General features: G+C 36.8%; 1 protein-coding gene and 1 long non-coding RNA gene across 3 annotated transcripts; one reads left to right on the forward strand and one right to left on the reverse strand.

The window, feature by feature from the left end:
* The first annotated feature begins 8452 nt into the window (after positions 1–8452).
* nup160 (nucleoporin 160) lies at positions 8453–123895 on the forward strand. 2 transcript variants are annotated; one of them, XM_079860179.1, is made up of 35 exons: positions 8453–8582; positions 9168–9279; positions 18877–19087; positions 27075–27300; positions 30693–30768; positions 30857–30971; positions 31142–31381; positions 31468–31565; positions 46283–46367; positions 46460–46528; positions 46890–46973; positions 47041–47211; positions 48654–48753; positions 49198–49360; positions 49444–49568; positions 56117–56277; positions 62148–62284; positions 65906–65976; positions 66064–66223; positions 70611–70680; positions 72824–72922; positions 74050–74167; positions 74258–74355; positions 75015–75109; positions 75228–75324; positions 87134–87239; positions 87324–87484; positions 89901–89961; positions 90339–90449; positions 91278–91401; positions 91485–91586; positions 91669–91810; positions 94289–94414; positions 107883–107978; positions 123529–123895. In XM_079860179.1, exons 1-35 carry the CDS (start codon positions 8492–8494, stop codon positions 123610–123612), a joined length of 4185 nt encoding a protein of 1394 aa, XP_079716305.1. In that variant the 5' UTR covers positions 8453–8491; the 3' UTR covers positions 123613–123895. The 2 variants fall into 2 exon arrangements, with proteins under 2 accessions (XP_079716305.1, XP_079716306.1); XM_079860180.1 differs by having other exon boundaries at positions 8470–8582; positions 9171–9279.
* Positions 123896–136205: 12310 nt separating this feature from the next.
* LOC307151861 lies at positions 136206–137838 on the reverse strand. The gene is made up of 3 exons (XR_013819937.1): positions 137790–137838; positions 137183–137264; positions 136206–136975 (listed from the first exon to the last, which is right to left on the reverse strand). It is a non-coding gene; the product is annotated as an uncharacterized lncRNA (long non-coding RNA).
* Between the last annotated feature and the right edge of the window lie 150520 nt (positions 137839–288358).

Below are 288358 nucleotides of genomic sequence, written 5' to 3' on the forward strand. Positions count from 1 at the left end.
TTTTCATGATCAGAATAATGCCCAGTTTAATTGACGATACACAATATTATCATGCTCCGTAACACAAACGCTTGACCCACTTGACACACAAGATGGCGCCGTAAGGAGTTGCAGGAGAAATGTGACGTCATCGTAAAGTCCCGCCCCTTCCGCTAACCCCATTGGACCTCTAGATTGAAAAAATCGTCAATGCAAGTGAATGTGAGAAAATAATTATTTTCTGGTCCCGTTTGAATTTTGCCATGAATGTGAACTTGTCTGTGAATTTTTTATATAATTTTTCGTGTGAAGAATGCTACAATTTAGCAGGTAGAAGTTTGATATGGTTAGACTTTGTGTGAGAGCACGTTGTGGACTACAACATCCGTTTTATCCAGCGATTCCTAGTTTTTACATCAGATGGGAATCTGAAGAAAGAACAGCCCATTTGGTTTGAATGGTGACATTTGGGTACAAAACACACAGGCATCTCGATCTGTCTCCATAGATTATCGCAGCATTAGCACCGTGATTTGACAAGTGGAGGCAAAATGTGTTATGGGGTGACGTCACATAGGCGACATGTAGTCTTTCTCGTTATGTCTTTTCCACAACTGCTAACCAAAGAATCGTACAATATACTGTCAAACTCGTAACATGAAAAATTATATAAAAAATTCACAGACAACATATGTTCACATTCATGGCACAATTCAAACGGGACCAGAAAATAATTATTTTCTCACATTCACTTGCATTGACGATTTTTCAATCTAGAGGTCCAGTCAGAGAATGTAGACGGGCTCTGGTCCAGTGGGGTTTTACGGATGGGCGGGACTTACCAGCTCTTATGGTAAAATTTTTTTTTTTTTTAAATCTATACGTAGCTGCTGTTGTGAGTTTCTAAATAATTTCTGCATTTCCTCAATGTTATAACTTTTTAGAGGACTAACAGGCTAGAGTAGGATATTCATAAGATTCCATCATAGAATTTTGACATAGAGAGGGATAATATCGCGAGCAGGCGGGGGCGCCGTGAGCGCTGAGCGAGGTGTTTTTCACACTTAGTATACTTCTTTTAAACTTAAAATAAGAAAGTATACTTTCAGTCTACATTTTATGTACTTCTCAGAAATATACTTAAAATTACACTTCAGTGTAGGCCTACTTGATTTATACTGAGAGAAAAGTCCAGGGCCCGTATTCATCAAGATTCTAAGAATCCTCTCAGAAAACTTTTAAAGGACAAGTTTGGTATTTTACACTTAAACCCCTGTTTTCAGATCGTTTCTGATTAAATAGAACAGTTAAGATTGAAATTTGGACACATGCTGCTGGCCCGAGAATTTTCGGTTTCTGTGGTAGAACCCCCACAGTTTAATGCGTTTTAGGAAGGATTGTTCCAGTGCACCTATGCAGCCATTGTGGAGGTGGAGGTGGAGGTGGAGGTGGGGGGGGGGGGCTACCACAGAAACCGAAAATTCTCGGGCCAGCAGCATGTGTCCAAATTTCAATCTTAACTGTTCTATTTCATCAGAAACAATCTGAAAACAGGGGTTTAAGTGTAAAATACCAAACTTGTCCTTTAATTTAGCTTAAAAACTTTTACATAGGAGTCCTAGCGTAAGAGCGATTAGGGGCCAATCTGAGAGCAACTCTGAGCAAGGAAAAGACAAAAACTTTCATCTTAGTGATGAGGCGGGGCTGACCCCGTTGCTATGTATGACACAATCTTTTGAAGACTGTGATTGGCTGGTTATCCAAGAAGGAAAAAAAGAGTGATTTTAAGTATAGGGTCTATTCTAAGCCTTCACTTTGAAATTACACGTGACTTTGTACATTACACACTGCTGCATTGTTGCATTTTCTCAGTTGCCAAATATCGTAATGTAGTGATTACTTTCATTTCTGGCGCTATGGCATTTCTGTGCTGTGTCGGAGATGTTAGCGCATCTCTAATAAGATCAGTCACAAACATGATCCCTGCACGATCTAATCTATAGCGTCTTATTAACTCACTGTCATCCATTGTCTGCAACACATTTCTTCTCCCTCTTCGTCTTTCTGCCATGTTCTCCTCTGCTAAAGAAACTCTTCAGCCTCTGAAAAGTCCTCGTCCGTACTCCTTACAATTTTGACCTCTTTTAAGGGTTAAGATGCTTTCTGAATTACTTTTTTCTTTACTGGGATTTTTTCTTTAATTTTAAGAGTAAACGCCCACATTTCTAAGAATTTTCTTAGAATTTTGTCACTAGGAGCTACTCTTTGCATTAAGATTCTATATGAATACGGGCCCAGGTATATTTGGCCTGTACTTGAACTCAATCTTTTGATCCAGATATACTTAAAAGAATAATTAAGAATTCAAAGTAAACTTGTCTTGTAGTTGTGTTAACTCTTTTGATTGAGTAGTCAATTAAATATACTTTTTTTTTATATAGTTTTTCATATACAGTCTTATGAAACTTACATTGTTTGAAAATACTGATTAGAATATTGATATAAAACAGATATGTTTCTAATTCTGCATATCTGAATTTTTGTGTAGGCTAGTCCACTGGTAGTGTATAGCAATTTACTCTAATTCTACTTTTTTGTTTAAAATGTTGCCTTTCTTTATGAAACTTACTGACATTCAAGTATTGATTAAAAAAAGATGCATGAAGCTAATAAAATGTTTTTAAAATTAAAGTACAGTTAAAGGTATTTTTCAAGTGCAAAAATAATATATAAATAGTAAACTATAAGTATAATGTTATGTTCACTTAAAGAAAACGTACAAGTATACTTGCAGTATAAACTACGAAACTAGTAGTTTACTGAGAGTACACATCAGTTTGTACTTTCATAAACTAAAAAATGTACTACTTGTATTAAAATAGTAAACTACTAGTATACTTATAAGTTCACTTGTAGTACAGATGCATTACAAATGAGAAACCTAGTTGTGTACTTAGTTTACTACTCTTACAAATACTAAAAATACTAAAAGTGGGCCAATTTAGTCCCAAGCAGTATTGAAATAGTACACAAGTTTACTACAAGTACACATTGATATTAGTATACTTACTACATAAAGTATACTAAAAAAATATACTTGAAAATTACTTAAGTATACTTCATAAAATGAACATGAAGACATGCACTTTTATGATGGATAGATGCACTTTTATAATGGATAGATGCACTTTTATGATGGATAGATGCACTTTTATAATGATAGATGCACTTTTATGATGGACAGATGCTCTTTTATAATGGATAGATGCTCTTTTATAATGGATAGATGCACTTTTATAATGGATAGATGGACTTTTATAATGGAGAGATGCACTTTTATGATGAAGAGATGCACTTTTATGATGGATAGATGGACTTTTATGATAGATGGACTTTTATGATGGATAGATGGACTTTTATGATGGATAGATGGACTTTTATAATGGATAGATGGACTTTTATGATGGAGAGATGCACTTTTATGATGGAGAGATGCACTTTTATGATGGCTAGATGCACTTTTATGATGATATATGCACTTTTATAATGGATAGATGCACTTTTATGATGGATAGATGGACTTTTATGATGGATAGATGGACTTTTATGATGGAGAGATGGACTTTTATAATGGATAGATGGACTTTTATAATGGATAGATGCACTTTTATAATGGACAGATGCTCTTTTATAATGGATAGATGGACTTTTATAATGGACAGATGCACTTTTATAATGGATAGATGCACTTTTATGATGGATAGATGCCCTTTTATGATGGATAGATGCACTTTAATGATGGATAGATGCACTTTAATGATGAATAGATGCACTTTTATAATGGATAGATGTACTTTTTTGATGGATAGATGCTCTTTTATAATGGATAGATGCTCTTTTATAATGGATAATGGATAGATGCACTTTTATAATGGATAGACAGTAATAGATTTTTACAGCGATTGATTCATGCTGGGTCCATAATGAGACTGGCGTGGCCAGAGACATTTTGGGCGCTGCGGCATATTTAATATATTATAAATAGTTTTTCCACGTGAGAAATACAATGTGTGGCGAGAGGGCGTGACAAAAGACCAAAATGAGTGACTGTCATGTGACACTTGAGAGCCCTGACTGCACTGTAGCAGTTACTGTTACACTGTTTAACCTGCAAGCTAGCTAGCCTGTTAGATAGCTAGCCTGCTGAAAACACCAAGCTTACATTAGCTACTGCTACTATTCTGCTACTATTCCCCACCAATTCACAAGCACAAGAGAAAAAGTATTTTGTACTTACATTTAATACCCCTGGAACTCAATGGAAGTTGTTTGAAGATGGCATAGTTGGTAGTGTTGTTATAACCAGTCAACTGAACCAACAATCTTTTCACAAAACTGACAAAACCTCGTCAAACTGCCAAAATCCATCAACATTCCGTGCATGAGCTACTTTCTGACATTCTAACTGAAAGTGGGTGAATATCAAAACACATGATAGAAACATTTTGTTAAACCACATACTATTGAATTATTGAACTATATGACTACACTATTGAAACAATTACTTTTTATTACAACTGTACATGAATAAATAGGCCATTTGGCCCTGGACTAATAGGGTATTCTATTTGTCCATTCTATTGGCTCTATTCTATTTTGAAGACTTGTGCTGGCTGCACACGTCTAATTTAAGGCTCTCACAAATAAATAGTATGGGTATATTATACATTTTCTGAGTCATCAGAGTGCCTTGAGTATTGAAGTTGTTGAGTTTTGTGTCCATGGTGTTCTTTCATGCCACAGGGATAAAAGAAAGCATACAGTTTAGGCGGAAATTGTGAAAAAATGTGTGTTATTTCAGGTTTAAAGAAGTCTTGTGTCCTCTGTGTTTGTCAGACAGATTCAGTACTGGGCTTAAATGAAAGCCTAAAAGGTCCCCTTTCCAACGATACCAAGCACCATATTATAGAATATTGATAATATCCCTAGCATGAGCCTAAACCAGATATACACCAGATTTCAAAAACGGAATTTATTTTAGGGGGTTAGTAACTTCATGAGCTCAAAAAAGTGATTTCGCTACCACCGCTGCACTGCTATCGTGATTTTTCTAATACTAGGGGTGTATACCTTGCCAAAAAACAATGATAGCATTTGCCCCCCCGTTGATACCGATGGGCCAAATTTGGGGCCCTGGCTCATGGACTATGTATGTTTTTTCGCCTTTTTTCCCCGAAAATATTTTGATAGCTAACGTTAGCCTTTAACCTTGGACTTTTGTAGACAAGCCACCGTTTGACCTTTTTTTAATTACCGGACCTTTTCTCCTAAAACTATAAATTGAATTAATTAATGCCGGAGTAATTATTTTACTTTATATAATTTATGTATTATAAAAATGTTTATATGTTTGTCAATTGGTGTTCCTATTATTGCCATATAGCCTATGCAATGTTTTATATATTAATTAATTAATTGATTTATTTATTTATATGGACAGGCCATAATTCATGGCCTATGTGAGATTATTAGGCATTATCCAAAGCAACTTATAAATGAGGAGTTTTTTTTAATGCAATTGAAGACGAAAAGTAAAGTCACTAACACAATTCTTTCTTCCTTTTTTCTTTGCTTTGTCTTGTTTAGGTGATCGTTAAATAAAGTACAGAATTGTTTATTATTGGTGATTTGTCTATTCTTATTTGAGTTTTGCTTCGCATTCAAAATATCAAAAACAGGTTTTGTAATGTTAGCATGGTATAATGTTAATTAGACCATTTTAGGTTGAACTGAAAGAAAAATTGGAATTTGAATACAAAAAAAAAACATTGTAGCAATATAATATAATATCACATAATATTTTTCAGAAGATAGTTTAATCTGTAATTGTATCCCTTCCATCAGTAATTTTCTTTCAATTACACTCACGCTCAAAAAATAACTACTGGGTAATTTGTTAGTCAGAGAACATGAGTTTTTTTTTGGCACATGCATGAAGCAGGGAACACAAATATTTATTTGGATAACTTATAAAACGCAATTAACTCAATAAAACAAGACCGTAATATTGCATCCTATTGTTTTCAATGGCATTTGGATAAGGGTGTTATACGATCTGTCGAACAGCAGGAGGCGCTGTCTCGAAAAACGAGGGGTCTGAGAATGCGGGACTCTGGGTGCGGGACTGTAGCTGCAGGCTCCGAGTCTGCAGCTTCATAATGTTGAGATCATCTGATATTTTCTCCAGCACTTATTGCTATAACAAATATGTATCAAATACACAGTTAAGGCAACCAGAGAAAAACAAAAGTTAATATTTACGGGTCATGAGACCAACTAAAGCAGACACTGATCTCAATCATGGTGACATCAAATTTATTTAAAAGTTTTTTACACTTTATTTAAATTAGCATATTTTACTTTAATTATATGGTTTATGACCATAATAATGCAGGAAATACCTGTGAAATAACAGTGTTTTTTCGGTTTATTTAAATTAGAATATTGGACTTCAATTTTATGGTTTTTGTTTGGCAGCCGCAGCTGCCAGTCATTTGACCCTTTTTTTACGATTTTTTTTACAATGAAGGTATATGATCGTGATTATTCAGGAAATACCGGTACAATAACAGTGTTTTTCAGTTTATTTAATTTAGGATGTTTTACAGTTTTTTTGGGGAGCTGACAGTAATTTGACCATTTCATCATTTAACTGTTTTGTTTATTTACAGATTATATTTGTAATTTTACATACATTTTTATGTAATTTAAGAAAACAGAAAAAATACTGTATTAAAAATACTATCAATTTTCTGTATAAAAAATGTGAATTACTGGAATTTGTCATTAATGTCACAATACCTAAAATAACAGCTGAATTTTTATTTTACAGATATTATTTGTAATTTTACAGTGTTTTGACTACAATTTAAAATTAAAGAAAATGATCGTCAAAAAGATCACAGTTATTTTCTGTAAAATTAGGATTTTTTTTTACAGTGTAGGGTCTAACATACATGTTGTCGATTTAGATGATTTAACGAGTTTAGACAATTCTTCCTGTCCTATAGCAATGAATAAATGGATTTTTTCCTCAAGGAGACAACAATGCACTGCCTGATGCAATACTTTAGACGGTTATAATTTTCTCTCTAATATTATCGGTCTTGTAAGTAAAGAAGTTCATAAAGTCATTACTGCTATGCTCTTTGGAAACTTCAGAAGTAAAAGCTTTATTTCTTGTTAATTTAGCCACTGTGTCAAATAAATACCTATGGTTGTGTTTGTTTTCTTCTAAGCGAGTCGAAAAATAAGCAGATCTAGCCAGTTTAAGGCTTTTCTGTATGCAATCGTGCTCTCTCTCCACGAAATTTGAAAAACGTCTAGTTTTGGAAGTTTTTCTTCCAGTTACGCTCCATTTTTCTGTCTGCTCTCTTAAGGGCCAGAGTGTACTCGTTGTACCATGGCGTTGGACTATTTTCTATAATCTTCTTTAAGCGTAAAGGAGCAACTGTGTCTAAAGTGCTGGAAAAGAGAGAGTCAAAAGTTTCTGTAGCAATATTGAGTTCTTCTAAGCTATTTGGGATGCTGAGGAGATGAAACTGATCAGGAATATTATTAATAAAGCAATCTTTAGAAGCAGAAGTGATAGATCTAAAATATTTGTAACACGGAGTCAGCTTTGCAAACTTGGCTAAATGGACTATACACAAGACTAGATAATGATCTGAGATGTCATCGCTCTGCTGCAGTATTTCAATAGCATCAACATTGATTCTGTGTGATAATATTAGATCTAGAGTATGATTACGACGATGAGCAGGTCCTGACACGTGTTGTCTAACTCCAATAGAGTTAAGAATGTCTCTAAATGCCAATCCCAATGCATCTTTTTCGTTATCTATACTATGTATATTAAAATCACCAACAATTAGGACTTTATCTGCAGTCAGTACTAACTCCGATAGAAAATCAGCAAATTATTTGATAAAGTCTGTATGGTGCCCTGGTGGCCTGTATGCAGTAGCCAGCACAAATGTTAAACGTGATTTATCATTTACACTAGATAGAGAACATTAAGCACCAAACACTTCAAAAGAATTATATTTGAAACTAGACTTCTCAGTAATTCTGAAGATATATATTACAGCAACACCTCCCCCTTTTCCTTTCAGACGAGGCTCATGTTTATAACAGTAATCTTGGGGGGTGGACTCATTTAAAGTAATGTAAATCGTCTGGTATTAACCAGGTTTCTGTCAGACACAACATGTTTATAGTCTGTAATCATATATCATTAATAATAGGCTTGTGCTTTTGAAGTAAGGGATTGAATTTTCACCAACCCGTACATTTTTTTTAAATAAATAATTCAATATTCCATTAAAAAGTATTGTACATTTTGATTCCATGGTGATTGTAACGTTAGGATTGAAGAAACTGTAGTTTACTGGCCCTTTAAGGTTTTGAAAGGCGGAAGCGCGAGCTCAGTCCCAGCGTGCAGCTCGTGAAGATGGCGGGTGTTCTGGAGAGGAGTTACATTGAGATCTGCGGATTTGAAAGAGAGACTGTCTCACGATTCAGACAGATAACATTGAATCTAGGTAACTCCTTTTAATGTTAAACTGTTGTAGACACGGCATTTTCAATCAGATGTGCGTTAAAATAGGCTGGGCGATTAAATGGTGGCTTTAGTGTTAACGTTAGCTCGTGTGTGACGCCATGGCAGACTCACAACTGGTGTTGTGGGTCATACTGTATAACGATCACATAAATCTATATTAAATTATTATTTTTTTTTAAATCTAACTGTGATATTTGCTGTCAGTATCCAGGATTTACAGTTTTTAAAGGGTTTTACTATATAACTTACCTCTAGTTTAGAGGGCAAAAGTCTCAACGTGTTGTTGGGAGATTGGGAGAAGGACCAAACCCGCGCTAGATTACTATGTAATGATGTTAAGTATCAATAAACATGTTTAAAAGTGTGTCACACTTAAATATGTTAGGTGTGTGTGTATGCATATGTAACTTAAACACATTTTTGAAGAGGATTTGTCACTTTTTTGGCATTTAAAGACTGAAAACTCGTTAATTTATATTAACGGGACAATTTATATGCATAAGCGTTTTTAGTAAGATGAGAAATATAAATCCACTCACTCACTGAAGTGTTTGTATGTGTCCAGCAGGTGTTGGGGTGAACTCTGGCGGTGTTAAGTATGCAGACAGTGCTGGTGGATTCTCTTATGAGGACAGTGGGAAACTCCTCTCAGTCACCAGCAACAGATTCATCCACTGGTGAGAGCTTTTCACTCGTTTGAATGATGTTGAGGTTAATGTAACTCTTTCAGCCTCTCTTTTGATACAGTAACTTAATGCTTTTGCCTATATTGTAGTTTCTCCATCCAATAAAAAGTTATTCACCTTCTTAGAAATTATCTCTCTCATCATGTCCAGAAACTTGGATTAGGTAAGAGTGTCTTTGAGTCTGTACTTTTATTATTATTATTATTATTGCAATCAAAATTGTGTGACATTATTGGTTAAACAACAGATCACAGTGCAGTTTAGTGAAATGCAAAACCAAAATGGTTTAAGTTTTAAGTAATGTTTTAATTCTGTTTTAAGACATGTAAAGCACACCAAGCCGACGGTCAGCCGTATATAACACTTTCTTTATTCCGCCCATGTTAATATTGAAATATTCAATATTAACATGGGCGGAATAAAGAAAGTGTTTAGCAGGATTGATATTCAAAACGGTAAGCACACACTGCTTTGTTTATGGTTTGTGTATCTGCAGCGTTGGTTTCCCTTTTTGAATGACGAATATAGATGAATATATCTGCAGAAATATACAGTTGTCTCATTTACACGCAGGTGCAGAACACGCATTCTAGCTGACAGTCGGCTGTAGTTCTCTCGCTGTGTTCAAGTGCAGCTTTTTCCCCTGATGCGAGGTGACAACATCAGCGCTAGTTCTTTGGTGTCAGTTTGGTGTGTCCCGGGCTTCAGATCAAATTGTTTCCTTTAGATATGTTTTGACTAAGGGCATTTTAACACCTTGATTGTTTGTAGCATTACTGATGACTGATAATTCTTTATATTTGAAAGCCGATAACCGAAATATTGGCTAGGGGTGTAACGATACACTCATGTTACGATTCGATAAAAAATTTAGATACTGAACTCATGATACGACACTATTTTTTTTTTATTATTATCATTATTATTTATTATTATTATCAGGGCCCACAAATATTCCCCCATTGCATTATTATACATTATACTCAAGTTGAGTTTAATGAGCTCAGTGATTAGCTCAACATTATATATAGTAGTTTAATGTAGTAATGTCACTGAAACTCTCACACAGTACTCACACTTTTAATGCAGGCATTTGTTGGATCTCTTACACAGACACTCTTTTGGTTCTCGCTATGTTCCACCTCTCCCGCGATTAATAGACTATACAAATGAAGAATAAACCATCTAAAATTCTTTGAATAGTTATACTTCTATACTTCTGATGTTTGTGCTTTCATGCCGTTCCAGCACGAGCACTTCAGATGATCAGTGCAATCAGTCACAGTTCTAATCGCAAGAAAGCATGTTAAAATGACTATTCCCAAACTGTAAATGGTTAGTTCAACCAAAATTTTAAATCCTGCATTTAATCGCTGTCATGATGTTTTTGCGTGCCATGCGAGCATTTGAACGTCTGTGTTTTCTACAGTATGTGCGTCTTTGTAAATCTGTTTTAGGGATGCAATGATTATAGATTTTGTTGGTACGATTATAGTCTAAGGAATAATCACGGTTTCACAATTATTATGCATTCCTTAAATTCACAACAATGTAATCACATGAACACTCCTTAGATTTTAAAGTGTTATTTATTGCTGCATTTTGAAACATAACACCCATAACCAAACAATACAGCACAAAATAATAATAAAGACAAAAGTCCATCTCTCCCTTAAGCCGGGCATACACGGTGTGGATTTTTGTTGTCATACGAGCTCGCAGATTATTTTTTTTATCTCGGGGGAAATTGCGTGGAAATCGTTGATGCTCGTAAAGTTGCGGCTCGCAGCGTGTGAGAGGAATTACGAGCCAAGCCGAGCACGTTACGAGCACCTCTGGAGCTCCTGATAACTTGATGTTTAAAATAAGTTAAGTAAACACTGATTACTCGTTCCTTAAGGTCTGGGTCTCTTCTGCAGAGATGTATTGTGTTTGAAACCTTGGGTCTAGGAATGTGGACGTGTTTAGCAGGTCCTGCGTGACTTCATATTTCTCATTGAGGTAGTTTCCGTGATTTGGTTAGGCCAGTGGCCACTGAGCTGTTCAAAAGATGTAGAGCAGGCTTCACGCAAGATATGCTCACATAGTGTTCACCTGACAGGGCATCCGTGAAGTCTTGGAGTGGGCTGAGTGCTTTGTTCACAGATTCCAGGACTTCCAGGTCTTGCCATGAGGGCAGTAGGTGCTGCACTTTGCGATCTGCAGAGAGAACTTTGGATTACCGTATTTTCCGGACTATAAGTCGCACTTTTTTTCATAGTTTGGCTTATATTCAGGTGCGACTTGTATATCAAAATTAATTCAGACTGAGATGAACCAAGAGAAAACATTACCGTCTACAGCCGTGAGAGGGCGCTCTAGTTGGCGGAGTTGTTCAAAAGCGACACCAAGGATGAAGAAAATGATGTGGAATGAGATCGCGGGAGCTTGGTGAACTTGTTTATTGGTAACTTGCTTGTTGGGCTCGCTGGCTTATGTTAATTTAGCCTATTCAGCCTCCCAGGTATATGTTCTTAATGTTATCGTGTAGCTGAATGACTGTTAATGTGTTACGTTAACATACCGGACACCTAACGTTATTCAGCCTGTTGTTCTGTGTAGTTGAATAACTTGCCTTTCCAGATTAAATGTCTGTTCTTGGTCTTGGATTTTGTGAAATAAATTTCTAAATAAATGCGACTTATAGTCCAGTGCGACTTATATATGTTTTTTTCCTCTTCATGATGCATTTTTTGACTGATGCGACTTATACTCCGGAGCGACTTATAGTCCGGAAAATACGGTAAGCATTTTGCTGCTCCAGGGCACTTGTGATCATTTTCTGAGTGGAACCCCATCGTGTTGAGCAGTCTGTCACCCTGGCACACTCTGGGAGGTTAAGCTCTCTTTGTGCTTCCCTCAAGGCAACTCTCTTCTTCCAGCTATGAGAGAAGTGGCCCACAATCTTACTGCATATCCCAGTAGCCCTGTTAATGCATTGTGCATTCTTTCAGAGCATTTCCTCTGAATAAAACAAAAAAATACTTACTACAGTGACATTGCAAAACATTAATATTCACACTCTTATTACATGTCCAGTTCCAAACTAATAGCATAAAAACAGTAATACAAAAATTACAACAAACACAGTTAATATTCATATCATGTCACCACTCTAAGCCTAATGAATGAAAGTGCAGTAGTAGACAAATAGCTGTGGAAAATGTGTCATTTATACACAACCATCTCTTACAGAATTATATTTCAGGGTAATAATTAGCCTTTAATAAAATAGGCCACTCTTATTATGATTTGTGGCACACATAATTCAACACTTTATTTAAAATGGTTATTCTCCAATTTGGTAAAAAGGTAAAGACCTTTTTTTGCTATTGACTTGGCTTGCATAGTTGGGGACATTAAATTTAACATTTAATGTAATATTCAACAATAATATTGATCTGCCTGCATTGACATTATACAAGAACTGAACGGTGCTGGACGATGACATCACGGTTTACTCCAGAGCGGAGAGAGTTATCTCTGTAAAGCTGCTTTGAAACAATCTGTATTGTAAAAAGTGCTATATAAATAAATGTGACTTGACTTAAATTGACAGTACAACTACCCCAAAACCCCAAATAATAGTATAATATTTTATACTATTGTACTCTTAAAAGTGTAATAGTATAAAATATTTGCTGTAGCCTAATAACAAAAGATGAAATCAATTTAACTTATCGATGGCCAGATAAAGTCTCTGCCCAAAGCACTGGAAACCAGTCCACTGAATAAGCTCCACCAAGCTCCACCGCTTTGACAGTGTTTTAGTGCCGCTGTCTGTTGTGATTGCGACCCTGGTCATGTCCCTGCCAAGCGGGGTTGGTGATTTCGGTGAGTCGGTGATTTCTTTATATCACTGTGAAGACTTTTCAAATGGCGCGACACTCGCAAACACATCTGTAATTGTGCTTTTTGTTCGGCTTACAGGTTGTTCTTTATTTTGTTCAGCTGTTTCTCTACTAATTTGTGCTTTCACCGTCATGCATTCATCATACTTTTCTCTGTGCTGTTTCAGGTGCTGATATAAATTTGTCGTGTTGCCACGTGATGTAGCAACTTTAATTTTACAAATTCTGCACAGTACCTCTCTCTGCTCAGTGTCGGTTATCTTATAGCCAAAATATTGCCATATAACACAGGTAGAATTTTTTTCTGGCCACCAGTTCAGTGTCCATCTGTTCGGCATCAACTTCACCTGTTCTCCGCGCTGCACAGCGGAAAAAGTCACGATGTGACCATACGTGCTAGTCACGCTGGTCTCTTCAGAAGACTTGGATTTGGATTAGACCACTTGATTGATTATTTTTATGATGCCTTTGACATTTTTTGTATCTTTTAAGTTTTAGAGGAATAGACTTTAAATGGAGGGACAGAAATCTCTCAGGTTTCATAAAAAAAAAAAAAAAAATCTTCTTTTGTGTTTGGAAGTTGAACGAAAATTGTATTGGTTTGAAACGACATGAGGGTGAGTACATGAATCAACCCAACCAAAACTGGTAAAGATCCTTGCTAGCGGGTTATTTAACCCAACGAAACGCATCTTATATGAATATAATGAACTCAACGGTTGCTGAAGAATGCAACTAAACCTAAAGAATTCACAACGTTTTATTACAATAGTGTTCTCGTTATAATGTCATATATATGACAGTCCCTATTAGGGCTGAACGATTAATCGCAATAAAACCGCACGTGATTTGGCAAAGGCTGCGATTATTTTATGCGCAGCTTGTCAGTGGAGTGCGGCTGTTTGGTAGTAAATACTGCCCCATTTGAGCGCCAGAGGGTGTCTCAAGCAGACATGCCAAATATTCCCTGCCGCAGAAGTACAATAATGCGCATCATTCCAGGAAATCCCTATAGCTGTAGCTGAATAAACAGGAGATTGAAACGCTTTGATTAAACATGACTTATAAATACACGACTGCCTTATTCTGTGTCAGAAGCCACATCATCTCACAGAAGGAGGAGCTCAGCTGTCGTTATGAAGTGAGTTTGGAGTAAATGCATGTTATTAAATGTTTGTTTAATGTCAAATTTCTGTTGTTGGACAAGAGGTTCATAAATGCTTCTCATGTTTTGGAAAGATGTTTGATGCGTGTTGCTTTTTCAAATGCACGTTATAAGTGACTCAAACTCACAGTGCTTTCAGATGGAGCAGCGTTTACAGAGCCGTACATCAATGACAAGCTGTGCATAAAAAATAATTGCAGCCTTTGCGATTTTAAAATCGTGATAAGCCATCTCGATTTAAGTGCGATTAATCGTACAGCCCTAGTCCCAATCATAGTTATTTATGTGCATTGCTGTTTGAGCTGCGCTTGCTAAAGCGAAAGATGATCACCGGTACAATGAAACGCTTTACTGCATTCATTAACTCAACCAAACGCATCCTATATGAGATTAATCATATATACATATCTAATACACAAAATAAACATATTACAACTTACAATGGCACAAAATGCTAGGAATGCTCAAGCGAACTTGACTGTGCTTGTCATGAAGGCTTGACTCTGTAGATGCCCTCTTTCCGCCACAATGTGCTCGTCGCACTGAAATACTGGTGAACAAGAATTCACAACATTCATTTACAGTCGTGTTCTCATAATGTTATGAAGCGTATTATGACAGATTTGTGATGCACATGTTGCACTTAACTGTATCTTCCTTTTTGAAGTGATTCTAATCATATTAAGCAATTCAAAACCATCATGATGAACAGCTCGCATCTGAAGTTTTTCAGTTGAAGTAAATAATCCATTATCTATCCGCTTTAATATATTGGTCTAATTTTTTTATCGGATCGGTAATAACATTAAGAATGACCATTTATCGGGCCGATATCGATATGTGGTCGATATATTGTGCAATGCATCCCTAATTTATATAGTGCTTTTTACAATACTGATTGTTTCAAAGCAGCTTTACAGTGATAACCGGAAAATAATGCAACAAAGATTGTTTTGACTGGACAGCAGATCTACAGGGTGGGCCATTTATATGAATACACCGTAATAACATGGGAATGGTTGGTGATATTAAAGTCCTGTTTGTGGCACATTAGTATATGTGAGGGGGCAAACCCATCTTGAGGAGTTTGCCCCCTCACATATACTAATGTGCCACAAACAGGACTTTAATATCACCAACCATTCCCATGTTATTACGGTGTATCCATATAAATGGCCCACCCTGTACAATCAAGTCATTGTCCAGTTTAAGTTCAGCATTGATTAATTTCCGTTGGAAAAATCATTAGTTATCTCTAGAAAACAGTGACATCATCGTCCAGCTCAGTTCAGTTCTCATACAATGTTATCAAAGCAGGTAGATCAAAAATATTAAAGGGTACATAACACACACAGTTTTTGCCAATCTCATGTTAATCTTGAGCACCTATAGAGTAGCAGGGCTCAAATTTTGGTGCGGATATTGCGGCTAATTTTAATGATTCCCGCAGGTCTCACACTTATAATGCGGGAAATTCACGATATGGGTCAATTTTGAATTTAAATTTAGTTTAGTAACAGTAATATCTGTTTATTTAATAACCAGTATTATAACAGTTGTGATAACTGAAAAACTTTAGTTTTGTCATTAAAAAAAAAAAAAAAAAAAAGTTAAATGAAATAAAAAGTGTCACAAAAAGCTTAGAATGGCCCTTCCTTCTGCTATTAAAGTCTCTGTCACTATAATTGTCATTTCAGTTATTGTGGCAATTATAGTGACACTGAAGCGTGTCAACAATGCTTTAATGACTAAACAAAACTTAAAACATATTCCATGAAAGCAAAAACTGTTACAACTTATGTAACAAATGTAACTTAGTTTTCTCAAACTCTTTTAAACACCTATTATTTAAGAATGTGGTTTTGGAATGTGCACCAAACAAAGTAATTGCATCACTTTACGTTGAAATAATTTAAAACGATTACATCTTCAGATTTTTATGCAGAAACAACAATTGATCTACATGCTCAGGGTTAAGAGCACTCCTCTTTGCTGTCATATCTCCAGCAGTGGAGAACAGCCTCTCTGCTGCTACACTTGTGTCAGGGATGCAGAGGGTACATCCTGACAAGTTATACAGTGTCAGAGGTGATTGTTGTGTTTTGGGAGAGGAAAATGTCCTCGAGAGCCCAAGAGTCCACATTCTTCCTCTGGCAGGGTGGAAGAAAATCAGAGCCATCTACGTTTAAGATTAGTGAGCCAGCTTTATAAAGCTGATGATAGGTGCCAATGAGCCTTTTGTCAAAGTACCTTATGCTTCTCATGCAGGACATGGCGGGCGATTGTACTTTTCCTAAAAAATATTGTGATGCTCCGAGAAGACTGGAAACTGTCTGTAACTTCAGAGCCCATTCAAACTGTGAGCAAAGCATCTCACATAACTAATTTGGCTACTTCTGCAGCTATTGTCATGTTAGATGCATTATAAGTCACAAGTACTGGATCTTTGTCTTTTATTCCCCATTCGTGCATCACATCATTTAGCAAATATGCCATGTTTGCTCCGGTGTGATTGTCTAACATCACTCTAGTCTGCAGAACGCGCGAGACAAGTTCCTATTGTGGAGATATGTAGTGGCAGGTTATCGTAACATCTGATTGGGTTGCTCTCGAAGTCCGAGCATCGCAGAGAGTGACAGCAGAACGTCTCGCTTAACTTCATCATACAACCGGGGAATTACCGTTTCTGTTAAAAACTGACGTGTTGGTATTGTGTAGCGTGGCTCACACTCATGAAGCAATTGCCTGAAGCCGTTATACTCAACAACGCTGTATGGCCATAAATCCTGACATATGAAGCACATTAATGCATTTGTATTATTTTGAGAGCGCTGAGATGTGGGTGGGAGTTTTGGTTTAGGGCATCAGGTAACGTTGGCTGCTTTTGAGATGACAGGTGTGTGCTACTACCTGCTGCGACCAGGCCTGGCTGGTCTGGATGATGTCTTGCCATATGCAGAGAGAGGTTCATCGTGTTGCCGGAGTACTTAACTATTGTTTTGCTGTTCTTGCATATCGCATGACTCATGTCTAATGTCTGACTCTCGAGCCTCTCAGATTTCGCTCCCCTAGTGACATAGGAAGGTGATCTTATTATATTATTACCGCCCCTTAATCTGCACATTTCCACCCACGGTGCTGCCATTTAGAGGAGAGGAAGAGTTGTTGTTGCTGTTTTTTCATGTTCAGCTAAAACAGTGCTGAACTTTATTACAAAAAATTAAAAAAACTGTACTGGACCATAAAAAATGTGCTAAATATATGAATATGAATATATAAAATGAGAAGTTCTACAGAACAAATTTTACAGAAAGTAATTTAAACATCAAATTATTAGTTCAATTGTTTTTCTTTAGCTATAACCTAGAAACATGTATGCAAATTTCATAGGGAACGCTTTGCAAATCCCATTTGTAAACAAGGATGTATTAGCTATCTTACATGAACTATATGGATTATGCAATATACATTTTTACAGTATTTATTAATATTTGAGCAATACAATTGTACCTTGATCATTCATGTTTGTTCATTATTTCAACAATTACTAATACATTTTTAAATTAAGTTTTAATGTTTATTTTATTTGTTAACCTTAGTTAATGCACTCTATGAACTAACATGAATGATGAACTAACAGAAAAAAACAAATCAGAAACGCATTCGATTTCAGATCTTTTTTATCATCACTGCAATACATATTTTGTATTTATTAATTCTACAGCATTTATAAATACAAAATATGTATTGCAGTGATGATAAAAAAAGATCTGAAATCGAATGCGTTTCTGATTTGTTTTTTTCTGTCAGCTGCATGAACATATCAATTTGCTTTCTTGCGTCAATAGCTTTAAATATGCAACTTCACTGGCTAATGAATGCACAAAATTGACCAGCTGTATATAAACTACTGCAAATAGAGACATTAAACATTTGGGTTGGACTTGTATTTTTGCTTTTGACACAAGATGATGCTTGCATTCAGTGTAGGCAAATGTCAGCCGTGAAACGACTGAATGCCTGTGGACGGGGCCTAAACGAATCAAATTAAATCAAGAATTGGAATCAATTCGATTTGTGAAATCTGTGTCAATACCCAGCCCTAGTCTTTGTTTTATTACAATATTCAACCACTGCCAATAACACGCTGTAAATACAAAACGGACACAATGGGAGTAGATGTAAATAGTGTTGTAATTTATAATTTGAATTAATCACTGCAGCAATAATTGTAATCTGATATTTTTCATCTGTTTGTGCAGCCCTATATTGTAATGATGTAAATGATATTATACATGCATGGATATTATACATGCATGTTTTCTACCCTGATGTAACGCTATTCTAACAATGTTACATTGTTAAATGAATTTGTGCAAGTTTATGAAAATGAAATTCTCTACGGGGGGATGTACAGTATCTCTACATTTATTTTATACAGTCCCAATATCACTGACTTCCTCTGTTAACATAAATAAATACATTTGTTTATCCTTTTAGTATTTATACATTAGGATGTCTCCTGTCTTCCAGGTCCACTTCAGGTGACACTGTTCAGTTTGTCGAGCAGTCGCTGGACACTAATCTTCTGAATAATGCTGTCCGCTTGCGTATCCCACACTGCCTCTTGCTGCCTGGAGGAGTTTATATACAAGAGACCCTTAACAACGTCCTCATTCTGATCGTCACCAGCCAATCAGTCCATCGCCTGGTTCTTCCGCACCCCACTCGCATGTACCACAGTGTAAGTGACAGGATCTTTACTCTGCTTTCATAGGCCTTTCTCACTGCTACTAAATCAACATGTTTTTTCCCCTCAGATGCAGCTACATTTTGAACTTAGCATTTCCAGTATTGCTGTTATCGATGTTCCTTTTTCAATTTATGAGGATACAATTCGTAATTATCAGCGTTCCAACAAGTCCTGGACAACCTGTAATTATGCATGCAGTTTTCCATAGAATAAGTCAGGAGTCTTAAATATTTTTCAGGACAAGGACCCCTTAGGGCCGTGGCCGCCGTTCGCATATCGCGTCTTATGCATGCTCAAGTTCGTTATGTCAAATGTAGGCACAGGGGGCGTTCTTTACTGAATACATCTCAACTTTTCAGAATGCTGCAAGCGCACCGCAGGTCATGTGACAAAAACCAACAGATCAGCTTCAGCTTTTCCGTAACAACATTGAAAGCTCGGCCGAACAGCTGATCATAGCTGTACAGGGCAGGTTTTTATTTCTCATCACTATAAATATATCTAGTAGTAAAGCTGATGCAAGGACTAGAAATCAATTAATCTTTTGCTGATACTTCCTCGTCATCTTGGAGAGCGCAGTTTATGGTTGCATAGCAACAACAGACGCCACGGGAGCGCAAGCACTTGTAGAAAGGAGGAGAAAGCGGCGCGGGTCGCACTTTCCATGCATTTTTAAACATGATATGTGAACGGGTCCTTAGCCAATAGATATGGAGCAGAGACCCCCGATACATATTGTCAAAAAGAGCTACATATTAAAGGGTCATGAAACCCTAAAACATTTCTTGAGATGTTAACAGATATGTACAAGATGCACATCAATGGAAACAACAAAAACACTCATGTTTATTATTTAGAGAAAAGTGGCTTCTTTTTCTGAGCCATTTCATTCTTCCGGTTTAAAAAGCAAAGTTGATTCTCTGTATTATTCATGAGAATAAAATTTAATGCAATCACTGCGATGTATTATGCATGAGATCGCATTACAGCGGAGAAAGCAAATGTCACACAAGATAGCAACAACAACTGGAGTTAACAACAACAGGGTCAACTGGAGTTTCCTGTTCTCCACTTTGGGGCGGTTTGGTTTTGGGGAATTGTTCATTAATTGGGTTAAACTTCTTTACACTTCACCTTCAGCCACAGTAATTACCAATGGTCTAACATCACAAAGTTTCATTCTACCCCGGGGAACTAGACAGGGATGCCCACTCTCCCCCTTTCTATTTACCATCTTCATTGAACCTATAGCAGCCACCATCCGTCAGAACACCCGCATCAAGGGAGTTCAGACTCTAACTATGGATCATAAAATCAGCCTCTATGCCGACGACATTCTTCTCTTTCTTCAAGACCACACAGCATCCAGTGCAAGAAACCATTAAACTCATTGACACATTCTCCAACATTTCGGAATACTCAATCAATTGGAATAAGTCTGCAATTCTCCCTTTACACTCGAATAACTGGGATGTGTCAGCCCACTCTTCACCTATCCCACTTTGCACCAACTATATCACATATTTAGGGATAAAGGTCTCCACCATAGAGCCCTGCACGGGCCTCAAATCTAGGCCCGAGCCTGGCCCTGACCCGAGATGCTCAGGCCCTAGCCCGACCCGTGTCCGACAGCTCATCAGAATTATCAGCCCGAGTCCGACCCGAGCCCGGTTTTCTTTTGTTTTTTGTTTTTTTTTCACAGCGGCAGCCTGCCCTATTTGCAGCCATTAAAATATGTCTGTTTTGTTAGTTATGTTTCTTTTCTTTTAATTTCTTTATTAAGTTAATTTAGACAAATGTTTGGAGCATTTAAAAAAAAAAAAAAAAGACGACCAAGCAAGCCGAGCCAACAGCAAGTAAAACATGTTTGATCAATTTAGCCTATCAAATCAACGCTAATACTTTACTTGGCTACAATAAAATTCATAGATATAAAACACTTCAAGCATATCACACAGACAGTTAGTTTAATGTTTTTTTATTAAACCACAGTGAGTAATTTTTTTTTAAATACTAAGGCAGGCTCAGGCTGCTCGCAACAGCGCTCGCAAACGAAATGAGCAATAGCCAATCTAAACAAATTAAATTAAATAAATCAAAAACAAACTTGTAGGTTATCTTACCTCAAAAATGCACCACAGAACATGGCCATTCTTTTTTACAGTAGTTTCCAACAGTTAAACGAAAATAAAGTCCAATCAAACGAAAAACGAAAAACATCAGTAGCCTACGCTAGTTTCCAACAGTTAAACGAAAATAAAGTTCAATCAAACGAAAAGGTAGAACAGTCTCTTACAGAGCATTGGAGAAAAAGAATAGCATCCACAGTGAAAGATTTTAACCCAGTCCTCTCTTCTATCACTCTGTGATTTTTCTCTTAATATTCTCCATTATTTGCACATGAGGTGAATCGTGGGTTGCGCTGACGGGAAACCTTCTGTGTGTGTGTGCATGCGTGCGACTGTCATGTCAATCATATGTCAGTGTAATTATAAGATTATGAAAGTTATGAGGTTATTAAATGTCTTTCTATGTTTGTTTTTCTATCGTCGACGTCAACTTCTCATATTTTTTTAATCAATGTCTAAAAATATAAAAAGGATAACCCAAAAAAGGCCAGAGGCCCGGGCATTTGAACTATGACGTGAAAATTGGCCCGAAGCCCGGCCCTAGGGGCGTAAAAAAGTCGGGGCCCATCGGGCTCGGGCTGAAATGCAGGGCTTTACTCCACCAGGCTGTCAGACTTATTCAGTCTAAATTTTTCCCCACTGCTCAACTCAATAGATGATGACCTACAGCGCTGGATGAACCTCCCTCTATCCATCATGGGCAGGATATCAGTCGTTAAAATGACAATGTTACCAAAAATAAATTATTTATTCTCAATGACTCCGACTCAGCCCACCCCACTCTTGTTTAAGTCACTCGACTCATCAATTACTAAATTCTACTGGAAAAATAAGACACCAAGAATCAAACTGACCACTCTACAAAAACCTAAAGTACTGGGAGGATTAGAGGCTCCACACTACCAGCACTATGCCCTGGCGAACCATCTTAAATACATCTACAAATGGTTACATCCAACCCCCTCGGACAACACCTGGCTAGACTTAGAACAAACCATCTGCAAGGATATTCAGATCTTAGACCTCCCTTTCTGCAGTCAGTCAGTCAAAAAACACCCATCCTTCAAAGCACAAACAATATCATCCAGTCTGACAGCCTGGTGGAAATCCACTATATCACTGGTTCACCTGTAGCACCATCAATTCGCACCCTGATTTGGAATAACCCTGACTTCACTGCCAACAAAAAAACACTTAACTTTCGCACATGGATAGGCACTCACTCAACTCCACCACATCATTCAAGATAAAAATCTGGCTTCATTCTCTAATTTGGTCCAGAAGCACGGCATTGAGAGCAAACACTTCTTAGAATATCTACAAATTAAATCATCTATTCAAGCAAAAATTAATATCCAAACAGCTAACCTGGACATCCCCCCACCAATCTTGGAGCTGATCAATATTCCCTCTCCTAAAAAAATTCTCTCCAAAATGTACAAAATTATATCCCATTTAGTTAAAACATTAAGCCTGCCTTACCACAAATGGGAATCAGACTTGTCCATTACTCCCGGTGCCGACTTCTGGACCCATATATGTAAAAACATCTACCTCATGACAAAAAGTAGTAATTTACAACTAATACAATACAAGGTACTTCACAGATCTCACTTCACTATACAGGAATTGTCTAAAATGGGGTTTGGTTCTGATTTATGCTCTCACTGCATGCAAAATAACCCAGACACTTTCATGCAACATTCATGCTGTCTGGCAATGCACTCCAGTCAACCGATTTTGGATAAATGTCACGGAATCACTCTCTTCCATCTTTGGCTGTCACATTCCAGCAACCCCTTCCCTATGCATTCTTGATGATACTACTACAATCAATTTAAGCACCTTATGCAATAAAACACTGCTAGCAGCACTGACTATCGCCAAGAAAACAATCCTCATGAACTGGAAATCAAGGAAAAAAATACATATCACTCATTGGAAAAACCTGTTATCAGATTATACAGTGGTGTGAAAGTGTTTGCCCCCTTGGTAAAATGATCAAATGTGACTGTAAAAAATAAATCTGCATTTTTAATCCTTTTGATATTTTATTTAAAAAATGTGCAAAAATCTAACCTTTTATTGAAGGAAAATAATTGAAAGTGGGGGGAAAATCACATTATGAAATAAATGTTTTTCTCCAAAACACGTTGGGAAAAAATGTTTGCCCCCTTTTATTAAATACTTTTTGCAACCTCTTTTTTCCAAGATAACAGCTCTGAGTTTTCTCCTATAATGCCTGATGAGTTTGGAGAACACCTGACAAGAGATCAGAGACCATTCCTCCATACAGAATCTCTCCATCCTGTTCTCCATTATAAGATTTCTAGCACAGGCTGTTAGGTTTAGATTGTTTAGAAGATGTCCAGGACCTCTGGCAGAAAATTAGGCCCACAGCATTAACGATACAGCAGAGTATTTCATTTTACACATGGGGTACTTTTTTTATCCCTGTGTGCACCAAACCCATCTTAAGTGTTTGCTGCCAAAAAAGCTAATGTTTTTGTTTCATCTGACCATAGAACCCATCCCGTTTGAAGTTCCAGTAGTGTCAGTTACTTTTCAAATGTTCTATGGTCAGATGAAACAAAAACATTCGCTTTTTTGGCAGCAAACACTTAAGATGGGTTTGGTGCACACAGGGATAAAAAAGTACCCCATGTGTAAAATGAAATGCTCTGCTGTATCGTTAATGCTGTGGGCCTAATTTTCTGCCAGAGGTCCTGGACATCTTGTTCAGATACATGGCATCATGGATTCGATCAAATACCAACAGATAAAAAATCTAAACCTGACAGCCTGTGCTAGACATCTTATAATGGAGAACAGGATGGGGAGATTCTGTATGGAGGAATGGTCTCTGATCTCTTGTCAGGTGTTCTCCAAACTCATCAGGCATTATAGGAGAAAACTCAGAGCTGTTATCTTGGAAAAAAGAGGTTGCAAAAAGTATTTAATAAAAGGGGGCAAACATTTTTTTCCCAACGTGTTATGGAGAAAAACATTTATTTCGTAATGTGATTTTTTTTCCCCCACTTTAAATTATTTTACTTCAATGAAAGGTTAGATTTTTGCACATTTTTTAAAATAAAATATCAAAAGGATTAAAAATGCAGATTTATTTTTTTACAGCCACATTTGATCATATTTACCAAGGGGGCAAACACTTTTTCACACCACTGTATATCAATAGACAATTTATCAACTCCAAACTTAATCAATACTCGAGATACACCCTCCCCTTGGTCACCCTTCATCACCTACTTACAGCCATGACCCTCTGCACCTGAGATCCAAGTCACAAGTTTAGACCCACATATTCCTCTGCATCCACATGTAAATAGCCACAAACACTAGGGCGGAGGATGGTAGCTGGAACAATTATGATTATTTTCCTTTTTATTATTATTATTATTATTTAATTTTATTATTATTATTTTAGATTTATTTATTTATTTATTTATTTATTTATTATTTTATTATTATTTTTTTATCATTAGTTACATTTAAATAAAATCTCCCTCCCCCTTTTCCAATTATTATTATTATTATTTTATTTTTTTTATCTTCCTAATAACTACATTAGATATAATACCTAATAATAACATTCATTTTCCCTCCCCTCTCTTGACTTCTCTCTACTCATCCCTATTCTGCCTGGGCCAAATGGGTGGCTCGGACGGCCCGGTCTGATCGGGTTGTCATGTGGGCCTGGTGTTGGTCGGTCCCGTGGGGTATCTGTGGCTCTGGGCCCCCATGGTGCTCCCTCCTAATGCGGGCACACACACACCAGTACTTCCAATAATAACAAGAATAACAAAACAGACTAGGGTAAATGAGGGGTGCATGCAGATGCCTCAGCAGGTATTTTACTGCACACCTCATTTCTTTTAATTCACACATCCCAGAGGAAGCATATATCCACTAATACACAGGGTGAGTGTGTCATGCAGGGGGGTAATCTGGGCAGATATTCATCCTGCTTGACCACTTCTTTTAATGCACTACATTAGAGAAATTTCATAATTTAGCCATTCATACTCATACATAGGACAAGAGTGGCGGCTTGGGTGATGGTTCTGGGGTCGGGATGTGGTTGTTCGTGTGTGTGTGGGGGGGGGGGGTGTTGTGTGCTGGGGGCCTGGGGATCGGATGACGCGCGGGGCCCTCCCTCTGCAGTCTCACCATGGTATACCTTATGTGGGGGCCGGGCGGCAATGTGGCTATGCATGGGTGTCCAGGCAGTTTGTTTATTCAGTCAGCCAATCAATCAAATTTTTTTCTTTTTCTTTTTTTTTTCTTCCTTCTCTGTAACCCTCCTAGACCTAGGTGATCCTGCTTCCATATTCCCGGCCAAACAACAACCCTGCATTTCTCCTTGTATACTCCCACACACACAAACTAACACACGACCATCTCCACACACTCATTAAACCCCGCCATTTTATTCCTGTCATTTCATTCATATCTACAGTCAACCTGTATGCAATAATTCTCAGCCTCTATATCTGTTGTTAAATGTTGTCATATCAAGATATGTCAAGTCAATGTCATGTCAAGATATGTCTTTTGTCTAGTGTACATGTTTATTGTTTGGTGTAGTACTCTTATGTCTATTGTATTGTTACATTTTGTTTGTAACTTCATTCTTGTTTGCAATAAAAAAAAAATATATATAAAAAAAAAAAGTCCCACATGATCGTTACAGTTAGGGATGTCAATTTACACAAATTCCCATGATCGATCGTCGTTTAAATTAACGGTCGATTAATCGCCAAGTTAGCCTTAATACTGTAATATGTGTCTGCTGCAGTGGCATTTAGCCAACAGCATGACGGTGTGCAAATGCTGCTCAAAACGCTGTTCATCACCAAATGAATGCGAGTGGTTTTTAGTCTAAATAAATGGCTAGCAGTATTGTAAAATGAGTCAATGTGATTGATCATTTAATTAAATTACTTATTTAATAATCAAATATGACAACTAATACGACTGTCACAACAGCCTCAGTTGTGCCTTCTTGTCATAATGTCTAACTCCTGTTGTGGACGTGCTGAAATATGACAACTAAACCCAATGAATTCACTACGATTTATTAAAATGTTCTCATTATAATGTTATGTAACATGACAGTCCCAATCATAGTTATTATAAGCAGAGCATTGCTGTTTGAGCTGCGCAAGCTGAAGCGCTGAATGAACACGGTAAACTGAAACCCTTTGCAACGGGTTAACCGCTGGATGGAAATCGCATCCAATATGAGATTAATTGGATATTTACAAAATAAACATATTACAAATTATATCTGCTAAAACTGACGCGAGCAACACGCATGCGCATGACCTTACTTAATCGACAATAGATAGCTTTTATTCAATTAAATTATTATATTAATAGATATTATTAATCGATCATCGATTATTCATTAGCATCCCTAGTTACAGTGTTCATTCACCTCTAATGGTTCAGCTTTGCGTTCGAACACATGTCATAAGTGTATCAGTACAATAGCACAAAAGTGTTGTTTGAATTTTCCATGTGATGTGGTCAGAGCTGGAGTTTGACCACCAAAAGCATGGAAAACAGTATTTAATATGTAGCCTAACAACAGCATGCGGAGTGCGTATGAGAGCGGTTTATCAACACTCGCAACACTGATCACAGTTCATATCCAGAACGGAGCAAGTGTGCTTCAAGTTTTTATGGACATAAAAACACCATCTTGCAACTGTCATTTTAGTGCTGATGTCCTGAAGTTTTTTTTTTTTTGCATATAAGAAATATGAATGTAATGTAATATTACTTATGGATATGATCTATAATTTGTATGACCTTTTCTCTTATAGGATCTGGTCACTGAACTCCAGATGCAGTCCATTTTCACAGACATTGGGAAGCTGAATTTAAATGAGCCAGCCCACAGTTATGTGCTCCCGTTTGCACAGGGAACACAGTCGACCTTTCCGTCCACATCTGCCGCCTGGATCAGTCATCAAGGGGAAGCTCTCTTTGCTCTTGCCTCACCGTCAGGCAGCATTATTATAGTCACGTTACCTCCTCACGATCAAGATGGTTTGTATCTATCTATAGTGATCTTTATCTATCTAAAGCGGCTTTCACACTTCCAACGACACGCAGTGACAAAGCGACATGATCCCATTAATTACAACGGAGAGCTGGCGATTTCCTTTGACCGTTGGCGACAGGAAGTAGGCGTATCCAGCGACACAAAGTTGAGATTTAACTTTGTGCAAACGAAGGGCGACTTTCATGAGCAACAACTAATAGGAGTGAAGTCGTCAATGTCATTCATAAGTGTTATTAGGCAACCAGTAGTGGGAACACCCACTAGCAAAGTCGCTGGCAGTGTGAACACAGCTTTACCCTGTATGTATTGATACATAGTTTGTGGATCCTTAAAGTTTGAAAAAAATAAAAAATAATAAAAAATAAATACTGCAAATTTATAAAGTATTACATATCATAAATATTCATGTTTGTTAAAGCTGTAGTTTCTTAATTTCCAATTGTGATATGCCAAGGGGGCATATAGAATATCTGAGTCTAATAATTGGTAAATTACTTGTGAAATATACACAGGCTGTGAGCTGCACGGCACATCAGAAGCAAGTAGAACTAATTTTAATCAATGCTATGTACACTGGATGCAGCATAGAGCCGGGTCATTTACACAAAATGGATGCCCTGTTTTATCGTTAACGTAGTACAGCCGTGGCCAAAAGAATTGGCATTGACATAAATTTTGTTTCATATAGTTTTCTGCTTCAGTTGTTGTGGTGCTGATTCACATTGTTTCTGGATTAATGTGCAGAGTGTTAAGATGCATTTTAAATAATTGCAAAAAGCTTAAAGGTGCTCTAAGCGATGTCACGCGTTTTTTTAGGCTGAAACATTTTTTGTCACATACAGCAAACATCTTCTCACTATCCGCTAGCCGGCTGTCCCCTGAACACACTAAAAAAAACGCGGTCTCTGTAGACAGCCCAGGCTCCACAAATGGCAACAAAAACAAACTGGGCCAACCTGCACCAGAAATCATAACAAACAGTGTTCCAGCCAATAACCGACAAGAATGATTTGGGGTTGGGGGGTTAGTGCATGTGCACATGACGGGGGTGTGGGGAGTGGAGGAGAGAGAAGCATGAGGAGGGAAGTTAGCTAGAGGAGAGATGTCATAGACAACGACTAACGTTAGAATTACATTCTCTTGAATTTTTAGACGACGTTCCGATGAACAAATAGCAAAGAAGAGGGAAAAGGAGAAGGAACGCTCGAAGTCCCAAATTTACATCAAAAAGCCTGTTTCAGGAATCCAGGGAGTGAGGAGGGGGAGGGGATGGGATGAGGAGGATGGAGGGTCGAGCTAAATGAACAGCCCGTTCTCATCCCAAGGCGTCATATACATTTTGACATTTCGTCTACATCCAACGCACATGACAGCCTTTAGCGTCAATATGATACGCAGATAGATATGGGCCAGAAGGCGCCTCCTAGCGGTCTAACCCTAACTCTACCCCAGACCTAAACCTACCCATAACCGAACAAAGCTATCTGCGTCTCATATTGACGCTAAAGGGTGCCATGTGCGTTGGATGTAGACGAAATGTCAAAAGCGTCAGTATATGATGCCTAGGATGAGAATGCATTGAAATGAACTACCTCCAAAGAAAGATGTGCAGCCATCATTAATTTGCATCAAGATCTCACGTGTAAGGAAATTGCTGCAAAGAATATTATACTACTATTGCAAAGATGCCTCTGGGCATCAGGACTTCCCAGAGTGTCCAGTAAGCGCTAGGACTGTCTCCTCTTGAGGAGAAGCTACAGAATTGTCTCAGCACCTGTGCAGATCTTTCTAATGTTGGCAGCAGGTGGTTGAGGCAAAGAATTCTGGACTGGTGGAACAGATTCTAAACAAAATCTTCTAAACATAATTTGTGGTTGAGGCAAAGAGTTCTGGCCTGGTGTCAAGACAGGCAGCAAAGAAGCCATTTCTCTCCAAGAAAACCATCAAGGACATACTGAAATTCTGCATGAAGTACAGGGATTGGAGAGCAGATAACTGGTGCAAAGTTATTTTCTCTGATGAAGCCCCCATTGGACTGTCTGGGACGTCTGGAAAATCGATTGTCTGGAGAAGAAAAGGTGAACGTTACCATGAGTCCTGTGTCGTGCCAACAGTGAAGCATCCTGAGACCATCCATGTGTGGGGTAGCTTTTCATCCAAGAGAGTGGGTTCTCTCACAATTCTGCCCAAAAACACTGCCAGGAATAAAGAATGGTATCAAACGTCCTGCAAGATAAACTTCTCCCAACGATCCAGGAGCAATTTGGTGAAGATCCATGCTTTTTCCAGCATGATGGCGCACCATAGGGGCTTTCGCACCGGAGAGTTCTAGGAACTTAGTTCTAGGAACTAGCCACCAGGGCGGAACTTTGAAGTGACGTAAGCCGGACTTGTTGTTGTGACTTTTATTTTGACAGCGCGGCAGACCTTTATTTTGATGGCGCTGAGAACGCCAGAGCCTGAGCAAACAAACAGTGCTCGCATTCTCCGTGTTCATTAGTTTACGATCTGTCGATACAATATTAGATATAACTGTTATAAATAGAAATTAGACAGTATATGAAAAGTTATTAGCGTATGCCGTGTGGTTGATGCCCAATGTCGCTAGCTGAGCAGAAATACATGATCATGTTTGGTCCCCTCAAAGTTGCGATGGATTTTCTCCTTAGCGTAAAGGTTAAGAGGCCCATCTATCACTGTTTTCCATGTTCGTATAGTTAGTTTCTGGAGTAAATTTATAAGCCATAATCTGTGAGATTACATATCTTTTTTAAAAAGGGCGGATGCTGGTGTTTCGCGTGCTTTCGGCCAATCCGTGTACACTAACGTCCTATAGTGCTGGTTTAGACCCTAATCTGAAGTAGGATATAAATTAGTTCCTCCAAAAGAGTTCCTAGAACTAAAATCGTTCCTAGTTCCTGCACCGAAATCCGGGTATTTTTGGCTCGAGGTCATGGTGCAAAGGACCCTAGGTTGATTTTACTCCGAACCATCCCTTTAAGGCTTTTATTCATATATAAACAATGAACAATGCAAATACATAGAGATCAATTATGGTATACATGGAAGCTCAACTGTGCTTGCTTGGCTCTCTAGAACCAATGAGGTTTGTTCTCGCATGGCTGAGCTTCTGTGTTTACCGTATTTGATCGTGTTGATCAAGTTTATTTTCCGATGACTTAGATTAAACCACTTGATTCATATGGATTACTATGTCTTTGTATGTTTTTACATTTTTAGAAAAATATAATTGGAGAATATTAAAAATATTTTCATTTTTGTGTTCTGAAGATGAACTCTAAAGTCTTATGGGTTAACATAATGTGCAGATACCTGTGTTTTACTAAATCATGATTCCTCTTTCTGTTACAAAAAGGGACCGTGTCAATTCTGGAGTTAAAACAGAGTTCAATGATGCAGCGGTTGGCCGGCTGGATGCCTACTGCTATCAGGTACATTATTTATTTTGCATACAATTTAAATTTTAATTGAATCACAAAACAGAGCAGAAACATTTTAAATGGATGATCCCATTCACAGGGGAGATCAGAGCACGTCTGATGTAGCCGTCAGTCTGGCTGTCCACCAGCTAGAGGACGACACGTTTGTATTCGCGCTGTGTCAAGATCATAAGCTGCGGATGTGGTCATTTAAGGTCAGTTTGGCTCCTGATTATCCATACATCCAATTTCATTCTCGGATCAAGATGTAATTACTGTGTCTTTAAATGTCAGCAACTATGTTTAACATGAAATCTGTGCGCGTTTGACTCCTTTATCTAGTTTCATGCCAATCACATTGATGTATAAATTGTTTGTCTCTCAGCATCAGATGTGTCTGTTGGTGACTGATATGCTGGAGTATATGCCCGTGGGTCGTGGGGATGTGAAGGTTTCTCCAGCACATGCTCATAAGCTCCGACTCTTTTTCTCCTCATCCATCGGTCTGTGTCTCGCCGTCTACCTCGCAGTTCCCAATCGCAGTCAGTTCTGTGTGCTGCAGCTAGTGGCCAATGAGAACAATCGCTATAGCCTGGATCGCATCTCAACTCTATTCTCAACACAGGTAGAGTTCAGTACAGTAAACATTGAATCCTTTATATGATTACTGATGGAATTGTACTTAAAATTATATGTGTTTGTGTGAAACAGGAGACAGTAGTGGATTTTGTCTTGACGGCGACTGATATTTGGGCTGTTTGGCTGGATAATGACAACCAGACTGTGGTGAAGTACATCAGTTTTGAGCAGTGAGTAAAGCACAGTTTGATGAGCGAAAACATTGACCAGTCCTATCTAGGGGTGGGAATCTCTAGGCACCTCACGATTCGATTCGATTACCATTCAGAGGGTAACTATTATCGTTTATTTTTATTTGATTTTTTTACTTACTTGGTACTTTTAAAGCGAAGTATTTATGATGACCCATAAGGAACTTACTTCCAATCTTCTTATATTAATTTTATTAATAAAACAAATGGAAGTGATTTGGCAAGTCAACTGTAAGGTTACATTTGCCAGCATATGTCCCAACATTGCAAAGAACCAACAGGAAAATAAATGTGTGCCTGTACTAGCAGCATACTTGAAGTAAATTAATACAAACTTCAGCATATTCTGAATCTCTAGCATTTAATAATAGACTTCTAACCAACATCCTCTTGTTATTTCCAATGAGCAATATAATCCTTTTAGGGGTGCAACGGTACAGATAGCCCACGGTACGGTCCGTACCTCGGTTTTTGGGCCACGGTCTCGGTTCGGTTTCGGTACATGTTTTGTGCAGAAAGAGACTGCTATTTCATCCCAAAAATATGTTTTATTTTTCTTATGAGCATAAACAGAATGTCACAGTAGGAAGAACATCAATGTATGGAATAAATTAACACTCTACTGTAGTCTGTACTGAACCACACTAAGTAATACAACCTCTTCAACTATCACTTATATGAAATACAAAATGTAAACAAACACACTTCAAAATATTCAAGTGGATCCCAATTCCAAACCTTGATAACTGGTATATGAAGTGATCAATGTGAAAGAAAAAGTGCACTTTTACCTTTAACAAACATAAATTAGCTTGTGCTTTGAATAAAAAAAAGCAGAGCAAAATAATATAATAAAAAAATACTGCATTCAGGATACAAAGTGCAATGTTATTTACTCATCCACTATTGAGAGATTCTTGTGCAAAAAGATGAGTCTATCAACACTGTCTGGTGCAAGGCGAGACCGGTTGGCACTAACGATGTCCCCAGCAGTGGAGAAAATTCTCTCACTAGGAACTGAAGTCCCTGGGACACAGAGGAGACGTTTTGCCGCTTTTGCTACATGGGGGAACTTGCACTCATTGGTCTACCACCACATGAAAGGATCAGCATCAACACCAATGGAGTCTGCTAACCTATATGAAGCAACTTCATCCTCAACAATCTGGGAAAGAGCCTTGACCTGGTCTTGTTTTTTAAAAACCTCCCCAAATAGCTCTGCCATTGCTGTCTTTGGAGGGGGAGAGGCTGACTCTTGTCCCTCTGTGGGTGGCATTGTCTCCGCTTGTCTCTGAAAGAACAATGACAAATATTTAGCATATAGAATAACAGCTGTAAATGTCTATATTTTGCTCCTGTGAACTTAGTATAATTGCCACAATAGAGAATAGTTCAACTGCTGTTTTGTTTTATTGTTGACCGATATGTACAAGTATGACATGTTAAATCATCTATATACATTTTGACAACAAAAAATAATCATTAAATATACAGCCATAGATTCACAGAAAATAAGATTATCATACCTGTGGTTCATACTCCAGGATTTCTGTGGCAAGATCTTTGTAGTCTGTCAAGGGAGGATTCATCAAGGGAGGGCAGGGATTTAAACCTGGGATCCAGGGCTGTGGCTTTTTGGAGGTACTTCTGAAGGTCAGGGTCAGTGTACCTTCTATCCAGGTCCTTTGCAATGGCTTCTTTTGCTTCTTTGATAACTGTACTGTCTTCATCTCCAGGTACCATGGATTTGAGAATCATTTCCTTCAGTGGGAGGATCATTGAAATTGTGGGGGTTGTTTCACTGCTCATGAGTGTTGTCACAGTCTTCAGTGGTTTGAGTACTTTGATTAGTTGCTCTGCCATTTTTTGTTCTCCATCAGTCAACATTGCAATGCCCGTGACGTGGCTCCTCAGGTTTTTGTCCATTGTTAATGCCGAATAGATGGCAGGCTGCTGCTCAACATATCGTGACAACATGTCATGTGATGTGTTCCACCGAGTTATCAGATCAATGATTAACTTGTGCTTTGGCAAGTTTAACATTTCCTGTTTCACAGCAAGTGCTTGGTTGGCTGTGGTGCTGCGGTGAAAAAAGGTGACTACTTTCCTCACTTTCCCAAGGAGGCGGGACACACCGTTGATTGACACTGCCCTCTTGGCCGTGAGATTCACAGTGTGAGCAAAACAGCCAATTTGGGGTCTCAGCTCAACAGTTTCATTGACTGCATTAACTATGTTTGCAGCATTATCTGTGGCAACGGGTATAGTTGTGTTTGGCTGCTCGAGCTTCCACTCGGTGACTGCATTTTTCAACTCCTCTGCTAAATGCGCACTTGTGTGGCTTTCATAGAGTGGGCGGGTCTGCAGCACGGCACTTTTCATCTGCCAGTCCAACATGTAGTGAACCGTCACAGTCATGTAGCTCTGTGTTGCCCGAGAAGTCCAACTGTCCGTAGTCAGTGCGAGGCTTTCTGTTTTCGCCAAATCACTCTCGATGGCTTGAAATGTGTGCAACTGGGCACAGCATAACGTGGGTCGAGCGTTTTCATTAAATGTTTATACCCCACATCCTTTTCTACAGAAAAGGGCTGTAAATCTTTATCAATAAACACTCCCAATGCACCGGTTATCTTTCTGTGTTTCTCTGAAGAGGCCTGGTAGTTCTGAGCAAAAGCATTCTCAATAGACAATTGTTTTTTTTCTGCTGGTGCCTGTTCGGGTCACTTGACTGACCTGTGTTCAGGAAGCGTTATGTCTGGATGCTTTCGCTGGATATGCTTTGACATATTGCTCGTGTTTCCTTTGGAGTATGCGACATGTGCCAAACAAAGTTTACAGACTGTGTAATTTCTGTTGATTGTTTTCCCTCCTTCGTCGTTGTACTCAACCCCAAAGCCAAAATGATTCCACACTGAAGATTTGAAAGATGCTGGTGCATCTTCAAATTTCTGCTTTTCAACTCCGCTAGAGCTCGCCATTTCTACGTGTCTGTAGCATGTGTAGCCAAACAACTAGTAGTCAGTGAGTGACAGAAGTTAGCGTGTGGGTGCACAACAGTGATTGATTGGACATTAACTTGCGGGGGCGGGCTTTCGTCTGCCTGGACAGGCAAACGCATCTGATGGCGTGTAAAGCAAAAACTAAAAGGATCAGCGCAAACTAAAAGGATCAGCGCGAACTCAATGGCAAAACCGAAGTCCCGCGGGACACGAGGGTAGATTGTCCCGTGCAGGGCTGACCGAACGGTCCGGGATTTTACCGTGTACCGTTGCATCCCTAAATCCTTCAGACAAAAAAACATTTTGCTGTAGCAAAATCACAAACAGTTTTCGTTCAAAAATATAGAATTATGTACCAGCAGCTCTCATATAATGCTTGTGGACTGAATAATTAGTAACATACAAAGCCGCTCTTATACACAACTAAATAATAAAGAGTTATGACTTGAAATGTTTGCTGTATACCACAATCAAAAACAGCTTATACAAAAAAAGTGAATGAACATCTGCAGACAGCACAGTCAAAATGTAACTTTTTGTGACTGGCATTGCACATATTGCAGGGCAGTATAAGGTACGTATAACAGATCGGTTTACAGTATATTGATGTGAAAACTAAACAATACAGAAGGCAGCTCTCATACAAAAAATACTAAATAGGTAACAATGAAATTGCCAATTTTCCATACGTTAGCTTTTAACGAAGAAGGTTCCATTCGAATTTGGCGCTCAGCCATCATGCGTCTGTTATGTGTGCGACTCTGTTATGTGCATGGCACAGACTGTCTGCGCACTGCACGTCTGCTTTAGATTTCCGTCTTTTGCGTTCCGTCAATATTACGTTATTAGAATTTTTATTTTTTATTTTAGAAAATCGATTTTTGACATTTTGTGAAATCAATTCAGAATCATCCACGTCAGCATCGCGATGCATCTAAGAATCGATTTTTTTCCCCCACCCCTAGTCCTAACAAGGCCACATTTTAAGGTCTGGGTAGATTTAGATGGTAAGCAAACAATCAGTTATCATAATCAATGTGTTGGATGCAGGAGAAATGTGCAGCAATAAAGATCTGAGCGACTTTGACAAGGGCCAAAAAATGCAAAGGCTACTGGGTCAGAGTATCTCTGAAACTGCAAGGCTTGTGGGTTGCTCCCGGTCAGCAGTGGTGAGAAATTTGCCAACAGTGGTCCGAGGAGGGACAAACACAAACCGGCGATGGGGTGTTGGGCACCCAAGGCTCATCGATGCTCAACGGCTCAAGAAGGGGAAGGTCTACTGTGGCACAAGTCACACAAAGTTTTGATGATGGTTATGGGAGAAATGTCACAACACACAGTGCATCACATTCTGCTGTGTATGGGACTGCGTAGCCGCAGACCAATCTGAGTGCCTAAAATGACCTCTGTCCACCGCCAAAAAGTGGCTACAATGAGCATGTGAGCGTCAGAACTGGACCTTGGAGCAGTGGAAGAAGGTCGTCTGGTCCGATAAGTCCCGTTTTCTTTTACATCACGTGGACGGCCGTGTGTGTGTGCAGCGTTTACCTGCAGCGTGCGCAGTGTTTACCAGTGATGGCACCAGGATACACAGTTGGATGACAAGCTGGTGGAGGGAGTGTGATGCTCTGGTTAGTGTTCTGCTGGAAAACCCTGTGTCCAGCCATTCATGTGGATGTAAATTTGACATGTGCCACCTTCCTAAACATTGTTGCAGACCAGGAACACCCCAATAATGGCAATAGTGTTCCCTGGTAGAAGTGCCTCTTTCATCAGGATAAAGCATCCTGACACACTGCACACATTGATTAGGAATGGTTTTAGGAACATGATGAAGAGTTCAATGTGTTGAACTGGCCTAGAGATCTCAATCCAGTTGAGCATCTGTGGGGATGTGCTGGATCAACAAGTTCGATTCACGATGCAACCTATAGGAACCTACAGGACGTCTTGGTGCCAGATATCACAGGACATGTTTCCCTTTTAAATTTTCTTTCATAATCAGTAGTATAAGTAAGGGATAATCCACCAGGGTTCCTGCGGATTCTTAGTCTTAAAAATTATTACATTTGATTTTTAAAATTTAAGGCCATAAAGACTTAGAAAGTGTTATTTTTACTTGAGAGGTCTTGAATTTTAGATGACAGTTTGGCTTATACATGTCTAAATACTTTACCAAATTAAAACTAATCTAAACACTTATCTAATTAATGTTATATGATTTTTATTATTCTTTATACTTTATACTTTGTGTATTTGCTTGTTCACGTGACAATTCGTGGCATTTACAACAGCTTATTGCGTCTCCTGCACACAAAAGGAAGAGATAAAGAGAAGAAAATGGGTAAATGTCAAATTTTAAGTTCATTTTTTTTGTGCTTAGGGGTGTGTGATATGTATCGTCTATGATGATATCATAATTATTGTTTTAACTATAATTGTTAAAAAGCTGACATAGAGAGTTAGCTGACATAGAGTTTGTCACTCAAACTTTCACTACACAATGTATGCAGTTATATGCCCTCAAAATTCAAGAAACACCAACATCTTTCCCCCGATGAGTTTTTGTCTTATATTTATATCATATGATGTAGTTATATTACAATATCACACGAGCAACAGTGCAGTTTCCCCCAAATTTGAGCATCTAGACTATTGGTTGGGCTCACTGGCAGTGGAAGAGCGGCTCCCAGGCCTAGAGAATAGTGTATTTCTACAATAATTTGATTGACTGGTCTAAATGAATTATTATTATTATTATTATTATTTATTACTACTATTATTATAAATTACAGTGCTGCTGTCACTACTCCTACTATTATTATCATGAATATTATTGTTGTTACTACTACTACCACTACTATTATTGTTATTATTATTAGTATGAATACTACTTCTACTACAACTCTATTACTGTTACTATGATTGTCTTTAATTGCCTCTATCTGTATCACTAAAATATCCCATTGCTTAAACTTACCAATGTACCTGCATTCATCACTATATCGATCTATTTATATTTAGCTGTTTTTTTGTGTTCTGTTTGTCTTTCTCTCTTCTTTGTGTATATATGTCATTGATCTTTTACCTTGTATAAGCTACTATGTTTTGTTAACTTGCAATAAATAAAAGATAAATAAAAAAAACTATTGGTTTGAATAGTTCCAATGACACAGTACTTTGCAACTGTTGCCACCCACTGGTGTCCTATGCAGACAGATGCCATCGCAAACGGCACACTTCATACTAGGGCTGAACGATACATCGAATTTTCATCGTCATCGCGATATGAACTCAACAGACAGCCTGACACGATGAATAACGCCTGGTTCAGATTACAAGATTTTTGTGTCTGTTATGATAGTCACGGAGTCAGATTAGGCCTACACGTTTTTGACTCCTAAAATCTTGTCGTGTTGTGGACAAGAAACATGTCAGACTACACGTTGCTTTCTGACCAGTCATCGCGTGCCGTCACACTCACACATTCACTCGCACGCGCACACACACACACACACACACACACACTGTTGCTCGCGCTCTCACTCACTCTCGCTCACATACTCAACCCGTCATGGAGGACCTTTAAAAAATTAAACATGCTAGTCGTGATGTCGTGAAGCATCGCAGACGCGACGTAGGTTGTCGCCCACTATGACACACTATACGAGATGAAACGATCGAATCTTGCGCCCAACGCCCGTTGTCGTTTACGAATCCCCACGACACCCATACGTCAAACGGATCGTGCCAAAATCGTGCTAAAATCGTGTAATCTGAACCAGGCAGGTAATAAACGTTTGACCTATCACGCAAAGAACCTATTAAAGCACTAAGACATGTGAACAGCATAGCTAACATTCACATTTGAATATTTATCGCAAGTCATATCGTCATCGCAATATTAAACAATCTTATCACACATCGCAGCTTTTCCTCATATCGTGCAGCCCTACTTCATACGCACTTGTCTTGTGGACTTAACAATGGCCGCCACGTGTGCGTGAAGTCCACAAATGGTGTTCCATTTATCATTTTAAAATTCCTTTACGGCCGATATGTGCCCTCGATGCGCACTTTTGCCGAACTTTTTACACGATAATATAATATTAGTCTCCGGTGTAATAATAAAAAGACTGATTTTAGTAATGTAAAGTTGGCACTTGTATTATCGTATACCATTTAATGTTTGTTTAACATGAATGGGAATATATGGAAATTCTATGCAGATGAAGTTATGTACACTCACCTAAAGGATTATTAGGAACACCTGTTCAATTTCTCATTAATGCAATTATCTAATCAACCAATCACATGGCAGTTTCTCAATGCATTTAGGGGTGTGGTCCTGGTCAAGACAATCTCCTGAACTCCAAACTGAATGTCAGAATGGGAAAGAAAGGTGATTTAAGCAATTTTGAGCGTGGTATGGTTGTTGGTGCCAGACGGGCCGGTCTGAGTATTTCACAATCTGCTCAGTTACTGGGATTTTCACGCACAACCATTTCTAGGGTTTACAAAGAATGGTGTGAAAAGGGAAAAACATCCAGTATGCGGTAGTCCTGTGGGCAAAAATGCCTTGTTGATGCTAGAGGTCAGAGGAGAATGGGCCGACTGATTCAAGCTGATAGAAGGACAACTTTGACTGAAATAACCACTCGTTACAACCGAGGTATGCAGCAAAGCATTTGTGAAGCCACAACACGCACAACCTTGAGGCGGATGGGCTACAACAGCAGAAGACCCCACCGGGTACCACTCATCTCCACTACAAATAGGAAAAAGAGGCTACAATTTGCACGAGCTCACCAAAATTGGACAGTTGAAGACTGGAAAAATGTTGCCTGGTCTGAGTCTCGATTTCTGTTGAGACATTCAGATGGTAGAGTCAGAATTTGGCGTAAACAGAATGAGAACATGGATCCATCATGCCTTGTTACCGTGCTGGTGCCTGTGCAGGCTGGTGGTGGTGGTGTAATGGTGTGGGGGATGTTTTCTTGGCACACTTTAGGCCCCTTAGTGCCAATTGGGCATCGTTTAAATGCCACGGCCTACCTGAGCATTGTTTCTGACCATGTCCATCCCTTTATGACCACCATGTACCCATCCTCTGATGGCTACTTCCAGTAGGATAATGCACCATGTCACAAAGCTTGAATCATTTCAAATTGGTTTCTTGAACATGACAATGAGTTCACTGTACTAAAATGGCCCCTACAGTCACCAGATCTCAACCCAATAGAGCATCTTTGGGATGTGGTGGAACGGGAGCTTCGTGCCCTGGATGTGCATCCCACAAATCTCCATCAACTGCAAGATGCTATCCTATCAATATGGGCCAACATTTCTAAAGAATGCTTTCAGCACCTTGTTGAATCAATGCCACGTAGAATTAAGGCAGTTCTGAAGGCGAAAGGGGGTCAAACACAGTGTATGGTGTTCCTAATAATCCTATAGGTGAGTGTATAGTGGAACTAGGCATTGTAAGCTCCATATATGGTTATTTCAGGGAGTAGACTGGGTGGTGTTGGAAACTCAGAATCGAAGACCAGGAGACTTGGTTGTTTCTTCAGCAGGATTCTTTATTGAGAACACGAGCTGTCGGTAGCTGCAGTCACCAAAGTCTGACTAAGTGGACGTTCTCTTACAGTTTATATACATTTAGGGGCAGGAACCAGAACTTTGTGATGAGACAGGTTTAGGAACCTGTTCTAGACTGAGAGTGCTGCCCATCCTAATCGACTCAGCATATCTATTCAAATGCTGAGACCCGAGTACAGGACTGGCAGGACTCTCTTGCTAAAACACAAGCTCCAAGAGCCATTAAGAGTTTCAGTAAAACAGGACTGACCGGAGTCTTTTGCTAGAAAACTCTGATACTAATAATTTATACCTAACCTTAACATGCTAAAGTCAATGTAAACCTAAATTAAACATTTTAATAAATTTGTAATACAACATTTGCCCCTTTGAGAGTTCTAATAACTCTCACAAAATACAAATTTAGACACTTAAAAGTTCATTCTTGTAACTTGAAAAAGTTACAGGCACATAGCAAGTTCTGTGTTGTTCATCTGTAATTGCATGCTGACACAGAAACATAACATGCAACTAGGGTCCGTGAAGTCCTTACGAGTAATAGTCTTTTCTGGTTGAAAACTATTATTTCCTTGTGCTGGAAGTGAGTCATTTGTTGGTTGACACACTTGATACTAACAGGTTTCCGAACCATGAAGAGTTATCTTCAGTCATCTGGTGTAATTTTGTTGAAAGATCAAGAATGTCTTGTTGTAGTTTGTTCAAGTTCCCGTAAGTGAGTCTCTGCGTTGTGTATTTTTTCTTTTTCTTTTGGGATAGTTCGTTCAGCAGTGGGTCTAGTTGTCTTCTTGAGGTTGTGGCTTCATATGCAGGTGAGATATCGTTGCATATGGATCTCGGAACAGCCATCAATTGGTATCTGCACAGAGTAAGAGTGCTTAAGACCCCCGAGGCCTGTTGCACTTCGGTTCTTCCATGGGCTCCGCACTGGTCTGTGTGTCCTATTCTGTCCCTGTTGTGTGCACACTGTACAGTGTGTGAGAAAATTTGCATTCTCCAGTGAAACATCAGTCTTAATAGACATCATAATACAGGATTGGTGCCTGACTGGACTATTCTGTGGTATAACATTCAAGGCTGTGAGTCTTACTTAACCAGGGTCCCCCAAAGGAAGGCAGAGAACAGTCACTTTCCTTTAAACAAAAATCAGTCTTTCGTCTTTGTTGTTGTTTCTGGGGAAATTAAGCACTCACAGCCTAAATGGTTAACACCATATCAAGTTGCCCAATGAGTTTAATGAGGAGGAGAGGGGCTGTTTCAGAGTATTAAGCAAGCTGAGCAGAAGCTGAGTAACCTTGTTAACTTCTTTAAAGTTCTTTTTGTTTTTCCTACACTCTCTCATGCAATGGCCAGGTTTACCACAGTAATTACAGCTGCCCTCTCTCTTAGGATGTTTGCGTTTCTGTTCATTCTCTGTGTTGACCTTAAAGGGCACCTATTATGCCCCTTTTTAGAAGATGTAATATTGGTCTTGGGTGTCCCCAGAATGTATTTGTGAAGTTTCAGCACAAAATACCCCACAGTTCATTTATTATAACCATTTGAAAATGTCATTTTTGGGGCCTGTTTTAAAAAGAGCTGTTTTGGCATCTACCACTTTAAATGTAAATGAGCTGCATATCCCCGCCCTGCTGCTGGACCCAGATGATGAAGAGACTCCGGCACAGAATAAACACGAATGAGAATGGACTAAACGTCTCGGAATGGTTATTTGATACATTTATGTACTTACAAAGTTTTAATCGCGTCCCTTTTGCCATTATGGATGTGCAACACACACACACGAACTGTGATAACGTTCGCGCAATTTTTTGAAACTACACACACACACTACTGTGAAGTAGCCTACAAACGAATTTTTTTTTTTATTTCTTAAGGGGAGGGAGATAGACGTTTATATAGCCTACTGTCTATGGAGATAGAGCAGACCTTAATTTTTTTACATTTGTTATTGCTGCAAAAATGCCTACGTGACATAAAACTGTCTGACGTTGTTTGTTGAGACATCCTATGACGACGACAATAAATAGCTTTAGACGCATTTGTTGTTGAACTGGCTGACATAGATTGAAATGACTATTTGCTCAAAAATCATAAAATACACTTACTTTTTCTGGAGGTGACGTTGGATCGCGAATTAGGCAACGATCCACACTCTAGGATTAACTTTGACCCTCGTTAACAGTCAGTCAGAAAATGAATCTCGTATTTAGGAAGTTTAAGTGGTGCCTTTTCTTCATAAATAAAATCCATCCGCTGCGTTTTCAGTGGCTCTGATGTCAGTGAAGACTAGTATGTCCATTCTTACATCCCACAACACACTTAGGAGACATTACCGGCTGTCGCTGAAACAATGGAGGATGCAGATCACCGAGGGCGGGGTCTATGCCAAAACCAGATGTCAATCAAATCACGTCGGTGGGGCTTAGCTCATTTCTACGTCACAGTGAGGAAAATCTAGAACAGGGTGTTCTGAGACAGTGCTTATGATTTATTGAGATAGTAAAAAAACTACTGGGTGGATTTTTATCATTCTAGGGTGGTTTTGCTCACACACTGCCAACACAAATTTATGTTCAAACACCATGTAAAAGTGAATTTTGCATAATAGGTGCCCTTTAAAGGATGCTGCTGCAATTTTTACTCTTGCCTTGACATCAGAGTCTGTTTCCCAAGTAGCTAACCTGTCCAAGTTGTTTTGCAGGGTTCTACTGGACCATGTTAATTCTAAGTAGGGCAATGCATTTTTATGTTCTGACAAAAGACCCTGAAACCATGCATGAACTAGGGGACCATTATCATCTAACACCTTCTCTGAAGTGTCAGCAATTCCGCTGTAAGCTGCAGCGGTCTGGCAAAATCTTTCTGTGTACTCACAAACAGTTTCACCCTTCTTCTGTAAACAACTAGTGAGCTTTGACCAGTCCACGTTCGGTCCAACAATGTTTTTTTTTTAATTTTCAAAACACCTTCTCTCAAATCACCTTTACTGGCCTGTTGCAGTTCAGATTTGCTTACAGCACTTTCAAAATCATTGAATTCTGACTCAGTCAAGATCTGTGATATTAGCTGGGTGACTTCAGCTAGAGCATTGGTTCCCAACCTGGGGTCCGCGGGAGCGGATATGCTTTGAGGTGAATTTCAATTACAATTTCGTTATTTCAAATGTATAGGAGCGTTGCGCGTGGCAAGCGCGCTCATAATGTAAGAGACGCCGGCGAGACCACAACATTGCCCAACATCAAATGGCAAACGTAATGCAAGCGGAACGAAACTGCTCGTTATTGTGTGGTTGAAGGACCGTTTATCAGTTTACCAGTGCAGCGCGAGCCGATCATGATCATGCGACACTGTTACTACACAGCGCTAATAAGAGATCCAGGTAAATAAAGCATTTCAAATCGCCACTGAAGTAATAACATCGCTGCGAGATCTAGTGAGAAACATTCACATTTCTCCGTTATTAATGGATCAAACAGCGCTGACGTGGAAACCTGGAAGAAACAGTGTCCACAGATCAGCAACATTCACCATGGATTTACTGTAGTAACACTAACTGCACCCATGGAAGTTTGACAGGAATAGGCTATAATGCCTTCAAGTAACATTACATCGGTTTTATTTTTACATTATGAATACAATTGCTGCCCTCAAATGTTAATCTGAAATAAAATTAACCTTTGTTTATAACTACTACAATATTACTTTTAATTTTTTCCAAGGAGCTGTTTTGTTTTATATGCTCATAAGAAGAGTGAATTATAGCTCTAGAATTGCTCAAAGTAAAAAAAAAAAAAAATCATACTTTATGATGTTTTAATAATAAAAAAAATGAAATCAAGGACATTTCTCTGGCATTTCTTTCTTTTTGCTGTATCAAAAACGTACCGAACCGAACCGTGACACAAGTGTATCATATCGAACCGAACCGTGAATTTTGTGAACCGTTACACCCCTTATATATATATATATGGGGGGGGGGGGGTCACGGATTGTTAAATATGTACATAGGGGGGGCCCCAAGGAAAAAGGTTGGGAACCACTGAGCTAGAGACATATCATAGAGCCGCATTTTGCTGATTTTGCATTTTTCAGAAAAATTTGTGCGTGCTGAGGGTAAACTCTGGGGATAGTCTCTCTATATCCTTAGGACCTAAAGCTGTGTTGACTGCTTGTATGGGGGTTGCAGATGGAACTGCATCAACCCCTTTTCCCCTACTCTGAGCCTTTTGTCTTGCTCCACACACCTAAACTGCATTTACATCTTTCATCAATCCAGCATTGACATTGTCCTCTATTCTATCAAAAGACTGTAAATCAGGATAGCTTTCATCTGACTGTTGGTTTTCTGAGTCACATTTGTTTCTTGAAAGAGAACACTTCAGTGTGCAATTGTTTGTTCTGTTCTTTTAGCAATACACTGAGCTTGTTCTTGTGCAATGGATAAGCTAAATTCTCTGTGACAACAGATAATGGCTTTCACATTGTTCTTGCGAATACTTGCTCCTAGTATCTTTTTACAATCTTCAATTGACCATACTTTTTCTGGGTGAATGCCAAATTTCTTTGTTAAATTCAGTCTGACAGACTCAGTCAATATAGCGTCCATGCGTTCTCCTAACAAAGACTTGAATTCACTGTCTGTCCATAAAGGTGTAGCTAGTCCAGCTTTCTCAGTTGTGGGAATCAGCCTAGCATTCCTTCTAACCATTTTATGAGTGTCTTTGTTACTACACAAACAAACACTAAACTTCTCTGATCAACAGAGGGTACACTTGTAAACTTTCCAATTTACCAACACTTCACACTTAACTTCCCTGCTGACAAGAACAGAGGATAAACAAAATATTAGCAATTTACGCTAATCCTTCTCTGCCTAAAGCAAAGGATAAAAAATATTAGCATATGCTGCTAACCGTCCCTGATAAAGCAGAGGATAAATATTCACTAACTTTACAGAGGATAAAACTTCTCTAGCAAGAGGATAAAACAATATTAACATTTAATGCTAATGTTCCCTGCCTGGCAGAGGACATCTTTCATCTCTAAAAGCAAACTTTAGAGGGTAACTTAGTTAACAAAACCCTGCAGCTGTCTGTTAACTCTTCTCTGGCTGCACAGAGGGTGACAATTTTGTACTGGTCTGCAATGGTTCTTTGAATAGAGTGAAACTCACCAAATCATTGGTTGTACAGAAATAATTCGTCTGGAACTCAGTCAGCTTTGTTGAGATCTTTGAGCTTGAAGTTTCAAGATTCAGTCTGGAACTCAGTCAGGCTTTGAGATCTTTGTTGAGCTTGAAGTTTCAAAATTCAGTTCTTTGAGCTTGAAGTTTCAAGAATCCATCTGGAAAAGTTCATTCTTTGTTGAGTTTCAGTTTCTCCATCCGGGTCACGGCACCAAATTGTTGGAAACTCAGAATCGAAGACCAGGAGACTTGGTTGTTTCTTCAGCAGGATTCTTTATTGAGAACATGAGCTGTCGGTAGCTGCAGTCCCCAAAGTCTGACTAAGTGGACGTTCTCTTACAGTTTATATGCATTTAGGGGCAGGAACCAAAACTTTGTGATGAGACAGGTTTAGGAACCTGTTCTAGACTGAGAGTGCTGCCCATCCTAATCCACTCAGCATATCTATTCAAATGCTGAGACCCGAGTACAGGACTGGCAGGACTCTCTTTGGTAAACACAAGCTCCAAGAGCCATTAAGAGTTTCAGTAAAACAGGACTGACTCGTCTTTTGCTAGAAAACTCTGATAATAATAATTTATACCTAACCTTAACATGCTAAATTCAATGTAAACCTTAATTAAACATTTTAATACATTTGTAATACAACAGTGGTGATGAATGTACGGACAGTTTTCCACTCAGGGATTTTTGTGCAGGCTATGTTATATCTATGCTTTTATAAATCTGAAAGCTTATCTGTGCGAAGTTTTATACATTTTATACAATATTTCACTAAAGTGGGTTGTTTCATAGAGATTAGAGTAGTTCAATTAAGTCACAAAAAAAAAAAATTGCAATTCCCCCACAATATATATAACTAACTATTTTCTGCTTTTGTCTGACTTTGCTACTTATGTTTTAAAATGTAGTAACACAACAGGCACGTGGAACCAGGTGTTTGTCCAGCCATTACCAGAGGAGGAAGTTCAGATTGGTGAAGACCAAGACCCACGGGTAAGTGTATCTGGTTCTTATGTGAATGCTGAAACTGGTGACATATATTGTATCATTTTTGAGTTCCCTAACACATTGTTGTTTTTAAACAGGAAATCTATCTTGATGTACTTTTTTCACCACTGCGCTTCACAGCCTCAGCCATCATTAAAGCTCTACAGGTACAAATTTACTTTCATTCACTCTTAATGGGTCGTAGAGCAAGGGGTTATAGTTCCTAGAGGCCATCACCTTTAAATAGCAAATATCAGAAATATCAAGGTCCTCAAATACTGTTTTGGCAGTTAAATTAATAAGCAGTTTGCATTACAGGAAAAGTTATTGTACAGTTTTTAACCACAACCGACACATCAGAGAGCACAGCTCACTCAAATGTTGGTGCCTGAGCCTCATTTTCATCTGATCACTCCACAACAAGCTGCAGCTTACATGCTGATACAAACCTCCATTCCACCATGTGAACAGAAAAACTGATATGTTTATACTTGTATTTATTAAGAAGAGTTGATTCTTTTCTGCCAGATTTACAAACGAGGTACAGAGCGATATTCTGACTTATCATGGGAGGAGCTGAAGAAAGAGGTCACTGTCGCAGTGGAAAATGAGGTAAGGTGGTGCTGTTTTCCCCTTTGTTCATTTCTTTTTCAAAATTTTAATTAAACATTGTGTTCAGCTTCAGTCCAGTGTGACCGAGTACGAGTTCTGTCAGGAAGACTACCGCTTACTGCAGGTGGAGTTCTGGTCGAAGTTTTACGCATGTTGCGTACAGTACCAGGACGTTCTGTCCACGCCACTCGCCCTGCATGTGAGCCCTTCCACAGCCATGGTCTGCGTCCTCAAGAAGGTACCTGATCTCAGCCTCACTTCATTTTGTTGAAGTTAAGTAAGAATTTGTGTGTGTGTAGGTCAAATGAAATCAAAATTGTCCCTATTTGCTGCTTTAGTACACATCGCTTTTCTTAATTTGAATGCTTCATTTATATATGGCTGTTTGATTTCCTGATCAGCCTGATATAGAAACATTGCCTCAACCAACAGCGACTTTTTTCTGAAGCCTACTTCAGGCCATGCTTGCAATTCCTTTACTCTGTACACAATACTCTGGCTGAGTATTGATCAGAATTGTAAAATTATGAGATTCATAAATCAAATGTAACCTAATCGTTTATTTAAAGCAATAATTTGTATTTGAATATGGATTTCATGAGAATCTCCAGCCTGTGCAGGACACTCCCTGACTGGTGCTTACAAAACTTCAATTATTTTTAATGCTCTGTCTGACATTAAATGCAGAAATAGTACTTTTCGTTAGCCTCATAGCATAATTGCCGAAGTCATTTTTTTTAAAATATAACTTATGCTATGAGGCTAACATTTTATTTTTGTTTTTTGGGAACTGTTCTATTGACCTCTATACTTACTAATAATCCCACTGATCTTAGAACATATTGAAACTTCACTAATTAAGCACTGCAACCAGCAGTGCATTTAGCAGTCTGGTCCAAGTCTGTGCATGGGAATCACATTTTCTCACTTAAAGACCAGGTCACGCTACAGTACGCATTGAATGCCATTAATTTGAGTTACTAATTGTATATAGTACATCAAATTTCTAGGATTAAAAGCATGCCTCAAGTGGCATCAAAATCTCCTGAATGATGTGCACAGCATTCGTAAGTCCAGAGACATGCAGAATAAACACGTTTTTATATGGGCTGAGACAATGTACAATTCAGAAGCTCTAATAGCTGGAATATGAAATTACATCTTTTAGATATTTAGAGACTTGTTTAAATGATTTAAAAAATTGACTTATTAGACTGGACAGTAAAAAAGAATGGGAGCTCAAAATTAATCATCATGAGCTTTTGTGCATCTGTGCTCCACTGATGTATACCTCATATATGCTGAATTGCAGAGCTTGTGCAAAGATATCCACGTTGCTATAATCAGATGCTTTATTAAAAAATGCTTTGTTTTCTCAATTTTGTTGTGTGTTTTCTTGAGATGAAAGCGCGCAGCACATATTTACATATTCATCCAAATGCCGCTCTCAGCAGTGTGGGCGGCATCGGATGTTCGCTAACAGTATATCGCTGGTCATGTATTTCGAACTTCGTTTTACCCCTAAGCAAAAAATAACTTTGCTGTGAGTATGTTATATTGGGGCCTTTACCGGTCAAACAGACCAAAAAACTACATTTTGATGCCAATAATTAAAAAATGTCAGATATCGGCATTGCCGATATATATTGGTTGATCGCTAATCTTTTCACTCTTTTCCAGGGTTTTGTGTCTTTCCTGTTACCCTGCTTTGCAGTCGACCATCTTTACCTTTCCTCTGATGAATACCTGTTTTCTGAAGAGGAGACTCCAATTGCTGAGGGTAAGAGGGCAGTGTTTACTGCAGTGTCATCGTTACTGAATGATGATGAAAATCGTGAGATGGCTCAGTGTCATCATCAAATCGCAACAGTTGTGATGCAATTATATAAATATATAGTCTGACGCGCTGCATTTTTCAGAGTAAAGCACAGCAGTTTCGATTCACAGTAAATGTTACTCTGGAAGTGCTGTATGTGTGTTTGAGTCTCCTATCATTAAGGTTGGGTACAGAGTATCTATATGACCAGTATGTACCGGGCCGAATCAGAACGCAGATTTCGGTGCCTCATTTCGTTGCAACTTAACCCTTTGACGCATATGATCACACCGGTGTCATTAGAACGTTCTGTGCATCACATGATCAACTGCTAAATTCAAATGTGGAGTTTTAGGTGTTTGGGTTTCCTTCTTTTTTGTCTTCGTCTGATCACATGCCTTTTATTAGACTTAGATGTGAGCCGTGACGTCCTGAAGCTGGTTCAGTGTCTGCGCCTGGTGAACGAGTCTCTTCCAGAGGACTTGGCCTATGAGATGGAGAAAGCCCTTGATGACCTACTGTCTCCAGAGAAAGTGTCAGAGAAAATACTGGATGGTCTTTTGGCCAGCGAGTCAGTATGCTTGTATCACTAATTTAATGCAATCACATTAGTAATTGATCAGTTTGATGTCTAAAGTGAAATGTTCTCTTCAGGGTGAATGTGATCGAGGAGATTGCAAACAAACTGCAAAACATCTTTAACCCCATTGTTGCCATGAACACACTGCTCAGAGAACTGGACCTTGAAGCTGATGCAGAGACGGACACCAGACCTACAGGTACCATTAAATACTAGGGCTGCACGATGTGTCGTTTAAGCATCGATATCGCGATGTACGAATCCACGATAGTCACATCGCAGGATGTGCGATGTAGGCTGTCGTAGTTGATCCGTTATTCATTACCGTACGGGCCAGCTGCTCACAGGCCCTTGGACGAATGTGATTCGCGGATTAATTGCACAGCTTAACCATCATAGAGTGAAAGTTTATCATTTGCATGTGTTTTTAAGTCCTGTCAGTTTAACAGGGCGCATATAAGAGAGAGAGAGAGAGAGAGAGAGAGAGAGAGAGAGAGAGAGAGAGCGCGCCCCGGCCGCGCGCGCTCACCTTCACCGTCTTCAAACAACACGAGCGCTGTCTTGCTCTCTCTCCCTCGCGCACATTAATCTAAATAAATTGACACGATGGTGTCGAACAAAAGAAAAAGAAACTATCCAGTGATGAAATGTTTTCTGTGTTGTCAAATCTTGTGCGATATCCTAAACTGCCGAGATAATTACACAACGCGTGCCGTACACGTCCGATTCGCGAACTAATGATTCCTTTGAACCGATTCAATTTAATGAATGGTTTAAACAACTGACCTGTCCAACACTGAACTCACGAGACGTCTGAATTGGTGTATAAAAAAATCTGTAACACTTTACAATAATGTTCTATTTATTAAATTACTTAACTACATTAGTTTACTATTACTAAACTGCACTTCTACAACAATTTCAACATTTAGGCTATAGCCTACATTATTGAAATCAAAAGTTGTACAGTATTTGTTAACATAGTTAATGCACTGTGAAGTAACATTACCAAACAATGAACAGCTGTGTTTTTATAAACTAAGATAAGCAAAGATTAATAAATATAGTAACAGAAGTATTGCTCATGGTAAGTTCATGTTAGTTAATATGTTAACAATTCAAACCATATCCTAAAGTTACAAACAAATAATTTACTCTAATTTAAATAATACTCTGATGTTTAAATCATTTAAAATGAGAATGTAAGTGTGCTCACCCCATTTTTGTTTGTAAGAAAAAATTAGATTAGATTTCATATCGCAATATATATCGCAGAAAAATAAAATATCGCAATGTCATTTTTTCCCAATATCGTGCAGCCCTATTAAATACACTTTTTTTTTTCTGTTTTTTCTGGTTCTGTGGTAAATATCTTGTCTGAGATTTTTAAAGGAATACTTTGCCCCCCAAAAAAACATTGTCATTGAAGGACTATTTCTTGTGGGACACAAAAAGTGATAGCATAATATCCAAGCTACACAAAGATAATCCATAAAAACCTTGCAACCAGTACTGGCTATCTGGGTCTACTGGAATTGAGAAAAATCAATTACAAAAACATATTGAGTTTGGCTGTACATCTGATCAAAGGGTTCGATCAACTTCAGACAAACCATTATCATGCCATCACTACAAAGACTTAAAGGGATTGTTCACACAAAAAGTGAAAATACTGTCATTATTTACCCACACTCATTAGAGCTTAGATTCTCTGCCCGAGCCCGAGCCCGGACTCGACCCGACCCGACCCGGGCCGATATTTCACGCCACTGTCCTCGGGCCGGGTCGGGTCCGGCCCTTGATAAAGCATGTCACGTGTCATGCGCAGCGTCTTGTCCACTCGCACTCGCAGTCTCGCACGCGTGACGCATCACACCTGCTGTGCGTGCTGTACTATTCTGTAGCTTAAGTGCAACATGGAGCTTGAAGAAGCAAAGAAAAAAATGTAAACAAGAGAATTAACTTTGAGCAAGTTTGGAGGAAAATCGGAGGTATGGAAACATTTTAAACTAGTCGTGGGGAGTGACAACATGTGTTGGCTTTGTCTCGGACTTCGAGATGAACAGACACATGAAGCAGTCTTGCCATGACAGAAATTATGATAGTAGTCAGCCTCAGCCCTCAATGTCCTCTTTTGTTACTTTTCCGATCCATTCAATTATTTATGAATAAACAAACAACGCAGTTTACATGCTTCTTCCTTGTCGCATTATTCATTAAGATAATAATTAATAAATGCACGCACAATTATGAACTTGATAAATGTTACAGATATGTTTTACTATACACAAACAAATGCCTTTCAACTTACATGTGCAAAATTCTGAATTAAATGAATGTGCTGCAATTTGTACAAAAAGAGTGTATGTAGTAGCCTACGTATTTTAGCCATTAAATAAGCACATTTAGTTTCAAGTTTAAGTTTTGTTTTGAAGAAAGCTTTTATTTAAAGTGAATTTCGTTTAGTATAAATTGTATCTTAATTTTAATACATTTTTCATCAACCAATTGCCTGGATTTAATACATAAAAAGCAATATAGCAGACAATATAATCATGACATGGAGGCACCGGTGCGCCGCGGTCACTTACACCATTTGAAACTCGTAACACACGCGGTCACCGAATTTACAAATGCACATCTTGCTTGTTGCTCACACACATATTATGTTGAAATAACAATGTTAAGTAACATTATTAATAATAATTATTAATAATAATATTTGATTTAATGCTGAATGTTGTGCTTGTTCAATTTAATAAAATTAAAACTTTAATTGTGATAATTAAAATAATTGAATATTTAATATTGAGTGGCAAATTTTTGCTCATTTATTAATACAGGGTAGCCGCGGGGTCTTAAAAGTCTTAAAAAGGTCTTAAATGTCATGTTCCTAAATTAAGGCCTTAAAAAGTCTTAAATTCCGTTGTCCAAGTCTTAATTTTTTAAATGAAGGTCTTAAATTTCATTATACTAGCCTATTTATTCAAAGTCAACCTGGCTGCAAACGCAAGGTGAAATGGGGGAAAAAACAACAACAACAATGTGAAAATTCAACAGGGTTTAGCGTAACGTCAGAGAACGTCTAATTTCTAGTATGCTCAAACAATAGTTTGGGTTTTCGCGCCGGCGGCAATGGATCAACATTCTAATCAATCAGTCGAGAGGAGAGACATCATGGGGAAGTGTCGTTCGGCTCGGTGTACGCATTTTCAAACCGAACGGTTCGTTGGACAATTGTTCCTGCCGACCAAAATTTCATTATTTCAAATGTAGGCGCGTTGCGCGTGGCAAGCGCGCTCATAATGTAAGAGACGCCGGCGCGACCACAACATTGCCCAACATCAAATGTGCAAACGTAATGTAAGCGGAACGAAACTGGGCTACTCGTTATTGTGTGGTTGAAGGACCGCTTATCAGTTTGGACCAGTGCAGCGCGAGCGATCTTGATCAAGCGACACTGTTACACAGCGCAAAGAGATCCAGTAAATAAATCATTTGAATTCGCCACAGAAGTAATAACATCGCTGTGAGATCTAGTGAGAAACATTCACATTTCTCCGTTTTTAACGGATCAAACAGCGCATGGAAGCCAGGTAGAAACATTGTGCCATGAATGAACTATCCAGTGTCCACAGATCTGCAACATTCACCATGGATTTACTGTAGTAACACTAACTGCAACCATGGAAGTTTGGCAGGAATAGTAGACATAATGCTTTCAAGTAACATTACGTTGGTTTTATTTTGACATTATGAATACAATTGCTGCCCTCAAATGTTAATCTGAACTAAAAATAGACCTTTGTTTATAACTACTACAATATTAGGTTACATTTAATTTTTTTCCAAGGAGCTGTTTTGTTTATGCTCCTAAGAAGAGTCTATTATAGCTCCATCATTGGTCAAAGTGTTAATTTTAATAAATAAAAAATAATAATAAAAAAAAAATTCTCTGGCATTTATTTATTTTTGCTGTATCGAAAACGTACCAAACCGTGACAAGTGTATCGTATTGAACCAAACCGTGAATTTTGTGAACCGTTACACCCCTACTATCTATATCTCTCTTACCTGTCTGTCTACCCCTCTGAAGCAATGGTTGAAGCAATTTGAATGCTGAGAAACTTTAAGACGATTTGAAAAGTTAGTTTATCTGTTTATTGTTATGAATGTTTGATATTTACCAAAAACATCACTTTGCAGTGTGTTGTTGAATGAGTTTTTTTTATAATAAATGTATTTTTAATTAAAACATTTGTTAGTAATAGTCATTATTGGGATTTGATCTGGTGTTTCACGCATAATGGGTGCGATGTAGGTCTTAATTTTCATTAAAGTGGTCTTAAAAAGGTCTTAAAAAAGTCTTAAATTTGGGTTGATCAAACCTGGGGAAACCCTGTAATAGTAGGCTATTTATATAATATATATAAGTGCAGAGCTCCCCTCTGTAGTCTAAATGATCTAGCACAGCAGCACCTGCGTTAAAAAAAATTCTGGCGCCACCCCTGGTTATAACGGCCCACATATTAAAAATGGTCGGGTTTAAATTGGGCTCGGGCTCATAATTACAGTGAACGTGTCGTGTCGGGCCGGGCCGGGCTTGGACACAACGTGCTCGGGCTCAGGTAGGGTCGAGCTTGATTTGTTGGGCCCGATCTAAGCTCTAACACTCTCTCAAACTGTCTTTCCAAACTGTGTATGAATTTCTTTCTTCTGTGGAACACAAAAGAAGGTATTTTGAAAAAAAATATAAAAAAAATTACATATACATACATATACATATATACATATATCGGGTTCGGTAACACTTAACGTTCAGTTGTAAGTCATTTATAAGTGGTTAGTTAATGATGAACTAATCGTTTACAAAACATTCATAAATGATTAGCAAGTGTTATACCTACATTTTATGTATGTTTTGTAGATTCAGTTATAAGTAATTTACAATTGATTAGTTAATGATTAACTAATCATTTACAAAACATAAATATGCGTTTCATAAATGTTTAATACATTTTTTTTTTTGTATGTTTGTAGCAATTAGAGGGTGCAGAAAGTGTTGTAAATGTAAATTACAACACTTTCTGCATCCCCTAATCTAAAGTGTAAACTATTCATCACTTGTAAATGTGTTACACATCATTCGTAGATTACCCCTTCAAGAATCAATAAGGCATAAGAGCAACGAATCTTATCTACGAATGATGTGTAACACATTTACAAGTGATGAATAGTTTACACTTTAGATTAGGGGATGCAGAAAGTGTTGTAAATGATTTATTCATGCGTTTACACATCTATAACAGGTGTTGAACACTGTAGTGTGTACTGCAGTGTAAGTGCTGACTGTGTTTGAAATAAATGCTATACAAAAGTTTTATTTTTATTCTGTTAATAAAAATAAATGTATCGTTGTAATATTAAATTTTCAAGATATTTATTGTCAAATGCACAGTAAAAACACCACTGTTTTGACCTCACAGTGACATTTTTACTTTGCATGTCTCCCTTACACAAAATATACTATATAAATTGAGACAAAAAAGTGCAAATATGCATTGTGCAACTGATACAATCAAGGTATCAGTCAGTGAAGATAATTGGAAGTTGGTGTTTCATGTGTTTAAGAATTTATTGGCTTGTCTTTTTGTCCTTGATTTCACACTCCTGTACCATCTCCCTGACGGCAGATGTGTTAAATATCAGTAAATATGTATCACAATTACAGTATCAAGGGAAATAATTGGCAATTATTACTTTTGTCATAATCGTGCAGCTCTAGGTTCTAGCATACATCTTTAGTGGTTGTGGTCACAATCTGCTCTTGTTGAGTGGTAAATAGCTGAATATTATTATTTTGTGTATTTATTAGGGCTGGGAATCGATTAAAAAAAAAACTAATTAATTGCAAAATTTGCTGTAATTAATTGTAATTATTGCATTTCCCCCAAGCTTGTAATCATCAATATTTAAACTTAGAATCACCTAATTAAATGAAACACAGAAAAAAAAAAAAGGAACAGAAAATAGCCCTTTAAAATAATATTAAACATCAATATATCAATGTATTATTCTTTTTCAATAATCCATCAACATAATCAATTTAACAGATTTAAAAAAAAAAAAATGAATAATTATCAAAATAAAATATAGTCCTACAAAGTTATTATTACCAGAGCATGTGATCAGAGCAAGTAATTTTACCATTGTTGCCTATCATGGCTATACCAGCTCAGCAAACAGAAGTCTACCACAGAGAAATTTCACGTTATTTGTGCGGACTTTGATTTTCCAGTGCGTGATCAGATTGGAGCGTTTGGGCCGTTAACGACAGAGCAGAACATTGAGCAGAGAGCGCGGTGGCGCACACACGGAGCGGAAAAGACACGCTCATGAAAGCTACACGAGAATGAAACCTTATTGCCGAACACGGAGGGGCGGGACGGCATATTTTCGGCATTTTCAATAGCAGCCACAACAGGAAATCATTAAAACAAGGCAAAAAAAAGTGCTGTGTTAATTGCGTTATTTTTTTTAACGCGTTAAACATCTCAAATTAATCGCAAAAATTAACGCGTTAATTCCCCCAGCCCTAGTATTTATGTGTTCTTCTGTCTTTCATGGATTAAGAAAGACAGTTATACGAGCTCAGAACGACTAAGGGGTGATTTAAAGGATGACTATTTCTTTTAATGTTAGACTGAACTGTTCCTCTAACCAGCACTGATGTGATGTTTGTTGCAGGTCAGTCTCTGAGAGTGCGTATTAGTCTCTCTCAGCTGTACGGCAGCAGTGTGGCCGCTAGTCTGATCTGTCAAGCTGTGTGCCAGACTGCCATGACCCGAACTCTCCTCTGCAGAGATCTGCTCATCCTACTGCAACTCTACCTGCGGATTGGAGACAATGTGAGTACACACTTTGCATGTGTCTCAGTTAGGGCTGTTTGTAAAATTAAAACCTGAATTTGTCATTTAAAGGGATGGTTCACCCCAAAGGAAATTGTTGATTTACTCACCCTCAGGCCATTCAAGATGTATGTGACATTTTTTCTTCAGTAGAAATGTAAAGAAGATTTTTAACTGAAACCTCGGTCCTCTGTGAATCATATAATACAAGTCAAATGGCTATCACACAGTCAAAACATATACTGGCAAAAAAAAACCTAATAAGGTCTGTGCAAGAAACTAACCCTAACCCTAACAACATTATTACTAGGGGTGTGACAATAGACTTACCTCATGAGACATAGACAATACATGACATTGTATTCTTGAGAATGAGACTATATTTTAACACTATTTTTAAGATATCTTCAGTGATCAAACATATGACTGAAAACCACAGGACGCAAATTATTATTAACCAATTATTTTGGTAATCGAGTAATCAGTCAATTATTTTGAGTAATTGGATATTATTTTTGTGAAAATAAAAGTAGACCTAAGTGAACAATAACCTTTAACCCTCTGGGGACCAAAAACGCGCCCGCGCGTTTTGCTCGTTTTTTTTTTTTAGCAATGAAAATAAACACTAAATGCTCTGTTAATTTTGATCTTTCATTTTCGTGTAATACATCAAACGATCCTGTTCAGTTTCTATTTTTTTTCTGTATACTCACAATAAAAATAAAGTGTTTTGCTTTTTGACAAATAAAGAAAAATTAACATGATGCGATTTCTGCCTTCTCACTGTCAGTAAACTCCCATTTGAAACGCGTTCGAAAATGATCTATAACTCCGCGAAAATTCAGTCAAACAGGCAAACAGACCCACGGGCATAAAGCTTGAGATCGCATCTGTTAAATGAAGTAACTTTTATATAAAAAACAAATATTCTCATCTTCTGTAATCTGTATAAAAAGAGAGCGACTCCAGTCGAGCTCATTACGAGCTAATTCACAGTAATGTGACCACTCCCCGGAGAGCGCGTGCTATTCAAACGCAAATTCTGAGAACTATTGAAGATCTGTGAAACGCCCACATCAGCTGTAAACAAAGCGCGTCGCGATCGAGTGAGGCATAATATAGCCTACCTTATGGAGAAAAGATTCCTCAGAACAGTGCTGATATGAGGAACAATATATCCTGATATGAGGAGCAGATCCCGCTGAGGAGTGAGGTAGGCTGTTTTCTTTTCTCAAGTGTGGAATAACGTTGTGGAATAAAGTTAGTGTAGGCCTATGCAAACCGCAAAAAGATGAATCGCATTTCTATAATATGACTCGCCTTTCTGTGAGATGAATGAAGGGTACATATTTGTAAAGACTGTTTAGCCTAAATATAAATCGCGCGTCTGTGTGTGAAAGAATAAACTGCTTTGCTATAGCCTACTGAGATGAGTAAAAATCGACTGGAATATGTTGAAATAAAATGTATTTGTATAAGCAACGTATTAAACTGCAAATTAGCATTTATATGCCCTAATATTTCATAAAAACAACGTTACAGTCAGTCACTTGTTGACTAGATTTGGGTACAGTTTTTAGGCTACTGTAAAATATACTGCCACTTAAAATAGGCTAAGCTTTTGTTTAGCAATTTCTGCTCATATCTAACGTTTTATATATATATATATATATATATATATATATATATATATATATATATATATATATATATATATATATATATATATATATTTGTCAAAAATAAAGTCATAGACTAAGATGTTAGATGTTCCAATGTTGGCTATATTCAAACTAATGAATACATATGATAAAATGTAGGCCTATAATCTTTTTTCTTTTTCTTTTTTACAAAGAAAGAGTACACTTGAAATATTGTTGAAATTGTAATTATTGTTGTAATTGTAACATTTTTAATAAAATAGCAAAACATATTTGCAAGAGAGATGTAAGCAAAATCTTAAATGGTCAATATAAGTCTTCTTCTAAATACATCCTTTGTCCTTGCATTGTGGCTCAGTCAGTGTCACACCTGAAAGAATGGCTCATTAGGCAGAGTCATTATGCAGAGTGGGTGTAAACTACTCCTCCCCCTCGCATATTGGCTTTCCAAGCAAAACCTGTTTTACACCATTTAAATCAATGTATTTTTTTTTTGTGAACGATAAAGCAAGACTATTTTCATATAATTTTGAAGCTAGAACTCAAAGGGACCACATCCATTAGTCAAAAGTCTTGTGGACACATATTTAATATGTGTTTTGTGGTCTTAATTCAGCAACTTTCATTTTTATTTTTTCCAATAACCACGCATAAACATTATTCTCTTAAAAATACAAACATCTACATACAAGTTGCTCGCATATTATGGTAGCCCTGTTTGTGCTATATATAGTGAATTTACACCTTTGTCATTAACATGTTTATAAATAACTGAAAAAAGCACAAATGTCAAGGCATGTCAGAACATCTCAAGGGCCCCAAAAACACCTTGGTCCCCAGAGGGTTAAAATGATTTAAAATGGATATATAACAACGAGGAATTTATAATTGGTTCAAATAAAGTATCAAAAGCAAGTAAACATGGTTTTATTGAACAACACTGTTTAAATACCTACTGTAATGTAATATACTATAAACAATCAACTTCTGTTCATTACGTGAATAGTTTATTAATATTTGGTCACTTCTGTAGGATTGAAATGCTACAGCCACTGTGATTTCTTGAGCAAGAATATGTGGTGTGGTAGATTTTCCCTAAACCTAACTACGTACCTGGGTGTTGTCTACAATCGACGTCTCCGAACGTCTACAGTCAACGTTTAGTATATCTGCGTCTCATCTACAATCGACATCTCCGAACGTCTACAGTAGATGTTTAGTATATCTGGGTCTCGTCTACAATCGACGTCTCTGAAAGTCTACAGTCAACGTTTAGGATATCTGGGTCTCGTCAACAATCGACATCCCCTAACGTCTACAGTCTGTCAACGTTTAGTATATCTGGGTCTCGTCTACAATCGACGTCCCCTAATGTCTACAGTCAACATTTAGTATATGTGGGTCTCGTCTACACTCGACGTCTCTGAACGTCTACCGTCGACGTTTAGTATATCTGGGTCTCGTCTACAATCGACGTCCCCTAACGTCTACAGTCAACATTTAGTATATCTGGGTCTCGTCTACACTCGACGTCTCTGAACGTCTACCGTCGACGTTTAGTATATCTGGGTCTCGTCTACAATCGACGTCCCCTAACGTCTACATTAGACGTTTAGTCTATCTGGGTCTTGTCTATAATCAACGTCCACTAACGTCTACAGTCAACGTTTAGTATATCTGGGTCTCGTCTACAATCGACGTCCCCTAACATCTACAGTAGACGTTTAGTATATCTGGGTCTCGTCTACAATCGACGTCCCCTAACGTCTACAGTCAACCTTTAGTATATCTGGGTCTCGTCTACAATCGACGTCCCCTAACGTCTACAGTAGACGTTTAGGCTCAATCCCAATTCTATTTTATACCCCTTCGCCTACCCCTAACCCTTCGCCTACCCCTTACCCTTTGAAACAGAGTTTCAAGGCGTAGGGGTGAAAATATTCCCCTAAGAAATGGGACACCACTACTACACCGTTACATGTCATTATACATCGTCGCTAGTGCCTACGTCACAGGAGATGCGCCAATGTTTATCACAAACTTCCAAGATGCCGTCGTCAGCTGTAGTCTTGCGTGAGTTACAGCTATTTTTTTGCATTTTTCTTCTGAAGTTTGCAGAAAACAACGGAGATGACGATATCTTCGACGCCTAATGCTGCGTTCACACCAAACGCGAAGCGTCTGGCGCGAGTGATTTCAATGTTAAGATGCGTTTACGCGCGTCTGGAGGTCTTGCGGCGTTTAGCGCGGTGGACACGAATTCGCCTCATTCGCGCGTCCACTTCATTTCAAACTTTTGCTTTTTACACGCGTCATATTGTTAACGAACTTTAACGATTTTTTTGCAACCGTTTCTTTGAAGAACATGACCGTAAACACTAGATTGAATGTGACATAAAGAAAATGATTATTGGCAGTCATGTTGCCTCTGTAGCCGGTGTAGTGTAAGTGTGGTCCCGAAAAATCTTCGTTTCAAGGGCTATCTGGCCCTTCCCCTTACCCCTACCCCTCCAACCAAAAGAGAATCGAGACAGCCCTACCCCTTCACGGGAACGCGCAAAACGGAGGGGTAGGGGCAAGGGGTGAATTGGGATTGAGCCTTAGTCTATCTGGGTCTCGTCTACAATCAACGTCCACTAACGTCTACAGTCAACGTTTAGTACATCTGGGTCTCGTCTACAATCGATGTCCCCCATCTCTCACTTGTTCCCCTAACTAACTTATTCCTCTAACTAACTTGCTCCCCTTTCTAACTTGCTGCGCAGCAATAATAATGTCCTTCAAATGCTTTAATCACGGCCGGGAGAGTTTCCCGAGCAGTTCTCAGAGAATCTCTCCCAAGAAGAAGCACGGCTGGAGGATCTCAGACAAATTTCAGAGAGAATCTCACCAGTAAACACGAATACAACAGTTTTTATAGAAAAGGAGCATGGTGAAAATGGCATGATGCATTACATAATTTCCCTACAATTTGATTGGTTCTATTGGTAAAGGCAAGCCCCCACCTTTTTACCCTCTGTTACTGGCATAAGCAAAAATATCATTGTAAAGGGTTAAGAGCTCAGTTGATTACACGGTATATCGTGACATAATACAGACAGTATATTTTTGATTTTGTCATGGTCAGCACTTGAGAATTTCCCATAACACAAATAGACAAAGAACAGAACGTCTTAGTACATTGTGTTGGAATGTTAGACCTAAAAGGGGAAGTAAGGTGTATATATGTTAGAACTGTTAGAATCATGGTTAGTTTAAAAGATAGTTTACCATCTTATCTATTAAAAATCCATCACAGTGGACATCAAAACATGCAAACTCAGAGCGAGGGTTTAAACTTTTATTTTGAAATTGCAATGAACAATTAATCATTCCGAAACCAGCATATTTAATTGAATTGCAGCCTTTGCGATTTCACAATGACACTATGAAATAGTTTTAATGTATTGTGCAGCGGCTACAGCCTTTGAAAACAGTCTAATAATGCAAACCATTGATTCTTGTCTGTGGAATGCGCCACTTGTAGTATTTTGCTGGTTAAGCAACATGGGTAAATTGCAATTCATTTATTTTTATTTTTATTGAGCACTCAAATTAAATAGAGGAATCGTGACAGCCCTATCTTGTAACGAATGTCACTTCAGTTCTACTTTCTGAGTATGAGACAGAACAGCATAATGCAAGCAATGTAAAAGGTATTGCCACAAACTCAACTCCTTCATGCTGATATCGTGAGACCGCTTTCACCTCGACAAGAAATATCGTCATGTATTAACAATGCGAGATCTTGTGGCATGAGATCTCGTCACACCCCTAATTATTACCTGTAATTCACAGCCTCTGCAAACGGTCCTGAGCGCGTTCATGGCAGACTTTAGCCCAAGCTTCCTGTCACATTGTTAAAAATGTACAATACTGTAATGTTGTTATATTTTCAGGATTGTGAAATTACTAAAATAAATGACATGATGAAATATTGACTAAATGTAGAGGTTTTTTTTTGTGTTTTTTTTTTTGCAAGACTACAACAAAAAACTGTAAAACACTGAAACTGGATTGAGAATGTAACAGTGCTGTTTATATGTATTTCTGCCCTTGTTGATTGTTCACTTAAAAATCTGGTGTTCACTGATCTTTTCCCCTAACATAAAAAAATTATGTTTCTAATTGAGTTTTTCAGGACTCTTTGCCTATTGTTTGTGTGTGCAGGTGTTTCTTGCGGGTGGTAATCAATTACTGCAGTTGCAGCAAGACTTGATTCCTCGATGCTCTAATCTGCTTTGCACGTATCATCTGCTCAAACAGATGAGCCTGACGCTTTCTTCATCCGTCCCACTGGACATACTGTGAGTCCACATGCCACATGGCCCATTCCAGAAAAATAAGATCCAAATATTTGTATTTAAGCTATGATTCATTTTGCAAATGTGTGTAAATGGCTGCCAAATTACACACAATAACCTAATTGCTGAAACGGGTATAATTTTTTTCAGTGAAAACGAAGACTTTAAATGCTACCCTCCACTCAGACAATTTTGTTTTGGGGTTTTTTGCTGTAAAACTGCATAAATAAGACAGATGTTAGCTGTTGTAAATTAATACAAGGATCGATTGGATCAGCATTGATTCCTGCAGTTGCAAGATTGCAAAAGGCTGGAGTGTGAAAACCGGTTTGGTCTTTACAGTTTGAAAATATATATTTATATACATTAGAGATGCTCCGATCCGCCTTTTTTGCCTCTGATACCTAGGATTCAGTATTGGCCGATACAGAGTACTGATTCGATACTAAAATAATCATTTTAAAATTACCTAATAAACTCTAGGCCTCTCTTTGTGGAAGAGACTGGGATCATTCTTTTGTTCAAGGCATCAGGCTTGACTTAAATATTACTTTCCTAACTTTGTAAAACAAAAATAACAAACAGACACAAATGTAGTGAATTATTTATTAAATAATTGTGTACCAGTGCAACAACTGTAAATAAACCAAGTGCTTCACTAGCTTGGCAGACATTCAAAATAAACAGGAGTCAGGCTCCTTCATTCATGAAAAACAAGGAAATATATTTATATATAAATATATACTATAAAAGGCATTTCTTTTAAATTTATAGTGCAGCTTTTTAAGCGACATATGATTGATAGGACAGAACAAGAAAGGCTATTAATAATCTTTCATCGCGTAAAAGTATTATAACATGGAGTCACAGCGTGCCTCTAACAAGTGCTTTCGATCTTCTTTCTGATCTGAATGGTGTGTGTAAAACACTTGAGTTTTGCCACAGACTAGTCCCAGCGTCTAGAACGCAACTGAATGCTTTAAGTGTCTCCATACTTGAAAAACCGCGGAAAACTACTTTTAAACACAAAATGTTTACGTACATTTTTCAGAGTTTCCGCTAGAAAACAATGGTTTCGTTTTCCGGACATTTTGATGATATGCCGGTCAAATATCGCCTCATAATTAGGGGGCGGGATTATTACATGATTTATTATTTATAATAATAATATTACCATCTTACGTGACAGTTCTCCATTACGGACGCGTCGCGACCGTTCAAATCGGCACTAAAAGACTGCTTTAAAACTTTCACAGAGACCTCAAACAGAAAGCACAAAGCCTTTCTTTAAAACGAATTTTGTTTTGTATTAATTGTATCTTAATTTGAATCAGTGTTTCATTATCCAATTTTCTCGATTTAATAAATAAAAAGTAAATATAGCAGACAATAAATAGGCCTAATCACGACATGGAGGCGCCAGCGCCTGAACTGGAGCTAACGTTAAGCTATCATCCATGAACCGAAATTTAACGTATAAGGTAGCCTACTCGCCTCACACACCTAAATAAAAATAAAAATATATCTATTATCTACAGAAATCTCTACTTTTAAACAGAACCCTTCAAAACAAAATAAAACGATGTAATCCGTATGAAATGTGTATTTCTCTCCGGCGCGTTCACTACTGCAAAGATCGCGAGTCAGACTTCATCTTTGCAGCCGACACAGAAAACACTTGTTTATTAATAGACAATTAAAATGTCTCATTGCAATATTTTTACATATTCATAATCATTACTTTTGCTGGTTCTTTGTGACAGTTATGAAAAATTTAGTGTGAGGGATTTGTTCACTTCACACAAAAAGATCTTGGATTTAGAATTTAGAGATCACTTTTTTTTTTTTTTTTTTACCGACTAGAGAGTAAACTTGACGGCACTTGCAAGAAAATGGATAAGTAGCTACATAATAACATTCACAAATGTTACACCATTTAAAAAATACATAGGCTGCTGAGTTACTAAAACATTCTTTGTCAAATAACACACCTTTTTGTTCACAGTTTTAACGTTCATGTTTCCATTTGTTTAATTTCAAGATCTGAGGTGAATTATATCCATTGTTGCTTTTACAGCTACAAAGCTGGAGCACTAAATGATATTCAAAGTCACATTTCACGCTTTTAACATTTAAATAAAGCACATAAACAGTACCAGAGATTATCATATCCAGTTTGCCACACTTCGTGTTTGATGTTCCAGCGCGACGTCGCAGGAAAATAGAAACCGTTTCTAGATTAGAAATGTCGCATGTCGCCGCTGCGTCTGGTTAGGACAAAAACTCTGATTAACATGGAAAAGATACCTTTTATCGCGTGTCGCGGCGTCGCGTCTCATGTAGTTAGTTAGGACACGGTGTTAGGCAATTTTAATCGGACAATTTGACCGGAGAGATTTAATTTTGTCGGACATTTCATTTTTTTTTCGGCCAATTACCGGACAACGGAAACCCTGATATTTACAGCGGGTCTATTCGAGATTAGTATTACCTGAGGTAATTTTTCCGGACCTTTTTACTGAAGGTAAAAGTCGCCGTAATCTTTACTGACATTGTCCGTAATGATTACTGAGATGGCACAATCGGACGGGACAAAAATCACTGAGAAGCTCTGGTGATAATTACTTTACCCCACTTCTCCATGTTAAACTAGTCCCATCCGAATAGGGCTTAAGATACAGCAATAAACTACAGCAAGATAAAGTCCTTTTATGGAAAACCATAGACCTTAAAGGGTTAGTTCACCCAAAAATGAAAATTCTGTCAGTAATTACTCACCCTCATGTTGTTCCAACCCCGTAAGACCTTCGTTCATCTTCGGAACACAAATTAAGATATTTTTTATTAAATCTGAGAGCTGGATCACTCCTCCATAGGCTTCTAAGGCATTATAACTTGCTGGCCCAGAAAATGTATTAAAGACATCGTTAATATAGTCCAAGTGACTACAGTGGCTCAATCTTAAGTTTATAAAGCGACAAGAATAATTTTTGTGCGCAAAAAACAAACAAAAATAACGACTTTATTCCACTATTCATTTCCTTCTCTCTGGGCCTCGAGTCTTTTCACGTAGTATAACTGCGCAGCGCATCTGTGTTGTATGTCACACATAGGCTCACTATTGGCCGACGCTGGTCATGTGTGTGATGCGTGTGACGTACAACACAGAAGCGCTGCGCAGTTATACTACGTGAAAAGACTCGAGGCCCAGAGAGAAGGAAATGAATAGTGGAATAAAGTCGTTATTTTTGTTTGTTTTTTGCGCACAAAAAGTATTCTCGTCACTTTATAAACTTAAGATTGAGCCACTGTAGTCACTTGGACTATTGGACATTTTCTGGGCCAGCAAGTTATAATGCCTTAGAAGCCTATGGAGGAGTGATCCAGCTCTTTAGATTTAATCAAAAATATCTTAATTTGTGTTCCGAAGATGAACGAAGGTCTTACGGGGTTGGAACAACATGAGGGTGAGTAATTACTGACAGAATTTTCATTTTTGGGTGAACTAACCCTTTAATCTACAGATCGATAGATAGATTTATTTTAGTTCGTCTTTGATTGTTATAAAATTGTTACTGGGTTTATTTAAGGTCATTAGTTCATGCATTATCTGTTTTTCTTTAGAAATGCTGATCTTCAGCATCTGTCTGTTCTGGAGCTGTCTGACTCAACGACTCCTACTTCCAACAGATCAGGTAAAATGAATCGCCACAATATAGAAACACAGGTTATGACTGATGATGAGAAGGCTGACTGATCCTTGCTGTTTTTTGTCTCTTTAGTGTTGAATCCTCAAACTGTTGTGGAGTTGTTCTACCAGAGTGTGGCCCGTAAAGCCATCATGTCTCAGATCTTCTCCCAGCAGGATGTGGAGGGCAACCAGAACATGTTGCACTGGCCACAGATGATCTCCAGTGTCCTGACACTACTCTGTCAGTTTCTGTATCCTCTTGATGTGTAGTATGCTGGACGCTAGTGTTGAGACCAACATTTCAGTAGTCTGTACTTGGGGTTGGTGAAATGACCAAAATCGTAATATCACGATGAGAGAAATTTTGTTTTACAATAATGATATATGATATTTGACAAGTATGAATATTTAACTGTTCAAGCCCAATTATGCGGGAAAAAGCACTCCATTCAGTTCACACGTGCTCTGAGCAGCGGTATGTGTTGTTTTCTTTATGACGCACGTCTCTCAGACAGCACTGAGAAACAGTCTCTCAGAGAGCGCGCACATGTCAAGTCACATTTATTTATATAGCGCTTTTTACAATACAGATTGTTTCAAAGCAGCTTTACAGAGATAACAGGAAAATAATGCAACAAAGTTTTTTTCCAGAAGAAAATAGTGTCACAGTCCACCTTAAGTTCAGTGATGTTTCATTTTGTTGTAAAAAAAAGTTATTTTAGTTTATTTAAATTAATTTAGTTTATATATATATATATATATATATATATATATATATATATATATATAGTGAGGAAAATAAGTATTTGAACACCCTGCTATTTTGCAAGTTCTCCCACTTGGAAATCATGGAGGGGTCTGAAATTGCCATCGTAGGTGCATGTCCACTGTGAGACATAATCTAAAAAAAAAAAAATCCTGAAATCACAATATATTATTTTTTAACTATTTATTTGTATGATACAGCTGCAAATAAGTATTTGAACACCAGCTAGACATATCAGCTAGAATTCTGACCCTCAAAGACCTGTTAGTCTGCCTTTAAAATGTCCACCTCCACTCCATTTATTATCCTAAATTAGATGCACCTGTTTGAGGTCGTTAGCTGCGTAAAGACACCTGTCCACCCCATACAATCAGTAAAAATCCAACTACTAACATGGCCAAGACCAAAGAGCTGTCAAAGACACTAGAGACAAAATTGTACACCTCCACAAGGCTGGAAAGGGCTACGGGGAAATTGCCAAGCAGCTTGGTGAAAAAAGGTCCACTGTTGGAGCAATCATTAGAAAATGGAAGAAGCTAAACATGACTGTCAATCTCCCTCGGACTGGGGCTCCATGCAAGATCTCACCTCGTGGGGTCTCAGTGATCCTAAGAAAGGTGAGAAATCAGCCCAGAACTACACGGGAGGAGCTGGTCAATGACCTGAAAAGAGCTGGGACCACTGTTTCCAAGGTTACTGTTGGTAATACACTAAGACGTCATGGTTTGAAATCATGCATGGCACGGAAGGTTCCCCTGCTTAAACCAGCACATGTCAAGGCCTGTCTTAAGTTTGCCAATGACCATTTGGATGATCCAGAGGAGTCATGGGAGAAAGTCATGTGGTCAGATGAGACCAAAATAGAACTTTTGGGTCATAATTCGACTAAACGTGTTTGGAGGAAGAAGAATGATGAGTACCATCCCAAGAACACCATCCCTACTGTGAAGCATGGGGGTGGTAGCATCATGCTTTTGGGGTGTTTTTCTGCACATGGGACAGGGCGACTGCACTGTATTAAGGAGAGGATGACCGGGGCCATGCATTGCTAGATTTTGGGGAACAACCTCCTTCCCTCAGTTAGAGCATTGAAGATGGGTCGAGGCTGGGTCTTCCAACATGACAATGACCCGAAGCACACAGCCAGGATAACCAAGGAGTGGCTCTGTAAGAAGCATATCAAGGTTCTGGCGTGGCCTAGCCAGTCTCCAGACCTAAACCCAATAGAGAATCTTTGGAGGGAGCTCAAACTCCGTGTTTCTCAGCGACAGCCCAGAAACCTGACTGATCTAGAGAAGATCTGTGTGGAGGAGTGGGCCAAAATCCCTCCTGCAGTGTGTGCAAACCTGGTGAAAAACTACAGGAAACGTTTGACCTCTGTAATTGCAAACAAAGGCTACTGTACCAAATATTAACATTGATTTTCTCAGGTGTTCAAATACTTATTTGCAGCTGTATCATAGAAATAAATAGTTAAAAAATCATACATTGTGATTTCTGGATTTTTTCTTTTTTTTAGATTTTGTCTCTCACAGTGGACATGCACCTACGATGACAATTTCAGACCCCTCCATGATTTCTAGATTTCTCAAAATAGCAGGGTGTTACTTCAAATACTTATTTTCCTCACTGTATAGAGCGCTGCTCTGGAGAAAACAGTGATGTCATCGTCCAGTTCAGTTCTCATAATGGTGTCAATGCAGGCAGATCAATAATATTAAATATTGAATATTAAATTTAATGTCCCCAACTAAGCAAGCCAATGGCAACAAAGAAGGGAAAAAAGGTGAAAAAGGCAACTGTGGCAAGGAACCAAAACTCCTTCAGGTACTGAATATACTGAAATGAGTTCTTTTGCTGTTAATTGCACTTCAACAGTTAAAAATCGCCTGTTTTTAAACCTCAATGCTTAAAAAAACGCATGCAAACAATAAGCTTTCTTGAGCATATAGCGCAGCAACAGTGAGAGTAACTGCGATTGAGGCGATAGTCCAAAATATCTACAATATACAAAACTTTTCATCTACTTCCAAAATTGGTAACACTTTATAATAACTGCACGTTATTAATCATTAGCTAAGCATTAATAAACAGTTAATCATTTATAAAGCATTAATAGACATTAAGCAGTTTATAAATACAGCTACAAATGCTTTATTCTATATACTTTATTTATAAGCATATCTATAATGTTTAATAATTGCATTTTCATACTTTATTAATGATCAATTTATAATTTCTAAATAAAGTATTGCTTTATTTACAAACCAGTTATTTAAGAGTTGTCAGTGGTTCATAAGATCACTTAGAAAGTTTAAGTAAATGATTAATAAACTATTTAAATGTACATTCATACATCTTAAATATTTCTATATTCTGAATCATTGTTGTGTTTGTTTCCTTTTTCTGTTTAAAAGATAACTGGGCCTTTAAATCTCTTTTGTAAAAACTTTACAAGGCATGCATAGTCCTCACTTTATATGAGCTCACAAAAATAGTTAACTGACCACTACTAAATGCTTCATAACTACCTGAATTAACCATGAATTACAGTAGAAATACATGTTAAAGCATTTATTAACACACTAAGTAACTATTACTATATGTCTGAATAAAATGAATGTACATTTAAATAGTTTGTAGATTATAGATATGCTTATGAATCAAGAATAAAGCATTTGTAGCTTATTCATGTCTATTAATGCTTTATAAATGATTAACTGTTTATTAATACTTAACTAATGTGCTGTGCAGTTATAAAGTGTTACCCAAATGGTAAATTTATACTTAATTCTTAATTTTTAATTATTTACTTTTTATCATTTGAATTTGTAAATGTCAGGTAATTTTCAACTAACTATATTTTCAACTTCAAAACATAATTCAGAACATTCAATTAAAATGTTTTGTCTTGAAACTTCACATTCCATTAAGAAATAACTGTTTAAATAAATGTTGTCATACATGGACAGTCTAACACCGCCACATGCCCCAGGTTCCCTTCAGAACACACTCATGCTCACCTCTGCAAGCGAGCGTTACACCGTGTCCTAACTACACGCGACGCGACGACACGCGATAAAAGGTATCTCCATGTTAATCAGAGTGTTTGTCCTAACCAGGCGTGACGGCGACACGCGACGTTTCTAATTTAGAAACGGTTTCTATTTTTCTGCGACGTTGCGCTGGAACAACAAACACAAAGTGTGGCAATGATAATCTCAGGTACTGTTTATGTGCTTTATTTAATGTTAAAAGCGTGTAATGTGACTTTGAATGTCATTTAGTGCTCCCAGCTTTGTAGCTGTAAAAGCAACAATGGATAATTCACCTCAGATCTTGAAATTAAACAAATGGAAACAAGAACGTTCAAACTGTGAACAAACAAGTGTATTATTTGACAAAGATTGTTTTAGTAACTCAGTATCCTATGTATTTTTTAAATGGTGTAATATTTGTGAATTTGATTATGTAGCTACTTATCCATTTTCTTGCGAGTGCCGTCAAGAGATTACTCTCTAGTGCTGTGCACTTGCCGTGAGACTCCACCCACACGCTGTTCTGATTGGCTGTGATTTTTGATTGACGTTGTGGCGTCTCACAGTCGCGTCGCGTCTTGTGTGGACAGACACACTGCCTGTCTCTGGAATTTTATCGCGTCGCGTGTAGTTAGGACACGGTGTTAAGCAATCGCCTGTCAGTGAGTGGGTTGGGCGTATTGAATATTGATTCTCTTTTTATTATCGACATAGTACATCAGCACTTTTGATGTCACTACTGGACACTTGATATATTCAGACAGTTCTTGTTTGTAAAGTATCTGGGTGATGCTCGTTCACGAGTTCAGTATTTGCCTTGCATCATTGTACTAGCTGGCCCAGCAATCCCAGTTTCCTCTTTCCTGAATGCCTGATGGGAAACTGCCAATATGCACAACTGCAGGTGAGAAAACCAGTATGAAATTATACATATCTAATTTCCCAGATTGCACCATGGATTGCACATGGTCTTCATAAAAATGCAACAGTAAAGGGACTGTTGTTATGGAGTATAAATTAGCTGTTTCAGCCGAACATTTCATTGCATAAATATTTTCTGATTTAGGCCGAATTGGTTTTGGAGGGTCGAAATCAGTGACTGAAAACAGACGTTTCATTTAGTGGTTCTCCAATGGGATGTTTTGACTGTTAGTCCATTTCATGCACACAACGTGAATAAGCTACAACAGTTAAATATGTAATTTGTGTGGACACTGGATTGACAATATTAATTTATTGATTTTTCGGTAATATGGTTTCTTAAATCTAAAAGCTTTTAGTCTCTGTTGTTTTCTGTTAATGCGCAGCGTGAACAACCTAACTAAACATTTGTAGTATGCTTGCCATTCAGTAATTGCAAAAGGCTTTTTTCATTTTAATATGAAGCAAAGTCTCAACTTTAAAATTCTGTCAATTTTATTAAATTCAAACGATAAATGTCGTTTTGGCGCTCGGTGTGACAGATTGCTGTAGCGCACACTGGGATTTATAATAGTCCTTTACGATTGTTCCTTGTCAGACTGTACAAACATGAAGCCATGTCACACTGTAAGAGACTGTACGGTAGTCAAGACGCGTTAAAAACAGACGCACTTTTACTTTACACTTTTACTTATTTTACTTTGGCCCATCCAAGGATGCTAAGTAATGTAGTGATTGGTAAACGCGTCACAGCTGATGTTGTGATTTTTGGACTATCATGATTAACTATCATCAGCTATATTATATCTAATGTAAATTAGAAAATAATATACTGATAATCGTTAATAACAAATAATCTTTCATTTATTTGTTTGATGCATAATAAGGTACTTCACCTTATTAGTTTCAGAGAAACAATCTTTCTGTAAGATAATATAACTCCTCCAAAGCCACACTCAACTTAATCACTTGTATTTTATGCGTCTTATGCACTTTATTCCTTTATCATTCATGGTATTCATTTATTAGTGGTGTTAGTTATGTTTATCTTTTGTTAATAGCATTTATTTTATTACACTTGTCTCTTCCTTGTGCTGATAATACAGAAGAGGCTATACAAGTTAGCAATCTCTCCAATCTTTCAGATAAATCAGCTGACCAACTTCCCCCCCAGTTTACATTAATTTTAAATGATTGAACAGTTGGGAGTGTTCCCACACTGCCAAGGTAAAAGACCTTGACTGGTACCCCAAGCTAAGAGAGGTGGGGAAGTTAGTAATCTGATGAAAATCACAAGTCAGTGGTGACGTGAGTATCAATCACTACTAGGGTTGGGTATTGTTTGAATTAATGATTCCGATTCTACTTATTGATTCCTAATATCGATTCCTATAAGGTAAAAAGAAAAAGTAGATACTGTATCATTCACATTTATTTTAAGTCTTACTGCAAAACATTTCATTGTAGCTGAATACCATGAACAAAAATCAACAGGCTAAAGAACAGTTACACAATGAACTTTTGCCTGTGGTTTAAAAATACCATTGCAGAAACAACTAGACTAATATGAATTTAAAGACAAATAAAACACTCTGTAATTAAAAAAGAACAAATAAAAAATGTATCAATCAGAGCATATAAATACAACTGAACAAAGATGCGTTTGAAAAAAAAAAAATCTTTTTTGTGGCAATTTTGGCAGGGCAAGTAAACATCTAAACCACTGGCCGAGCGGGCCAGTAGAAAAAATCTTTAGCGTTGAGGTCTGTAACTTGCCACTAAACTATGCACAGACCATGTTTTCTCTAAAAGTGTCTCTGTCTGTCTTTCACTCTCTATCCATCACTCTACCGGTCAAACAAGTTCTGGTTGATAAATTGGTAAAGTAAAATTATTCAAACTTTGTATTCAAACCTCAATAAGGGCACAAATGTGACTGTATTGATGGGGCTATTTAGTGTTTATTCACTGATAATTAATAGATGAACACAGCTTGATTTGGATGTGTAGCCAGCAAACAGAATATGGAATGTGATTGCTCTACCAAAACTTAATTATTAGGAATTTATTATCTTTTAAAAAATGTTGTAACACTTTCACTGTGGCTGCGTCCTACCTCTCTACAGGAATATGTTCGATTAGTTGGGTCCTGGTGCCAGGTGAATGTGGGATCCTATCGTTTTGTTTTGGGTCAATGCTATCTGTCCAGTGGTGAGGGGCAAAAGGTAAGAAAATCCATGAATGACCAATGGGCCTCTATTAGGAAATATTTTGGATTAAAAAATAATAAAACTAATCTTTAGGTACCAAGCATAATTTGACAACACTAATGATCATGGATTCGATTCCCAGGGAATGTATGAACTTTATAAATGTGCAGCTTGAAATTATGTCTGCTAAATGTATAAATGTAAATGCAAGTAATTTCACTTAGTTGCCATATTCTTGACTCTCCAGGGTAGCTATTTTCCTGCTGTTTTACTGCAAGTACCATTTCTGTCAACCGGAATGGGGAAAGACCAAAACTTGTTGTTAAAATTAAGGGTGTACTCACACTAGGCACAGTTTAATTGCAGAAGATTATTACGGAGGCAGCTGAATTTGCAGCTTTACTCACAAACTACAATTCCTGTTCATCAATAAGGTGAGAACCAGACCTGTTGTAAGCTTAAATATACTTGATTTAATACAAATTAATTGAAAAACGTAGTATCCAAGTAGTAATAGAAGATGTCTGCTGTCATAATGATGACAGTTATGCCCTGTTCTGTGCTCTGGTGCGGTTAGCGATCACACTACATGTGTACCGCGCCTGAGCCCAACTGAACCATGCTCTGGCTCACCTCTTCCAAGCTGGCCTGGGACGGTTAAGCGAACCGTGATAACACTAGTCAAACGAACCAGACTTTGGGGATCAAACGTGCTCGGGCACGGTTCAGATCGCCTAGTGTGAGTACACCCCAAGTTTCAGTAACATTTTGAATCGGTAATGAAAGCAGATGCTTCTGAAGCAGACATGGCTGTTTGCATTCTCTGGAATGCATGCAAGCGTAGGCGAACAGCCTTTTTTCGATCTTTTACCAATTGTTTATTTTTTCCTGCAATTTACTCCAGACACTACACAAGGCAGAAACTGTCCACTTCTCACATAAATACATGAATGGGAGGAAAAAATAACACTTTAAAGAGGCAGTGGCCTTTTTTATATAGGCATTCCAATGCTCAAAACATGGCAGATGTAGTAATGGAAGTTCGTCTTTGCAGTTGTTCTAGATGCAAAAGAGGTGTTGTGAAATGATGCGTATTTGCAGATGTTGTTTGTCATGTGTGGATGTGCGTTTTGTGGTTTTAGGCATTGCAGTGTTTCCAGGAAGCAGCCACTGAGGTGGATAAAGAAGAGTTTTTAATGAAACTCACAGGTTCAGATGAGGAGACAGCCACGACCGCCCCACGATTACTTTATTACAACAAGGAAAGCGTCTGGTAGAAGCACAGAACAGGTTAAAATTATCATTCAGCATTTGAATGGGCATGTAATAATTCTAATTATTTATTTGTTTAGGTTTTACGGTTATTGGAGGATATTTGTTTGCCTGAGCTTGTGATCAATTTGGCAACGCTGGCCATATCTGAAGCTGCCAATGACGAGAGAAGCCAGGTAACAACTTTGTGTTTTGAGAGTGACTAATTCAAGTAATGTAAAATTAAATTGTGTATTACTGTCTTATTGATTTTTTGTTTTGTTTATTTGTTGTTGTTTTTTGTCTGATGGATTGTTTGGATTGAACCTAAAATGCATAGCTACCTTTTCCCCCCTAGATCGTTATGTGGTTTCAAAAATGATAAAATTAGATTAGGACTATCAAAAGTAACACATTCATTTTGCAATACATTTATTTATTTTTTTGTTTTTTTTTGTTTAATGCATTAAAAATATTTAACGCAGCATTTCTTTTTTTCCTGGCATCCTTTGCCTAGTTTTCATTATATGATCACACAGTCATTCATTCAAATGCTTTTAAACCATTCATGTGCGATAGGACGCGGATGAGAGCGTGGAAAATTTGTAAATTTAAATAAAAATCTTTTTTCATAGCCTTTGAAAATGAACTAGTTGAAGAACTTACCAGTCACAGTACCTAAATGCACGTTTTCCTTTTAGATTTATCCATTTTGTCCTAAAATGTGTTAAAAGGTTAAATCATAAAAATATATAATGAATATGTCAGCTTCCCATACATAATGATTTATATCAAACATAATTTTGAAAATTTCTATCTCCATTTAATATTAATAAGAAACTGACCTGTATTTTAGGCTGCTCTTTGGACTCGTATATTCAAGCATCATCTGGATCTTGGACACAACATTCAGGCGTATGAGGCCCTGACTCAAAACCCTGATCCTAGCAGGTACTGTGCAATGACATCATTTTCTTATCCACAGTTCAATGTAAAATACTTGAGCTCTCTCTGTGTGTGTGTGTGTGTGTGTGTGTGTGTGTGTGTGTGTGTGTGTGTGTGTCTGCAGGCAGCTGGACTGTCTCCGACAGCTGGTGGTGGTTCTGTGCGAGCGTGCTCAACTCAGGGATCTTATCCAGTTCTCATTTGTTAATTTACATGATGAGGTAGGTCAGAATACTTACTCACACATGTGCCTTCTAGGTATTTAAAACTGCATTGGCCCTGTTAGACAAGTTTTTGAAACAGACATCGAAATAAAATTCACTTTAAAAAATAGGGTTGATGACATTTAATACATGCGATTAATAAAAAATTGAATGCAAATAAATGATAAACTGAAGCACGTGTAATTGCGTCATTAACGTAATACCAATTAGATGATCTTGGGAGTCGAGAGTTTATCTACGTGATTCTGTTCGGTAGTGCAAATGAACTTAAGGTCTTTGCTGTTACAGAATGAATTCTGAAAATATTTTTCATTTTTATTTCTCATGGGTGCTTTGGTGTGCATAAATTTATGAATTATGTGGACTCCTTATATCATTTGGTAAAGACACCTAAATCTACCTTGAAAAAAAAGCTTGCAGTAAATTCAGTTTTGTGAGAATCACCCTTTGATCTCATGCTTTGCTTTGCTGGATATAGCAAATGACTACAAAATGAACGCGTTAAACAAAACAATTGGTTGTATGCTTAATTTCGTAAGTGTGCGATTAATCGCACCCTTTTGTGCGATTGATCGCGATTAAAAGAAATGAATGTATTGACAGCAGACTGTTAGATCGGATGAAACCTCCACGTTAGAATTATCAAATCTAGCCCCGGACGCCGGATCTTGTCAAATGATGTGTCCAACCCAGCAAACCTGTCAACAGAAAGTCTTGTTTGGTACTCAAGACTCTATTAACAGCCTTCTATCAGCCTGAGAGTTTGACTGAGAAAAGCAGAAGCAGGAGACGAAGTGATGATATTAAAAGAGCGGAGTTTATTGAATAATCTTAATAATCCAAGAGTTCCGGTCTCTATTTCCTTTTCAGCGGAGGTCCGGACAATGCTTTTTTGAAACAGTTATACATTTCTATCGAGGCAGCTGTAAAAAAAAAACTCAAAATAATTTTTTCCAAAAATGTACCAAAAAAGTTAATATTTCTCGCAACTGGATATGATTATAAAATTGTTAGATCAGATGTTTTAACAGGCTATTTTTTATTTTACATTTAGACACCTTTGTGTATGGCACATAGAAGGCCTTGGGACTGAGAAACATACTGGAGGTTTATCTCTTAAGAAAAGTATGGACCATTTTTATTATTTTGCTCAAAGTAATGAACTACTAAATACAAACAATGTACATAATCTAATTTATTAATTAATTATCTAATCTAATCAGAACAAAGTTTTAAACTAGTAATTTAAAAGATTTTTTTTTTGTCTTCCCTTGCGATCTCTAAATAATTTTCCAAATTCTGACATTATTTTGAAATGCTCTTTATATGCTGATTAATAGACCCTTTTACAGTTGGTAAACATGGTGACATATTTGTGTGGGCGGGGCTTAGCTGGAGGCAGAAAGAACCCTGTGGCCGCTTCACTAACGCTAGTTTGCAAGTTTTGTTAGCTGGTTTTTTTAACAATGACTGGAGAAAATCCGATTTTGTCTTAATGTGCGAGGTCACTCACTGTCCAGGACCGCGATTGTTATTTGCAAAAGTTAATTTTAACGGACGGAACCAGATGACCGTACACGCTCAGTCAATGGACGATCTGACAGGATTAACGTTAACGCTACCTCCGGTTGAGTGGCCTGACTTCTACACCTACCCGATAGAGAAACCGAGGGTAAAGAGAAACTAAGGGCATATATTTAGATGCCTATAACTATGTGCTGAATGGTCATGTAAAGACTTGTGTGTATGATCCGCAGTTCTGCCTAACCAGCGCCAAGAAGAGTGACACTACGGTGCAATTTTAATGATATGAATATTTTCTAGAAATAAAAAATCCAGATACAGCATACTCATTTTTCATCGATTCTTGTACCCAACAACACAACAAGATGACATTTAATAATAAAAATAATAATTTAAGCTCCTTATTATGTAGCCGAATCTGTGCTGGTTTGTATTGGCCGCCTCCAGTTTTCCGTTTGTTTTGCCTCCAGCTAGCGCCGTGACGTAACTGTGACGTCCGCGCAAAAGGGGTCTATAATCAGTCCCTCCAGTTTTTCGCGATTCCGCGATCGCTGAATACAATGCAAAATCAACAAAATGTTTAATTTTTTTGCGATCCTGCATAATTCCTAATTTAACCACAAAATAATCACAAAAATGAAAAAGACCTCAAAACATTAAATTATAATCACCCAATTGAAATATCTATAGTTTAATTAAAGTTTCAATGCATTTTTACGTGGATATAGATATTGCGGGAAAAGGGGAAACTCCTTTTCCTCGATTTACTGAAGCCTATAATGTAAAACGCATTTTGCAGTAGAGCTGAAGATCTTTGCCCGAACCCGACGGGACCCGATGGGTTTGGTCGGGTTCGGTCTTAATTTCTATTATTTTACACGGGCTCGGGCCGGGCTCGGGCTCGCGCTTCGGGTTGCGTGGTAAATGAGCGGTCAGGTGATGTGTTTAGATTAGCGTGAAAATGGATCTTGAGGAGGTGAAACGGAGGCTGGTCTCTGGAGGACTTATTTTATTTCTTTGTTCCAACTTCCAAGTGGCCTCTAGCCTCCGTTAGTCATGAATAAATGATGTTAAAAAATGTATAAATTACTCCTTTTTTACGAAAGACAAAGGTGCTCACGTGTGCGTGCGGCGCAGTCTCTTTTTTTCTTTCTCTCCCTTTTCCGCCGAGTGGTGCGTGTGCCGGCTCGCGGTGTGAAGCGCGTGTCCGCGCTATTCTCCGACACTCTTATCACTGCTGATAGACAGCCTTTTGGACAGTCGGGCTGTAAACGGGTTCGGGCTTTTAAAAAGCTGTCAATCAAAATGTACTTGTCGGGCTCGGGCCAAACTCTGTCGGGCTCGGGCCTTTTCGGGCCGAACTTTTAAGGCCCGATTACAGCTCTATTTTGCAGCTCCACAGCTAGCACAGTGAGTGTCTGGCTCACTCATTGGCTGTGCTGTGGCAACTTTATGAAGGTTACCTCCCCTTTCTCTGCTTTGCCCGCAAATAGAATTAGGCCCGCCCATGAGAAAATGAGCTATGTGAGTGAGATTGTTTTTTCCTTGAGAGTAGGGCTGGACGATTTTGGAAAATAATCTAATTGCGATTTTTTTTTACCAATATTGCGATTGCGATTTAATATGCGATTATTTTTTAAGCTCTTTATCTTTTCTATTTTTCAACAAAAACAAGCAATAAATCATTGTAAAATAGGGAAGGGAATCTTTAGGCACCTCATGAGCCGATACATTTTTTTTCTTTAATTGATCTTATTAATAAAACTTAAAATATTTAATTACATAATTATAAGTAGGCCTACTTATAATAATTACACATTAAAAAACTAAATTAATGCAATTACATGTTAATAATTTTAACAAATATAGCTTCAAAACAAATAACAAAGAGGGAAAAAAATATTACAAGCAATAAACAAAGAGTGCTTTCAGTATTTAAGAGTAGGCTGTCTGAACGTGTTCATCTCTTTTGAAATTATAAGATGTGGTTTGTCCTGTTTGTTTAATAACTGACTGTGTCACATTACCGGTAAATTCGCGTCATAAAAGCATTTTGAGATGTAAACGTACATTTAACCACGTAGACTCGCTCACAGCCGCATGCTCAAATGCTCTTCGCAAAACGCACGTGAGTATTTGAAATTGAAAGCAGCTTCTGTCGGTGATTTTCATATTTTTAATATATAAGCCAACTGCATTCCAAGACATATGATGCCTTCGTAGAACATTTGTTAGTAAAATACCGGCGGGCAAGACCGCGCACTAACTTACTGAAGTAACATCACGCAGACCGCGCGTATCTCATATCTTGCGCAATGAAGACCGCGAATGTCCTTGTAACTCGCTTCAACTTTTCCGAACTTTATTAAAGATTATTTCTCGTAAGGTTCGAGTGGTGTCGTGTGTGTGTGTGAGAGACAGAGGAATTAGAAGCAAGCAGAATACGGTTGTTTAAAGCACGCGCGTCGTACACGTCTGTGTTTAAAACTAAGCTCAGACATATACAATACAGAATCGTTGGAGAGAATCTATAACACAATATAACATAAATTAAACATAAACTGTTATTTCCTGTAGCCAGGTCTATATGTGTCGCGTGCCAAGTTGATGCTTCATCTGTAAATCAGACTGGTTTACTCTCACGTGTCACGTGACCAGACTATAATCGCAGCTTTGCGGTTTAAAAAATCGCATTTCATCATATCGCGATATTATCGCAAATGCAATTAATCGTTCAGCCCTACTTGAGAGACATCATGGCTTGCAAACGAGCGAAGCATGGCAGTTTCTCAGTGTTTGGATGTACAAATTAACACAAAAGTATTTATCTAGTTCCTTCATCCGAGCCTCTGATGAACCAGTGGGTTATGTGAATTTCTGATGTGTAATTGTTCAAGTTCAGACTGATAATCTTTCTCTCAAAATCGTTCAATACTGTTTATTCATCAGTAAATCAAGCCAGTGACTAAACGATCAACTTCACGTCGTTTATCTTAGTAGGATGAAAATAATCTTATTTAAACTGTGATTTAAAATGTATACAGAAAGCGATCAAAGAACAATCCCTTTCCAATCGCCCAAGCTGTCAATCACACAGTGTGAGTTTATCTGGACACTTGCCAAAACTCGTTATGAAATCAATGACGCTGTTACACTGCACAACGAAGCTCTTACTGTATTTACATCATGTTTACATTCTAAATACTTTAAAAACTTCTCACGATTCGTTAATCTCGATAGCTGTAATAGTAAAAACGTATAATAGCTGTAATAATAAAAGTTTTCGAGAGATCCACAATGTAATGCATATGCAAGCATGACAGCCAATCACAGGAGTGGGCGATTACACTGAAGTCTTACAGCAGACACGCCCCTTCAAACAGAGCGTTCAAATCAGAGGCTAAAAGCAGGCTTTATTTTTAAATTGTGACAATTTTTTATCTAAAAAACATACTAACATTATAAGGGCACCCCAGGAAACATTATAAAATAATAAAATAATCCATGCCATGGGACCTTTTAATGGTAAAATTAATAAATGTAAATCAAATAACAATATGAATAAATGATAAATCAACTATATAAATGAATAATGATTATAAATGATTTTGAAGAAAAACATGAAAACAAAGAAAATAATCTTTAAAATAATACAGAAAATAAAACACCAATGTTGCTTTCTTAACCCTCTGAGGTCTGAGCTGTTTTCTGGGCCCTGGAGGTGTTCTGACATGCTCTGACATTTCTGGTTATTTCTGTTACTTGTGACATTTTCATGGCTAAAGTCTAATTAAACTGTGTTCAGCACAAACTCTGCTACAACAATATATCAACAGCATGTATGTAAAAGTTTGTAGTTTTGAGATAATGACATTTATACATGGTTTGTGAAAATACAAAAAAAAATTCTCACTGAAATAAGGCCATGAAACCCATACTGATTATTTCTTCACAAGACTTTTGAAAATTGTATCACGTAGCCTAGAATATTTGCTCCAAAACAATGTGAAAATCACCCTGACTGCTCATTCAGAGAAGACAATATATTGATTTAAAAATTTTACGACGTGTTTTGTGTTAGAAAGCCTTATGCGGCAGCTCATTAATATGTAAGCTTTTCTCACCTGAGAAAGACAAAGAACCTCCCCAACGGCCCTATTAGGAGCTATCCTAATATAGCTCCTAATAGCCCTGTCATTCTGAGCAACCTTGCACAATACTGTAAATGAGGAGATTTAAAAAAGAATGGCTTTTAAATTGTTTGGATTTATTTACAACACAACATAACCCAAAGATACACAACAAATGCCAAAAAAAACACTTCAAAGACAGACCTTTGTGCCATTCCTAAAAACATTGTACATACATAGGTGTTTGATTTTCACTTTACCATGTTCATGTTCCAGAGACTCATGTGAATGTTGAAGTCGGCAGGACTCAGTGGCATCTGGGCCCTGAAAAATAAGTGAACATACTGATATCAAGAGAAAGGCCTGCACGATTTTGGAAATAAATATTAGATTTTTCTGGTTAAAATTGCTTTTTAAAGTTCACAAAATACACACACACACACACACACACACACACACACAAATGTTTCCAACAATATATAATATAATGAACACAAGGTTTGTTGTGCCTTGTAGGCATAAGCTATGCGCAGTGCTGGGTAAAATAATAATAACAATAGATAGCAGTATAAATCTTCCAAAATATTTCAGTAACAACCAAGCTAGAGAAAAATATATTGATTATCATGTTACTTCAAATGTTTCCATTCGTTATGATGATATGAAATGAGATAATAGTAAAAACATGAAGCCGTTTGGTGCGTTTTGCTTTTCAAATGTTCAAATGATACATTCAAACGCGATCGCGCTGCAAAATCTGATACATTCAAACGCGATCGCGCTCAAATATAAAACATTATGGTTACCATACATATCTACGTTTGACCAGATATCCACAAACACAGTAGGCTTAAAGCTACACTGTGTAACTTTTTTAGTTGATTCTTAGCAAAAAACACTTAGTTCTTTCAAAAATATATGTGCTTATATATATTTACTTATTTCAAGTAATAAAGTATTCTCTTAAGTTTATAATCTGCCATTGAAAGTACATACGGGTGTGGGGTTCGAATGCCAGTCGCCATGTTGCCCCTCCATCTTGAAACTACATTAGCCAAAGAGGGACATGCCTGTAAATTCAAGCTTCGCCTTTTGCGTTTTTCACTCAGTGACACCGTGACGAATGCGAGGGGGAGATTACTCGCGAGCTCGCGAGTGTCGGCAGATTTGAAAGATAGTGTGTGTGTGTGTGCGTGCGTACTCACATTTGAAAGAGAGAATTAAAAAAAACGTCAACGCGACAGACAAATCAGCAAGACCATAGTCAATATTGGAGTAACTTTTCCCAGATGGAAACAGCTCATGAGGAGAAAAGATTTTAAAACGGACGCCGAGGTTGCCTGCTTTCTTCTCGACAGGTAATTCAGCCTGTTGTAATTCATTTGTGTAAATTCGAAGTTTTATAGTTGCTTGTCTAACCATAGCATGGCTGTGCATAACGCCAGAACGACCTCTAGAATAACTTCATCCTCGCGTCAATGGTGAAAAAGTATTGTTTACCTTGTAACAAATCTGTGCTGCGACGGATCACAGGTGATGAATAGTTTTAAAGGCGCAGTTTTTTAAGCTATATAAAAAAAGGACACTGTAAATTTTAGTTATTTTTAATTGCTTTTACTTTGTACACATTGTAACGTTAGCCTAATCTGATTATGCTGGGATAGCCGATTCCAAGGGTGACGTTACCTCCTGACATCTGTCCTGTAGTTTTATTCATTTTAGACGTATTGTTTATTATTGTCATGGACGAAGTCGATAACTGGAAGCCATGTTAATCTTGGAATAATACGGCCACCGTAGGAGTTAAAACGCCCTCGGAATTGAGAGGAACAGAAACAAATATTCACTGGGTAGTCATATACAATTTCACCGCTAGATGGGGGTAAAAATCACACAGTGTAGCTTTAACAGTAAACACGGGTCTAAATATTATAATATTCCCCATATATCTAGCAACAGTTCAACTGCAATGTGACATTTATGCAACAATAACAAACTAATATGTAAAAATTTCTTACCTTAAATCTTTATTGTCTTCAAATCGCGTTCTTCTTCTTCTGAGGTAGCCTAAATCCAATGTAAGCTCTGGCGCGTCTTTCAAACACAGTAAGGAGTAAGTTACGAAGTCTCTGCTTCTTTGTTTTGAGGTGATGAGGGCGTTTACAGGTCTGCGTTTCTCCGCATGGATCATTTGCATGTCAATCGCTCGTGCGCTCGTAGGCGTGTTCAAATTAAATTTAATGAGGACGCGTTTGAGAAACTGTACATGCCGCTGCTTTCGTATGGATTACTTCAAAATAGAATATTTGTTTTTTATATTATTTACATACTTTAAAAATAGAGATTCCAAGCGTTGTATAGACATGCGTTTCAAGTCTGTGTGACAAACATTCGCTGAGTTACAGGTCATTTTCTGTCGCGTTTCAGAATGAGTTTCACATTGAGAGAGACGGCAGAACGCGCATCATGTTTATTTTCTTTGTTTTACGGAAAACACAACATTTTGTTTTTATTATGAGTGTACACAAATAAAAGAAGACATTTAACAGCTTTGAATGATGTACAACACAAGTATGTAAAATCAAAATCAACAGAGTATTTTGCACTGATAAAAAAAAAACGAGTAGATCACGCCGGCGTGATTGCCGACCTCAGGGGGTTAAAGTAAAACGGGTTGTTGCTTTTTTGCAGTGCAATTTTTTTTGGAAAGATTTAAATAAGTCAGTTGTTTTATCTAACATGTCTTACAGATTTCTGATCATTCAAAATAAGATGCAGATAAAGTAGAACTGTAAGATTACATTTGTGGTGCAATCTGGGAAAACCCGTATGTTTTAACTAAGGTCTAAAAATAAGTCGAATGTCAGTTGTTGTTTTTTTGTCAAAATTGGGTTTTCGGTAAATTATTATTCTATAAGATTCAACAGAGAGAGCAATGGAGTCTGAAGTAGCTGCTCGCTTAAAAGATATTGCTCGCCTCTCAATCGTCCAATTTCAAAACGGTTTTCACTGGATGAATTTTGAGTTTGTAAGCTTTCGAATGATACTTAATCTATGATGATTACTAAAATATGTGATATGAAAAAAAGGCAATAAAAAAAAGCACCAATCGTCCCGCTAGCAGGACGTGTCAGTTAATTAAACCTGTTTTTCTCAATTCCATTCCTGAAAATCATAGCGATCAGCCGAATTCAGATAACCATAACTTTTGTTACCGATGAAAGAAATAAAAACAGATTTGGAAAGGGCATGAAACCAGCTTTAATGTGGCTTTAATTTCACCATGTGATGGGTTTTCCCAGATCGCATCACATTTATTTGAATGCATTAGTGAGAAAAAGAATTGCATTCGTAAATAAATGCTACCCGTTTAAAAAGAGCTTTCACCCGATCATATTCAGTTGCATCTAGAAGGTACAAACAAATTCCTTGAGGACTATAACCTCCTGCACATGTCCATCGCCATCATCATAACCTTCACATTCTTTCTGATATGAGTGATCCATCTGTATCAAACTAGCTAAATGTGTTCAACGTGTGAATTCTTGCTAAAAATGCAGTTATATTTTGGCCTGTTGGCATTAATTGTACTTGTGATAGAGAGGTAGTGGAGCACTCTTAGTGGAGCAATTTTAAAACCACAATTTTGGGACCCCTGTCCCGCTCATCTCCTCACTCCTGTCCCGCTCATCTCCTCACATACTCTGATTGGCAGCCTTACTAAAAAACACTCATCATTGTACTGAAACCTGCCTGTCATTTCTGTGGTGACCAAGTGAACCTGAGCCACAGTTTTTACATTTACATCACTCCTTTAAGTGAAAAAATAGTGATTTGAAAAAGCTGGGTTTGTTTAGATTGCGCTCATAGTATGAATGTATGTGAAGCTGTATGTGCTGCTTATATTTAGACACCAGACAGTTGCTTATTTCTGCAAAAAATGCTCTTTACTTGTCTTACTCCCACAAAAATAGATTCAGTATTCCTCAAAAGAAAAGAAAAAAAATGCACAGGGAATGACAAACGGCTAATTTTATTCAAACCTGCGATGGTTAAATGATACAAACATACTTCATAGATTTAATCTCACATAATTTACCAAAGTAAATTAAACAAAGAGGTCTGCTGACCTCCGATGATCAAATTTAGACATACAAATGACTTCAGTTAAACATCACATCTGTTTCTTTCTCTTTTTTTGTTGAGATGTTGTACCTGCTTCTTTGCTCTACTGCTATATCCAGAATGGCAGCACAGCTGAAATGTTCATTTGGGTTGCCACTATAATAAATATACATTTACATAACCAAAAGAGTGTGTGTATATATATGTATATATATATATATATATATATATATATATATATATATATATATATATATATATATATATATACATATATACATATATACAGTGAGGAAAATAAGTATTTGAACACCCTGCTATTTTGCAAGTTCTCCCACTTAGAAATCATGGAGGGGTCTGAAATTGTCATCGTAGGTGCATGTCCACTGTGAGAGACATAAAAAAAAAAACAGGAAATGTCTACCAGGACATTTTCAGAGCACTTCATGCTTCCTTCATTTTCCAGCAGGATTTGCACCTGCCCACACTGCCAAAAGAACCAAAACCTGGTTCAATGACCATGGTATTACTGTGTAATTTCATGTAATATTCTAATTTTCTTTTTTGGATTGGATTTTGATTGCGTGGGTTTCATAAGCTGTAAGCCATAATCATCAAAATTATAACAAATAAAGGCTTGAAATATCTCACTTTGCATGTAATGAGTCTATATAATATATTAGTTTCACCTGTTCATTTGAATTCTTGAAATCAACTTTTTGATGATATTCTAATTTTATGACCAGCACCTGTATGTATGTGTATAGATAGATAGATAGATAGATAGATAGATAGATAGATAGATAGATAGATAGATAGATAGATATAGTGCTGTCAATCGATTAAAAATGTAACTAGATTAATCACACATTTTTTCTGTGATTAATCACAATTAAAAACACTTACGTTTTTAATATATTTTATAATGTAATAATTTCACAGTTAATCTCCAAATTAGTGTAGAAACAACAATATTTTAAATACTTGTTTAATGGCATCTTTTTATTTATGAAGGTCAGTATTACTGATATTAATACAACTGATGTCTCAATGAAATGGAACCCCCCCCCCCCCCCCCCCCATTTTAGGCTTCAAAAAATAACTTTTAATTTTAAGTGACCTTCAAACAATCCTCACAAAATGTATAGCCAGCCAAATAACCTTACCTTTGTGACGCATTTAAATCCAGATAATTCACATAAATTTTTAGTTTGAGTAGAATAAGATTTTAGTTTGAGTTGATTAAAAGCAGATAGATCATCACCTAATATGGTCAGTTCAACTGGCCAAAAACACCTTCACTGGCCTTTTTTATTATTAAACCCTTTGTCTTTAAAGTTGTAGAAACTCAGTTTCTCTTAAAGGAGAAGTTCACTTTTAAAATAAAAAAATTCTGTCATCATATACTCACCCTCATGTTGTTTCAAACCTGTATGAATTTCTTTCTTCTGCTGAACAGAAAGGAAGATATTTAGAAGATTATCAGTAACCAGACAGTTTTTGGGTCCCATTGACTTCCATAGTATATTTTTTTCCTACTATGGAAGTCAATGGGACCCAAAAACTGTCTGGTTACTGATAATCTTCTAAATATCTTCTTTTCTGTTCAGCAGAAGAAAGAAATTCATACAGGTTTGAAACAACATGAGGGTGAGTATATGATGACAGAATTTTCATTTTAAAAGTGAACTTCTCCTTTAACTCAGTTTATCATTCATTGACTACTATTAGTATGCCATTTGTGGGTTTATCTCCCTAAAAATGTAAACATTGAGACCCCCAGGCACCGTCTAAACATTGAGCGTGGTCTGCTCGTATCCGTAATCTTTCCAGCTCAACCTAAATTTTGAGTTTGGTGTGTCTACTGTGCCAGGTGGAGCAAGAGGGAAGCGTGGAAGGGACGTTTGCAAAATATGCTGTATTTTTGTTCATCTGCTGGATGCCGCTAGTGTCGCAGAAACTACATACTTCATTATTACTTGTATTTTTAGCAAGCCATTGTATTTTTTGTGCTTTGTGTTCTTCAGGTGGTCAGCATTATTGAGTCTCGCGCAAGAGCTGTGGACCTCATGACTCACAACTATTATGAGCTTCTATATGCTTTTCATATCAATCGTCACAACTATAGGAAAGGTAAAACTGATGGTACAGGGATATTTCAAGGATTCAGCCAGAAATTGGTCAATAAGCTAACAATAAAATGTTTGTGTGTTTAAGCCGGTACAGTGATGTTTGAGTACGGCATGCGTCTGGGCCGAGAGGTGCGAACTCTCCGTGGTCTCCAGAAACAGGTGAACTGTTACCTAGCTGCCCTCAACTGCCTGCGTCTTGTTCATCCGGACTATGCTTGGATTGTGCAGCCCTCTTCTGGAGCAGCGGTAGGCACCCGAAACCTTTTCAATTCTTTGGGTGGAGTGCTTAGAATAGCTCAGTAAGAATTTTCTATTTGTTTTAAATTTAAAAAACAAAAGATCGGCACTCGGTTGTCTTCCTTTTTAAATTATAAAAAAATATATATACTTTAAATGATTTATCTGGATCATTCAACTCAAACAAATTCATTTGAATTGAATGATCCCAAATGTGCTTTGTTGCATAATTCTTTTTTTTTTTTAAAGGTCCCATATTATGCCCCTTTTCACAAGATGTAAAATAAGTCTGATGTCCCCAGAGTGTGTATGTGAAGTTTCAGCTCAAAATACCCAACAGATCATTTTTTACAGCATGTTTAAATTGTCATTTTTTGGGGCACAGAAAAACGCGCTTTTTAGTGTGTGCCCTTTAAATGCAAAATAAGCTGCTGCTGGACGACCCAGGGGGCGGAGCTTCATGAGCTCGCGCTCAGTCTGTCAGGACAATTTCATCTCACGGAATGATGATAATATCAGAAACTCTCAGTAACGGCGTTCATTTCGAGTCGGACAATAATGCCTAGAGATGAAACAGGTATAGTTTAGTAGTTTAATTACGGTTATTATAACGTATTTGTCATCTGCTTGTAGGCTATGTATCCATTATTTATTAATAGCCTAACGTTACAAGTCTGCTGTCTGAATGATGATCAAACATATACTGATGAGTTTAATAAAGTTTATTGTACATCACACAAAAGATGAAGCGTCAGTTTTACTTCAGAAAATCACCGTAAGAGCTGAGTAAACACAGTAAGTTATAAGAAGTGCACAAGTAGCCAGTAGAGATGAGGGAGCATTCCTGTGGGCGGAGGTTAGTCAAAAAACGGTTCTAGTGACATCATTAAAGAAGGAAATAGATGGATGTAGTCCAAACGAGCCGTTCACTGTAGTCGACTTCTGTTGAATAAAATATCTCGCTTGGCATTGAACTTTGAGCTTTATAATTTTACAGATACTAACAGCAACATTACACACTAACTAAAGTTTGAAACATGGGATCACGAAGAACGGGACCTTTAATAATTTAAAAAGGAAGACAAGCGAGTGGGGATCTTTTGTTTTTTCATTTAAAAGTATTTATTTCTACGGATCCACGTACCCCAAAAAAACACATAGAGCAAACATTTTAGGCATGCGTTAAACATTTTTTGTGTGAATTAAGGATGTAAAAAAAAAAAAAAATACCATCAATACTTTTTAGCAATTAACAGTTACCTAAATCAAGGCTACGTCTACATTAATCCGGATACATTTGAAAACGGCGTTTTCGTTTATTAACGCTCTCCAGCCACACTAGCGTTTTCAGGCATTTTCGGACGTTTCAGTGTGGATGAGAAACTTTTGAAAAACTCCTGAAAACGCTAAATTCACCTCACTGCACATGCGTAAAACCCCACAAAAGATCACTGATATGATTCAGATGGAAAAATAAATAATGAAGTTATCACGCAATTCTTCTGACAGGATCATTTTATTTAGTAAAATATCTCACCATTCACTGATGCGGTCCAGGTCGCACGCAGTCACCATATGTTTGGTCTAAAACGCAACTGCTCTCATGTATTGCCGCAGGACAGTAAATTCTGTCATCTTAGCAGGACTGTGATATGAAGAGTGTGCAATGTAGATAAGATAATTTTTAGCAACAGTATGAAAAGTGAATAGCACATAACAGGCACAATACCGGTATAAACATGAATATCTATTGGTACAATATGCATCACATGACTAAATTTACGTCATTGTTTTTAAATACCACCAGTTTCACAGTCCACACTACAACGTGAAAACGGCGTTTTCAAATGTATCTACTTTGGAGTGCTTTTTCAAAAAGCTTTGTTTTCATTAATAAAATCGCTGTCTCAGTGTGGACGGAAGGCCAAAACGGAGAGAAAAATATATGTTTTCAAACGAAAACGTATTAGTGTGGACATTGCCCAAATCAATAATTTGTATAACCACCCTGTGCCTTTAAAACAGCACCAGTTTTCCTAGATAAATTTGTCCAGTTTTTAAAATGTTCCAGGCATTTAGGAGAGTTGGTACTGTCTCAATTACTACTTTTTTTTCCTCTAGGTAATCCTAGATTCATTTGGTGCAGTCAGGTCTCTGTGTGGTCATACATCTGTTGTAGGGTTCATCCATAGAAACATCTCAATGCATGATTACAGTATTTACAAAAGGAATGTCTGGAAATCTAAATTGACATTCTACTGGCACAGTAAAATAAAGGATATAAATAACCCAAAAAGTTCTTTTGTGAATCATTTATACTTTTTTAGACACACTTGCACAGTACTGTATGTGTATACATCTATAATATAAAATTGTAAAATGTATTATATCATGATGTATTTTAATATATGTTATGACTTGATAGTATGAACGACCAGGCGCATCACCAAAACGGAACTATGATGGTGAATTTGCTGCAAGTCCAGGTAATTCTTCCCCAAAACACCCTCTAAGAATATGTGGACTCTTGTTTCCCCCATTTAAAACCTAAATATGATCATATGAGTCATATTGGTCATTCAAAACTCACGTGTCTTTATTGTATGATTTCTCTTAATGAATCAGTCCAAAAGTCTTTCAATTTATGCCCTCCACAAACAGAGAGCTGTTACCATTTAATGACTATGGATCACATTATGAAATGTTTGAGAGCTCTAAATATAAAGAGAGATCTTAAAATAGGTCTATTAATCTGATAATCAGTTAATTTTTTTTTATTATTTATCGCTATCAGGAAAATCTAGTGTTCTGTCTTATTTTTTAAAAGCTGCACGTTTTATAGTTGTTTGTCATGTGATCACAGTAAATCAACAGATTGACATTCTTGAGCTGAAAGACTTGGAGAAAGAATATGTTCTTGCCCAGAGTCGTCTAACGTTAGCTCAACAGGACCCCCCCTCAGCAGCTATCGCAGGTAATCACACTTATCTAATGTGTATTCCATCTTCATCTTACACACATGATCTTTGTGTGGTGTGTTTGATCTATTGTTGTCAGAAAGTACATCCCATTGAAGTCTTTTTCAACATATTAATACATATAGATTGTCATTTCAGAAATATTTATTAAAGGCAATATAATTTAATAGATGTCAAACGTACATTCTGTCATTTGTACAGTTTAGTTTTTCTGGCACATTTTATGAAACAATTAAATATGAATTAACTATAAACACAATCTCAAAACTACATCCGGGCTCTACTTTGTGACCATTTCAGTTGCAATTGCTTTTCCAGAATGAAGCGTGACTGTGTTCATTTGTATGCGAGCAGCTCGTGATCTCGATGCGTAGTACATACTGCTCCTCACAAACTCCATCTCTGTCAGTTTGTTGAAAGCAAAGAAATTCAGACAGCCATAAATATTATTATTGTAATTTTGTTTTAAAATAAAATGTATTATTATTATTTTTGTCATAATGAATAAGTGGAAATGTGGCCTGAGACAATTGAAGTCGAGAAAGATTTTCTTAAACTCAGTTTTGAAAAAAGAGGTTATTTCTTCCAAAGCAGACAATACTGCTAAACACTGTTCACATGAAGATCCGGTATGAATATGCCGTATGCGTATGCTTTTTCAATTTTTATGTCCCTTCAGGTTGTTTCACTATAGCGTATGACTATACTTGCTGCTTTTATTTTTATTTTGTTATCTTGCACACATAAACTGAACATTTTGCCCAAGAGTGTCAAATAGAGTATTTTGAAAGGTTAATTTAATCCTGGTGTTATTTCTCTTACAGGAGGTGCGTCTTCACAAGAGATGGTTGCTCTGCTTGTCCAAACAGGACTTTTTGACACATCCCTGACGCTGTGTCAGACCTTTAACTTATCCCTTACACCCGTCTTTGAGGGACTGACATTCAAGTGCGTTATGATCTATCCAGTGTCTGGACATTTTAAATCCATTTCCTCAGATTTCTGAAGTGCAAATTTTTCTCTCTGTGTAGGTGTATCAAACTGCAATATAAAGGTGATCAGGACCAGACAGAGGTGTGGAACTGGCTTGCAGCCAATCAGCTGCCAACTATCATTACTACTAAAGAGTCCAGGTTTGTCAAAATACTCTCTGATCTTGATCATTACGATGAACTTCGCGGCATGTCTTCCTAAACTGAATTTCTCTCCACACAGCGCCACAGATGAAGCTTGGCGGCTTTTAGCTCATTATTTGGAGAAGTATCCCTCACAGAATGCTCAATATCACCGCTGTGTCATCAACAAGCTGCTGTCACATGGGGTGCCAGTGCCTGATTGGCTGATCAATGCCTACAAGGTGGTAGTTGTTGTTTTTTCAGCATTACATCCAACAGACAGACAGAGAAAAGCCATTACCGTTGTTTAATTGTCTCTGTCTCTGTCTCTGTCTCTTTCATTCAAGGGGGTTATGAATCAAGAAATAACATTTTCCCTCATCTTTTGACTTAAGAGTTCATTGTACTATTGAAACGTTCTATAAGTTTTAGAACTCAAAACTTACTTGTTGATCTTAAAACAAGCTTTTATTGAAACCAAGCTGCCAAAATTACTCGGTTTGGACTTCTTGGTTTCTATTATGCAATAGGCCTTTATCACAGTCCGCATGTCGTCACATCCTGCTCCGATTATTAGCGTAAAGGAATTTCCACCTGCATTATTGTCAATATTTAATAGTTTATTTAGACTTACTTTACGATGATCAAACTAGTTATTTTTGAATAATCGTCTATGGGCTTGGACATATTCCTTTATTTCAATTTGATCTAATTATTGATGATTGCATCATAAAGTAAGCGCATGAAAATATTTGAACCTTAATGTTGTTAAATAAAAGTTTTAGACTAAAATTAATTAAGCTGTAATTAATGTCTCCGTGAACTGGAAGTTGCAACCGACTTTACTTCAGTGTTGACGTATTTTTTCCATGTGAAACGGAATATTGAATAGAGGGCAGGGTTTTATTTTAGCACACCTCCTCTCCATCCCTCACTCATAGCAGACTGATGTTGAAGAGGAGTTGTGAAGGATATTCAATCCAAGCCGTCAAACTGACGTCATCAGAGAAGGAACACAATGCAGAGCGGAAGCAAATTTTCAGATTTTGATTAAAGATTACCACGACAAACAAATATTTTTTCCGCATGGATAAATTGTTCACCAGAAGACTACTAATGTGTGCTTACAAAGTAAATAGGGTCAATTTTAATTTCATGACAATTTGTCTAATTCTAATGCTCTTTAATGTGATGTGGTGTTTGTATTGTATTCTTGCAGTTCTGCAATAAAATAAGGTAATCAGACTCATGAAGTATTGCGCATACACATACAGTATGGCTTGTGTACTCCTCTTTAAACCACAAAATATGCATCAAATATTATGACTCATTTTTTCTTTTTCACAATACCAATTAATGATTGTAAACTGAAGTTGGTGTCTTTAGAAGTATCTGTGCTGAATTTTACATCAATAAATCACAAGAAGTCACAGCTGCAGCGGAAGAGTTTTTACTCTCCTATTAGAAGCTTCCGCTTTTCGAACGCAGTAGTGTGACAAGGCATATAGAGATGAATACATGAGCGCAGAGCTGCCTGCACAGACATAGATCAAAGCCTACTTCATCATCGCCTCTTTGACCCGCCCACTGGCGCATTAATTAACGGTGATGTATGGAAAATATATTAAAATAAGACTTTAAGGCTGCCTAGTATTGTAACAATGTTTCTCACTTGCCATAGAGAAATATGTATTAAAATATGTAGGAGCTCTTTTATTGATTATCTTGTGTACCATTTTTAGACGTCTAAAATGGGATACATCAACATGTGTCATACATCAACTACTAAAGCCTAAAACTAACCATATCAAATTATTTTGAGAGAACTTATCCAACCATACATAACACTGATCAGACTCCCAAGAAATGCATTGGTACTCAAAATGGTGATGCACTAGACATGATGCCAGTCATTTTAAATTGTTTATCCAGAAAAATGGTGATGCACTAGACATGATGCCAGTCATTTTAAATTGTTTATCCAGAAAACTAACATATCTAGCAACAAATTTTGTCCTAGTATTAACCTTACCTAAAGTTTTTATAGCCATGCTTGCACCACTTAAATCATTGTCAAGGACACAACCGAGATAATTTCACTAGTCCTGTTTGATATTACACAATACCGCTACATTAATAGACATGTTAGGAACCTTGTTCAGTTTACTTTTAAACCCAAATAACATGGATTCTGTTTTACCTAAATGCAACAAGTTTATCTTAGCCAGTCTTACATACTGTAGCTCCTCACTTGTATTTTGCTGACATCCTTGTCTGAAACCAGTAAAGCAGAGTCATCAGCATTTAAAAACAAATGACAATCGCAAACTGCTCCCATATCATTTATGTATAGGAGGAATAAAAGAGGGCCTAAAACACTTCTCTGGGGAACTCCATGATTAATAATTGTTTCCTCGTAGAGAATCTCATCAATTTTTTACCCTTTGAACTCTCCCAATGAAATAAGAGTTCAACCAGGCAATCACCATACTTGGAAAAACCCATGACACTTAAGTTATCTAACAGTATTGAATGATTCACTGTCAAAAGCTTTTTTGGAAATCCAGGAGTACTATTTCACACATTTTACCTCCATCAATCTTCTAGATTTTTAAACTTACTTTCTTTACTTAACCTTTTGTAAGTTTACAGATGTGATTTCCACACTATCCCTCTTCTCTATTAGTATAACATAAAGGATGTTTGTGGTTCTCTTTCAGGAAGTTGATGCTGCAGCGCTGCTGCGTCTCTATCTGAACTATGATCACCTGGAGTGTGCAGCTGAGCTTGTGCTGGATTATGTGGATGCTTTGCTTGGAAAGGGACATCAGTATTTTGGAATAGAGGTATGGAGTCCTGCATGCTATTACAACCATTCATAACAATAGAGAATTAATTTTAGACAGGTGAAATTATTCACCAAAAACAGTCTGTAGTAGACACTAAGGTACTTATTTACAAGATTGCAAATAATGTATGTAAATTTGCTTTTGAAATCTTACAAAGTGCATTTGCAATTCATGGGTGTTTTTACTAACAATAATACAATTTTGCAAATAGCAGTATGTGCAAGTAGGTTGGACATATGTAATGCATGCTGCTCACACACACACACATACACACACATATATATATGTGTGTATGTGTGAGCAGCATGCTTAACAAAAGAGAACTCGATTCTGGCGCAATACTGTCTGCGCACGATACAGAAAACACAGATGCTGAGCTTATTGCGCATATATATAGACCCTTTCCAAAAAATTTGAATATCATGGAAATGTTTATTTCCATAATTCCATTCAAAACGTTAAACTTCCATAGATTATAGATTCAGGGCCGACAACTTAAACGATTTCAAGTATTTAGTTGTTTATTTGTACATAATTTGGGCTTCCAGCTCATAAAACCCACGAAAACAGGATTTAAAAAAATTTGAATATTACATGAAATCACATAGTAATTACACAGTGATACCATGGTCATTGAACCAGGTTTTGGTTATTTTGCCAGTGTGGGCAGGTGCAAATCCTGCTGGAAAATGAAGTCAGCATCTCCATAAAGCTTGTCTGCTGAAGGAAGCATGAAGTGCTCTGAAAATGTCCTGGTAGACGGCTGCGTTGAGTGGACAGCACAGTGGACCAACACCAGCCGATGACATGGCTCCCCAAACCAACACAGACTGTGGAAACTTCACACTGGACTTCAAGCATCTTGGATTGTGTGCCTCTCCATTCTTCCTCCAGACTCTGGGACCTTGGTTTCCAAATGAGATGCAAAATTTGCTCTCATCAGAAAAGAGGACTTGGGTCCACTGTGCTTTATTAAATCCAGAGTCAACGCAGCCGTCTACCAGGACATTTTCAGAGCACTTCATGCTTCCTTCATTTTCCAGCAGGATTTGCACCTGCCCACACTGCCAAAAGAACCAAAACCTGGTTCAATGACCATGGTATCACTGTGTAATTACTGTGTGATTTCATGTAATATTCTAATTTTTTGAAATCCTGTTTTCGTGGGTTTTATGAGCTGGAAGCCCAAATTATGTACAAATAAACAACTAAATACTTGAAATCGTTTAAGTTGCGGGCCCTGAATCTGTAATCTATGGAAGTTTAACATTTTGAATGGAATTATGGAAATAAACTTTTCCATGATATTCAAATTTTTTGGAAAGCGTCTGTATGCGCGCAATAAGCTCAGCATCTGTGTTTTCTGTATCGTGCGCACAGACAGTATTGCGCCAGAATCGAGTTCTCTTTTGTGCTTAAACAATAACACACAATTATGCCCAAATTCCTGTTTTGTTGAGTGTCCTCACAAGAGCAGTCTTAACCTGTTAAGCCTCACCAGTGCGTCGGCGCACTGAAGCGTTTTTTTATATATATAGTTCAAAGTTACTATCAGATTTAATGTTATACCTTGACAAACTATACATCATTAAAAAGATATAAGACTCAAGTTTCAGTATTTGACCACTATTGTATTCTGAAAAACTTATAGCGACAGTTATTTCTTAATTTGTGTCAGGAGTTATGAAATGAAAAAATGAGTCGATACCTTTAATATGAATTATGCGCGTCAGCCGCTTTCATTCATAAAAAACTCCCGTGCTGTCGTCATGACAGCGATACACAAAACAACGTCCTTCAGGGCTTTAGCTCAAAAATGTGCAGATTTGGAGAAATATTGATATATTCTCATAGGTTTACATCAGATTTCTATAGACAGGAATAATATTTATTGAATTTATACCCAAATGGGTCGATGTAATCATTATGAGCGATTGGATACTCTGATACTGTGTTTTCAATTCATACCAATAGCCTGAGGGCGCTATATGCACAATAATTGTCCATATATGGAACATGAAGAAGAGCCATGATCATGTGACATTCCAGGACGTCACTGATACACACAAAGCTAACAAGAGATCGCGCTGTAACATGCAGATAAAAGATGTTTTGAAGATAATAAACATGATTGCAATGATATTTGAGTTACCTGTGTTTTTCAAGCCATGCCAGGTATTTTCATAATAATAGATTATATTTATAATGTAATGCTAATCTATATAGAATATCATTGTGCAGAACACCATACAATAGTATATTTTCTGTCTGTTTTTTTTATCTGAAGCCAAATTAGATCACAGAAGATTATTTAAAACACTCATCTTGCGTTATAAATTAAGTTTGAAGCACAAACATGGTTTTAATCTCATAAATTGTCGTGTATTGATGGTGTGCTAAGCTAACATGCTAGCTAGCCTAGGTGCACCTGCAACCTAGAAGTTATATTTTATGATTTTGTTTCTAGAAAGGAATGCTTGCTGAAATGTTTCTTTATTCCAGAAGGGCATTTTATACAGTTAGATACAGTGAGAACTTTGATAAAATAATTTAGGGATTGAAACCCTATGAATAGCCTGTGAATAGCCAGTCGTTAGTAGCTATAATGCAGACAAAAGAAATGCATATTTCGAGCCATAACCAGGCTGGAGAGGTGTGAATGTGTGCAGGGGAGACTGAGACTGAATGGGGCTCGTTTGCGCCACAAAACAATAGAGACAAAAGACTGAATAGATGACTTAGAAGATGACTAAACATCAGTAGCATTTTTAGAGTCTAATCAAAATAAAGTCATGACATGATCTTGAAAAACATTTAACTAAATACAGAGTTTTAGACTTATCATCTTCATATTGTACATATAACATGGTCAGACATGTGGCTTTAGCTGCAGTGCATTTCTAGATTGCTACAGTGTCAACTTCAATTTTATTTTCATGAAAATGTTTCATAAAAATACATTTCTAATAACTTTACAAAATTTTTAAGCTATTTATAACTATTTTTTTCATTATGACAATAATTAATTCTACATTTACAATAAACTGCCAGGTGTCAGCTTTCAAATGAGATCATACTTGTGCTTTTAGTGCAAAGGGATCATGAACTGTATCTGTTTCAGTTTGGGTATGTCATTTCTGGGGATTTTTCAAAAGTGGGGTTGCAGCTTAACAGGTTAAATTAGTTAGTTAATTGAATGTAAAGAGTTGTGAGAAAATGAGACGCGTTTGAGTCAAGTCATCTTCATTTATACAGTATAGCGCTTTTAACAATGTCGATTGTTTCAAAGCAGCTTTACAGAGATAAACGTGTAATTTAAGGTAACAGAGATTGTTTTGGCTTTATAGCGGTTCTTTAATAAAGTTATTTTCCAGCTAAAGTTAGTTTTGATTGATTCACTTCCGTCGCATTTGTTATTAAATTAGGGGCTGCTAAGACAACACCATTCTCTCTACACGGACTTTAAACGCGAACCTGTGATAAACGCTGATGGCGTTCACATGCGCAATAAGAATTGGTTCTATAGTTATGTGCGTTTGAATATATGTGTGCAGGTTTGTAATTCCCGACAAACCAAGCCTAAACAAAGTACTGGTCTTTCCATATATATACAGTGAGGAAAATAAGTATTTGAACACCCTGCTATTTTGCAAGTTCTCCCACTTAGAAATCATGGAGGGGTCTGAAATTGTCATCGTAGGTGCATGTCCACTGTGAGAGACATAATCTAAAAAAAAAAATCCAGAAATCACAAGGTATGATTTTTTAACTATTTATTTGTATGATACAGCTGCAAATAAGTATTTGAACACCTGAGAAAATCAATGTTAATATTTGGTACAGTAGCCTTTGTTTGCAATTACAGAGGTCAAACGTTTCCTGTAGTTTTTCACCAGGTTTGCACACACTGCAGGAGGGATTTTGGCCCTCTCCTCCACACAGATCTTGTCTAGATCAGTCAGGTTTCTGGGCTGTCGCTGAGAAACACGGAGTTTGAGCTCCCTCCAAAGATTCTCTATTGGGTTTAGGTCTGGAGACTGGCTAGGCCACGCCAGAACCTTGATATGCTTCTTACAGAGCCACTCCTTGGTTATCCTGGCTGTGTGCTTCAGGTCATTGTCATGTTGGAAAACCCAGCCTCGACCCATCTTCAATGCTCTAACTGAGGGAAGGAGGTTGTTCCCCAAAATCTCGCAATACATGGTCCCGGTCATCCTCTCCTTAATACAGTGCAGTCGCCCTGTCCCATGTGCAGAAAAACACCCCCAAAGCATGATGCTACCACCCCCATGCTTCACAGTAGGGATGGTGTTCTTGGGATGGTACTCATCATTCTTCTTCCTCCAAACACGTTTAGTGGAATTATGACCAAAAAGTTCTATTTTGGTCTCATCTGACCACATGACTTTCTCCCATGACTCCTCTGGATCATCCAAATGGTCATTGGCAAACTTAAGACGGGCCTTGACATGTGCTGGTTTAAGCAGGGGAACCTTCCGTGCCATGCATGATTTCAAACCATGACGTCTTAGTGTATTACCAACAGTAACCTTGGAAACGGTGGTCCCAGCTCTTTTCAGGTCATTGATCAGCTCCTCCCGTGTAGTTCTGGGCTGATTTCTCACCTTTCTTAGGATCATTGAGACCCCACGAGGTGAGATCTTGCATGGAGCCCCAGTCTGAGGGAGATTGACAGTCATGTTTAGCTTCTTCCATTTTCTAATGATTGCTCCAACAGTGGACCTTATTTCACCAAGCGAAACGAATTTTCCCGACAACGCTTTATCTGTAGAGTGGTAAAGGGATCCTCCATAGGGAGAGACTAGTTGGCACCTCAGCACTGCGTTGTCATCGGGTCCAGGCGAAGGTACTTCGTCAGATCTGGAAACGGCCTGGACTTGAGATACGCATCATGTGCAGCAGCGGCTCGTCTTAAAGTGACAGCAGCCACTAATGTTTATCATTAAAGTTTATCAAAGAACAATGGTAACAGAGAAAATTACTCACTGCTCTTGACTAAAGAACATTTGTAGCTTTTATAAGGGTTAACCTATATATAATTTATGCAGTGCAGACTGTTTGATAACTTTATTCAATTTCTGTATATTTCCTACCTGTTAGACATTAATGGATATCAGTCAAGTCAAATGAACTTTATTTATGTAGCGCTTTTTACTATACAGATTGTTTTTCGAAGCAGCGAAACAAGCAGTGATAACAGGAAAATGATGCAACAAAGTTTGTTTCATAGTCCATCTTAAGTTCAGAGTTGATTAGGGCTGCACAATTAATCGCAATGAAACCGCACGTGATTTGGCAAATGCTGCGATTATTTTATGCGCAGTTTGTCAGTGCAGTGCGGCTGATTGGTAGTAAATGCTGCTCCATCTGAATGCCAGAGGGCGTCTCAAGCAGACATGCCAAATATGCCCTGCCGCAGAAGTACAGTAACGCAAATCATTCCAGGAAATCCCTATAGCTGTAGCTGAATAAACAGGAGATTGAAACGCTTTGATTAAACATGACTAATAAACACACAACTGCCTTATACTGTGTCAGAAGCCACATCATATCACAAGAAGGATGCTCAACTGTCGTTATGAAGTGAGTTTGGAGTAAAAGCATGTTATTAAATGTTGTCTTTTGTTGGACAAGAGGTTCATAAATGCTTCTAATGTTTGGAAAGATGTTTGACACGTGTTGCTTTTTCAAATGCACATTATAAGTGACTCAAACTCACAGTGCTTTCAGATGGAGCAGCGTTTACAGAGCCGTACATCAATGACAAGCTGCACATAAAAAATAATCGCAGCCGTTGCAATTTCAAAATCGTGATAAGCCAAATCGGTTTAAGTGTGTGATTAACATGTTCAGTCTATAGCCCTGTTCGGACAGTAATTGTTTCTCATGGGGTCGTGAGGTATTTTCATCATTTACAGGGGTTGGTCTGTGATTTTTATTGCTGTCGGAATCCAGAATGTCAGTGTTTTTCTCCCACTACCCACGTATTTTTTTTTTTTTTTTTTTGATAAACACCAAGGTCGTGTGGTGATTTAATTGCCGTCCGAATCTACATCTCTGAGTTTACCAGAGACCACTTTAAAATTCACTGTTTAAATCCTATTTGATCTCTGCTGATCACCATATGTACGATAACTGTTGCGCTTAAGTGTAATTTTAAAGATGTACTTTATTACTGAAATGCTGGAAAGTATTTACAAGAAATATATTTAATTACCCGCTCCACCTCAGCGAACAAAAAGGAGAGAGAAAAAAGCACGTAAACATTTGCAATGGGCCATCATTGTGACAGCAATATATATGACCCAGTTATAAAATATGTAGGCTATTATGCACAACATTTAAAAATACAAACCATGTATCTTTATTTTTACCTCATGTAAATAAGAGGCTGCATTAACTGGTTTCTGCTTATTTTCCCTATTTCCATAACAATTAACGTCCGAATAGGGCTTGTACATTTTGTTCAATAAACATAAAACATTTGTGATTAATCTGTTGCCCTTGAATTGCTTTGCTTAAGATAATGTAAACCCATGAGGCAAAAAAACTTAAAAGCATATTCATATATTTTAAAGGTGCATTGTGTAATATTTAGGAGGATCTGTTGACAAAAATGCAATATAATATACATAACTATATTTTCAGTGGTGTATAAAGACCTTACATAATGAACCATTGTGTTTTTATTACCTTAGAATGAGCCATTTCTATCTACATAATTGCGTGTCCACTTACATTGAAATAACCATATTGCGCCACCATGTTTCTACAGTGGCCCTAAACAGACAAACGCGTTTCGTCACTGTTGTTCTTCGTGCAAAGAAGCTAGCTAAAGTCAGCGAATAAAACACTGACACAATGATGAACAAGTAAAAATAATATTCGCAATAACATATAATTTTACTGAATAATTAAGTAAACAATCTCTTCATTTATCTTTGTCTCAGACGACGAAATATTTTCCTGTCGTCCACCCTAACTTCTGTTGGTTGCAATTTGCAACCTCACCACTAGATGCCGCTAAAAATTTACACAGTGCACCTTTAAAACTTCTGGTTACATGAGCCTAAGCTCATTTCAATAAAATCCATGCAAAAGTTAATATACCGAATATTCTACAGTTTTATACAAAACAGAAATACGACAAATAGAGTATCCATTTTTCAGTCAGGACCACTTCGCCAAGTATGGATAAATAGATTTATTGCGATGATATAGCATACAGTTAGTGTTGGCGGTATGGATCTGTTCTGGGCAAAACTCCCACGCCTGTCCATGCAGCTATGCCTGGGCAGAGTGGGAGAGCAGCAAGGCAAACCCCCCATGGGGTACAGAACAGAACCAGTATATGCATGATTACAATTCTCAATTACATGAGTTGAAATGAGCAATTACATGTGAAATACAATACATAATAGAAAATTTGCCAAGATTACACTGTAAAGAAAACAAGTGATCAGAAAGATGAAGGTTTGGTTAGGAGGAGTTGGGGTTGGAGGAGGGAGTTTAGATGCGAGCAGCAAGCTATGTGGGAAATGCTGAAGGAGTGTGAGATTTATGTGTGCCGCTGAGATAGATGTCAACACCGGATTGGACCACGTCATGAACAGCTGGCTAACAGCTGATGCGGGTTTGGCTGACGTGGCCTGCCTGAACTAACGCGATGCTTGATTTTTCCATAGTTGTTTGACACATGAAAACTGTAACAATGTATCTTACAAGGTAACATGATGTAACCTTGCTCTCACTTGAAATGTGTCCCTACATTAAGTCCTTGAATTGTAGGTTATTGGACCTGAAAGTCCTTGAAAGGTCCTTGAATTTGAAGTTGGGAACCCTGTGTTATTCATTTAGTTAATTTATCCATACAGCCGCTCTGGAGAAAACAGTGATGTCATTGTCCAGCTCAGTTCTCATATAATGGTGTCAAAGCAGGCAGATCAATAATATTGTTGAATATTACAGAGAAGGATGTCTATGAAGTAAATGTATTGAATTAATAATTTGGTTAAACACATTTGATATTTAAACCTATATAGCTGCTGTGTGCAAGCAGATAAACGAAACGCGGAGTGGATTGAGCGCAAGCTTGTCGAGCACACAAAGTTTGTAGTTTGGTCGGATATGACAATAGCAAAGAAAGTAAAATGAGGAGCATATTACTAATGTTAACTGACGGTAAAGAGAGAGAGTGCACTTCTGTTGCATGCTCTTGATTGCTGATCGTTCACTCAGCACACATGCGTAAAACTAAATCGTATGTGCAAGCAAAAACATAAACTGTTATGCATAACTGTTCCCTACATTATTACAGGAAAACAGTACAGTAATTATAAGACAGGAAGTTTTCTGTGCGCCAAACATCTGAAACTCGTGCCCAGAAAGACAGCGTGCAGAGATAGCCCATTAAATTGAGTTCTCTTTCATGTTTTCTTTTGCTTTGAGAAAATCACTCAAAATTGTCAAAATTTCCGTATAGACAAGCATCCTTGTGAATCATAGTTGGTTATGTCTTAAAGGAACACTCCACCGCTTTTTTCATATTAAACTATGTTATTCCCTTAACTAAGACGAGCTGATACATACCTCTCTCGTCTCAGTGCGTGCACTCAAACGCTCTGGCGTGCGGCGACACTTTGGTAGCACTTAGCTTAGCCCAGTTCATTCATTAGGGACCAAACAGAGATGAAGTTAGAAGCGACCAAACACCTCCACTTTTCCCTATTTAAATACAGTTACACGAGTAGTTACACGACCAAGCATGGTGACACAAAATAAAACGTGGCGCTTTTCTAAGCGGGTAAAAAGGATAACTATAATGTATGGCGGAATAGCACTTGGGAGCACTTCGACACGGCGCAGTAAAAAGTCACGCCTGAAAAATCCTCTCCCCCTCTCCGTCTCACTTCTGTCATTAGAACCAACGTGACTTTTTACTGCGCCGAGTTTATTTTGTGTCACCATACTTGGTTGTGTAACTACTCATGTAACTGTATTTAAATAGGGAAAACGTGGAGGAGTTTGGTCGCTTCTTACTTCATCTCTGTTTGGTCCCTAATGAATGAACTGGGCTAAGCTAAGTGCTATCAAAGTATCGCCGCGTGTCAGAGCGATTGAGTGCTCGCACTGAGACGAGAGAGGTATGTATCAACTCGTCTTAGTTAAGGGAATAACATAGTTTAATATGAAAAAAACGGTGGAGTGTTCCTTTACTGTTCTTCTCTACTGTTTACGCTCACTTAGAGATGCGTGTGTAACAGTATGTTGTATACGTGCAGCTCTTGAAGTGACAGCAGCCTAATAAACCTATTGCTGTCTTTCTTTTGTTAGATTAACATTGATGACACAGAGAAAATCACTCACTGCTCTTGACTGGTTGAGCCCTGCTGGAGCAGCTCTAAATATTCACTGTACTATTAAATTAAAGATAAAATATGACGGAGCAATAATATGAAAAGAGAAAGTAACAGTGGCCCCACAATACATTTTAACAGGCATAATTAGGCATCTAAATAACTTAAGTAAATATCTGTTTAATAAGCCAACTAATTTAATTCATATTATTTTGCTTTATTTGCCCAATATTTAAAAAAAATAAAAATTCAATGAAAATATAGGTATCGGTACTCTGTATCGGCAAGTACTAAAAATAAAAGTATCAGTATTCGACTCATTCTGGAAAAAGTGCTATTGGTGCATCCCTACACACACACACACACACACACACACACACACACACACACACACATATATCTATATCTATCTATCTATATATATATATATATATATATATATATATATATATATATATATATATATATATATATATATATATATATATATATATATATATATATATATATATATATATATATATATATATGGTTTTAAGCCAGTTATTTATATATTTTCTGTAGTGTGTCAGTAGGAAATATCACTTTATATTTCCAAACATTCCTTTTGCCATTAATTGCAATAATCCAGTGAGATTTTTGTATGCACAAATGAGTCTTGACAACAGCTGGTATGATCTGATCTCACCACCATCGAGTCCGTCTGTGATTACATAAAAAAATAAATCTGTAATCTAGGACTAAAAGACTAAATCCAGAAGAACTGTGGCAACATCTCCAAGACGCTTGAAGAACTACTTTGCGCGTCTTGGAGACTTTGCTTTAACTCTTCTGGATTTAGTCTGTCTCAGTTTTTTGTTTCTTCATTTAATCACAGATTGACTCTGATGATGAGATCAGATCTCTGTGAGGAGCATACCAGCATGTCCTTGTGTTATACCAGTCTGTCTGTGATTACATGAAGAAACTTCTAAATCCAGAAGAACTGCTCTCCAAGACACTCGGAAGAAGAAACCTACCTACAATGTTACCTACCAATGTAACCTAAAAGCAATTTTAATTGTTCATATATATATATATATATATATATATATATATATATATATATATATATATATATATATATATATATATATATATATATATATATATATATATATGAATGAGAACCGTTAAGAATACTTTAAGAATAAAGGACCGGATCGATAAGCAATATCGGTAAGAGTAAAAGTCACGGGACAGTTTCTGTGCTCCACCTGAATGTTTCTGTAGCTACATTTCCATTATCCTTCAAATTGCGCAAATTGAAAATACGCCCAATGGAATCAATTTTGCAAAAACTTCCATATATCACAAAAAAAATATTTTGCATTAGGTGTTTGGTTGTTTTTTTTTCTCAGGTAATTCGAAAAAGGAATATTTTGCAAACCTGCAATGGAAACAGGAATGGGTTTTTTTCAATTTACAGGTCACCTGGCGTGCGTAAAAGTCGATCATTCTTTAAAGAGTGCGCAGTATGTTTGGACAGAAGACAAAAAAGACAAATGAATTACGGGAATACTGGATTTTAAACAACAAAAATGCCACAATTTAAGACTTTAAAGCAGATATGAGGGAGAAACACCCAGAAACACTTCACACGTGGCCGCTCACGAGTATAAGGTGCTTTCCTTGCCATTATAACATGCCTACGTGTCATTTGATTACAGTTTTTTACAATCGCTATGACAGTTTTTTCAATACATTTAACAAGTTTCCTAAACTCTGAACGCACCAACACACATAAAACACACAATTGGCAAAACGGTTAATTTCATGCTCAAAATCACACATTGTAAACTAAACTCCAAAACTAATTTTCAAAATACAATAATACACTAACACAATACACTGTCTACCAAAACACTGCAAACATGTTTCAAAATCAAATAATTATTCAAAACACTAACACATGTTCTCTTCCAACAGGAACATTTAGTCAATCATAACACAATGACAAAAAAACACTATCATCAGCTGAAATTACAGAAACTGCATTATTTTATATGTGTCAGGTCTGCCCTTATACAACAGACAGTATATTGTATTGATCATAGATTGTGTTTTGCACTGCAGTTTTTTTTTTTTAAGTCTCTCAACATTTTTGTTTTGTTTGTAATGTAAATGCATGCATTTTGTTATTGTTTTTTAGCGCAATTTTCCACCGGACAAATTGCGATTGTTAACTCATGATTTCTGTTCTGTGCGTCTGTGCGCACCAATCTTGCACTTCTATCTACTCCTCAACCAGACCACCTAGAGACTTCGGGTTTTCGGCATTATGTTAAGGAAGGTCTAATCTCGGGAACGCACAAAAAAAAATCCAGGAAAAGATTTACTATCTCTTAGTGTTGTGATCCCATGAGGTGAGAAAATTGCGCTAAAACACTCACTGAGTTTTTATTACTTGGTTTTTTTTGCAGCAGAAATTCAATACAACAAAATAAATGACCCTTCTTAGAGTAGCTTTATAGAATGTATGGTTTATGAAAAAAGAAGACAGACACAGAATTGCTGCAGTAACGGCTTTATTTGCAACAGGACATTTCTGCAAGATAACAAAAATATGCAATATAGCTGCCATTTACAGTATTACTGTATTTGAAAATACAAAATATACAAACAGAAAAGGCCATCTTCTAATCTGCCCGGTCTTCTGCATTTGTCCACATGTTCTCATCCACATCACACATGATATCTTCCCTGGCAAGGCATCTTGGGAAGAATCTTTTACAGTAACATGCCTTATCCACCCCTGGCAGTGTTCAGCTGTGATGTTTGGTATGCAGCATCTTTTGCATATAGGAGGGACGTTTGGTCCTGTGGACTATGGTCAAAAACCTTTCATCTCCAGGCTGAGAAAACTCCTCAATGGGGTTGAGGAAAGGGAAGTAAGGGGCAAGGAAAATGGACATCATCCTCTGATGGGCGTCAAACCAGGCTGTGACTATAGATGGGAATGGTGGAATGCCACATTGTCCCATATTTGCATAACTTCAATCAGCTGTTTCTCACTAGCAATGGAATAATGTGAAAATACAAAATATACGAACAGAAAAGGCACCAGAATAAAAAAAAATAAAAAAAGAGTCATCTTCTAATTATTTGCATAATTCAATCAGCTGTTTCTCAGTAAGAATAGAATAAAATACAGGGGATATATTTGTGTTTCAGTTCACAATATAAGCAGCTGTTTACCTTGACTTTAGCCTGTAAGGTTAGGTTTAGAACATGGTGTTATCTGTTCTGACATACAGTGTTAAAGCATTGGTAAATTTGGCAGTAAAAATCCATTGTTTTGGTCTTGTTTGAGCTTGTGTGCAAAAGAAGTTCAAGCATTTTAAATTTGTGTTAACTGTATGCATTTTGTGTTAAAGCAACAAGAAATGTGTTAATAGTATAGCTTACACAGACGGATGTAGTGCTAACTGTGTTAAGAGTTTTGGAAAATTGTTAAATGTATTGAAAAATCTGTCATAGCAATCGTAAAAAAACTAAAAATAATGGCTAGTGCAGTGGCTGCGATGTACTTAAACCTACTAACATCCATTGCCATGATATTTGGAATGACTTAGCCGCATAGCATCGGTTAATGGAAACACGTCATTTCGCAATCGTTTTTAAAACGACATTTAAAAAATATCGCAGACGGTCAGACAGCGATTGTCTTTTATGAATCATTCAAATATTGATGTATGGGATACTAAAAGCTTAGCTTCATTTTTTTTTTTACTATAAATAAATAGTGCAGTTGAGAGAGTATTCTCAATTGGGAATAGTAGAGGATCGAACACAGAAACGGTATTTGTTACATCCCGAGCGGATTTTACGGTGTTTGGGGCTTTTAGGAATGGTTTGATAAACCCTGCATTAACTCAAGAGACCAGCAAAAACTTATGAAATGCAGTTCTCATGTGTATATATATCTCACTGGATTATTGCATTCTTTGCAAAAGGAATGTTTGGAAATTTGTCAAACATCTCTGTGATTAACTTTAGCACAGTAATGTTTATATTGTATTTATTATTGTCTTTTGATTTCCTCACAGCGGCCGCTTTCAGCTACAGCATCTCTGGTGTGGCTGCCTTATACATCTATCGACCAGCTCTTACGAAGCCTCAGTGAAAGTCAGATCAATGAAAAGGTGAAACATTGTTCACTTGCAATTATCAATGTCTGAGATGTTAATTTCTTGTTTGTTTAGAAACTATTTTAGATGGGTTAGTAAGGGATTCAGAAATGATGGAATAAATATAAAATCACAAAAATTTTATATACAATAGGGGTGTAACTGTATTCAAACCAAACAGAAAAACCGTGATGTACCACGCACAGTATGTATCGCAATACTCTCATGTTGTACCGAACGCTTCCTGCCCCGGTCAGTCCTGGCCTGTTGTTGAGGTTGACCTCAATTTACCTTATGTCACAAAACTAATTTTTCTTCCTTGACATTTGATTAAATAGTAATTAAGGGTGTAACCATAAACGTATTCGTCCCGCAAATTTTCATGTTTTGTGTGTACAAGACAAATACAGCGTTGTAGCCTAACCACCAATAATCACAATAAGCTTTGTGTTTTGTTACTTTCGATAAGAAACAGTGTCATTTTTAAAATTGTCTATTTTATCACAATTCAAACGATAAATGCCGTTTTGACGGTCTTTAATGTGGCATGACAGAACACTATATAGGCGCCTCAGTTTAAACAGCAGTGCGCGTGAACACGATCCTCTCTTCCTAATAAACATGAATGAACATCTGAAGGTATGTTGAAAGATACAGTACAACTTACCAAAACGTTTTAGCTCTCATGTAATCGCTCAGTGTTTCAACGGTGGAAAGACATCTAGTAAAACAGCTTGTAACAATATCCCATGTAGAGCCTCAGGCAAGTCATTCAGTGTCCACAGCTTGTTAGTCAGTATATGCACTATATTAGCCTATTATGTTAATTATATTTTACTTAACCTGTTGTGATGTCTTCACTATTTAAAATATCTGTCATGAAAATGACAGCCAATGTGTAAATGATTATATTTCAGCAACGAATTGGAGTAAAAACATATAATTAAATTTAGAAGTTAATGCAAAAACTACCTGCAGTTTGCATAAAAATGTTATGAGTTGATTATTATATATAAAAAATAACTGAATTTGGGCTAATAGTTTGGGCCCTGTTGTTAACCTTTAGTATTCTAAAGAAACTTTTAATTTAAAGCTTAATTCATTTAAAGATGGAGACACAAGTTCGCCGTACCAAACCGAACCGAGACGTCAGTTTTATGCACCTCTAATATACACATATTTATTTATATGTGTGTGTGTGTGTGTATATGTATATATGTATGTATGTATGTGTATGTGTGTAAATATATGTATGCATGTATGTGTATGTGTGTATATATATATATATATATATATATATTAGGGTTGGGTGGTATTACGGTAATATCGGATACCGCGGGATCTTAAAATAGCACCGGTATCAGTTTCAATACCGTCATTACCGGCACTTATATAGCCTATAATATATATAATTTATTTATTGCCTAAAAAATGCTTATGTGTTGTTGAAGTTTGGCAATATTTCTGGTTCCAACCGAATGAGAAGGGAGAGGCGGTAAATACTGACGAGGCAATTTGTAAATTGTGCCATAAAAAGGTGACCGCGAGAGATGTAAACACCTCTAACCTAATGTCGCATCTCCGAAACAACTGCTGCCAGGATGCATTTTGTTCTCGAGTTCATTAAATAAGCGCATTAAGTTTCGTATTTGTTAAAATATTATAATGTTATTTTTTCCATCTTTGTTGATTATGAAAAGTGAACAGCACAAATAAGATAGGATGCATCGGGAGTCAGACGATTTGACTACTTCAATAAATTTCGTTTTGTAAAAGGTCTCTTTAAAACGAATTTTGTTTTGTATAAATTGTATCTTAATTTTAATACATTTTTCATCAATCAATTGCCTGGATTTAATATAATCATGACATGATGGGCGCTGGCATTGAAATCTCATAAATTAACCGAAACTCGGAGATGGCGATCGTCAATTTCTTTAAACAAAACAATTCAAAACGAAAAGAAATATACGGTAGCCTACTCTGATTAATCCATGATGTGCATTTCTCTCTATAGCGTTCACAGAAGATGGCTATCGTCAATTTCTTTAAACGAAACAATTCAAAACGAAAAGAAAAAGGCCACTCTGATTATTTAATCCATGATGTGCATTTCTCTCTAGGCGCGTTCATACGGAGATGCGATCATCAATTTCAGTAAACGAAACCATACAAAACGAAAAGAAATAAACTAGCCTACTCTCTGTAATCCATGATGTGCATTTCTCTCTATCGTTCACTATGGAGATGGCGATCGTCAATTTCTTTAAATGAAACATTTCAAAACGAAAAGAAATATAGTCTGATTAATCAATGATGTGCATTTCTCTCTATAGGCGCGTTCACTACAGAGATGGCGATCGTCAACTTCCATCTTTGCAGAAAAGTTTTATTAATAAAAATCAATGGACACGCGTCACCGGATTACAAAGGCACTTCTTGCTTGTTGCACGCACACAGATATTATGTTGAATAATGGTGGGCTCGGGCTCATAATAACAGTTAATGCCGTCGGCCGGACTCGGCTTGATTTGTTTTTGTTTTTTTTTGTTTGTTTTTTTCCCAATCTGGCATTCAGTTTCTGAACGGTGTAGGCACAAGCCAACAGTTTGGTGATGCCGTCTGAGCCCATTATGTCATAATTTTTAATTAGTCACGGTAATACCGTTTACCCCGGTAAAATAGGGAGGAGGTTTGACGGTATCAAAATTCGAATACCGCCCAAGCCTATATATATATTTATTTATTTATATATTTATTATATATATATATATATATATATATATATATATATATATATATATATATATATATATATATATATATATATATATATATATATATATTTATATATATTTATATATTTATATATTTATTTATATATATATTTATATATTGATTTATTTATATATATATTTATATATTTATTTATATATTGATTTATATATATATTTATTTATTTATTTATATATTTATTATTTATATATGTATATTTATTTATTTATTTATTTATTTATTTATATATAAATATTTATATATATATTTATATATTTATTTATATATATATATTTATTTATGTATTTTATTTATATATATTTATTTATATATTTATATATTTATTTATATATTTATATATTTATTTATATATTTATATATATTTATTATTTATATATTTATATATTAATTTATATATTTATATATTTATTTATATATTTTTATTTTTATTTATAGAAATATATAAATTTATATATTTTATTTATTTATTTATAGAAATATATAAATTTATATATTTTATTTATTTATATATTTATTATATATATATATATATATATATATATATATATATATATATATATATATATATATATATATATTTATATATATATTTATATATATATATATATATATATATATATATATATATATATATATATATATATATATATATATATATATTTATTTATTTATATACCGGTATTTATATATTTATTTATATATTTATTATTTATATATTTATTTATTTATATATTTATTTATATATTTATATATATTTATTTATATATATATATATATATATATTTATTTATATATTTATTTATATATTTATTTATTTATTTATATATTTATTTATATATTTATATATTTATTTATATATTTATGTATGTATATGTTTATTAGGGCTGGGAATCGATTTTAAAAAAAATTTAAAAAGAACTAATTAATCGCACAATTTGCTGTAATTAATCGCATTTCCCCCAAACTTGTAATCATCAATATTTAAACGTAGAATCACTAATTAAATTAAACAACACACAAAAATTGGACAGAAAATAGCCCTATATTAAAATATTAAACATCAATATATCAATATATTATTCTTCATTCAGTTCTATGCAACATACTCAGATTTAACACATTTATTTTTTGACTAATTATCAAAATAAAGTATAGTCATCATACAAAGCTATTATTACCAGACCATTGTTCCCCAGCATGGCTATACCAGCTCAGCAAACAGAAGTCTACTTCTGAGAAATTTCACGTTATTTGAGCAGACTTTGTTTTGCCAGTGCGTGATCGGTACATGATTGGAGCGTTTAGGCCGTTAAGGACAGAGCAGAACGCGCAGCGCAAACACGGAGCGGAACATGCACACACACGCCACACACACACGGAACGGAAAAGACCCGTTCGTGAAGTTACTAAACAAGCTGCGCGAGAATGAAACCTGATCGCCGAACACGGAGGGGCAGGACGGCATATTTTCGGCCTTTTCAATAGCAGCCGCAACAGGAAGTCTTTAAAACGAGGCAAAAAAAGGGTGCTGCTGCTATATATATATATATATATATATATATATATATATATATATATATATATATATATATATATATATATATATATATATATATATACACTGCTCAAAAAAATAAAGGGAACACTTTTTAATCAGAGAATAGCATCAAGTCAGTTAAACTCCTGGGATATTGATCTGGTCAGTTAAGTAACAGAGGGGGTTGGTAATCAGTTTCAGCTGCTTTAGTGTTAATGACATTAACAGCAGGTGCACTAGATGGGCAACAGTGAGACAACCCCCAAAACAGGAATGGTTTTACAGGTGGAGGCCACTGACATTTTTTCCCTACTCATCTTTTCGGACTGTTTTTCACCAGTTTTGCATTTGGCTAGGGTCAGTGTCACTACTGGTAGCATGAGGCGATACCTGGACCCTACAGAGGTTGCGCAGGCAGTCCAGCTAGCTCCTTCAGGATGGCTCATCAATACGTGCCATTGCCAGAAGGTTTGCTGTGTCTCCCAGCACAGTCTCAAGAGCATGGAGGAGATTCCAGGAAGACAGACAGCTACTCTAGGAGAGCTGGATAGGGCCGTAGAAGGTCCTTAACCCATCAGCAGGACCGGTATCTGCTCCTTTTTGCGTGGAGGAACATGATGAGCACTGCCAGAGCCCTACAAAATGACCTCCAGCAGGCCACTGGTGTGAATGTCTCTGACCAAACAATCAGAAACAGACTTCATGAGGGTGGTCTGAGGGCCCAACGTCCTCTAGTGGGCCCTGTGCTCACTGCCCAGCACCAGGGAGCTCGATTGGCATTTCCCATTAAACACCAGAATTGGCAGGTCCGCCACTGGTGCCCTGTGGTATTCACAAATGAGAGCAGGTTCACCCTGAGCACGTGACAGACAGGAAAGGGTCTGGAGAAGCCGTGGAGAATGTTATGCTACCTGTAACATCGTTCAGCATGACCGGTTTGGTGGTGGGTCAGTGATGGTCTGGGGAGGCATATCCATGGAGGGACACACAGACCTCTGCAGGCTAGACAATGGCACCCTGACTGCCATTAGGTATTGGGATGAAATCCTTGGATCCATTGTCAGACCCTATGCTGGTGCAGTGGGTCCTGGGTTCCTCCTGGTGCACAACAATGCCCGGCCTCATGTGGCGAGAGCATGCAGGCAGTTCCTGGAGGATGAAGGAATGATACCATTGAAGGGCCACCACGCTCACCTGACCTACATCCAGTAGAACACCTCTGGGACATTGTGTTTCGGTCCATCTGACATCACCTGGTTGCACCTCAGACTGTCCAGGAGCTCAGTGATGCGCTGGTCCAGATCTGGGAGGAAATACCCCAGGACACCATCCGTCGTCTCATTAGGAGCATGCCCCGACGTTGTCAGGCATGCATACAAGCATGTGGGGGCCATACAAACTACTGAGTACCATTCTGAGTTGCTGCAATGAAATTTCAGCAAAATTGACCAGCCTGCTGCATCATTTTTTCACTTAGATTTCCGGGGTGTCTTTGAATTCAATCCTCTGTAGGTTGATCATTTTCATTTCCATCAAACGATGTGGCATCCTTTCGTTCATAACACATTACCCAGGCCATATTAGTATAGATATCCAGCATGATATTTTTCCCCATTGAGATCTGATGTGTTTTCAAAGTGTTCCTTTAATTTTTTTGAGCAGTGTATATATATATGTATATGTATATATGTATATGTGTATGTGTGTGTGTGTGTGTGTGTATATATATATATATATATTAGTGGTGGGCCGTTATCGGCGTTAACGCGAGACTCTTATCACACGATAAAAAAAATATCGCCGTTAATCTATTCTCCAAGTTGGGTTGGGAGCGTTGGGAGCTGGCTCAAGCTACACAAGCTATGATGACGCAATCTACCCGCGGCCGCGAGGAACACCCGGCTGCAACGCATCATATTCGTCGTCATCTTAAGTAAACACGGCTGAAAGTGAAAGCTGGTGAAAAAGATCGGTGCAACCCTTATTTGGACCTTGTTCGGATTTAAGCCGTCCGACGTAGACTGTGTGGGGTAACAGTTCGGTAAGTTAACACACGACTAATCCGTTCTACCACCTCAAATTCAAAACGAAACATATCACTGAATACCAGCGCGCGCGTATTATTCCCAATATATCTTAGTGAGTGGTGTAGCACATAATCTCTTTTTATTAAAAGCGCCCGATTTTAAGAATCGTTGTTGTTTCTTTTTAACTGAAAAGACATCAGTTAGACAATATTCTAATTTTAAATTTGGGGTTTCATAAGCTCCAAGCCATAATAAACATTAGACCTACTTAAGTCTCTGCAGCTAGTGTACTTACATTTTATTTATCTGCAAAATTATGTTGTATACTTACAGTTTTGCACAATATATGTTCTCAAAACTACATACACCCTTTCAAAAAAAAAAAAAAAAAAAATTGCAGTTGTTTAGCAGGGTCTGTGTAACCTGTTCTGAAATGGTTTTATTTTAATATCGTTATCGCAAGAGGCTGCAATGTATATCACAATATGGATTTTAGGCCATATCGCCCATCCCTAATTGATTGCCTATAGTAGTTGATAATAACATAGGCCTACCTAATGTACAGTACAGTACCTAACAGTACAGTAGTGTACCTAACAGTTCAGTAGTAACCTTTTACAGTCTATGAGTAGAACAGCTTTCTCAAGCAGTTTGTGATGCATTTTGGAAACAGGAGATGAGCCCCAGGGGCCGGTTTCACAAAGCTATTTTAGACCAGTCTATAGTGTTAGACAAGTCTAAAATTTGCTCATAGACTAGTCTAATGCAAGTTAGACTGTTTCACAAAAATAAAGACTGACTTAATTTAGACCAAAAAAATTAGACACCTTACCCCCAGGCTAACTTAGGTCTAAGACTCTGTTACCTTGGCAACCAGCAGTAACAATCAGTTACAAACTGCCAAAAGAAAAGGGAAAATGGCTCATAATTTAAACATTTCTTCCAGTTATTACATTCCCAAGTAAAATGTCCTTGTAACTGTTAGGGCCGTTACATAGTCAACGCGAGCAACGATCGACGCGCTCCCTTTCATAGTCTGAGCAGTGGACGCAAGCGTCACGGGCGACGCGTGAAATGCAATACACCGCTCACGCAACTGGGGGTAGCTGCTAGTAGAGTCATAGTGGAGTCATAGCTCTGAACGCCCGTCTATTTCGCTTCAAACGCTCGCTTTATACGCGCGTCCTATTCGCCTTGGACGCGCAAATGGATTCAAAATGTTCAAGCGTCGAACTAGACGCGAATTTGACGCTCTATTCGCGTTTGGTGTGAATGCTGCATAATAACAGGCTGCGATGTCAAGATTGCAATGCTGAAGTGTGTGTGTGTGTGTGTGTGTGTGTCAGAGAGAGAGAGGCACGGGCGCGATCGAACAGTGGAAACATAAAAACATACGCCGTCATTTATACTCCTCCAACAAACACATATTTTCTGCTGGGGTAAACTGCACTGAGCGGTTGAGTGCGCTTACTCGATCCGCCATGTTTTTTGTTTTGAAAAGTGTCTTATTTTACCCAGAATGCATTGCAGTGTAGTCCTACTTAAGATAGTCAGAGTCTTAAGTGCTTTGTGCAACGGTCTGATTTAGATGTCTATCTGAAGTCTGACTACCTACTATATCTAAGCCATAGTCAAAGTCTATCTTTGTGAAACCGGCCCCTGGTCTAATGCGCCACCTGGCTTGAGAAACACGTTCTCAAAGACTTACTTTTATAGTCATTATTTGGGTAGCACACATTCTGAATGCCTTCGGCAGAATTCAAATGAGCCATTTTAATCTAGATTAATCTAGATTCATTTCAAAATTAATCTAGATTAAAAAAATTAATCTATGCCCACCTCTAATATATATATATATATATGTATATATATATATATATATGTATGTATATATATATATATATATATATATATGTATATATATGTATGTATGTGTATATGTGTATATATATATGGGTGGTTCTTCAACTACGGGCACTTTTGGCCTTGTGAACTTGATGTAAAAAAAAGTGTTCAAATCAAAATTGTCACAGTCTAACAGTTAAATATAACTAGTCTAGTTTAATGATCCATAAGAGAACGCACTTACATTATAAGACAAATTGGTGTTTTTTGACATATTTTCCGATCCGCACTGAACAAATGTCATTTCCATCACATGCAAATATTTGATTATTATTTAAAATTCTTATGATATACATAATTTCTTAAGTGTAAAACCACTTCCACACATAGTTTTACCAATTTATACCTATATTGCAATTACCATAGATTTGTGGATTAAGTAAATTAATTGTCATGAGGCCCAAACACAAAGCTTACATCCACCACAACCTGAAATATAATATTGCATTGGTTAGATACATTTCAGAAAAATAACTACTTGTGTTATTACATTAAGTGGAACATTATCCCATAAACTATGCAGAATTTTTTAATGAGTGATTAGAATTTTGTACATATTTTTTTAAAAGTTATGAGGTGGTGGAAATGACTGGGTGTTGTGGAAATGACAATGAATGGACGTCCATGTAGAAAAACAGAAAACATTTATTTGAAACCCATTTAACAAATCATTAGTCATTAGTCTGTTTGGTTCCATAACCAGATGAACAGTTACAGTCTTACTGTAAACAACTTCAACCACAAATAGTGAGACCTTTATCCAGTTGACCTCCGCAGCATCTTAAAAATAGATGAAAAGGCATTTAAACAAATATATATTTGAATAAATACATTAGTGTTGTACATTTCAATAAATAAAATATCCATATGTAGCCACTCAATCTAAGAATTCCACCTTGTAAGCATAAATGTCATTTCCACCTCACCTTTGTCATTTCCACCCAAGAAGGTAATGTGGTGGAAATGACGGTGGTGGAAATGATAATCCTACAGTATTTTGTAAAAAAAAATCCAAGCTAGTATTACATATTAGCTATGAATTGGTAGTTAGCATTGCATGCATGCAAAATACATCTATTTGTGTTAAAAAATCAATTTATTTACAAACTCATTTATTGTTACGCCATGTTTGGAAATGACATACAATAAAAATATTTTCATTTTAAGCAACATTTACCTTGAGTTTTCTTCTCCAAGTTGCTGAAGAAATTTAAAATCTCCTCCATGTCAGACATGTGCTGTGATGTCATTGTTCATCTCCATAGAAACTACCCAAACAATCTTTCAAAAAAACTTTTTAAAGGGACATTACAGCGTTGTGGTGGAAATGACGGCAATACTATGGGACAACTATATTTTGTATATAAAATCACATTAATAGTTGTCTGACCTTAAATACCTCAATTATGTTTTGATTCTTTTACTGAAACTTTATTCAGTCATAATAAAAAAAAAAAAAGATAAATAATTTTTTTACACTTCTTTTTCATTATTAAAGATCAAAAGTCTGGGTGTGGGACAAGCACAAAACAGCAATATTTGCATGTATAATGATGTTTAAAAAGGTGAAAAAATCATCGTAGACTACCGGTAAAAATTTCCTAAAGTACTTTCATTGTAAATTTAACTATGAAAGTGTTAATTTTTCAAAATTAAATGTTTTTTATCAAATATGATCAAAGGACATGAAAGTGCCCGTAGTCTAAGAATTGCCCATATATATATATATATATATATATATATATATATATATATATATATATATATATATATATATATATATATATATATATATATATATATATATATATATATATATAATTTTTTTTTTTTTTTTTTTTTTGTGTGTATTTTTGAGTCTAAATTTGGCCATAACTTTTTCTGTGTTTCAGCAAATGGAATCATTATTTTTATCTTATTTTGACACATATTTTGGGAAAATGCTTTAAAAATTTTCAAAAACTCAACAGTACACTGTGGGCAAATTTACTACCCTTTCGTTATGTTCGTGGCTGAAAACAGCCACTACTTTAAACTGCTGTAAAAACGTATCAGATAAATATTTTTTTCAATTTTTTTTGCATAAATCTATTAATCAACCTCAGTCCTGCTCAAAAATACTAAATGTTTTTTAAAAAAAATCAGGATTTTAACTCTATAATTGCCAAATTCGTAAATGATGTCACTGATTTGGGGAAAAAACACACACAAAATGACTCATTTTCAATATAAAATGTGATTGTGGACTGGATTTTTTTTTACCTTTTATCACAGTCTTGGACATGTCAAAGATTAGAAACAACATTGGTTTTGATGCATTGTTAGTTTTTGTGCAGCATCAGATTTTAACATTTACTGTTCGTGGCTGTTTTTGCCCCATTGACTTCCATTATAACCACATTTTTTGATTGCAAAGGCATGACACCATATAATCATGCATTTTTGATTTTTGGTGGTTTTCCCTGTTGGGAAGAGGTAAAATTTGTCATTTTTACTGTTGATAACCAGGTGGCACCATTAACCCTTTAGATAGGCCTGTGCAAAAAAAAGCTTAGTTTCTGGCTTTTACATGGAGTTATATGGAGTATAATAGCATAATAAAGTGTGTGTGTGTGTGTGAACTCACCTTGATGCGTCTGAGAAAATCAAAATATGCACCTCAGCTCTCAGAACTACATGGAGTAAACCAAAACAAAGTAAGTGTATTTATGCATCTGCTGCCTTTTGATGGTGAGAAATGCAGACTAAACAAAAACAAAGCAAGTGGATTTAAACGCGTGCATGCAAGCCTGCTGGTCATTTGATGGTGAGAAGAGCAGCAAGCAACATGAGAAAGGGCTTGACTTGTAGTGAAGTTTTAGAGATGATTATGCAGCCTGACCCTTCCAGCGAGCTGCAGGATGTATCGTCTTCTCCCTCTGACACCACAGACTCAGGAGAGTCAGATCCTGATTTGGATGTGGCACCCTCATCATCCTCTCTAGCTTCCACTGAAGGCGAGGAGGATTCGGAGGATCCTGGATCTGGGTGGATTGGGAGAAACGGCGAAGTGTGGTTTTCCTCCAACGCGGAGACAACTCCCTTTCTTTAGCCTGCCAGAGGCGTGACTCCAGGGCCGACGCGCTATGCCTTCGCAAGGGTCCAGAACATGGATTCCGTGTTCAATCTGTTTTTTACGGAGGAGATGATTGACCTCATTGTCAGCATGACTTGCGTCAACTCATACATGTTTGTACAGTCATACAAACATGTATGACTATGCCTTGTGATGGCATAGCGTGTCGGCCCTGGAGTCACGCCTCTGGCAGGCTGAAGAAAGGGAGTTGTCTCCGCGTTAGTGGAAAACTACACTTCGCCATTTCTCCCAATACACCCAGATCCAGATGTTTAAATCCACTTGCTTTGTTTTTGTTTAGTCTGCATTTCTCACCATCAAAAGGCAGCAGATGCATAAATACACTTACTTTGTTTTTGTTTACTCCATGTAGTTCTGAGAGCTGAGGTGCATATTTTGATTTTCTCAGACGCATCAAGGTGAGTTCACACACACAGACACACACACACGCACAAACACACACTTTATTATGCTATTATACTCCATATAACTCCATGTAAAAGCCAGAAACTAAGCTTTTATTTGCACAGGCCTATCTAAAGGGTTAATGAGTCCACCTGGTTATCAACAGTAAAAATTACAAATTTTACCTCTTCCCAACAGGGAAAACCACCAACAATCAAAAATGCATGATTATATGGTGTCATGGCTTTGCAATCAAAAAATGTGGTTATAATGGAAGTCAATGGGGCAAAAACAGCCACGAACAGTAAATGAGGGAGAAAAAGTTCAAATCTGATGCTGCACAAAAATTAACAATGCTTCAAAACCAATGTTGTTTCTAATCTTTGACATGTCCAAGACTGTGATAAAAGGTAAAAAAAAATCCAGTCCACGATCACATTTTATATTGAAAATGAGTCATTTTGTGTGTTTTTTCCCCAAATCAGTGACATCATTTACGAATTTGGCAATTAAAGAGTTAAAATCCTGAATTTTTTTTAAACATTTAGTATTTTTGAGCAGGACTGAGGTTGATTTAATAGATTTATGCAAAAAAAATTGAAAAAAATATTTATCTGATACATTTTTACAGCAGTTTAAAGTAGTGGCTGTTTTCAGCCACGAATATAACGAAAGGTAGTAAATTTGAACAATGCACAAGGGATATTATTACATTTATACAATTATATTTAACTCTGCGGGCCATTGAGAGGACACTGGTTAAGTCACTGGAAAAGACGCCTAGTTGGTACGACTGGGTCACAGAGCATTTTCTTGAAAAGGAACGTAGATTTTACTAGGGCTGTACTCAACCAAAGAAAATCTTGGTCGACTGAAGTCCTGAAATTGTCGACTAAAAATCGACTAAAATCGACTAAAAATGCCGTTAGAAAAAAAAACGTTAAATTAATTAGATGCGCTCTGTGCGCAGTACTTGGTAGCCTTGTTGTCCGCCTAAATGAATTATAAATAAACATAAACAACTAGTAGGCTATTTGCAGTATATTAAATCGTTTTTGACCTAATTATTTTGCACTGAAATGAGTCTGACACTCGAGTCTGTCAGCTCTGACAGCGCTGCATCACGTGCACCTGCGCAATATCATAGCTTATGATTTCCGAAAATAGTACTATGTTGTCAACTAGTGATATCATCACAAGAACTGTTGAGGAATATGCAACATAATTTAGACAATTATTTTTGTCATATGTTATAATAATAAGTTATAACTGTCAGACACTCATTTCACCGTGCATGTCCTCGCACCGAGCGAGGCTGAACATGAGCTCAGCTTCGCAGCTGAGACACAAATAGACTATTAACTTAAAGCTTTTACTCTTAATAAACACAAAAGGCACGTCCACTTTAATAAAAAAAATAATATTTATTAAACAAACCAGATCAAGAGCAGAAACGAAATAAAGTGCATAGCTGAAAAATAAAGCATCCTAGGCTCAAAACTAACACAACCAACAGCACAGCGCAATTGCGCATTAGGCTCCAAATAAAAAATAAAAAAGTTAGGTTATCACACTAAAACATTGAAATATGCAAATTCTGATATGTTCATAGCCTACTCAAAACAGACAGGGCAAGCTAACGCAGACAAGTGAGCTTACCACTTTTAGATGATATGTCATGTTTGTCGTCAAGCTGTGGAAAACTGTTGCTTGCAAACTTTGCATTCGACCTTTTTCCTGTTATCAATTTTAACAAAATGCTGCCACACTGTCGATTTCTTTGTTGTTGACATGTTAGAAGAGGACTGACTATTAAACGCTCTCAGAATTAAATAAATAATATTCAGCATCAAACCTTCTACGCTCGACGCTTTCTCTTGGGTTGAACTAATCCAAAAAAGGTGAAAACAAGGGGGGTGTTTTGAAGACAGACTGTTACAGTGAAACAAGGGTACTCTGGAAACAAGGGTACTCTGAAAACACCCCCATTAGCAGTTAGTGCTTTCCACCTGATGAAATGAGCGCGCCTCAGCGCGGCAAAACTGATGAAATAAACGCGGCAGAAAATCGACCAATCAGAATTTTGGTCGAACCAGAACGTATCGACCAACTAATCGACTAATCGACTAGGACAGTACAGCCCTAGAATTTACGTATAAATAAATGGACAGTTTTTATGATGTAGGCCGAAAATGAGCTTCCCCTCTTTGAAAGACCAGCAGCTGCCACTGGTATATGTGTGTCTGTCTGTCTGTCTGTCTGTCTGTTTAGGGCAAAGTTCTGCACGGTTCTTGTTTGTTAAACCCGCACACACAGAACACCTGACTCGTTATCTGACAGCAGCACTAATTTAATTCTGTGCTTGACCCGTTTAACATAAAGACTGATCTAAAATCTAAACCATACCTGCATTAACAAAATTTAAGTACGTCAAGTCACCTTTATACAATATAGATTATTTCCAAGCAGCTTTACAATGATAAACAGGAAAATTATGCATTTCGGCTGTTGTTCAGCTGAAGTCAGTTCAGTGTTGGTTCAGTTCCGTTGTAAAAGATCATCAATTATTAAATTAATTTCATCTATAAAGCAGCTCTACAAAAAAATTGTCATCGCCCAGCTCAGTTCAGTTCTCATACAAACAGCGTCAGTACAGTGACTGTACTACAGTCAGATCAATGATATATTGTTGAATATTAAGTGTCCCCATCAGGTAGATAAAATGGATGGAGTTTTATTACATGCGTCATAATCAGAGATGAAGGTGACTTAAGTTTTAAAAACATCAAAGGTGTAAATAAAATAATATATGCAATAAACATTATGCAATAAACATAAGCTATTTGATCTGTAGTCCGTCCAAGCCATTGATCCCTGCAATGCAACTGACAAATGTAAATCATTTTCCAACCATTATATCAAATATTAGTAGTTCATGTGCCCATATGCAGGACTCAAGTGAAGGGAGATCATCTGAATTATATTTAAGCATTAAAGTGTATTTAATAAATTAATGATCTGTAAAGCGCTTCATTTCAGATTAGTAAAATTGTTAGAATGTAAATTGTTACAATTACATTAAACATTAATTTTTCATCCCTGATTTATAAATTATGCTGAGTGTAGCCTAATTTATAATTTTACTAATTTTACATAATGTAGTTGTTCTGAAACATAATGAAAGCTCATTTAAATTACAGCAGACCTAGAGTGAGTAGGTGTATGTGTTGACATTTGGGTCAGTTGCACCATTTCGGATTTCCCAGGAAATCGCAACAAAATCATGCTAGAGTAAATAACGCTAGGTTCTCCGCAGAGGGCTGCGTTTGTCCAACCACACTATTAACTAAAAGTAAAGAGTGATGATTAAATTGTAGCTCTGAGTGATTTCACTGTGGAAAAAAAATGTCCAGGCTTAACTTTTTGGGAAAGGTACTTAAAAAACATTCAAGGCTTTACTAAAAACATTCAGGTCTTTTGGAGTGGTTTGAACAGATTTCTCATAAAATCATCTCTATTTAGAATAAATACTCTCTTTGGGATCCTATACAAATAAAATATTCCAGCAATCTGGCTTATTGGTTGCAAATGAGATTTGCCTGTAGAAAAAAACTAAACAAAATATAACTACATCAAATTATAATGGAAATTCAACTAAAGATGAGTAAGCAATTTGATGAAAATCTGCTGAGTACTATATGTAATTAATTTGAAATCTCAGAGTATGATGACATTCTGCATGTATGGCTTCTTGATGTTCTCTGGCTTCTCTGTCTACAGATGTACAAGAATCTGAAAGATAAACTGTCAGAATATCACAGACTGGTGGATCAGAGCAGCAGACATAGACTTATGGCCCGTTAACCGCCGCTCAGAATTTCCTTTCAGATGTTTACTTAGTATGAGTAATGTAGATGAAAATGACGTTTGTTGGTGGCGTGCAGTTGTTTGATGTCCCATGCTAACAATGTATGGAAAACATATTAACTCCATCAATGATTTGATGTGTGTCAGTTCAGTCTCTTGATAAGATAAAATGTGTATTTTTATAAAGACACTTAAAAACTTCTTAAACTTTGTATGTTGTTCTCTTGACTTAACTGGTGTGATTTAAATTAGGAATGCAATAAAACAGTTTTGTTTAATTAAGATGTGTAATGTCTTTACTTTATAACTTACTTTATAAACAAGCTGCAAAAACCACTCATTGAATATAAATATATAAAAATGTATGGGTCTAAATGTACACAAAAATTATGATTTAGTACGTACCACTGTTTGAAGTCACTGTTCAGTATGTTTCTGGTTTTGCTTAATTCTTTAATTCGCTCTGTCTATTTGACATGCATGTGTCAACATTCATTCATTAAAGGGCCACCCAGGTGCCACAGCAATAAAAATGACTGCTCACTGCTCCAGGTGTGTGTCCACGGTTTTCAGTGTGTGTATTCACTACTCACACTAATTTCACTAATTACACATTCACTAATGTGTGTGCACTAACTTGGACAGTTTAAATGCGGAGGACAAATTCTGAGTAAAAGGAAACAATACTTAACCTTCACGTCAGAAACAAAACAAACAAATTCACTTAAGAAGTCTGTGAAGACTTGCTTTCTGTCAGGATAATCTTTTATGCAAAATGGAAATACTTGCATGTATTTGTAACATTTACAGGCAAGTATACTCAAGTACAGTATAAGATGTAAGTTGTGTGTTGAGGAAAACGCTTCTCAAACACATTAAACAACATGCACATTTGGCAGTAGGGCAAGCCTCTTAGGTTTATGATTTACTTTGAAGCGCTTAAATATAAAGCACAAGATTATCCTCTCCTTTGGTCATTTTGACCTGAAATTCATTATTTTAATCTTTAAAAAAAATGTGTTCAGAGTGGTACAATATTTTGTCAGTTTTGTAGGGCTGTACCCTAGGGTTTTTTTTTTTTTGTAGCAAAATGTTAGTGTCTTAATATTTTAAACTGTTCCTTTTAACTTCAAAATTAGAAATATGCAAAAATGTTGACAAAAAAATTATATTTAGAGGTAGCTCAATCATATGGAAGATTGCCTATGTTAAGCTGTGCGGCGTTATTGTGATATGCAAGTAATATTAAAAGTTGCTGCAAATGAACTACATTTTATTGAAATCAGAGCAACACTGTCATGACAACAATGACAACAATCTCAAAAAAGCACAAAGTTTTCAACAATCCCTCATTTCTGATGCTCAGCAGCCAGTGTTGACTTTTTGCAGTCTGGATAGATCCGTTGGTGATCTTCCACCACATGAAGGAGAAACTGCAATTGTTCTTCAGAGTGTGTGAGATAGCCATTGTATTCTTGAATCAGAGCCACTCCTCTCTCGGCGTGATCATTGACTACTTTCATTGCATGGTTGCCTGTGCCTCCTGATAATCTGCTTGATTCGGCTAAAGTTCCGGGTCAATTTCAAGGAACGTAATGTAATTTTTTAAACCAAAAAATGTGTTCTAAACCCAAACAATAACCAAGGTGATCATTAATAGAAATATGTATTGATTCCATCAGGAAAGGTAAACCGGGTCATGGATGGATTCATTTGGATTTAGTTTCTACAATAAGTAAACTGAGATATGTATCTAAAATACATATTTAGGAATATATGGTGCATTAGATGCTTTTATGGAGATTTTTTTGGAATTTTACTAGCCAGGTACAATACCAAATCAAATGATCTGTTTTTACGAAAATCATCAAAATCTCAGAAAGTTTAAAGCTATTGAGCTACCAGTAATTATTATGTTACTGCCATAAAAATTGGCATGCTGTATTTTCTTATATAACCCACATAACAACATTGTTTCGGCCCAGATCCGGCCCACATCTGGCACTTGTGGAATGCGTATCTGGCCCACATGCAGCAGAGAATGACGGCCCTTGGGTGGCCCACTCCTGTTTGCCAGATCTCGGCCACAAGCAGGCCATAGCAATGCCACATGTCAGCCAAGAGCAAAGAAATAAACCAGAACTGGACCTTATCTGAGCCACAAAATCTGTGTATGTTAAATATGGAGTCATCTCAGCCTTAATAAGCCTGTAAACAACCAGAATCACTGAAGGAAAGAAGAGAACAGAAAAAGAGATGAGCAGAAACACAAGAACTACAACTGACTTCAGACACAGCCTTAGATGAAATCAACTGAAGAGAAAAGAAGACATTAAATCTCTGAAGATCTCAGCAGAGGAGGATTAAACAACTCCACAAACAGCATTACCAGGGGGCTGTTCCATAAAACAAGATTAGAGTATAAGCCAGGCTTATTTCGGTTAGTCAGACTTATTGTCGGTGGATTCTGTTTCATAAAGCAAACTTAAAATAGTTCAAACTCAGTTACCCTGGCAACTTATGCTGGGAAACTAGCCTGGTCCAGGGCAGGCTAACTGTCAGGCTAAGCCCCAGTTGTTACACAGATCCTCTAACACTGACCAACAAGAACACAATGATATTACCACTGACACTCTCATACCATTATTGGACTTTATTAACCACTATTAGTCCAAAAATAAATACACAGTATACAGAAAATCAACTTAAATAAGGCTACAATGATAAATTAGACAATATAGACCTATATATAGATAGATAGATAGATAGATAGATAGATAGATAGATAGATAGATAGATAGATAGATAGATAGATAGATAGATAGATAGATAGATAGATAGATAGGCCTAAATACAATATATATATATATACTACAGGTTTTCTTTTTTTACTGGCTGAATGTTTTGTGCCCAAGATTTAATTAGATTGTTTTAAAGATTTATGAATACATTTCTCTCTGGTTTTGTTTGGCAGCTGTTTATGATTAGAAGAACATTAGAACACAATCTGAAAAAAGCTTTGTAAAGCAGAAGTTAAAATCACAAAATTAAAAATAAATAATTACAAAAGCAGAGTATACATTTTAACTGGTAAGATGAATCTGAGCTTAGTAATTGACAGTATATTAACCTACATTTGATTTACCCCATTACAATAGTCACTTTACAGTTATTGCTATCATAAAAATATACACACAGGTTTAAAATTCTAAATAAGGCACATCTAATGTCCAAATAACAAATATTTTAGTATATATATATATATATATATATATATATATATATATATATATATATAATGTACTTTATTATGTCTTTCAATTCAAACACATTTAACACAATTATACAAATTGACAGTTCCTTTAAAGACATCATATTTTCCCCCAATAAATATTCCTTATTTTTCCTTCTACTTTTTTTCTTTTGTGATAATACCCACCAACACATAGCCTAAAAAAACACATGATTAGAACAATAACCAAAAAGTACATAGTTAGACACTTTTACATATGATTTAAGGGGGAAAAGACAAAAAAACAATAAATAAATAGTAATAAAAATTTAACATTAACATATTTATATCAAACTCTTATAATGACACATAATTCCTAATAGTTATTCAAGTAATATTATTTGAATATCAAATATTCAATATTAAATAAGTAAATAAATAAAATAACAAATAACTAGAAATAAAAGGGAGGAGGGTTATATAAAAATGTAGTTAATGTAGGCTAATATATATTCCTTTATTTTATGGAATATTCTTTAATTTTAGAGTTGCACATATCTTTTCAAAATGTATACATTTGCTCTTAATTTAATGTTATCCTCTCCATAATGTACTTTAGAAACTAAATCTACTCATTTAAAACTGGGGATTCTTGCTTTCTCCAAAAAAATATTGCATTAAAAGCTGTAATTCTCAGCATTCTAAATAAGTATACATCATCTTTATTAAGTAGCATAGGTCCTATACCCAAAACTATATTTTGTATCTCTATATATTTAGTTTCTTAAAAAAAAAAAATCTTCCCTGAATTATAGGCTATACTTCACTGAAGTACTTCTGTTCGCTATAAGTTCAGTGCAACTTATCCAACATCCTAAAGATAAATTATTATAATTAGAAGATATTTCTAGTGTTATAAAATATCGCATATTAATTTTCCAAGCAAAATGTATATTTTAGTCAGAATTATTGCGCTCCTATTTGGCGCGCATGCGCGCAGCAGCGTTCGTTCAAGATGAAAATTAGCAACAAAATGGATACATTTGCATGACTTTCGAACATTTACAGATGGAGAATATAACTGTAAAATGTAAGTTTTGCACTGAGGGGAAAAAAAAAACATGTTACAAACGCATAAAACAGCACAAAATATACGCTGTTGATGGTGGATCGATTTGATCCACGATCGACCTCTAGGGCTGCTTAAGAAACGCGTGCACACGCAATTATCTAGACTAGATAAACCTGGATCAAATTAGTGAGATTGCGTGAGGTTCAATTACCTTTTATGGAACCACTTTAGCCCCAACTCATTTGTTAGGCTCATTCAAGTCCGGTTTTGGAGTTTAATCCCCGCTTTTCTAAGCGTCTTTTATGGAACAGCCCCCAGCTTCTGACTTTATTTCTGTCAGACGTCTACAGAAGTTTTTATTGAGAATTAACAGAGGTTTAACTCGTATGTGTTTCATTTTAAGTTACCATAACAGTGATTAGTGTTTCCATTAGTTGGGCTCTTAATGAGATCCAAGGGTTGTTCCATAAAAGACGCTTAGAAAAGCGGGGATTAAACTCCAAAACCGGACTTGAATGAGCCTAACAAATGAGTTGGGGCTAAAGTGGTTCCATAAAAGGTAATTGAAGCTCACGCAATCTCACTAATTTGATCCAGGTTTATCTAGTCTAGATAATTGCGTGTGCACGCGTTTCTTAAGCAGCCCTAGAGGTCGATCGTGGATCAAATCGATCCACCATCAAACAGCGTACATATTTTGTGCTGTTTTATGCGTTTGTGACATGTTTTTCCCCCCCCTCAGTTCAAAACTTACATTTTACAGTTATATTCTCCATTTGTAAATGTTCGAAAGCCATGCAAATGTATCCATTTTGCTGCTAATTTTCATATTGAACGAGCGCTGCTGCGCGCATGCGCGCCAAATAGGAGCGCAATAATTCTTAAAATCGGAAAATTCGGAAAATTAATATGCGATATTTTATAACACTAGAAATATCTTCTAATTATAATAATTTATCTTTAGGATGTTGGATAAGTTGCACTGAACTTCAAGCAAACAGAAGTACTTCAGTGAAGTAGCCTATAATTCAGGGAAGTTTATTTTAAGAAACTATATGCCTATATAAATATACAAAATATAGTTTTGGGTATAGGACCTATGCTACTTAATAAAGATGATGTATACTTATTTAGAATGCTGAGAATTACAGCTTTTAATGCAATATTTTTTTGGAAAGCAAGAATCCCCAGTTTTAAATGAGTAGATTTAGTTTCTAAAGTACATTATGGAGAGGATAACATTAAATTAAGAGCAAATGTATACATTTTGAAAAGATATGTGCAACTCTAAAATCAAAGAATATTCCATAAAATAAAGGAATATATATTATTAACTACATTTTTATATAACACTCCCTCCCTTTTATTTCTAGTAATTTGTTCTTTTATTTATTTACTTATTTAATATTGCATATTTGATATTCAAATAATATTACTTGAATAACTATTAGGAATTATGTGTCATTATAAGAGTTTGATATAAATATGTTAATGTTAAATTTTTATTACTATTTATTTATTGTTTTTTGTCTTATCCCCCTTAAATCATATGTAAAAGTGTCTATGAACTTTTTGGTTATTGTTCTATTCATGTGTGTTTTTAGGCTATGTGTTGGTGGGTATTATCACAAAAGAAAAAAAGTAGAAGGAAAAATAAGGAATATTTATTGGGGGAAAATATGATGTCTTTAAAGGAACTGTAAATTTGTATAATTGTGTTAAATGTGTTTGAATTGAAAGACATAATAAAGTACATATATATATATATATATATATATATATATATATATATATATATATATATATATATATATACACTAAAATATTTGTTATTTGGACATTAGATGTGCCTTATTTAGAATTTTAAACCTGTGTGTATATTTTTATGATAGCAATAACTGTAAAGGGACTATTGTAATGGGGTAAATCAAATGTAGGCTAATATACTGTCAATTACTAAGCTCAGATTCATCTTACCAGTTAAAATTTAAAATTTAAAATTTGCTTTTGTAATTATTTATTTTTAATTTTGTGATTTTAACTTATGCTTTACAAAGCTTTTTTTAGATTGTGTTCTAATGTTCTTCTAATCATAAACATGTACTACAGCTGCCAAACAAAACCAGAGAGAAATGTATTCATAAATCTTTAAAACAATCTAATTAAATCTTGGGCACAAAACATTCAGCCAGTAAAAAAAGAAAACCTGTAGTATATATATATACAGTGCTATGCATAAGTTTAGGCACCCATGCTAAAGTTGACTAAAAAGAGGAATAAAAAATCATCTTTTGGAAATTGAACTTAATGCCTTAATTTAAAAAAATAGGAAAAATCCAACCTTTAAGAACACCAATTTTCTTTGTGAATGAATAATGTATCGTAAATAAATAAATGTTCTTCCTTAAAATACAGGGTGCATAAGTTTGGACACCCCTATGTTAAATTCCCATAGAGGCAGGCAGATTTTTATTTTTTTTACATTTATTTATTTACGATACATTATTCATTCACAAAGAAAATTGGTGTTCTTAAAGGTTGGATTTTTCCTCATTTTTTAAATTAAGGCATTAAGTTCAATTTCCAAAAGATGATTTTTTATTCCTCTTTTTAGTCAACTTCAGCATGGGTGCCTAAACTTATGCATAGCACTGTATATATATATATATATATATATATATATATATATATATATATATATATATATATATATATATATATATATATATATATATATATATATAATATATTGTATTTAGGCCTATCTATCTATATATATATATATATATAGGTCTATATTGACTAATTTATCATTGTAGCCTTATTTAAGTTGATTTTCTGTATACTGTGTATTTATTTTTGGACTAATAGTGGTTAATAAAGTCCAATAATGGTATGAGAGAGTGTCAGTGGTAATATCATTGTGTTCCTATTGGTCAGTGTTAGAGGATCTGTGTAACAACTGAGGCTTAGCCTGACAGTTAGCCTGCCCTGGACCAGGCTAGTTTCCCAGCATAAGTTGCCGGGGTAACTGAGTTTGAACTTTTTTAAGTTTGATTTATGAAACCGAATCTACCAAAAATAAGCCTGACTAACCGAAATAAGCCTGGCTTATACTCTAATCTTGGTTTATGGAACAGCCCCCCGGTGATGATGGTTACCTGTTAATGATTTTATAATCATCATGAAATAACTTGTTTCACTGATGTCTTTGGAATCTAACAATTGTGTTAATCCATTAATGTTTTCACATCACAAACCCTGTGTTACTGCAGCAAGAGATCCAGCAATATTATAACAATCAGTTAGAAGACTTTATCAAACATGAGCATGAAAAAGTCAGTTTAACATGACACACACAGACATCAACAATGGTGACAATAAAAAGTACCTTGCTGCAATGCATGCTGGGTACCAGCATAGTACAAAACTCCCAGCATGCATTGCAACATGAATAAATTATGCCGCTGAATTGTCCTATAATTTTGTTTGATTCTAAATATTTGCTTTTATTTTTTGCTGTTGTTTTTGTTATGAATTGGTAGCTTTTCAGTGATGTTCTGACTTGATCTGTTTATCTACATATTTGTGATTGTCACCATTGTTGAGATTCATACGCTGATTGTTGATATATGTGTGTGTCAGCATAAGCTAATTTTTTTATCTCATGTTTGTTAAAAGCTTTAAATATTGTTATAAAATTGCTAGATCTCATGCTGTAGAAACACAGGGGTTGTGATGTGAATAAAATAATGGATCAACACAATTGTTAGTTTTCAAAGACATCAGTGAAAGGTTATTTCATGATGAATATAAAACCATCAACAGGTAACCATCATGACCTGATCTCATTTCACTTTAGCTTTCTTTGCTGCTGCAAATGTGTTTGACAAACACACTGTCACAGCCATAGGCTATATATGATGTCTATGGTCACAGCCAGGGCCTGAAATTAACACCCGACCACACGCCAAATGCGGGTGAATTCTTCAATTGGCGGGTAACACTGTCAATCTACCTGCCACATTGGCAGGCAGCCAATGAGAATCGACCCTTCGCGGGGAGTTTGATTGACAGGCGATCTGGCCAATCATAATCCGCCGAATCCGCCTTTTTTTTTTGTCCGACAAAGCAGTCAGGACAGGAGAGTTCAACGTTGGAGGATTTGAACTTGAAAAAACGGAGTGTACTGAGTAAGCCTACTGACATCTTTCCGCAGTTAAAACTACATTCCTTCTTATGTTCATTCATGTTTATTTGATGCTATAAATTAACTAGAAGGAAGAGATGATCGGTTCACGAGCAGCTTTAACTGAGGCACCACAGCGATCTGTCAAGATACATTACAGAGCCACAAAACGGTATTGTCTAAATTTCTTTAAAAATTACCAAATTTTAACGTTGAGACTTTGTTTAATATCAAAAGTAACCTGGACTGTCTTGTCTGTCAGCATGTTGTCAGTGTCCTCTCTGCTGCGCGATGTGTTTTTCATTGCGTGAGATCATGGTTTGGCGTGAGCGCGCGCGGTGTAGCTTGTCGGACATAGCAACAGTAACTAAAGGGGCGAAGGTTTTTTTTTTTTGCAACTGTTCTTTGACATTCAAACGAAGTTGTATGTTTCGTTGGATTTTAGCTAAAAATGTGGCGGCACATTACTGGAGTAGCTAAAGAAAGCATCTGTGAAAGCAGCGCAGTTTGAGTGTTTCGGAACGTATGTGACCGTAGAGAAAGATGCGTCTTCTCTGACTAAGTTACGTTTGAATGTGTGAGTTGTATTAAACTGTTGGTGAGATGAGATGAGATGAGATAATGCAACGCTGACATAGGCTACAGTACAATGACAGTTGCACAGATGTTGTGTCCAAATGTCCGGTAGCCTACCCGGTAACTTTACCAGTAATAACAATATTAATTGAGTTCTGCTTAACGGTTCCTGAACGCTGTAACTAACAGCTGCCCAGCCATCAACACAGCCGCGTGTGATTTGTTTACATACGAGCTGCACTCGGTCTATATCTGTATTCTAAGAATTATTATTACTTGTATGGATCTCGTTAATAACTTGACAGCACTTAAATGTGTATTCTTACAACACTGTAAAATCCGATTAGTTCAGCTTACTCAAAAAAAGCATGCAAACCGATTGCACTTAAAAAACTAAGTAACGTGAAATAGGAATAGTATGTAGTACTAACAAGTGCATGTCTAGTAGTGTAAACTTACAAGAGAGTTCCAGTAACTTAAAACTAATTTGTATAGTATACTTGATCATTTACTTTAGATGTACTCATTTATGCTAGTTGTGTTAACTCTGATGTTTTCTGCATACAACTTGGAATTACTGAGTTTACTTTACTTCAAAAGCAATCCAGTTTACTTGTTAAAACCATGCAAACCGATTGCACTTAAAATAGCAAGTAAGCTTTACTCAAATAACTTAAGTGCTATCAGTCATCTATTATATATCATTGAGAATACTTTCACAATTTTACAAAGATAACATTTACAACAGGACAAATAAATTTAAGGCAATGATACAGTTCAAAGGTAAATTTATTGTATTTGTTTTCTTAACAACTGACACAGGGGTGGTCCACACAAGTTTGCATTGGGGTATACAATTTATGTAAATAGTCACTTTATGTTTTTACATTTTTTTGAAAAAAAAAAACGGAAACACTTTATAATAAGGTTTATTAGTTAACATTAGGTAGTGTGTTAACGAACATGAACTAACCATGAGAAATACATATAAAAATAAATATATTTGAGACCATACCCTGACTCCAACAGATTCTCAACAAACAGCTTTAACAATTCAATACATAACAATGACTCACTTTAATCAATAACACTTCGGAGACCAAACTTGGTATATAGAAGTGCAAAAAAAGTGGCTACATTCATTAACGATGGAATAGTATTTCATCGTTTAAGCCTAAACGATGAAAAAGCAATGTCTCTAAAACACATACATTAGAAATGACAGATTCTTAATGACAGATTCTTAATTTTTTTTAATTCTGTCAGTAATTACTCAACCTCATGTTGTTCCAACCCCGTAAGACTTTTGTTCATCTTAGGAACACAAATGAAGATATTTTTGATGAAATCTGAGAGGTTTCTGTTCCTCCATAGACTGCAATGTCATTGCAACTTCCAAGGCCCAGAAAGGTAGTAAAGACATAGTTAAAATAGTCCATGTGACTACAGTACTTCAACCTTAATGTTATGAAGCATCAAGAATACTTTTTGTGTGTAAAACCCCCGCCATTACGACATTATTCAACAATCTCTTCTCTTCCACGTCATTCTCCAACACTGTTGACGTAGTGTAAACATCCAGCGCTTCTGGGTTCTACGTCAGATTGAGGCTTATTATTGTCTGATGCTGGTCATGTGTGATGCTGGCCAATAATAAGCCTACGTTCTGACATAGAACCCAGAAGCACTGGGATGTTTACACTACGTCAGCGTAGGAGAATGGCGTGGAAGAGAAGAGATTGTTGAATAATGTCGTAATGGCGGGGGTTTTTTGCGCACAAAAAGTATTCTCGTCGCTTCATAATATTAAAGGAGTCATGACCTGCAATTTTCACTTTTCCACGAGAATCAATGTATGTTATGATTGCCTAACGATTATACACTGGCCGGGAAGCCGATATTTAAAAGTGAAGCGTTCGTTTACCCCAGGGTTCATAAACCAGCGCGCGTGCACGCGCACTCAAATACGAGATTTTGATTTCAGCCCCGACTTGACGTCATGACGGGGCAGGATATACCATATATGGACACCGCAGACCTGCCGCAGGAAGTGCGCCCTGGCGCCCCTCCTCCCCTCATATTCAGTCGAGAAAGAAGCAGAAACGTAGTGCACACTGAGTTGCTCTGTTGTTGACTGCCAGAATCAACATGTAAATGTGTTTTCTCTCCCAAGAACGGACCAAGCTGTCAGGGACCAGTGGATTAAATTCATTTTTAATGACGCGGTTCCTACAACCCTTCCCACTGGCTTAACGTTATGTGTCTGTGCTAACTAAACATTTTACGCCGGAATCCTTCACAAATTTGAGGCAATATCAGGCGAAGTTGGCATCGAAGCTCGGGAAAAAGGGGCCATTTTCAACAATCAGACACTTGCCTGCAATTGAAACAGTAAGAATGTGTTTTTATTGCTCTACTCTGTGTAACAAACAGCAGCCAACTGCTAATGCGGCTATTGTATGCTAGCGGGAGTATTAGCTTCGAGGTAAACATGGGGAATGGCTGCTAACGTTACTTTGCAAACAACAAATGACTGAGATCATCATGAATTCGGCTATTGTATATTGATTGCCTAACGCTTATATATGAGGCGCCGTCTAGTTTGTGTGTGTGTGTGTGTGCTCGCGTCTCATGAGTATGTGCGCGAGTTTGTGTGTGTGTGCTCGCGTCTCATATGAGTATGTGCGTGGAGAGTTCATATACATGTATGTGTGACTACTTAGTATGTATGCAAGCGTGTTTCATATATGTGTGCGTGAATGAAGTTTGATTTAAGCCCTAAACGGCGCCTCATACTTATACACGGTCGCGGCCAGGTCGGGTTCATTCATAATTTGCGCCATGATGTCATTTTGTAATGATATGCTAAAGCGTCACCTGCGCTGTCAACCCCCTCCTTCCTGCCACCAATCAACGCGCCCCTCATTTGCATTATTAAAATGACTGTCCACGACAGCCGAAATATCACATCAGATCTCGCGAGACAATAATGCCTTCAGAAATAAGGGTCTGAGGAGCTCTGTGTTTATTTTTTTTCCACTTTTCTTTTTTAGAAGGGCCTGAAAGACTATAATACAGCAGTAGGTATCCAAGGTAATACTAGGTCATGACTCCTTTAAGGTTGAAGCACTGTAGTCACATGGACTATTGTAACAATGTTTTTTTCTGGGCCTTGAGAGTTGCAATGACGTTGCGGTCATTGGGGGGTAGAAAGCTCTCAGATTTCATCAAAAATATCTTTGTGTTTTGAAGATGAACGAAGGTCTTACAGGTTTTGAACGACATGAAGGTGAGTAATTACTGACAGAATTTTCATTTTTGGGTTAACTAACCCTTTAACTTGCTCATGAACTAATGGGCTGACAATTTTAAACAAGTGGCTTAGTTTCCCTTTTATTTTTCTATCAACTAATCTAATTCCACTGTCATAAACAAATGTAATCTAATGCCAAACATCATCAATCTTGCACATTTGATTACTCAACAAGAGATTGTTCAGATGTTGCAGTTTTGGTGAGAGTTTGTTCTGTCTCAAAGCAAGCATCAATTTCTGAATGAAGTTAAAAAGTATTTTTCATGTCTTTTGGGTAATCCAAATTTAAAGCATAAAACAGACCAAAATAGATGCAAATTGCCTGAGGCAGGTTCTGCAGATTATCCATTACAATACCTTTCTCAACAATGATGGCAGTAGACACTGGGCAAAGGTAGAGTTTAGAGAGGGAAGTTGTTCTTCATCAATGACAGTCAGCACCCCAACAGATAGTTGTGCCCAGGCTTCATCAACATCACATACCTGAATGAAACCAAACAATAAAAATATTACAACAGAGAAAAGTGAAAAGGCATGATCTATAAATTATAAATTAAAATTTAATATTCCTCAAAAACCTTAATTTCTTTTTGACTGAAGAAAGAAAGATATGGACATCTTGGATGACATGGGTGTGAGTAAATTATCAGGAAATTTTTATTTGAAAGTGAACTAATCCTTTAAGATTACAGTCCACAGTTAAAGAGTTTATCAACAAAACCCCACAACACTTTAGACAACAGCTAGATAGATTGTAAGCAAAACCATGATAAACTCAGAATATTAATACAAAATTAAGGCTGCAGTAAACTCACCCCTGTTTTCATTTTCTGCATAAGCTCATCTAATTTCTCTCCAATGCTTCTTGAAGACTTGAAGATTGTGACAAAGCGTGGTGTGTAGCGATCCACAGCACCATAAAAGTTACTCTGCAGTCTGCAGATCTGTGGGGACTATCCTGTTAAACTCTGCAAACACCTACAACACAGGCCAAAAAAAAAAAGGCATGGGACAGCGTGGAAATCTTTCAATGAACAATTATTCATAATTAATAATTGATTTTTCTGATCTTTATAAAAAATATCTTTCAATGCATGGTCAGGCCAACAGGCCAATCAATTCTAAAGCCAAACCTAAACAAAATGTGGTTTATAATGGTGGAAAAGGGTATGAATAAGTACTTACTTGTGTCTCTGTAAAAAGAGCTGGCCACTGCTCCATCTGCATCCACAACTTCACGTCTTCGCATTGAGAAGGTCTGGTCCATCTTTGATGCAGTGATAAAGTAGTTGAGTAAAAAAAAAGTCAGCATAAAAAAAAAAAATCACTTTTACAGTGCTTTCATTACAATCTGAATTAACTCAATTTAAAATAATAATAGTTTAATGCTGTTGTGAAATCACATACTGTCAAAAAGCATCACATACTTCATCTCTGCATAAGCTGCAGATTACATTTAACTGTAGATGTGCGCCATTTCACCAGATTTGGAACCTTAATAATTAAACCAATGCCAACAGAGGAGAATGCATCAGTGAAAATGGTAAAATAGAAAACCATAATTCTTACATTTGGGAGAAATAAATCGCTTTTCAGGCATTCCAGGAACTGTTATGGTACCTGATAGTTTTATGCGCAAAAAAAAACAGGCCAAACCATATTCTTCAAGCTCTAATTATCTCAATTATTTGGTAACGTTAGACATTAAGGAAATCAGTAAAAATTAGCGACAGACATTCGACAGACAAAAAAAAAAAACATTCACACAAAAGTCGCATGCTTGATTACTCACCTTATTATTATTCCAAAAACGTAGCGAAGCGCCAGATAAAAATGTAGGTAGTCTGTCAGACTGTCAAAGTCTTTCCACATCTGCAAACTTGGCGCCGAAAATGAAATACGCACAGAATCTATTGCGCATGCTCTCACAAGTGCCACTTCTTCTTCTTTGTTTTTTCTGCACATTAGGCATGCTTTAATTCACTGCTGCCTCTCACTGGTTTAGTAACGTCATTGCATCCTTTGTTGTTACTTGCTTATTTCAAGTAAGCGTCACTCAAACGATTGAGTAACTTGTTATTTTCACCCTGCAATTGACTGTAACTCAACAAAACCTAGTAAGAAGTATGTATTTTATATTACTGAGTAAAGTTTACTAAGTATATGTGAGTCAGGAAAGCTATTGGATTTTACAGTGAAGTTAAAGAACAAATGTTTGTGCAAATCCTTTTTTGAAAAATTGGCTGGTAAAAAGTCACTGTGGCGGGTGGATTTTTAAATCCACCTGCCACAGTGGCTGGTGGTCAAAAAAGTTAACTTCAGGCCCTGGTCACAGCTGCCAAAAAAAGACAAAAGATATAATAAGAGTTAAGAGCCCAACTAATGGAAACACTAACCACTCTTATGGTGACTTCAAATGAAACACATTAGAGTTAAACCTCTGTTAATTCTCAATAAAAACTTTTGTAGACGTCTGACAGAAATAAAGTCAGTCTGTTTAGTAATAAGTGAAGCTGGTAATGCTGTTTGTGGAGTTGTTTAATCCTCCTCTGCTGAGATCTTCAGAGATTAAATGTCTTCTTTTCTCTTAAGTTGATTTCATCTGAGGCTGTGGCTGAAGTCAGTTGTAGTTCTTGTGTTTCTGCTCGTCTCTTTTTCTGTTCTCTTCTTTCCTTCAGTGATTCTGCTTGTTAACAGACTTATTAAGGCTGAAATTACTCCATATTTAATATACACAGACTTTGTGGCTCAGATAAGGTCCAGTTCTGGTTTATTTCTTTGCTCTTGGCTGACATGTGGCATTACTATGGCCTGCTTGTTGTGGCCCAGATCTGGCAAACAGGAGTGGGCCACCCAAGGGCCGTCATTCTCTGCTGCATGTGGGCCAGATCCACATTCCACAAGTCAAGTGCCAGATGTGGGCCGGATCTTGCTATGTGGGTACATTTCAAATTTTGTTAGCTAATGAATGTATCCAGGCTGAACAACCACCATGTAGAACAGGGCCGGAATGGGACAAAATTTCAGGCTGGGAAATCTGTAGTAAAACCATGATTCATTTTCGTAAGGGTTCTGTTGTTGTCTGCCCTAGTTCCCTCTAAATCAGCGATGGGCAAACTCGGTCCTGGAGGGCCACAGCTCTGCAGAGTTTAGCTCCAACCCTGATAAACTCTCCTGCCTGTAGCTTTCTCTGAAGACAATGATTAGCTGGTTTCAGGTGTGTTTGTTTAGGGATCCAGATAGATAGCAACCATCGAAACAATGATAATTCAATGTTAATGTGTACATTTTTGACTCAACATCACTTTTGTTCCCACAATTAATGTTGAATTTTTTTTTAAAGATTTCATCCAAAAATCAATGGTAATGACATCAATGTTGCAATGTAAAGTTGGTTCAACATCATGTTTGCACTCTCAGAAAATGAAACACAACTATAACTGACTTAAAGCCACACAGCCTGAAATCAACTGGAAATAAAAGAAGACTATAAAATCTCTCAAGAACTCAGCAGAAGTTCTTTTTGACAATTAACAGAGGTTTAGATGTTGATGGTTTATTGAAAATGTTTGGTAACCATTATGTTGATCAGTGTTTCCTTTAGTTGGGCAGTTTGACTTTTATATGAGTTTGTGATGTTTGCAACAGTGTGTTCTAAAACACATAATTTACTGCATAGAAATAACGAAACAAAGATAATCAGGAGCAATAGTTTTGAGCGTCATAAGAAACTAATCTTACCACTGACCAAAGGTGGTAATTTGTTATTGTTAAGTTCTATTCACAAACAATACTTTCTTGCCACAGATCAGCCATTCTGACATCTTAAAAAACATTAAAAAACGAGTGTTTCGCCTGATTAACGTTGTTTTTAGTTTTCTTTGCAACTAAACACACATAAAAGCCAAGAGTCAAACTGTCCAACTAAAGCAAACACTGATCACTGTAATGGTGACCAAATATAAAAAAAATATAAAAAAATAAAAAAATTCTGCTGAGATCTTGAGAGATTTATTGTCTTATTTTATTTGCAGTTGATTTCAGGCTGTGTGGCTTTAAGTCTGTTGTAATTGTTGTGTTTCATTTTCTGAGAGTGCAAGCATGATGTTGAACCAACAACACATTGTAACATTGACTCAATGCCATTATCATTGATTTATGGATGAAAATTTGTGAAAAAAATTCAATTGGTTGAAAAAAATTCAACATTAATTGCGGGAGCAAAAGAGATGTTGATTCTGTGCTGTGAACATTAACTGCCACCTGGGCGCTTCAAATCCATTCTCGAGTCTCATCCCCAGTTAAATCCCCGGAGTAAAATGAACACCACTCAGTGTTTATATGGCCACCAGCAGGGTGTTAAAAGCAACACCGGAGCAGTGTTAGAGTAAAAGTGATTCATTGAGTGATGATTGAATGTTAGTGATAAACATTTACTATTAACAAGCAGAATCACTGAAAGAAAGATTCACTGTTTTAAATGTGTGATGTAGTTGGGCTCTTGATCCTTGACTTTTTAACATTATCATTATTATTCTGGTTGGTGTAATTGCATGTTTGTAAAGCATATTTGTTATAGCAAAGAAAGCCCAGCAAAAAATTAATAAGGTTTAATAAGGTAAACATTTTGATGGGTGCAATCAACATGTAGGCCTGAATCAATGATCTCACTCAAAGAGATTTGACCCTATGGGTGATGTGTTGTTTTTACATTATTATTTAAAGCAGCCATGTAATTTTATAAGTGTTTAAACCTGTTATATCTTCCAGACACACACACATCAAGAATCAACATATGATCTCAACAATGGCAATCAAACAGATAAACAGAGCTTTGAACATCACAAAGCAAGCTACTAAAAAGTAACATCAAAAGAGCAAAAAGAAAAAAGAAAATAGTCAAATTAACAGAAATTACTAAGGGAATTCAGATCATAATTTATTCATGCCGCAATGCATGCTGGGAGCCATGGATTAATTTTGACTGGTGCGCCCAGAAGGCACTGCAGCATATTTTTTATTGTCACCATTGTTGAGATTCATACACTGTAAGTAATAGAGTAGATCAAACCTTTTTAAGCAGAATAACTTTTGAAAAACCTTCAGATTAAGATAATTAGGCCTGTTACAATCAACTAGATAAATTTATTTCACCTCTAAAGTCAGTTTTTAACACGGAAGAACATTAATGAGGTTAAACCATAGCCACCTATAAACAACCATATTTTTTTTCTTGGCTTTCTTTGCCATAGCAGTTTGCCATTTGCCTTATAACAGCCAAAAAAAAAAAAAAAAACACTATGCTGAGTAATCAATGGTCAAGAGCCCAACTAAAGCAAACACTGATCTCCATAATGGCGACTTAAAAACGGACTCTTGACTCTTTCCTTCAGTGATTCTGTTTGTTAACATCAAGTGTTCATCAATAATTGTCAATCGACACTCAATTAATCACTTAATTATCTCATTAACTTTAACACTGCTTCTTGAGTGTGGACTCAAAGGCTACGTTCAGACTGTCAGTCCAAATTCGATTATTTGCGTATCCGATTGGATCAATCGGATTTCAGCTTTGATCACCGAAATAAATTATATTTTAAAGTATATTCAAATAGAAAACCATTATTTCAAATTGTAATAGTATTTTACAGTACAACAGCTTTTTCTGTGTATTTGATCAAATAAATGCAAACTCGATGAGCATAAGAGACTTGTTTCATGTCTTGTTTCTATATCATTTGTGATGGGAAATGAACTAACTAAATATGTTATATTAGGGATTATTTTTTGCCCCAGAGAGTTACACCCCTTATTGTCTGGGGTTTATTTTAACTCTTTATTCAGTATAGCTTATGATGATTGTACTGGGGGGTTGGCAATATGTACTGTAAGGACTATTTTACACCAGGGTTTCCCTTTATATAGTACCACTTATTGCAACTGTACTGGGGCGTTAGAACCCACTTTTAGGACTCAGGTTGATCAGACCTGTGGCCTCTCTAACACCTCTTCCAGCAGCAACCCAATCTTCCAGTGGTTTCCCATCCAGATGAAGACTGGGCTCAATCCTTCTGAGCTTCGGTGGGAGTGCAAGCGAAAGCTTCAGATTGATCGCTGCTGGCTGGTGCTTCAGGTCTCCTCACCACAGCTCTCTACAACCACTGATGGTTGCAACAATGGTGACAATAAAAACAAATTAGCTTGGGAATTAAGGATGAGTTTTGTATTATATATGAAGCCACCCATCATGCATTGCAGCATGAAGCTTTTTTTGTTTTGGTCGTCACCGGTGTTGTGATTCATATGCAAAATATTGATGTCTGAGTGTGACTGTATGTTTAATTTGTGTTTAAACTGACCAGTTAACTTCATACATGATTTACTGTGACTGTATGTCATTGTATCAGCAGCTGCACAGTTACTGTATTTTAAACAAAATAACACACAGCATATCATCAGTGTTCTCTTACGAGAGGTTCTCTCGTACTTTACTGCGTAAATCTTACGCTAGGGGAAAACCTCTTTTCCACGAGATATTGAAGCCAAAAATTATCCTTAATTTTGCAATAATGTAAAACGCATTGCAGCAGCCTGCAGCCATGGGCGAGACAGCTTGCGCGCCCATTGGCTGCTCTGCGGCAACTGCACCAGCCTATCGAGAGAGGCCCCTCATGACGTCGTAACCAATGAGGGCGCTTCGCGCCCAATGCGTCATGTCCCGCCAAAAGAGGGTGGGGCTCGACTATAAATATAGCCTCGAGAGGCTGGTTTGACCAGTTTTTATCTCTTCAAGCGAAGCTTACGCATCGCTGGATCCAGGGAGGAAGCCGCGCCGTTTGAAGAAGCACTCAGCGGGATTAGCGCCATATCTGAAGCTGCTGGACGACAACTCGCCGCCTTCAGTCGCCGTTCCTGCTCACGCTTTCCGCCGTACATATCCTTTTTACTGCTGTGTGTGTTCGCCACCGCGACACACATTTTTCTCTAAAAGAGCACGAGCGTCTTTTTCAAGATGCCTCGTACATCCTGTGGCTCATGCCAAGCTCCACTCAGCGACGGGGACCACCATGTCATCTGTGTTTCCTGCCTGGGTGAGGATCACGCAGCTCTCGCGCTCGCTGACGGCGGCTGCCCTCACTGCGAGCTAATGCCGATGGTGACTCTGCGGACTCGCCGGGCATTTTTCTCCGAGACTGCGCCTTCGCCCGCTGCGTTGCCGCGCCGTAAAAAGCGCCGCGCTCAGCGGGTCCCGGAACCTCCTCCATCCCGCGAAAGCTCGCCGGTGCGCCCGCTAGCTTCGCCGCCTGCTTCACCCGAGTCTCTCGCTGCCGGTCAGCGGCCGCGGTCTGCCGCCGCTTCCGCCATGGAGGACTGCGAGGAAGCTGTGTGTGAGGAGGACGACAGCTGCTCTCTCCTAGCGTCGGGCAGTGAGGATTGGTCGAGCTCCGCGGACCTCGCACCGTCTTCTCACCGGCCCCCTGGGAAAAGAGCCAGCATTGAAGCGGAGCTTATGCGTCTGCTCGAGCAGGCCGTCGAGAGCCTCGGCCTTGAGTGGTCGACGCCCCAGCAGCCTGCACACAACCGTCTCGACGGCTGTTTTCTGCAAAGGGACCGTGCTTCGCAGCCTTCAAGACCAGCCCCCTTTCTTCCTGAGCTTCACGAAGAGGTAGCTAAGTCTTGGAACGCCCCCTTTTCAGCCGGAGTGCGTGCTCCCGTGTCCGCGGCATTCTCCGTAGTTGACGGTGCCAAGGAAAAAGGGTACCACTCTCTCCCTCCCGTCGAGGAGGCGGTAGCCGCCCATCTTTGCCCGCCCTCCGCTGGACGGCGCGCTAAGACGGCGCTGCCATCCAAAGCCTGCCGTACCACGTCAGCCTTGCACGGTCGCGCTTACACCGCCGCCGGGCAGGCTGTTTTCGGCGCTCCATTCTATGGCCATTCTCCAGATTTTCCAGGCCAACCTTCTCCGAAAAATGGATGAGGAAGGACCGGAAGCTGTGAGCCTTCAGGATTTGAGAAGCGCGACGGATCTCGCCCTTAGCGCTACTAAATCCGCCGCGCAGGCCATAGGGCGAAACATGGCCTCCATCACCGTGGCTGAGAGACATTTGTGGCTTACGCTCTCGGAGATGTCGGACTCAGAGCGCTCCGCGTTTCTCGACGCCCCCGTCTCCCCCGCTGGCCTCTTCGGATCCTCTGTCAAGGACTTCGCAGACAGATTCGCTGAGGTTCAGAAGACATCGCAGGCAATGAAACATTTCCTGCCCAAGCGCTCAAGCTCCGCAGCAGGTCGCTCAAAACAGCCGTCTGCTCGCAGCTCCCAGCCACAACCATCAGCTGCCGTCGCCCACAGCACCGTCAGACCCGGGATCAGAGGCCGCGTTCTCGCTCCACCGGCCGCCGCCCCCCGCCGCGCGGGCCACGGCCGAAGATTGTGATAAAGCCCGAGGCCCCTAAGCCTTCCTAACCAGCTTAGGAAAGCGACGGTGTTCGAGTCCCGCTGCGGCCGGACTCCCACCGAAAATTTTCGCTCGTCCAGTTCCAGTAATTGCGACTGTTCCAGTGTATTCTGCAGTAAACAAGTCGGTAACACAGCCCGCTTGCCTGCACACAAACGCCGTTTTTACGGCGACCCAGATAAATCCCATAAAGAGTGTATTTTCTGGTATTCCGGCCACGGCCGACGGTGTTATGAGTGTAATAAAAATGCCCACTGCCCAGTGCACATTACTACACACAAACACGGCCCGCCACACACGGCCTGCACAAATAAAATCGACTCATGTCGATTGTGCACCAAATGTAGTGATTGTGCCCACGTCCCAGTGCCCACAAACACTACACACTACATGTCTCACGGTTTCTGTAAAAACGAAACCAACGCACATACAGTCTGCACAAACAGACGGTGTTTTCAGCGTTTTGAATGGGCCCGATGTCACGCGCCCTCATGCGCTTACAGACATAATAAACCCCGCTCGCTCCCCGCTCGCTCTCTCCCAGAACACCGCTGTAAGAGAACTGAGCGCGGGCAGGCTGCCCGCTGTGATCAGTGCGCCCCCAGTCTCATGCGCTGCAAGCGCGGCGTTCATGTTACGGCACACCGGTGCTCTCTGCCCGCCACTAGGCCGCGACCAGAGCCCGAATATCATTCTGCCCTTAGCTACTCACGCGAAAGCGTGGACAGAGCTTCCCGGGGTATCAGAATGGGTGCTGAACAGTATAGAAAGAGGCTATTCGCTACAGTTTGTTCGACGCCCGCAACGCCAAGCGGCGTGAATCGAAACTACGGTGAGAAAGGAGGTTGCACACCTACTTCGAGCCGAAATAGCGAAGTTACTGAGCAAAGGGGCTATAGAACCCTTATCACAGGCTCAGAGCGAAGGGGGTATATACAGCAGATATTTTCTGGTACCCAAAAAAGACGGGGGTCTCAGACCCATTCTGGATCTAAGACGACTGAACAGAGCACTTCTGAAACGACGGTTCAGAATGCTCACGACCAGGAAAATCCTCTCGCAAATTTGCCAAGGGGACTGGTTCATGTCGATAGATCTGAAAGACGCTTATTTTCAAATACAAATAGCGTCACGTCACAGGCGATTTTTGAGATTCGCCTTCGAGGGCCAGGCATATCAGTACACAGTCCTGCCGTTTGGCCTATCCCTGGCACCTCGCGTATTCACGATGTGCATGGATGCAGCACTCGTTCCCCTCAAGCTCCGGGGCATACGAGTACTGAATTATTTGGACGATTGGCTGGTTCTAGCTCGATCACAATCAGAGCTCATAGAACACAGGACCATATTACTCGATCACCTCGAGAATTTAGGTCTCAGAGTCAATTGGGCAAAGAGTTCGCTGTCTCCCAGTCAGAAAATATCTTTTCTGGGTACAGAACTGGACTCGCTGTCTATGACAGCACAGCTGTCACCGCAGCGCAGGCTGAGTGTTCAGCGCATGACAGAAACTTTTCGCCACGGCACTTTAGTCCCGCTCAATAGGTTTCAGAGAATGCTGGGTCTCATGGCATCAGCATCTTCAGTGCTTCAGCTGGGTCTGCTTCGCATGCGCCCGCTGCAATACTGGTTAAAACCGTGCGTTCCGCGCGGAGCGTGGACCTCCGGTCTCTCGCGCCTCAAGGTCGATCAGAAATGCATCGCAGCTCTGAAACCTTGGTCAGTGACCGATTGGTACCGGTCAGGTGTAAGCCTGGGGACTTCCTCGAGTGTGAAGGTGGTGTCTACGGACGCCTCAACCTCGGGATGGGGAGTGCTGCTAGAGGGCAGACCGTTCTTCGGCCAGTGGTCAGAGCGGGAAAAGCTTCTACACATAAACTGCCTGGAAATGATGGCAGTCGACAACGCGCTGAGGCGTTTTTGTCCCCACATAAGAGGGCACCACGTCCTGGTCCGCTCGGACAACATGTCAGTGGTAGCTTATATAAATCACCAAGGAGGTATCAGATCCAGAGCCCTTCACAGGCTGACGGAACGCCTCCTAGTCTGGGCTCAGCACAATCTGCGCTCACTCAGAGCAGCGCATGTGCCCGGCCACCTGAATGTGGGACCAGACAGACTGTCCAGGAACAATCTTCCGGCAGGAGAATGGTCTCTACACCCGCAGACAGTCGAACTGCTGTGGAAGACATTTGGCAGAGCGAAAATAGACCTATTTGCGTCTCAAGAGAACGCGCACTGTCGGGAATTTTTCTCCAAGAGCAGGGATGCGCTGGCCCGCGTCTGGCCCCGCTGCCCGCTCTATGCGTTTCCCCCTGTCACGCTTCTACCCCAGGTGTTAGAGCGAATCAGGGAAAACGAATGCCCGGTACTGCCATCAACGGGTACCCGTTAACCTCCCAGCGGGAGTGTTAAACACGATCACGCAGGCTAGAGCTCCATCTACTAGACGGCTCTATTCCTCAAAGTGGTCTGTGTTCACTAGCTGGTGTACAGTGCGCGGCACTTCACCCTTACACTGTGGGGTGTCGGAGGTTCTTTCCTTTTTACAAGAGCTTCTGGATAAGGGCAGAGCCCCATCCACGCTCAAAGTTTATGTGGCGGCCATAGCAGCGTTTGCTGAACCAACGTCTGGCCAGTCACTAGGAAGGAACGATCTGGTCATTCACTTCCTTAGAGGAGCTAAGAGGTTGAATCCTCCCAGACCTCCCTCGGTTCCCGTTTGGGACCTTTCCACGGTTCTGGAAGCCATGAAAGGTCCCCCATTCGAGCCAATACAATTAATAGACCTTAAACACTTGTCTCTCAAAACAGTGTTTCTTCTGGCTCTCGCTTCAGTGAAGCGCATAGGGGACTTGCAAGCGCTCTCAGTGAGCGCGACGTGTATGGAGTTTGGACCTAATGACTCGAGAGTCATACTCAAACCAAAGCACGGATATGTTCCTAAATCCCTCAACACACCGTTTAGGGCACAGGTGATCTCCCTGTCGGCCCTGCCGGTATCTGGTGAGGAAGGGGACGCAGGCTTCCTTTGCCCGGTCAGGGCATTAAGAGCCTATGTGTCTCGCTCATCTGTTTTCAGACAGACGGAGCAGCTCTTTGTTTTGTTCAGCGGACGATCTAAGGGTCTAGCCGCGTCAAAACAGAGTTTATCCAGATGGATAGTTGACGCTATAGCGTTAGCTTATACATCTAAGGGCATGCAATGCCCGTTAGGTGTCAAAGCGCACTCCACGAGAGGCATGGCCTCGTCGTGGGCTTGGTCTAGTGGGATTGCCTTACAAGATATCTGTATGGCGGCAGGCTGGGCCTCCCCGTCTACATTTATAAGGTTTTATAACCTCGAGGTTCCCGCTTTGCAAGCTAAGTTGCTCTCGGTTTACTGCCTGCCCGATGCTATCGGCTCAGGAGGCTGAAACAGTTAGAGCGTCGATCACTGATCGCCTGTATACTTCTGTGGGCATGCATAAGTTCCCCATATTCATCAGTCCAGGCCGAGTTCGCCCTGGCTGTGTGAAACACTTGATTATTCTGCTCTTATTAGAGCTCTATATTACAGGAATGATGCTATTCTAGCCCCTCTTCCCGGATTCTCTGTGAGTCCCATGTGATTAGGCACTGTATGAGCCCCGGGCACCTGCCCTGGGGACTTTAGTGTTGTATCTCAAGCACGCACGAAGTTTTACACTGTGTTCCCCTAGCGTAAGATTTACGCAGTACGAGAGAACCTCTCGTAAGAGAACGTACTCAGTTACTAACGTAACCTCGGTTCTCGCTAGAGAGGGAACGAGTACTGCGTATCTTGCCGTGCATGCACACGCTCCAGTTCGCTTCGGCGATAAAAACTGGTCAAACCAGCCTCTCGAGGCTATATTTATAGTCGAGCCCCACCCTCTTTTGGCGGGACATGACGCATTGGGCGCGAAGCGCCCTCATTGGTTACGACGTCATGAGGGGCCTCTCTCGATAGGCTGGTGCAGTTGCCGCAGAGCAGCCAATGGGCGCGCGAGCTGTCTCGCCCATGGCTGCAGGCTGCTGCAATGCGTTTTACATTATTGCAAAATTAAGGATAATTTTTGGCTTCAATATCTCGTGGAAAAGAGGTTTTCCCCTAGCGTAAGATTTACGCAGTACTCGTTCCCTCTCTAGAGAGAACCGAGGTTACGTTAGTAACCGAGTACGTTTCTCTGCTCATCCTGGACTGAAGCACAGGCTCTACTCTCCAGCTCAATGATGATCCACAGACAATACAGAAACACTTTACATCCCATCAGAACATTAAACACTAACAGATCTCTCAAGATCTCAGTATCTTCACTTATTACAATCCAGACTTTATTTCTTTCATACTAACATTCTTATTGAGAATTAACAGAGGTTTAGAAGTTGATGTTTTATTGAGAATAATAAAGTTTGATGATCAGTGTTTGCTAGAGTTGGGCTCTTGACCCTTCAGTTTTAACATTAGTTTTTCTCTGTCTGCTTTAACTGTTTGTCTCTGACACATATTTGTTATGGTAGGAATCCAAGAGAAACTCAGATCAGATGATGTTAGTCATCATGTAATGGCCTGATTTATTGATACCACCTGAAGTTTAATATCTGATTAAGTTGTTAAATATTGGTTGTAAATTGTGCATGCCAATACTGTGCTGTGATACTCTGAAAGATTTTATGAAGACATTATGCAGAAATATTTTTGACAGGTTTATATAGACTCACACAGACATCAAAAATCAGCGTATAAATCGCAACAATGGTGACAATGAAAAAAAATATATTTTACTTCAATTTTATGTTTTTTTTTTGGCAGCCGTAGCTGACAGTCATTGACCGTTTTTTTAAGATGATTGTGGTAATTCAGGAAATACCTGTAAAATAACAGTGTTTTTCAGTTTATTTAATTAAGGATGTGGTAATTCAGGAAATACCTGTAAAATAACAGTGTTTTTCAGTTTATTTAATTAAGGATGTTTTACTTTAATGTTACAATGTTTTTTGGGCTTTCAGTCATTTGACTGTTTTATCATTAAACTGTTTTGTTACTGTTTAATTACAGATTATATTTGTAATTGTAATTTTTTATGTAATTTAAGAAAACAGAAAAAAATACTGTATGAAAAATACAGTACATTTTCTGTGTAAAAAATGTGAATTACTGTAATTTGTCATTAATGTCCCAATACTTAAAATAACAGCTGAATTTTTAATTTACAGATATTCTTTGTAATTTTACAGAGTTTGAGTACAATTTAAAATGAAAGAAAATGAAAGTCAAAAAATCTCTTTTATTTTCTGTAAATTTTGGGGTTTTTTTTTTGACACATCAATCAGAATCTTAGGATATTATAAATAGGGCCAAGGGGGATTATGTGCTTTGGAAAATCAATTCTCTTCAAGTCTTGAAGTTCTATCACACCACATGTAGCCACTTACATGTATGTTTACATGGCATATGTAACTCTTTAGGTATTTACAACACCACTGGTCACTATTTGATAAAAGATTGAAAATTAATCATAAAGTTGACATTAGTTCAAGTTTACTCGGTGTGAATATTAATCATAAGTATAAGTTTATATTAGTTCAAGTTTGCTCTGTGTGGATGTATTGTTCTGTTCCAGTGATGTTCTGTGACTCAACCTTGAAGGGAAAAGATATGACCTGGGTCAATGCCTGTTCCTCAATGGTCTCTGCTGAAGTCTTTGCAAGAGGCATATATACCCCTCGGGTCCCAGCAAGTTTTCACCAAGGTGGTAGGACCATTGCAGCGATCCATTGCGCCACTTTGCATACCTTGTTTATTCGTGTAGCCTGCCCTCCAGATTATATGCACTTGCTTTGCAATTCATCCATTGGGTGGAATCGATGGAATCAAACTAATCAAGAGTTCTAGACTTTGACGGGTTCTTCTTCTTTTTCTCTTCCTGCTCAGCTACTGTTCGGACGCTCTTGCTTACTGCTCCGCACTTTGCTCTATCGCTTTTATATTTTATCTTTTATATTTTTATATTTTATCTCCTTTTATCACCTAATTTTAACTTCGGCAAATCAGCACAGTGCTCAAACAACAAAGTTTGGATTACTACAAAAACGCAGAATTCTTTTACCCGACCAGCTTACATTCCGGGGAAAGGAAAACACAACTGCCTACATTCATAAGGATAAGAGAGAAAATGCCTCTTCTGGTTCAAAAATCTACTTGCTGCACTAACTGCCACAGACTTTTACAAAGGATTGCAGTTCTTGAAACAAAGTTACTTACGGGACCACCAAACCAGACGGAACACACAACAGAGCTCCTACCACCGCCTATATCTTTAGAACAGATTTGAAGAACAAATGAATGTAAATGAGGAATCCCCAAATGTTATGAATGTGATCGAACACAGACTGAATCAGCCAGTAGCTAACACTGATGCTAACTGGCGCTCAAGGTCGAGCAGACAGCGGCACTCAGCTCAGAGCGCAGCCGAGCCCAGGACTCTGATAATGGGGGACTCCATAATCAGAAACATTAGCAGCAGGGATACAACTACATGCTGCCTTCCACAAGCAACAACTTCTGATATAAACAGGGAACTTCAGAACATTCTGATGAAACATAAGACTGCAAATCAACTCATCATTCATGTGGGGAAGAATGATATTCATAAAGAGCAGTCAGAACTCCTTTAGAAGGATTTCAATGAAGTTTCTGAAACACTTAAAAGACTGAAAGTTCAAACATTCATCAGTGGACCACTTCCAGCAAGAGGAACAAACAGGTTTTCACGGTTGCTTGGCTTACAGTTTTTTACAATCGCTATGACAGATTTTTCAATACATTTAACAAGTTTCCTAAACTCTTAACGCACCAACACACCTAAAACACACAATTGGCAAAACGGTTAATTTCATGCTCAAAATCACACATTGTAAACTAAACTCCGAAACTAATTTTCAAAATACAATAATACACTAACACAATACACTATGTCTAACAAAACACTGCAAACATGTTTCAAAATCAAATAATTATTCAAAACACTAACACATGTTCTCTTCCAACAGGAACATTTAGTCAATCATAACACAATGACAAAAAAAACACTAACATCAGATGGAATTACAGAAACTACATTATTTTATATGTGTCAGGTATGCCCTTATACAACAGACAGTATATTGTATTGATCATAGTTTGTGTTTTGCACTGCAGTTTTTTTTTTTTTTTTTTGAAGTCTCTCTACATTTTTGTTTTGTTTGTAATGTAAATGCATGCATTTTGTTGTTGTTGTTTTTTTGTTTTTTTGCAGCAGCAGAAATTCAATACAACAAAATAAATGACCCTTCCTAGAGTAGCTTTATAGAATGTATGGTTTATGAAAAAAAGAAGACAGAGACAGAATTGCTGCAGTAACGGCTTTATTTGCAACAGGACATTTCTGCAAGATAACAAAAATATGCATATAGCTGCCATTTACAGTATTACTGTATGTGAAAATACAAAATATACAAACAGAAAAAGCCATCTTCTAATCTGCCCGGTCTTCTGCATTTGTCCACGTTCTCATCCACATCACACCTGATATCTTCCCTGGCAAGGCATCTTGGGAAGAATCTTTTGGCTTGCCTTACTGTATCCTGGCAGTGTTCAGCTGTGATGTCTTGGTATACAGCATCTTTTGCATACAGGAGGGACATTTGGTCCTGTGGACTATGGTCAAAAACCTTTCATCTCCAGGCTGAGAAAACTCCTCAATGGGGTTGAGGAAAGGGAAGTAAGGGGCAAGGAAAATGGACATCATCCTCTGATGGGCGTCAAACCAGGCTGTGACTAGACGGGAATGGTGGAATGCCACATTGTCCCATATTTGCATAACTTTATCAGCTGTTTCTCACTAGCAATGGAATAATGTGAAAATACAAAATATACAAACAGAAAAAGCACCAGAAGAATAAAAAAAGAAATAAAAAAATAGTCATCTTCTAATTATTTGCATAATTCAATAAGCTGTTTCTCAGTAAGAATAGAATAAAATACAGGGGATATATTTGTGTTTCAGTTCACAATATAAACAGCTGTTTACCTTGACTTTACTGTAAGGTTAGGTTTAGAACATGGTGTTATCTGTTCTGACATACAGTGTTAAAGCATTGGTAAATTTGGCAGTAAAAATCCATTGTTTTGGTCTTGTTTGAGCTTGTGTGTAAAAGAAGCTCAAGCATTTTAAATTTGTGTTAACTGTATGCATTTTGTGTTAAAGCAACAAGAAATGTGTTAATAGTATAGCTTACACAGATGGATGTAGTGCTAACTGTGTTAAGAGTTTTGGAAAATTGTTAAATGTATTGAAAAATCTGTCATAGCAATCGTAAAAAACTGTAATACATGGCTGCAAAAAACCTGCAATATAAAAGGAGTGAACTTCATTGACAACTTCAATCTTTTCTGGAGTCAGAGACAACTGTTTCATCAGGATGGCCACCACCCAAACAAACTTGGTTCAAGAGTGCTAAAAGGACAATATCTATCCTCAATATCCTCAATCATCCTTCTGTGGTATGTGCCAATCCACTCAATCTGAACGGCACACACAAACCTGGACACAGTATGAATGACCACAGGACTTCACTTTAGCAGCAAAATGGACATGCGGTTGATATATCACACAAGGACAATGATAACACCACTCTGCCACAACAACATGGACACAGTCTCAGCTCAATCTGAACTGAATGAGCTATCACAGAGCTCACCACAGACAGACATTAGAACTGCTCCAAGATTCAGCACCCAAGGACGACTTCCTGGAAAACAGCCAGGGTTAATTTGTATTAATGTATTACAGTTTTTTACGATTGCTATGACAGATTTTTCAATACATTTAACAATTTTCCAAAACTCTTAACACAGTTAGCACTACATCCGTCTGTGTAAGCTATACTATTAACACATTTCTTGTTGCTTTAACACAAAATGCATACAGTTAACACAAATTTAAAATGCTTGAACTTCTTTTGCACACAAGCTCAAACAAGACCAAAACAATGGATTTTTACTGCCAAATTTACCAATGCTTTAACACTGTATGTCAGAACAGATAACACCATGTTCTAAACCTAACCTTACAGGCTAAAGTCAAAACAGCTGCTTATATTGTGAACTGAAACACAAATATATCCCCTGTATTTTATTCTATTCTTACTGAGAAACAGCTGATTGAATTATGCAAATAATTAGAAGATGACTCTTTTTTTTTTTTTTTTTTATTCTGGTGCCTTTTCTGTTCTTATATTTTGTATTTTCACATTATTCCATTGCTAGTGAGAAACAGCTGATTGAAGTTATGCAAATATGGGACAATGTGGCATTCCACCATTCCCGTCTCACAGCCTGGTTTGACGCCCATCAGAGGATGATGTCCATTTTCCTTGCACCTTACTTCCCTTTCCTCAACCCCATTGAGGAGTTTTCTCAGCCTGGAGATGAAAGGTTTTTGACCATAGTCCACAGGACATCACAGCTGAACACTGCCAGGGGTGGATAAGGCATGTTACTGTAAAAGATTCTTCCCAAGATGCCTTGCCAGGGAAGATATCATGTGTGATGTGGATGAGAACATGTGGACAAATGCAGAAGACCGGGCAGATTAGAAGATGGCCTTTTCTGTTTGTATATTTTGTATTTTCACATACAGTAATACTGTAAATGGCAACTATATTGCATATTTTTGTTATCTTGCAGAAATGTCCTGTTGCAAATAAAGCCGTTACTGCAGCAATTCTGTCTCTGTCTTCTTTTTTCATAAACCATACATTCTATAAAGCTACTCTAAGGGTCATTTATTTTGTTGTATTGAATTTCTGCTGCAAAAAAACAAAAACAACAACAAAATGCATGCATTTACATTACAAACAAAACAAAAATGTAGAGAGACTGCAGATGAAAATGAAAAGAAAATGAAAAGAAAAATGAAAAAAAAAACTGCAGTGCAAAACACAATCTATGATCAATACAATATACTGTCTGTTGTATAAGGGCAGACCTGACATAAAATAATGCAGCTTCTGTAATTTCAGCTGATGATAGTGTTTTTTTTTTGTCATTGTGTTATGATTGACTAAATGTTCCTGTTGGAAGAGAACATGTGTTAGTGTTTTGAATAATTATTTGATTTTGAAACATGTTTGCAGTGTTTTGTTAGACATAGTGTATTGTGTTAGTGTATTATTGTATTTTGAAAATTAGTTTTGGAGTTTAGTTTACAATGTGTGATTTTGAGCATGAAATTAACCGTTTTGCCAATTGTGTGTTTTAGGTGTGTTGGTGCGTTCAGAGTTTAGGAAACTTGTTAAATGTATTGAAAAAACTGTCATAGCGATTGTAAAAAACTGTAAATACCTAAATAATGTGACCAAGCCTGATTATGAAACAGATGTATGGAATGGAATTCAAACTTTTATTCAAAATCTTTGATGACAATATAAGCCATTATATAACACAAAACACTCTTTTAAGTAGGCCTACTCTGATCATTCTTAATCCTTATTAAAGCTACAATTTTCTCTGTTGCCTTTGTTCTTTGATGAACATTAATGACAGACATCACAGCAACTGTTTTATTAGGGTGCTGTGACTTTAAGCCGTCAAGTCACCCTTATTTATGTAGCGCTTTTACAGTAACAATACAGATTGTTTCAAAGCAGCTTTACAGTGATAACAGGAAAATATGCAACAAAGTTTATTTCTGCTGTACAGCAGATATAGAAGAAAATAGCGTTACAGTCAGCTTAAGAACATTCAGTGATGGTTCATTTTTGTTGTAAAAAAAGCTATTCATTTAGTTATTGATTTAGCAGTGTCCCCACACTGTTAACCCTTGCTGTAAAATAAGGCCAAATTCTGACAATATCATACCATTTTCCATTAAAACAGTAATATAATGTAGAAAACAAAATAGCCTACAAGAATATACTGTGAATTAAGCAACCAACAGTGACACTCAGAGGCTGTTTTCAAAATCACACCCTATACCCTCATTCACTATTCCCTACATTAGTTCACTAATATAGTCCACTTGACAGAGTGAATGAAAAGAAGAGAGTGAATTGAGACACTGATGAACACCTGATAAGCAGAATCACTGAAGGACAGAGAAACAAGAACAGAAAAAAGAGAGACACAAGAACTACAACTGACTTCCAGCCACCGAGTGTGAAACCAGTTTACAAACCAGTTTAACATTATTTCTTTCACAAAAGTTATTATTGAGAATTAACAGATATTTAGTTGTTGATGTTTTATTGAAAATAATAAAGTTATTATCACCATGATGGAGATCAGTGTTTGCTTTAGTTGGGCTCTTGACCCTTGGCTTTATAATATCAGTTTTTTTTCTGGCTGCTTTAGCTATGAGTTTATAAAACACTTTTGTTATGGCAAGAAAAAGTCAAGAGGAAGATGATAAGGATGTTTGACTGTTGTGATGATTACTTAACCATCCTGGACATATCTGATATGTCTGAATATCTGATCTTAACCAGTGTATAAGGTTTGGCTTTATGGGTATTTAATATGTCTGTTAATCTACAACATTATACAGCAATGTGTCTATAATCAGTTATTCAGAAGAATATTGAAATAAAATAGTGCTTTAAAATATTTAACACTGCTCGATTCAGACACACACAGACACCAACAATCAGCACATGAATCTCAACAATGGTGACAAAAAAAAATTTCATGTCGCAATGCATCCTGGGTTCCAGGATAGTATAAAACTCCCAGCATGCACTGCTGCATGAATAAATAAATAAAAATAAATTATTGCCACCATTGATGAGAGAAATATGCAGATTTTTTATATCTCTGCGTTTCTACAAGACACCGTAGCTCTGATTCTTTTTAGGTTGTGCATGATGTGTTAAAAAAATCATCATCTTAATTTATTACTGTATTTATTTCACAGTGGTGGTAATATAACACTTTTGATACAGCATTTACAGTTTTTTTACAATCGCTATGACAGTTTTTTCAATACATTTAACAAGTTTCCTAAACTCTTAACGCACCAACACACCTAAAACACACATTTGGCAAAACGGTTAATTTCATGCTCAAAATCACACACTGTAAACTAAACTCCAAAACTAATTTTCAAAATACAATAATACACTAACACAATACACTATGTCTAACAAAACACTGCAAACATGTTTTAAAATCAAATAATTATTCAAAACACTAACACATGTTCTCTTCCAACAGGAACATTTAGTCAATCATAACACAATGACAAAAAAACACTATCATCAGATGGAATTACAGAAACTGCATTATTTTATGTGTCAGGTCTGCCCTTATACAATTGTAAATGCATGCATTTTGTTGTTGTTTTTTTGCAGCAGAAATTCAATACAACAAAATAAATGACCCTTCTTAGAGTAGCTTTATAGAATGTATGGTTTGTGAAAAAAGAAGACAGACACAGAATTGCTGCAGTAACGGCTTTATTTGCAACAGGACATTTCTGCAAGATAACAAAAATATGCTATTTAGCTTTACAGTATTACTGTATGTGAAATTACAAAATATACAAACAGAAAAAGATGTTCTCATCCACATCACACCTGATATCTTCCCTGGCAAGGCATCTTGGGAAGAATCTTTTACAGTAACATGCCTTATCCACCCCTGGCAGTGTTCAGCTGTGATGTCCTGTGGACTATGGTCAAAAACCTTTCATCTCCAGGCTGAGAAAACTCCTCAATGGGGTTGAGGAAAGGGAAGTAAGGGGCAAGGAAAATGGACATCATCCTCTGATGGGCATCACACCAGGCTGTGACTAGACGGGAATGGTGGAATGCCACATTGTCCCATATTTGCATAACTTCAATCAGCTGTTTCTCACTAGCAATGGAATAATGTGAAAATACAAAATATACGAACAGAAAAAGCACCAGAATACATTTTTTTTTTTTAAAGTCATCTTCTAATTATTTGCATAATTCAATCAGCTGTTTCTCAGTAAGAATAGAATAAAATACAGGGGATATATTTGTGTTTCAATTCACAATATAAGCAGCTGTTTACCTTGACTTTAGCCTGTAAGGTTAGGTCTAGAACATGGTGTTATCTGTTCTGACATACAGTGTTAAAGCATTGGTAAATTTGGCAGTTACAGTTTTTTTCAATCGCTAACAAGCGCTTACCCATACTTCAGATAATTTTTCTAAACTCTTAACACAGACTCACACCTACAAAACACAATTGGCCAAATGGTTAATTGTCTTCTCAAAAACACATTTTGTTAAATATACACTAACTCTTCATTTCAAAACAGAACACATGTTTATCTGTGCACACACTAACTTTACCAAAACACTGGAAATCTGACTCAAAATGAAATTATTCTGTCAAAGAATAACACTTGTTTTCACTTCAAAAGGTTCATGCACTCAATCAAAGTACACCAGGTTTCAAAATCCTGGCTATTGTTGACATTACTAAAACTGCATAGACTTTTATGTTTCAGTTTTATAGGTATCTGCATGCAAAACATGCAATCCACCGTTTTACACTAAATTTCTTGGTTGGGAACTGTATGTCCACATGTACAGTACTGTTCACATTCATAAACATTCCAGTAAAAAGCAAATCAGTTTTTATTCCTTTACTGTTTACTACAGGAGGTACAGTAGAAAAATATCCATGAAACACACAAGAGCATTCTGAACAAAAAAACAACAGCAAAAACATTACATTTTGTCCAGGTCGACGCCTTTTGGCCAGATTGAATCCTGCCTCATCTATGTATATGAATTCATGAGGGGCCTGGTTGGCCTCCAATTCCATAACTCTCAAAACAAAGTTTATATAAATCATATCATCACTGTATACTATACTGTACTGTAACATATTACTGTGTAGGTTACCTACTTGCAAAGTGCAAAGCTTATAGAACTGGACATTGAATTGAATATACAGTACACTATATCTGGACATATTGTCGTTGTAGCTCCTTGACTCTCTCACTGATATATTGTTTTTGAACTGATATCATTGCAGAAGCAGAGTTTTTTTTTTAAAAACTTTCATATTGTAAAATATTAGTACAATTTGAAATAACTGATTTCTTTTTAAAAATATGTATGTCATGTGTAAAATGTAATTTACAGTATTCCTGTGATGAAAAGCTGGATTTTCAGCATCATTACAGGAAGATGCATAAGGACTCGAAAAGCTTGTTTCTTCATGACATTGTTCAAAAGCAACACATTTTGCTAGCAATCAAAATCACATTTTGCTAAAATCATGAAATTTACAAAAATGGTAAAAGTTTCATGTAAATGGTAAATAAATGCAGTCCATACTGTATCTAAGGTTTGGAATATTGTTTTTGCTGTTGTGGGATGTTGTGTGTTAACATTTGTAAATACTACAAAAACACTCTATAATTTTGTTGGGAGGTATAGCTTGTCTGTTAAGAAAATTTAAGCATTATGGAAATGTGTTCACTGACTGCATATTGTGTGAAAAATACAAGAAATATGTGAATGGTATGGCCACAAAAGACTGATGCTGTGCTAATTGTGTTTAGAGTTTTGAAAATGTGAACACTGGTTGGACAAACGCTTGTTAGCGACTGAAAAAAACTGTAAAATCCATTGTTTTGGTCTTGTTTGTTTGTGTGTAAAAGAAGTTCAAGCATTTTAAATTTGTGTTAATTGTATGCATTTTGTGTTAAAGCAACAAGAAATGTGTTAATAGTATAGCTTACACAGACGGATGTAGTGCTAACTGTGTTAAGAGTTTTGGAAAATTGTTAAAAGTATTGAAAAATCTGCCATAGCAATCGTAAAAAACTGTAAAACTGGGGATTCTTGCTTTCTCCAAAAAAATATTGCATTAAAAGCTGTAATTCTCAGGATTCTAAATAAGTATACATCATCTTTATTAAGTAGCATAGGTCCTATACCCAAAACTATATTTTGTATCTCTATATATTTAGTTTCTTAAAAAAAATCTTCCCTGAATTATAGGCTACTTCACTGAAGTACTTCTGTTTGCTAGAAGTTCAGTGCAACTTATCCAACATCCTAAAGATAAATTATTATAATTAGAAGATATTTCTAGTGTTATAAAATATCGCATATTAATTTTCCAAGCAAAATGTATATTTTAGTTTATTGCGCTCCTATTTGGCGCGCATGCGCGCAGCAGCGCTCGTTCAATATGAAAATTAGCAGCAAAATGGATACATTTGCATGACTTTCGAACATTTACAGATGGAGAATATAACTGTAAAATGTAAGTTTTGCACTGAGGGGGGAAAAACATGTTACAAACGCATAAAACAGCACAAAATATACGCTGTTTGATGGTGGATCGATTTGATCCACGATCGACCTCTAGGGCTGCTTAAGAAACGCGTGCACACGCAATTATCTAGACTAGATAAACCTGGATCAAATTAGTGAGATTGCGTGAGGTTCAATTACCTTTTATGGAACCACTTTAGCCCCAACTTATTTGTTAGGCTCATTCAAGTCCGGTTTTGGAGTTTAATCCCCGCTTTTCTAAGCGTCTTTTATGGAACAGCCCCCAGCACTTGAGATTGCAGCACACATTGTGATGTTTGCTCCTCTCTGACCTGGCACATCGACGGTGGCCCTTTTCCCTTTACATTTCTTCATCGTCTACGTGTTTTTGCCAGGTTAAACCCTGCCTCGTCTACATAAATGAATTCGTGCAGTGTCTGATTAGCCTCCAACTCCATAATTCTCTGAAAGAAAAATCAAACACAATTATTACATAAATGCTTATAGAGAATAGTGAAAAAAAGAGGTGTGGAATAGTCAATGTGCAGACCTCTCCCTTGTGCAGACATTTTCTTTCTTTTTTTGCTCCGCTGTGTTGTTATGTGTTGCTTTGAACAAAACCAATCCAAAGACTGCCTTTTCATAGTGTATGTCCATGTAATGGAAAGTCTTCAACACCTGGCTTTGAAACAAAAATGTTTTTTTGTAATGTTTAAATATATATATTCACAAAATATTCATCACAAAAGCTGTTATAATCCAGTTAAATCCAGAAAAATGAATGGATCTCTATGGGCCTCTGCTGGGCAGATATGGTAATTACCCCTATTTTTCTAAAACTAAATTCCCTTCAGGTTTTTCTCTAACCTGCAGAACTCTGCCTCTAACACCTAGATCAATATCCAGAAACAACTTATATTTAATTTTGATCATCATTAAAGTATTTGTTGTTCATAAAAATGTAATATTTCATATGCATGCTAAGTGTAGTAGAAATTTTGCAGTAAAAAGGTACAAAAGTACTTAAAATCTCCCATCTTTTTTTTAATTTTATTTTTTACTTCTCATCTATACATTAATAGTGTCTATCTATACACTAGTCTGTGTTTTCAGATACACTAGTCTGTGTTTTCAGATCATCCGCGCTTCTTCAGCAGTGTAGAGAGCGCGCGCGTATGGTTGCCAGATAGGAAAAGACCGGGCAGAAAACGTGTTATTTTAACAGAAAAGCTCTGACTGGGGTATAATTATTAAAACCTGTCAACTGTAAGCCTGAACGCTCGTAAAAACAGTCAATGTGTTTTTCTGTTAAAATATGTCTTGTCAAAGTTTCCTCAAAAGTTTTTAAACCATATAAAGTTTTAGACTCTTTCTAATTAAAAATCTGCAATTCTGAGGTCCACTTTTGACCTACGGAACATAATTCTGGCCAAAGAGTCCTAAAAGATTAACCGTATACTTTCAGATTGATATCTTCGGATGTTATAACCTCCTGAGAAAAGATCATATTTGACATACTGAATTTTTTTATGCCAAGGAGTACTTGAAACTTGACCTTTTCTATATATACTCGTTAACTCTTTCTGATGTTTCGTCAGCCATACAGAAGTCCATATTTGACGCAAGGAACATATTTCTGGCCAAAGAGTCCTCGATGTTGGGCTTTCTAAACATTCTCAAAGACTCCTTCTGATGCTTCATTAAAGTCAAATAGATGTCCATACCTGACCTTTTGATCTTATTTCTGGTCAAAGTGTCATCAAAAATTTTCAAACTATATAAAGTTATTGACTCCGTCTGATGTCAAATCAGCCTTACTAAAGTCCATATTTGATCCAAGGAATATATTTATGGCTAAGGAGTCCTCGATCTTGGTCTTTCTATACGTACTCATAGACTACTTCTAATGCTACATAAGCCATATAGATACCTATATCTGACCTTTCGAACTTATTTCTGGTCAAAGAGTCCTCAAAAGTTTTTAAACGATATAAAGTTATAGACTCTATCTGATGATAAATCAGCTATTCAGAGGTCCCCTTTTGACCTAAGGAACATATTTCTGGCCAAAGAGTCCTCGACCTTAGGCTTTCTATACATACTCACAGACTCCTTCTAATGTTACATAAGCCATACAGATGTCTATATCTGACCTTTTGAACTTATTTCTGGTCAAAGTTTCCTCAAAAGTTTTTAAACGATATAAAGTCATAGACTCTTTCTGATGATAAATCAGCTATTCACAGGTCTCCTTTTGACCTAAGGAACATATTTCTGGCCAAAGAGTCCTCGATCTTAGGCTTTCTATACATACTCATAGACTCCTTCTAATGCTTCATAAGCCAAATAGATGTCCAGATCTGACCTTTTGAACTTATGTCTTGTCAAAGTTTCCTCAAAAGTTTTTAAACTATATAAAATTTTAGACTCTTTCTAATGAAAAATCAGCTATTCTGAGGTCCACTTTTGACCTAAGGAACATATTTCTGGCCAAAGAGTCCTCGATCTTAGGCTTTCTATACATACTCATAGACGCCTTCTGATGCTTCATAAGCCATATAGATGTCCATATCTGACCTTTTGAACTTATTTCTTGTCAAAGTTTCCTCAAAAATTTTCTAACTTTATAAAGTTATCGACTCCTTCTGATGTCAAATCAGCCTTACGTGAGTCCACATTTGACCCAAGGAATAAATTTAAGGCCAAAGGGTCCTCGATCTTGGGCTTTCTATACATACTCATAGACTCCTTATAATGCTACATAAGCCATGTAGATATCTATATCTAACCTTTTGAACTTATTTCTGGTCAAAGTTTCCTCAAAAGTTTTTAAACGATATAAAGTTCTAGACTCTTTCTGATGATAAATCAGCTATTCACAGGTCCCCTTTTGACCTAAGGAACATATTTCTGGCCAAAGAGTCCTCGATCTTAGGCTTTCTATACATACTCATAGACTCCTTCTGATGCTTCATAAGCCATATAGATGTCCATATCTGACCTTTTGAACTTATTTCTTGTCAAAGTTTCCTCAAAAATTTTCTAACTTTATAAAGTTATCGACTCCCTCTGATGTCAAATCAGCCTTACAGAAGTCCACATTTGACCCAAGGAATTTATGTATGGCCAAAGAGTCCTCGATCTTGGACTTTCTATACATACTCATAGACTTCTAATGCTACTTAAGTCATGTAGATATCCATATCTGACCTTTTGAACTTATTTCTGGTCAAAGGGTCCTCAAAAGTTTTTAAACGATATAAAGTTATAGACTCCTTCTAATGAAAATCAGCTATTCAGAGGTCCCCTTTTGACCTACTGAACATAATTCTGACCAAAGAGTCCTAAAAGATTAACCATATTCATTCAGATTGATATCTTCGGATGTTATATCCTCCTGAGAAAAGTCCATATTTGAAATACTGAATTTTTTTCTGGCCAAGGAGTACTTGAAACTTGACCTTTCCATATATACTCGTTAACTCTTTCTGATGTCAAATCAGCCTTACTAAAATCCATATTTGACCCAAGGAATATATTTATGGCCAAAGAGTCCTCGGTCTTGGACTTTCTATACATACTCATAGACTACTTCTAATGCTACATAAGCCACATACATATCTACATCTGACCTTTTGAACTTATTTCTGGTCAAAGGGTCCCCAAAACTTTTTAAATGATATAAAGTTATAGACTCTTTCTGATGATAAATCAGCTATTCACAGGTCCCCTTTTGACCTAAGGAACATATTTCTGGCCAAAGAGTAATCAAAGGGTATGTTTATATGCGTTCTCATAGACTACTTTTGATGTTACATCAACCATTAGTCCAAATTTGACCCACTGAACATATATCTGGCCAAAGAGACCTGGAACTTTAATAATCTATAATTACTATCTCCTTCTGATTTTTCATCAGCCAGGCTATTGTCCATGTTTGACAAATGAACATATTTCTGGCTGGAAGAGTCCTTGATCTTTCTATACATACTCATAGACGCTTTCAGATAGTACTTCAGCCAAAAAAATATTCATAATTGATTACTAAACTCATTTCTGGGCGAAAGGTTTATGAACTTGATTTCTCTATACATATTAATTGACTCCTTCTGATGTTACAAGAGCAATACAGTATTGTATTGTATCAATATGACCTATTAAACCTATTTCTTTCCAAAGAGTCTAACACTCTTGACACTCTGATTTTACAAGAGCAATATAGTATTTAAAAATTTGACCAATTGAACATATTTCTGGCCAAAGAGACCTTGATATTATTCTTTCTATACATGCTCATTGACTCCTTCTGATATTTCTTCAGCCATACAGAAGTCCAGATTTGACATATTGAACATATTTCTGACCGAAGAGTCCTTGATCTTGAACTTTCTATTCATAATTATAGACTCTTTCAGACAGTACATATAGGACAGACAATTGTCCATATTAATAATTGAACATATTTCTGGCCAACAAGTCCATGAACTTGAACATTTTGTACAAGTTTTTCATCAGCCAGAGAGTAGTCCATAATTGACCTACTGAAAATATTTCTGGTAAGAGTCCTCGATTTTGAACTTTCTATACATGCTCATTGACTCCTTATGATGATTCATCAGACAGACAATTGTCCATAATTGACCCACTGAACATATTTCTACCCGAAGAGTCTTTGAACTTGAACTTTCTATTCATAATCGTTGAATTCTGATGTTTCATCAGGCAGACAGCAGTCCATATTTGACCTACTGAACATATTTCTGGTAAAAGAGTCCTCGATCTTGAACTTTTTAAACATACTCATAGACTCTTTCTGGTGTTTCATCAGCCATGCAGTAGTTCTGATTTGACATAATGAACATATTTCTGACCGAAGAGTCCTCGATCTTGAACTTTCTATTCATACTTATAGACTCTTTCAGATAGTACATCGGCCAGACAATTGTCCATAATGACAATTTAATTTTTGCAATTTAATGATAATCTAACACTGAAATAAGTTCAAAAGATCAAACATGGACATCTTATGAAGCATAGGAAGGAGTCGATGAGTATGTATAGAAAGCCCAAGATCGAGGACTCTTTGGCCAGAAATATGTTCTTTGGGTCAAATTTGGACTTCTGTATGGCTGACGTAACATCAGAAAGAGTCAACGAGTATATATGGAAAAGTCAAGTTTCAAGTACGCCTTGGCAGGAAAAGAAATTCAGTATGTCAAATATGGACTTTTGTCAGGATGATGTAACATCCGAAGATATCAATCTCAATGGATAGGGTTAATCTTTTAGGACTCTATGGCCAGATATATGTTCAGGAGGTCAGAAGGAGGCTGATTTTTCATTAGAAAGACACTATAACTTTATATAGTTCAAACACTTTTGAGGACTCTGACCAGAAATAAGTTCAAAAGGTCAGATATGGACCTATATCTTTATGGCTTATGAAGCATTAGAAGGAGTCTATGAGAATGTATAGAAAGCCCAAGATCGAGGACTCTTTGGCCAGAAATATGTTCCTTGGGTCACATATGGACTTCTGTATGGCTGACGTAACATCAGAAAGAGTTAACGAGTATATATGGAAAGGTCAAGTTTCAAGTACTCCTTGGCCAGAAAAAAATTCAGTATGTCAAATATGATCTTTTCTCAGGAGGTTATAACATTCGAAGATATCAATCTGAATGTATAGGGTTTATCTAATAGGACTCTTTGGACAGAATTATGTTCAGTAGGTCAAAAGGGGACCTCTGAACAGCTGATTTTTCATTAGAAAGACACTATAACTTTATATAGTTCAAACACTTTTGAGGACTCTGACCAGAAATAAGTTCAAAAGGTCAGATATGGATATCTACATGGCTTATGTAGCATTAGAAGGAGTCTATGAGTATGTATAGAAAGTCCAAGATTGAGGACCCTTTGGCCTTAAATGTATTCCTTGGGTCAAATGTGGACTTATGTAAGGCTGATTTGACATCAGAAGGAGTCGATAACTTTATAAAGTTAGAAAATTTTTGAGGAAACTTTGACATGAAATAAGTTCAAAAGGTCAGATATGGACATCTATATGGCTTATGAAGCTTCAGAAGGAGCCTATGAGAATGTATAGAAAGCACAAGATCGAGGATTCTTTGGCCAGAAATATGTTCCTTGGGTCAAAGATTAACCGTATACTTTCAGATTGATATCTTCGGATGTTATAACCTCCTGAGAAAAGATCATATTTGACATACTGAATTTTTTTATGCCAAGGAGTACTTGAAACTTGACCTTTTCTATATATACTCGTTAACTCTTTCTGATGTTTCGTCAGCCATACAGAAGTCCATATTTGACGCAAGGAACATATTTCTGGCCAAAGAGTCCTCGATGTTGGGCTTTCTAAACATTCTCAAAGACTCCTTCTGATGCTTCATTAAAGTCAAATAGATGTCCATACCTGACCTTTTGATCTTATTTCTGGTCAAAGTGTCATCAAAAATTTTCAAACTATATAAAGTTATTGACTCCGTCTGATGTCAAATCAGCCTTACTAAAGTCCATATTTGATCCAAGGAATATATTTATGGCTAAGGAGTCCTCGATCTTGGTCTTTCTATACGTACTCATAGACTACTTCTAATGCTACATAAGCCATATAGATACCTATATCTGACCTTTCGAACTTATTTCTGGTCAAAGAGTCCTCAAAAGTTTTTAAACGATATAAAGTTATAGACTCTATCTGATGATAAATCAGCTATTCAGAGGTCCCCTTTTGACCTAAGGAACATATTTCTGGCCAAAGAGTCCTCGACCTTAGGCTTTCTATACATACTCACAGACTCCTTCTAATGTTACATAAGCCATACAGATGTCTATATCTGACCTTTTGAACTTATTTCTGGTCAAAGTTTCCTCAAAAGTTTTTAAACGATATAAAGTCATAGACTCTTTCTGATGATAAATCAGCTATTCACAGGTCTCCTTTTGACCTAAGGAACATATTTCTGGCCAAAGAGTCCTCGATCTTAGGCTTTCTATACATACTCATAGACTCCTTCTAATGCTTCATAAGCCAAATAGATGTCCAGATCTGACCTTTTGAACTTATGTCTTGTCAAAGTTTCCTCAAAAGTTTTTAAACTATATAAAATTTTAGACTCTTTCTAATGAAAAATCAGCTATTCTGAGGTCCACTTTTGACCTAAGGAACATATTTCTGGCCAAAGAGTCCTCGATCTTAGGCTTTCTATACATACTCATAGACGCCTTCTGATGCTTCATAAGCCATATAGATGTCCATATCTGACCTTTTGAACTTATTTCTTGTCAAAGTTTCCTCAAAAATTTTCTAACTTTATAAAGTTATCGACTCCTTCTGATGTCAAATCAGCCTTACGTGAGTCCACATTTGACCCAAGGAATAAATTTAAGGCCAAAGGGTCCTCGATCTTGGGCTTTCTATACATACTCATAGACTCCTTATAATGCTACATAAGCCATGTAGATATCTATATCTAACCTTTTGAACTTATTTCTGGTCAAAGTTTCCTCAAAAGTTTTTAAACGATATAAAGTTCTAGACTCTTTCTGATGATAAATCAGCTATTCACAGGTCCCCTTTTGACCTAAGGAACATATTTCTGGCCAAAGAGTCCTCGATCTTAGGCTTTCTATACATACTCATAGACTCCTTCTGATGCTTCATAAGCCATATAGATGTCCATATCTGACCTTTTGAACTTATTTCTTGTCAAAGTTTCCTCAAAAATTTTCTAACTTTATAAAGTTATCGACTCCCTCTGATGTCAAATCAGCCTTACAGAAGTCCACATTTGACCCAAGGAATTTATGTATGGCCAAAGAGTCCTCGATCTTGGACTTTCTATACATACTCATAGACTTCTAATGCTACTTAAGTCATGTAGATATCCATATCTGACCTTTTGAACTTATTTCTGGTCAAAGGGTCCTCAAAAGTTTTTAAACGATATAAAGTTATAGACTCCTTCTAATGAAAATCAGCTATTCAGAGGTCCCCTTTTGACCTACTGAACATAATTCTGACCAAAGAGTCCTAAAAGATTAACCATATTCATTCAGATTGATATCTTCGGATGTTATATCCTCCTGAGAAAAGTCCATATTTGAAATACTGAATTTTTTTCTGGCCAAGGAGTACTTGAAACTTGACCTTTCCATATATACTCGTTAACTCTTTCTGATGTCAAATCAGCCTTACTAAAATCCATATTTGACCCAAGGAATATATTTATGGCCAAAGAGTCCTCGGTCTTGGACTTTCTATACATACTCATAGACTACTTCTAATGCTACATAAGCCACATACATATCTACATCTGACCTTTTGAACTTATTTCTGGTCAAAGGGTCCCCAAAACTTTTTAAATGATATAAAGTTATAGACTCTTTCTGATGATAAATCAGCTATTCACAGGTCCCCTTTTGACCTAAGGAACATATTTCTGGCCAAAGAGTAATCAAAGGGTATGTTTATATGCGTTCTCATAGACTACTTTTGATGTTACATCAACCATTAGTCCAAATTTGACCCACTGAACATATATCTGGCCAAAGAGACCTGGAACTTTAATAATCTATAATTACTATCTCCTTCTGATTTTTCATCAGCCAGGCTATTGTCCATGTTTGACAAATGAACATATTTCTGGCTGGAAGAGTCCTTGATCTTTCTATACATACTCATAGACGCTTTCAGATAGTACTTCAGCCAAAAAAATATTCATAATTGATTACTAAACTCATTTCTGGGCGAAAGGTTTATGAACTTGATTTCTCTATACATATTAATTGACTCCTTCTGATGTTACAAGAGCAATACAGTATTGTATTGTATCAATATGACCTATTAAACCTATTTCTTTCCAAAGAGTCTAACACTCTTGACACTCTGATTTTACAAGAGCAATATAGTATTTAAAAATTTGACCAATTGAACATATTTCTGGCCAAAGAGACCTTGATATTATTCTTTCTATACATGCTCATTGACTCCTTCTGATATTTCTTCAGCCATACAGAAGTCCAGATTTGACATATTGAACATATTTCTGACCGAAGAGTCCTTGATCTTGAACTTTCTATTCATAATTATAGACTCTTTCAGACAGTACATATAGGACAGACAATTGTCCATATTAATAATTGAACATATTTCTGGCCAACAAGTCCATGAACTTGAACATTTTGTACAAGTTTTTCATCAGCCAGAGAGTAGTCCATAATTGACCTACTGAAAATATTTCTGGTAAGAGTCCTCGATTTTGAACTTTCTATACATGCTCATTGACTCCTTATGATGATTCATCAGACAGACAATTGTCCATAATTGACCCACTGAACATATTTCTACCCGAAGAGTCTTTGAACTTGAACTTTCTATTCATAATCGTTGAATTCTGATGTTTCATCAGGCAGACAGCAGTCCATATTTGACCTACTGAACATATTTCTGGTAAAAGAGTCCTCGATCTTGAACTTTTTAAACATACTCATAGACTCTTTCTGGTGTTTCATCAGCCATGCAGTAGTTCTGATTTGACATAATGAACATATTTCTGACCGAAGAGTCCTCGATCTTGAACTTTCTATTCATACTTATAGACTCTTTCAGATAGTACATCGGCCAGACAATTGTCCATAATGACAATTTAATTTTTGCAATTTAATGATAATCTAACACTGAAATAAGTTCAAAAGATCAAACATGGACATCTTATGAAGCATAGGAAGGAGTCGATGAGTATGTATAGAAAGCCCAAGATCGAGGACTCTTTGGCCAGAAATATGTTCTTTGGGTCAAATTTGGACTTCTGTATGGCTGACGTAACATCAGAAAGAGTCAACGAGTATATATGGAAAAGTCAAGTTTCAAGTACGCCTTGGCAGGAAAAGAAATTCAGTATGTCAAATATGGACTTTTGTCAGGATGATGTAACATCCGAAGATATCAATCTCAATGGATAGGGTTAATCTTTTAGGACTCTATGGCCAGATATATGTTCAGGAGGTCAGAAGGAGGCTGATTTTTCATTAGAAAGACACTATAACTTTATATAGTTCAAACACTTTTGAGGACTCTGACCAGAAATAAGTTCAAAAGGTCAGATATGGACCTATATCTTTATGGCTTATGAAGCATTAGAAGGAGTCTATGAGAATGTATAGAAAGCCCAAGATCGAGGACTCTTTGGCCAGAAATATGTTCCTTGGGTCACATATGGACTTCTGTATGGCTGACGTAACATCAGAAAGAGTTAACGAGTATATATGGAAAGGTCAAGTTTCAAGTACTCCTTGGCCAGAAAAAAATTCAGTATGTCAAATATGATCTTTTCTCAGGAGGTTATAACATTCGAAGATATCAATCTGAATGTATAGGGTTTATCTAATAGGACTCTTTGGACAGAATTATGTTCAGTAGGTCAAAAGGGGACCTCTGAACAGCTGATTTTTCATTAGAAAGACACTATAACTTTATATAGTTCAAACACTTTTGAGGACTCTGACCAGAAATAAGTTCAAAAGGTCAGATATGGATATCTACATGGCTTATGTAGCATTAGAAGGAGTCTATGAGTATGTATAGAAAGTCCAAGATTGAGGACCCTTTGGCCTTAAATGTATTCCTTGGGTCAAATGTGGACTTATGTAAGGCTGATTTGACATCAGAAGGAGTCGATAACTTTATAAAGTTAGAAAATTTTTGAGGAAACTTTGACATGAAATAAGTTCAAAAGGTCAGATATGGACATCTATATGGCTTATGAAGCTTCAGAAGGAGCCTATGAGAATGTATAGAAAGCACAAGATCGAGGATTCTTTGGCCAGAAATATGTTCCTTGGGTCAAATATGGACTTCTGTATGGCCGATGTAACATCAGAAAGAGTTAACGAGTATATATGGAAAGGTCAAGTTTCAAGTACTCCTTGGCCAGAATAAAGTCAGTATGTCAAATATGGACTTTTGCCAGGATGAAATAACATCCGAAGATATCAATCTCAATGTATAGGGTTAATCTTTTAGGACTCTATGACCAGATATATGTTCAGTAGTTCAAAAGTGGACCTCTGAATAGCTGATTTATCATCAGAAAGAGTCTATAACTTTATATCATTTAAAAACTTTTGAGGACCCTTTGACCAGAAATAAGTTCAAACGGTCAGATATAGATATTTATATGGCTTATGTAGCATTAGAAGGAGTCTCTGAGTATGTATAGAAAGTCCAAGATCGAGGACTCTTTGGCCATAAATATATTCCTTGGGTCAAATATGGACTTCTGTAAGAATGATTTGACATCCGAAGGAGTCGATAACTTTATATAGTTTGAAAATTTTTGAGGACACTTTGACCAGAAATATGTTCAAAATGTCATATATGGACAGATCAAATATCGTTGTGCTTTGAAAAATAGCATAGGTTATGCACTTTTTGCATTGCATTGCTTTGAATACCAGAACAAACTCCTTCCCATATTCATTAAAGAGATAACATGTTGCATTGCATTGCACAAACCATCTAACCTTGTGCATTGAATAATATTATATAAGCTATTCACTAACTTGTTGCATTGCATTGCATTGCATTGCACAAACTATCTAACGTTGTGCATTGAAGAATAACATATAGGCTATGTACTTCTTGCATTGCATTGCACACCAGAACTAACTCATTCCCATGTTCATTAAAGGAGATAACATGTTGCATTGCATTGCACAAGCGATCTAACGTTGTACATTGAAGAATAACATGTAGGCTATGCACTTCTTGCATTGAATTGCACACCAGAAATAACTCATTCCCATGTTCATTAAAGAGATAACATTTGTGTTGTTGCATTGCCTTGCATAGACAATCTAACGTTGTGCACTGAAGAATAACATAGGCTATGCACTTCTTGCACTGAATTGCATTGCACACCAGAACTAACTCAGTCCCATGTTCATTAAAGAGATATCATGTGTTGTTGCAATGCATTGCACAAACGATCTAACGTTGTGCATTGAATAATGTTATATTATATAGGCTATGCACTTCTTGCATTGCATTGCACACCAGAATTAATTCATTCACATGTTCATTAAAGATACAATATATGTGTTGTTACAGTGCACTGCACAAACGTTCTAACGTTGTGCACTGAAGAATAACATATAGGTTATGCAGTTTTCGCAATGCATTGCATTGCACACCAGAACTAACTCAATCCCATGTTCATTAAAGAGATAACATGTTGCAAAACATTGCACAAACGATCTAACGTTGTGCATTGAATGATATTATTTAGACTATGCACTTCTTGCATTGCATTGCATTGCACACCAGAACTAACTCAATCGCTTGTGCATCAAAGGATAACATATGTATTGTTGCATTGCATTGCACAAGCGATCTAACTTTGTGCACTGAAGAATAACATATAGGCTATGCACTTCTTGCATTGCATTGCATTGCAAAACAGAACTAATTCAATCCCGTGTTCATTAAAGAGATAACATATGTGTATTTGCATTGCATTTCATTCAATCTAACGTCGTGCATTGAAGAATAACATAGGCTATGCACTTACTGCATTGCATTGCACACCAGAATTAATTAATTCCCTTGTTCATTAAAGAGACAATATATGTGTTTTTGCATTGCATTGCAAAAACGATCTAACGATGTGCATCATTGAAGAAAAACATATATGCTATGCAGTTCTTGCATTGCATACCAGAACTAATTCATTCTTTTGTTCATTAAAGAGATAACATATGTGTTGTTGCAGTGCATTGCACAAACGTTCTAACGTTGTGCACTGAAGAATAACATATAGGCTATACACTTCTTGCATTGCATTGCATTACACACCAGAACTAACTCATTCCCATGTTCATTAAAGAGATAGCATATGTTGTTGTTGCATTGCATTGGACAAACGATCTAACTTTGTGCATTGAAGAAAACACAGGCCATGCACTTCTTGCATTGTACACCAGAACTAACTCCTTCCAATGTTCATTAAATAGACAACATGTTGCATTGTCTTGCACAAACGATCTAACGTAGTGCACTGACGAATAACATATAGGTTATGCACTTTTCGCATAATAACTAATTCCCACGTTCATTAAAGAGATAACATATGTGTTTGTTGCATTACATTGCACAAACGATCCAACGTTGTGCATTGAAAAATAACATAGGCGATGCACTTTTTGCATTGCATTGCATTGCACAACAGAACTAACTCCTTCCCATTAAAGAGATAACATGTTGCATTGCATTGCACAAACGATCTAACGTTGTGCATTGAAGAATAACATATAGGCTATGCACTTCTTGCATTGCATTGCACACCAGAACTAACTCAATCCCATGTTCATTAAAGAGATAACATGTTGCAATACATTGCACAAACGATCTAACGTTGTGCATTGAATGATATTATTTAGGCTATGCACTTCTTGCATTGCATTGCACATCAGAACTTAATTCAATCCCGTGTTCATTAAAGAGATAACATATGTGTTCTTGCATGGCATTTCATTGCATTGCACAAACAATCTAACGTCGTGCATTGAAGAATAACATAGGCTATGCACTTCTTGCATTGCATTGCATTACACACCAGAACTAACTCATTCCCATGTTCATTAAAGAGATAGCATATGTTGTTGTTGCATTGCATTGGACAAACGATCTAACTTTGTGCATTGAAGAAAACATAGGCCATGCACTTCTTGCATTGTACACCAGAACTAACTCCTTCCAATGTTCATTAAAGGGACAAAATTTTGCATTGTCTTGCACAAACGATCTAACTTAGTGCACTGACGAATAACATATAGGTTATGCACTTTTCGCATTGCATTGCACAACCAGAAATAACTTATTCCCACGTTCATTAAAGAGATAACATATGTGATTGTTGCATTAAGTTGCACAAACGATCTAACGTTATGCATTAAAAAATAACATAGGCGATGCACTTTTTGCATTGCATTGCATTGCATTGCACAACAGAACTAACTCCTTCCCACGCTCATTAAAGAGATAAAATGTGTCATTGCATTGCACAAACGATCTAACGTTGTGTATTGAAGAATAACATTGGCTATGCAATTCTTGCATTGCATTGCATTGCACACCAGAACTAACTCAATCCCATGTTCATTAAAGAGATAACATTGTGTTTTGTTTCATTGTATTGCACAAACGATCTAACGTTGTGCATTGAAGAAGGTCCGTGTACGTTTTGATAGTTTGTTTTCCAATTTGAAATGAAATAAGCAGAAACGAGAAAACGGCCCCTTTATTCGTTTTTTCGTTTTTTCAAAAAAACGAAAAAACGAGATTTCGGCTTGATTTTTCGTTTTTTAGTTCCCATGCAAAAAACGAATAAATGACTTCAAAATTCGTTTTCCACATGTGGGCGGCCTGACACGCCCCCTTCCGCCGATTGGTCAAGCAAATCTGAGCATGTGACGTCATCAGTTGTCGCTCAGGGGTGCGTTCAGGGGGGCAGGGATTTGTATTATTTTGAAGGTACCCCATGCCCCCGGGCGCCGCCATTGGCTAGCGGAACCCCACCTGCTGTTAGCATCCCATTGACTCCCATTCATTTTGGCGTCACTTTGACAGCGAATAACTTTACATCTGAGGCGTTTAAAGACTCCATTTGTCCATTATTTATTTCTAAAGAAACACGAAAATGTATAAAAGGCTCCATTACCTTGTAACTTATACGTTATGGCCCTGTAGAAGCAGTTTTTGTAAAAGTAGGCTAACGATTGCGTCACAGCCACGCGACTCTCTGTCGCACAGTAGGAAATTACCGTATGGACAGGAGGAGAAGCTTGCGGGCAATCGGGAGGACGTCGAGGCAAAATGACAAAATAATTAATCAGAACACCTACAAAAAGTTTCTCCTGCTCCAAGATCATGGACAGCTCCTACTCACGCTCTCCGTCTCTGCGAGTTTCGGAAGGTAATGATTCAGATTTCTCTTGGCACAGCTACTAGAAGACAGACGGTTTGCTCACGTCACATCTACGTCGTCGAGCTCAGTTTGAGTCTGCGCAGTACGCTGGACCCCCAATGGTCGCTGTGTCCATTTCTTTTACTGTCTATGGGTGCGTTTCCCGAAAGCATCGTTGGCCACTATGGTTGCAAGTTCCGTCGTTACCAATAGAGTTCAATGGACATTGCGATGAACTTGCGACCATAGTTGGCTAACGATGCTTTCGGGAAACGAACCCCAGGTCAGGTCTGTTCAACAAATTAATAGTCCTCTACTATGGCTACAGATTCTTAACCTGTTAAGCTGCAACCCCACTTTTGAAAAATCCCCAGAAATGACATACCCAAACTGAAACAGATACAGTTCATGAACCCTTTGTACTAAAAGCACAAGTATGGTCTCATTTGAAAGCTGACACCTGGCAGTTTATTGTAAATGTAGAATTAATTATTGTCATAATGACAAAAATTGTTATAAATAGCTTCAAAGTTTTGTAAAGTTATTAGAAATTAATTTTTATGAAACATCCTCATGAAAATAAAATTGAAGTTGGCACTGGAGCAATCTAGAAATGCACTACAGCAATCTAGAAATGCACTACAGCTAAAGCCACATGTCTAAACATTTTATGTTTAAAATCTGAAGATAATAAGTCCAAAACTCTGTATTTAGTTAAATGTTTTTCAAGACCATGTCAGTTGACTTTATTTTGATTTGACGCTAAGATGCTTCTGATGTTTATTGCCATCTTCTAAGCATCTATCCAGTATATTGTCTCTATTGTTTTGTGGTGCAAACGAGCCCCATTCAGTCTCAGTCTCCCCATGCACACATTCACACCTCTCCAGCCTGGTTATGGCTCGAAATATGCATTTCTTTTGTCTGCATTATAGTTACTAACGACTGGCTATTCACAAGCTATTCATAGGGTTTCAATCCCTAATTTCTTTTCTCAAAGTTCACCTCACATTTTAAATAAAGAATAAAGAACATTCTTGAATAAAGAAACTTTCAGTAAGCATTCAAAAAAACATAAAAGTATAACTTCTAGGTTGCAGGTGCACCTAGGGCTAGCTAGCATGTTAGCTTAGCACACCATCAATACACGACCATTTATGAGATTAAAACCATGTTTGTGCTCCAAACTTACTTTTATAACGCAAGTGGAGTATTTTAAATAATCTTCTGTGATCTAATTTGGCTTCAGATAAAAAAATCTGACAGAAAATATACTATTGTATATACTGTTCTGCACAATGATAGTCTATATAGATTAGCATTACATTATAAATATAATCTATTATTATGAAAATACCTGGCATGTCTTGAAAAACACAGGTAACTCAAATATCATTGCAATCATGTTTATTATCTTCAAAACATCTGTATCTGCATTTTACAGCGCGAACTCTGTAGCTTTGTGTGTATCAGTGACGTCCTGGAATGTCACATGATCATGGCTCTTCTTCATGTTCTATATATGGACTATTATTGTGCATAATAGCGCCCTCAGGCTGTTGGTATGGATTGAAAACACAGTATCAGAGTATGCAAGCGCTCATAATGATTACATCGACGCATTTGGGTATAAATTCAATAAATATTATTCCTGTCTATAGAAATATGATGTGAATCTATGAGAATATTTCTCCAAATCTGCACATTTTTGAGCTAAAGCCCTGAGGGACGTTGTTTTGTGTATCGCTGTCATGACGACAGCACGGGAGTTTTTTATGAATGAAAGCAGCTGACGCGCATAATTCATATCAAAGGTAGCCTATCGACTCATTTTTTCATTTCATAACTCCTGACAAAAATTAAGAAATAACTGTCGCTATAAGTTTCTCAGAATACTATAGTGATCAAATACTGAAACTTGAGTCTTATATGTCTTTTTAATGATGTATAGTTTGTCGAAGTATAACATTAAATCTGATAGTAACTTTGAGCTATAAAAAAACGCTTCAGTGCGCCGACGCACTGGTGAGGCTTAACAGTACAGAAACTGTACAGGGCAGGTCCTATTGGTCTTTCTTCTGTGCAACTTTACACGTTTCACAGAAATCTTTACATCAGAAATATTAATTATTAGTCTGCCACCAGCCTGTTTTATTTAGCTGTGTGTGGTGAAGCTGCGCTTGACAGCGCCGAGCGGGAGAGGCTCACTGACCAGTGTTCAGTCAGCAGTCAGAACTTTTCTTTAGACGCTCCGTTTTGCCACGGGATGGTGATTGCAAATACTGTAATGCCAATCGGCTGATGGTGAAATACATTTTTACTGAAACTGTAATCATAGCCGCGACCCGCGAGAATGAGACAGATGATTGACAGGACGATAGCGGAGGCAATTAAAGGCGCAAGATAACTTCTGTTAACAAAAACATAAATAAAAAAGTGTTTAATATAAGTGACTTTGTTTTTGTTTTATTGTTTTTGTTGTTTTTAATCAAATAATTGTGAACCACAAACTGAACCTTCGTTTTAAAGGGCAATTTCCAAATATATTTTATTTATTTGTTATAATATGGGTATTTTATAATACAGCATAAATAAAAACAAACACACGTAATATGTATGCCTATAGGCTAAACACCACAGTTTTTTGGTTTTGTTTGTGTGAACTTTTATCCCCAACCATATTTCTTTATGGGCTCCACGCCAGGGGTCACGCTCAGCACCCCTATTTCCCATGGTACTAACTGTAATTAACAGTATGCTGACCCAGTTTATATGTAAAATCTTTGGTATATGTAATCTATATGTAATATCTTAAAACACTTTACAGTGTGATGGAAATAAACTTTTCTTAAAGCGTGTTGTATATCACCACAGATTTATTGGCACCCTTCTATCTGTGTTGTATACTGTAATCAGGGCCGGATTACCCAATGGGCATTATGGGCACGTGCCCAGGGGCCCATGCGCACTTGGGGCCCAAGAAAAGGAAAAAAAAAAAAAATCTAAAGAAAATATATATATATTTTTTTTTTACGGAGCTTATTGTATAGTTGCGCAACTTGCGCTAAGTGTCTGTCTTTCTACCAAAAAGACTCACGTTAATGCATTATATCTAGAGTCAGTGGCGTAGACTGTAGGGCGTTGGTGTTTGAGATTTTTAACGCGTTGGACCCGGGTTCGAATCTGCCTTTGGCCGAACTTGATCTTCTTCTTTCTCACTTTTGATATGATATGGTTATTATTTATATGCAGCACACAACTATGCAGTTTTTTCAACCTCATAATGTTTATTTTAGGTTTCAGACATTTCAATACATATAAGCAAGCACCGAGTAAAACAATACATTTGGATTAAGCGTGAAAGGTTTAATATAGGCATGGCCGTAGCCAGCTATGACGTCACCGAGGTCCGGACTTCGGTCATTTTTTTATATTCAAAAATAAAATTTCAAGCTCTCTGAATGATTAATTAGCCGTTTAAACCGCGTCATATGTGTGTTTGCAATTCATGTCGCTGAGAGAAGGAACAGTGAACGGGGCTTGAGAGCGCGTTGTGAGTAAGGGCGCGGGTGCAGCCTCCGTGTTGCCAGATTCACCTATTATACGTCTTTTTGGACTCGTTTTTCCCATTTATTGTGACACTTTAGGACGTTAATAAAGTGGGAAGTTGAATGTTAGGGCTAGTGATATATTAATTTTCTTTTCCAAAACACAAGCTTTGAACTTATTTCTCATTATTATTATTTTTTTGTTTTTTTAAATGTTTTTCGTGGCATTAATAAAAAAGAAGAAGCTTAGACAAACTGTAATTGCTGACAGGAAGATACCAAATTCGGTAAGACAAACGCAGTGATCATGATTATCTGTAAGAAATGTACAACACTATCAAAAACAATAGCATAATACAGATCTGTATCATTATTCTAACGTTATTTGTAACTTGTTACGAAATAAAAAGTCTCTCACCTAAAAAAAAACGTACTTTCCTGTCCCGTCAGTCTCGTTGCGCGTCCGCTTCAATTACACGCGCAGCGCGGCAGAGCGCTTTATGTCACTTTATTATAAATAAAGCGCAAAAGAAACTACAAGCATGATGCAACAACATCGTAGTTGATGTCAATTTGTAAGTCATGAAATTACCAAAAAGTGGCAATAAATTCCGCAACTTACTTCATGTTTGGAATTATTTACATGCAGGTTTATGTTCATTCAATTTTCATTCTATTCATCAGGATCAGTGGTCATGTTCATTAACAGCTCATGTTAGTATTGTGTATTTACCATGGTTACTGTTGTTTCCTTAACCCAAAAATGCCACTTTATTTTCACTGTGTTTTTGCACAATATTTCTAAATGACTGTGGTCTACTCTAACTTATTTGTATTTACAAAAACTATTTTGGAACTGCTATTTAATAGCCTTATACTTTATTCATCTTCAGTAGGCCTATGTGTCATATTCTTATATACAGTATATATATACAGTATATATATATATATATATATATATCACTAATTGTTTGGCATACTAAAACACCAGTGATAATGTAATGTAGACTGAAACTCTATATCATAACTAAAAAATAAGTTTGAGCCCCCTTTAATGTCCAGGTACAAGTCAATGTTTTTTCTTTTTGCACAGTTCATGGGTTGAAGCCCATTGAAGCTCTTAATTTTGAGCTCTCAAAGAGCACCAGATTGATGCATTTAACCTTAAAATGTACAAAACTTTCTTACGGGGGAGCATGCCCCCGAACCCCCCTTGAGGGACAGAGGTCCACCCATCATAGTTTTACAAAATCCTATGGGAAAGAACGATCATTTATGAACTTTACTCCAGCATAGTACAACAAAGTTCCTTTTAAGTCAGTAAACTAAAACTGTTAATGCAAAATTAAAATATCCTTGGACAAACTATACATTTGGCCTGCCTAAGGGGGGGGGGGCTACAAGACATTGTGCCCGGGGGCCTCTGAATTCTTAATCCGGCCCTGACTGTAATAGACAATTGTCCTGCAAAATGATGAGGTTTTTTGTAAGAAAAACATTGCAAGCAAATGTCGAATTGTTGTTTGAAATATAAATCAACAACGTAAGAGGCTTTAGGCTGTCTGATTAACTCTGTATGAACAAACACCCAGCTTTGCAGTATACGTGGCACAGAAGCAGCATCTGATCCTGCATTTAGATGTACATTACACACTGTCTAATGCTATGCAGCTCAAAGGAGGCACTGTGAATTTGCATAGCAAAAAAAAAAAAAATATATATATATATATATACTATATGTGTAAAGGCAGGATCACCTACTGTTGGAATCCAAACGGAAGTCCAGTCCTGGCTGTATAATCAAACAATAATAACGAGAAACAATGCATGCCATGCCAGAGGACAGTAAGGCAAACTATTAAGCATGAACTCGAACAGGATCAATTAAGATTTTCAAAGCATTTTGAAACTCTTCTTGGTGGAAATTGACAGCACGTTCAAAAAGAGATGATGCATCATGCTGCAGTAGCATTATGGGGTGCAAGCTGTGCGTCAACCAATGGGAGGCAACATCTACACAGTGCCCTAAATGCCACTCCGAAAAGTACAACATCACTGAGGCTGCGGGTCTCTCCAGTGCCCTGGACGCAATTAAAAATATTGTTTAATTTTCAATTCAGTGTTTCAATGAGTTTCAACTTTTGGGGAGAATCCATTTCAGTCACCAGAGGACCAGGATGCTGAGAGGCAGTTTTCTATGCAGTGTCCTGACATTTCATCTCTTTTTGAACGTGCTGTCAATTTCCACCAAGAAGTTCATGCTTAATAGTTTGCCTTACTGTCCTCTGAATTAACACAAAGTAGTTAATAGTAAAAATGGGGGAAACTGGATCAAGTTCCTGTGGAATCAATAAATGTTCTTGATGCATTGTTTCTCGTTTTTATTGATATTTTATTTTATTGATTATACAGCCAGGACTGGACTTCCGTTTGGGTTCCACCAGTAGGTGATCCTGCCTTTACACATAGGATATATATATATATATATATATATATATATATATATATATATATATATATATATATATATTTTTTTTTTTTTTTTTTTTTTTTTTTTTTTTTGCTATGCAAATTCACAGTGCCTCCTTTGAGCTGCATTAGACAGTGTGTAATGTACATCTAAATGCAGGGTCAGATGCTGCTTCTGTGCCACCTATACTGCAAAGCTGGGTGTTCATACAGAGTTCATCAGACAGCCTAAAGCCTCTTACGTTGTTGATTTATATTTCAAACAACAATTCGACATTTGCTTGCAATGTTTTTCTTACAAAAAACCTCATCATTCTGCAGGACAATTGTATACAACACAGATAGAAGGGTGTCAATAAATCTGTGGTGATATACAACACGCTTTTATATTTGTATATCACTTTTAAGAAAAGTTTATTTCCATCACACTGTAAAGTGTTTTAAGATATTACAAATAGATTACATATACCAAAGATTTTACATATAAACTGGGTCAGCATACTGTTAATTACAGTTAGTACCATGGGAAATAGGGGTGCTGAGCGTGACCCCTGGCGTGGAGCCCATGAAGAAATATGGTTGGGGATAAAAGTTCACACAAACAAAACCAAAAAACTGTGGTGTTTTGCCTATAGGCATACATATTACGTGTGTTTGTTTTTATTTATGCTGTATTATAAAATGCCCATATTATAACAATAAACATAAAATATATTTGGAATTGCCCTTTAAAACGAAGGCTCAGTTTGTGGTTCACACTTATTTGATTAAAAACAACAAAAACAATAAAAAAAAGACAAAGTCACTTATATTAAACACTTTTTTATTTATGTTTATTTTTGTTAACAGAAGTTATCTTGCGCCTTTAATTGCCTCCGCTATCGTCCTGTCAATCATCTGTCTCATTCTCACGGGTCGCGGATATGTTTACAGTTTCAGTAAAAATGTATTTCACCATCATCGGTACCCACCCTCAGCCGATTGGCGTTACAATATTTGCAATCACCATCCCGTGTCAAAACGGAGCGTCTAAAAGAAAAGTTCTGACTGCTGCCTGAACATTGGTCAGTGAGCCTCTCCCGCTCGGCGCTGTCAAGCGCAGCTTCACCACACAGATTTAACTCCGCACAGCTAAATAAAACAGGCTGGTGGCAGACTAATAATTAATATTTCTGATGTAAAGATTTCTGTGAAACATGTAAAGTTGCACAGAAGAAAGTCCAATAGGACCTGCCCTGTACAGTTTAAGAATCTGTAGCCATAGTAGAGGACTATTATTTTGTTGAACAGACCTGAGCGACAACTTATGACGTCACATGCTCAGATTTGCTTGACCAATCGGCGGAAGGGGGCGTGTCAGGCCGCCAACAGGTGGAAAACGAATTTTGAAGTCATTTATTTGTTTCTTGCCTGTGAACTAAAAAGCGAAAAATCAAGCCGAAATCTCGTTTTGTCGTTTTTTGGAAAAAACGAAAAAACAAATAAACGTTTTCTCGTTTCTGCTTATTTCATTTCAAATTGGAAAACAAACTATCAAAAGGCAGAATAATAAAAAATATAACTATAAGTAAATATTAATCAAAGGCAATAAACTGATAAATTAAAAAACGATTCGTTTTTTCGTTTGATACCCTGATTCATTTGCACACGTGGGCGGCGCTGAAACGCCCCTTTCATCTGATTGGTCGAAACGCTCTTCCTTCAGTAAGCTACGAGCTTTTCTTTCTGTCAGGCAGAATAAGAGTCAGTACGAGTGCGGCACTGACAAATGCACTGTAATAAAATAATGTCTGAAACCACCACTCACTGTTAACTACGCACAATATTTGAAGCAGAAATATGTTGCTGGTCACGTAATTCGTGCTGCTGAGACTTGCAAGCTACCCCAATAATGTGAGCCACAGTATATGACAGATTATTTTAGCATGATTTCCCATTGATAAATACAGTGCAAATAGTTCCGTTTCTTTGGATAAAAGGGAAGTGGAAATAAAAATCAATAATTGGCTGAACTGTACCATGATAATATGTTCGTAACATTTTCCACTCTCGTCTTTTATTTACATCAAAAGGCAGGTAGACGTGTGAGACGTATAAATCATTTTGAAAATTGAACAGAAATAAAGTTTATATTAATGAATGTGTAGCCTACTCAGTTCACATGAAAATAAAGAGAAAGAAAAGAGAGAAGCTAGAATCAGTGAACGTACATTAATACTGACAAAATTACCAGGTTTGGGATTAATTAAAATCATGTCGGTTGAGGAGCACGGCATACCTTTAAAATGTTATTAGTTTTATTATAAAACTAATACAATTGTACTACATACTGAATTGGTCGATGTTTCTCTGAGTTTTCTTTATTATGTTGGCTTGAGAAAGCCAGCATATATTTAAACATTATTATTATTTATTATTATTATGAGAAATCGACTCCGCCTAGAACTTTAATGCTTCACCAAACTCAGCTCAGACCTTCAGACTGGTCTGACTCGCTTGTATCTTTTCTAACTGGTCAGACTTACTTTCCCAAAAAAGCCATTGATTTGCGTTCTCTTGAGCAATGAAGGCCGTAATACTTAATGCTGTCCACTAGAGGGGGCGACAGGATAATTAGTGTTTTCTACTCGCTTTCCCTGTTTGCATCAGTTTAAATGACAAATAAATGCATGAATTTCATTCATAAATAGGCCATATCTGTGTATGAGAACAAGATTTACACTTCAAGCTTTACAACTAATGACTTTAACCCTACTTCAAAGTTTGCCACTCTGTCGTTTCTTTTAAGATATTGTTATTCCACTGGTTTTTGCATTTAATGTTTGTCCATCTGGAACTTTTATTTGGCATGAGCTCTATATTTAAGATGTACTAGAAAAAAATATGATTCAACAACACAAACTCTGCTTTTACTCTGCAAATTTGTTTTCCTTTCAAGTAGGCTATAGACTACAAGTTATCTTGCTTTTTGCAGGCTTGCCACACTGCCCAGAATAAATTTTCTCGACACGAGATGTTTAAAAACCCTGCATGTAGTTTTTGTGAAGACGAGTCGAATCTTACAAAGCTTCCAGTTTTGTTTAGGCTATTGTAGTTTGTAATGCTACAATTGTTCCTTAATTTAGATCTATCCGTCTGTCTGTCTGTCTGTCTGTCTGTCTGTCTGACTATAACACACCACCTTTTTTAAACTTGTTATTTAAAAATCTGCTATATTTCACAAAGGAAGCCCATTTGTGAGGTCGTTGGCGTTATACGAGAATGACATTCTGAATATGAGCCTACTGTTAGCTGGCTTAAAAATGCGGATTGATCATTGCAGAGTTATTCCTTATTGCAATGCAATACAAGAAGTGCATAGCCTATGTTATTCTTCAGTGCACAACATTAGATAGTTTGTGCAATGCAATGCAACAACTCATATGTCATCTCTTTAATGAACATGGGAATGACTTAGTTCTGGTTTGCAATGCAATGCAATGTGAAATGTGAGTGTTGATTATTCTTCACTGCACAACGTTAGATCATTTGCGCAATGCAATGCAATGCAACAACACATATGTCATCTCTTTAATGAACTTTGGATTTAGTTAGTTTTGGTGTGCAATGCAATGCAATGCAAGAAGTGCATACCCTTTGTTATTCTTCAATGATGCACAACGTTAGATCGTTTGTGCACTGCAATGCAACAACACATATGTTATCTCTTTATTGAACATAGGAATGAGTTAGTTCTGGTGTGCAATGCAATGCGTGCATAGCCTATATGTTATTCTTCAATGCACAATGTTAGATTGTTTGTGCAATGCAATGCAACAACACACATTATCTCTTTAATTAACATGGGAATGAGTTAGTTTGGGTGTGCAATGCAATGCAATGCAATGCAATGCAAGTGCATAGCCTATATGTTATTCTCCACTGCACAACGTTAGATCGTTTGTGAAATTCAATGCTTTGTTGCAACCTAGACAGGACTTTCTCTCTGTGTAGACCAGCAGTTGGTCTGAATTTGCTATAACCTATACTGTAGCCTATTTTCCGGACTGTAGGCTAACGCGTTTCTGTGATTTATTCCAAAGTGACTCAGGCATATATAATGCATTTAACGTTAAATAATCTAAATGTTGACTTTCAAAATTAGGCGCGCCAAGAAGGCTATTCGCTGTATTTTGGTTAATTTTTGGTGAGCGCCAAAAAGATCTAAAGAGACCGAGACGCCTAAAGCAGCGCATCATGTTGTTTTATTTGTTTTCCAATGGCATGATATTTTGTAGTAATTTTGAATGTACACAAATAAAAATATAGCATATTTACTGTTTCGAATGATGTCATATTATCTGTATGACTATAAATAACAGAGTCTTAAGTTATTTCCCAACAGTGGATCAAATCCAAGTGATGGCGCAGGCGCATCGCGCTCTCACACAACATAGTATCAGTTCTGGCATTGCTTCATATCGCAGACTGCTCATTATCAAAATAAAACACAGTCAACCAAACATATAAAAAGTTATTCTGCCTAATTTAATTGGTCTGTTGTACAATATAAAGGGCAAGCTGTGCCGCACAGTCCTACTTGTTATTCCAAACATGCCCCTTGCTGTGAAGACGCTGATTTAGCCTATACGTGTATTTTGGGACTCGACTGAATGACGCCTTCTTTATATTAATAGATAGCATCCACATGTTACATTGCAAATATGAAAACATTTGACTGAATGCCAGATGCGCGACCCTTTCGATTTAAATAAATTTGTTTAGGCTTGGCATTTAAAATTGGCTAAATGTTGTTTGTAATAAAGAGCACATAGGCTATTTTATAGGCTATGCAGCCTATATATTATTTTATTATACATGGCTACTTATTTTTCATTCTTGTTGTTTTCTGCATTCATTTAAGGATTTGTCATACAGTAAGGGAAAGTAAAGGCTACACATAGCCTACATGTTAATCGTGTTTATCATGTAAATGTTGTATTTTATTTACAGGTCTTTTACACTATTGCTAAATAGGCTCATATTAAAATGCGTTTTTTTACGACGATGTGACGCGCGCGCGTTTCTCTCTCATGATCCGGTGTGACTTGCACTTGCACTCAGGTGCATGCGACTTATTTTCTGGCAAATACGGTCAGTTAAAAAATGTTGCTGTATTACAAAATGCATAGAGTGGAGACCACATTTGGGCTTAATCACTGTTATTATTAGGGGGTCCTTGGAAATGTATATTAGAAATCTAATACTCAAGCTGTTTTCTCTTTTTTCTACTCTTAATATTAAATAATAATAAAAACGACTGAACGAAAGATACACGGATTCTCTTGAACCACCACCGCGTTTGCGGCAGCCAAAATGCTCTGTTCGACTTTTCCAGAATTTGAAGTTCTGGATTTCTTCTTCATCTTGAAAACTTGAATCTGTATTTTTTAAAACTGAATATTTGCAGGCTAAGAATTCAGAACAAAAAAATAGCTGTTTGAAAATGCATGTCTAATAAATTCAACCATAAACATATAATTTCAATTCGTTAAATTTCAAATGTTCAATATTCGTTTAAAGAAATCAAATTCAGAACTATTTAAAATACCACATAAAATTCCAATTTGTTAGATTACACGTCTTGTAGCCTAAATAATTCAAATTTACACAATTCAAATTCAAATCATATTGTCATATTATAAGCTCCATACAGCAGAACTCTCACTGTTTCCCTATCAGTTACAGTCCCATTCATCCAACATTTTTGGTGCATCCATCTAGCCATGACATTGCCCAGATGTTTGAAGTTGTTGTTCTATGAAAGCTGCCACCTCCGCCACATCCGTTTTGTTCTTTCTGCGCCAAAGTGCTTAAAATCCTCTCAAGAGTGCGTTTGCTCAGAGCTATTCCATGCCGTTCAGCTAGTACGGCAAGAATTTCATCATTTGTAAAATCGAAATACTCCTTAATCTGTTCATAATTCATCATGTGTCGGGTCGCGTGCGTCAGATCAATGAGCGTGCCAGTCGGCAAGTCATAATTTTGATTTAGTTATGTCATAATTTTGATTTTTAAAGTCATAATTTCGACTTTTTAATCTCATAATTTCGATTTGGTATGTCAAAATTTTGACTTTTTATCTCATAATTACGACTTTTAAAGTCATAATTTCGACTTAGTATGTCAAAATTTCGACTTGGTATGTCAAAAGTTTGACTTTTTATCACATAATTATGACTTTTAAAGTCATAATTTCGATTTAGTAAATCATAAATTCGACATTTTATGTCATAATAATGACTTAAGAATGTCATAATTTCGAGTTTTTATGCTCGTTTTTTTTTTTCTTATGTGGCGGGAATGGGCTTCCATATCTTAAGGCCCCACATCAACCTAGCCCAAAGTTTTGCGCGAATCTTTAATGGGATAAATCTATGGTTAGCAATTCATTGCAAATAATTTCAATTTTTTCCAAAGCTTCAGGTCTTCGTTTAAATATGAAAGTGTGAACTACTAACTAGTTTTTCTAAAGTCCAAATCAAACTTGTGAACTATCTATATGACTGTATAGATACAGAAATCCCTGTTAAAAAAAGAAGTTAAATATCTTGGAGTTAAGATGGTTAAAGATGAAAAACAAAGAGAGGAAATTAATATGAAAGAAAAAATTGATCAAATATCAATTTTCCTTATTCAAATATCAATTATCCTTAAACCACTGGCTTAGTAGAGATCTTTCCATTTTTGGGCGTTACTTATTGTCCAAAGCTGAGGGTATATCCAAACTGATTTATCCATGTCAATCTCTTTACATTGCTCCAAAAAACGCGAGGAAATTTAACTATATATAAATTTATATGGAGAAATAAGACCTACTATGTTGGTTAAAGGGGGGGATCAAAACATTGGATTTTGAGGCAATGTTAGGAACATTTAAAATAAAGTGGTTGAAAGAGTTTCTATTGAAGCCGGATTCAATATGGTTTTTGGAAGTATTTTCAATAGGTTCGGTGGGTTAAACTTTCTTTTGAAATGTGACTTAGATAATTTTAAAAAATTTAGAAAATTTCAGTTTCATAAACAAGTTTGCATCATTGGAAGATGGCTATTTACCCATAACTTTACCCCTCATTGTGCCACCTTGTGGAATAATAGAGTAATTTGTATCAAACAAAAAGTCTTTGTTCAACCAGCTTTGGTTTGACAAAGGCATTATCTTTGTACATGACATTTTAGATATAAACGGTGGAATCTTACAGTTACAAGATTTAAAAAACAAATTTAATAATATTCAATGTTCTCTTAAAGAATATAAGAAAATCTGTAAATCTATCGATACAGCTGATTAAAAAACACAATTAGTTTTTCTAAAGTCCAAATCAAACTTCCAAACTTAACGCTAGGAGAATTAAACATTACCGACAAAAAATGTTACAACAAATATTTAAATAAAGCTTTCAAAGGATATATATATATATATATATATATATATATATATATATATATATCATGATTATGATAGGAAGATAAAACTTAAAATATTAGATAATCCAACAATTGCAGAAAAACATTGGAAATTTATAAAATGGCCAATTGCACCCAAAGTAAAAGAAATGCAATTTAAAATTCTTAACAACTATCCATCTGCGGAGACACTGAGGGGTAGATTTGGTTTTGAAGTTGACCTTTGCGACTTTTGTCATGAAAACCCAGAACGAACAGAACATTTATTCTTCCTTTGCTCAGTTAGTAGGAAGTTCTGGCAAGATGTCCATAGCTGGTTAAATAATAAAATTAGTGAACTTGAACAATTTACAATCGAAGATATTCTTATTTATAATTCTAAACTGACGAGGGACATTTCACTTTTGATTAACCTTATCATCATTATGGGTTTGAACATTCACAAAAATAAATGGAAAAAACAATTGCCAAATGTAAACTGTTTTAAAAATGAATTTCGTATGTTATTATCCTCATTGTAAAAATGTCAACCTTGTAAAAAATTCTAAACAAACTGTAGAAGCAATTTATTATGCTGCTGAAATGTTTTTGGTCCTGTAACACATATTATTTTTTTGAGAACAATGCCTTATTTTATTTTAATTTTTATTTTTTTTTATCTTTTTCATTGTCAAAACTGCATTTTGTTGATACCTTGCCTTTTCCTTTGCTGTTGTCTCCACGAGAGTTTGTAATAAACATTAATAAATAAATAAAATAAAATAAAAGACTTACTTTCCTCAAAAAATCCATTGACTTGCGTTCTCTGAGCAATGAAGGCCGTAATACTTAATGCTGTCCACTAGAGGGGGCGACAGGATAATAAGTGTTTTCTACTCTCTTTCCCTGTTTGCATCAGTTTAAATGACAAATAAATGCATGAATTTCATTCATAAATAGGCCATATCTGTGTATCCGCTCTCTAGTTTATTTAAAGATGTTGTTATTCACACTGGGTTTTACAGTTAATGTTTGTCCATCTGGAACTTTTATTTGTCATGAGCTCTATATTTAAGAGGTACTAGAAAAAAATATGATTCAACAACACAAACTCTGTTTTTACTAAGCAAATTTGCATTGCATTGCACACCAGAACTAACTCAATCCCATGTTCATTAAAGAGATGATATGCGTGTTGTTGCATTCCATTGCATTGTATTGCACTAACGATCTAACAATGCAATGCAAATCAATGCAATGCAGTGCAAAGCAATGCAAATCAATATAGTGCAATACAATGCAATGCAAAAACACTCGTTATGTCTTTAATCAACATGGGAATGAGGTAGTTCTGGTGTGCAATGCAATGCAAAAAGTGCATAACATATGTTATTCTTCAGTGCACAACGTTAGATCGTTAGTGCAATGCAATTCAATGCAATGCAATGCAATGCAATGCAATGCAATGCAATGCAATGCAATGCAATGCAACAACACACATATCATCTCTATAATGAACTTGGGAATGATTTTGTTCTGGTGTGCAATGCAATGCGAAAAGAGCATGACCTATATGTTATTCTTCAGTGCACAACGTTAGATTGTTAGTGCAATGCAATGCAGTGCAAAGCAATGCAAAGCAATGCAAAGCAATGCAAAAGCAATGCAAAAGCAATGCAAAGCAATGCAAAGCAATGCAAAGCAATGCAAATCAATGCAATGCAATGCAATACAATGCAATGCAACAACACACGTTATGTCTTTAATGAACATGGGAATGATTTAGTTCTGGTGTGCAATGCAATGCAATACGTGCACAACGTTAGATCGTTAGTGCAATGCAATGCAGTGCAAAGCAATGCAATACAATGCAATGCAAAAACACTCGTTATGTATTTAATCAACATGGGAATGAGGTAGTTCTGGTGTGCAATGCAATGCAAAAAGTGCATAACATATGTTATTCTTCAGTGCAGAACGTTAGATCGTTAGTGCAATGCAATTCAATGCAATGCAATGCAATGCAATGCAACAACACACATATCATCTCTATAATGAACTTGGGAATGATTTTGTTCTGGTGTGCAATGTAATGCGAAAAGAGCATAACCTATATGTTATTCTTCAGTGCACAACGTTAGATCGTTAGTGCAATGCAATGCAGTGCAAAGCAATGCAAAGCAATGCAAAGCAATGCAAAAGCAAAGCAATGCAAAGCAATGCAAAGCAATGCAATACAATGCAATGCAACAACACACGTTATGTCTTTAATGAACATGGGAATGATTTAGTTCTGGTGTGCAATGCAATGCAATACATGCACAACGTTAGATCGTTAGTGCAATGCAATGCATAACCTATATGTTATTCTTCAGTGCACAACGTTAGATCGTTAGTGCAATGCAATGCAATGCAATGCAATGCAATGCAATGCAATGCAATGCAATGCAATGCAATGCAATGCAATGCAACAACCCATATCATCTCTATAATGAACTTGGGAATGATTTTGTTCTGGTGTGCAATGCAATGCAAAAAGAGCATAACCTATATGTTATTCTTCAGTGCACAACGTTAGATCGTTAGTGCAATGCAATGCAGTGCAAAGCAATGCAAAGCAATGCAAAGCAATGCAAAGCAATGCAAAGCAATGCAAAGCAAAGCAATGCAAAGCAAAGCAATGCAAAGCAATGCAAAGCAATGCAAAAGCAATGCAAAGCAATGCAAAGCAATGCAAAGCAATGCAAATCAATGCAATGCAATGCAATACAATGCAATGCAACAACACACGTTATGTCTTTAATGAACATGGGAATGATTTAGTTCTGGTGTGCAATGCAATGCAATACGTGCACAACGTTAGATCGTTAGTGCAATGCAATGCAGTGCAAAGCAGTGCAAAGCAATGCAAATCAATGCAATGCAATACAATGCAATGCAACAACACACGTTTTGTCTTTAATGAACATGGGAATGATTTAGTTCTGGTGTGCAATGCAATGCAAAAAGTGCATAACCTATATGTTATTCTTCAGTGCACAACGTTAGAGCGTTAGTGTAATGCAATGCAATGCAATGCAATGCAGTGCAATGCAGTGCAAGGCAATGCAATGCAATGCAATGCAATGCAATGCAGTGCAAAGCAATGCAAATCAATATAGTGCAATGCAATGCAATGCAAAAACACTCGTTATGTCTTTAATCAACATGGGAATGAGGTAGTTCTGGTGTGCAATGCAATGCAAAAAGTGCATAACATATGTTATTCTTCAGTGCACAACGTTAGATCGTTAGTGCAATGCAATTCAATGCAATGCAATGCAATGCAATGCAATGCAATGCAATGCAATGCAATGCAATGCAATGCAACAACACACATATCATCTCTATAATGAACTTGGGAATGATTTTGTTCTGGTGTGCAATGCAATGCGAAAAGAGCATAACCTATATGTTATTCTTCAGTGCACAACGTTAGATCGTTAGTGCAATGCAATGCAGTGCAAAGCAATGAAAAGCAATGCAAAGCAATGCAAAAGCAATGCAAAGCAATGCAAAGCAATGCAAAGCAATGCAAAGCAATGCAAAGCAATGCAATGCAACAACACACGTTATGTCTTTAATGAACATGGGAATGATTTAGTTCTGGTGTGCAATGCAATGCAATACGTGCACAACGTTAGATCGTTAGTGCAATGCAATGCATAACCTATATGTTATTCTTCAGTGCACAACGTTAGATCGTTAGTGCAATGCAATTCAATGCAATGCAATGCAATGCAATGCAATGCAATGCAATGCAATGCAATGCAACAACACACATATCATCTCTATAATGAACTTGGGAATGATTTTGTTCTGGTGTGCAATGCAATGCGAAAAGAGCATAACCTATATGTTATTCTTCAGTGCACAACGTTAGATCGTTAGTGCAATGCAATGCAGTGCAAAGCAATGCAAAGCAATGCAAAGCAATGCAAAGCAATGCAAAAGCAATGCAAAGCAATGCAAATCAATGCAATGCAATGCAATACAATGCAATGTAACAACACACGTTATGTCTTTAATGAACATGGGAATGATTTAGTTCTGGTGTGCAATGCAATGCAATACGTGCACAACGTTAGATCGTTAGTGCAATGCAATGCAGTGCAAAGCAATGCAAATCAATGCAATGCAATACAATGCAATGCAACAACACACGTTTTGTCTTTAATGAACATGGGAATGATTTAGTTCTGGTGTGCAATGCAATGCAAAAAGTGCATAACCTATATGTTATTCTTCAGTGCACAACGTTAGAACGTTAGTGTAATGCAATGCAATGCAATGCAATGCAGTGCAAAGCAATGCAAATCAATATAGTGCAATACAATGCAATGCAAAAACACTCGTTATGTCTTTAATCAACATGGGAATGAGGTAGTTCTGGTGTGCAATGCAATGCAAAAAGTGCATAACATATGTTATTCTTCAGTGCACAACGTTAGATCGTTAGTGCAATGCAATGCAATGCAATGCAACAACACACATATCATCTCTATAATGAACTTGGGAATGATTTTGTTCTGGTGTGCAATGCAATGCGAAAAGAGCATAACCTATATGTTATTCTTCAGTGCACAACGTTAGATCGTTAGTGCAATGCAATGCAGTGCAAAGCAATGCAAAGCAATGCAAAGCAATGCAAAGCAATGCAAAGCAAAGCAATGCAATGCAATGCAATACAATGCAATGCAACAACACACGTTATGTCTTTAATGAACATGGGAATGATTAAGATCTGGTGTGCAATGCAATGCAATACGTGCACAACGTTAGATCGTTAGTGCAATGCAATGCAGTGCAAAGCAATGCAAATCAATGCAATGCAATACAATGCAATGCAATGCAACAACACACGTTTTGTCTTTAATGAACATGGGAATGATTTAGTTCTGGTGTGCAATGCAATGCAAAAAGTGCATAACCTATATGTTATTCTGCACAACGTTAGAGCGTTAGTGTAATCCAATGCAATACAATGCAATGCAAAAACACTCGTTATGTCTTTAATCAACATGGGAATGAGGTAGTTCTGGTGTGCAATGCAATGCAATGCAAAAAGTGTATAACATGTTATTCTTCAGTGCACAACGTTAGATCGTTAGTGCAATGCAATTCAATGCAATGCAATGCAATGCATCAACACACATATCATCTCTATAATGAACATGCGAATGATTTAGTTCTGGTGTGCAATGCAATGCAATGCGAAATATGCATAACCTATAAGTTATTCTTCAGTGCACAACGTTAGATCGTTTGTGCAATGCAATTGCAACAACACATATGTTATCTCTTTAATGAACATGGGATCGAGTTAGTTATCTCTCTAATGAACATGGCATTGAGTTAGTTTTGGTGTGCAATGCAATGCAATGCACGAAGTGCATAACCTATGTTTCTTTAATGATGCTCAACGTTATATCGTTTGTGCAAAGCACATAATGTTATAACAATGAGCTATACATAGGTACGCTTTTGACCTACTGAACATATTTCTGGCCAAAGAGTCCTAAATGATTAACACTATACATTCAGATTGATATCTTCGGATGTTATATCTTCCTGACAAAAGTCCATATTTGACATACAGACTTTTTTTCTGGCCAAGGAGTACTCGAAGCTTGACCTTTCCATATATACTCGTTGACTTTTTCTGATGTTACGTCAGCCATATAGAAGTCCATATTTGACCCAAGGAACCTATTTTTGGCCAAAGAGTCCTCGATCTTGGGCTTTCTATACATACTCATAGTCCTAAAAGATTCCTAAAAGATTAACACTATACATTCAGACTGATATCTTCGGATGTTATATTGTAGAATTTAAAATAATCCAAGATATTTTAAATGAACAAAGATATTTGCTTGACTGTTTTTCTACCCCCTCTTTCAGAGACAATGACCATTTGGAGTTCCTAAGGCACAGAGGGGCTGATAGTGATCTAGGCATGCAGGCCAAATGTTTGTACTTTGGGGGTCAATGAATTGTCACACCTTTAGTACAGTGGTGGAAGTGTAATTATCTGATTGGTCAGTTTGAATGTCTCACATTTGGGTTTTAGTCACATGGTCAAGGAAAGGATAAAAGAAGATTGTAACTGTTGCTCTGCCTCTTTGATGCTCTGGCTCTCTTCTTCTCTGGGTCCCTTTCTTGGGGGCTCTCTTCTTATTCTTGGGGCTCTCTCCTTTTGCCTCCTCTTTTCTTTGTCTCTCTCTCTCTCTCTCTCTCTCTCTCTCTCTCTCTCTCTCTCTCTCTCTCAGGTAACATTTTTCACATATGCTGGGTACAATTAATAATATAAGTTATCATCATCTCATACATATATTTTGTAACTATTTTAAGTGTAACCATAACCATATTTTGTCATTAAACCTTTTCAATTGCAACTAATGTACTAACTAGTTTTGATTTGGTATTGACTTTGAAGTGCTACATATTGCAATACAATATCGTCGCTATCGATAGCAACGCTCTCCCACAAATATTAAGCTTTTGTAACTGCACTTATTTCCGTCGTTGGTATAAGTGGCAGTGGGTGGTTAAAGACAAGAAATGTGCAGTTTTCTACCATCTTGCCAATATTGTTTCTTTAGTCATTCGGCAGTTCTTGCAGCTTGAACCACTGCAGGAATTCCACCCTTACAATATCATCCTGACAAAAGTCCATATTTGACCTACCAAATTTTTTTCTGGCCAAGGAGTGAGTACTCGAAACTTGACCTTTCGATATATATACTTGACTCTTTCTGATGTTACGTCAGACATACAGAATTCCATATTTGACCCAAGGAACATATTTCTTGCCAAAGAGTCCTCGATCTTGGGCTTTCTATACATACTCATAGACTCCTTCTGATGCTTCATAAGCCATATAGATGTCCATATCTGACCTTTTGAACTTATTTCTGGTCAAAGTGTCCTCAAAATTTTTCAAACTATATAAAGTTATAGTCTCCTTCTGATGATAAATCAGCTATACAGAGGTCCCCTTTTGACCTACTGAACATATTTCTGGCCAAAGAGTTCTTGACCATTATCTTGCTATACTACAGATTGACTTGTTGTGATGTTACATTAACCAGCCAGTCGTCTATTTTCGACCTACTGAACATATTTCTGGCCAGAGTCCGTGAACATCAACTCACTATACATATAGACTGACTTCTCGTAATGTAAAATCAGGCAGACAGTAGTCCATATTTGACTGATTGAAAAAAAAATTTACCAAAGAGTTCTCAAAAGGATTTTGTCTATCATAAATGTATAGACTCCTTCTGATGTTGAATCAGCGATACAGAAGTCCATATTTGACTGATTTAACATGTTTTTGGCCAAAGAATCCTCAAAATGTTTTTTACTCTTAGAAACTCATAGACTCCTTCTGATGTTAAATCGGCCATACAGAAGTCCATATTTGACCCAAGGAATATATTTATGGCCATAGAGTTCTCGATCTTGACCTTTCTATACATACTCATAGACTCCTTCTGATGCTTCATAAGCCATAAAGATGTCCATATCTGACCTTTTGAACTTATTTCTGGTCAAAGTGTCCTCAAAATTTTTCAAACTATATAAAGTTATAGTCTCCTTCTGATAATAAATCAGCTATACAAAGGTCACCTTTTGACCTTCTGAACATATTTCTGGCCAAAGAGTTCTTGAACATTATCTTGCTATACTACAGATTGACTTCTTGTGATGTTATATTAACCAGCCAGTAGTCTATTTTTGACCTACTGAAAATATTTCTGGCCAGAGTCCGTGAACATTAACTCACTATACAATATAGACTGACTTCTTGCAATGCCAAACCAGGCAGGCAGTAGTCCATATTTGACCGATTGAAAAAAAATTTGACCAAAGAGTTCTCAAAAGGATTTTGTCTGTCATAATCTATAGACTCCTTCTGATGTCCGAAAATATTACTGGCCAAAGAGTCCTTAAAGATTAACACTATACATTCAGATTGATATCTTCGGATGTTATATCATCATGACAAAAGTCCATATTTGACATACTGAAATTTTTTCTGGTCAAAGAGTCTCAACTTGACCATTCTATATATACTCATTGACTGATTCTTCATTAGCTATATAGATGTCCATATCTGGCAAATTGAAAATATTTTTGGCAAAAAGGTCCTGACAAGTTAACTTAACTTAAATACTCATAGACTTCGTCTGATGATACATCACTTTAACAGGTATGTGACCCTCTGAATATATTTTTGGCCAAAGAATCATTGAACACTATACATATTGACTCAAGAGTCAAAATTTGACCTCTTTTGGTCTGATCTATCATCAGATGGAGTCTATAATTTTACATAGTTTAAAAACTTTTGAGGAACCTTTGACCAGAAATAATAAGAAGTCATAAATATGGACATAAATATGGCTTATGAAGAATCAGAAGGAGACTATGAGTATGTATAGAAAGTTCAAGATTGGCCACAAATATGTCCCTTGGGTCAATTATGGACTTCTTTATGGCTGATGTAACATCAGATGGAGTAAACGAGTATGTGTAGAAAGAAACAGCATAAGGAGTCAATGAGCATGTATAGAATGTTCAAGATCGAGGACTCTTTTACTAGAAATATGTTCAGTAGGTCAGTTATGAACAATTTTCTGGCTGATGAAACATCAGAAGGAGTCAATGAGCTTGTAAAGAAAGTTCAAAATCGAGGACTCTTTTACCAGAAATATTTTCAGTAGGTAAATTATGGAGTACTCTCTGGCTGATGAAGCACTAAAAGGAGTCAATGAGCATGTATAGAAAGTTCAAGTACATAGACTCGTTGGCCAGAAAAAAAAAGAAAAAAAAGTCATTATGGACAGTTGTCTGGCCGATGTACTATCTGAAGGAGTCTATAAGTGTGAATAGAAAGTTCAAGATCAAGGACTCTTCAGTCAGAAATATGTTCAACATGTTAAATCTGAACACTTTATGGCTAAAGAAACAAAATAAGGCGTCACTGAGAATGTATAGAAAGTTCAAAATCGAGGACTCTTTTACCAGAAATATTTTCAGTAGGTCCATTATTGACTACTGTCTGGCTGATGAAACACTAAAAGGAGTCAGTTAGCATGTACAAAATTTTCAAGTCAGAAATATGTTCAACGTGTCAAATCTGGACTTCTGTATGGCTAAAGAAACAAAATAAGGCATCACTGAGAATGTATAGAAAGTTAAAAAAATCGAGAACTCTTTTACTTCAATAGTCAATATCTACAATTGTCTGGCCGATGTACTATCTGAAAGAGTCTATAAGTATGAATAGAAAGTTCAAGATCGAGGACTCTTCGGTCAGAAATATGTTCATTATGTCAAATCAGAACTACTGCATGGCTGATGAAACACCAGAAAGAGTCTATGAGTATGTTTAAAAGGTTCAAGATCGAGGACTCTTTTGCCAGAAATATGTTTAGTGGGTCAAATATGGACTGCTGTCTGGCTGATGAATCAGAAGTCAATGAAGATTGAGGAAGAAGATTATGAACAGAAAGTTCAAGTTCAAAGACTCTTCAGGTAGAAATATATTCAGTGGGTCAATTATCTATATGGAGTCACTGAGAATCTATAGAAATTTCAAGACAGAGGACTCTTTTACTATAAATATGTTCAGAGGGTCAATTATGGACTATTGTCTGCTTGTGAAACATCAGAAGGAGTCAATGAGCCTATATATAAAGTTCAAGTTCAAGACTCTTCGGGCAGCAATATGTTCAGTAGGTCAATTATGGACTAATGTCTGGCTGATGAAACACTAAAAGGAGTCAATTAGCATGTACAGAATGTTCAAGTTCATGGACTTGTTGGCCAGAAATATGTTTAATAATTAATATGGACAATTGTCTGTCTGATGTACTTTCTGAAAGAGTCTATAATTATGAATAGAAAGTTCAAGATCAAAAACTCTTTGGTCAGAAATATGTTCAGTAGGTCAAAAGGGGACCTCTGTATAGCTGATTTATCATCAGAAGGAGACTATAACTTTATATAGTTTGAAATATTTTGAGGACACTTTGACCACAAATAAGTTCAAAAGGTCAGATATGGACATCTATATGGCTTATGAAGCATCAGAAGGAGTTGGACTATGAGTATGTATAGAAAGCCCAAGATCGAGGACTCTTTGGCCAAAAATATGTTCCTTGGGTCAAATATGGACTTCTGTAAGGCTGACGTAAGTATGGCTGAGTTTCGAGTACTCCTTGGCCAGAAAAAAATTCAGTATGTCAAATATGGACTTTTGTCAGGATGATATAACATCCGAAGATATCAATCTGAATGTATAGTGTTAATCATTTAGGACTCTTTGGTCAGAAATATGTTCAGTAGGTCAAAAGGGGACCTCTGAATAGCGGATTTATCATCAGAAAGAGTCTATAACTTTATATAGTTTAAAAACTTTTGATGACCAGAAATAAGTTCAAAAGGTCAGATATGGATATCTATATGGCTTATGTAACATTAGAAGGAGTCTATGAGTATGTATAGAAAGGTCAAGATCGAGAACTCTATGGCCATAAATATATTCCTTGGGTCAAATATGGACTTCTGTATGGGTGATTTAACATCAGAAGGAGTCTATGAGTTTCTAAGAGTAAAAAACATTTTGAGGATTCTTTGGCCAAAAACATGTTAAATCAGCCAAATATGGCTACAGTCTGGCTGATGTAGCATCACGAGAAGTCTTTATGGTAGGAGAAATATAAATAGTAAGGAAAATGTTCAATGTCTCTGGCCAGAAATATATTCAGAAGGTCAAATATGGACTTCTGTATGGCTGATTCAACATCAGAAGGAGTCTATACATTTATGATAGACAAAATCCTTTTGAGAACACTTTGGTCAAATTTTTTTTCAATCAGTCAAATATGGACTACTGTCTGCCTGATTTTACATTACGAGAAGTCAGTCTATATGTATAGTGAGTTGATGTTCACGGACTCTGGCCAGAAATATGTTCAGTAGGTCAAAAATAGACTACTGGCTGGTTAATATAACATCACAAGAAGTCAATCTGTTCAAGAACTCTTTGGCCAGAAATATGTTCAGAAGGTCAAAAGGTGACCTTTGTATAGCTGATTTATTATCAGAAGGAGTCTATAACTTTATATAGTTTGAAAAATTTTGAGGACATTTGACCAGAAATAAGTTCAAAAGGACAGATATGGACATCTATATGGCTTATGAAGCATCAGAAGGAGTCTATGAGTATGTATAGAAAGCCCAAGATCGAGCACTCTTTGGCCAGAAATATGTTCAGTAGGTCAAAAGGGGCCCTCTGTATAGCTGATTTATCATCAAAAGGAGTCTATAACTTTATATAGTTTGAAAAAATGTTAGGACACTTTGACCACAAATAAGTTCAAAAGGTCTAATATGGACATCTATATGGCTTATGAAGCATCAGAAGGAGTCTATGAGTATGTAAAGAAAGCCCAAGATCGAGGACTCTTTGGCCAGAAATATGTTCAGGAGGTCAAAAGGGGACCTCTGTATAGCTGAATTATCATCAAAAGGAGTCTATAACTTTATATAGTTTGAATTTTTTTAGGACACTTTGATCACAAATAAGTTCAAAATGTCATATATGGAAATCTATACGGCTTATGAAGCATCAGAAGGAGTCTATGAGTATGTATAGAAAGCCCAAGATCGAGCACTCTTTGGCCAGAAATATGTTCAGGAGGTCAAAAGGGGACCTCTGTATAGCTGATTTATCATCAAAAGGAGTCTATAACTTTCTATAGTTTGAAAAAATGTTAGGACACTTTGACCACAAATAAGTTCAAAAGGTCTAATATGGACATCTATATGGCTTATGAAGCATCAGAAGGAGTCTATGAGTATGTATAGAAAGCCCAAGATCGAGGACTCTTTGGCCAGATATATGTTCAGGAGGTCAAAAGGGGACCTCTGTATAGCTGATTTATCATCAAAAGGAGTTTATAACTTTCTACAGTTTGAAAACTTTTGAGGACGCTTTGACCACAAATAAGTTCAAAAGGTCAGATATGGACATCTATATGGCTTATGAAGCATCAGAAGGAGTCTATGAGTATGTATAGAAAGCCCAATATCGAGGACTCTTTGGCCAGAAATATGTTCAGGATGTCAAAAGGTGACCTCTGTATAGCTGATTTGTCATCAAAAGGAGTCTATAACTTTCTATAGTTTGAATTTTTAATAAGACACTTTGACCACAAATAAGTTCAAATGGTCACATATGGACATCTATATGGCTTATGAAGCATCAGAAGGAGTCTATGAGTATGTATAGAAAGCCCAAGATCGAGGACTCTTTAGCCAGAATTATGTTCATGAGGTCAAAAGGGGCCCTCTGTATAGCTGATTTATCATCAAAAGGAGTCTATAACTTTGTATAGTTTGAAAAAATGTTAGGACACTTTGACCACAAATAAGTTCAAAAGGTCAGATATGGACATCTATATGGCTTATGAAGCATCAGAAGGAGTCTACGAGTATGTATAGAAAGCCCAAGATCAAGCACTCTTTGGCCAGAAATATGTTCAGGAGGTCAAAAGGGGACCTCTGTATAGCTGATATATCATCAAAAGGAGTTTATAACTTTCTATAGTTTGAAAACTTTTGAGGACACTTTGACCACAAATAAGTTCAAAAGGTCAGATATGGACATCTATATGGCTTATGAAGCATCAGAAGGAGTCTATGAGTATGTATAGAAAGCCCAAGATCGAGGACTCTTTGGCCAAAAATATGTTCCTTGGGTCAAATATGGACTTCTGTATGGCTGACGTAACATCAGAAAAAGTCAACGAGTATATATGGAAAGGTCAAGTTTCGAGTACTCCTTGGCCAGAAAAAAATTCAATATGTCAAAAAAATGTCAAAAATATATTCAGAAGGTCAAATATGGACTTCTGTATGGCTGATTCAACATCAGAAGGAGTCTATACATTTATGATAGACAAAATCCTTTTGAGAACACTTTGGTCAAATTTTTTTTCAATCAGTCAAATATGGACTACTGTCTGCCTGATTTTACATTACGAGAAGTCAGTCTATATGTATAGTGAGTTGATGTTCACGGACTCTGGCCAGAAATATGTTCAGTAGGTCAAAAATAGACTACTGGCTGGTTAATATAACATCACAAGAAGTCAATCTGTAGTATAGCAAGACAATGTTCAAAAACTCTTTGGCCAGAAATATGTTCAGGAGGTCAAAAGGGGACCTCTGTATAGCTGATTTATCATCAAAAGGAGTTTATAACTTTCTATAGTTTGAAAACTTTTGAGGACACTTTGACCACAAATAAGTTCAAAAGGTCAGATATGGACATCTATATGGCTTATGAAGCATCAGAAGGAGTCTATATATGAGTATGTATAGAAAGCCCAAGATCGAGGACTCTTTGGCCAGAAATATGTTCAGGAGGTCAAAAGGGGCCCTCTGTATAGCTGATTTATCATAAAAAGGATTTTATAACTTTCTATAGTTTGAAAACTTTTGAGGACACTTTGACCACAAATAAGTTCAAAAGGTCAGATATGGACATCTATATGGCTTATGAAGCATCAGAAGGTGTCTATGAGTATGTATAGAAAGCCCAAGATCGAGGACTCTTTGGCCAGAAATATGTTCAGTAGGTCAAAAGGGGCCCTCGGTATAGCTGATTTATCATCAAAAGGAGTCTATAACTTTCTATAGTTTGAAAAAATGTTAGGACACTTTGACCAGAAATAAGTTCAAAAGGACAGATATGGACATCTATATGGCTTATGAAGCATCAGAAGGAGTCTATGAGTATGTATAGAAAGCCCAAGATCGAGCACTCTTTGGCCAGAAATATGTTCAGTAGGTCAAAAGGGGCCCTCTGTATAGCTGATTTATCATCAAAAGGAGTCTATAACTTTATATAGTTTGAAAAAATGTTAGGACACTTTGACCACAAATAAGTTCAAAAGGTCTAATATGGACATCTATATGGCTTATGAAGCATCAGAAGGAGTCTATGAGTATGTAAAGAAAGCCCAAGATCGAGGACTCTTTGGCCAGATATATGTTCAGGAGGTCAAAAGGGGACCTCTGTATAGCTGAATTATCATCAAAAGGAGTCTATAACTTTATATAGTTTGAATTTTTTTAGGACACTTTGATCACAAATAAGTTCAAAATGTCATATATGGAAATCTATACGGCTTATGAAGCATCAGAAGGAGTCTATGAGTATGTATAGAAAGCCCAAGATCGAGCACTCTTTGGCCAGAAATATGTTCAGGAGGTCAAAAGGGGACCTCTGTATAGCTGATTTATCATCAAAAGGAGTCTATAACTTTCTATAGTTTGAAAAAATGTTAGGACACTTTGACCACAAATAAGTTCAAAAGGTCTAATATGGACATCTATATGGCTTATGAAGCATCAGAAGGAGTCTATGAGTATGTATAGAAAGCCCAAGATCGAGGACTCTTTGGCCAGATATATGTTCAGGAGGTCAAAAGGGGACCTCTGTATAGCTGAATTATCATCAAAAGGAGTCTATAACTTTATATAGTTTGAATTTTTTTAGGACACTTTGACCACAAATAAGTTCAAAATGTCATATATGGAAATCTATACGGCTTATGAAGCATCAGAAGGAGTCTATGAGTATGTATAGAAAGCCCAAGATCGAGCACTCTTTGGCCAGAAATATGTTCAGGAGGTCAAAAGGGGACCGCTGATTTATCATCAAAAGGAGTTTATAACTTTCTATAGTTTGAAAACTTTTGAGGACACTTTGACCACAAATAAGTTCAAAAGGTCAGATATGGACATCTATATGGCTTATGAAGCATCAGAAGGAGTCTATGAGTATGTATAGAAAGCCCAAGATCGAGGACTCTTTGGCCAGAAATATGTTCAGTAGGTCAAAAGGGGCCCTCTGTATAGCTGATTTATCATCAAAAGGAGTCTATAACTTTCTATAGTTTGAAAATTTTGAGGACACTTTGACCACAAATAAGTTCAAAAGGTCAGATATGGACATCTATATGGCTTATGAAGCATCAGAAGGAGTCTATGAGTATGTATAGAAAGCCCAAGATCGACGACTATTTGGCCAGAAATATGTTCAGGATGTCAAAAGGTGACCTCTGTATAGCTGATTTGTCATCAAAAGGAGTCTATAACTTTCTATAGTTTGAATTTTTAATAGGACACTTTGACCACAAATAAGTTCAAATGGTCAGATATGGACATCTATATGGCTTATGAAGCATCAGAAGGAGTCTATGAGTATGTATAGAAAGCCCAAGATCGAGGACTCTTTAGCCAGAATTATGTTCATGAGGTCAAAAGGGGCCCTCTGTATAGCTGATTTATCATCAAAAGGAGTCTATAACTTTCTATAGTTTGAAAAAATGTTAGGACACTTTGACCACAAATAAGTTCAAAAGGTCTAATATGGACATCTATATGGCTTATGAAGCATCAGAAGGAGTCTATGAGTATGTATAGAAAGCCCAAGATCGAGGACTCTTTGGCCAGATATATGTTCAGGAGGTCAAAAGGGGACCTCTGTATAGCTGAATTATCATCAAAAGGAGTCTATAACTTTATATAGTTTGAATTTTTTTAGGACACTTTGACCACAAATAAGTTCAAAATGTCATATATGGAAATCTATACGGCTTATGAAGCATCAGAAGGAGTCTATGAGTATGTATAGAAAGCCCAAGATCGAGCACTCTTTGGCCAGAAATATGTTCAGGAGGTCAAAAGGGGACCGCTGATTTATCATCAAAAGGAGTTTATAACTTTCTATAGTTTGAAAACTTTTGAGGACACTTTGACCACAAATAAGTTCAAAAGGTCAGATATGGACATCTATATGGCTTATGAAGCATCAGAAGGAGTCTATGAGTATGTATAGAAAGCCCAAGATCGAGGACTCTTTGGCCAGAAATATGTTCAGTAGGTCAAAAGGGGCCCTCTGTATAGCTGATTTATCATCAAAAGGAGTCTATAACTTTCTATAGTTTGAAAATTTTGAGGACACTTTGACCACAAATAAGTTCAAAAGGTCAGATATGGACATCTATATGGCTTATGAAGCATCAGAAGGAGTCTATGAGTATGTATAGAAAGCCCAAGATCGACGACTATTTGGCCAGAAATATGTTCAGGATGTCAAAAGGTGACCTCTGTATAGCTGATTTGTCATCAAAAGGAGTCTATAACTTTCTATAGTTTGAATTTTTAATAGGACACTTTGACCACAAATAAGTTCAAATGGTCAGATATGGACATCTATATGGCTTATGAAGCATCAGAAGGAGTCTATGAGTATGTATAGAAAGCCCAAGATCGAGGACTCTTTAGCCAGAATTATGTTCATGAGGTCAAAAGGGGCCCTCTGTATAGCTGATTTATCATCAAAAGGAGTCTATAACTTTCTATAGTTTGAAAAAATGTTAGGACACTTTGACCACAAATAAGTTCAAAAGGTCAGATATGGACATCTATATGGCTTATGAAGCATCAGAAGGAGTCTATGAGTATGTATAGAAAGCCCAAGATCGAGCACTCTTTGGCCAGAAATATGTTCCGGAGGTCAAAAGGGGACCTCTGTATAGCTGATTTATCATCAAAAGGAGTTTATAACTTTCTATAGTTTGAAAACTTTTGAGGACACTTTGACCACAAATAAGTTCAAAAGGTCAGATATGGACATCTATATGGCTTATGAAGCATCAGAAGGAGTCTATGAGTATGTATAGAAAGCCCAAGATCGAGGACTCTTTGGCCAGAAATATGTTCAGGAGGTCAAAAGGGGCCCTCTGTATAGCTGATTTATCATCAAAAAGGAGTCTATAACTTTCTATAGTTTGAAAAAATGTTAGGACATTTTGACCACAAATAAGTTCAAAAGGTCAGATATGGACATCTATATGGCTTATGAAGCATCAGAAGGAGTCTATGTATAGAAAGCCCAAGATCGAGCACTCTTTGGCCAGAAATATGTTCAGGAGGTCAAAAGGGGACCTCTGTATAGCTGATTTATCATCAAAAGGAGTGTATAACTTTCTATAGTTTGAAAACTTTTGAGGACACTTTGACGACAAATAAGTTCAAAAGGTAACATCAGAAAGAGTCAAGTATATATGGAAAGTATATATGCACTTTTCGCATTGCATTGCATTGCACACCAGAACTAACTCTTTCACATGTTCATTAAAGAGATAACATATGTGTTGTTGCAATTGCATTGCACAAACGATCTAACGTTGTGCACTGAAGAATAACTTATAGGTTATGCATATTTCGCATTGCATTGCATTGCACACCAGAATTAAATCATTCCCATATTCATTATAGAGATGATATGTGTGTTGATGCATTGCATTGCATTGCATTGAATTGCATTGCACTAACGATCTAACGTTGTGCACTGAAGAATAACTTATAGGTTATGCATATTTCGCATTGCATTGCATTGCACACCAGAATTAAATCATTCCCATATTCATTATAGAGATGATATGTGTGTTGATGCATTGCATTGCATTGCATTGAATTGCATTGCACTAACGATCTAACGTTGTGCACTGAAGAATGACATATAGGTTATGCCCTTTTTGCATTGCATTGTACAACTGAACTACCTCATTCCCATGTTGATTAAAGACATAACGTTTGTTGTTGCATTACATTGCAGTGCACTAACGATCTAACGTTGTGCACTGAAGAATAACATATAGGTATGCACTTTTTGCACTGCATTGCATTGCACACCAGAACTAAATCATTCCATGTTCATAAAAGAGATACCGTTTGTTGGTGCATTGCATTGCATTGCATTGCATTGCACAAACGATCTAACGTTGTGCACTGAAGAATAACATATAGGTTATGCACTTTTTGCATTGCATTGTATTGCACACCAGAACTAAATCATTCCCATGTTCATTAAATACATAACGTGTGTTGTTGCATTGCATTGTATTGCATTGCATTGCATTGAACTAACGATCTAACATTGTGCACTGAAGAATAACATATAAGTTATGCACTTTTCGCATTGCATTGCATTGCATACCAGAACTAAATCATTACCATGTTCATTAAAGACATAACGTATGTTGTTGCATTGCATTCTATTTGCATTGCATTGATTTGCATTGCTTTGCACTGCATTGCATTGCACTAACGATCTAACATTGTGCACGTATTGCATTGCACACCAATGCAAACTAAATCATCATCACTAAATCATTCCCATGTTCATTAAAGACATAACGTGTGTTGTTGCATTGCATTGTATTGCATTGCATTGCAATGTATTGCAATGCAATGTTTTGCATTGCTTTGCATTGCTTTGCACTGCATTGCATTGCACTAACGATCTAACGTTGTGCACTGAAGAATAACATATAGGTTATGCTCTTTTCGCATTGCATTGCACACCAGAACAAAATCATTCCCAAGTTCATTATAGAGATGATATGTGTGTTGTTGCATTGGATTGCATTGCATTGAATTGCACTGCATTGCACTAACGATTTAACGTTGTGCACCGAAGAATAACATATGTTATGCACTTTTTGCATTGCATTGCACACCAGAACTACCTCATTCCCATGTTCATTAAAGACATAACGTGAGTTGTTGCATTGCATTGTATGGCATTGCATTTCATTGCTTTTATTTGTATTGCATTGCACTGCATTGCATTGCATTGCATTGCATTGCATTGCATTGCATTGCATTGCATTGCACTAACGATCTAACGTTGTGCACTGAAGAATAACATATAGGTTATGCACTTTTCGCATTGCATTGCACACCAGAACTACCTCATTCCCACGTTGATTAAAGACATAACGAGTGTTTTTGCATTGCATTGTATTGCACTATATTGATTTGCATTGCTTTGCACTGCATTGCATTGCATTGCATTGCATTACACTAACGCTGTAACGTTGTGCACTGAAGAATAACATATAGGTAATGCACTTTTTGCATTGCATTGCACACCAGAACTAAATCATTCCCATGTTCATTAAAGACATAACGTGTGTTGTTGCATTGCATTGTATTGCATTGCATTGCAATGTATTGCAATGCAATGTATTGCATTGCATTACATTGATTTGCATTGCTTTGCACTGCATTGCATTGCACTAACGATCTAACGTTGTGCACTGAAGAATAACATATAGGTTATGCTCTTTTCGCATTGCATTGCACACCAGAACAAAATCATTCCCAAGTTCATTATAGGGATGATATGTGTGTTATTGCATTGCATTGTATTGCATTGCATTGAATTGAATTGCATTGCACTAACGATTTAATGTTGTGCACTGAAGAATAACATATGTTATGCACTTTTTGCATTGCATTGCACTGCACACCAGAACTACCTCATTCCCATGTTGATTAAAGACATAACGTGTGTTGTTGCATTGCATTGATTTGCAATGCTTTGCACTGCATTGCATTGCATTGCATTGCACTAATGATCTAACTTTGTGCACTAAAGAATAACATATAGGTTATGCACTTTTTGCATTTCATTGCATTGCACACCAGACCTAAATCATTCCCATGTTCATTAAAGAGATAACGTTTGTTGCTGCACTTTTTGCTAAAGATCTAACGTTGTGCACTGAAAAATAACATATGTTATGCACTTTTTGCATTGCATTGCACACCAGAACTACCTCATTCCCATGTTGATTAAAGACATAACGTGTGTGGTGGCATTGCATTGTATTGCATTGCATTGCATTGCATTTATTTGCATTGCATTGCTTTGCACTGCATTGCATTTTATTGCATTGCATTGCATTGCATTGCATTGCATTGCATTGCATTGCATTGCATTGCATAGTATTGCATTGCACTAACGCTCTAACTTTGTGCACTGAAGAATAACATATAGGTTATGCACTTTTTGCATTGCATTGCACACCAGAACTAAATCATTCCAATGTTCATTAAAGACATAACGTGTGTTGTTGCATTGCATTGTATCGCATTGCATTACATTGATTTGCATTCCTTTGCATTACTTTGCACTGCATTGTATTGCACTAACGATCTAATGTTGTGCACTGAAGAATATGTTATGCTCTTTTCGCATTGCATTGCACACCAGAACAAAATCATTCCCAAGTTCATTATAGAGATGATATGTCTGTTGTTGCTTTGCATTGCGTTGCATTGATTTGCAATGCTTTGCACTGCATTGCATTGCATTGCATTGCACTAACGATCTAACTTTGTGCACTAAAGAATAACATATAGGTTATGCACTTTTTGCATTTCATTGCATTGCACACCAGACCTAAATCATTCCCATGTTCATTAAAGAGATAACGTTTGTTGGTGCACTTTTTGCTAAAGATCTAACGTTGTGCACTAAAGAATATCATATAGGTTATGCACTTTTTGCATTTCATTGCATTGCACACCAGAACTACCTCATTCCCATGTTGATTAAAGACATAACGTGTGTTGTTGCATTGCATTGCATTGATTTGCAATGCTTTGCACTGCATTGCATTGTATTGATTTGCAAAGCCTTGTACTGCATTGCATTGCATTGCATTGCATTACACTAACGATCTAACTTTGTGCACTGAAGAATAACATATAGGTTATGCACTTTTTGCATTGCGTTGCATTGCACACTAGACCTTAACCATTCCCATGTTCATTAAAGAGATAACGTGTGTTGTTGCAATTGCATTGCATTGCACAAACGATCTAACGTTGTGCACTGAAGAATAACATATAGGTTATGCCCTTTTCGCATTGCATTGCACACCAGAACTACCTCATTCCCACGTTGATTAAAGACATAACGAGTGTTTTTGCATTGCATTGTATTGCACTATATTGATTTGCATTGCTTTGCACTGCATTGCATTGCATTGCATTGCATTACACTAACGCTGTAACGTTGTGCACTAAAGAATAACATATAGGTAATGCACTTTTTGCATTGCATTGCACACCAGAACTAAATCATTCCCATGTTCATTAAAGACATAACGTGTGTTGTTGCATTGCATTGTATTGCATTGCATTGCAATGTATTGCAATGCAATGTATTGCATTGCATTACATTGATTTGCATTGCTTTGCACTGCATTGCATTGCACTAACGATCTAACGTTGTGCACTGAAGAATAACATATAGGTTATGCTCTTTTCGCATTGCATTGCACACCAGAACAAAATCATTCCCAAGTTCATTATAGGGATGATATGTGTGTTATTGCATTGCATTGTATTGCATTGCATTGAATTGAATTGCATTGCACTAACGATTTAATGTTGTGCACTGAAGAATAACATATGTTATGCACTTTTTGCATTGCATTGCATTGCACACCAGAACTACCTCATTCCCATGTTGATTAAAGACATAACGTGTGTTGTTGCATTGCATTGATTTGCAATGCTTTGCACTGCATTGCATTGCATTGCATTGCACTAACGATCTAACTTTGTGCACTAAAGAATAACATATAGGTTATGCACTTTTTGCATTTCATTGCATTGCACACCAGACCTATATCATTCCCATGTTCATTAAAGAGATAACGTTTGTTGCTGCACTTTTTGCTAAAGATCTAACGTTGTGCACTGAAAAATAACATATGTTATGCACTTTTTGCATTGCATTGCACACCAGAACTACCTCATTCCCATGTTGATTAAAGACATAACGTGTGTTGTGGCATTGCATTGTATTGCATTGCATTGCATTTATTTGCATTGCATTGCTTTGCACTGCATTGCATTTTATTGCATTGCATTGCATTGCATTGCATTGCATTGCATTGCATAGTATTGCATTGCACTAACGCTCTAACTTTGTGCACTGAAGAATAACATATAGGTTATGCACTTTTTGCATTGCATTGCACACCAGAACTAAATCATTCCAATGTTCATTAAAGACATAACGTTTGTTGGTGCACTTTTTGCTAAAGATCTAACGTTGTGCACTAAAGAATATCATATAGGTTATGCACTTTTTGCATTTCATTGCATTGCACACCAGAACTACCTCATTCCCATGTTGATTAAAGACAATAACGTGTGTTGTTGCATTGCATTGCATTGATTTGCAATGCTTTGCACTGCATTGCATTGTATTGATTTGCAAAGCCTTGTACTGCATTGCATTGCATTGCATTGCATTACACTAACGATCTAACTTTGTGCACTGAAGAATAACATATAGGTTATGCACTTTTTGCATTGCGTTGCATTGCACACTAGACCTTAACCATTCCCATGTTCATTAAAGAGATAACGTGTGTTGTTGCAATTGCATTGCATTGCACAAACGATCTAACGTTGTGCACTGAAGAAAAACAAATAGGTTATGCACTTTTCGCATTGCATTGCACACCAGAACTAAATCATTCCCATGTTCTATAAAGAGATGATATGTGTGTTGTTGCATTGCATTGCACTAGCGATATAACGTTGTGCTCTGAAGAATAACATATAGGTTATCCACTTTTTGCATTGCATTGCATTGCACACTAGAACTTAACCATTCCCATGTTCATTAAAGAGATGGTATGTGTGTTGTTGCATTGCATTGCACTAACGATCTAACGTTGTGCACTGAAGAATAACATATAGGTTATACACTTTTTGCATTGCATTGCACACTAGAACTTAACCATTCCCATGTTCATTAAAGAGATAACATATGTGTTGTTGCATTGCATTGCTCTAACGATCTAACGTTGTGCATTGAAGAATAACATATAGGCTATGCACTTCTTGTATTGCATTACACACCAGAAGTAACTCATTCCCAAACTACATTGCGTTTTGCTTTGAGGAAATACAATATGTGCTACTGCATTGCATTTCACACAAGATCAAACTTTGTGCATTGAAGAATAACATATAAGCTATGAGTGCATCACAAACATACAATAACTATCTCAACTATCTACATTCCACTGCATAAAATATCTAACTGATATAGTTAGATATAATAATACTACATTATTATTCAGCGCTAATTCTTAGATCTTTGTGCAATGCAACACTCATGTTATGTTTTCATTGCACATGAGGTATGAAGTAGTTTATTCTATGCATTGTAACGCAAGAGGTAAATGCAATAATTTCCCTTAAAAGAATAAATGAATAAGTTAGTTATTGTGCAACGCCAATGCACATATGTCATGTGTCAAATCAGGCCTACAGAGGTCCCTCTTTGACCTACAGAACATATTTTCTGTCCAAAGAGTTCTTACTGACCTTACTTACTGACTTCATGTGATGTTGTATTAGCAAGACAGTAGTCCATGTTTGACCTGCTGCACATATTTCTGACCCAAGAGTAATCGATCTTAAACTTTCTATACTTTCTCGTAGAATCTTTCTGATGTTACATCAGCCATACAGAAGTCCATTTTTGACCTACTGAACATATTTCTGGATAAAGAGTCCTTGAATATTAACTTACTAAACATACAAGACTGACTTCTTGTGATGTTATAAGCCAGACAGTAGTCCATATTTGACTGATTGAACATATTTTTGGCAAAAGAGTCCTCAAAAGGTATTTTGTGTATATTATAAACTTATAGACTCCTTCTGATGTTAAATCAGCCATATAGAGGTGCATATTTGACCTATTGAACTTAAAGGTTTTTAAACAAACTTATAGACTCCTTCTGATGTTACATCACCCATAAAAAAAAGTACATTTTTGACCTACTAAACATATTTCTGCCAAGAGACCATGAAACTTAACTTACTATACGTACATATTGACTTCTCGTGATGTTAACTCAGGGAAGGAGTAGTCGATATTTGACCGATTGAACACATTTTTGGCCAAAGAGGCCTCGAAATGTTTTTGTTTTTTTACTCTTATAAATTTATAGACTCCTTCTGATGTTAAATCAGCCATATAGAAGTCCATATTTCAACTACTGGGAAAAAGAGTACTCGATCTTGAACTTTCTGTACATACTCTAGACATCTTCTGATGCTTCATAAGCCATTTAGAAGTCCATATCTGACGTGTTAAACTTATTTCTGGTCAATGGGTCCTTAAAAGGTTTTAAATATATATAATCTTATATAATATATAATACTTAAGCTATATAATCTTATAGACTAATACTGATGTTAAATCAGCCATACAGAGGTCACTTTTTTACCTACTAAACATAATTCGGGCCAAAGAGTACTCAAACTTGAACTTTCTATACATACTTTTTTTTCAATCGGTCAAATATGGACTACTGCCTGCCTGGTTTGGCATTGCAAGAAGTCAGTCTATATTGTATAGTGAGTTAATGTTCACGGACTCTGGCCAGAAATATTTTCAGTAGGTCAAAAATAGACTGCTGGCTGGTTAATATAACATCACAAGAAGTCAATCTGTAGTATAGCAAGACAATCTGATGTTACATCAGCCATGAAGTAGTCCATATGTGACCCAAGGAACATAGTTTTCATTCCTCAAAAATTTTCAAACTATATAAAGTTATCGACTCCTTCTGATAATAAATCAGCTATACAAAGGTCACCTTTTGACCTCCAGAACATATTTCTGGCCAAAGAGTCCTCGATCTTGTGCTTCCTATACATACTCATAGACTCCTTCTGATGCCTCATAAGCCATATAGATGTCCATATCTGACCTTTTGAACTTATTTGTGGTCAAAGTGTCCTAAAAAAAATTCTAACTATATAAAGTTATAGACTCCTTTTGATGATAAATCAGCTATACAGAGGTCCCCTTTTGACCTCCTGAACATATTTCTGACCAAAGAGTCCTTGATCTTGGGGCTTTCTATACATACTCATAGACTCCTTCTGATGCTTCATAAGCCATATAGATGTCCATATCTGACCTTTTGAACTTATTTGTGGTCAAAGTGTCCTAACATTTTTTCAAACTATAGAAAGTTAGAGACTCCTTTTGATGTTAAGTGAGCTATACAGAGGGCCCCTTTTGACCTCCAGAACATATTTCTAGCCAAAGAGTCCTCGATCTTGGGCTTTCTATACATACTCATAGACTCCTTCTGATGCTTCATAAGCCATATAGATGTCCATATCTGACCTTTTGAACTTCGTGGTCAAAGTGTCCTAAAAAAAATTCAAACTATATAAAGTTATAGACTCCTTTTGATGATAAGTCAGCTATACAGAGGGCCCCTTTTGACCTCCAGAACATATTTCTGGCCAAAGAGTCCTCGATCTTATGCTTTCTATACATACTCATAGACTCCTTCTGATGCCTCATAAGCCATATAGATGTCCATATCTGACCTTTTGAACTTATTTGTGGTCAACGTGTCCTAAAAAACATTCAAACTATATAAAGTCATAGACTCCTTTTGATGAGAAATCAGCTATACAGAGGTCCCCTTTTGACCTCCTGAACATATTTCTGGCCAAAGAGTCCTTGATCTTGGGGCTTTCTATACATACTCATAGACTCCTTCTGATGCTTCATAAGCCATATAGATGTCCATATCTGACCTTTTGAACTTATTTGTGGTCAAAGTGTCCTGACATTTTTTCAAACTATAGAAAGTTATAGACTCCTTTTGATGATAAGTCAGCTATACAGAGGGCCCCTTTTGACCTCATGAACATAATTCTGGCCAAAGATTCCTTGATCTTGGGCTTTCTATACATACTCATAGACTCCTTCTGATGCTTCATAAGCCATACAGATGTCCATATCTGACCTTTTGAACTTATTTGTGGTCAAAGTGTCCTAACATTTTTTCAAACTATAGAAAGTTATAGACTCCTTTTGATGATAAATCAGCTATACCAGGTCCCCTTTTGACCTCCAGAACATATTTCTGGCCAAAGAGTGCTCGATCTTGGGCTTTCTATACATACTCATAGACTCCTTCTGATGCTTCATAAGCCATATAGATGTCCATATCTGACCTTTTGAACTTATTTGTGGTCAAAGTGCCCTAACATCTTTTCAAACTATAGAAAGTTATAGACTCCTTTTGATGATAAATCAGCTATACAGAGGGCCCCTTTTGACCTACTGAACATATTTCTGGCCACAGAGTGCTCGATCTTGGGCTTTCTATACATACTCATAGACTCCTTCTGATGCTTCATAAGCCATATAGATGTCCATATCTGACATTTTGAACTTATTTGTGGTCAAAGTGTCCTAACATTTTTTCAAACTATATAAAGTTATAGACTCCTTTTGATGATAAGTCAGCTATACAGAGGTCCCCTTTTGACCTCCTGAGCATATTTCTGGCCAAAGAGTCCTCGATCTTGGGCTTTCTATATATACTCATAGACTCCTTCTGATGCTTCATAAGCCATATAGATGTCCATATCTGACCTTTTGAATTTATTTTTGGTCAAAGTGTCCTAAAAAAAATTCAAACTATAGAAAGTTATAGACTCTTTTTGGTGATAAATCAGCTATACAAGGTCCCCTTTTGACCTCCAGAACATATTTCTGGCCAAAGAGTCCTCGATCTTATGCTTTCTATACATACTCATAGACTCCTTCTGATGCTTCATAAGCCATGTAGATGTCCATATCTGACATTTTGAACTTATTTTTGGTCAAAGTGTCCTAAAAAAAATTCAAACTATAGAAAGTTATAGACTCCTTTTGGTGATTAATCAGCTATACAAGGTCCCCTTTTGACCTCCAGAACATATTTCTGGCCAAATAGTCCTCGATCTTGGGCTTTCTATACATACTCATAGACTCCTTCTGATGCTTCATAAGCCATATAGATTTCCATATCTGACATTTTGAACTTATTTGTGGTCAAAGTGTCCTAAAAAAAATTCAAACTATAGAAAGTTATAGACTCCTTTTGGTGATAAATCAGCTATACAAGGTCCCCTTTTGACCTGCAGAACATATTTCTGGCCAAAGAGTCCTCGATCTTATGCTTTCTATACATACTCATAGACTCCTTCTGATGCTTCATAAGCCATGTAGATGTCCATATCTGACCTTTTGAACTTATTTTTGGTCAAAGTGTCCTAAAAAAAATTCAAACTATAGAAAGTTATAAACTCCTTTTGGTGATAAATCAGATATACAAGGTCCCCTTTTGACCTCCAGAACATATTTCTGGCCAAAGAGTCCTCGATCTTATGCTTTCTATACATACTCATAGACTCCTTCTGATGCTTCATAAGCCATGTAGATGTCCATATCTGACCTTTTGAACTTATTTTTGGTCAAAGTGTCCTAAAAAAAATTCAAACTATAGAAAGTTGTAGACTCCTTTTGGTGATAAATCAGATATACAAGGTCCCCTTTTGACCTCCAGAACATATTTCTGGCCAAAGAGTCCTCGATCTTATGCTTTCTATACATACTCATAGACTCCTTCTGATGCCTCATAAGCCATATAGATGTCCATATCTGATCTTTTGAACTTATTTGTGGTCAAAGTGTCCTCAAAAGTTTTCAAACTATAGAAAGTTATAAACTTCTTTTGATGATAAATCAGCTATACAGAGGGTCCCCTTTGACCTCCTGAACATATTTCTGGCCAAAGAGTCCTCGATCTTGGGCTTTCTATACATACTCATAGACTCCTTCTGATGCTTCATAAGCCATATAGATGTCCATATCTGACCTTTTGAACTTTGTGGTCAAAGTGTCCTAAAAAAAATTCAAACTATATAAAGTTATAGACTCCTTTTGATGATAAGTCAGCTATACAGAGGGCCCCTTTTGACCTCCAGAACATATTTCTGGCCAAAGAGTCCTCGATCTTATGCTTTCTATACATACTCATAGACTCCTTCTGATGCTTCATAAGCCATATAGATGTCCATATCTTACCTTTTGAACTTATTTGTGGTCAAAGTGTCCTAAAAAAAATTCAAACTATATAAAGTCATAGACTCCTTTTGATGAGAAATCAGCTATACAGAGGTCCCCTTTTGACCTCCTGAACATATTTCTGGCCAAAGAGTCATCGATCTTGGGCTTTCTATACATACTCATAGACTCCTTCTGATGCTTCATAAGCCATATAGATGTCCATATCTGACCTTTTGAACTTATTTGTGGTCAAAGTGTCCTGACATTTTTTCAAACTATAGAAAGTTATAGACTCCTTTTGATGATAAGTCAGCTATACAGAGGGCCCCTTTTGACCTCATGAACATAATTCTGGCCAAAGATTCCTCGATCTTGGGCTTTCTATACATACTCATAGACTCCTTCTGATGCTTCATAAGCCATATAGATGTCCATATCTGACCTTTTGAACTTATTTGTGGTCAAAGTGTCCTAAAAAAAAATTCAAACTATGTAAGTTATAGAATCCTTTTGAAGATAAATCAGCTATACCGAGGTCCCATTTTGACCTCCTGAACATATTTTTGGCCAAAGAGTCCTTGATCTTTGGCTTTTTATACATACTCATAGACGCCTTCTGATGCTTCATAAGCCATATAGATGTCCATATCTGACCTTTTGAACTTATTTGTGGTCAAAGTGTCCTCAAAATTTTTTCAAACTATATAAAGTTTTAGTCTCCTTCTGATGATAAATCATCTATACAGAGGGCCCCTTTTGACCTACTGAACATATTTCTGGCCAAAGAGTCCTAAAAGATCAACACTATACATTCAGAGTGATATCTTCGGATGTTATATCATCCCGACAAAAGTCCATATTTGTCATACTGAATTTTTTTCTGGCCTAGTACTCGAAATTTGACCTTTCCATATATACTCGTTGACCTTTTCTGATGTTACGTCAGCCATACAGAAGTCCATATTTGACCCAAGGAACTTATTTCTTGCCAAAGAGTCCTCGATCTTGGGCTTTCTATACATACTCATAAATTCCTTCTGATGCTTCATAAGCCATATAGATGTCCATATCTGTCCTTTTGAACTTATTTCTGGTCAAATGTCCTCAAAATTTTTCAAACTATATAAAGTTATAGACTCCTTCTGATAATAAATCAGCTATACAAAGGTCACCTTTTGACCTTCTGAACATATTTCTGGCCAAAGAGTTCTTGAACATTGTCTTGCTATACTACAGATTGACTTCTTGTGATGTTATATTAACCAGCCAGCAGTCTATTTTTGACCTACTGAAAATATTTCTGGCCAGAGTCCGTGAACATTAACTCACTATACAATATAGACTGACTTCTTGCAATGCCAAACCAGGCAGGCAGTAGTCCATATTTGACCGATTGAAAAAAAATTTGACCAAAGAGTTCTCAAAAGGATTTTGTCTGTCATAATCTATAGACTCCTTCTGATGTCCGAAAATATTACTGGCCAAAGAGTCCTTAAAGATTAACACTATACATTCAGATTGATATCTTCGGATGTTATATCATCATGACAAAAGTCCATATTTGACATACTGAAATTTTTTCTGGTCAAAGAGTCTCAACTTGACCATTCTATATATACTCATTGACTCTTTCTGATTCTTCATTAGCTATATAGATGTCCATATCTGGCGAATTGAAAATATTTTTTGGCAAAAAGGTCCTCACAAGTTAACTTACTAAATACTCATAGACCTTCTGATGATACATCACTTTAACAGGTATGTGACCCTCTGAATATATTTTTGGCCAAAGAATCATTGAACTCTCTATACATATTGACTCAAGAGTCAAAATTTGACCTCTTTTGGTCTGATCTATCATCAGATGGAGTCTATAATTTTACATAGTTTAAAAACTTTTGAGGAACCTTTGACCAGAAATAATAATAAGTCATAAATATGGACATAAATATGGCTTATGAAGAATCAGAAGGAGACTGTGAGTATGTATAGAAAGTTCAAGATTGGCCACAAATATGTCCCTTGGGTCAATTATGGACTTCTTTATGGCTGATGTAACATCAGATGGAGTAAACGAGTATGTGTAGAAAGAAACAGCATAAGGAGTCAATGAGCATGTATAGAATGTTCAAGATCGAGGACTCTTTTACTAGAAATATGTTCAGTAGGTCAGTTATGAACAATTGTCTGGCTGATGAAACATCAGAAGGAGTCAATGAGCTTGTAAAGAAAGTTCAAAATCGAGGACTCTTTTACCAGAAATATTTTCAGTAGGTAAATTATGGAGTACTCTCTGGCTGATGAAGCACTAAAAGGAGTCAATGAGCATGTATAGAAAGTTCAAGTACATAGACTCGTTGGCCAGAAAAAAAAAAAAAAAAAAAAAAAAAAAGTCATTATGGACAGTTGTCTGGCCGATGTACTATCTGAAGGAGTCTATAAGTGTGAATAGAAAGTTCAAGATCAAGGACTCTTCAGTCAGAAATATGTTCAACATGTTAAATCTGAACACTTTATGGCTAAAGAAACAAAATAAGGCGTCACTGAGAATGTATAGAAAGTTCAAAATCGAGGACTCTTTTACCAGAAATATTTTCAGTAGGTCCATTATTGACTACTGTCTGGCTGATGAAACACTAAAAGGAGTCAGTTAGCATGTACAAAATTTTCAAGTCAGAAATATGTTCAACGTGTCAAATCTGGACTTCTGTATGGCTAAAGAAACAAAATAAGGCATCACTGAGAATGTATAGAAAGTTCAAAATCGAGAACTCTTTTACTTCAATAGTCAATATCTACAATTTTCTGGCCGATGTACTATCTGAAAGAGTCTATAAGTATGAATAGAAAGTTCAAGATCGAGGACTCTTCGGTCAGAAATATGTTCATTATGTCAAATCAGAACTACTGCATGGCTGATGAAACACCAGAAAGAGTCTATGAGTATGTTTAAAAGGTTCAAGATCGAGGACTCTTTTGCCAGAAATATGTTTAGTGGGTCAAATATATGGACTGCTGTCTGGCTGATGAATCAGAAGTCAATGAAGATTGAGGAAGAAGATTATGAATAGAAAGTTCAAGTTCAAAGACTCTTCAGGTAGAAATATGTTCAGTGGGTCAATAATCTATATGGAGTCACTGAGAATCTATAGAAAGTTCAAGACAGAGGACTCTTTTACTATAAATATGTTCAGAGGGTCAATTATGGACTATTGTCTGCTTGTGAAACATCAGAAGGAGTCAATGAGCCTATATAGAAAGTTCAAGTTCAAGACTCTTCGGGCAGCAATATGTTCATTTGGTCAATTATGGACTAATGTCTGGCTGATGAAACACTAAAAGGAGTCAATTAGCATGTACAGAATGTTCAAGTTCATGGACTTGTTGGCCAGAAATATGTTTAATAATTAATATGGACAATTGTCTGTCTGATGTACTTTCTGAAAGAGTCTATAATTATGAATAGAAAGTTCAAGATCAAAAACTCTTTGGTCAGAAATATGTTCAGTAGGTCAAAAGGGGCCCTCTGTATAGCTGATTTATCATCAGAAGGAGACTATAACTTTATATAGTTTGAAATATTTTGAGGACACTTTGACCACAAATAAGTTCAAAAGGTCAGATATGGACATCTATATGGCTTATGAAGCATCAGAAGGAGTTGGACTATGAGTATGTATAGAAAGCCCAAGATCGAGGACTCTTTGGCCAGAAATATGTTCCTTGGGTCATATGGACTTCTGTATGGCTGACGTAAGTATGGCTGAGTTTCGAGTACTCCTTGGCCAGAAAAAAATTCAGTATGTCAAATATGGACTTTTGTCAGGATGATATAACATCCGAAGATATCAATCTGAATGTATAGTGTTAATCATTTAGGACTCTTTGGTCAGAAAAATGTTCAGTAGGTCAAAAGGGGACCTCTGAATAGCGGATTTATCATCAGAAAGAGTCTATAACTTTATATAGTTTAAAAACTTTTGATGACCAGAAATAAGTTCAAAAGGTCAGATATGGATATCTATATGGCTTATGTAACATTAGAAGGAGTCTATGAGTATGTATAGAAAGGTCAAGATCGAGAACTCTATGGCCATAAATATATTCCTTGGGTCAAATATGGACTTCTGTATGGCTGATTTAACATCAGAAGGAGTCTATGAGTTTCTAAGAGTAAAAAACATTTTGAGGATTCTTTGGCCAAAAACATGTTAAATCAGCCAAATATGGCTACAGTCTGGCTGATATAGCACCACGAGAAGTCTTTATGGTAGGAGAAATAAAAATAGTAAGGAAAATGTTCAAGGTCTCTGGCCAGAAATATATTCAGAAGGTCAAATATGGACTTCTGTATGGCTGATTTAACATCAGAAGGAGTCAATACATTTATGATAGACAAAATCCTTTTGAGAACACTTTGGTCAAATTTTTTTTCAATCAGTCAAATATGGACTACTGTCTGCCTGATTTTACATTACGAGAAGTCAGTCTATATGTATAGTGAGTTGATGTTCACGGACTCTGGCCAGAAATATGTTCAGTAGGTCAAAAATAGACTACTGGCTGGTTAATATAACATCACAAGAAGTCAATCTGTAGTATAGCAAGACAATGTTCAAGAACTCTTTGGCCAGAAATATGTTCAGAAGGTCAAAAGGTGACCTTTGTATAGCTGATTTATTATCAGAAGGAGTCTATAACTTTATATAGTTTGAAAAATTTTGAGGACATTTGACCAGAAATAAGTTCAAAAGGACAGATATGGACATCTATATGGCTTATGAAGCATCAGAAGGAGTCTATGAGTATGTATAGAAAGCCCAAGATCGAGGACTCTTTGGCAAGAAATATGTTCCTTGGGTCAAATATGGACGTCTGTATGGCTGACGTAACATCAGAAAAAGTCAACGAGTATATATGGAAAGGTCAAGTTTCGAGTACTCCTTGGCCAGAAAAAAATTCAGTATGTCAAATATGGAATTTTGTCAGGATGATATAACATCCGAAAATATCAGTCTGAATGTATAGTGTTAATCTTTTAGGACTCTTTGGCCAGAAATATGTTCAGTAGGTCAAAAGGGGACCTCTGTATAGCTGATTTATCATCAGAAGGAGACTATAAATTACATAGTTTGAATTTTTTTTTAGGACACTTTGACCACAAATAAGTTCAAAAGGTCAGATATGGACATCTATATGGCTTATGAAGCATCAGAAGGAGTCTATGAGTATGTATAGAAAGCCCAAGTTCGAGGACTCTTTGGCCAGAATTATGTTCAGGAGGTCAAAAGGGGCCCTCTGTATAGCTGATTTATCATCAAAAGGAATCTATAACTTTCTATAGTTTGAAAACTTTTGAGGACACTTTGACCACAAATAAGTTCAAAAGGTCAGATATGGACATCTATATGGCTTATGAAGCATCAGAAGGAGTCTATAAGTAGCCTATGTATAGAAAGCCCAAGATCGAGCACTCTTTGGCCAGAAATATGTTCAGGAGGTCAAAAGGGGACCTCTGTATAGCTGATTTATCATCAAAAGGAGTTTATAACTTTCTATAGTTTGAAAACTTTTGAGGACACTTTGACCACAAATAAGTTCAAAAGGTCAGATATGGACATCTATATGGCTTATGAAGCATCAGAAGGAGTCTATGAGTATGTATAGAAAGCCCAAGATCGAGGACTCTTTGGCCAGAATTATGTTCATGAGGTCAAAAGGGGCCCTCTGTATAGCTGATTTATCATCAAAAGGAATCTATAACTTTCTATAGTTTGAAAACTTTTGAGGACACTTTGACCAGAAATAAGTTCAAAAGGTCAGATATGGACATCTATATGGCTTATGAAGCATCAGAAGGAGTCTATGAGTATGTATAGAAAGCCCAAGATCGAGGACTCTTTGGCCAGAATTATGTTCATGAGGTCAAAAGGGGCCCTCTGTATAGCTGATTTATCATCAAAAGGAATCTATAACTTTCTATAGTTTGAAAACTTTTGAGGACACTTTGACCACAAATAAGTTCAAAAGGTCAGATATGGACATCTATATGGCTTATGAAGCATCAGAAGGAGTCTATGAGTATGTATAGAAAGCCCAAGATCGAGCACTCTTTGGCCAGAAATATGTTCAGGAGGTCAAAAGGGGACCTCTGTATAGCTGATTTATCATCAAAAGGAGTTTATAACTTTCTATAGTTTGAAAACTTTTGAGGACACTTTGACCACAAATAAGTTCAAAAGGTCAGATATGGACATCTATATGGCTTATGAAGCATCAGAAGGAGTCTATGAGTATGTATAGAAAGCCCAAGATCGAGGACTCTTTGGCCAGAAATATGTTCAGGAGGTCAAAAGGGGCCCTCTGTATAGCTGATTTATCATCAGAAGGAGACTATAACTTTATATAGTTTGAAATATTTTGAGGACACTTTGACCACAAATAAGTTCAAAAGGTCAGATATGGACATCTATATGGCTTATGAAGCATCAGAAGGAGTTGGACTATGAGTATGTATAGAAAGCCCAAGATCGAGGACTCTTTGGCCAGAAATATGTTCCTTGGGTCATATGGACTTCTGTATGGCTGACGTAAGTATGGCTGAGTTTCGAGTACTCCTTGGCCAGAAAAAAATTCAGTATGTCAAATATGGACTTTTGTCAGGATGATATAACATCCGAAGATATCAATCTGAATGTATAGTGTTAATCATTTAGGACTCTTTGGTCAGAAAAATGTTCAGTAGGTCAAAAGGGGACCTCTGAATAGCGGATTTATCATCAGAAAGAGTCTATAACTTTATATAGTTTAAAAACTTTTGATGACCAGAAATAAGTTCAAAAGGTCAGATATGGATATCTATATGGCTTATGTAACATTAGAAGGAGTCTATGAGTATGTATAGAAAGGTCAAGATCGAGAACTCTATGGCCATAAATATATTCCTTGGGTCAAATATGGACTTCTGTATGGCTGATTTAACATCAGAAGGAGTCTATGAGTTTCTAAGAGTAAAAAACATTTTGAGGATTCTTTGGCCAAAAACATGTTAAATCAGCCAAATATGGCTACAGTCTGGCTGATATAGCACCACGAGAAGTCTTTATGGTAGGAGAAATAAAAATAGTAAGGAAAATGTTCAAGGTCTCTGGCCAGAAATATATTCAGAAGGTCAAATATGGACTTCTGTATGGCTGATTTAACATCAGAAGGAGTCAATACATTTATGATAGACAAAATCCTTTTGAGAACACTTTGGTCAAATTTTTTTTCAATCAGTCAAATATGGACTACTGTCTGCCTGATTTTACATTACGAGAAGTCAGTCTATATGTATAGTGAGTTGATGTTCACGGACTCTGGCCAGAAATATGTTCAGTAGGTCAAAAATAGACTACTGGCTGGTTAATATAACATCACAAGAAGTCAATCTGTAGTATAGCAAGACAATGTTCAAGAACTCTTTGGCCAGAAATATGTTCAGAAGGTCAAAAGGTGACCTTTGTATAGCTGATTTATTATCAGAAGGAGTCTATAACTTTATATAGTTTGAAAAATTTTGAGGACATTTGACCAGAAATAAGTTCAAAAGGACAGATATGGACATCTATATGGCTTATGAAGCATCAGAAGGAGTCTATGAGTATGTATAGAAAGCCCAAGATCGAGGACTCTTTGGCAAGAAATATGTTCCTTGGGTCAAATATGGACGTCTGTATGGCTGACGTAACATCAGAAAAAGTCAACGAGTATATATGGAAAGGTCAAGTTTCGAGTACTCCTTGGCCAGAAAAAAATTCAGTATGTCAAATATGGAATTTTGTCAGGATGATATAACATCCGAAAATATCAGTCTGAATGTATAGTGTTAATCTTTTAGGACTCTTTGGCCAGAAATATGTTCAGTAGGTCAAAAGGGGACCTCTGTATAGCTGATTTATCATCAGAAGGAGACTATAAATTACATAGTTTGAATTTTTTTTTAGGACACTTTGACCACAAATAAGTTCAAAAGGTCAGATATGGACATCTATATGGCTTATGAAGCATCAGAAGGAGTCTATGAGTATGTATAGAAAGCCCAAGTTCGAGGACTCTTTGGCCAGAATTATGTTCAGGAGGTCAAAAGGGGCCCTCTGTATAGCTGATTTATCATCAAAAGGAATCTATAACTTTCTATAGTTTGAAAACTTTTGAGGACACTTTGACCACAAATAAGTTCAAAAGGTCAGATATGGACATCTATATGGCTTATGAAGCATCAGAAGGAGTCTATAAGTAGCCTATGTATAGAAAGCCCAAGATCGAGCACTCTTTGGCCAGAAATATGTTCAGGAGGTCAAAAGGGGACCTCTGTATAGCTGATTTATCATCAAAAGGAGTTTATAACTTTCTATAGTTTGAAAACTTTTGAGGACACTTTGACCACAAATAAGTTCAAAAGGTCAGATATGGACATCTATATGGCTTATGAAGCATCAGAAGGAGTCTATGAGTATGTATAGAAAGCCCAAGATCGAGGACTCTTTGGCCAGAATTATGTTCATGAGGTCAAAAGGGGCCCTCTGTATAGCTGATTTATCATCAAAAGGAATCTATAACTTTCTATAGTTTGAAAACTTTTGAGGACACTTTGACCAGAAATAAGTTCAAAAGGTCAGATATGGACATCTATATGGCTTATGAAGCATCAGAAGGAGTCTATGAGTATGTATAGAAAGCCCAAGATCGAGGACTCTTTGGCCAGAATTATGTTCATGAGGTCAAAAGGGGCCCTCTGTATAGCTGATTTATCATCAAAAGGAATCTATAACTTTCTATAGTTTGAAAACTTTTGAGGACACTTTGACCACAAATAAGTTCAAAAGGTCAGATATGGACATCTATATGGCTTATGAAGCATCAGAAGGAGTCTATGAGTATGTATAGAAAGCCCAAGATCGAGCACTCTTTGGCCAGAAATATGTTCAGGAGGTCAAAAGGGACCTCTGTATAGCTGATTTATCATCAAAAGGAGTTTATAACTTTCTATAGTTTGAAAACTTTTGAGGACACTTTGACCACAAATAAGTTCAAAAGGTCAGATATGGACATCTATATGGCTTATGAAGCATCAGAAGGAGTCTATGAGTATGTATAGAAAGCCCAAGATCGAGGACTCTTTGGCCAGATATATGTTCAGGAGGTCAAAAGGGGACCTTTGTATAGCTGAATTATCATCAAAAGGAGTCTATAACTTTATATAGTTTGAATTTTTTTAGGACACTTTGACCACAAATAAGTTCAAAATGTCATATATGGAAATCTATACGGCTTATGAAGCATCAGAAGGAGTCTATGAGTATGTATAGAAAGCCCAAGATCGAGCACTCTTTGGCCAGAAATATGTTCAGGAGGTCAAAAGGGGCCCTCTGTATAGCTGATTTATCATCAAAAGGAGTCTATAACTTTCTATAGTTTGAAAACTTTTGAGGACACTTTGACCACAAATAAGTTCAAAAGGTCAGATATGGACATCTATATGGCTTATGAAGCATCAGAAGGAGTCTATGAGTATGTATAGAAAGCCCAAGATCGAGGACTCTTTGGCCAGAATTATGTTCATGAGGTCAAAAGGGGCCCTCTGTATAGCTGATTTATCATCAAAAGGAATCTATAACTTTCTATAGTTTGAAAACTTTTGAGGACACTTTGACCACAAATAAGTTCAAAAGGTCAGATATGGACATCTATATGGCTTATGAAGCATCAGAAGGAGTCTATGAGTATGTATAGAAAGCCCAAGATCGAGCACTCTTTGGCCAGAAATATGTTCAGGAGGTCAAAAGGGGACCTCTGTATAGCTGATTTATCATCAAAAGGAGTTTATAACTTTCTATAGTTTGAAAACTTTTGAGGACACTTTGACCACAAATAAGTTCAAAAGGTCAGATATGGACATCTATATGGCTTATGAAGCATCAGAAGGAGTCTATGAGTATGTATAGAAAGCCCAAGATCGAGGACTCTTTGGCCAAAAATATGTTCAGTAGGTCAAAAGGGGCCCTCTGTATAGCTGATTTATCATCAAAAGGAGTCTATAACTTTCTATAGTTTGAAAAAATGTTAGGACACTTTGACCACAAATAAGTTCAAAAGGTCAGATATGGACATCTATATGGCTTATGAAGCATCAGAAGGAGTCTATGAGTATGTATAGAAATCCCAAGATCGAGGACTCTTTGGCCAGAAATATGTTCAGGAGGTCAAAAGGGGCCCTCTGTATAGCTGATTTATCATCAAAAGGAGTATATAACTTTCTATAGTTTGAAAAAATGTTAGGACACTTTGACCACAAATAAGTTCAAAAGGTCAGATATGGACATCTATATGGCTTATGAAGCATCAGAAGGAGTCTATGAGTATGTATAGAAAGCCCAAGATCGAGCACTCTTTGGCCAGAAATATGTTCAGGAGGTCAAAAGGGGCCCTCTGTATAGCTGATTTATCATCAAAAGGAGTCTATAACTTTCTATAGTTTGAAAAAATGTTAGGACACTTTGACCACAAATAAGTTCAAAAGGTCAGATATGGACATCTATATGGCTTATGAAGCATCAGAAGGAGTCTATGAGTATGTATAGAAAGCCCAAGATCGAGCACTCTCTGGCCAGAAATATGTTCAGGAGGTCAAAAGGGGACCTCTGTATAGCTGATTTATCATCAAAAGGAGTGTATAACTTTCTATAGTTTGAAAACTTTTGAGGACACTTTGACCACAAATAAGTTCAAAAGGTCAGATATGGACATCTATATGGCTTATGAAGCATCAGAAGGAGTCTATGAGTATGTATAGAAAGCCCAAGATCGAGGACTCTTTGGCCAGAAATATGTTCAGTAGGTCAAAAGGGGCCCTCTGTATAGCTGATTTATCATCAAAAGGAGTCTATAACTTTATATAGTTTGAAAAAATGTTAGGACACTTTGACCACAAATAAGTTCAAAAGGTCTAATATGGACATCTATATGGCTTATGAAGCATCAGAAGGAGTCTATGAGTATGTATAGAAAGCCCAAGATCGAGGACTCTTTGGCCAGATATATGTTCAGGAGGTCAAAAGGGGACCTTTGTATAGCTGAATTATCATCAAAAGGAGTCTATAACTTTATATAGTTTGAATTTTTTTAGGACACTTTGACCACAAATAAGTTCAAAATGTCATATATGGAAATCTATACGGCTTATGAAGCATCAGAAGGAGTCTATGAGTATGTATAGAAAGCTCAAGATCGAGCACTCTTTGGCCAGAAATATGTTCAGGAGGTCAAAAGGGGCCCTCTGTATAGCTGATTTATCATCAAAAGGAGTCTATAACTTTCTATAGTTTGAAAACTTTTGAGGACACTTTGACCACAAATAAGTTCAAAAGGTCAGATATGGACATCTATATGGCTTATGAAGCATCAGAAGGAGTCTATGAGTATGTATAGAAAGCCCAAGATCGAGGACTCTTTGGCCAGAATTATGTTCATGAGGTCAAAAGGGGCCCTCTGTATAGCTGATTTATCATCAAAAGGAATCTATAACTTTCTATAGTTTGAAAACTTTTGAGGAAACTTTGACCACAAATAAGTTCAAAAGGTCAGATATGGACATCTATATGGCTTATGAAGCATCAGAAGGAGTCTATGAGTATGTATAGAAAGCCCAAGATCGAGCACTCTTTGGCCAGAAATATGTTCAGGAGGTCAAAAGGGGACCTCTGTATAGCTGATTTATCATCAAAAGGAGTTTATAACTTTCTATAGTTTGAAAACTTTTGAGGACACTTTGACCACAAATAAGTTCAAAAGGTCAGATATGGACATCTATATGGCTTATGAAGCATCAGAAGGAGTCTATGAGTATGTATAGAAAGCCCAAGATCGAGGACTCTTTGGCCAAAAATATGTTCAGTAGGTCAAAAGGGGCCCTCTGTATAGCTGATTTATCATCAAAAGGAGTCTATAACTTTCTATAGTTTGAAAAAATGTTAGGACACTTTGACCACAAATAAGTTCAAAAGGTCAGATATGGACATCTATATGGCTTATGAAGCATCAGAAGGAGTCTATGAGTATGTATAGAAATCCCAAGATCGAGGACTCTTTGGCCAGAAATATGTTCAGGAGGTCAAAAGGGGCCCTCTGTATAGCTGATTTATCATCAAAAGGAGTATATAACTTTCTATAGTTTGAAAAAATGTTAGGACACTTTGACCACAAATAAGTTCAAAAGGTCAGATATGGACATCTATATGGCTTATGAAGCATCAGAAGGAGTCTATGAGTATGTATAGAAAGCCCAAGATCGAGCACTCTTTGGCCAGAAATATGTTCAGGAGGTCAAAAGGGGCCCTCTGTATAGCTGATTTATCATCAAAAGGAGTCTATAACTTTCTATAGTTTGAAAAAATGTTAGGACACTTTGACCACAAATAAGTTCAAAAGGTCAGATATGGACATCTATATGGCTTATGAAGCATCAGAAGGAGTCTATGAGTATGTATAGAAAGCCCAAGATCGAGCACTCTCTGGCCAGAAATATGTTCAGGAGGTCAAAAGGGGACCTCTGTATAGCTGATTTATCATCAAAAGGAGTGTATAACTTTCTATAGTTTGAAAACTTTTGAGGACACTTTGACCACAAATAAGTTCAAAAGGTCAGATATGGACATCTATATGGCTTATGAAGCATCAGAAGGAGTCTATGAGTATGTATAGAAAGCCCAAGATCGAGCACTCTTTGGCCAGAAATATGTTCAGTAGGTCAAAAGGGGCCCTCTGTATAGCTGATTTATCATCAAAAGGAGTCTATAACTTTCTATAGTTTGAAAACTTTTGAGGACACTTTGACCACAAATAAGTTCAAAAGGTCAGATATGGACATCTATATGGCTTATGAAGCATCAGAAGGAGTCTATGAGTATGTATAGAAAGCCCAAGATCGAGGACTCTTTGGCCAGAAATATGTTCAGTAGGTCAAAAGGGGCCCGCTGTATAGCTGATTTATCATCAAAAGGAGTCTATAACTTTCTATAGTTTGAAAAAATGTTAGGGCACTTTGACCACAAATAAGTTCAAAAGGTCAGATATGGACATCTATATGGCTTATGAAGCATCAGAAGGAGTCTATGAGTATGTATAGAAAGCCCAAGATCGAGCACTCTGTGGCCAGAAATATGTTCAGTAGGTCAAAAGGGGCCCTCTGTATAGCTGATTTATCATCAAAAGGAGTTTATAACTTTCTATAGTTTGAAAACTTTTGAGGACACTTTGACCACAAATAAGTTCAAAAGGTCAGATATGGACATCTATATGGCTTATGAAGCATCAGAAGGAGTCTATGAGTATGTATAGAAAGCCCAAGATCGAGGACTCTTTGGCCAAAAATATGTTCAGTAGGTCAAAAGGGGCCCTCTGTATAGCTGATTTATCATCAAAAGGAGTCTATAACTTTCTATAGTTTGAAAAAATGTTAGGACACTTTGACCACAAATAAGTTCAAAAGGTCAGATATGGACATCTATATGGCTTATGAAGCATCAGAAGGAGTCTATGAGTATGTATAGAAATCCCAAGATCGAGGACTCTTTGGCCAGAAATATGTTCAGGAGGTCAAAAGGGGCCCTCTGTATAGCTGATTTATCATCAAAAGGAGTATATAACTTTCTATAGTTTGAAAAAATGTTAGGACACTTTGACCACAAATAAGTTCAAAAGGTCAGATATGGACATCTATATGGCTTATGAAGCATCAGAAGGAGTCTATGAGTATGTATAGAAAGCCCAAGATCGAGCACTCTTTGGCCAGAAATATGTTCAGGAGGTCAAAAGGGGCCCTCTGTATAGCTGATTTATCATCAAAAGGAGTCTATAACTTTCTATAGTTTGAAAAAATGTTAGGACACTTTGACCACAAATAAGTTCAAAAGGTCAGATATGGACATCTATATGGCTTATGAAGCATCAGAAGGAGTCTATGAGTATGTATAGAAAGCCCAAGATCGAGCACTCTCTGGCCAGAAATATGTTCAGGAGGTCAAAAGGGGACCTCTGTATAGCTGATTTATCATCAAAAGGAGTGTATAACTTTCTATAGTTTGAAAACTTTTGAGGACACTTTGACCACAAATAAGTTCAAAAGGTCAGATATGGACATCTATATGGCTTATGAAGCATCAGAAGGAGTCTATGAGTATGTATAGAAAGCCCAAGATCGAGGACTCTTTGGCCAGAAATATGTTCAGTATAGGGGCCCTCTGTATAGCTGATTTATCATCAAAAGGAGTCTATAACTTTATATAGTTTGAAAAAATGTTAGGACACTTTGACCACAAATAAGTTCAAAAGGTCTAATATGGACATCTATATGGCTTATGAAGCATCAGAAGGAGTCTATGAGTATGTATAGAAAGCCCAAGATCGAGGACTCTTTGGCCAGATATATGTTCAGGAGGTCAAAAGGGGACCTTTGTATAGCTGAATTATCATCAAAAGGAGTCTATAACTTTATATAGTTTGAATTTTTTTAGGACACTTTGACCACAAATAAGTTCAAAATGTCATATATGGAAATCTATACGGCTTATGAAGCATCAGAAGGAGTCTATGAGTATGTATAGAAAGCCCAAGATCGAGCACTCTTTGGCCAGAAATATGTTCAGGAGGTCAAAAGGGGCCCTCTGTATAGCTGATTTATCATCAAAAGGAGTCTATAACTTTCTATAGTTTGAAAACTTTTGAGGACACTTTGACCACAAATAAGTTCAAAAGGTCAGATATGGACATCTATATGGCTTATGAAGCATCAGAAGGAGTCTATGAGTATGTATAGAAAGCCCAAGATCGAGGACTCTTTGGCCAGAATTATGTTCATGAGGTCAAAAGGGGCCCTCTGTATAGCTGATTTATCATCAAAAGGAATCTATAACTTTCTATAGTTTGAAAACTTTTGAGGAAACTTTGACCACAAATAAGTTCAAAAGGTCAGATATGGACATCTATATGGCTTATGAAGCATCAGAAGGAGTCTATGAGTATGTATAGAAAGCCCAAGATCGAGCACTCTTTGGCCAGAAATATGTTCAGGAGGTCAAAAGGGGACCTCTGTATAGCTGATTTATCATCAAAAGGAGTTTATAACTTTCTATAGTTTGAAAACTTTTGAGGACACTTTGACCACAAATAAGTTCAAAAGGTCAGATATGGACATCTATATGGCTTATGAAGCATCAGAAGGAGTCTATGAGTATGTATAGAAAGCCCAAGATCGAGGACTCTTTGGCCAAAAATATGTTCAGTAGGTCAAAAGGGGCCCTCTGTATAGCTGATTTATCATCAAAAGGAGTCTATAACTTTCTATAGTTTGAAAAAATGTTAGGACACTTTGACCACAAATAAGTTCAAAAGGTCAGATATGGACATCTATATGGCTTATGAAGCATCAGAAGGAGTCTATGAGTATGTATAGAAATCCCAAGATCGAGGACTCTTTGGCCAGAAATATGTTCAGGAGGTCAAAAGGGGCCCTCTGTATAGCTGATTTATCATCAAAAGGAGTATATAACTTTCTATAGTTTGAAAAAATGTTAGGACACTTTGACCACAAATAAGTTCAAAAGGTCAGATATGGACATCTATATGGCTTATGAAGCATCAGAAGGAGTCTATGAGTATGTATAGAAAGCCCAAGATCGAGCACTCTTTGGCCAGAAATATGTTCAGGAGGTCAAAAGGGGCCCTCTGTATAGCTGATTTATCATCAAAAGGAGTCTATAACTTTCTATAGTTTGAAAAAATGTTAGGACACTTTGACCACAAATAAGTTCAAAAGGTCAGATATGGACATCTATATGGCTTATGAAGCATCAGAAGGAGTCTATGAGTATGTATAGAAAGCCCAAGATCGAGCACTCTCTGGCCAGAAATATGTTCAGGAGGTCAAAAGGGGACCTCTGTATAGCTGATTTATCATCAAAAGGAGTGTATAACTTTCTATAGTTTGAAAACTTTTGAGGACACTTTGACCACAAATAAGTTCAAAAGGTCAGATATGGACATCTATATGGCTTATGAAGCATCAGAAGGAGTCTATGAGTATGTATAGAAAGCCCAAGATCGAGCACTCTTTTGCCAGAAATATGTTCAGTAGGTCAAAAGGGGCCCTCTGTATAGCTGATTTATCATCAAAAGGAGTCTATAACTTTCTATAGTTTGAAAACTTTTGAGGACACTTTGACCACAAATAAGTTCAAAAGGTCAGATATGGACATCTATATGGCTTATGAAGCATCAGAAGGAGTCTATGAGTATGTATAGAAAGCCCAAGATCGAGGACTCTTTGGCCAGAAATATGTTCAGTAGGTCAAAAGGGGCCCGCTGTATAGCTGATTTATCATCAAAAGGAGTCTATAACTTTCTATAGTTTGAAAAAATGTTAGGGCACTTTGACCACAAATAAGTTCAAAAGGTCAGATATGGACATCTATATGGCTTATGAAACATCAGAAGGAGTCTATGAGTATGTATAGAAAGCCCAAGATCGAGCACTCTGTGGCCAGAAATATGTTCAGTAGGTCAAAAGGGGCCCTCTGTATAGCTGATTTATCATCAAAAGGAGTTTATAACTTTCTATAGTTTGAAAACTTTTGAGGACACTTTGACCACAAATAAGTTCAAAAGGTCAGATATGGACATCTATATGGCTTATGAAGCATCAGAAGGAGTCTATGAGTATGTATAGAAAGCCCAAGATCGAGGACTCTTTGGCCAAAAATATGTTCAGTAGGTCAAAAGGGGCCCTCTGTATAGCTGATTTATCATCAAAAGGAGTCTATAACTTTCTATAGTTTGAAAAAATGTTAGGACACTTTGACCACAAATAAGTTCAAAAGGTCAGATATGGACATCTATATGGCTTATGAAGCATCAGAAGGAGTCTATGAGTATGTATAGAAATCCCAAGATCGAGGACTCTTTGGCCAGAAATATGTTCAGGAGGTCAAAAGGGGCCCTCTGTATAGCTGATTTATCATCAAAAGGAGTATATAACTTTCTATAGTTTGAAAAAATGTTAGGACACTTTGACCACAAATAAGTTCAAAAGGTCAGATATGGACATCTATATGGCTTATGAAGCATCAGAAGGAGTCTATGAGTATGTATAGAAAGCCCAAGATCGAGCACTCTTTGGCCAGAAATATGTTCAGGAGGTCAAAAGGGGACCTCTGTATAGCTAATTTATCATCAAAAGGAGTGTATAACTTTCTATAGTTTGAAAACTTTTGAGGACACTTTGACCACAAATACGTTCAAAAGGTCAGATATGGACATCTATATGGCTTATGAAGCATCAGAAGGAGTCTATGAGTATGTATAGAAAGCCTAAGATCGAGGACTCTTTGGCCAGAAATATGTTCAGTGGGTCAAAAGGGGCCTTCTGTATAGCTGATTTATCATCAAAAGGAGTCTATAAATTTCTATAGTTTGAAAACTTTTGAGGACACTTTGACCACAAATAAGTTCAAAAGGTATGGACATCTATATGGCTTATGAAGCATCAGAAGGAGTCTATGAGTATGTATAGAAAGCCCAAGATCGAGGACTCTTTGGCCAGAAATATGTTCAGTAGGTCAAAAGGGGCCCTCTGTATAGCTGATTTATCATCAAAAGGAGTCTATAACTTTATATAGTTTGAAAAAATGTTAGGACACTTTGACCACAAATAAGTTCAAAAGGTCTGATATGGACATCTATATGGCTTATGAATCACCAGAAGGAGTCTATGTATGTATAGAAAGGCCAAGATCGAGGACTCTTTGGCCAGAAATATGTTCAGGAGGTCAAAAGGATCATAGCTGTATAGCTGATTTATCATCAAAAGGAGTCTATAACTTTCTATAGTTTGAATTTTTAATAGGACACTTTGACCACAAATAAGTTCAAATGGTCAGATATGGACATCTATATGGCTTATGAAGCATCAGAAGGAGTCTATAAGTATGTATAGAAAGCCCAAGATCGAGGACTCTTTAGCCAGAATTATGTTCATGAGGTCAAAAGGGGCCCTCTGTATAGCTGATTTATCATCAAAAGGAGTCTATAACTTTATATAGTTTGAAAAAATGTTAGGACACTTTGACCACAAATAAGTTCAAAAGGTCAGATATGGACATCTATATGGCTTATGAAGCATCAGAAGGAGTCTATGAGTATGTATAGAAAGCCCAAGATCGAGCACTCTTTGGCCAGAAATATGTTCAGGAGATCAAAAGGGGACCTCTGTATAGCTGATTTATCATCAAAAGGAGTTTATAACTTTCTATAGTTTGAAAACTTTTGAGGACACTTTGACCACAAATAAGTTCAAAAGGTCAGATATGGACATATATATGGCTTATGAAGCATCAGAAGGAGTCTATGAGTATGTATAGAAAGCCCAAGATCGAGGACTCTTTGGCCAGAAATATGTTCAGGAGGTCAAAAGGGGCCCTCTGTATAGCTGATTTATCTTAAAAAGGAGTCTATAACTTTCAATAGTTTGAAAAAATGTTAGGACATTTTGACCACAAATAAGTTCAAAAGGTCAGATATGGACATCTATATGGCTTATGAAGCATCAGAAGGAGTCTATGAGTATGTATAGAAAGCCCAATATCGAGCACTCTTTGGCCAGAAATATGTTCAGGAGGTCAAAAGGGGACCTCTGTATAGCTGATTTATCATCAAAAGGAGTCTATAACTTTATATAGTTTGAAAAAATGTTAGGACACTTTGACCACAAATAAGTTCAAAAGGTCTGATATGGACATCTATATGGCTTATGAAGCACCAGAAGGAGTCTATGAGTATGTATGCACAACATATAGGTATGCACTTTTTGCACTGCATTGCATTGCACACCAGAACTAAATCATTCCATGTTCATAAAAGAGATACCGTTTGTTGGTGCATTGCATTGCATTGCATTGCATTGCACAAACGATCTAACGTTGTGCACTGAAGAATAACATATAGGTTATGCACTTTTTGCATTGCATTGTATTGCACACCAGAACTAAATCATTCCCATGTTCATTAAATACATAACGTGTGTTGTTGCATTGCATTGTATTGCATTGCATTGATTTGCATTGATTTGCACTGCATTGCATTGACTAACGATCTAACGTTGTGCACTGAAGAATAACATATAAGTTATGCACTTTTCGCATTGCATTGCATTGCATACCAGAACTAAATCATTCCTATGTTCATTAAAGACATAACGTGTGTTGTTGCATTGCATTCTATTTGCATTGCATTGATTTGCATTGCTTTGCACTGCATTGCATTGCACTAACGATCTAACGTTGTGCACGTATTGCATTGCACACCAATGCAAACTAAATCATCATCACTAAATCATTCCCATGTTCATTAAAGACATAACGTGTGTTGTTGCATTGCATTGTATTGCATTGCATTGCAATGTATTGCAATGCAATGTATTGCATTGCATTACATTGCTTTGCATTGCTTTGCATTGCTTTGCATTGCTTTGCACTGCATTGCATTGCACTAACGATCTAACGTTGTGCACTGAAGAATAACATATAGGTTATGCTCTTTTCGCATTGCATTGCACACCAGAACAAAATCATTCCCAAGTTCATCATAGAGATGATATGTGTGTTGTTGCATTGCATTGCATTGCATTGCATTGAATTGCATTGCACTAAGGATTTAACGTTGTGCACTGAAGAATAACATATGTTATGCACTTTTTGTATTGCATTGCATTGCACACCAGAACTACCTCATTCCCATGTTGATTAAAGACATAACGTGTGTTGTTGCATTGCATTGATTTGCAATGCTTTGCACTGCATTGCATTGCATTGCATTGCACTAAGGATCTAACTTTGTGCACTAAAGAATAACATATAGGTTATGCACTTTTTGCATTTCATTGCATTGCACACCAGACCTAAATCATTCCCATGTTCATTAAAGAGATAACGTTTGTTGGTGCACTTTTTGCTAAAGATCTAACGTTGTGCACTGAAAAATAACATATGTTATGCACTTTTTGCATTGCATTGCACACCAGAACTACCTCATTCCCATGTTGATTAAATACATAACGTGTGTTGTGGCATTGCATTGTATTGCATTGCATTGCATTGCATTGCATTTATTTGTATTGCATTGCTTTGCACTGCATTGCATTTTATTGCATTGCATTGCATTGCATTGCATTTTATTGCATTGCATTGCATTGCATTGCATTGCATAGTATTGCATTGCAATAACGATCTAACGTTGTGCACTGAAGAATAACAGATATGTTATGCACTTTTCGCATTGCATTGCACACCAGAACTACCTCATTCCCATGTTGATTAAAGACATAACGAGTGTTTTTCATTGCATTGTTTTGCACTATATTGATTTGCATTGCTTTGCACCGCATTGCATTGCATTGCATTACACTAACGCTCTAACGTTGTGCACTGAAGAATAACATATAGGTTATGCACTTTTTGCATTGCATTGCACACCAGAACTAAATCATTCCAATGTTCATTAAAGACATAACGTGTGTTGTTGCGTTGCATTGTATCGCATTGCATTACATTGATTTGCATTCCTTTGCATTACTTTGCACTGCATTGTATTGCACTAACGATATAATGTTGTGCACTGAAGAATATGTTATGCTCTTTTCGCATTGCATTGCACACCAGAACAAAATCATTCCCAAGTTCATTATAGAGATGATATGTCTGTTGTTGCTTTGCATTGCGTTGCATTGATTTGCAATGCTTTGCACTGCATTGCATTGCATTGCATTGCACTAACGATCTAACTTTGTGCACTAAAGAATATCATATAGGTTATGCACTTTTTGCATTTCATTGCATTGCACACCAGAACTACCTCATTCCCATGTTGATTAAAGACATAACGTGTGTTGTTGCATTGCATTGCATTACACTAACGATCTAACTTTGTGCACTGAAGAATAACATATAGGTTATGCACTTTTTGCATTGCGTTGCATTGCACACTAGACCTTAACCATTCCCATGTTCATTAAAGAGATAACGTGTGTTGTTGCAATTGCATTGCATTGCACAAACGATCTAACGTTGTGCACTGAAGAAAAACAAATAGGTTATGCACTTTTCGCATTGCATTGCACTAACGATCTAACGTTGTGCACTGAAGAATAACATATAGGTTATGCTCTTTTCGCATTGCATTGCACACCAGAACAAAATCATTCCCAAGTTCATCATAGAGATGATATGTGTGTTGTTGCATTGCATTGCATTGCATTGCATTGAATTGCATTGCACTAAGGATTTAACGTTGTGCACTGAAGAATAACATATGTTATGCACTTTTTGCATTGCATTGCATTGCACACCAGAACTACCTCATTCCCATGTTGATTAAAGACATAACGTGTGTTGTTGCATTGCATTGATTTGCAATGCTTTGCACTGCATTGCATTGCATTGCATTGCACTAAGGATCTAACTTTGTGCACTAAAGAATAACATATAGGTTATGCACTTTTTGCATTTCATTGCATTGCACACCAGACCTAAATCATTCCCATGTTCATTAAAGAGATAACGTTTGTTGGTGCACTTTTTGCTAAAGATCTAACGTTGTGCACTGAAAAATAACATATGTTATGCACTTTTTGCATTGCATTGCACACCAGAACTACCTCATTCCCATGTTGATTAAATACATAACGTGTGTTGTGGCATTGCATTGTATTGCATTGCATTGCATTGCATTGCATTTATTTGTATTGCATTGCTTTGCACTGCATTGCATTTTATTGCATTGCATTGCATTGCATTGCATTTTATTGCATTGCATTGCATTGCATTGCATTGCATAGTATTGCATTGCAATAACGATCTAACGTTGTGCACTGAAGAATAACAGATATGTTATGCACTTTTCGCATTGCATTGCACACCAGAACTACCTCATTCCCATGTTGATTAAAGACATAACGAGTGTTTTTCATTGCATTGTTTTGCACTATATTGATTTGCATTGCTTTGCACCGCATTGCATTGCATTGCATTACACTAACGCTCTAACGTTGTGCACTGAAGAATAACATATAGGTTATGCACTTTTTGCATTGCATTGCACACCAGAACTAAATCATTCCAATGTTCATTAAAGACATAACGTGTGTTGTTGCGTTGCATTGTATCGCATTGCATTACATTGATTTGCATTCCTTTGCATTACTTTGCACTGCATTGTATTGCACTAACGATATAATGTTGTGCACTGAAGAATATGTTATGCTCTTTTCGCATTGCATTGCACACCAGAACAAAATCATTCCAAAGTTCATTATAGAGATGATATGTCTGTTGTTGCTTTGCATTGCGTTGCATTGATTTGCAATGCTTTGCACTGCATTGCATTGCATTGCATTGCACTAACGATCTAACTTTGTGCACTAAAGAATATCATATAGGTTATGCACTTTTTGCATTTCATTGCATTGCACACCAGAACTACCTCATTCCCATGTTGATTAAAGACATAACGTGTGTTGTTGCATTGCATTGCATTACACTAACGATCTAACTTTGTGCACTGAAGAATAACATATAGGTTATGCACTTTTTGCATTGCGTTGCATTGCACACTAGACCTTAACCATTCCCATGTTCATTAAAGAGATAACGTGTGTTGTTGCAATTGCATTGCATTGCACAAACGATCTAACGTTGTGCACTGAAGAAAAACAAATAGGTTATGCACTTTTCGCATTGCATTGCACACCAGAACTAAATCATTCCCATGTTCTATAAAGAGATGATATGTGTGTTGTTGCATTGCATTGCACTAGCGATGTAACGTTGTGCTCTGAAGAATAACATATAGGTTATGCACTTTTTGCATTGCATTGCATTGCACACTAGAACTTAACCATTCCCATGTTCATTAAAGAGATGGTATGTGTGTTGTTGCATTGCATTGCACTAACGATCTAACGTTGTGCACTGAAGAATAACATATAGGTTATACACTTTTTGCATTGCATTGCACACTAGAACTTAACCATTCCCATGTTCATTAAAGAGATAACATATGTGTTGTTGCATTGCATTGCTCTAACGATCTAACGTTGTGCATTGAAGAATAACATATAGGCTATGCACTTCTTGTATTGCATTACACACCAGAAGTAACTCATTCCCAAACTACATTGCGTTTTGCTTTGAGGAAATACAATATGTGCTATTGCATTGCATTTCACACAAGATCAAACTTTGTGCATTGAAGAATAACATATAAGCTATGAGTGCATCACAAACATACAATAACTATCTCAACTATCTACATTCCACTGCATAAAATATCTAACTGATACAGTTAGATATAATAATACTACATTATTATTCAGCGCTAATTCTTAGATCTTTGTGCAATGCAACACTCATGTTATGTTTTCATTGCACATGAGGTATGAAGTAGTTTATTCTATGCATTGTAACGCAAGAGGTAAATGCAATAATTTCCCTTAAAAGAATAAATGAATAAGTTAGTTATTGTGCAACGCCAATGCACATATGTCATGTGTCAAATCAGGCCTACAGAGGTCCCTCTTTGACCTACAGAACATATTTTCTGTCCAAAGAGTTCTTACTGACCTTACTTACTGACTTCTTGTGATGTTGTATTAGCAAGACAGTAGTCCATGTTTGACCTGCTGCACATATTTCTGACCCAAGAGTAATCGATCTTAAACTTTCTATACATTCTCGTAGAATCTTTCTGATGTTACATCAGCCATACAGAAGTCCATTTTTGACCTACTGAACACATTTCTGGATAAAGAGTCCTTGAATATTAACTTACTAAACATACTAGACTGACTTCTTGTGATGTTATATAAGCCAGACAGTAGTCCATATTTGACTGATTGAACATATTTTTGGCAAAAGAGTCCTCAAAAGGTATTTTGTGTATATTATAAACTTATAGACTCCTTCTGATGTTAAATTAGCCATATAGAGGTGCATATTTGACCTATTGAACTTAAAGGTTTTTAAACAAACTTATAGACTCCTTCTGATGTTACATCACCCATATGTAAAAGTACCCATAAAAACCCATCAAAAAATGGCACCCATAAAAAAAAGTATATTTTTGACCTACTAAACATATTTCTGCCAAGAGACCATGAAACAACTTACTATACGTACATATTGACTTCTCGTGATGTTAACTCAGGGAAGGAGTAGTCGATATTTGACCGATTGAACACATTTTTGGCCAAAGAGGCCTCGAAATGTTTTTGTTTTTTTACTCTTATAAATTTATAGACTCCTTCTGATGTTAAATCAGCCATATAGAAGTCCATATTTCAACTACTGGGAAAAAGAGTACTCGATCTTGAACTTTCTGTACATACTCTAGACATCTTCTGATGCTTCATAAGCCATTTAGAAGTCCATATCTGACCTGTTAAACTTATTTCTGGTCAATGGGTCCTTAAAAGGTTTTAAATATATATAATCTTATATAAATATATAATACTTAAGCTATATAATCTTATAGACTAATACTGATGTTAAATCAGCCATACAGAGGTCACTTTTTTACCTACTAAACATAATTCGGGCCAAAGAGTACTCAAACTTGAACTTTCTATACATACTTGTTGACTCCTTCTGATGTTACGTCAGCCATGAAGTAGTCCATATGTGACCCAAGGAACATAGTTTTCATTCCTCAACATTTTTCAAACTATATAAAGTTATAGACTCCTTCTGATAATAAATCAGCAATACAAAGGTCACCTTTTGACCTCCAGAACATATTTCTGGCCAAAGAGTCCTCGATCTTGTGCTTTCTATACATACTCATAGACTCCTTCTGATGCCTCATAAGCCATATAGATGTCCATATCTGACCTTTTGAACTTATTTGTGTTCAAAGTGTCCTAAAAAAAATTCTAACTATATAAAGTTATACACTCCTTTTGATGATAAATCAGCTATACAGAGGTCCCCTTTTGACCTCCTGAACATATTTCTGACCAAAGAGTCCTTGATCTTGGGGCTTTCTATACATACTCATAGACTCCTTCTGATGCTTCATAAGCCATATAGATGTCCATATCTGACCTTTTGAACTTATTTGTGGTCAAAGTGTCCTAACATTTTTTCAAACTATAGAAAGTTAGAGACTCCTTTTGATGTTAAGTCAGCTATACAGAGTGCCCCTTTTGACCTCCAGAACATATTTCTAGCCAAAGAGTCCTCGATCTTGGGCTTTCTATACATACTCATAGACTCCTTCTGATGCTTCATAAGCCATATAGATGTCCATATCTGACCTTTTGAACTTTGTGGTAAAAGTGTCCTAAAAAAAATTCAAACTATATAAAGTTATAGACTAATTTTGATGATAAGTCAGCTATACAGAGGGCCCCTTTTGACCTCCAGAACATATTTCTGGCCAAAGAGTCCTCGATCTTATGCTTTCTATACATACTCATAGACTACTTCTGATGCCTCATAAGCCATATAGATGTCCATATCTTACCTTTTGAACTTATTTGTGGTCAAAGTGTCCTAAAAAAAATTCAAACTATATAAAGTCATAGACTCCTTTTGATGAGAAATCAGCTATACAGAGGTCCCCTTTTGACCTCCTGAACATATTTCTGGCCAAAGAGTCCTTGATTTTGGGGCTTTCTATACATACTCATAGACTCCTTCTGATGCTTCATAAGCCATATAGATGTCCATATCTGACGTTTTGAACTTATTTGTGGTTAAAGTGTCCTAACATTTTTTCAAACTATAGAAAGTTATAGACTCCTTTTGATGATAAATCAGCTATACAGAGGTACCCTTTTGACCTCCTGAACATATTTCTGGCCAAAGAGTCCTCGATCTTATGCTTTCTATACATACTCATAGACTCCTTCTGATGCCTCATAAGCCATATAGATGTCCATATCTGACCCTTTGAACTTATTTGTGGTCAAAGTGTCCTAAAAAAAAATTCAAACTATATAAAGTCATAGACTCCTTTTGATGAGAAATCAGCTATACAGAGGTCCCCTTTTGACCTCCTGAACATATTTCTGGCCAAAGAGTCCTTGATCTTGGGGCTTTCTATACATACTCATAGACTCCTTCTGGAGCTTCATAAGCCATATAGATTTCCATATCTGACATTTTGAACTTATTTGTGGTCAAAGTGTCCTAAAAAATATTCAAACTATAGAAAGTTATAGACTCCTTTTGATTATAAGTCAGCTATACAGAGGTCCCCTTTTGACCTCCTGAACATATTTCTGGCCAAAGAGTCATCGATCTTGGGCTTTCTATACATACTCATAGACTCCTTCTGATGCTTCATAAGCCATATAGATGTCCATATCTGACATTTTGAACTTATTTGTGGTCAAAGTGTCCTAAAAAATATTCAAACTATATAAAGTTATAGACTCCTTTTGATTATAAGTCAGCTATACAGAGGTCCCCTTTTGACCTCCTGAACATATTTCTGGCCAAAGAGTCCTCGATCTTGGGCTTTCTATACATACTCATAGACTCCTTCTGATGCTTCATAAGCCATATAGATGTCCATATCTGACCTTTTGAACTTATTTGTGGTCAAAGTGTCCTCAAAATTTTTTCAAACTATATAAAGTTATAGTCTCCTTCTGATGATAAATCATCTATACAGAGATCCCCTTTTGACCTACTGAACATATTACTGGCCAAAGAGTCCTAAAAGATCAACACTATACATTCAGAGTGATATCTTCGGATGTTATATCATCCCGACAAAAGTCCATATTTGTCATACTGAATTTTTTTCTGGCCTAGTACTCGAAATTTGACCTTTCCATATATACTCGTTGACCTTTTCTGATGTTACGTCAGCCATACAGAAGTCCATATTTGACCCAAGGAACATATTTCTTGCCAAAGAGTCCTCGATCTTGGGCTTTCTATACATACTCATAAATTCCTTCTGATGCTTCATAAGCCATATAGATGTCCATATCTGTCCTTTTGAACTTATTTCTGGTCAAATGTCCTCAAAATTTTTCAAACTATATAAAGTTATAGACTCCTTCTGATAATAAATCAGCTATACAAAGGTCACCTTTTGACCTTCTGAACATATTTCTGGCCAAAGAGTTCTTGAACATTGTCTTGCTATTCTACAGATTGACTTCTTGTGATGTTATATTAACCAGCCAGCAGTCTATTTTTGACATACTGAAAATATTTCTGGCCAGAGTCCGTGAACATTAACTCTATACAATATAGATTGACTTCTTGCAATGCCAAACCAGGCAGGCAGTAGTCCATATTTGACCGATTGAAAAAAAATTTGACCAAAGAGTTCTCAAAAGGATTTTGTCTGTCATAATCTATAGACTCCTTCTGATGTCCGAAAATATTACTGGCCAAAGAGTCCTTAAAGATTAACACTATACATTCAGATTGATATCTTCGGATGTTATATCATCATGACAAAAGTCCATATTTGACATACTGAAATTTTTTCTGGTCAAAGAGTCTCAACTTGACCATTCTATATATACTCATTGACTCTTTCTGATTCTTCATTAGCTATATAGATGTCCATATCTGGCGAATTGAAAATATTTTTGGCAAAAAGGTCCTCACAAGTTAACTTACTAAATACTCATAGACTTCTTCTGATGATACATCACTTTAACAGGTATGTGACCCTCTGAATATATTTTTGGCCAAAGAATCATTGAACATTAACTCTCTATACATATTGACTCAAGAGTCAAAATTTGACCTCTTTTGGTCTGATCTATCATCAGATGGAGTCTATAATTTTACATAGTTTAAAAACTTTTGAGGAACCTTTGACCAGAAATAATAATAAGTCATAAATATGGACATAAATATGGCTTATGAAGATTCAGAAGGAGACTATGAGTATGTATAGAAAGTTCAAGATTGGCCACAAATATGTCCCTTGGGTCAATTATGGACTTCTTTATGGCTGATGTAACATCAGATGGAGTAAACGAGTATGTGTAGAAAGAAACAGCATAAGGAGTCAATGAGCATGTATAGAATGTTCAAGATCGAGGACTCTTTTACTAGAAATATGTTCAGTAGGTCAGTTATGAACAATTGTCTGGCTGATGAAACATCAGAAGGAGTCAATGAGCTTGAAAAGAAAGTTCAAAATCGAGGACTCTTTTACCAGAAATATTTTCAGTAGGTAAATTATGGAGTACTCTCTGGCTGATGAAGCACTAAAAGGAGTCAATGAGCATGTATAGAAAGTTCAAGTACATAGACTCGTTGGCCAGAAAAAAAAGAAAAAAAAGTCATTATGGACAGTTGTCTGGCCGATGTACTATCTGAAGGAGTCTATAAGTGTGAATAGAAAGTTCAAGATCAAGGACTCTTCAGTCAGAAATATGTTCAACATGTTAAATCTGAACACTTTATGGCTAAAGAAACAAAATAAGGCGTCACTGAGAATGTATAGAAAGTTCAAAATCGAGGACTCTTTTACCAGAAATATTTTCAGTAGGTCCATTATTGACTACTGTCTGGCTGATGAAACACTAAAAGGAGTCAGTTAGCATGTACAAAATTTTCAAGTCAGAAATATGTTCAACGTGTCAAATCTGGACTTCTGTATGGCTAAAGAAACAAAATAAGGCATCACTGAGAATGTATAGAAAGTTCAAAATCGAGAACTCTTTTACTTCAATAGTCAATATCTACAATTGTCTGGCCGATGTACTATCTGAAAGAGTCTATAAGTATGAATAGAAAGTTCAAGATCGAGGACTCTTCGGTCAGAAATATGTTCATTATGTCAAATCAGAACTACTGCATGGCTGATGAAACACCAGAAAGAGTCTATGAGTATGTTTAAAAGGTTCAAGATCGAGGACTCTTTTGCCAGAAATATGTTTAGTGGGTCAAATATGGACTGCTGTCTGGCTGATGAATCAGAAGTCAATGAAGATTGAGGAAGAAGATTATGAACAGAAAGTTCAAGTTCAAAGACTCTTCAGGTATATGTTCAGTGGGTCAGTTATCTATATGGAGTCACTGAGAATCTATAGAAAGTTCAAGACAGAGGACTCTTTTACTATAAATATGTTCAGAGGGTCAATTATGGACTATTGTCTGCTTGTGAAACATCAGAAGGAGTCAATGAGCCTATATAGAAAGTTCAAGTTCAAGACTCTTCGGGCAGCAATATGTTCATTTGGTCAATTATGGACTAATGTCTGGCTGATGAAACACTAAAAGGAGTCAATTAGCATGTACAGAATGTTCAAGTTCATGGACTTGTTGGCCAGAAATATGTTTAATAATTAATATGGACAATTGTCTGTCTGATGTACTTTCTGAAAGAGTCTATAATTATGAATAGAACGTTCAAGATCAAAAACTCTTTGGTCAGAAATATGTTCAGTAGGTCAAAAGGGGACCTCTGTATAGCTGATTTATCATCAGAAGGAGACTATAACTTTATATAGTTTGAAATATTTTGAGGACACTTTGACCACAAATAAGTTCAAAAGGTCAGATATGGACATCTATATGGCTTATGAAGTATCAGAAGGAGTTGGACTATGAGTATGTATAGAAAGCCCAAGATCGAGGACTCTTTGGCCAGAAATATGTTCCTTGGGTCAAATATGGACTTCTGTATGGCTGACGTAAGTATGGCTGAGTTTCGAGTACTCCTTGGCCAGAAAAAAATTCAGTATGTCAAATATGGACTTTTGTCAGGATGATATAACATCCGAAGATATCAATCTGAATGTATAGTGTTAATCATTTAGGACTCTTTGGTCAGAAATATGTTCAGTAGGTCAAAAGGGGACCTCTGAATAGCGGATTTATCATCAGAAAGAGTCTATAACTTTATATAGTTTAAAAACTTTTGATGACCAGAAATAAGTTCAAAAGGTCAGATATGGATATCTATATGGCTTATGTAACATTAGAAGGAGTCTATGAGTATGTATAGAAAGGTCAAGATCGAGAACTCTATGGCCATAAATATATTCCTTGGGTCAAATATGGACTTCTGTATAGCTGATTTATCATCAAAAGGAGTCTATAACTTTATATAGTTTGAAAAAATGTTAGGACACTTTAACCACAAATAAGTTCAAAAGGTCAGATATGGACATCTATATGGCTTATGAAGCATCAGAAGGAGTCTATGAGTATGTATAGAAAGCCCAAGATCGAGGACTCTTTGGCCAGAAATATGTTCAGGAGGTCAAAAGGGGACCTCTGTATAGCTGATTTATCATCAAAAGGAGTCTATAACTTTCTATAGTTTGAAAACTTTTGAGGACACTTTGACCAGAAATAAGTTCAAAAGGTCAGATATGGACATCTATATGGCTTATGAAGCATCAGAAGGAGTCTATGAGTATGTATAGAAAGCCCAAGATCGAGGACTCTTTGGCCAGAAATATGTTCAGTAGGTCAAAAGGGGCCCTCTGTATAGCTGATTTATCATCAAAAGGAGTCTATAACTTTATATAGTTTGAAAAAATGTTAGGACACTTTGACCACAAATAAGTTCAAAAGGTCTAATATGGACATCTATATGGCTTATGAAGCATCAGAAGGAGTCTATGAGTATGTATAGAAAGCCCAAGATCGAGCACTCTTTGTCCAGAAATATGTTCAGTAGGTCAAAAGGGGCCCTCTGTATAGCTGATTTATCATCAAAAGGAGTTTATAACTTTCTATAGTTTGAAAACTTTTGAGGACACTTTGACCACAAATAAGTTCAAAAGGTCAGATATGGACATCTATATGGCTTATGAAGCATCAGAAGGAGTCTATGAGTATGTATAGAAAGCCCAAGATCGAGGACTCTTTGGCAAGAAATATGTTCCTTGGGTCAAATATGGACTTCTGTATGGCTGACGTAACATCAGAAAAAGTCAACGAGTATATATGGAAAGGTCAAGTTTCGAGTACTCCTTGGCCAGATAAAAAATTCAGTATGTCAAATATGGACTTTTGTCAGGATGATATAACATCCGAAAATATCAGTCTGAATGTATAGTGTTAATCTTTTAGGACTCTTTGGCCAGAAATATGTTCAGCAGGTCAAAAGGGGACCTCTGTATAGCTGATTTATCATCAGAAGGAGACTATAACTTACATAGTTTGAATTTTTTTTTAGGACACTTTGACCACAAATAAGTTCAAAAGGTCAGATATGGACATCTATATGGCTTATGAAGCATCAGAAGGAGTCTATGAGTATGTATAGAAAGCCCAAGATCGAGCACTCTTTGGCCAGAAATATGTTCAGGAGGTCAAAAGGGGACCTCTGTATAGCTCATTTATCATCAAAAGGAGTTTATAACTTTCTATAGTTTGAAAACTTTTGAGGACACTTTGACCACAAATAAGTTCAAAAGGTCAGATATGGACATCTATATGGCTTATGAAGCATCAGAAGGAGTCTATGAGTATGTATAGAAAGCCCAAGATCGAGGACTCTTTGGCCAGAAATATGTTCAGTAGGTCAAAAGGGGCCCTCTGTATAGCTGATTTATCATCAAAAGGAGTCTATAACTTTATATAGTTTGAAAAAATGTTAGGACACTTTAACCACAAATAAGTTCAAAAGGTCAGATATGGACATCTATATGGCTTATGAAGCATCAGAAGGAGTCTATGAGTATGTATAGAAAGCCCAAGATCGAGGACTCTTTGGCCAGAAATATGTTCAGGAGGTCAAAAGGGTACCTCTGTATAGCTGATTTATCATCAAAAGGAGTCTATAACTTTCTATAGTTTGAAAACTTTTGAGGACACTTTGACCACAAATAAGTTCAAAAGGTCAGATATGGACATCTATATGGCTTATGAAGCATCAGAAGGAGTCTATGAGTATGTATAGAAAGCCCAAGATCGAGGACTCTTTGGCCAGAAATATGTTCAGTAGGTCAAAAGGGGCCCTCTGTATAGCTGATTTATCATCAAAAGGAGTCTATAACTTTATATAGTTTGAAAAAATGTTAGGACACTTTGACCACAAATAAGTTCAAAAGGTCTGATATGGACATCTATATGGCTTATGAAGCATCAGAAGGAGTCTATGAGTATGTATAGAAAGCCCAAGATCGAGCACTCTTTGTCCAGAAATATGTTCAGTAGGTCAAAAGGGGCCCTCTGTATAGCTGATTTATCATCAAAAGGAGTTTATAACTTTCTATAGTTTGAAAACTTTTGAGGACACTTTGACCACAAATAAGTTCAAAAGGTCAGATATGGACATCTATATGGCTTATGAAGCATCAGAAGGAGTCTATGAGTATGTATAGAAAGCCCAAGATCGAGGACTCTTTGGCCAGAAATATGTTCAGTAGGTCAAAAGGGGCCCTCTGTATAGCTGATTTATCATCAAAAGGAGTCTATAACTTTATATAGTTTGAAAAAATGTTAGGACACTTTGACCACAAATAAGTTCAAAAGGTCTAATATGGACAGGACATCTATATGGCTTATGAAGCATCAGAAGGAGTCTATGAGTATGTATAGAAAGCCCAAGATCGAGGACTCTTTGGCCAGAAATATGTTCAGTAGGTCAAAAGGGGCCCTCTGTATAGCTGATTTATCATCAAAAGGAGTCTATAACTTTATATAGTTTGAAAACTTTTGAGGACACTTTGACCACAAATAAGTTCAAAAGGTCAGATATGGACATCTATATGGCTTATGAAGCATCAGAAGGAGTCTATGAGTATGTATAGAAAGCCCAAGATCGAGGACTCTTTAGCCAGAATTATGTTCATGAGGTCAAAAGGGGCCCTCTGTATAGCTGATTTATCATCAAAAGGAGTCTATAACTTTATATAGTTTGAAAAATTGTTAGGATACTTTGACCACAAATAAGTTCAAAATGTCATATATGGAAATCTATACGGCTTATGAAGCATCAGAAGGAGTCTATGAGTATGTAAAGAAAGCCCAAGATCGAGCACTCTTTGGCCAGAAATATGTTCAGGAGGTCAAAAGGGGACCTCTGTATAGCTGATTTATCATCAAAAGGAGTTTATAACTTTCTATAGTTTGAAAACTTTTGAGGACGCTTTGACCACAGATAAGTTCAAAAGGTCAGATATGGACATCTATATGGCTTATGAAGCATCAGAAGGAGTCTATGAGTATGTATAGAAAGCCCAAGATCGAGGACTATTTGGCCAGAAATATGTTCAGGATGTCAAAAGGTGACCTCTGTATAGCTGATTTGTCATCAAAAGGAGTCTATAACTTTCTATAGTTTGAATTTTCAATAGGACACTTTGACCACAAATAAATTCAAAATGTCATATATGGACATCTATATGGCTTATGAAGCATCAGAATGAGTCTATGAGTATGTATAGAAAGCCCAAGATCGAGCACTCTTTGGCCAGAAATATGTTCAGGAGGTCAAAAGGGGACCTCTGTATAGCTGATTTATCATCAAAAGGAGTCTATAACTTTCTATAGTTTGAAAAAATGTTAGGACACTTTGACCACAAATAAGTTCAAAAGGTCAGATATGGACATCTATATGGCTTATGAAGCACCAGATGGAGTCTATGAGTATGTATAGAAAGCCCAAGATCGAGGACTCTTTGGCCAGATATATGTTCAGGAGGTCAAAAGGGGACCTCTGTATAGCTGACTTATCATCAAAAGGAGTCTATAACTTTATATAGTTTGAATTTTTTTTAGGACACTTTGACCACAAATAAATTCAAAATGTCATATATGGACATCTATATGGCTTATGAAGCATCAGAATGAGTCTATGAGTATGTATAGAAAGCCCAAGATCGAGCACTCTTTGGCCAGAAATATGTTCAGGAGGTCAAAAGGGGACCTCTGTATAGCTGATTTATCATCAAAATAGTGTATAACTTTCTGTAGTTTGAAAACTTTTAAGGACACTTTGACCACAAATAAGTTCAAAAGGTCAGATATGGACATCTATATGGCTTATGAAGCATCAGAAGGAGTCTATGAGTATGTATAGAAAGCCTAAGATCGAGGACTCTTTGGCCAGAAATATGTTCAGTGGGTCAAAAGGGGCCTTCTGTATAGCTGATTTATCATCAAAAGGAGTCTATAACTTTCTATAGTTTGAAAACTTTTGAGGACACTTTGACCACAAATAAGTTAAAAAGGTATGGACATCTATATGGCTTATGAAGCATCAGAAGGAGTCTATGAGTATGTATAGAAAGCCCAAGATCGAGGACTTTTTGGCCAGAAATATGTTCAGTAGGTCAAAAGGGGCCCTCTGTATAGCTGATTTATCATCAAAAGGAGTCTATAACTTTATATACTTTGAAAAAATGTTAGGACACTTTGACCACAAATAAGTTCAAAAGGTCTGATATGGACATCTATATGGCTTATGAAGCACCAGAAGGAGTCTATGAGTATGTATAGAAAGCCCAAGATCGAGGACTCTTTGGCCAGAAATATGTTCAGGAGGTCAAAAGGATCATAGCTGTATAGCTGATTTATCATCAAAAGGAGTCTATACCTTTCTATAGTTTGAATTTTTAATAGGACACTTTGACCACAAATAAGTTCAAAAGGTCAGATATGGACATCTATATGGCTTATGAAGCATCAGAAGGAGTCTATGAGTATGTATAGAAAGCCCAAGATCGAGCACTCTTTGGCCAGAAATATGTTCAGGAGGTCAAAAGGGGACCTCTGTATAGCTGATTTATCATCAAAAGGAGTTTATAACTTTCTATAGTTTGAAAACTTTTGAGGACACTTTGACCACAAATAAGTTCAAAAGGTCAGATATGGACATCTATATGGCTTATGAAGCATCAGAAGGAGTCTATGAGTATGCATAGAAAGCCCAAGATCGAGGACTCTTTGGCCAGAAATATGTTCAGTAGGTCAAAAGGGGACCTCTGTATAGCTGATTTATCATCAAAAGGAGTCTATAACTTTATATAGTCTGAAAAAATTTTAGGACACTTTGACCACAAATAAGTTCAAAAGGTCTGATATGGACATCTATATGGCTTATGAAGCACCAGAAGGAGTCTATGAGTATGTATAGAAAGCCCAAGATCGAGGACTCTTTGGCCAGATATATGTTCAGGAGGTCAAAAGGGGACCTCTGTATAGCTGATTTATCATCAAAAGGAGTGTATAACTTTCTATAGTTTGAAAACTTTTGAGGACACTTTGACCACAAATAAGTTCAAAAGGTCAGATATGGACATCTATATGGCTTATGAAGCATCAGAAGGAGTCTATGAGTATGTATAGAAAGCCCAAGATCGAGGACTCTTTGGCCAGAAATATGTTCAGTAGGTCAAAAGGGGCCCTCTGTATAGCTGATTTATCATCAAAAGGAGTCTATAACTTTATATAGTTTGAAAAAATGGTAGGACACTTTGACCACAAATAAGTTCAAAAGGTCTAATATGGACATCTATATGGCTTATGAAGCATCAGAAGGAGTCTATGAGTATGTATAGAAAGCACAAGATCGAGGACTCTTTGGCCAGATATATGTTCAGGAGGTCAAAAGGGGACCTCTGTATAGCTGATTTATCATCAAAAGGAGTCTATAACTTTATATAGTCTGAATTTTTTTAGGACACTTTGACCACAAATAAGTTCAAAATGTCATATATGGAAATCTATACGGCTTATGAAGCATCAGAAGGAGTCTATGAGTATGTATAGAAAGCCCAAGATCGAGCACTCTTTGGCCAGAAATATGTTCAGGAGGTCAAAAGGGGCCCTCTGTATAGCTGATTTATCATCAAAAGGAGTCTATAACTTTATATAGTTTGAAAAAATGTTAGGACACTTTGACCACAAATAAGTTCAAAAGGTCTGATATGGACATCTATATGGCTTATGAAGCACCAGAAGGAGTCTATGAGTATGTATAGAAAGCCCAAGATCGAGGACTCTTTGGCCAGATATATGTTCAGGAGGTCAAAAGGGGACCTCTGTATAGCTGACATCATCAAAAGGAGTCTACAACTTTATATAGTTTGAATTTTTTTTAGGACACTTTGACCACAAATAAATTCAAAATGTCATATATGGACATCTATATGGCTTATGAAGCATCAGAAGGAGTCTATGAGTATGTATAGAAAGCCCAAGATCGAGCACTCTTTGGCCAGAAATATGTTCAGGAGGTCAAAAGGGGACCTCTGTATAGCTGATTTATCATCAAAATAGTGTATAACTTTCTGTAGTTTGAAAACTTTTAAGGACACTTTGACCACAAATAAGTTCAAAAGGTCAGATATGGACATCTATATGGCTTATGAAGCATCAGAAGGAGTCTATGAGTATGTATAGAAAGCCTAAGATCGAGGACTCTTTGGCCAGAAATATGTTCAGTGGGTCAAAAGGGGCCTTCTGTATAGCTGATTTATCATCAAAAGGAGTCTATAACTTTCTATAGATTGAAAACTTTTGAGGACACTTTGACCACAAATAAGTTAAAAAGGTATGGACATCTATATGGCTTATGAAGCATCAGAAGGAGTCTATGAGTATGTATAGAAAGCCCAAGATCGAGGACTCTTTGGCCAGAAATATGTTCAGGAGGTCAAAAGGATCATAGCTGTATAGCTGATTTATCATCAAAAGGAGTCTATACCTTTCTATAGTTTGAATTTTTAATAGGACACTTTGACCACAAATAAGTTCAAAAGGTCAGATATGGACATCTATATGGCTTATGAAGCATCAGAAGGAGTCTATGAGTATGTATAGAAAGCCCAAGATCGAGCACTCTTTGGCCAGAAATATGTTCAGGAGGTCAAAAGGGGACCTCTGTATAGCTGATTTATCATCAAAAGGAGTTTATAACTTTCTATAGTTTGAAAACTTTTGAGGACACTTTGACCACAAATAAGTTCAAAAGGTCAGATATGGACATCTATATGGCTTATGAAGCATCAGAAGGAGTCTATGAGTATGTATAGAAAGCCCAAGATCGAGGACTCTTTGGCCAGAAATATGTTCAGTAGGTCAAAAGGGGACCTCTGTATAGCTGATTTATCATCAAAAGGAGTTTATAACTTTCTATAGTTTGAAAACTTTTGAGGACACTTTGACCACAAATAAGTTCAAAAGGTCAGATATGGACATCTATATGGCTTATGAAGCATCAGAAGGAGTCTATGAGTATGTATAGAAAGCCCAAGATCGAGGACTCTTTGGCCAGAAATATGTTCAGTAGGTCAAAAGGGGACCTCTGTATAGCTGATTTATCATCAAAAGGAGTCTATAACTTTATATAGTCTGAAAAAATGTTAGGACACTTTGACCACAAATAAGTTCAAAAGGTCTGATATGGACATCTATATGGCTTATGAAGCACCAGAAGGAGTCTATGAGTATGTATAGAAAGCCCAAGATCGAGGACTCTTTGGCCAGATATATGTTCAGGAGGTCAAAAGGGGACCTCTGTATAGCTGACTTATCATCAAAAGGAGTCTATAACTTTATATAGTTTGAATTTTTTTTAGGACACTTTGACCACAAATAAGTTCAAAATGTCATATATGGAAATCTATACGACTTATGAAGCATCAGAAGGAGTCTATGAGTATGTATAGAAAGCCCAAGATCGAGGACTCTTTGGCCAGAAATATGTTCAGGAGGTCAAAAGGATCATAGCTGTATAGCTGATTTATCATCAAACGGAGTCTATAACTTTATATAGTTTGAATTTTTTTTAGGACACTTTGACAAGAAATAAGTTCAAAAGGATAGATATGGATATCTATATGGCTTATGAAGCATCAGAAGGAGTCTATGAGTATGTATAGAAAGTCTAAGATAGAGGACTCTTTGTCCAGAAATATGTTCCTTGGGTCAAATATGGAATGCTGTTTGTCTGACGTAACATCAGAAAGAGTCAAGTATATATGGAAAGTATATATGCACTTTTCGCATTGCATTGCATTGCACACCAGAACTAACTCTTTCACATGTTCATTAAAGAGATAACATATGTGTTGTTGCAATTGCATTGCACAAACGATCTAACGTTGTGCACTGAAGAATAACTTATAGGTTATGCATATTTCGCATTGCATTGTATTGCACACCAGAATTAAATCATTCCCATATTCATTATAGAGATGATATGTGTGTTGATGCATTGCATTGCATTGCATTGAATTGCATTGCACTAACGATCTAACGTTGTGCACTGAAGAATGACATATAGGTTATGCCCTTTTTGCATTGCATTGTACAACTGAACTACCTCATTCCCATGTTGATTAAAGACATAACGTTTGTTGTTGCATTACATTGCAGTGCACTAACGATCTAACGTTGTGCACTGAAGAATAACATATAGGTATGCACTTTTTGCACTGCATTGCATTGCACACCAGAACTAAATCATTCCATGTTCATAAAAGAGATACCGTTTGTTGGTGCATTGCATTGCATTGCATTGCACAAACGATCTAACGTTGTGCACTGAAGAATAACATATAGGTTATGCACTTTTTGCATTGCATTGTATTGCACACCAGAACTAAATCATTTCCATGTTCATTAAATACATAACGTGTGTTGTTGCATTGCATTGTATTGCATTGCATTGCATTGAACTAACGATCTAACATTGTGCACTGAAGAATAACATATAAGTTATGCACTTTTCGCATTGCATTGCATTGCATACCAGAACTAAATCATTACCATGTTCATTAAAGACATAACGTATGTTGTTGCATTGCATTCTATTTGCATTGCATTGATTTGCATTGCTTTGCACTGCATTGCATTGCACTAACGATCTAACATTGTGCACGTATTGCATTGCACACCAATGCAAACTAAATCATCATCACTAAATCATTCCCATGTTCATTAAAGACATAACGTGTGTTGTTGCATTGCATTGTATTGCATTGCATTGCAATGTATTGCAATGCAATGTTTTGCATTGCTTTGCATTGCTTTGCACTGCATTGCATTGCACTAACGATCTAACGTTGTGCACTGAAGAATAACATATAGGTTATGCTCTTTTCGCATTGCATTGCACACCAGAACAAAATCATTCCCAAGTTCATTATAGAGATGATATGTGTGTTGTTGCATTGGGTTGCATTGCATTGAATTGCACTGCATTGCACTAACGATTTAACGTTGTGCACCGAAGAATAACATATGTTATGCACTTTTTGCATTGCATTGCACACCAGAACTACCTCATTCCCATGTTCATTAAAGACATAACGTGAGTTGTTGCATTGCATTGTATGGCATTGCATTTCATTGCTTTTATTTGTATTGCATTGCACTGCATTGCATTGCATTGCATTGCATTGCATTGCATTGCATTGCATTGCACTAACGATCTAACGTTGTGCACTGAAGAATAACATATAGGTTATGCACTTTTCGCATTGCATTGCACACCAGAACTACCTCATTCCCACGTTGATTAAAGACATAACGAGTGTTTTTGCATTGCATTGTATTGCACTATATTGATTTGCATTGCTTTGCACTGCATTGCATTGCATTGCATTGCATTACACTAACGCTGTAACGTTGTGCACTGAAGAATAACATATAGGTAATGCACTTTTTGCATTGCATTGCACACCAGAACTAAATCATTCCCATGTTCATTAAAGACATAACGTGTGTTGTTGCATTGCATTGTATTGCATTGCATTGCAATGTATTGCAATGCAATGTATTGCATTGCATTACATTGATTTGCATTGCTTTGCACTGCATTGCATTGCACTAACGATCTAACGTTGTGCACTGAAGAATAACATATAGGTTATGCTCTTTTCGCATTGCATTGCACACCAGAACAAAATCATTCCCAAGTTCATTATAGGGATGATATGTGTGTTATTGCATTGCATTGTATTGCATTGCATTGAATTGAATTGCATTGCACTAACGATTTAATGTTGTGCACTGAAGAATAACATATGTTATGCACTTTTTGCATTGCATTGCACTGCACACCAGAACTACCTCATTCCCATGTTGATTAAAGACATAACGTGTGTTGTTGCATTGCATTGATTTGCAATGCTTTGCACTGCATTGCATTGCATTGCATTGCACTAATGATCTAACTTTGTGCACTAAAGAATAACATATAGGTTATGCACTTTTTGCATTTCATTGCATTGCACACCAGACCTAAATCATTCCCATGTTCATTAAAGAGATAACGTTTGTTGCTGCACTTTTTGCTAAAGATCTAACGTTGTGCACTGAAAAATAACATATGTTATGCACTTTTTGCATTGCATTGCACACCAGAACTACCTCATTCCCATGTTGATTAAAGACATAACGTGTGTTGTGGCATTGCATTGTATTGCATTGCATTGCATTGCATTTATTTGCATTGCATTGCTTTGCACTGCATTGCATTTTATTGCATTGCATTGCATTGCATTGCATTGCATTGCATAGTATTGCATTGCACTAACGCTCTAACTTTGTGCACTGAAGAATAACATATAGGTTATGCACTTTTTGCATTGCATTGCACACCAGAACTAAATCATTCCAATGTTCATTAAAGACATAACGTGTGTTGTTGCATTGCATTGTATCGCATTGCATTACATTGATTTGCATTCCTTTGCATTACTTTGCACTGCATTGTATTGCACTAACGATCTAATGTTGTGCACTGAAGAATATGTTATGCTCTTTTCGCATTGCATTGCACACCAGAACAAAATCATTCCCAAGTTCATTATAGAGATGATATGTCTGTTGTTGCTTTGCATTGCGTTGCATTGATTTGCAATGCTTTGCACTGCATTGCATTGCATTGCATTGCACTAACGATCTAACTTTGTGCACTAAAGAATAACATATAGGTTATGCACTTTTTGCATTTCATTGCATTGCACACCAGACCTAAATCATTCCCATGTTCATTAAAGAGATAACGTTTGTTGGTGCACTTTTTGCTAAAGATCTAACGTTGTGCACTAAAGAATATCATATAGGTTATGCACTTTTTGCATTTCATTGCATTGCACACCAGAACTACCTCATTCCCATGTTGATTAAAGACATAACGTGTGTTGTTGCATTGCATTGCATTGATTTGCAATGCTTTGCACTGCATTGCATTGTATTGATTTGCAAAGCCTTGTACTGCATTGCATTGCATTGCATTGCATTACACTAACGATCTAACTTTGTGCACTGAAGAATAACATATAGGTTATGCACTTTTTGCATTGCGTTGCATTGCACACTAGACCTTAACCATTCCCATGTTCATTAAAGAGATAACGTGTGTTGTTGCAATTGCATTGCATTGCACAAACGATCTAACGTTGTGCACTGAAGAATAACATATAGGTTATGCCCTTTTCGCATTGCATTGCACACCAGAACTACCTCATTCCCACGTTGATTAAAGACATAACGAGTGTTTTTGCATTGCATTGTATTGCACTATATTGATTTGCATTGCTTTGCACTGCATTGCATTGCATTGCATTGCATTACACTAACGCTGTAACGTTGTGCACTAAAGAATAACATATAGGTAATGCACTTTTTGCATTGCATTGCACACCAGAACTAAATCATTCCCATGTTCATTAAAGACATAACGTGTGTTGTTGCATTGCATTGTATTGCATTGCATTGCAATGTATTGCAATGCAATGTATTGCATTGCATTACATTGATTTGCATTGCTTTGCACTGCATTGCATTGCACTAACGATCTAACGTTGTGCACTGAAGAATAACATATAGGTTATGCTCTTTTCGCATTGCATTGCACACCAGAACAAAATCATTCCCAAGTTCATTATAGGGATGATATGTGTGTTATTGCATTGCATTGTATTGCATTGCATTGAATTGAATTGCATTGCACTAACGATTTAATGTTGTGCACTGAAGAATAACATATGTTATGCACTTTTTGCATTGCATTGCATTGCACACCAGAACTACCTCATTCCCATGTTGATTAAAGACATAACGTGTGTTGTTGCATTGCATTGATTTGCAATGCTTTGCACTGCATTGCATTGCATTGCATTGCACTAACGATCTAACTTTGTGCACTAAAGAATAACATATAGGTTATGCACTTTTTGCATTTCATTGCATTGCACACCAGACCTATATCATTCCCATGTTCATTAAAGAGATAACGTTTGTTGCTGCACTTTTTGCTAAAGATCTAACGTTGTGCACTGAAAAATAACATATGTTATGCACTTTTTGCATTGCATTGCACACCAGAACTACCTCATTCCCATGTTGATTAAAGACATAACGTGTGTTGTGGCATTGCATTGTATTGCATTGCATTGCATTTATTTGCATTGCATTGCTTTGCACTGCATTGCATTTTATTGCATTGCATTGCATTGCATTGCATTGCATTGCATTGCATAGTATTGCATTGCACTAACGCTCTAACTTTGTGCACTGAAGAATAACATATAGGTTATGCACTTTTTGCATTGCATTGCACACCAGAACTAAATCATTCCAATGTTCATTAAAGACATAACGTTTGTTGGTGCACTTTTTGCTAAAGATCTAACGTTGTGCACTAAAGAATATCATATAGGTTATGCACTTTTTGCATTTCATTGCATTGCACACCAGAACTACCTCATTCCCATGTTGATTAAAGACAATAACGTGTGTTGTTGCATTGCATTGCATTGATTTGCAATGCTTTGCACTGCATTGCATTGTATTGATTTGCAAAGCCTTGTACTGCATTGCATTGCATTGCATTGCATTACACTAACGATCTAACTTTGTGCACTGAAGAATAACATATAGGTTATGCACTTTTTGCATTGCGTTGCATTGCACACTAGACCTTAACCATTCCCATGTTCATTAAAGAGATAACGTGTGTTGTTGCAATTGCATTGCATTGCACAAACGATCTAACGTTGTGCACTGAAGAAAAACAAATAGGTTATGCACTTTTCGCATTGCATTGCACACCAGAACTAAATCATTCCCATGTTCTATAAAGAGATGATATGTGTGTTGTTGCATTGCATTGCACTAGCGATATAACGTTGTGCTCTGAAGAATAACATATAGGTTATCCACTTTTTGCATTGCATTGCATTGCACACTAGAACTTAACCATTCCCATGTTCATTAAAGAGATGGTATGTGTGTTGTTGCATTGCATTGCACTAACGATCTAACGTTGTGCACTGAAGAATAACATATAGGTTATACACTTTTTGCATTGCATTGCACACTAGAACTTAACCATTCCCATGTTCATTAAAGAGATAACATATGTGTTGTTGCATTGCATTGCTCTAACGATCTAACGTTGTGCATTGAAGAATAACATATAGGCTATGCACTTCTTGTATTGCATTACACACCAGAAGTAACTCATTCCCAAACTACATTGCGTTTTGCTTTGAGGAAATACAATATGTGCTACTGCATTGCATTTCACACAAGATCAAACTTTGTGCATTGAAGAATAACATATAAGCTATGAGTGCATCACAAACATACAATAACTATCTCAACTATCTACATTCCACTGCATAAAATATCTAACTGATATAGTTAGATATAATAATACTACATTATTATTCAGCGCTAATTCTTAGATCTTTGTGCAATGCAACACTCATGTTATGTTTTCATTGCACATGAGGTATGAAGTAGTTTATTCTATGCATTGTAACGCAAGAGGTAAATGCAATAATTTCCCTTAAAAGAATAAATGAATAAGTTAGTTATTGTGCAACGCCAATGCACATATGTCATGTGTCAAATCAGGCCTACAGAGGTCCCTCTTTGACCTACAGAACATATTTTCTGTCCAAAGAGTTCTTACTGACCTTACTTACTGACTTCATGTGATGTTGTATTAGCAAGACAGTAGTCCATGTTTGACCTGCTGCACATATTTCTGACCCAAGAGTAATCGATCTTAAACTTTCTATACTTTCTCGTAGAATCTTTCTGATGTTACATCAGCCATACAGAAGTCCATTTTTGACCTACTGAACATATTTCTGGATAAAGAGTCCTTGAATATTAACTTACTAAACATACAAGACTGACTTCTTGTGATGTTATAAGCCAGACAGTAGTCCATATTTGACTGATTGAACATATTTTTGGCAAAAGAGTCCTCAAAAGGTATTTTGTGTATATTATAAACTTATAGACTCCTTCTGATGTTAAATCAGCCATATAGAGGTGCATATTTGACCTATTGAACTTAAAGGTTTTTAAACAAACTTATAGACTCCTTCTGATGTTACATCACCCATAAAAAAAAGTACATTTTTGACCTACTAAACATATTTCTGCCAAGAGACCATGAAACTTAACTTACTATACGTACATATTGACTTCTCGTGATGTTAACTCAGGGAAGGAGTAGTCGATATTTGACCGATTGAACACATTTTTGGCCAAAGAGGCCTCGAAATGTTTTTGTTTTTTTACTCTTATAAATTTATAGACTCCTTCTGATGTTAAATCAGCCATATAGAAGTCCATATTTCAACTACTGGGAAAAAGAGTACTCGATCTTGAACTTTCTGTACATACTCTAGACATCTTCTGATGCTTCATAAGCCATTTAGAAGTCCATATCTGACGTGTTAAACTTATTTCTGGTCAATGGGTCCTTAAAAGGTTTTAAATATATATAATCTTATATAATATATAATACTTAAGCTATATAATCTTATAGACTAATACTGATGTTAAATCAGCCATACAGAGGTCACTTTTTTACCTACTAAACATAATTCGGGCCAAAGAGTACTCAAACTTGAACTTTCTATACATACTTGTTGACTCCTTCTGATGTTACATCAGCCATGAAGTAGTCCATATGTGACCCAAGGAACATAGTTTTCATTCCTCAAAAATTTTCAAACTATATAAAGTTATCGACTCCTTCTGATAATAAATCAGCTATACAAAGGTCACCTTTTGACCTCCAGAACATATTTCTGGCCAAAGAGTCCTCGATCTTGTGCTTCCTATACATACTCATAGACTCCTTCTGATGCCTCATAAGCCATATAGATGTCCATATCTGACCTTTTGAACTTATTTGTGGTCAAAGTGTCCTAAAAAAAATTCTAACTATATAAAGTTATAGACTCCTTTTGATGATAAATCAGCTATACAGAGGTCCCCTTTTGACCTCCTGAACATATTTCTGACCAAAGAGTCCTTGATCTTGGGGCTTTCTATACATACTCATAGACTCCTTCTGATGCTTCATAAGCCATATAGATGTCCATATCTGACCTTTTGAACTTATTTGTGGTCAAAGTGTCCTAACATTTTTTCAAACTATAGAAAGTTAGAGACTCCTTTTGATGTTAAGTGAGCTATACAGAGGGCCCCTTTTGACCTCCAGAACATATTTCTAGCCAAAGAGTCCTCGATCTTGGGCTTTCTATACATACTCATAGACTCCTTCTGATGCTTCATAAGCCATATAGATGTCCATATCTGACCTTTTGAACTTCGTGGTCAAAGTGTCCTAAAAAAATTCAAACTATATAAAGTTATAGACTCCTTTTGATGATAAGTCAGCTATACAGAGGGCCCCTTTTGACCTCCAGAACATATTTCTGGCCAAAGAGTCCTCGATCTTATGCTTTCTATACATACTCATAGACTCCTTCTGATGCCTCATAAGCCATATAGATGTCCATATCTGACCTTTTGAACTTATTTGTGGTCAACGTGTCCTAAAAAACATTCAAACTATATAAAGTCATAGACTCCTTTTGATGAGAAATCAGCTATACAGAGGTCCCCTTTTGACCTCCTGAACATATTTCTGGCCAAAGAGTCCTTGATCTTGGGGCTTTCTATACATACTCATAGACTCCTTCTGATGCTTCATAAGCCATATAGATGTCCATATCTGACCTTTTGAACTTATTTGTGGTCAAAGTGTCCTGACATTTTTTCAAACTATAGAAAGTTATAGACTCCTTTTGATGATAAGTCAGCTATACAGAGGGCCCCTTTTGACCTCATGAACATAATTCTGGCCAAAGATTCCTCGATCTTGGGCTTTCTATACATACTCATAGACTCCTTCTGATGCTTCATAAGCCATACAGATGTCCATATCTGACCTTTTGAACTTATTTGTGGTCAAAGTGTCCTAACATTTTTTCAAACTATAGAAAGTTATAGACTCCTTTTGATGATAAATCAGCTATACCAGGTCCCCTTTTGACCTCCAGAACATATTTCTGGCCAAAGAGTCCTCGATCTTATGCTTTCTATACATACTCATAGACTCCTTCTGATGCTTCATAAGCCATATAGATGTCCATATCTGACATTTTGAACTTATTTGTGGTCAAAGTGTCCTAACATTTTTTCAAACTATATAAAGTTATAGACTCCTTTTGATGATAAGTCAGCTATACAGAGGTCCCCTTTTGACCTCCTGAGCATATTTCTGGCCAAAGAGTCCTCGATCTTGGGCTTTCTATATATACTCATAGACTCCTTCTGATGCTTCATAAGCCATATAGATGTCCATATCTGACCTTTTGAATTTATTTTTGGTCAAAGTGTCCTAAAAAAAATTCAAACTATAGAAAGTTATAGACTCTTTTTGGTGATAAATCAGCTATACAAGGTCCCCTTTTGACCTCCAGAACATATTTCTGGCCAAAGAGTCCTCGATCTTATGCTTTCTATACATACTCATAGACTCCTTCTGATGCTTCATAAGCCATGTAGATGTCCATATCTGACATTTTGAACTTATTTTTGGTCAAAGTGTCCTAAAAAAAATTCAAACTATAGAAAGTTATAGACTCCTTTTGATGATAAGTCAGCTATACAGAGGGCCCCTTTTGACCTCCAGAACATATTTCTGGCCAAAGAGTCCTCGATCTTATGCTTTCTATACATACTCATAGACTCCTTCTGATGCTTCATAAGCCATATAGATGTCCATATCTTACCTTTTGAACTTATTTGTGGTCAAAGTGTCCTAAAAAAAATTCAAACTATATAAAGTCATAGACTCCTTTTGATGATAAGTCAGCTATACAGAGGGCCCCTTTTGACCTCCAGAACATATTTCTGGCCAAAGAGTCCTCGATCTTATGCTTTCTATACATACTCATAGACTCCTTCTGATGCTTCATAAGCCATATAGATGTCCATATCTTACCTTTTGAACTTATTTGTGGTCAAAGTGTCCTAAAAAAAATTCAAACTATATAAAGTCATAGACTCCTTTTGATGAGAAATCAGCTATACAGAGGTCCCCTTTTGACCTCCTGAACATATTTCTGGCCAAAGAGTCATCGATCTTGGGCTTTCTATACATACTCATAGACTCCTTCTGATGCTTCATAAGCCATATAGATGTCCATATCTGACCTTTTGAACTTATTTGTGGTCAAAGTGTCCTGACATTTTTTCAAACTATAGAAAGTTATAGACTCCTTTTGATGATAAGTCAGCTATACAGAGGGCCCCTTTTGACCTCATGAACATAATTCTGGCCAAAGATTCCTCGATCTTGGGCTTTCTATACATACTCATAGACTCCTTCTGATGCTTCATAAGCCATATAGATGTCCATATCTGACCTTTTGAACTTATTTGTGGTCAAAGTGTCCTAAAAAAAAATTCAAACTATGTAAGTTATAGAATCCTTTTGAAGATAAATCAGCTATACCGAGGTCCCATTTTGACCTCCTGAACATATTTTTGGCCAAAGAGTCCTTGATCTTTGGCTTTTTATACATACTCATAGACGCCTTCTGATGCTTCATAAGCCATATAGATGTCCATATCTGACCTTTTGAACTTATTTGTGGTCAAAGTGTCCTCAAAATTTTTTCAAACTATATAAAGTTTTAGTCTCCTTCTGATGATAAATCATCTATACAGAGGTCCCCTTTTGACCTACTGAACATATTTCTGGCCAAAGAGTCCTAAAAGATCAACACTATACATTCAGAGTGATATCTTCGGATGTTATATCATCCCGACAAAAGTCCATATTTGTCATACTGAATTTTTTTCTGGCCTAGTACTCGAAATTTGACCTTTCCATATATACTCGTTGACCTTTTCTGATGTTACGTCAGCCATACAGAAGTCCATATTTGACCCAAGGAACTTATTTCTTGCCAAAGAGTCCTCGATCTTGGGCTTTCTATACATACTCATAAATTCCTTCTGATGCTTCATAAGCCATATAGATGTCCATATCTGTCCTTTTGAACTTATTTCTGGTCAAATGTCCTCAAAATTTTTCAAACTATATAAAGTTATAGACTCCTTCTGATAATAAATCAGCTATACAAAGGTCACCTTTTGACCTTCTGAACATATTTCTGGCCAAAGAGTTCTTGAACATTGTCTTGCTATACTACAGATTGACTTCTTGTGATGTTATATTAACCAGCCAGCAGTCTATTTTTGACCTACTGAAAATATTTCTGGCCAGAGTCCGTGAACATTAACTCACTATACAATATAGACTGACTTCTTGCAATGCCAAACCAGGCAGGCAGTAGTCCATATTTGACCGATTGAAAAAAAATTTGACCAAAGAGTTCTCAAAAGGATTTTGTCTGTCATAATCTATAGACTCCTTCTGATGTCCGAAAATATTACTGGCCAAAGAGTCCTTAAAGATTAACACTATACATTCAGATTGATATCTTCGGATGTTATATCATCATGACAAAAGTCCATATTTGACATACTGAAATTTTTTCTGGTCAAAGAGTCTCAACTTGACCATTCTATATATACTCATTGACTCTTTCTGATTCTTCATTAGCTATATAGATGTCCATATCTGGCGAATTGAAAATATTTTTTGGCAAAAAGGTCCTCACAAGTTAACTTACTAAATACTCATAGACCTTCTGATGATACATCACTTTAGCAGGTATGTGACCCTCTGAATATATTTTTGGCCAAAGAATCATTGAACTCTCTATACATATTGACTCAAGAGTCAAAATTTGACCTCTTTTGGTCTGATCTATCATCAGATGGAGTCTATAATTTTACATAGTTTAAAAACTTTTGAGGAACCTTTGACCAGAAATAATAATAAGTCATAAATATGGACATAAATATGGCTTATGAAGAATCAGAAGGAGACTGTGAGTATGTATAGAAAGTTCAAGATTGGCCACAAATATGTCCCTTGGGTCAATTATGGACTTCTTTATGGCTGATGTAACATCAGATGGAGTAAACGAGTATGTGTAGAAAGAAACAGCATAAGGAGTCAATGAGCATGTATAGAATGTTCAAGATCGAGGACTCTTTTACTAGAAATATGTTCAGTAGGTCAGTTATGAACAATTGTCTGGCTGATGAAACATCAGAAGGAGTCAATGAGCTTGTAAAGAAAGTTCAAAATCGAGGACTCTTTTACCAGAAATATTTTCAGTAGGTAAATTATGGAGTACTCTCTGGCTGATGAAGCACTAAAAGGAGTCAATGAGCATGTATAGAAAGTTCAAGTACATAGACTCGTTGGCCAGAAAAAAAAAGAAAAAAAAAGAAAAAAAAGTCATTATGGACAGTTGTCTGGCCGATGTACTATCTGAAGGAGTCTATAAGTGTGAATAGAAAGTTCAAGATCAAGGACTCTTCAGTCAGAAATATGTTCAACATGTTAAATCTGAACACTTTATGGCTAAAGAAACAAAATAAGGCGTCACTGAGAATGTATAGAAAGTTCAAAATCGAGGACTCTTTTACCAGAAATATTTTCAGTAGGTCCATTATTGACTACTGTCTGGCTGATGAAACACTAAAAGGAGTCAGTTAGCATGTACAAAATTTTCAAGTCAGAAATATGTTCAACGTGTCAAATCTGGACTTCTGTATGGCTAAAGAAACAAAATAAGGCATCACTGAGAATGTATAGAAAGTTCAAAATCGAGAACTCTTTTACTTCAATAGTCAATATCTACAATTTTCTGGCCGATGTACTATCTGAAAGAGTCTATAAGTATGAATAGAAAGTTCAAGATCGAGGACTCTTCGGTCAGAAATATGTTCATTATGTCAAATCAGAACTACTGCATGGCTGATGAAACACCAGAAAGAGTCTATGAGTATGTTTAAAAGGTTCAAGATCGAGGACTCTTTTGCCAGAAATATGTTTAGTGGGTCAAATATATGGACTGCTGTCTGGCTGATGAATCAGAAGTCAATGAAGATTGAGGAAGAAGATTATGAATAGAAAGTTCAAGTTCAAAGACTCTTCAGGTAGAAATATGTTCAGTGGGTCAATAATCTATATGGAGTCACTGAGAATCTATAGAAAGTTCAAGACAGAGGACTCTTTTACTATAAATATGTTCAGAGGGTCAATTATGGACTATTGTCTGCTTGTGAAACATCAGAAGGAGTCAATGAGCCTATATAGAAAGTTCAAGTTCAAGACTCTTCGGGCAGCAATATGTTCATTTGGTCAATTATGGACTAATGTCTGGCTGATGAAACACTAAAAGGAGTCAATTAGCATGTACAGAATGTTCAAGTTCATGGACTTGTTGGCCAGAAATATGTTTAATAATTAATATGGACAATTGTCTGTCTGATGTACTTTCTGAAAGAGTCTATAATTATGAATAGAAAGTTCAAGATCAAAAACTCTTTGGTCAGAAATATGTTCAGTAGGTCAAAAGGGGCCCTCTGTATAGCTGATTTATCATCAGAAGGAGACTATAACTTTATATAGTTTGAAATATTTTGAGGACACTTTGACCACAAATAAGTTCAAAAGGTCAGATATGGACATCTATATGGCTTATGAAGCATCAGAAGGAGTTGGACTATGAGTATGTATAGAAAGCCCAAGATCGAGGACTCTTTGGCCAGAAATATGTTCCTTGGGTCATATGGACTTCTGTATGGCTGACGTAAGTATGGCTGAGTTTCGAGTACTCCTTGGCCAGAAAAAAATTCAGTATGTCAAATATGGACTTTTGTCAGGATGATATAACATCCGAAGATATCAATCTGAATGTATAGTGTTAATCATTTAGGACTCTTTGGTCAGAAAAATGTTCAGTAGGTCAAAAGGGGACCTCTGAATAGCGGATTTATCATCAGAAAGAGTCTATAACTTTATATAGTTTAAAAACTTTTGATGACCAGAAATAAGTTCAAAAGGTCAGATATGGATATCTATATGGCTTATGTAACATTAGAAGGAGTCTATGAGTATGTATAGAAAGGTCAAGATCGAGAACTCTATGGCCATAAATATATTCCTTGGGTCAAATATGGACTTCTGTATGGCTGATTTAACATCAGAAGGAGTCTATGAGTTTCTAAGAGTAAAAAACATTTTGAGGATTCTTTGGCCAAAAACATGTTAAATCAGCCAAATATGGCTACAGTCTGGCTGATATAGCACCACGAGAAGTCTTTATGGTAGGAGAAATAAAAATAGTAAGGAAAATGTTCAAGGTCTCTGGCCAGAAATATATTCAGAAGGTCAAATATGGACTTCTGTATGGCTGATTTAACATCAGAAGGAGTCAATACATTTATGATAGACAAAATCCTTTTGAGAACACTTTGGTCAAATTTTTTTTCAATCAGTCAAATATGGACTACTGTCTGCCTGATTTTACATTACGAGAAGTCAGTCTATATGTATAGTGAGTTGATGTTCACGGACTCTGGCCAGAAATATGTTCAGTAGGTCAAAAATAGACTACTGGCTGGTTAATATAACATCACAAGAAGTCAATCTGTAGTATAGCAAGACAATGTTCAAGAACTCTTTGGCCAGAAATATGTTCAGAAGGTCAAAAGGTGACCTTTGTATAGCTGATTTATTATCAGAAGGAGTCTATAACTTTATATAGTTTGAAAAATTTTGAGGACATTTGACCAGAAATAAGTTCAAAAGGACAGATATGGACATCTATATGGCTTATGAAGCATCAGAAGGAGTCTATGAGTATGTATAGAAAGCCCAAGATCGAGGACTCTTTGGCAAGAAATATGTTCCTTGGGTCAAATATGGACGTCTGTATGGCTGACGTAACATCAGAAAAAGTCAACGAGTATATATGGAAAGGTCAAGTTTCGAGTACTCCTTGGCCAGAAAAAAATTCAGTATGTCAAATATGGAATTTTGTCAGGATGATATAACATCCGAAAATATCAGTCTGAATGTATAGTGTTAATCTTTTAGGACTCTTTGGCCAGAAATATGTTCAGTAGGTCAAAAGGGGACCTCTGTATAGCTGATTTATCATCAGAAGGAGACTATAAATTACATAGTTTGAATTTTTTTTTAGGACACTTTGACCACAAATAAGTTCAAAAGGTCAGATATGGACATCTATATGGCTTATGAAGCATCAGAAGGAGTCTATGAGTATGTATAGAAAGCCCAAGTTCGAGGACTCTTTGGCCAGAATTATGTTCAGGAGGTCAAAAGGGGCCCTCTGTATAGCTGATTTATCATCAAAAGGAATCTATAACTTTCTATAGTTTGAAAACTTTTGAGGACACTTTGACCACAAATAAGTTCAAAAGGTCAGATATGGACATCTATATGGCTTATGAAGCATCAGAAGGAGTCTATAAGTAGCCTATGTATAGAAAGCCCAAGATCGAGCACTCTTTGGCCAGAAATATGTTCAGGAGGTCAAAAGGGGACCTCTGTATAGCTGATTTATCATCAAAAGGAGTTTATAACTTTCTATAGTTTGAAAACTTTTGAGGACACTTTGACCACAAATAAGTTCAAAAGGTCAGATATGGACATCTATATGGCTTATGAAGCATCAGAAGGAGTCTATGAGTATGTATAGAAAGCCCAAGATCGAGGACTCTTTGGCCAGAATTATGTTCATGAGGTCAAAAGGGGCCCTCTGTATAGCTGATTTATCATCAAAAGGAATCTATAACTTTCTATAGTTTGAAAACTTTTGAGGACACTTTGACCACAAATAAGTTTAAAAGGTCAGATATGGACATCTATATGGCTTATGAAGCATCAGAAGGAGTCTATGAGTATGTATAGAAAGCCCAAGATCGAGCACTCTTTGGCCAGAAATATGTTCAGGAGGTCAAAAGGGGACCTCTGTATAGCTGATTTATCATCAAAAGGAGTTTATAACATTCTATAGTTTGAAAACTTTTGAGGACACTTTGACCACAAATAAGTTCAAAAGGTCAGATATGGACATCTATATGGCTTATGAAGCATCAGAAGGAGTCTATGAGTATGTATAGAAAGCCCAAGATCGAGGACTCTTTGGCCAGAAATATGTTCAGGAGGTCAAAAGGGGCCCTCTGTATAGCTGATTTATCATCAAAAGGAGTATATAACTTTCCATAGTTTGAAAAAATGTTAGGACACTTTGACCACAAATAAGTTCAAAAGGTCAGATATGGACATCTATATGGCTTATGAAGCATCAGAAGGAGTCTATGAGTATGTATAGAAAGCCCAAGATCGAGCACTCTTTGGCCAGAAATATGTTCAGGAGGTCAAAAGGGGCCCTCTGTATAGCTGATTTATCATCAAAAGGAGTCTATAACTTTCTATAGTTTGAAAAAATGTTAGGACACTTTGACCACAAATAAGTTCAAAAGGTCAGATATGGACATCTATATGGCTTATGAAGCATCAGAAGGAGTCTATGAGTATGTATAGAAAGCCCAAGATCGAGCACTCTCTGGCCAGAAATATGTTCAGGAGGTCAAAAGGGGACCTCTGTATAGCTGATTTATCATCAAAAGGAGTGTATAACTTTCTATAGTTTGAAAACTTTTGAGGACACTTTGACCACAAATAAGTTCAAAAGGTCAGATATGGACATCTATATGGCTTATGAAGCATCAGAAGGAGTCTATGAGTATGTATAGAAAGCCCAAGATCGAGGACTCTTTGGCCAGAAATATGTTCAGTAGGTCAAAAGGGGCCCTCTGTATAGCTGATTTATCATCAAAAGGAGTCTATAACTTTATATAGTTTGAAAAAATGTTAGGACACTTTGACCACAAATAAGTTCAAAAGGTCTAATATGGACATCTATATGGCTTATGAAGCATCAGAAGGAGTCTATGAGTATGTATAGAAAGCCCAAGATCGAGGACTCTTTGGCCAGATATATGTTCAGGAGGTCAAAAGGGGACCTTTGTATAGCTGAATTATCATCAAAAGGAGTCTATAACTTTATATAGTTTGAATTTTTTTAGGACACTTTGACCACAAATAAGTTCAAAATGTCATATATGGAAATCTATACGGCTTATGAAGCATCAGAAGGAGTCTATGAGTATGTATAGAAAGCCCAAGATCGAGCACTCTTTGGCCAGAAATATGTTCAGGAGGTCAAAAGGGGCCCTCTGTATAGCTGATTTATCATCAAAAGGAGTCTATAACTTTCTATAGTTTGAAAACTTTTGAGGACACTTTGACCACAAATAAGTTCAAAAGGTCAGATATGGACATCTATATGGCTTATGAAGCATCAGAAGGAGTCTATGAGTATGTATAGAAAGCCCAAGATCGAGGACTCTTTGGCCAGAATTATGTTCATGAGGTCAAAAGGGGCCCTCTGTATAGCTGATTTATCATCAAAAGGAATCTATAACTTTCTATAGTTTGAAAACTTTTGAGGACACTTTGACCACAAATAAGTTCAAAAGGTCAGATATGGACATCTATATGGCTTATGAAGCATCAGAAGGAGTCTATGAGTATGTATAGAAAGCCCAAGATCGAGCACTCTTTGGCCAGAAATATGTTCAGGAGGTCAAAAGGGGACCTCTGTATAGCTGATTTATCATCAAAAGGAGTTTATAACTTTCTATAGTTTGAAAACTTTTGAGGACACTTTGACCACAAATAAGTTCAAAAGGTCAGATATGGACATCTATATGGCTTATGAAGCATCAGAAGGAGTCTATGAGTATGTATAGAAAGCCCAAGATCGAGGACTCTTTGGCCAAAAATATGTTCAGTAGGTCAAAAGGGGCCCTCTGTATAGCTGATTTATCATCAAAAGGAGTCTATAACTTTCTATAGTTTGAAAAAATGTTAGGACACTTTGACCACAAATAAGTTCAAAAGGTCAGATATGGACATCTATATGGCTTATGAAGCATCAGAAGGAGTCTATGAGTATGTATAGAAATCCCAAGATCGAGGACTCTTTGGCCAGAAATATGTTCAGGAGGTCAAAAGGGGCCCTCTGTATAGCTGATTTATCATCAAAAGGAGTATATAACTTTCTATAGTTTGAAAAAATGTTAGGACACTTTGACCACAAATAAGTTCAAAAGGTCAGATATGGACATCTATATGGCTTATGAAGCATCAGAAGGAGTCTATGAGTATGTATAGAAAGCCCAAGATCGAGCACTCTTTGGCCAGAAATATGTTCAGGAGGTCAAAAGGGGCCCTCTGTATAGCTGATTTATCATCAAAAGGAGTCTATAACTTTCTATAGTTTGAAAAAATGTTAGGACACTTTGACCACAAATAAGTTCAAAAGGTCAGATATGGACATCTACATGGCTTATGAAGCATCAGAAGGAGTCTATGAGTATGTATAGAAAGCCCAAGATCGAGCACTCTCTGGCCAGAAATATGTTCAGGAGGTCAAAAGGGGACCTCTGTATAGCTGATTTATCATCAAAAGGAGTGTATAACTTTCTATAGTTTGAAAACTTTTGAGGACACTTTGACCACAAATAAGTTCAAAAGGTCAGATATGGACATCTATATGGCTTATGAAGCATCAGAAGGAGTCTATGAGTATGTATAGAAAGCCCAAGATCGAGGACTCTTTGGCCAGAAATATGTTCAGTAGGTCAAAAGGGGCCCTCTGTATAGCTGATTTATCATCAAAAGGAGTCTATAACTTTATATAGTTTGAAAAAATGTTAGGACACTTTGACCACAAATAAGTTCAAAAGGTCTAATATGGACATCTATATGGCTTATGAAGCATCAGAAGGAGTCTATGAGTATGTATAGAAAGCCCAAGATCGAGGACTCTTTGGCCAGATATATGTTCAGGAGGTCAAAAGGGGACCTTTGTATAGCTGAATTATCATCAAAAGGAGTCTATAACTTTATATAGTTTGAATTTTTTTAGGACACTTTGACCACAAATAAGTTCAAAATGTCATATATGGAAATCTATACGGCTTATGAAGCATCAGAAGGAGTCTATGAGTATGTATAGAAAGCCCAAGATCGAGCACTCTTTGGCCAGAAATATGTTCAGGAGGTCAAAAGGGGCCCTCTGTATAGCTGATTTATCATCAAAAGGAGTCTATAACTTTCTATAGTTTGAAAACTTTTGAGGACACTTTGACCACAAATAAGTTCAAAAGGTCAGATATGGACATCTATATGGCTTATGAAGCATCAGAAGGAGTCTATGAGTATGTATAGAAAGCCCAAGATCGAGGACTCTTTGGCCAGAATTATGTTCATGAGGTCAAAAGGGGCCCTCTGTATAGCTGATTTATCATCAAAAGGAATCTATAACTTTCTATAGTTTGAAAACTTTTGAGGACACTTTGACCACAAATAAGTTCAAAAGGTCAGATATGGACATCTATATGGCTTATGAAGCATCAGAAGGAGTCTATGAGTATGTATAGAAAGCCCAAGATCGAGCACTCTTTGGCCAGAAATATGTTCAGGAGGTCAAAAGGGGACCTCTGTATAGCTGATTTATCATCAAAAGGAGTTTATAACTTTCTATAGTTTGAAAACTTTTGAGGACACTTTGACCACAAATAAGTTCAAAAGGTCAGATATGGACATCTATATGGCTTATGAAGCATCAGAAGGAGTCTATGAGTATGTATAGAAAGCCCAAGATCGAGGACTCTTTGGCCAAAAATATGTTCAGTAGGTCAAAAGGGGCCCTCTGTATAGCTGATTTATCATCAAAAGGAGTCTATAACTTTCTATAGTTTGAAAAAATGTTAGGACACTTTGACCACAAATAAGTTCAAAAGGTCAGATATGGACATCTATATGGCTTATGAAGCATCAGAAGGAGTCTATGAGTATGTATAGAAATCCCAAGATCGAGGACTCTTTGGCCAGAAATATGTTCAGGAGGTCAAAAGGGGCCCTCTGTATAGCTGATTTATCATCAAAAGGAGTATATAACTTTCTATAGTTTGAAAAAATGTTAGGACACTTTGACCACAAATAAGTTCAAAAGGTCAGATATGGACATCTATATGGCTTATGAAGCATCAGAAGGAGTCTATGAGTATGTATAGAAAGCCCAAGATCGAGCACTCTTTGGCCAGAAATATGTTCAGGAGGTCAAAAGGGGCCCTCTGTATAGCTGATTTATCATCAAAAGGAGTCTATAACTTTCTATAGTTTGAAAAAATGTTAGGACACTTTGACCACAAATAAGTTCAAAAGGTCAGATATGGACATCTATATGGCTTATGAAGCATCAGAAGGAGTCTATGAGTATGTATAGAAAGCCCAAGATCGAGCACTCTCTGGCCAGAAATATGTTCAGGAGGTCAAAAGGGGACCTCTGTATAGCTGATTTATCATCAAAAGGAGTGTATAACTTTCTATAGTTTGAAAACTTTTGAGGACACTTTGACCACAAATAAGTTCAAAAGGTCAGATATGGACATCTATATGGCTTATGAAGCATCAGAAGGAGTCTATGAGTATGTATAGAAAGCCCAAGATCGAGGACTCTTTGGCCAGAAATATGTTCAGTAGGTCAAAAGGGGCCCTCTGTATAGCTGATTTATCATCAAAAGGAGTCTATAACTTTATATAGTTTGAAAAAATGTTAGGACACTTTGACCACAAATAAGTTCAAAAGGTCTAATATGGACATCTATATGGCTTATGAAGCATCAGAAGGAGTCTATGAGTATGTATAGAAAGCCCAAGATCGAGGACTCTTTGGCCAGATATATGTTCAGGAGGTCAAAAGGGGACCTCTGTATAGCTGGATTATCATCAAAAGGAGTCTATAACTTTATATAGTTTGAATTTTTTTAGGACACTTTGACCACAAATAAGTTCAAAATGTCATATATGGAAATCTATACGGCTTATGAAGCATCAGAAGGAGTCTATGAGTATGTATAGAAAGCCCAAGATCGAGCACTCTTTGGCCAGAAATATGTTCAGGAGGTCAAAAGGGGCCCTCTGTATAGCTGATTTATCATCAAAAGGAGTCTATAACTTTCTATAGTTTGAAAACTTTTGAGGACACTTTGACCACAAATAAGTTCAAAAGGTCAGATATGGACATCTATATGGCTTATGAAGCATCAGAAGGAGTCTATGAGTATGTATAGAAAGCCCAAGATCGAGGACTCTTTGGCCAGAAATATGTTCAGTAGGTCAAAAGGGGCCCGCTGTATAGCTGATTTATCATCAAAAGGAGTCTATAACTTTCTATAGTTTGAAAAAATGTTAGGGCACTTTGACCACAAATAAGTTCAAAAGGTCAGATATGGACATCTATATGGCTTATGAAGCATCAGAAGGAGTCTATGAGTATGTATAGAAAGCCCAAGATCGAGCACTCTGTGGCCAGAAATATGTTCAGTAGGTCAAAAGGGGCCCTCTGTATAGCTGATTTATCATCAAAAGGAGTCTATAACTTTATATAGTTTGAAAAGATGTTAGGACACTTTGACCACAAATAAGTTCAAAAGGTCTAATATGGACATCTATATGGCTTATGAAGCATCAGAAGGAGTCTATGAGTATGTATAGAAAGCCCAAGATCGAGCACTCTTTGGCCAGAAATATGTTCAGGAGGTCAAAAGGGGCCCTCTGTATAGCTGATTTATCATCAAAAGGAGTCTATAACTTTCTATAGTTTGAAAAAATGTTAGGACACTTTGACCACAAATAAGTTCAAAAGGTCAGATATGGACATCTATATGGCTTATGAAGCATCAGAAGGAGTCTATGAGTATGTATAGAAAGCCCAAGATCGAGCACTCTCTGGCCAGAAATATGTTCAGGAGGTCAAAAGGGGCCCTCTGTATAGCTGATTTATCATCAAAAGGAGTCTATAACTTTCTATAGTTTGAAAAAATGTTAGGACACTTTGACCACAAATAAGTTCAAAAGGTCAGATATGGACATCTATATGGCTTATGAAGCATCAGAAGGAGTCTATGAGTATGTATAGAAAGCCCAAGATCGAGCACTCTTTGGCCAGAAATATGTTCAGGAGGTCAAAAGGGGACCTCTGTATAGCTAATTTATCATCAAAAGGAGTGTATAACTTTCTATAGTTTGAAAACTTTTGAGGACACTTTGACCACAAATACGTTCAAAAGGTCAGATATGGACATCTATATGGCTTATGAAGCATCAGAAGGAGTCTATGAGTATGTATAGAAAGCCTAAGATCGAGGACTCTTTGGCCAGAAATATGTTCAGTGGGTCAAAAGGGGCCTTCTGTATAGCTGATTTATCATCAAAAGGAGTCTATAAATTTCTATAGTTTGAAAACTTTTGAGGACACTTTGACCACAAATAAGTTCAAAAGGTATGGACATCTATATGGCTTATGAAGCATCAGAAGGAGTCTATGAGTATGTATAGAAAGCCCAAGATCGAGGACTCTTTGGCCAGAAATATGTTCAGTAGGTCAAAAGGGGCCCTCTGTATAGCTGATTTATCATCAAAAGGAGTCTATAACTTTATATAGTTTGAAAAAATGTTAGGACACTTTGACCACAAATAAGTTCAAAAGGTCTGATATGGACATCTATATGGCTTATGAAGCACCAGAAGGAGTCTATGAGTATGTATAGAAAGGCCAAGATCGAGGACTCTTTGGCCAGAAATATGTTCAGGAGGTCAAAAGGATCATAGCTGTATAGCTGATTTATCATCAAAAGGAGTCTATAACTTTCTATAGTTTGAATTTTTAATAGGACACTTTGACCACAAATAAGTTCAAATGGTCAGATATGGACATCTATATGGCTTATGAAGCATCAGAAGGAGTCTATAAGTATGTATAGAAAGCCCAAGATCGAGGACTCTTTAGCCAGAATTATGTTCATGAGGTCAAAAGGGGCCCTCTGTATAGCTGATTTATCATCAAAAGGAGTCTATAACTTTATATAGTTTGAAAAAATGTTAGGACACTTTGACCACAAATAAGTTCAAAAGGTCAGATATGGACATCTATATGGCTTATGAAGCATCAGAAGGAGTCTATGAGTATGTATAGAAAGCCCAAGATCGAGGACTATTTGGCCAGAAATATGTTCAGGATGTCAAAAGGTGACCTCTGTATAGCTGATTTGTCATCAAAAGGAGTCTATAACTTTCTATAGTTTGAATTTTCAATAGGACACTTTGACCACAAATAAGTTCAAATGGTCAGATATGGACATCTATATGGCTTATGAAGCATCAGAAGGAGTCTATGAGTATGTATAGAAAGCCCAAGATCGATGACTCTTTAGCCAGAATTATGTTCATGAGGTCAAAAGGGGCCCTCTGTATAGCTGATTTATCATCAAAAGGAGTCTATAACTTTATATAGTTTGAAAAAATGTTAGGACACTTTGACCACAAATAAGTTCAAAAGGTCAGATATGGACATCTATATGGCTTATGAAGCATCAGAAGGAGTCTATGAGTATGTATAGAAAGCCCAAGATCAAGCACTCTTTGGTCAGAAATATGTTCAGGAGGTCAAAAGGGGACCTCTGTATAGCTGATATATCATCAAAAGGAGTTTATAACTTTCTATAGTTTGAAAACTTTTGAGGACACTTTGACCACAAATAAGTTCAAAAAGTCAGATATGGACATCTATATGGCTTATGAAGCATCAGAAGGAGTCTATGAGTATGTATAGAAAGCCCAAGATCGAGGACTCTTTGGCCAAAAATATGTTCCTTGGGTCAAATATGGACTTCTGTATGGCTGACGTAACATCAGAAAAAGTCAACGAGTATATATGGAAAGGTCAAGTTTCGAGTACTCCTTGGCCAGAAAAAAATTCAGTATGTCAAATATGGACTTTTGTCAGGATGATATAACATCCGAAGATATCAATCTGAATGTATAGTGTTAATCATTTAGGACTCTTTGGTCAGAAATATGTTCAGTAGGTCAAAAGGGGACCTCTTAATAGCGGATTTATCATCAGAAAGAGTCTATAACTTTATATAGTTTAAAAACTTTTGATGACCAGAAATAAGTTCAAAAGGTCAGATATGGATATCTATATGGCTTATGTAACATTAGAAGGAGTCTATGAGTATGTATAGAAAGGTCAATATCGAGAACTCTATGGCCATAAATATATTCCTTGGGTCAAATATGGACTTCTGTATGGCTGATTTAACATCAGAAGGAGTCTATGAGTTTCTAAGAGTAAAAAACATTTTTAGGATTCTTTGGCCAAAAACATGTTAAATCAGCCAAATATGGCTACAGTCTGGCTGATGTAGCATCACGAGAAGTCTTTATGGTAGGAGAAATATAAATAGTAAGGAAAATGTTCAAGGTCTCTGGCCAGAAATATATTCAGAAGGTCAAATATGGACTTCTGTATGGCTGATTCAACATCAGAAGGAGTCTATACATTTATGATTGGCAAAATCCTTTTGAGAACACTTTGGTCAAATTTTTTTTCAATCAGTCAAATATGGACTACTGTCTGCCTGATTTTACATTACGAGAAGTCAGTCTATATGTATAGTGAGTTGATGTTCACGGACTCTGGCCAGAAATATGTTCAGTAGGTCAAAAATAGACTACTGGCTGGTTAATATAACATCACAAGAAGTCAATCTGTAGTATAGCAAGACAATGTTCAAGAACTCTTTGGCCAGAAATATGTTCAGAAGGTCAAAAGGTGACCTTTGTATAGCTGATTTATTATCAGAAGGAGTCTATAACTTTATATAGTTTGAAAAATTTTGAGGACATTTGACCAGAAATAAGTTCAAAAGGACAGATATGGACATCTATATGGCTTATGAAGCATCAGAAGGAGTCTATGAGTATGTATAGAAAGCCCAAGATCGAGGACTCTTTGGCAAGAAATATGTTCCTTGGGTCAAATATGGACTTCTGTATGGCTGACGAAACATCAGAAAAAGTCAACGAGTATATATGGAAAGGTCAAGTTTCGAGTACTCCTTGGCCAGAAAAAAATTCAGTATGTCAAATATAGACTTTTGTCAGGATGATATAACATCCGAAAATATCAGTCTGAATGTATGTTAATCTTTTAGGACTCTTTGGCCAGAAATATGTTCAGTAGGTCAAAAGGGGACCTCTGTATAGCTGATTTATCATCAGAAGGAGACTATAACTTACATAGTTTGAATTTTTTTTTAGGACACTTTGACCACAAATAAGTTCAAAAGGTCAGATATGGACATCTATATGGCTTATGAAGCATCAGAAGGAGTCTATGAGTATGTATAGAAAGCCCAAGATCGAGCACTCTTTGGCCAGAAATATGTTCAGGAGGTCAAAAGGGGACCTCTGTATAGCTGATTTATCATCAAAAGGAGTTTATAACTTTCTATAGTTTGAAAACTTTTGAGGACACTTTGACCACAAATAAGTTCAAAAGGTCAGATATGGACATCTATATGGCTTATGAAGCATCAGAAGGAGTCTATGAGTATGTATAGAAAGCCCAAGATCGAGGACTCTTTGGCCAGAAATATGTTCAGTAGGTCAAAAGGGGCCCTCTGTATAGCTGATTTATCATCAAAAGGAGTCTATAACTTTATATAGTTTGAAAAAATGTTAGGACACTTTGACCACAAATAAGTTCAATAGGTCTGATATGGACATCTATATGGCTTATGAAGCATCAGAAGGAGTCTATGAGCATGTATAGAAAGCCCAAGATCGAGCACTCTTTGGCCAGAAATATGTTCATGAGGTCAAAAGGGGACCTCTGTATAGCTGATTTATCATCAAAAGGAGTTTATAACTTTCTATAGTTTGAAAACTTTTGAGGACACTTTGACCACAAATAAGTTCAAAAGGTCAGATATGGACATCTCTATGGCTTATGAAGCATCAGAAGGAGTCTATGAGTATGTATAGAAAGCCCAAGATCGAGGACTCTTTGGCCAAAAATATGTTCAGTACGTCAAAAGGGGCCCTCTGTATAGCTGATTTATCATCAAAAGGAGTGTATAACTTTCTATAGTTTGAAAACTTTTGAGGACACTTTGACCACAAATAAGTTCAAAAGGTCAGATATGGACATCTATATGGCTTATGAAGCATCAGAAGGAGTCTATGAGTATGTATAGAAAGCCCAAGATCGAGGACTCTTTGGCCAGAAATATGTTCAGTAGGTCAAAAGGGGCCCTCTGTATAGCTGATTTATCATCAAAAGGAGTCTATAACTTTATATAGTTTGAAAAAATGTTAGGACACTTTGACCACAAATAAGTTCAAAAGGTCTAATATGGACATCTATATGGCTTATGAAGCATCAGAAGGAGTCTATGAGTATGTATAGAAAGCACAAGATCGAGGACTCTTTGGCCAGATATATGTTCAGGAGGTCAAAAGGGGACCTCTGTATAGCTGATTTATCATCAAAAGGAGTCTATAACTTTATATAGTTTGAATTTTTTTAGGACACTTTGACCACAAATAAGTTCAAAATGTCATATATGGAAATCTATACGGCTTATGAAGCATCAGAAGGAGTCTATGAGTATGTATAGAAAGCCCAAGATCGAGCACTCTTTGGCCAGAAATATGTTCAGGAGGTCAAAAGGGGCCCTCTGTATAGCTGATTTATCATCAAAAGGAGTCTATAACTTTATATAGTTTGAAAAAATGTTAGGACACTTTGACCACAAATAAGTTCAAAAGGTCTGATATGGACATCTATATGGCTTATGAAGCACCAGATGGAGTCTATGAGTATGTATAGAAAGCCCAAGATCGAGGACTCTTTGGCCAGATATATGTTCAGGAGGTCAAAAGGGGACCTCTGTATAGCTGACTTATCATCAAAAGGAGTCTATAACTTTATATAGTTTGAATTTTTTTTAGGACACTTTGACCACAAATAAATTCAAAATGTCATATATGGACATCTATATGGCTTATGAAGCATCAGAATGAGTCTATGAGTATGTATAGAAAGCCCAAGATCGAGCACTCTTTGGCCAGAAATATGTTCAGGAGGTCAAAAGGGGACCTCTGTATAGCTGATTTATCATCAAAATAGTGTATAACTTTCTGTAGTTTGAAAACTTTTAAGGACACTTTGACCACAAATAAGTTCAAAAGGTCAGATATGGACATCTATATGGCTTATGAAGCATCAGAAGGAGTCTATGAGTATGTATAGAAAGCCTAAGATCGAGGACTCTTTGGCCAGAAATATGTTCAGTGGGTCAAAAGGGGCCTTCTGTATAGCTGATTTATCATCAAAAGGAGTCTATAACTTTCTATAGTTTGAAAACTTTTGAGGACACTTTGACCACAAATAAGTTAAAAAGGTATGGACATCTATATGGCTTATGAAGCATCAGAAGGAGTCTATGAGTATGTATAGAAAGCCCAAGATCGAGGACTTTTTGGCCAGAAATATGTTCAGTAGGTCAAAAGGGGCCCTCTGTATAGCTGATTTATCATCAAAAGGAGTCTATAACTTTATATAGTTTGAAAAAATGTTAGGACACTTTGACCACAAATAAGTTCAAAAGGTCTGATATGGACATCTATATGGCTTATGAAGCACCAGAAGGAGTCTATGAGTATGTATAGAAAGCCCAAGATCGAGGACTCTTTGGCCAGAAATATGTTCAGGAGGTCAAAAGGATCATAGCTGTATAGCTGATTTATCATCAAAAGGAGTCTATACCTTTCTATAGTTTGAATTTTTAATAGGACACTTTGACCACAAATAAGTTCAAAAGGTCTGATATGGACATCTATATGGCTTATGAAGCACCAGAAGGAGTCTATGAGTATGTATAGAAAGCCCAAGATCGAGGACTCTTTGGCCAGAAATATGTTCAGGAGGTCAAAAGGATCATAGCTGTATAGCTGATTTATCATCAAAAGGAGTCTATACCTTTCTATAGTTTGAAAACTTTTGAGGACACTTTGACCACAAATAAGTTCAAAAGGTCAGATATGGACATCTATATGGCTTATGAAGCATCAGAAGGAGTCTATGAGTATGTATAGAAAGCCCAAGATCGAGGACTCTTTGGCCAGAAATATGTTCAGTAGGTCAAAAGGGGACCTCTGTATAGCTGATTTATCATCAAAAGGAGTCTATAACTTTATATAGTCTGAAAAAATGTTAGGACACTTTGACCACAAATAAGTTCAAAAGGTCTGATATGGACATCTATATGGCTTATGAAGCACCAGAAGGAGTCTATGAGTATGTATAGAAAGCCCAAGATCGAGGACTCTTTGGCCAGATATATGTTCAGGAGGTCAAAAGGGGACCTCTGTATAGCTGATTTATCATCAAAAGGAGTGTATAACTTTCTATAGTTTGAAAACTTTTGAGGACACTTTGACCACAAATAAGTTCAAAAGGTCAGATATGGACATCTATATGGCTTATGAAGCATCAGAAGGAGTCTATGAGTATGTATAGAAAGCCCAAGATCGAGGACTCTTTGGCCAGAAATATGTTCAGTAGGTCAAAAGGGGCCCTCTGTATAGCTGATTTATCATCAAAAGGAGTCTATAACTTTATATAGTTTGAAAAAATGTTAGGACACTTTGACCACAAATAAGTTCAAAAGGTCAGATATGGACATCTATATGGCTTATGAAGCATCAGAAGGAGTCTATGAGTATGTATAGAAAGCACAAGATCGAGGACTCTTTGGCCAGATATATGTTCAGGAGGTCAAAAGGGGACCTCTGTATAGCTGATTTATCATCAAAAGGAGTCTATAACTTTATATAGTTTGAATTTTTTTAGGACACTTTGACCACAAATAAGTTCAAAATGTCATATATGGAAATCTATACGGCTTATGAAGCATCAGAAGGAGTCTATGAGTATGTATAGAAAGCCCAAGATCGAGCACTCTTTGGCCAGAAATATGTTCAGGAGGTCAAAAGGGGCCCTCTGTATAGCTGATTTATCATCAAAAGGAGTCTATAACTTTATATAGTTTGAAAAAATGTTAGGACACTTTGACCACAAATAAGTTCAAAAGGTCTGATATGGACATCTATATGGCTTATGAAGCACCAGAAGGAGTCTATGAGTATGTATAGAAAGCCCAAGATCGAGGACTCTTTGGCCAGATATATGTTCAGGAGGTCAAAAGGGGACCTCTGTATAGCTGACATCATCAAAAGGAGTCTACAACTTTATATAGTTTGAATTTTTTTTAGGACACTTTGACCACAAATAAATTCAAAATGTCATATATGGACATCTATATGGCTTATGAAGCATCAGAAGGAGTCTATGAGTATGTATAGAAAGCCCAAGATCGAGCACTCTTTGGCCAGAAATATGTTCAGGAGGTCAAAAGGGGACCTCTGTATAGCTGATTTATCATCAAAATAGTGTATAACTTTCTGTAGTTTGAAAACTTTTAAGGACACTTTGACCACAAATAAGTTCAAAAGGTCAGATATGGACATCTATATGGCTTATGAAGCATCAGAAGGAGTCTATGAGTATGTATAGAAAGCCTAAGATCGAGGACTCTTTGGCCAGAAATATGTTCAGTGGGTCAAAAGGGGCCTTCTGTATAGCTGATTTATCATCAAAAGGAGTCTATAACTTTCTATAGATTGAAAACTTTTGAGGACACTTTGACCACAAATAAGTTAAAAAGGTATGGACATCTAAATGGCTTATGAAGCATCAGAAGGAGTCTATGAGTATGTATAGAAAGCCCAAGATCGAGGACTCTTTGGCCAGAAATATGTTCAGGAGGTCAAAAGGATCATAGCTGTATAGCTGATTTATCATCAAAAGGAGTCTATACCTTTCTATAGTTTGAATTTTTAATAGGACACTTTGACCACAAATAAGTTCAAAAGGTCAGATATGGACATCTATATGGCTTATGAAGCATCAGAAGGAGTCTATGAGTATGTATAGAAAGCCCAAGATCGAGCACTCTTTGGCCAGAAATATGTTCAGGAGGTCAAAAGGGGACCTCTGTATAGCTGATTTATCATCAAAAGGAGTTTATAACTTTCTATAGTTTGAAAACTTTTGAGGACACTTTGACCACAAATAAGTTCAAAAGGTCAGATATGGACATCTATATGGCTTATGAAGCATCAGAAGGAGTCTATGAGTATGTATAGAAAGCCCAAGATCGAGGACTCTTTGGCCAGAAATATGTTCAGTAGGTCAAAAGGGGACCTCTGTATAGCTGATTTATCATCAAAAGGAGTCTATAACTTTATATAGTCTGAAAAAATGTTAGGACACTTTGACCACAAATAAGTTCAAAAGGTCTGATATGGACATCTATATGGCTTATGAAGCACCAGAAGGAGTCTATGAGTATGTATAGAAAGCCCAAGATCGAGGACTCTTTGGCCAGATATATGTTCAGGAGGTCAAAAGGGGACCTCTGTATAGCTGACTTATCATCAAAAGGAGTCTATAACTTTATATAGTTTGAATTTTTTTTAGGACACTTTGACCACAAATAAATTCAAAATGTCATATATGGAAATCTATACGGCTTATGAAGCATCAGAAGGAGTCTATGAGTATGTATAGAAAGCCCAAGATCGAGGACTCTTTGGCCAGAAATATGTTCAGGAGGTCAAAAGGATCATAGCTGTATAGCTGATTTATCATCAAACGGAGTCTATAACTTTATATAGTTTGAATTTTTTTTAGGACACTTTGACCAGAAATAAGTTCAAAAGGATAGATATGGATATCTATATGGCTTATGAAGCATCAGAAGGAGTCTATGAGTATGTATAGAAAGTCTAAGATAGAGGACTCTTTGTCCAGAAATATGTTCCTTGGGTCAAATATGGAATGCTGTTTGTCTGACGTAACATCAGAAAGAGTCAAGTATATATGGAAAGTATATATGCACTTTTCGCATTGCATTGCATTGCACACCAGAACTAACTCTTTCACATGTTCATTAAAGAGATAACATATGTGTTGTTGCAATTGCATTGCACAAACGATCTAACGTTGTGCACTGAAGAATAACTTATAGGTTATGCATATTTCGCATTGCATTGTATTGCACACCAGAACTAAATCATTCCCATATTCATTATAGAGATGATATGTGTGTTGATGCATTGCATTGCATTGCATTGAATTGCATTGCACTAACGATCTAACGTTGTGCACTGAAGAATGACATATAGGTTATGCCCTTTTTGCATTGCATTGTACAACTGAACTACCTCATTCCCATGTTGATTAAAGACATAACGTTTGTTGTTGCATTACATTGCAGTGCACTAACGATCTAACGTTGTGCACTGAAGAATAACATATAGGTATGCACTTTTTGCACTGCATTGCATTGCACACCAGAACTAAATCATTCCATGTTCATAAAAGAGATACCGTTTGTTGGTGCATTGCATTGCATTGCATTGCATTGCACAAACGATCTAACGTTGTGCACTGAAGAATAACATATAGGTTATGCACTTTTTGCATTGCATTGTATCGCACACCAGAACTAAATCATTCCCATGTTCATTAAATACATAACGTGTGTTGTTGCATTGCATTGCATTGATTTGCATTGATTTGCATTGCTTTGCACTGCATTGCATTGCACTAACGATCTAACGTTGTGCACGTATTGCATTGCACACCAATGCAAACTAAATCATCATCACTAAATCATTCCCATGTTCATTAAAGACATAACGTGTGTTGTTAAATTGCATTGTATTGCATTGCATTACAATGTATTGCAATGCAATGTATTGCATCTCATTACATTGATTTGCATTGCTTTGCATTGCTTTGCATTGCTTTGCATTGCTTTGCATTGCTTTGCATTGCTTTGCATTGCTTTGCATTGCTTTGCATTGCTTTGCACTGCATTGAATTGCACTAACGATCTAACGTTGTGCACTGAAGAATAACATATAGGTTATGCTCTTTTCGCATTGCATTGCACACCAGAACAAAATCATTCCCAAGTTCATTATAGAGATGATATGTGTGTTGTTGCATTGCATTGCATTGCATTGAATTGCACTGCATTGCACTAACGATTTAACGTTGTGCACTGAAGAATAACATATGTTATGCACATTTTGCATTGCATTGCACACCAGAACTACCTCATTCCCATGTTCATTAAAGACATAACGTGAGTTGTTGCATTGCATTGTATTGCATTGCATTTCATTGCTTTTATTTGTATTGCATTGCACTGCATTGCATTGCATTGCATTGCATTGCATTGCATTGCATTGCATTGCATTGCATTGCACTAACGATCTAACGTTGTGCACTGAAGAATAACATATAGGTTATGCACTTTTCGCATTGCATTGCACACCAGAACTACCTCATTCCCACGTTGATTAAAGACATAACGAGTGCTTTTGCATTGCATTGCAATGATATATTGATTTGCATTGATTTGCATTGCTTTGCACTGCATTGCATTGCATTGCGTTGCATTACACTAACGCTGTAACGTTGTGCACTGAAGAATAACATATAGGTAATGCACTTTTTGCATTGCATTGCACACCAGAACTAAATCATTCCCATGTTCATTAAAGACATAACGTGTGTTGTTGCATTGCATTGTATTGCATTGCATTGCAATGTATTGCAATGCAATGTATTGCATTGCATTACATTACATTGATTTGCATTGCTTTGCACTGCATTGCATTGCACTAACGATCTAACGTTGTGCACTGAAGAATAACATATAGGTTATGCTCTTTTCGCATTGCATTGCACACCAGAACAAAATCATTCCCAAGTTCATTATAGAGATGATATGTGTGTTATTGCATTGCATTGCATTGCATTGCATTGAATTGAATTGCATTGCACTAACGATTTAACGTTGTGCACTGAAGAATAACATATGTTATGCACTTTTTGCATTGCATTGCATTGCACACCAGAACTACCTCATTCCCATGTTGATTAAAGACATAACGTGTGTTGTTGCATTGCATTGATTTGCAATGCTTTGCACTGCATTGCATTGCATTGCATTGCACTAACGATCTAACTTTGTGCACTAAAGAATAACATATAGGTTATGCACTTTTTGCATTTCATTGCATTGCACACCAGACCTAAATCATTCCCATGTTCATTAAAGAGATAACGTTTGTTGGTGCACTTTTTGCTAAAGATCTAACGTTGTGCACTGAAAAATAACATGTTATGCACTTTTTGCATTGCATTGCACACCAGAACTACCTCATTCCCATGTTGATTAAAGACATAACGTGTGTTGTGGCATTGCATTGTATTGCATTGCATTGCATTGCATTTATTTGCATTGCATTGCTTTGCACTGCATTTTATTGCATTGCATTGCATTGCATTGCATTGCATTTTATTGCATAGCATTGCATTGCATTGCTTTGCATTGCATTGCATTGCATTGCATTGCATTGCATTGCATTGCACTAACGCTCTAACATTGTGCACTGAAGAATAACATATAGGTTATGCACTTTTTGCATTGCATTGCACACCAGAACTACCTCATTCCCATGTTGATTAAAGACATAACGTGTGTTGTTGCATTGCATTGCATTGCATTGCATTGATTTGCAATGCTTTGCACTGCATTGCATTGCATTGCATTGCACTAACGATCTAACTTTGTGCACTAAAGAATATCATATAGGTTATGCACTTTTTGCATTTCATTGCATTGCACACCAGAACTACCTCATTCCCATGTTGATTAAAGACATAACGTGTGTTGTTGCATTGCATTGCATTACACTAACGATCTAACTTTGTGCACTGAAGAATAACATATAGGTTATGCACTTTATGCATTTCATTGCATTGCACACCAGACCTAAATCATTCCCATGTTCATTAAATTGTAACGTGTGTTGTTGCAATTGCATTGCATTGCACAAACGATCTAACGTTGTGCACTGAAGAATAACATATAGGTTATGCACTTTTCGCATTGCATTGCACACCAGAACTACCTCATTCCCACGTTGATTAAAGACATAACGAGTGCTTTTGCATTGCATTGCAATGCTATATTGATTTGCATTGCTTTGCACTGCATTGCATTGCATTGCATTACACTAACGCTGTAACGTTGTGCACTGAAGAATAACATATAGGTAATGCACTTTTTGCATTGCATTGCACACCAGAACTAAATCATTCCCATGTTCATTAAATTGTAACGTGTGTTGTTGCAATTGCATTGCATTGCACAAACGATCTAACGTTGTGCACTGAAGAAAAACAAATAGGTTATGCACTTTTCGCATTGCATTGCACACCAGAACTAAATCATTCCCATGTTCTATAAAGAGATGATATGTGTGTTGTTGCATTGCATTGCACTAGCGATGTAACGTTGTGCTCTGAAGAATAACATATAGGTTATGCACTTTTTGCATTGCATTGCATTGCACACTAGAACTTAACCATTCCCATGTTCATTAAAGAGATGGTATGTGTGTTGTTGCATTGCATTGCACTAACGATCTAACGTTGTGCACTGAAGAATAACATATAGGTTATACACTTTTTGCATTGCATTGCACACTAGAACATTCCCATGTTCATTAAAGAGATAACATATGTGTTGTTGCATTGCATTGCTCTAACGATCTAACGTTGTGCATTGAAGAATAACATATAGGCTATGCACTTCTTGTATTGCATTACACACCAGAAGTAACTCATTCCCAAACTACATTGCGTTTTGCTTTGAGGAAATACAATATGTGCTATTGCATTGCATTTCACACAAGATCAAACTTTGTGCATTGAAGAATAACATATAAGCTATGAGTGCATCACAAACATACAATAACTATCTCAACTATCTACATTCCACTGCATAAAATATCTAACTGATATAGTTAGATATAATAATACTACATTATTATTCAGCGCTAATTCTTAGATCTTTGTGCAATGCAACACTCATGTTATGTTTTCATTGCACATGAGGTAT

This window comes from Squalius cephalus (genome assembly GCF_949319135.1).
Source record: "Squalius cephalus genome assembly, chromosome: 23".
Classification (NCBI taxonomy): Eukaryota; Metazoa; Chordata; class Actinopteri; order Cypriniformes; family Leuciscidae; genus Squalius; species Squalius cephalus.

Bases quoted from the DNA above. Each gene is read 5' to 3' on its own strand.
- nup160 (XM_079860179.1), top strand. From the start codon at position 8,492: ATGGCGGGTGTTCTGGAGAGGAGTTACATTGAGATCTGCGGATTTGAA. The intron at 27,301-30,692 runs GTTTGTATCTAT...TGTTACAAAAAG, and splicing joins ACCTCCTCACGATCAAGATG to GGACCGTGTCAATTCTGGAG. The intron at 66,224-70,610 runs GTATCCTCTTGA...TCATTGTACTAG, and splicing joins ACACTACTCTGTCAGTTTCT to CTGGCCCAGCAATCCCAGTT.